Source organism: Lampris incognitus, chromosome 2 (assembly GCF_029633865.1).
Source record: "Lampris incognitus isolate fLamInc1 chromosome 2, fLamInc1.hap2, whole genome shotgun sequence".
Classification (NCBI taxonomy): Eukaryota; Metazoa; Chordata; class Actinopteri; order Lampriformes; family Lampridae; genus Lampris; species Lampris incognitus.
The window spans coordinates 96,465,118-96,753,475 of NC_079212.1; the positions used below are offsets into that span (position 1 = coordinate 96,465,118).

A 288,358-nucleotide genomic window follows, 5' to 3' on the forward strand; every position below is an offset into this window, starting at 1 on the left:
TTGATCCTTCTTCTTGCCCTGCTGAACCATTTGGCTAGGTTATATCTGCCCCCCTCTGCCTTGCTGTTGCACCCCTAAGTCTCTTAGTCTCACAGCTCTGCCCAGCAGCATCACAGAGGCTCTTCTGGTGTTTCATTTATGGATCTCTCTCTCGCTCTCTCTCTCTCTCTCTCTCTCTCTCTCTCTCTCTCTCTCTCTCTCTCTCTCTCTCGGTTGTAGAATAGGATGACTGCTTCTCTCATTTGGTTTTCATATGAGTTCAACGCTACTACCAAAATCACCAACGCTACATAGACAAGCTCCTTAGACCATCTCCTCAAGTGATGCAGTGTTCCCTCACCGTCTCTGCTGTTTTAATACCTAGCTGGAGCATGCTTTGGAATCAGTGGTCGACTGACTAGGTATTTGAAGGTCATCGTTTTGTTTCGTTTTTTGGTTTTATTTGGTGTCTAGGGGATTCTTTTCAGGCGGCTAGGTCATACGCCTTTAGCCACGCCTGCAGCGTTGAGGGTCTTCTTGGCTGCATGAGCATGGCTCTCTAGTTTTGTGGCTCGTGTTAGCTTTAAGGACAAGACTGTCATCCACATATATCTCTCTTCATGTTACCTCATTTGATAATCAGAAACATTCAGATTTTTCAATCTATGCAGATGTTTAGTGTGAATGCAGTTTATTTCCCATCAAGATTTATGTGTATCACTCAAAGATTTATCAACCACCCCATCTTCATGGGCAAGAGGGTGGTCAGAAAATATTCACTAATCAGATTTTTATTAATTGAGACTATGCACCTCCTCCCCTTTTTGTAGGAATCTTTCTAATGGTGCTTCTGCTGGTGCTCAGACCCAACGGTATCAGAGGACCTGGTCAAGAGCATGTTTCGGTCATTGTACAGACAAGGGATTTGATCCCGAAACGGGCTTAATAAACATTTGAACAAGACTGCAGTGTAAATATGATTCGACCACAGGGCTTCTTGAACAAAGATCCTTTTCGGACCACCAGGGAGGCTGATGTTTCCTCTACGACATACAGTTAACGCCACTATAAATATCATCGTAGGTTATGCCTCGGAAGTGGTGTTCGAGAGACGTTTTACCCTTCCAAGGTCTAGCCATGCCCGTTGACGGTCCCAGTCTCAGACATTCCTCCGTGTGAGCTCCGTACACTATTCCCGGTCGATGGCTTCCCTCTCTCCCTCCACCATCCTCGCCGCGACTCTCATCCGCCCGTCAGCAGTAGTCTGTGTGATTCCCACCCCGACCGTAGTGACCCGTTTTTCTCCTTCTCAACAAGGTGGCCCGTGCCTCGTTGAAACTGTATACATATATTATAGATATGCATATATTATACATATAGAGAGAGATCTATAGAGTGTGTTTATATGTGGTCAGAAAATAGTTTCCAACCGAGGAGAGAAAAGGTGTCTTTTTTTTCATCGTTATTATAACTGGCTACAGGTCAGAGAGACCTCTTATTTAGTGTGTTACGTGATGCAGCTTTCCCTTGGTTTATACATTGTGGCAAAGAAAAAAAACACAGAAGCGAGAAACATTCCCTGTCTGATGATGCAGGCCAGTCTGAAAACAGTCCTGCAGAGCAGGCCACGAGAAAAAAAAAAGACAGAGAGGCGTGATCCAGTCTATAAACAGAAAGAGACGATGTTAGTACTTTCCTTTCCCCAACCCGGGGGGGGGGCGAGTTTTGTCGAGACTCGGTTGCAGCGCACGGCCTGTGGAGCGCCGCCGCCCAAGGGGAGGAATTTACTGTCTAACTTCGCAGCTCACGAGATTATTTCTGCCGCGCGCGACAGGAACCTCTGCGCTAGTGAGAGCAGGACTATCGCTATTAACATCGTCAAAGTGGAGGTTTCGAGTGACTGTCGGTGTGCATCGTCCACTCTTCTCTTTTGTGTGTGTGTGTATGTGCGTGCGTGCGCGTGCGTTCGTCGTTGCCGTCGTCGTCCCGTTGTGAGCAGAAGTGGTGACATACGTGACTGTTGAATAAATAAAATGTAACACCGATTGTTACTGTATAGTGCAAAATGAATTAGACTGTTATTGCAACCCACCCCATCACCAGAGCACCACCACCACCACCACCACTTTCTCCATCCTGTGAGTGTGTCCCCCCTATTATCGGCCGTTGTTGATTGTCGTGGAAAAGTGGCCCATCTTTTCACGGGGATCCAAAATCCGAGCTGATCCCTACCTCAGTCTAGCCGTGTCTGCTCACCCGCAAGAGAACAGGAACCCGAACTCACGCGTCCTCTCGTCCGCTTGACAACCGCCAGCTCGTTCCCGTGAGGCGTCGTCTGGTGTCCGTGTTTACAGACGTCCGAGAGAGGCTTGAAAAGAGAAGACAATGCAGACAGATAGAGGAGCGGAAATCCTCTCGCTTTTATACCACCACCAGGGGGACGGATTTTGAATCCTCCATTTTCAGGTCCTTATCTAACCGAATACTTGAAGTAGGGGGGGTTCTCCTACCATGGACGAGCTTGTGTGAGTCACATGGTGGAAAACATGGAACTTCTCACGCGTACCCGTGCATGCCGATTTTTACATGATGTGCCAACTGAGCGTGGAACTATAAAGGGTCTCTATGCAGAGCCAGATTTCCGCCGTACCGTCAGATGGATTAGGAGACACAGAGGCCTGGTAGGAGGGTTTGGGTTCCTGGGCTTAGACTAAAACCAGTCCTGGAACGAACGAGACACAACCGCGTATGAGATGTAGCGCAGGACATGTCCGCATCGACGCTCACGAACCGGCCTTTTTTTTTTGTGGAAAGAGGCCAAAGGGCCCGCTGATTCACCTGTAGTTTCCCAAGGCCTTTAGGAAAGACGGGAGTACGCATAGCCTAACAAACATGTTCACCTTTTGGTTTTTGTTTTTTTGTGTTACACACGGGTTGCTTTGCGTTTGGTGTGATGCAGAACACGCAAACCTTTGGATCAAACAAATCACTGTGACCAATGCCAGAAACAAATTTTACGTTTTTACTTTTTTATTCATTTTTGTATTTCAGTTATATTTATTTTTGCTATTGTTTCAGCTTATTGAAAACGCCAGTTTGAGACTACTATTTGTATACGTGGAGTTCTGAGCTGTACAGTAAAGACTTAGGAACAAGTTCAATGTGAGTGTCCAGCATGCTGAATGACTACTTGTGTGAACGTGGGCTAAATTTCCCATAAAGCACCTGTCCTCATACATTAACTGCATCCGCATCGTGCATTGTGACGGTGTGATGTCGTGTTGGAGAGTGGTGTGTGTGTGTCTCACTTATTGTGTTCCCTTAATAGACAGCCTGTGAAGTTTCATGAGAGTGCAGCATGTTTTCAGGGTTGCTGGTGTAAGTGTATCTAAAAAAAGAAAAGAAAAAAGAGAAACGTGTGTATGCGTGTGTGTTTGTGTGTGTGTGTGTGCATACACACCAGAGTGTGTGCACTTGTGTATGCATGTCTTTGTTTAGTGGTTTGTGGATCACTGTGAGAGTATGTGCATTCCGTGTGTGTGTGCGTGCGTGCGTGTGTGTGTGGTGAATGTTTTAGAATAAAATCTAAAAAGAAAACTTAATCGGAGGGAGTCCTTAGAGAAAAAAAGGGTAGGATGAATGGAGGATCTGAGTGAAGCATGGATACTCTGTTTGTTGTTTCTAAAACCTTGAAGGCTGTCTTCAGTGCCCCAGAAAATTTGCTATTGTATGTGCTGTATCATAATATTAATATTGAGTGTTGGCCAGCTTGTTTATATCCATCAAATAAAAATGACGTTCTTTCTGACTGTCTCTGTTTGTAGCATTACATTCTGAAACCAGGACCAATAATGATGCAGTAGTATATGAGCCTGCTCATCCATCCATCCATTATCCGAACCACTTATCCTGCTCTCAGGGTCGCGGGGATGCTGGAGCCTATCCCAGCAGTCGTTGGGCAGCAGGCGGGGAGACACCCTGGACAGGCCGCCAGGCCATCACACAGGGCCCACACACACACACACACACATACCTAGGGACAATTTCGTACGGCTGATTCACCTGACCTACATGTCTTTGGGAGGAAACCGGAGCCCCGGAGGAAACCCATGCAGACACGGGGAGAACATGCAAACTCCACACAGAGGACGACCCGGGATGACCCCCAAGGTTGGACTACCCCCGGGGCTCGAACCCAGGGCCTTGCTGTGAGGCGACCGCACTAACCACTGCGCCACCGTGCCACTGGAGACCAAATTAATTACCGAAATTAATCTAATATATTCTGACAATCTCATGTCATCGTCTCAGATGTTTTCAAGCATAGTTGGCATTCTGGGCAGCCTGCTAATGTCGATGTGATTTGTTGCTTAGGAGGCCAGGAAACCCCTGTTTGTGAACAAGCTGACAATCAGAAAAGGGAATCTTTAATTTTAATCTTAGTTATTCTTTATTTTCCAGATTCAAAATTGTTCTATAATGTAAATAACATTGTCCCAAAAAAAAAAAAAAATACATGACAAAACTTGCAAACTGGACTATGAAGGATGTACACAAACATATAATCCCAGAATGTTGAATCAGTTCATCTGGACAAAACACTAAACATTGTGTCCAGATGAGCTGATTCAACTTTGTAGGATTTCCTTACCTGGATTATTGAGCATGCATCAAGACACAAAGATGTAAATTACACCTACGCAAATAAGTTTGCTGATGCAAAATATGAGAAAGATACTAATTTCATCCTTAGTTATTGTAACAGATATACTACAAACATCAGGAGCTAAAGTGTGAAATGTATTAACAAACAGTATGCCATTTGCATTTTTGTTTCTAGCAGATGAAGGAATTATTAGTAGATGACGTGGTTTCTTTTGAGTAGATGATGGTAGGACTGCATATTCAGAGAAGAATTTCAATGCCAAAAGTAAATTAAAGTATATTATCTGCTGTAGGGGATCGTTCGTAAGCACTGATCTTGTTCTTGCAAATGATCTAACGGACAAACTGAAGACCCAATAATAGTGCAAAGCTGCAACTGTTATTTTTCTTTTGGACTGTACAAATTAAAGATGCATATACATATATTCAGCATAGATTCTCACACTGTATGCTTTCGTATAGCTAGCTAGCTAGACAGACAGACAAATATAGATAGATAGATAGATACAAAATGTTCAATATGATGCACACTAAAAGGTGTTGTCTCATAAGGGTTTCCAAGGGTTGTCAAGACAATTTACTCTATAGGTAAGGCAGAGTGTAGTATATTTTTAAGGGATGAAAAAAAAATCCTTCTTGAGATCATGAAATTGTGTTTTCATGTTGAATGCTTATCTTGCATCAAATTGAATCTGTATATAAGGAGCGCTGCATCCATACAATGTCCAACCGAGTGATAATGACTAGGAAAACCCCACACAAACACATGAACAATAAAAACAAGTGCGGGTAAACAACGCGAGAATTATTTGGGATCCAAGAGCAAAGCCAAAGGGTATATTAGGTGGACACCTAAATATACGAAGCTTAAAATCCAAAAGTGATTAAAATCCAAAAGTGATCAGATAAACCACATGTTATTAGAGACCAACTTAGATTTCCTCTGTTTATCTGAAACTAAGCTTCATGATAACTCCCCATCTGCTGTTCTACAACTTCTGGGTTATAACATTTTCAGGAAAGACTGACTGAACACAAAGGGGGTTGGGGTTATGTATTATGGCATATGTAAAGGACAGCATTCATTGTGAAGAGATTCAATGGCAAGAGCCAACTGATTTGGAATGTATAGGCCTAAACATAATTTTATCATCTCAGATGTCCTATACACTTATAGTCATTTATCGACCACCCTCTTCAAATATTCGTTTTTATGATAAACTCAAGAAGACATCACATCAATGTGATTTCAAGAAAGAGGTCATTGTAATGGGTGACTTCAACTTAAATTGGAAAGACAAGTCCTTATGGAAAAAGCTCAAGCAAACTACTGATCGTTTTAATTTGACTCAAATGGTTAAAGGTCCAACAAGGATAACAAACAGCACCAGTACCCAGATTGACCTAATATTTAGCAATAGACCTGAAAGGATCACAAAATCCCACACCATGATAACACCATAATATGGTGCTCATATCAAGAAAATTAACATGCAGGAGGTTTACAACTCATACGACTCATGACAATAAGGAACTCCTTGGCATCCCAATAAACAAGCAAGGGGACTTCAAAACAACCAAAAACATAAACTGGGATGATCTGCTCCTTGAAAACGATTCAGAAGTAACTAGCCAAAACTTTACAGAAAAATTACCATCTGTAAGCAATGAATTTTCGATTAAGATGAAACGTAAAAATACGAAACAGACTCTCCCCAAAGTGAACAATAATCTCCAAAAATTAATGAAGGTGTAAGACAAGGCCTTAAAAAAAGTCACAAAATCAAAGATGTTCCATGAGAGACATACATTCGCAATGCTAAGAAACAAGGTAACAAGAGAATTGAGAAAAGCAAAGGCGGACATCTTCATCACAATCATTGAAAACTCTCACAGTAAAAGCTATATGGAGCCAGATTAAAAAAATAACCGGTCAAAACAACATAACACAGCCAACTGAATTGAAGGTCAATGACACAATCCTACAGAATCCAGTTAATGTGGCACAGGCCCTAAATCAATACTTTGTTGAGTCAGTGACTACCATAGCCTAAAGTTTCACAGTTCAACAAAGCAATGCATGGACTATCGGTACTAGTGAGCCAGCACGAACATTAAGACCAGTGTCTGAGATGGAGGTTGCAAAAGTAATCACATCTCTCAAGTCTTCCAAGGGCTAAGGATATCTATGGCATGGACACACTCATGCTGAAAGAGATCAACTCCTCAACAGCTAACCCACAAACGCTTATCATTAATACCTCATTGGGTCAAGCGAGGTTTCCCAACTCATGGAAGTCTGTGGTTGTAACCCCTATACTCAAAGGTGGTAACCCTTGTCTGACCACTAACTACAGACCCGTATTTCACCCATAGTATCAAAGGTATTTGAAAAACTAGTTGGCAAACAAATCATGGACCATCTCAACAATAGCTCCTTCCCACAGCACTCAAAAGGCAACAGCATAAATGTAGAGCAAGATATTCTCATCCGGGGAGAGACAACAAGTTGTCTCAGAATACAAATACTTATGAGTACACATAGATTCAAACCTCAGCTTCAAAGCCCACATAAAAATGGTCTGCAATAAAGTAAAGTTTAGTTTGGCAAATTTCAGGTTTACCAGAGACTTCCTATCAACTGAGGCAGCAAAGATATACTTCCACTCAGTGGTTGTTTTCTACATCACCTATTGTCTGATAAGCTGGTCTAACACACACTCTACAGCATTAAAAACCACTGGAATCATCATACAAACAAGCACTCAAAAACTTAAACAATAAGTCTTTCATTTTTCATCATTGTCATATTTTAAAAAAGTATAATCTATTTAGTTGGGAAAACCTCATCAAATACAAAATGTCTGCCTAGTTTATAAGATCATGCATGGTTTAGCTCCTCCTCCTCTGTCCAGCTTCATCAACTTCAAATCTACCACAAACAAGAGCTACTAGAAGTGCAGCTAGAGGGGACTGCACAATCCCATTCAGGAGAACTGCATTTAGTCAGGCTGTCTTCTCCTTTAGAGTATCACATCAATGGAACTCAGTACCGCAACCAATTAGAGCGTCCCCATCCTATTATTCATTTAAGTGTAATGTCAAGAAATGGCTTACTAAGAACCAACAATGTCAACATTGATGCTATTCGCACACACCTTTAACATGTTGTTTAACTGTATTGTACATTAGCTGTGCTGTATGTCTGCTTTTTTATATATATTATTTTCTATATTATCTTTATTCTTTTACTACATTATTTGTAAATTCTGTGTATTTTCTTGTTTGTTTGCTCTTGTTGTTCTTATATTGTATATTAACTATGTTGTATGTTTATTTACTTATTTTGTTGTACTATTTTGTTATCCTAGGACGCCTAACAACATCAGGCGAAGCTAGCCTCTTAGCTAACGTGGGTACATTTACATTTGTTTCAAATGTTGATTAATGTACATTGTTCCAGCCGAAAGTAGTAGTAGTAGTAGATCCTTAAATGCACCAGAGGGCAAACTGATACACATACAATTAAATACACCCAACTGGACTGCTGTTGTAGGGTTTTAAGACATCAGATGGCCTCCTATTTTCTTTAGACGGGTGGAGACACTGGCTTTTATTTCCATGGATGGGCCACTCAAGTCAGAAGGATCCGAGTTTTTGCCACATTTTGGACATGTATGGGATGATGTAGGAAAGAACTGGATGTGTGTGAAACATCTTCAAACCCTATAATAGCAGTCCATCTGAGTGTTTTGGGGTTTTTTTGTGTGTAATCTTACCACCTGGATGATTGAGATGAATCCACATAGACACTGAATTACTTGCTGTGGAAGAAAGGCAATACAGCTGGTTCATACAGACAAGAGGTAACATTTCCAAATGCTCTCCATGAGCTTCAGCCTTCAAAGTATATATAGTTGACCCCCACGCACATCAGGCCCTAATGCAAAATTGTCCACAATTGGTATTTCTTGTCACATGACTGAATATGTTGTTTTGCTAGGAAGTTTCCATTTCCTTTCCCATCTTATAACCCTTGTTCACATCTCCATCCTTTACCATTTCATTGTAAAGGAACCCTAAGATGCTGTGGCAATTATACCAACAATTATGTTAGTATTTTCCCATTTCATTGAGTCTAATTTCTGCAGAAAGTCTACCAGTGCCTTAGGCATCTCAGGTCTTGGTGATCAATGACATATGTAGGTGTTCTGCCAAATGATGAGACATAATAAGTTCTGACTGCAGCTTGGCTCAGAGTTTCAACGTCCCTTCAGGAAGCTGTCCAGAAAATGGCTTCCCTTGTGTGACAGCCAGTACCCTGCCATGGCTGCCACACCTCCCATAAATATGGATGTGAAGACCATATCGCCCTTAGCAGCCAATGTGGCCAGCACACAGAGCACCACCCCAAAGAACATCTGTTGCAGTACCTCCACCTCCTCATCCTGGATGTCTTCAAAAAGACCTTTCTCATGCACACCTGTACAGAGAGATGTGAAATGACGTGAAATGTGTATGTGTGTGTGTGTGTGTGTGTGTGTGTGTGTGTGTGTGTGTGTGTGTGTGTGTGTGCAGGGCTGGATCATGACGTTAATGGGCCCTAGGCCTCGCCTCCGTTTGCCCCCCCCCCATATTTTTCAAATGCCCATCTTTGGCGTTCAGCCTCTTCTGCTTCTTCTTGTTTTCCTTTTTCTTTTTTTTGCATTCTTTGCTGCACCTGACTGCATTCAGTAGCTCTTTTCCAAAATTAAGCACAGCTCTGTGTGGATGCTGTTGCTCTGCTGTAACTTACATTAACAGTATGGCATTCTGGGAGATGGAGTTCTTAGAGTTAGACTGAATGATACCACGGTTTCCTTTGTGTTATTTCTTTTTATGGCATAATAATTATTCCTGATTGATAGACATATATTTATTTGGTGTGTAAGTGTCATAGGATTTGTTGATATGTTAAAAAAATGCTACTAATAATAATCATAATAATAATCATTTTAGAATATATTTCCCCCCTTCCCCCATGATTTTGGGCCCCCTTGGAAATTTGGGCTCTAGGCCTGGGCCTTGTCGGCCTATGCGGAGATCCGGCCCTGTGTGTGTGTTTGTGTAAGAATGATAAGTGAGTGTGAAAGCAGCCATCGTTTTACTTATTTCTGTGTCTATGTTGTCCTAAGGCTTTACTTACTAGGCAGGTGGTTCTTAACACAGACATTATCCTTGCGGCTAAACCCGTCAGCACAGTCACAGCGGTAAGAGCCATCCACATTAGTACAGAGCTCATCTAGACTAATGCAGGGCAGCACCCTCTCACTGCATTCATCTATATCTTAAGGGACAAAAATATGAGATACTCATATCAGGTAAAACTCCATAGCCACTTCTCATCTGAATATAAGGTAGAGAATAACAGCAAACTTAACATATTAACCAAGTGTTTTTAAGGTCACCTAAACACTTTGTTCCTGTCAGTCTGTACCCGGAGGCACATTTCTTGCAGCGGGCTGGTCCACTGCCCATACAGCCTACACAGGCCTGGTCACAGCCTGTAGAAACAATGGTAGGAGGGCTTATTCATATTCTACTCACATGCACACGAAGGAAGAATAAATAAATGATGTTAAAACTGAAACAGATCAATAAAACAATACCACAGACTAGAGCCAGAACTGACCTCGGCACTCATAAGACCCTTCTGTATTGAAGCAATAGGAGCTGGGGGGACATTGGGCCAACTCTGTGCCGCACTCATCAATGTCTGAAATAGATCAAAGCCATATAATCTTATTCTTTGCACAAAACCTACACAGATATGCAAGCACGCGTGCGCCCACACACACACAAAGAGGGAATGTGGAGAGTGCTGCTTACAGTACCTACACAGGAATTATCATGGAGCGTCCATCCGGTTGTACACTCCAGGCACTGGTTGTGATTTGGCCCTGAGCATGTCCTGCAGGTATCTGGACAGCTTAAGACCTGAACAACCAGAGCCAACAGTGAACACAGCCAAGTTGGCAGCAGCAGGTTCCACAAAATCATCCTCGCTCCTGTCTGATCTCTGCCAACAAAAAAAAAAAAAAGATGGGGCAAGCAATTTACTGTAACTGTGCTATCTTAAGATTTACCAGAATGCGAAATGCATTTTCAGATACTTATGATGTTTTGAAGTCCGAGTAATAGAATCACTATTCATATACAGATAACTGAAATAAGATTCAGTAATGACATTTTTGGCCACAGATAGTATAAGAAAAATTAGTAATTGAGGAATATAACGTGATTCCACGTTGGCCCAAAGATACTAAGATAATATTTTTGGAGAACATAGACAAGACTAGGAGACGGCTGAATTTGGGAGCACATTTAGTATAAGAGTTTCAGCAGTGTGGACAACTCAACTTGTCCTGTTACCTCATGACAAGTAAACTAAGATTAAAAAAAAGTAAAGGAGGGGAGTTGAATGTGATTCCAGTGACAGTGTGGGTGAAGAGGGCGACGATCTAAGTTTTTATTCCGCAACGTGGAGCCATATGATGAGCCATATGACTTTCATAAGCTAAAGACAAGCTAATTGGTCGGTCATATCCGCTATTACACCGACTGCCGTCTCCCACCGCGTGTACAGCAGATGCCAAGCGCCCCCTAGTGTTGTGGAGGAGCATGTTCACCCTGTACGTAGCAGTCCCGTTTGTTGTGGCAGTTTGAATGTTTTCGCCTGTCTTAAAGCAGAAATGAGCACGTCGCTTAGCTTTTATCACCGGTGTTAGCAAACGGCCGTACGTTAATACACTTTGACGTCGCCCTATATCAAACTCATTCTGACGACAGGGTGAGCTATATATCGGACGTTAAGGGCAGGCTACAACAGAGCCTGCCAAGTAACGTCCGTTAAAACGGAGGTAGAACTTTACCTTGGAGCGGGTGAACTCTGGGTTTAAATTGGCGTTGTCGTTGAATTCTTCTTTAAATCACATATATGGCGAGTTTATTTTAAAAAACAAAAAAACAAAACTTGTGAGTGAGAAGCGCGTCTGTCGGACTTTTGAGTCGCCGTAAGAGCGCTTAAACCGCTTCCGTAATGCGCCGAGCGGGCGGAGCGCCGCCGCTTTGACCAGCGTTTGACAAACACCGCTTCTCTGCCGCATTGCAGAGTTTCAACAAGTAAACCTCTCTGCCGTTCGAAACGACGCTCCAATCAGGGCGCCCGCTCGACGCCAAGCGACAGCCACGCTGTGCGCACATGCAAGCATATTTATTTATAGACAGACAGACACGCTTACAGACGGGCGTAGAAATGAATCGGCTGCTGTCTGGTCCATGTTCCTATATTGTCTCTTATCTGGTCCCAGATCTATTTAAAGACACCGTTCACTTCAGCCCGTAGGGCGCATATCGGTATAGTTCGATGATGTAGCTCGATATGCTCCATGGCTGTTGTGTAAAAAGACAGCCCATCAATTTGTCGTTTTCTCTTTAGTTCGCGCTTTTTGTTTTTGTTTCTTCCCCACAAACACGTCCCTCCTCCTCCTCTCGTCGTCACCCGCTGTCGGTTGTTTTTGAAGCGGCTCCGTCCGTTTCCTTCCTCCAGACCCTTTTCCTCTCCCTCTTGCCAGATCATACAGGAGGGCCCGCCTCTGAGAGGGCAGGTGGAAGAGGGGCAGCCCCCGAAAAAGCTCCGGCAGGTGTTTCTTATGGCAGGGATGGTGTGCTGGGTGAGACTCGAAGTCCACAAGGAGGAAGCGCTCTCTCGCCCTGCCAAGCTGTTTGTCTGCTTTGACGCAACTCAAAGAGGCAGTGAAGACATCAGAATAAGGAGACGTTATCCGGGTGAGACCCTTGTCCTGCACCTTCCCCTTGGCCTCTGTGTGCTGCTGCTGCTGCTGCTGCTGCTGCTGATGGGTCCACTCCTCGGTTCTCTCCCGGGCTTTCCCAGTCAGGACCAAAATGACTCGGCCCCCGAGCCGCTCCACCTGCAGCAGCTGGGAGTGCAACCACGGCAGGGGCCCTGAGGAGCCCTGTTCGGTCCGGCTCCACTGGTCCACAGATACGCTGAAGCCCCGGTCACACAGCAGGGAGCCAAGTCCACACATTAACCTCGACACCACATCATCCGCATCTGGAGGGCTCAGCAGCACCACATGGCGGGTCCCAGCTGCTTGACAAATATGTTAGGGGGAGATAAGAAGGGAACCAGTATGTGAGAGTTGACTGGGGACAAAGCTGCTCTGTCATGGCTAGCTATGAGAGCATAGGTCATTTGGTCAAAGTTGAAAACAAAACTCACCTTTTACACATTTATCATAGTACCACCTTCGTGCCCATCCTACAGTAGAACAAAAAACCCCAGTCTAGTCAGTAAACACATCACAAGACTGGGATAACAAAGGTATGCCAGTTCCATGAATAATTAATCAGAGGTGGAAAAACCTGGTCCAGAAAGTAAAAACCCTAACCGTGTCTTTACCCCATCCATGTATTAAACCAGCTGATTTGAGAAACTAGTCAGTGCAATCTGATGGTTTAGTACATGGGTGGAGTAAAGACAAAGTTAGGGTTTTTACTTTCTGGACCAGGTTTTCCCACCTCTGTAAATTAATCCCTAATACAAGATAAGATTAAGCACATGCATCTGTATGACACTGGGTCAGTGAGACGTATGAAAGGGGTCTTTGTGCAAAATGGTCATCTGTGGACACTCACACGATGTGGACAATGCAGTTTAACATAAATCACACACAAAAAGAAAGAAAGAAATTAAATAAGGTTTAAATTAAAAAATTAAATCTGTCCACGGTTCATTAAATTATATCAATTAATTATAACGACTAGTGGATATAACGCGTGGATTTCGATATAAGGGTACGTGAGACAGATAGAATAAACAAGGGGGGGGCGCACCTTTTACTTCGTCGTGGAGGAGATAATGAAGCAGCACCGCCGAGCAAATCAGCAGCGCCAGAGCAAAAACTAGGAGAGGCCAGCGCCATCTGCTGGCTGGAAATCATAGACAGTCAAACCATTACGTTCGAACATGTTATTCCTATTATTCCAGTGCTCAAAAACCCAAAATATAACGGGAAGCATGTGAAGTTGTAAATGAATGACGAACAGACAGACGGAACGAGAGACAGACAGAGAAGTAGATGGACAGGCAGACAGACAGACAGATACATACATACATACATGTATGTATGTATGTATGGTACATACACGTATAGGCGTATAATGTAAATACATATACAGGCATACATACATACATACATACATGTACAATAATGCAGTGTTTCCCAACCCAGTCCTGAAGGAACACCTATCCTCTGCAGATTTTCATTGTAACCTTGCATAGGTAGCCCTACTTGTACTTACTCAACCAATCATGTCACAGCACTTAATTATGCCAGGTGTACAACAGCTGACATAATTCATTACTGATTGGTTGAATAACTACAAACAGGTACCTATTCAGGGTTGCAAAGAAAATCTGCAGGATAGGTGTTCCTTCAGGCCTGGGTTGGGAAACACTGCAATAATGTATGTAATGTGTAATGTGACTTTCTTTTAGACTCACTGTTGTTATAACAGAAGGGACCCAGTTCATTTTTCCTTTCCTTAACTTTTACCTGCATCAACAAAAGCACACAGTGTAAGAACATCATTCAGCTCTAATAACGGAGAAGATGTGAAGATGGGAGATGGGTCCTGAAAGTGCAGGTAGAATATTTTACCATCGCACACGGTGAAAGCTGAAGATTAATGCCTTCAAACGCCCCTTGTATCTCCTGGGGAAAACAAACGTCAGCAAAATAGAAAGAAGTAATAAATTAAACCAGGGGGAAAATAAGTGCTCAGTATTTTGTTCACATTTACCCAGAGTCCCTTGCTATTTTGTCTCCAGGTGCCGTTTGACAGCTGTTGCCTGAGGCCCTTCGTCTCTTCGCACCAACTCTCCGTGGCGCCTTGTGTGCGGTGACAGGGCCACACCTCACCCTCCAGCCTGCATGGGGCTGACAGGCTCCACAACAGCATGCTCCCAGCACTGGTCATCTGACCCTGGACGACAGACATGGTCACGTTCTCCCATACGGTCCTTTGGAAGACGCCTGTAGAAGAAAGCAAGCTCAGCAAAAGCGCTCGTGGAACAAAATCACAGACTTGTGTCCACAACTTCTGGGTGAAGGCCTCTCACCAGCGCGGTCACCGAAGGGGCAGCTTACGGAGCGACGAGATCTCTGGTCACCTTCATCCCACCATATCTGAAACACACACACACACACAAATGAGCATATAATTCCATAGAGGTTTACAATGCGTATGGTGTTGTTTCTATGCAGACCATGTGAACATGGTCTAGTGTAGTACCTGAAAACATGTGCAGGGAGTAACAGAAAACAGTGGAACGGTCATGCTGCACCACGGCTGCAAACAGACAGAACAAACATTAGACATGCGCCCTGCGAAGTATGCAGGAAACACAATTCATTAATACGCATCGGCTGTCTAACCTGACACCTTCCATTCCTCTCATACTGCAGGCACATGCGGTCCAGGAGGCTGCTGTTCCTGCCAACAACCTCCAACTGCACCAGCTTCCTCGCCTGGTGAACGATGCTGTTCAGCCTCGGGGCTGACGAGGAACAAAACACAGGTTTAAGTGTTGTGGAACTGGAAAGTTGGGGACATTTAATCACAGATCTTTTTTTAACCTTGTTTGCATTAGTAGGGACACAGAGAGTTATGAAATATCCTCTGCCAATTCATACCAAATCTCATCAGTGTCAATTTATTTGGCAGGAACGTTTTTTTTTTTCCTAGGATGCAAAATGGTACAATCCAAAGTCATTTACAGAATATATAGCGACCACTTACCATTGCATTCTTTTATGTGTTCTTGTAAGTCTGATACGCACACTGAGGACAGGGTGGATTAGTTACATTAGATTATGTATATAACCAGACATGTGTATCTTGAACAAAGAAAAAAAAATTAGGATTATCAAAAGTAGTTACTACTGCTGAAATACTTTTTGAAAAAATATTTCTGATGACGTTCAATGTCTCCACACGCTGTACCTTCATCTAACGAGGGCACAACAAGCTCTCCAATAAGGTGTCGCTGTTTAGTGGGGTGGACTGACACTTGCACTCTGCTGCTGAAGGAAACCCCTTGTGGCTTTTTAATCACCAACGACAGCTGTGGAGTCAACACGCACACGCATGCACGTGTGCACACACACACACACACACACACACACATACACGGGCGCGCACATTCTGTATTACATACGGGGACTAGAGGTGAGAACTCATCAGGCGTATTGGAAGTATATACTTAAAACGACCGGGATTTCACTCCTACCTAAAACGAGCATGAGCCGTCAAACTGACCGCCGGGTTTTAAACTCTGTATTCTGTCAAGACTAATACCCAATTGAGATATTAAAGCATTGCATGTGTTAGTTTGTTGAGAAACTACCTGACACCAAAATTAACATTTTAACAACTTTTAATTTTAATTAAACAATTTAAAATGGCCGCTATCCAACGCCTGTAAATACTGCAACGCATCGGTGCGTCTGTAACCAGACATGTTGGCAATAATCAAAAAAACAAATTTAGAATATTTCTCTGCACTGGAGCAGGCACGTAGCCAGGTAGGTGGTTTTCGTGTCTGAACCCCCCCCCCCCCCGAAACCCCACGGCCCGTCTGAAATGGCACCAATAATTATTTAGTTATCGTTTTGATTATTTGTCACCGCCCCTCTAGCCTACTCATACACTGCATCTATCGTGACTGACAGGCGTTAAACCTGTCCACCTGTCCTGTGATTTTATTTGTTTTGTCGTAAAACAAATAAAATCACAGGCTTTTGATTGGCTCAGGGGTCTGACGAGTCAGCTAAGCAACCTGCCACTGGTTATGCTAGCTAAATGGTCGATCTATAGTTTGTTTTTCAAAAGCAATGTAGCCGCCGAAAGCTACCTGTAAATCAGGCAAGAGCAGTAAAGTTAATATTCGTAAAATCAGTGATTTTTTTGTTTCAACGTGTCCCGACTAAAAAAAGAAAAAAAAGAACATTACAGATGATCTGGTCACTAACGTTACCGATTTTCCGGAGCAAGTGTTAACAGACCCACTGCCCTCCTCCTCGGAAACGGAGCCAGAGTTAGCAGACCCGCCCGCTGTCCTCTACCTCGGAAACGTTTTCACACGACTTTGTGGATTATATTGGTGGGAAAATATCAGACGAACAGGGAATAGAAATATACTCACTGGACTGGACGGCCAATATCGGACAAACATTCCCTACAAAACTAGGAGGTAAACTACGTTTCCAACGTCATTGGAATGGCCAGTTTAGCTGGCTAGTATACTCAACAAGGTCCGACGGTTGTTTCTGTAAGCACTGTGTTGCGTTTGCAGTCAAGCATGTGGGCAAGGGAGGGCACAGAAAAGCTGGCAAGCTAATTAATGTCCACTTCTCAGACTGGAAACATGCTTTGGAGACGTTCAAAGACCATGCACAAAAGGCATATCACAAGGATGCAAGTTTGAAAGCGGACAATTTCCAAATGGTTCTCAACAATAAAATGGATGCAATTTCACTGAGGCTAGATTCTGAGAGAAAAAAGCGAGTCCAAGAAAACAGAGAAAAACTCAAAAGCATCATTGCAACGTTGATTTTTTGCGGTCGCCAAGAACTCGCCCTGAGAGGTGATATTGATTCAGGACCAGTGACATTGAATGAGCCAACTCACAATGACGGAAATTGCAGGGCTTTACTCAGGTTTAGGGCTACATCTGGCGACACAGTACTGTTACAACACTTGAGTAAATGTGCAGCAAACGCTAGCTACTGCAGTCCTGATGTACAAAATGAAATAATCAGCATAATTGGAGATGTGATAACAAACAAACTGGTGCAGAAAGTAAACTCCGCGCAGTGTTTCGCTGTGTTGGCAGATGAAATGAAAGATGTTTCAGGGCGGGAGCAGCTTTCTGTCTGTGTCAGATACGTGAACCAGCATGACAGCCAATATAGCATCAGAGAGGATTTTTTGTCCTTTGTTGATATCGAGAAGTTAACCGGGGAGGCAATCGCCAATTCAATCGAAAGTCAGTTGACAAATGCAGGCGTTGATTTACAGTTTTTATGTGGCCAGGGATACGACGGCGCATCTGCCATGAGTGTCCGTTTACATGGTGCCCAAGCTAAAATCAAAGAGAAGCACAAGCAAGCAGTTTATGTGCACTGTGCCAGCCACAGTTTGAATTTGGTCCTAAACAAGTGCTGCCCTGTACAAATGGTGCGAAATTGCTTTGGAATTGTCTCGGAAATCTGCACTTTTTTCCATGATTCGGCTTTGCGGTCTGCCAGTCTGCGACACGAGACGGAGCATCTTTTACCCGACTGCAAGAAAACCCGACTGACGAAGTTGTGTGAAATGAGATGGGTCGAACGCCACGACGCAATATTTACATTCAACGAGCTTTTAGACCCTGTGCGATCCAGCCTGCAGAAAATCAGTGAAACCTTCACAGGAGACACATCTGTCAAAGCCACTCAGCTCTTTAATTCAATTGACAATGCAGAATTCATGCTGTCCATGAATGTGAGTGAGAAGATGCTTGCAAAAACCTACCACCTGTCCACCTTCCTTCAGAAGGAAAATTGTGACTTGGTGAGTTGCGTTTCAGCTGCTGATGCTGTTATTAAGCAGGCAGATGAGATGAGGGCTAACTCTTAGATGGAGTTCAGGCAGATTTTCCAAAAGACCTCTTCCCAAGCAGCCAAGTATGGGGTTGAATTTCGACCACGAAGAGGCATGGACTGCAATGAGGATCCATTGAAGGCCTGTGAAAATCACTACCGGCAAAAGCTTTTCATAGTCATGCTTGACTTTTATTCATCACAGATGAAGGAACGCTTCAGCAAACACAGAAATGTGATCTCCAACCTCTGCTCCTTACTGCCATCTAAGGTCAGCATGCTGAACGACAGCTCAGCTCAAGCGCTCTCCAACCTGTATCCTGATGAAGTGTCACCGCATCTGGAAGTTGTAAAGTCAGAAATTGACACCTGGCGGGATAAATGGAAAGATGCAACTTATGTTCCACAAAATGCCATTGAGGCATTAAATGCCTGTAACAGTGAGTTGTTTCCAAGCATCTTCAAGCTTCTCCGCGTTTTGACCACGCTTCCTGTCACCAGTGCCCATGTCGAGAGAAGTTTTTCCTGTCTGGGAAGGATCAAGGACAAAATGCGCAGTACAATGACGGAAAGACGGCTTAATGGACTGACATTGCTCTCGGAGCACAGAGACATGGTGGTGACGCCGGAAGAGGTACTGGACATCTTTTGCAGACAAAAAAGACGATTGGACCTGCTTTTATAAGGTAAGACCCACTTTTATTTATTAATGCATTGATGATTATCTATGGGCCATTAATACATTGACATTTACCGTACGGTTGGGTATTAGGCTATAGTATACAGTGTGGGAATTTTATTTACCGGTAGCTTTCGGCAGTGTTGCCCGACCCCCCCCCCAAAAACATGTTTCTGGCTACGGGCCTGCACTGGAGAACGCTATTTTTTCACTTTTTTTTTCTAGGAAAGAGCAATGAACTTCGCGACGGAAATGATGCGACCAAAACACGTCATAAATAGTGACATGACGCGCACGATCACGCGCAAATCACGGGGGGCCATTTTGACCGCTAATGGTCGTTTTAGGTATATCTTATAACTTTTTTTGCGCAATTGATCTAAAACTCATTTTAAATGCAAATATATGAAAGTGAAATATCGCTCCCGCCCACACAAGATGAGAACCTGCAGTGAAGTTCAGAGGCAGAAATCATATTGTAGCGAATTGGGGAAACCACAGGAACTGCCGCGGCCGAGACACGAACCCATATCTTTCGCACCGCGGGAGACATCGCTGACCGCTCGACTAAAGGGTCAGAATCATCTGCTAACACTATCCTTTAATTGGCTATTATTTTGCAACAAAGTATCTGTTTTAGCAAGTGATGATTTTGTCAATGAGTTTCTGTTGTGAGAGAGCCGGACTTCACGGGAAATTCCGCGCTCACCCCGGAAGTTAATAATAAATTATGGAAACGAACTCCAGGCCCCACCGACACTACGGTCACTCCGGTAGTATAATAAGACTCTCTGTATTTTTAGATTGTACTAATTGGGCTTTATATAACTCCAGTTCAAAGAAAAGTGAAAATTAATAGACAGCAATGGCCCAACTAGCCATAAGCTCAAATCGGCTAAGAATTATATCTATAGTGACTGGAATTTGGACACAATAGAATACGTTGTTGGGCGTAATTTCATCACCAATTGCCAACATTATGATAATTAAAAAAGTGGACTTTACAATTTGATTGATTTGATAATATAATAATTTCATGTGTGTGTGTGTGTGGGGGGGGTGTCAGTGTCAGCCCTGTGATGGCCTGGTGGCCTGTCCAGGGTGTCTCCCTGCCTGCCGCCCAATAATTGATGGGATAGGCTCCCGCGACCCTGACAGCAGGATAACCACTTTGGATAATGGATAGATGGATAGATGGATAGATGGATATATATATATATATATATATATAGGTCTGTATCTGTTAAAAGTGTGCTCTGTGCAACTTACGTGTGCTTTGTTTTGCTGGGCAAGAGTCTCGCGATTCACTGTGAACTCCACTCTCTTACATATGGGCAAACTGCTTGGTGTATAGCACACTTTCACAGATGCTGCTGCAACAGACAACGCCCAACAGGAGGCAAGAATTAGACTATTTCAATCAATACAGGTGTAGAGGAGGTGAATGGAGGAAGAGCACTCTAGGCTCTTTCCATCCTCCATCATATAATCCAGAAGAAGAAGAAAAAAGTTGCAGCCAATTCTCCTGAAAGGAGATGCAGAATCCATTCCCACCTCTCTGGCCGGTCCTGCTATTAGCTCTGCTGAGCTGGATGCTGAGGAGCATGTCTATCACCAGACACAGCGGGCACATGGCTCCGTCCTCGCAGCACAGTTTAACCTGTGCCTTAAGGTCTCTGATATCCACCGCATTATTCTTGCGCCCAGGAAGAGCAATCGGCGACTCATCCTTCACAGTGCATTCAGAGAGACCCTGTTGAGGGGGATATTATGAAATGGGAAAAGAAATTAATCCACCGCCACATTTTGCTGAATGATACTGAAGAATAATGAGTTTGTACTTGGCTGTTGAGGATGATAAGCTGTCCTCTCATTAAAACCTACAGTCCATTTTCATTTAATAGCCCAGAAGGGAGAGGGGGGGGGCAAACATTACAGGTGGACAAAGAAAAGGAAATTAAAATGTTAGTTATCCTAGCAAAGGACTGCATTTCCCAGAATAGGAAATTGACATTGGGATCAGTCAACACAAACTGCGGGCAGCACAGAACATTTTGATTTTGGTGTGTTAACGTGTGCCTGTGTAATGCACAAAGCAAATACGTACCTGTGAACAAACAACTTCTTGAACGTCATGTGCAATCAACTCCAAAGCAAAGGCAGGCATGGCTATTGTTAGAAGGACATGTCCAATAGAGCATCCAGGTGAAACCATCTTGCTCTGACAGGTTGGAGCTCTACACCATGTTCCCCACGATACTCCTCGGTGGTGTGATAAACATGTTCAACACGACCTATGTCCCTTTTCCTGTCACGGTTCTTGGTTGGAGATTAACTCGACAAGGTGCTCACATTACAAAGTGCAATGTTGACTCTCGAACGACCTTTACAAAAAAAAGGAGTTAATTCAAGTGTGCTGTTAGTATACGTATTTTAAACTAAAAACCAGTGAGTATACTTTCAGGTCTGTGAATGTTCTCAGTCATCCAGGTCATGGTTATCCAAAGGAATTGAATCAAGTGCAAATGAACTTGGTATATACGTATACTTTCAGTGTACGTTTTAAGTACTTATCAGATATACTAAACAAAATTATACTTAAGTATACTTACAAGTATACTACTAGTACATATACTTGAACTTTACTTGAACTTGACCTTTACTTGAAGTTTACTTGTTTCCTTAATAAAATAAACTTTAAGTATACTATTTGTTAATTTTTTATTTTTTGTAAGGGGAAGCCAAACGGAAGCAGAACCTTTCAGTGTATTGTGTCTTTGAACGGGACTCTCAGACGTACGTCGCTTCGGACAAACGCGTCCGCTGAATGAAACTGCAACATTGTAACAATGTAAGCTTGTACTCGTCCGCGTGACCTGGGGAAAGAAGAACGTGCGTTGATGCCGGGATAGATCATCTACCCACACTTGTTTTTCAGAGCTCAGAACAACTCTTACATGTGTAGAAAGTGCAAATTGCTTCCCCAGTCAACATTTTATTTGTTAGTCATAGTCAATGTTCACTGGCTGGCAAAACAGCTGATAAATGAACAGACCGCTCCTTAAAATACTCAGGTGTTTGTCATGTAAGAATATGAGCGTATAAATAACATTAAAGTGACTTCATGCTGAATACTACCCAGTCGCACGGATTTTCGTTAATCTATCAGATCGTGATACCATCACGATTATGACCTGATTTACGTGATGTGGTCACGACTCGCCGACTAAATTAGGGTTAGGGTTAGGGTTCTATCAGATCGTGACCACATCACGTAAATCAGGTTATAATCGTGATGGTATCACGATCTGATAGATTAAAGTCCGCGCGACTGGGTTGGTTGACTAAGTAAAGGACACGTGTATAGTGTAGGGTACTTACTGTGTTTAAAGTTAAACGACAAAATTGTCAAAATCCATTTGTAGTGAGAATTGGCTCAGTCCAAAGTATGTCGGACTGGAATGTCTTTCGTTACCACAGAACGGAGAGAGTATAACCAGGTGAGTGTTGGCACTCCCTCTCCCTCCCTACGCCCCCTCTCTTTCTCCCTCCCACCCCTCTCTTCCGCCCCCCCCCTTTTTTTCATTGAAGCGGCACACCGGGTCACTAGTTCATCAGACTAGCTAAAACTAGGACAAAGGTGGATGGTTGAATAATATATACGAATACATATAACTGAACTGACTAATAAAACGACCCTCGCACTTTCTCATATACATTTCTCACAGGAGAAAATGTGAACCGTGTTGCTCACGTTTAGTCGTGCGACCGCCCACTCTGAACTGGTGACTGTAACAGAGCTGCCAGAGCGGCCAGAGTCCATATTTGTTGACGTCTTAAAGTGAGTCCCCCACCTCAAATGGTGGCTTAAAACACACAGAAAGGGACGACATAAACTTGAAAAACACGGGGGGGAGGTAATTGTTTGGGAAAGTGTTGCGATAGATCCTGGGACGACAGTGTCTAAATGTTCACTCCCCTCTCGGCATAGGTCAACCATGTGCATTTGCTGTGACGCGCTGCGCTGTCAAACAGGTCGGACGACTCTGTTCCCGGGAACCACGTCACGTCACTCTGGCCTGCTGGCGCATTCCGTCCGCCAGGGACCGGCCCAGCAACACGGTGACAACACCCGGCCCACCCAGCGGCGTGGGTATGCGTGCCACTCCACCCGTCCAAGGCCAAAAAGAGTTGACTATACACTGCATGGTCATGTGCAGTAAGTGTTGGATGGTTTGTCACGTTTGTAGTTTAGAGATTTTATTATAAATGATACAGTACCCCACGGCTGCCCAGACTGAGAGGGTACGGGGATAGTCTCACCTACAGCAACTGCTGAAATGTGTCGATCTCTAATCAAAAGCGCCCATCCTGCGACCAGATGGCGCAGGAAGACAAAAAAGAAAATTGATCATGATGTCGACAGTAATTCCAATTACAGCATTTCACTACTACTTATACTACTGCTAATGTTAATACTCACAACGTGTATAGTAATAACTGACGAAAAAGAAAAAAAATCCAACTTTCATGATGGAGTTTGCCTGACTGCTCTACCACTTGAGTTGCTCTAGTGAAGTCAGACAGCGCCCTCTCTAGGCAGGATGGGAAGTCACGTTTAAAGTACCGTGAGAATGAAGACTGAAAAGTAGTGCATGGATTTTATGAGACAAAACAAGAAGAAGAAGAAGAAGAAGAAGAAGAAGAAGAAGAAGAAGAAAAAAGGAATGTCTTAAGGCTGCTATAACTTAAGTGACAGCTTAACAGTATTATTAAAATAGAAACTTTCGACCACACACCACGAACAGATCAGAGATGCCATTTATTCGTACACGGGCGACAGATTTGCAAACTGCAATGCATACAGAGCATGGATTTTCAGTCCTACGTTTTCAAGTTTTATCTATGTTCTGTGTTAATTTACTCTGAAGCGATGCAGCATTGTTCCCAGTTAAAGCGCTGCGATAACAAATTCAAACAGAGTTCTCTGCAAGGCCTCCAAGATGTCCTCAGGATCCGTTAGCCAGCAGTCGAGCACCGGGGCAGTGGGGATGCTGTAGTCCACAGCTGAGGCTCTGGGAGAGACGAAGATTCAATTTGTTGTGTTAGTGTGTATCGGTAAACCAGACTGATACGCAGAAAAACTCTCCGCAAAGAAATCTGAACAGGTGCGTGGTGACGGAGAGTCTCACGAGTCAGGCAGTCTTGTGAGGCTCAGTGGCGCCCCCAGAAAATTTTCATAGGGGTGGCCAAATGGGGCCACTGAAAATCTTTGGGTGGCACACCAAAACCAAAAGCCATGACTGACTTTCGGGAATTCTATGCTGCTGTTGTAGTATACTGTATAGGCTAGTTGAAAACTGTCAATATGAGAGTTAAGAAAAATATACATTATTGATTTAAATGAACAGCACCTAATGTAAAATATCAGATAGAAGCATATTATGCATAATCAGAAGCATATTCTGCATATGCGACTCGTGGCTGGGGGGGCCAGCGGGGGGGCCAGGGATAGTATCATGGTGGCCCCTGGCCACCCCTTGGGGGCGCCACTGGTGAGGCTGTTGCCGTGATGTTTACCCAGTTTTTCATCCCTACACAACAAGACAAGGATCAAACTTACTTGGAAACACCAAACTCCTTGTTGTTTACCCTTAGTTTTGGGGTGGGCGATCCATGGACCTCCTCGTAAATTATAGGATATAGAGCTGGAAAACAGAGCATAAAACAAAACACTGAAAGCTCCTGACAACTGAAGAGGCCTCCATTATCTCGTTCTCCCTGACATTTTGGAGATTTATACTACATGTATATGTCCAAATAAGCATTTTCTCTGTCGAGTACGCAAATAAGAGGAATTTGTTTTCATGTGGCTACTCACATAAAAGTCCCTCAGTCTTGTTGCCCCGTTGGTACTGTCTCAAGGCAGGCCAAATAAATTTTTCCCCTTGTCTCTCATGAGGTAAGATGACCATACGTATGCCTTCGGCTGAAATATCTATCTCCTTGCCCCGCACAATCAGAGTCACACTACAAAAAACAAACAAAAAACAAACAAACATTCATCTCTCTTACTTTTGCATGGACCCAAAATATAACTTGCAGAACCAAAAAGGCTATCTAAAACAGCCCATAATAACTCATGTATGACATCAGCCACCTTAGATTAGATGCAAACACCCCGGTCATTAGTACATTCACACAAACTAAAAAGCACCTTGTTAAACATCACCATGTGATTATTGTCCCCCCCACCCCCGATCCTTTTCCTCCCCAGTTGTATCCGGCCAATTACCCCACTCTTCCGAGCCTTCCCCTGTCGCTGCTACACCCCCTCTGCTGATCCAGGGAGGGCTGCAGACTACCACGTGCCTCGTCTGATACATGTGGAGTCGCCAGCAGCTTCTTTTCACCTGATAGTGAGGAGTTTTGCCAGGGGGACATAGCGCGTAGGAGGATCAGGCTATTCCCCTCCCCCCCGAACAGGCACTCCGACCGACCAGAGGAGGCGCTAAGTGCCTCGATCACGACACATACCCACATCTGGCTTCCTACCCACAGACACGGCCAATTGTGTCTGTAGGGACGCCTGACCAAGCTGGAGGCAACACGGGGATTCGAACCGGGATCCCTATGTTGATGGCAATGGAATAGACCGCTATGCTGCCCTGACGCCCCGTGATTATTGTTTTATATGTGTCAGGGATGCCGTGTAGGCTGCAGCACCTTCCAGTTTTGAAGACATTCGGTCCCAACTGGAAACCAGTGTCGTTCTCCACTTTCCTCATGACATTTCGGTTGTCGATCACAATGTGCTCCTTAGATTTGTAGCGGACTACAATCTTGCTGAAGCCCCCATTATTCACCGAATCAAGCTCTCCATTCACAGACAACCCTGTTTTGAGGAGACAGATGGAACTGAAACCTCGTGCCTCACACCACTGGATGAACATGGCACAACATGACAGAGAGTGTGTGCAGCACGTGATACTGAATGCTGACCTGTGTTGAAGTCTTGCAGCAGTTTGAGTTTGGCCGGCTCAGTGACACTGATACACAGCGGAGTAGTGTGATTCGCAGTCTTTAACAGAAGCATATGGGAAATAGGACCTACAGAGAAAAAGAGATAAACAACAAGACGGAGGAATAGCCCAAAGAATAGAAAGACAGAATGAGTGGAAGGAGTACCACGAAAGTCATTACTGTCACAGAGCAGAACGGGAAAATTCAGAAAGTTGATACTAAACCACTCTGATGAACATTTGCTGGAGAACCGCCTAATTATACCATCTTAATACCTGTGTATGAGTGCAGTTTAATGACATATTTACCACTGGTGAGTCAATCCTCTTACGCTGGAAGCTTTAACCATCAGAAAATGAATCTCAGAGATGCTATTTGAACCACATTCACCTTGTCAATGTGACTGACAGCGAGGAAACTTTGCAGCGATACTCAAAATCAAGAAATGTATCATGAAACGCTTAGTATGAACCCTTATCCTATTAACATCAGTATTTAGGCTCTGCAGCTCACACATACACACACACACACACACAAGTATTTCACAAATAATAAAATAAATCTAATAGATCTGACCGCAGTGAAATTCTTGCATGCTTGCAGCGATCACAAAGTTATGACAATTGGTGCTTTCAGTTGAAGCACATAACTTTAGGTATGGAGGCATGACGGTAAAGCCTTTACTTCTCTTAGCCCATCAAAATACATACTGTAGTTAAGTGTCTGCAACCGTAATTCAAATGTAAATGCAACATTTACTTAAAAACGGGAGGGGGACTGCATAGAGAAACTGGTATAAACCTTACCTGCATATATTACAGAATGAATTAACGCATTTCTATTGCTCTTTTCAAATCTCAAGTCACAAAGCACTAAACAATGAAATCGCTGCATCGCAACATGCGACCACTGGGCGCTCCGTGTCACAGCGGGAAGTGAATCCCAAACGCAGGCAGTATGCGCGCATAAAAGCCTGACACCAGGAACATTCTGCCAGTTCGTCTGTAGCGGACCAGTACGCACCGTTGCTTGGAGTTGTTGGCTTCAACATGACTTGCAGAGGTTCTTCTTGGCTATCATCATACGCAGACGGAGAATCGCTGTAATCAAGGCTTTCTGCTGTGAACACATGCACACAACCTATAATAATAATAACTTTCATTTATTTTTTTTTTATTTAAAAAAAAATAAATTTTTTTTTACTGGAAACCAGTGTTATATATGTTCAGGGGTGGACAACCCAGTTTCAGAAAGTAAAAAGTCCTGCCACGTATTCTTTCCACCCATACATACACTACACCCGCTGGATTTAATCAGCGCAACTCTTCAGCCAGGTAGAGTGAAACCACCTTGTTCAGTGACTGGCTAGAACAAATACCCGGTGGGACTTTCACTTTCTGAAGCCGGGGTGTCCACTTCTGTATTGATATGTTAGACACAAAGAACAGATCAGTGTTTCACAGCAAACCCCCCCCCCTCTTTTTTTTTTGGTGTGTTAGAACAGAGAACTACAACAACACCATGTTCCAACACCCCCATCCCAAACTCAAAAGAAAATAGGGAAGAAAAAAACCTTTCATTTATATAGCACTTTCCTAAAACGATGTTATAAAGCCAGTCTACGAATATTTAAGGGTAGGGACAGAGTAAGCTCAACACAGCCTTTACTTAACCCTAACCCTAATGCGCTACCTTAACAAAGGGCATGTGTAGGACTTTGTTCATCCTTTTCCACGATTCCTAAAAACAAATTCACAAGCGTACAACACAATGAGAACACTGTCCTGGTTCGGTGCATCACAGCAATTCTAAAGGTTGATCAAGGTTATCTAAAGGAAGCTGCAACTAAAGTTTCCCTAAATGGAAATGGTACATACGCAGTCACACATACATACGTACAGGCAATTTACAAACATCAGTGCATCATCATGCATGTCTTTTGGGGCTGTGGTGGAAAACTGGAGTTGCTTGAGGAACAGCATGTTAACACTGGGGGAGCATGGAAACTATACACACAGATGGCTGGGACTGAATCCAGGGCTGTGAGATGACAAAACCAAACAGCAAACTAATTGTCAACATGGCAAATTTGGATCGGTTTCTTCTCAAGTCTTAACTGGTGATAACCTATGACGTATCATGTGCGAGTGCAGGAATGTTCATAACATTTCAATGGAATTCATATGTACAAACACTAGATACTGTTCAACTAAACATACCAAAGCAAAGACAAGGAAATTATATATATAAAGGAAGAGTTTATGTTTGTATGTTCACTTAAAACTCCAGAAATACTCACTGTAGAACAAAAAGAAAGGTATTTTTAGAATCAGTACTTTCCAAGGATTGCACAGTTCGAAAAATATTTCTAAAACCAAGTAAAAATTTTGATTTATTTGTGAAAGAGGCATTCAAACGATGCTTTGTGGAGACTTCCGGCAAATCCTTCCAGTGGTCGGGGGAGGCACTTCACCTAACATTGTCAATGCTAGCCTGAAGGCACGCAACGTGGTTTACCCAGAGGTGCTTGCCCTCATAGCACCTGACGCTGGGCCGGATCCACCCACAGTCCGGCAGATCCGCATAGGAAATCACATACGCCCATAGACACCCCCCCCCGCCACCTCTGCGCCGATTCCAGCAGATCATTATAGCAATCACATCCGCTCCTAGACCGCCCCGCATGTACCGCAGATCTGCGCTGGTATTGGCCCGTTGTGCAAAAAGACCGTTCTGCGGCTCCGCACCAGTTGCTGCAATACATCCGGCCCGGATCTGGCCCAGTTTCATTTTGCTGTCTGGGTGAGCACTGAGCGATTGATACACACATTGGTAAAGAAGCTTGATGAATGGATTGAAAATTATAACATTTGATAATTTTCGTTAATAAGATTCGTTTATTCGACATTCGTTTATCACATGTATCATATCATAAATTATCCTATATTTCATCATCGATTATATCGTAAAGATCAGATTGTATTGGTTGTTTTGGTGAGAACAATTTCCCCGGGCAATGCAATGCCGGGTACCTCTGCTAGTACTGTATAAAGCACTGTAACCGGTTATTTTCTTTCCCGGTGCGGGATTCAATATGGAGTGTACTGCACCACAAGGCGACATCACTAACCGCTCGGCTAAAGGGTCACACCCGTTAGCTAGGGACTAACGTGTCTTATTAGTAGTTTACAGCACTATGTATCATTTGAAAAACTGAAAATGAAAAATTATGTGCTACCAACTAGAGGGCACATTTCCTCATGGAACGAGATGGTTTCTACATGGTCATCATGAAATAGTTCATAAACGTTTTAGAAAATAAAGCTATTTTGATAAATTATGCTTCAAAATTAGTTTCTTTTTTGTGATTCCCCCCCTTTTCTCCCCAACTGTATCTAGCCTATTAATTACCCCACTCTTCTGAGGTGTCCCGGTCACTGTTCCACCCCCTGTGCTGATCCGGGGAGGGCTGCAGACTACCACACGCCTCCTCCGATACATGTGGAGTCGCCAGCCGCTTCTTACCTGACAATGAGGAGTTTCGCCAGGGAGACGTAGCGCGTGGGAGGATCACACTATTCCCCCCAGTTCACCCCCCCCCGCTGTGCAGGCGCCCCGACCGACCAGGAGGAGGCGCTAGTGCAGCGACCAGGACAAATACCCACATCCGACCAAGCCGGAGGCAACACGAGAATTCGAACCGACGACCCCTTTGTTGGTAGGCAACGGAATAGACCGCCACGCCACCCGGAGTTTCTATCAGTTTATTATAAATAAAACATACTGCAATGTTCAAGTTTCTGTTTGTGACTTTTTATTCTATTTTATTTTTTGGAGCAGCGGAGTGGGGGCAGTTTGTAATTGATCATTTGCTTTGCGTCGACCACATCTACATGTAGCATGAATTAATAACTGCAATTCTATAGCACATTTCCAGCCCTGGGACACAATAATAATTGTGTGTAAACACCTTTTGCTTGTATATGTAAATCCATATCTGTGGACCCATGTACATACAGTACACACATGAGGGACAGGGTAAACCCAATCTAATCTTTACGCGTAGCCCTAATAATTTCACCCTAAAAAATACCTGTGGAGGATTTAGTTTATCCTTTCTTCTGAATGCTAAACAAAAATCCATAAGCATGAATGCGTAGTACGCAATGGGGATAGGATGTGGTTTGGCTCCTCATTGTAATCCCAGGGTTGATCAAGATTATCTAAATGCAACTGGAATTATATCTATCCTAAAGTGGAATGGCAAACCTTTCCAAAGTCTTTCATTCATCCATCAATCCATTATCTGAACCGCTTATCCTGCTCTCACGGTTGCAGGGATGCTGGAGCCTGTCCCAGCAGTCATTGGGCGGCAGGCGGGGGGACTCCCTGGACAGGCCGCCAGGCCATCACAGGGCTGACACACACACACACATTCATACCTAGGGACGTTTTAGTGTGTCTGAGGGAACCAGAGCCCCTGGAGGAAACCCACGCAGACACGGGGAGAACATGCAAACTCCACACAGAGGACGACCCGGGACGACCCACAAAGGTTGGACTACTCCGGGGCTCCAACCCAGGACCTTCTTGCTGTGAGGCGACCACGCTAACCACTGCACCACCGTGCCCCCCACCAAAGTCCTTCACTCACTCCATCCATAATCTATAGCAGGTTAGAGGGGTTGTGTGCGAGGATCATTTATCTATTTTGCCCCGGTTCCTTTACTTTCTCCGTATTACTCCACATCAGTCGCTAATGCTCCGCTTTATTACAAAGAACTGATAGATTATTTATACACATGCAGTAAAGCTTAAATGACTGATTTGAATACTTTAGTATTTGTTGCTTAACTGTCATGCTCTGTTCTTTCACTAACCTATGTTAGTTGGTTTCATCTGCGTATTTTTTTGTTGTCTGCGCCTGTCTCTGCTCTGTCTCGTGATCAGAAGGCATTTTTGTTTTCTTTTCTCCATGCATTTCTATCAGGTGTAATAACAATCATCATCAACATCAACCTTTATTTTAATAGGCAAGTTAATTAAGAGCAAACTCTTATTTACAATAACGGCCTATGTTGGGGGTAAATGCCCCCTAAGGGAAGGGGATGGGGAGTATCAATCAAGTTTGACTGAGCTGAGGTTAGGAATTTTAGAAATAGTTTTAATAAAAAAAAAAAAGAAAGCAAGAAAGAAAGAAAAAAAAACCCAGCTTGAATGAAAAATCGTATTAGTTTCAAATATAAAACTAATCATTCTAATAAAATCAATTGAACAGAATTTACTTGCACAACCTCGTGACGGTGTCAAGACTTAAATATTAACCTTTAGAATTTTCTCCTTTTAGCGTGTGGAAAAATGAACAACCGAATGTTTTGCAGTTGTAACCCACATGATTACATGTACTCTGTGACGTATGTAAGTTCCACGAGTAGCCTCTAGGAGGCACACTAGCTACAGAGTTTAAACCATAGAAACAACCGTCGACAATAGAGAAGAGAAATACGGATATTTAGAAATACGGACAACTTTGACTATGGATACTTGAATTATTGATATTTGAACTACGGATATTTGAGCTACAGGACATTTGAACTACGACAAAAAAAGATCCCTCCCACGAAGCTTCCTTGGTGAGCCGCTAGCCAAAGCTAAAAAGTAAACAGCTTTCTGTGTTCCATGTAATCATAGTCATTTACGTAGGATATCTTGATTTTATCCAAAGACAGATGATCTCCCGTTGAAGGAAGAAGGAAGACTCTTTTCTCTTGTGTTTTGTACGCTGCTGGAATCCTGGTGAGATAAGAGTTTAAAATCTTGAAATCTAAAGACTGACAATTTTCCATTGGTTGCTAAGCTAAGCTAACCCAGCTAAAACGTATATCTATGATCCTTAGCAGTTCCCATATGATTCAGAGCTTTAAAACCAGTCAGGACACCCGGTCCATAGGGTTTATTTGATGTAGGAATGTTAGACATTTTAATATAATAATATGCTTGTTGTTAAAAAAAAAACTGTAAGCTCCAGTTGCCACTAGCCACCGAGCCAACTCGGGCTACATGGCATCCATGGAACCCATAGCAGCCAGCTAGACGTGAATTCACGTTGACAGTGTCGCAGCCTGGCTGCGATGACATAGTTTTTAACTGTTCTTACAGCAATAGGCTGTTGTCATTCAGCCGCATATTAGTTATATGTAGGAAATGATTTAATTCTGAGAATTGACTCTAGATTTGGGTATTTTTATTTTGTTTGTAATTGTTTGATAGAGATTGCAATTAATAAGGAATCTGTACAATTTTGTGCAGACTGGTTTTTTTTGTACCCTGAACAACCCCCCTTGCTACACCGTTTGGAACCCTTGGATACCCCCTTTGGATTGCCCCCATCATCACCCTGGATTTGGATTCATCATCATCGCCTCTACATTAACTCGCCCCTGTGATTGTGGTAGGATCTGGACATTGCACCTTGCACAGATTGGAAGACTGAATCATTCCCCCTTTTCTTTTCTTTATTATTTCTTTGAGTGCACTCATACTTTATTTTGGATTATTTTCTTTAATTTGTTAGTGTAGAATATGGCTGCATAAGTAATATATTAGAAGGGTATAAAATAGAATATAGATAGATATAGACAATAAATAGAATATTAGGAAGAACTTTTAAAAAGTATAATAGAGTAAAATATGTATATATATATATATATATATATATATATATAACACATCTAATTTAGTATTGATATTGAAATAACTTTACTTTGAACTGTTGAAATAAATTGTTTTTTTTTATTGTAAACTATACCCACGAGTGTGTGTGTTGTCTTTGGGGTGAGTACTAGAATCTGGTCTAGAAAAAAACCTACACCAATCTCCACTGAACTTAGACATTAGACTGTAAACTGTCCCTGCGCAAGCATAGGCCCATTCCCCTGTCGTGCAGGTTACACAGTCATAGATAAGAGTCAAATAAATACAAACAATAATAATTGTGTGTAAATTAAAGATCCCATTGATGCTCTCAGTGAAAATAGTATATTGAAAATTAAAAGAACACACCTTCAAATTAAATCTGCAGGGGCGACTGATCCACTAAGTTTAGCATTAAGAGAAGGATTTACCTTGTCTGGGCAGTGGCTGGCGCTTTTGAACTTGGGAACGGAATTTTTTCTTTCCACCTATGCAGGAAAGTTGATATGATAATCAATCCATCTATCTATCCACTGATCTATCATCTATTTGTTTAAACGTTTGTGTGTTTGATTGTTTGTTTGTTTATTCCATGTAAAAAAAAACTAGCTAATTATTACAAATTGACTACTTATTTAACCTAGTGGTGAAATTGTAAGGTTTATTTAACCAGTATGCATTGTTTGTGATTATGGCTTATTTCTCTTTTCACTTACTAAAAAAGTCACAGTTTTTGTTTTGATATTTATGTAAGTCTAGGACCACTATATATATATATATATATATATATATATATATATATATATATATATATAAAACATAGAGTGTCTTAGTAAGGTGTTGGTTCACCCACATTTGATATTTCATATCTTGTTCAATGTCTGGGGTATTTTATAATGATTTACCCCTGTTCTGGTAAAGTGGTGGTTATTCTTCCTATTCACAGTATTTCCTGGTATATTGTTCACCTCTGTCATCCAGAGAAAAAAAACATCACCTTGTATTTTCAATCTATGTGCTCACTGTCCTTGCTGTACTTAAGTGCTATTCTGTGGGACGCAATGAAGCCAAGGAAGCTTTGGAGAACAGTGTGAGTCGGACATGTCTGATGCCTGCTCTTGTGTATTATTAGGGTGGCCAAGTTTTGTCCCCCCCCCCCCCCGGGTCGCTGCTCCACCCCCTCTGTCCATCCGGGGAGGACTGCAGACTACCACATGCCTCCTCTGATACATGTGGAGTCGCCAGCAGATTCTTTTCACCTGACAGTGAGGAGTTTCACCAGGGGGACATAGCGCGTGGGAGGATCGCGCTATTCCCCCCAGTCCCCCCCCCCCCTGAACAGGTGCCCCTACCGACCAGAGGAGGCGCTAGTGTAGTGACCAAGAAGCATACCCACATCTGGCTTCCCACCCGCAGACATGGCCAATTGTGTCTGTAGAGACAACCGACCAAGCCGGAGGCAACACGGGGATTCGAACCAGTGATCCCCGTGTTGGTAGGCAATGGAATAGACTGCCATGCCACCCAGACACCCTTGTGGCTAAGTTTAAACAGATTCTCCATTTTGGAAATTTTATGACGCATGTCTTTCAGTGGAAAACACTTGCCTGTTCTATTTAAGAGAGATACTGCATCCCATTCCAAGTTTGCATTGCCCTGGAAAAGCATCCTGAATTTTTTAAAGTATGTGAAGTTGACACTCGAGACCATTCCCAGTCAGCCGTAAAGATAATGATGAGCTAGTCAGAAGGACGCCTCTTTGACTCTTGTAAAACTCAGCCTGCACCTTGTTCATTTATGGACCACCTAAATGGTATCATGGCCCACAGCAGAGGCAGATCTAAGGGGATAGAGACGAGGGAAAAGGGGGAACTACAAGAGTGGGACAAAACAGATTAAACCAGTTATTTGTCAGCATCTGTTATGTATAAAAAATTTTAAAGAATAAGGCAAATTTTTCTCATCCTAGACAGCAAATTTGCTGTGGCCCGGACCCGTCCCCCAACCGACACTTCATCCGGCCCACATACCGTGTGGAATGATGGCACTTGCGCGGCCCGCTCCTGTTTGCCAGATCAGGGCCAGAACCAAGCCATAGCAATGCTGCGTGTGCCACATATTTGACGAAGGTGGCCCATAGTTGTTTTGTGATATTTGGGCCATATTCACCATTTACCACACGGGCCACTTCAGGGTCACATCAAGATTACATGTTGCTGAGAGCACTGCATATTTGCCAAAAAAGGCCCACGTTTGATTTGGCATATTTCAGCCATATTTGCTATTATACATGTGGGCAACATCAAGCTCGCATCCATTTTGTCAGGGCCAGAAGAAGGCCATCAGTGCCGCATCATTGCCTGAAGTGGCCCACATCCGGGTGCTATCTGTGATTTTAGAGAAAACATCAACCTGATTCTGTTTTTGATAGCAGCTGCTTCTGACATAATTAAAATAATATCTAAAAACCCTAGTATTGATTTTCAAATGCATTAACATATACTGCTAATGCCCCCAGAATAGCCAGATAGCAGGAAAAAACAAACAAACATATTTTTCAGCTAGAATGGAACATGAAACAGTTGTTTTTTTTTCATTTTGTGAGAAGGAAGACAGAGCATACTGTCCCTGCATATCTAGGAACAACTACAAAAGGAAAAATAAGGACATACAGTAAATAAACACATTTTCACATGACAATTGTTTTTGGTTTGTGCACCGGCATTGCTCACCCGAAAATACCAAGGTCAAACTGTAGGTAACAGACAGAAATCTATTTGCAGAGCCAGGGCCGGGAGACAGCCAGTGTGTATAGCCAGATACACTGTACATTCTAAAAGTTAAATTTACTTTAAAAAATTAGGAATCCAATTACCTTGGGAAAAGTAAGTAAATCAAGTAAGTAAATTGTGTCAAGTTATGTGAAATGATTTCACATAACTTGACACAATTAAGTTCATTTACTTACTTTTCCCAAGGTAATCGGTTTCCTAATTTTTTCTTAAGTAAACCTGACTTGTTAGAATTTACAGTGTAGCAGGGAAAAAAAAATTCAGCTGGGATGGAAAATGAAACAATTTTTTCTTTTTTAATTTTGTGAAAATGAAGATTTATTGTGGGACCATCAATATGGGTTTAGGAGTAATCGATCGACATCTTTAGCAGTGACGGATTTTGTAGAAAATATAGCAACAGCAGTAGATAAGAAACAAAACACTGAAGGTGTTTTTATTGATTTACGTAAAGCATTTGACACAATCGATCATTCCTTATTTTTGAAAAAATAAGAGCACTATAGTATAAGAGGTGTCACACAACGCTGGTTAAGAAGTTATTTAAATAATAGGTTTCACTGAATATCATCCAAAAAGAGTAACTTGTGGTGTTCCATAAGGTTCATTATTGGGACCTAAGTTGTTTATACTTTATTTAAATATTTCGATGGTATCTAATATGCTGAAATTTGTTACGTTCGATGATACAAATTTATTTTGTTCTGGGGACGATATGAAAGATTTTTTTTTTCAAAAACCAATTACCTTGGGAAAAGTAAGTAAGTAAACTTAATTGTGTCAAGTTATGTGAAATGATGATCCATCCATCCATCCATCCATTATCCGAACAGCTTATCCTGCTCTCAGGGTCGCAGGGAAGTTGGAGCCTATCCCAGCAGTCATTGGGCGGCAGGCGGGGCGACACCCTGGACAGGCAGCCAGGCCATCACAGGATCCACACACACTCATACCTAGGGACAATTTAGTATGGCTGATTCACCTGACTTACATGGCTTTGGCCTGTGGGAGGAAGACGGAGCACCCGGAGGAAACCTATTCGCAGACATGGGGAGAACATGCAAACTCCACACAGAGAATGACCTGGGATGACCCACAAAGGTTGGACTACCCCGGGGCTCGAACCCAGGACCTTTTTGCTGTGAGGTGACTGCGCTAACCACTGCACCATCATGCCACCCATTTACTTACTTTTCCCAAGGTAATGGGTTTCCTAATTTTTTTTTTTAAATAAACCTAACTTGTTAGAATTTACAGTGTAGCAGGAAGAAAAAAAACAAAACATATTTTTCAGCTGGAATAGAACATGAGTTTTTTTTTTATATTGTGAGAAGGACGATAGAGCATACTGTACCTGGAAGAGGATGATGATGATAAGGACGACCTGGATGTGCAGCGCCAATTATAAAAGGAGAAATAAGGACATATAGTAAATAAACACTTTTCCACATTATAATTGTTTTTGGTTTTTGCACCAGCATTGCTGACCCAAAAATACCAAGGTGGAACTTTAGGGAACAGACAGAAATCTATTTGCAGAGCCAGGGCCGGGAGAAAGCCAGTGTGTATAGCCAGATAGCAGGGAGAAAAAAACAAACAAACAAAAACAAAACAAAACATATTTTTCAGCTGGAATGGAAAATGAAACAGTTTATTTGTCTTTTTTGTAATTGTGCAAGAAGGAAGAGCATACTGTACCTGGAGGTGCAGCAGCACCTGCAAAAGGAAACGGACATACAGTAAATAAACACTTTCACATTACAATTGTTTTTGGTTTGTGCACCGGCATTGCTCACCCGAAAATACCAAGGTCAAACTGTAGGTAACAGACAGAAATCTATTTGCAGAGCCAGGGCCGGGAGAAAGTCAGTGTGTATAGCCAGATACACTGTAAATTCTAAAAGTTAAATTTACTTCGATCATTCCTACTCGAAGAAATTGGAGCGCTATTGCATAAGAGGTGTCAAACAACGCTGGTTAAGAAGTTATTTAAATAATAGGTTTCACTGAATATCATCCAAAAAGAGTAACTTGTGGTGTTCCATAAGGTTCATTATTGGGACCTAAGTTGTTTATACTTTATTTAAATATTTCGATGGTATCTAATATGCTGAAATTTGTTACGTTCGATGATACAAATTTATTTTGTTCTGGGGACGATATGAAAGAATTTTTTTTTCAAAAACCAATTACCTTGGGGAAAAGTAAGTAAGTAAACTTAATTGTGTCAAGTTATGTGAAATGATGATCCATCCATCCATCCTTTCATCCATCCATTATCCGAACAGCTTATCCTGCTCTCAGGGTCGCAGGGAAGTTGGAGCCTATCCCAGCAGTCATTGGGCGGCAGGCGGGGCGACACCCTGGACAGGCAGCCAGGCCATCACAGGATCCACACACACTCATACCTAGGGACAATTTAGTATGGCTGATTCACCTGACTTACATGGCTTTGGCCTGTGGGAGGAAGACGGAGCACCCGGAGGAAACCTATACGCAGACATGGGGAGAACATGCAAACTCCACACAGAGAATGACCCGGGATGACCCACAAAGGTTGGACTACCCCGGGGCTCGAACCCAGGACCTTCTTGCTGTGAGGCGACTGCGCTAACCACTGTACCATCATGCCACCCATTTACTTACTTTTCCCAAGGTAATGGGTTTCCTAACTTTTTTTTTAAATAAACCTAACTTGTTAGAATTTACAGTGTAGCAGGAAGAAAAAAAACAAAACATATTTTTCAGCTGGAATAGAACATGAGTTTTTTTTTATTATATTGTGAGAAGGACGATAGAGCATACTGTACCTGGAAGAGGATGATGATGATAAGGACGACCTGGATGTGCAGCGCCAATTATAAAAGGAGAAATAAGGACATATAGTAAATAAACACTTTTCCACATTATAATTGTTTTTGGTTTTTGCACCAGCATTGCTGACCCAAAAATACCAAGGTGGAACTTTAGGGAACAGACAGAAATCTATTTGCAGAGCCAGGGCCGGGAGAAAGCCAGTATGTATAGCCAGATAGCAGGGAGAAAAAAAAACAAACCAAAACAAAACATATTTTTCAGCTGGAATGGAAAATGAAACAGTTTTTTTGTCTTTTTTGTAATTGTGCAAGAAGGAAGAGCATACTGTACCTGGAGGTGCAGCAGCACCTGCAAAAGGAAACGGACATACAGTAAATAAACACTTTCACATTACAATTGTTTTTGGTTTGTGCACCGGCGTTGCTCACCCGAAAATACCAAGGTCAAACTGTAGGTAACAGACAGAAATCTATTTGCAGAGCCAGGGCCGGGAGAAAGTCAGTGTGTATAGCCAGATACACTGTAAATTCTAAAAGTTAAATTTACTTCGATCATTCCTACTCGAAGAAATTGGAGCGCTATTGCATAAGAGGTGTCAAACAACGCTGGTTAAGAAGTTATTTAAATAATAGGTTTCACTGAATATCATCCAAAAAGAGTAACTTGTGGTGTTCCATAAGGTTCATTATTGGGACCTAAGTTGTTTATACTTTATTTAAATATTTCGATGGTATCTAATATGCTGAAATTTGTTACGTTCGATGATACAAATTTATTTTGTTCTGGGGACGATATGAAAGAATTTTTTTTTCAAAAACCAATTACCTTGGGGAAAAGTAAGTAAGTAAACTTAATTGTGTCAAGTTATGTGAAATGATGATCCATCCATCCATCCTTTCATCCATCCATTATCCGAACAGCTTATCCTGCTCTCAGGGTCGCAGGGAAGTTGGAGCCTATCCCAGCAGTCATTGGGCGGCAGGCGGGGCGACACCCTGGACAGGCAGCCAGGCCATCACAGGATCCACACACACTCATACCTAGGGACAATTTAGTATGGCTGATTCACCTGACTTACATGGCTTTGGCCTGTGGGAGGAAGACGGAGCACCCGGAGGAAACCTATACGCAGACATGGGGAGAACATGCAAACTCCACACAGAGAATGACCCGGGATGACCCACAAAGGTTGGACTACCCCGGGGCTCGAACCCAGGACCTTCTTGCTGTGAGGCGACTGCGCTAACCACTGTACCATCATGCCACCCATTTACTTACTTTTCCCAAGGTAATGGGTTTCCTAACTTTTTTTTTAAATAAACCTAACTTGTTAGAATTTACAGTGTAGCAGGAAGAAAAAAAACAAAACATATTTTTCAGCTGGAATAGAACATGAGTTTTTTTTTATTATATTGTGAGAAGGACGATAGAGCATACTGTACCTGGAAGAGGATGATGATGATAAGGACGACCTGGATGTGCAGCGCCAATTATAAAAGGAGAAATAAGGACATATAGTAAATAAACACTTTTCCACATTATAATTGTTTTTGGTTTTTGCACCAGCATTGCTGACCCAAAAATACCAAGGTGGAACTTTAGGGAACAGACAGAAATCTATTTGCAGAGCCAGGGCCGGGAGAAAGCCAGTATGTATAGCCAGATAGCAGGGAGAAAAAAAAAACAAACCAAAACAAAACATATTTTTCAGCTGGAATGGAAAATGAAACAGTTTTTTTGTCTTTTTTGTAATTGTGCAAGAAGGAAGAGCATACTGTACCTGGAGGTGCAGCAGCACCTGCAAAAGGAAACGGACATACAGTAAATAAACACTTTCACATTACAATTGTTTTTGGTTTGTGCACCGGCATTGCTCACCCGAAAATACCAAGGTCAAACTGTAGGTAACAGACAGAAATCTATTTGCAGAGCCAGGGCCGGGAGAAAGTCAGTGTGTATAGCCAGATACACTGTAAATTCTAAAAGTTAAATTTACTTCGATCATTCCTACTCGAAGAAATTGGAGCGCTATTGCATAAGAGGTGTCAAACAACGCTGGTTAAGAAGTTATTTAAATAACAGGTTTCAATATGTGAATACTGAAAACACTAAATCACATTCAAGAAGAGTAACTTGTGGTGTACCACAAGGTTCAGTATTGGGACCTAAGTTGTTTCTAATTTATTTAAATGATATTTCAATGGTATCTAATATGTTGTAATTTGTTACATTTTCTGATGACACAAATGTATTTTGTTCTGGGGAAGACATGAAAGAATTGCTGAAAACAGTAGAAGGGGAATTGAGAATGTTAAAAAATGGTTTGATATCAATAAGTTATCACTAAATGAAAATAAAACAAGTTTTATGGTGTTAAGTGGTTTTAGGGTTAATTGTGAAATAAAACTTAAGTTAAATGGAGTTGAAATTGAAAGAGTATTTGAAACAAAATTCTTGAGATTGATTATAGATCATAAACTCTGTTGGAAACCACATATAGAATATATTAAACGGAAATTATCTAAATCTATTCTATCTATTCTTTACAACAACAAAAAATCGGAAACCAATGACACTGGGAAAAGTAAGTAAGTAAACTTAATTGTGTCAAGTTATGTGAAATGATATTATGTGAAATGATTTCCCATAACTTGACACAATTAAGTTTATTTACTTACTTCCATCCATCTATCTATCCATCCATTATCCGAGCTGCATATCCTGCTCTCATGGCCACGGGGATGCTGGAGCCTATCCCAGCAGTCACTGGGCGGCAGGCGGGGCGACACCCTGGACAGGCCGCCAGGCGATGACAGGGCCCCCCCACACACACACACACATACCTAGGGAAAATTTAGTACGGCCGATTCACCTGACCTCCATGTCTTTGGACTGTGGGAGGAAACCGGAGGCCCCGGAGTAACCCCACGCAGACACGGGGAGAACATGCAAACTTCACACAGAGGACGACCCGGGATGACCCACAAAAGTTGGACTACCCCGGGGTCTGAACCAAGCGCGGAGTTTGCGGTGGGGGGCTGAAACGGGTAATTGCATTTTTTCAAAAAAGATTTGAATAATTACATTTGGCATGACCAGATATTTTTTCAATATTTTAAATAACACAAAAAAACTAAATGGTACTAGGTAATACATCTGAGTTCATATACTGATTTAGTAAAAAAAAAAAAAAATGTTCAGGGCTCTGGGTCACGTGACGAGTGACACGCACGCTAACGTAAATCGAACCAGCAATTCTCAGCTGGCATACATGGGTAATAACGTTGTAGTTATCTAGTTGGCACGAAAATATGGACATAAGGAGATTTTTAAAACGTCGAGCTCCAGACGACACAAATAGTCAGCCATCGGGATTTAACAAGGATACAACACAAACATCAGTAACCGATGATGACGATAGGCAAAACGATACTGTTGTGAACTTGGAGGAAACTTGGAGCAGCTCTGGATTAGCAACAACTGCTAGCAGTGCTGACGGTCACCCCGCAGACGCACGAGCCGAACTAGGTAACACAGATGACCTTGGAGAAAAACACGGCTGTCCTAAGCAACCTACTCTGCCCCAATTCCCCCAACATGTTTTGGAAGTACAAAACGATCGTTTTCCACTTAAGTTGAACACTTCCTTGATTCCTGGAGATGACCCTTTGATTTAGGACTTTATTTATGTTGGGGCTGTTGCATTTAGTTTAATTTTGAAGTGTCGGGGCATTCCGCCACCTTGTGTCTATTGCGTTCCATGACAGCCGTGCTGTGATTGGATTTCGTAAAGGCAAATTGTTAAATTGTTACGATGTAATTTCAAATCTGCTTTAAAAATAAACATATATGTTTATTTAACATGTTTGTGTAAACTACTAATAAGACACGTTAGTCCCTAGCTAACGGGTCTGACCTTTTAGCCAAGTGGTTAGCGATGTCGCCTTGTGGTGCAGTACACCCTGTATCGAATCCCGCACCGGGCAAGAAAATAACCGGTTACATTTGTTTTGTCCATATCTGCTCGTGCTGTGTTCCCAGGGTGGTAGGCCAGGTCTCAGCTGTTACAATGAGTTTTTGTTTTTTTTGCCCCCCCCTGGCTCGAATGTCAAACTCCGCCTACGGTTTGAACCCAGGACCTTCTTGCTGTGAGTGTCACAGTCCGGCCGAACTAGCTTGCAACATGGCGTGCATGTGCTGCTCCGTGTACTCCAGGCCAGGTTTTCCCGTCTGCCCTGTCTCCTGGTTGATGGACATGTGAGACAGCCAACAATCAGCTCCTGCTCTACCACACCTGCTGCCACTCTCCTCGTCAGCTATGGCTTTTAAAGCCATGCCAGGAGCTACACTCCTTGCTAGATTGTTGCGTCGCTCGGAGAGAGATTTTGCTCATGCTTACTACTTTTGGACTCCTGATTTTTGACCCACGCCTGTGTCTGGATTGTGTTTTCGCCTATTGTCTTGGACACTTTTCTCTGCCTGTTTAGCCACGTGAGTCTGCCTGATCCCTGCCTGTACCTTTGCTGTGTTTCCATGCTCATCTGTGTACCGAACTCTGCCAGTTTTTGACCTTTTGGATATCTGCCTGTACCATTGCTAGGATTTTTTGATATTTTTGAATTTGTCTTTTTACTACCTCATCGGTTCCTTTATTCCATGTTTGGCTTCTAATTCATCTGATCTCCTGATTTAAAACACCTAAACCTATTTTCTGTCCCCGAGTCTGCTTTTGGGTCCGCAGTCTTTACCCGGCCGCACAGGCCCTGACAGTGAGGTGACCACGTTAACCACTGCGCCATCGTGCCGCCCATTTACTTACTTTTCCCAAGGTAATGGGTTTCCTAAAAAATGTGTTTAAAGTAAACCTAACTTGATGTAATTTACAGTGTAGCAGGAAGAAAAAAAACACATTTTTCAGCTGAAATGGAACATGAAATAGTTTTTTTTTTTTTTGTGAGAAGGAAGATGGAGCATACTGTACCTGGATGATGACGATGGTGACCTGGAAGTGCACCGCCAACTATAAAAGGAAAAATAAAGACATGTAGTAATTAAACACTTTTACATGTTACAATTGTTTTTGGTTTGTGCACCTGCATTGCTGACCCAAAAATACCAAGGTGGAACTTTAGGGAACAGACAAATCTATTTGCAGAGCCAGGGCTGGGAGAAAGCCAGTGTGTATAGCCGGGGGGGCAAAAAACCAAACACATTTTTCAGCTGGAATGGAAAATTAAAGTTTTTTTTTTTTTTGTAATTGTGCAAGAAGGAAGAGCATACTGTACATGGAGGTGCAGCGGCACCTGCAAAAGGAAACGGACATACAGTAAATAAACCTTTTTGCATTACAATTGTTTTTGGTTTGTGCACCGGCATTGCTGACCCAAAAATACCAAGGTCAAACTTCAGGGAACAGACAGAAATCTATTTGCAGGACCGGGATAAAGTCAGTGTGTAATAGCCAGATACACTGTAAATGTCACAGCCTCTCTCCCTTGACATCAAAGCAATCACCCTTGACACCTGCTGACCCCCCCTTCACCCCGGTACACCAGCTGGTCACAGCCTCTCTCCCTTGACATCAAAGCAATCGCCCCCTCTCCCTTCACATCAAAGCAATCGCCCTTGACACCTGCTGACCTGAAAGTTCATTAAAAGATGTATTTTTGAATGAAGTATTCATCTTTATTGTTAGTTATCACATGCCTAAAACAACCTCAAGCTAAATTTAAAAGCTGATAGCTAAATAAGAGCCATTGAGTAATTGTGCGATTCATAATCCGAATAGTCGATTATTCGTCTATCAAAATAGTCGTTAGTTGCAGCCCTAGTTACGTCTACCACCAGATGCAGCTGGGCTAGCTCAGACACAGTTGTGCTAGCTAAGTGGGCAGCATGGCGACACACAGAGCACCGAAGCAGTGGTGTTTAACAAAGACTGAGACGGTGAAGTCTTTTGAGAACTGGCGTCAGAACCTGCTTTATATACTGTCGCTCGATGCCGGGTTTTCCCCCTTCCTGCTCGATGGCGTGGGGTGGGAGAAGTCTAAAACGTCCCCTGTCCGGGGATTCGCAGATGACGGTGAAGATATTCCCGCGCCCCGATGTCGAAATAAAGAACAGAAGGTATCCATGTTAGAGCTAATGTTGGGACAGATAGCCAATTATTGGCCTGTAATCTCTCGTCACAGCATAGTCAGACACTCCACATCTATCGACAGCATATGGCAAGCTATTCGTCTACATCTGGGGTGCCCAACCAGTCGATTGCGGGCTGATTGCCAGTCGATCACGAGAGGATTTTGAAGAATTGAGTTAGATTTTGAAAAAATAAATAAATCGGCAGTCCCTTGTTTTCACATCTTGATTGACATCGAATCTGACCAACCATGAAGAGGCAAGGTCAGCACTGGTCCTGTATTAGTCAGATTCAACATCAATCAAGATATTATTGGTCTCTCACTCGCAAGCTCTGACGTAACTTAGCGTCAAAGTGGAGAGACGAGAGCCGCGGCTAACGGTAACAAGACCGACTTCTCTTTAACTTTATTGTGTGTGTTCAGCGACAAACAACAAAAGTGGTTGAAGCCAAAGATCGAAACCTTATCATTTCCACAGTGAATGGGAGGAAGCTTATTTTTTCGTTTACTCAAACGCAAAATTCATCTGTCTCATCTGCACCGCGATTCTGTAGCCCAACCAGCTACAAAGAACTGGTAAGCATCCAGACTTTTGTATGCTTTTAGGTCAGCACCTGTGTATGGAGACACTCCGTTGGTAACATTGTGGTACAGATCGTGTGGATTGAACTCGGGCAGACTGGACAATTTTGCTAGATCCGTGAACACATCGGTAGGAAGAAGGTACGGGGCGGTAGCTAACCCTGCTATCGCTAGCTTCTCCACATATCGCTCTTTGTGCCGTCCTACAAGGTGACTCACTTCACAGGACAGCTCCACAATATTACTCTGACTATTGGTAGCCATCACTTAAATTTAAACTATAATAGCTACTCATCCGTCGCAATATTTTGTTTGTTTTTGTTGTTCGCTTTTGAATTTCCCGGTCTATCACTTCCCGCCGTCCGTCATGGCGTTCATATTCCCCGCGAGTGGGACGTGACGTCACGTGCAAAGGGTCAATACCGAAGAAGGGTCATTGGGAGCGCCATTTTAAAACGATGCCCAAAAGACATGATACAGATTTCCCAGTGAAAACAGCTCTACCATACAGAAAACTGCAGAAGTTGAAGTCTCAGCTAGCAACGCAGCAGTCCATTTTTACGAGACCCAGCGCCAAGGGTGAGGCTGTAAGGACAGCGTCGCATCGCGTCAGTCATGTTCTTGCTAAACTGTGGAAGAGGCGTTTGCTGTGGCTGCGGCTGCACTCTTCGGTGATTTCAAGAATAAAACGGACATTGTGAATGCCATTAAAGACGTTCAACTACCCCGGAATACTGTCACACGGCGCTGTGAGGAAATGGCCGGAAGTCTTCATGAGCAACTGAAGAAGGACGTTGAGGTATGTGAGTGTTTTCCCCTCCAGTTCGACGAGTCAACCAATATGGCGGATGTGGCGCAGTTCTGCATTTTCATTAGAATGGCCTTTGACGACATTATGAGCGCAGAAGAAGAGCTGCTCACTATTTTGCCACTTAAAGGATAGACTAGAGGCGAAGATATTTTTCAAGGATCCATGGAATTCGTTAACCAGAATAAACTGGCCCCTTTTAAACTCATCTGCATTACAACTGATGGCGCACCTGCTATGGTAGGCCATACTAATGGGTTCGTTGGATTGTGCAAGCAAAGAGATTCTTTTCCCGACTTCCTTAATTATCATTGCATAATTCACCATTAAGTGCTGTGTGGGAAGATCTTAAACATGAAAGAAGTAATGGATATTGCTATGAAGATTGAGTTCTCGGCAGAACACACACATCTGTTGCTGCATACGGATGTAAGGTGGCTGAGCAGAGGCACATTTTTGTGGAGAGATTCAGTGAGTTGTTGCTTGAAATCAGAGATTTTCTCAAGCTCACTAGATATACACAGCTAGAGGACAACAAGTGGCTTTTGGATTTGGCATTCCTAACCGATCTCACCAGCATGTTGAATGAGCTGAATTTAGAACTACAGGGAAAGGATAAATGCGTAATAAATATGACCAGCTCAGTGAACACGTTTAAAAGCAAGCTCCGACTGCTGTCAAGTAGGCTGCAATGCAGTGACCTGCGAAACTGCTCACATGCAGGCAGAACTTAAACGTCAGGGTAACGACACAGCACAGCTTGGTAATGCACATTATGAGGAGCAAGTTCAGAGCATCTTGTCAGAGATTGATAGGCGCTTTACTGACTTTGCATCCATTGGACCTGTTGCCAGCTGTCTGTGTTTTCCATTTGGAAGTATTGATGTGGATGACATTGCATCGCTGTTTCACACGGACAGCCCTGCTGTGGAGAACGAGATCCTCACACTTCAAACTGACATTGAGATTAAATCCAGGGCAACACAAGGGGTGAAGGGAGCGTTCTGGGAGCTCCTGCTGCAGGAAAAGTACCCCATCCTCAGGAGATGTGCCATGAACTTCGCAGCACTTTTTGGATCAACCTACCTGTGTGAATCTGCTTTTTCTCACATGAAGATCATCAAGTTGGAAGTACAGAGCCACAATGACAGATGACTGCCTTCTGGCCTGCCTAAGGCTTGCAACCAACTGCTACAACCCTGACTATGAGAAACTATCCTCCTCCTCCCAGTGCCAACGGTCCCACTAAGGTAGAGAATGACATTTATTTCTGCTTTTTTAACAGAGAACTATACAGTATAGTGGCTGTACTATTTTCTGTTTGTCGTGTGTATTGAATGGGTATTACAGTAATGTGGTTCCATATTTGGGCTGGTAGATCTCGGCTGGCTGGCAAATGTAAAAGTAGATCTTGGTTCAAAAAAGGTTGGGCACCCCCGGTCTACATTATGGCTTTCAGTGTACCGGAGCTGTGTCTGAACTCCCCAAGTCAAAGCAATCCATCCCTGTCCGGACAAGGAGGTCATGTCCCCTTTGTAAATGTGCCGGCAGGCCTGATAATCACTTCCTCAGCAAATGTTCCTTTCTGCCCCCCCCCCCCAAGGTAAAATGTACATGGCAAAGTCGTGCCAGGTTTTGGGAGAGCAGGTCGAGACTGATGATGAGGTAGAGGAGTGCGTTAGTGGGGAGCCAGCGCCATCTAGTGGTGTGAAACGTGTACTTATCAAACAGTCCCCTTACCTCGATGCCTTCCATGGACACTGCCCTGTGCGTCTCACCATTGATAGTGGGGCAACAGGCAACATGATGAGGGCCTCATGCACGACCAGGCTGGGCGTCACCGTCACAGGAAGTACGCAGTCCGCATTCCAAGCAGATGGCCCGTCCCTTTTGAAAGTATTGGGAGAAACACGGACACACTTCCAGAGAGATGGCCATGACCTCTATTTTGAGAGCCTTGTCGTTGAGAATCTCGAATCTGACATCCTGGCTGGAATTCCCTTTATGGAAAAGAACGACGTCTCCATCAGACCAGCCAAACACCACATCTGCTTGGGCGAGGATATATACCGCTACGGCACCCTCCAAACACTGACGGACAGGCATGCCGTACGGCGCATGCACGTGCTCCGCGCTCCAGATAAATCTACTGTGTGGCCAGGGGAGTACATTTCGCTCGAGCTGCCTCCTGAGCTGTGCAACGGTGAGCTGGCTGTTGAACCACACGTCGATGTCTCATGTGACCAGTCTGACACACAGCAGTGGCCTGCCCCATCTTTGCTACAGGGTGTGTCCGGGAAGATCCGTGTCCCAAATCTCACTGGCGAGTCGCGGCTGGTCCAGAAAAGCCACCATCTATGCCGTGTCCACGCCACATATGTCCCGTCACTCAGTGACACCGCCGTGCCAGCTGATCCCCCCCAAACCAGCCCCGACGACCATGTCAGCCTTGTCCTCTGACCTTGTCGCTCTGGATCCAGAAAACATCATGCCTGCTGACATCAGAGATGAGTTCTGTACCCTGCATAGAGAGTTTGATTTAGTGTTTGATCTCCACTTTGAAGGATATAACAGCGCTGTGGGTCCGTTCCAGGTCAGGGTGAACATGGGACCTGTCCTACCTCTGCCCTTCACCAACAGGTCGGCCTGGCTTGCCATACAGGCAGAGTGCTCTGACCTCAGACGGACCTGCGCTCACCTCCGTCAGGGTACGCGTCCATCCAAGAAGCTGACTAACATTCGTGATGTGAAACGTTACCTGAACGTCACCACAGTGGCTAAGGATGGCCTCCTAGTTGTTTGCCGGCACACCCCCCTCGCAGCCTCGATGGACTGCATCGTTGTGCCTCGGTCTGTCCTCGATGGCCTACTGACCTCTCTCCATATCAAGCTCGATCACCCCACCGGCACCCAGCTGAAGACAGTTGTGCAACGCTACTTCTACGCGTTCGATATGGACTCTGCTGTGCAACGTGTCTCCAGCGGCTGCCACCAGTGGGCAGCTCTGAAGAAAGCCCCTGCGTTCGTATCTAACCAGTCTACAAGTGACCCTCCGGAAGTCGTCGGGTCTTCTTTCGCGGCTGATGTGTTCAGGCGGGACTGCCAGTTCATTCTGATTGTCCGGGAGTGTGTCACGTCTTTCACGCTGTCTTGTCTCATCGACGACGAGCGCAGAGACACTCTCAGGGACGCTTTATCCCGCTTATGTGTGGGTCTGTGCCCTCTCGACGGTCCCCTTGCTGTGATCAGGACTGCCCCTGGTTTTGCTGCATTGGCAGGGGACGGGGCCCTCGCTATGCACAGACTAGTTGTTGAGGTGGGCAACACCAAGAATGTCAATAAGAACCCAGTGGCGGAGAAGGCTGTTCAAGAGATTCAGGGGGAGATTCTTTGTCTCGAGCCTAACTGTAGGGCTGTTACTCCCCTGTTACCCTCTGTCACTACGGCCAACCTGAACAGTCATGTTAGGTCGTGTGGATTGTCTGCCCATGAAATGCTGCTTCAGTGTGACCAGTTCTCCCATAGGCAGTTGCCTGTGGTCGACTAGGACCTCATCTTGAAACAACACTCGGAGCGTGTCACCAACCATCCGTACAGCATGAAGTCAAAGGTGCCCTCTGGTCATGTGGCCGTGCCTCCCGCCATTCGACCTGGTGAACTGGTGTACCTGTATGGTGACCAGAATAAGTCAAAGGCCCGTGACAGGTACCTCGTCACGAGCGTGGATGGTTCATGGTGTAATATCCAGAAGTTCACGGGGTCTCAACTCCGTCGCACCTCTTACAGGGTCAGGCTGGGTGACTGCTACAAAGTGGAAGGTCCCTCTACGGCCTCTGAACCCCTTGCGGACAATTTCGCATCTGATGAGGACTTGGACAACCCTGCTCCACACTGCCCTGACATACCGCCAGCCATTGCCGAGCCCCCACCTGCACCTTGCCTGCCTTGTGATAACGATATGAGGCTGGGGGACGAGACTGTGCCTCCCGTCGAGGTCGAGCCTGGGGGGAGCTCCCCTGGCGAGTGTGTGCCTGCTCTTGCACCTGATGCTGCACCTTGCCGCGGCATTTAGAGGACTTTGAACTTTAGGCCAGTTGTTTGTGTGTACTGGTGATAATGTTTTGTCTTACCTTACAGGTCTAGTTATATAGCCTGAGCTGTGATGTTGCCTGATGTTGTGTGGTGTTATTGTTGTACTGGGTGTAGGGGGGGGGGGTCTTTCTTTTGGAAAAAAAAGGGGTGACGCCAGTATTGGTTGTGGTTGCTATAGTTATCAAGCCTCCCTTCTGGCCTGCCTGCGTTGCACGCTCGGTTGTTCTTCCTGTTTTAACTAAATGGCTGCTGCCACACGTTTCCATCTGCGTTGTGTGATTCATTGATGTCGTCTCTCATTACTGGCGCTAGGTTAGCTTAAGGCTGTATAGGATAGGCAACGATAAGCCTTGGGCTTCAGCCTATTCCTTTCTCGGTCATTGATTGATTGCGTTTTGTTGTGTGAAATGGACTGATGTAAATATGTACGAGGATGGTTTTTTTTCCTTCTTTTTTTCTGTCTGTCGCATATGAACACAAATGTATGACCGAAATAAATCATTCACTCATTCATTCAAGATAGAGCATACTGTACCTTGACGTGTAAAGATACCTACAAAAGGAAAAATAAGGACATAGAGTAAATAAACACTTTTCCACGTTACAATTGTTTTTGGTTTGCGCACCGGCATTGCTCACCCGAAAATACCAAAGTCAAACTGTAGGGGGCAGACAGAAATGTATTTGCAGAGCCGGGGCCGGGAGACAGCCAGTATGTATAGCCACTGCAAACTCTAAAAGTTAGGTTTGTAGCGGCCTCTATGGACATAATTCCCCATAATCGGTTCTGGTCGCTTCAAGGAAGTGTTTCCGGGTTAACAGCGTGAACTACGACGATGATTGGTTGGAGCAGCGCCATGTGGCTCGTGCTGTTGGTGTTAGATGGAGAAATAAAAGACACACGCGTTCGTGTAGTCAGTGAGAGAAATTGTCCGTTTCTACTTTCCTGCAATATCCATATCGGTGACCCCGACGTTTGTCGGCTGGACGTTTCCAGAGACAACTCTTTATGAACATGACGACAAATGCGGCTTCTGTCAAGCTGGCGGAGTTCTGGCTTGGTTCGCCCAGACAGAAGGGCAGTCTCGTTGCGGGAAATCACCGCGGACGCTACCAAAATTAAAAAACAAAAAAACAATAATAATAATAATTCGGAAACCAATTACCTTGGGAAAAGTAAGTAAGTAAACTTAATTGTGCCAAGTTATGTGAAATGATTTTATGTGAAATTATTTCACATATGTAGCCCAGTGGATAAAGTGAGCTATGAGCATTTAATGAATAAGTTAAAACAGAATAAGTTAAATGAGTAAATAAGATTACAGTACCTTCAATAAATAAGCTACAGTTCATTTCATGGTTATGTACACGTTTATTTACAATGGTTATAAGTTATGATATGTACAACTTAAAGCTCTAACGTGAGTTCATTCATGAGCCTGGTTTATTTGATGTGTACAATATACTGTAGCGAATTCGGGGGACAATGCAACCACAGGAACTGCCGCGGCCGGGAAGCGAACCTGTATCGCCCGCACCGCAGGAGACATCGCTAAACGCTCGACTAAAGGGTCAGGACCCACCAGCCAGCGGCCAGCGTGTCTACTTATCCATGCACGTTACAGTACAGTACTTGTTGCTAGTTTGGTTGTTAGGCTTATAGCCTAACTGATGTGAAATGTCATTCATTCATTTCTTTTCTTTCATTGGTACGTCTGTAATATTTAGCCAACCAAAATGTATGCTGAGATAGAGGGGCGGGACTTAGTACTACGACGTTAGGTCGCGTGAGGTAGAGTCAGAACGCTTGAGGACACCGCTGAGGAAAGCTACTATTCTGTATTGTGAGCTGTTTGTACATAACGTCGGGATCAACAGAGCATTATCCGTGGGATGTATGTGCTAACTGGATGTACAAGAAATAAATATGTTTCTTGTGACGTTTGTGAACTGTAACTCCCCGTTATAGTGTAATATGAATGTTGTAATAGCTGATCGCGGCAAGCGGTTAGCTTAGCATAGTGACGTTAGCTAGGTTGCTAACGTTAGTTTGAGTGACAAGTTGATGCTAGATTAAATCGAGATGGTATTTGGACTTGGTAGCTCAGTGTATCCTGTTGATTCAGGATTTGGACATAGTCGAAGATGAGAGACCAAGGACCAGGAAAGCTCTCCGTTGGGACGACAGCGGAGACCGTTTCCTTCCCCTGGTGTGCCTGTGACTGTCCGTTGGTTTCTTCAGGCCCTCACTCATTCTCCTTCGCTCGCAGCAGAGCGCTTGACCCCCCCCCCCATCTCTGCCTCTCTTCGGCCCCCTCTTCCCCACTCCGTTTCCACGGATACGTGAGTACTGAAATTAAGCACGTGCTATTTTGTTTATGCTAGTATCCAGAAACAAGTGAAGCGGCCAATTACAGTTTTAAGGCCTCACGGCTCACAAGCAACGTCAGGCCTGCACGGTAACGTTACACTCTAACGTTACACTTGGACTGCGCTACTTTGTGTGAGAGTGTGTGTGGGCCCACAGTTATTTTGGTTTTATTGGTATATGTACAATTTGTCTTTACATTGATTGAGTTGACAACAGAGTTTTATTGGAAATATTAATTATTATTGAATAGAATTGGAACAGGCTTTGAGCCATTTGTTTATACATATTGTGACATTGTCTATTATTATTGTTATTATTATTGACTGTTGATAACTCCAACCTACAAATATTTTACATTAACGTCTGGTTAATACCTACCTACCTTTTGGTATATTTGAATTTAAAGCAAATGTGTTGCGTCATAGACATTTAGAATAGACAATTCATAGTGGTATTAAAATGTAAATACATTTAAAGGTTTAAAAGGAAGTCATATTCAAACTATTTCCACACAGTTAATGGAGGCACCGCCAATAGCTATAATCGAAGTTACGAATTAAGAAACACTTGGTAACAATTTAAACAGTGTATTACTTCAGGTAATAGCGCCACTTATTTAAAGCAGAACCCAGGCCCCACCTACATGGTAGGGGTTACACATAACTTGACACGACACAATTAACTTACTTCCATCCATCCATCCATTATCCGAACCGCTTATCCTGCTCTCAGGGTCGCGAGGATGCTGGAGCCTATCCCAGCAGGTCATTGGGCGACAGGCGGGGAGACACCCTGGACAGGCTGCCAGGCCATCACAGGGCCCACACACACACACACACACACACACACACACTCATACCTAGGGACAATTTAGTATGGCTGATTCACCTGACCTCCATGTCTTTGGACTGTGGGAGGAAACCGGAGCCCCCTGAGGAAACCCATGCAGACACGGGGAGAAAATGCAAACCACACAGAGGATGACCCATAAAGGTTGGACTACCCCAGGATTCGAAACCAGGACCTTCTTGCTATGAGGCGACCGCGCTAACCACCGCGCCAGCGTGCTGCCCATTTACTTACTTTCCCCAAGGTAATCGGTTTCCTAATTTTTTTTTAAAAGTAAACTTAACTTGTTAGAATTTACAGTGTAGCGGGAAGAAAAAACAAAACAAAACATATTTTTCAGCTGGAATGGAACATGAAACAGTTTTTTTTTTGTGAGAAGGAAGATAGAGCATACTGTACCTGGATGTGCAGCGCCAACTACAAAAGGAATTAAAGCCGCAAGCGGCGTTGGGAGGGGTCCAAGCATTGGCACTGTTGCGCCCCCTATGGAGCAATTTCAATGGTTTTGTCCTCATGATCATATACCTTCACCCAACGTAAATAATTAACGCTATGATACGTAGGGGCCTTTTATACACCTAGCCTGTAATAGACTACCGTTTCAACATGAAACTAAACCGCTGTTGGTAATGTAATAAAGATTGAAGAATCTTGCTTCAGAAACAGTAGCCTACCCGAGTTTCCAACTAGATATGACAATGTCGGATTACTTGGGTCGCCTGTGTCCTAGACAATTACCGTAATTTTTTAAAATGTCGTAACACTTCCATTGCTTCAGAAACATGTGCCAGAGTTTCCAAAACTGGACCAGACGGTGTCTGATTTCTTGCGTCCTAGCCGACTGCCGTAAAAAGAAAAAGTATGTCGTTATACCCAGGTGTCCTGGCGTGTGGTATGTAGAGCTGCAGCGCTTCCACACCAAATAAGTCAAAATAGCGGGCAAACTATATGACTGACATAGGTGGTCCCAGTAGTAAAGTTGTTGAGCACATTGAGATGCATGGGTCGATTAAGTTTTGTGTTGATCTGACTTATGCTGTGGGAGTTATGGCCTTTTAAGCATGACCCTTTGTTATAGCGCCACCATCTGGCTGACATGGGTGATTTGTAGTGCCAGAGTAGTGGGGGGCCGTATGAATGCACCTACCAAATTTGGTTGGTCTAGGACTTATGGTTGCTGTGCCTCAGACACTTTTAGCTGAGAAACCGCGCCCAAACTAATACAAGTCAAAATGGCGGGCAAACTATATGGCTGACATATGTGGTCTCAATAACAAAGTTGTAGAGCACATTCAGATGCATAGGTCTGTGCAGTTTTGTGTTGATCTGACTTATGGTGTGAGAATTACGCATGACCCTTTGTTATAGCGCCACCATCTGGCTGACATAGGTGATTTGTGGTGCCTGAGTAGTGGGGGGCCATAGGAATCCATGACCAAAGTTGGTTGGTCTAGGACTTACGGTTGCTGAGCCTCACACACTTTTAGCGGAGAAAAATAATAATCCTAACAAATACAACTTCGCTGCTTGGACCCCTAAAAATAAGGATATACAGTAAATAAACACTTTTCCACATTAAATTGTTTTTGGTTTGTGCTGACACATTGCTGACCCAAAAATACCAAGGTCGAACTGTAGGGAACAGACAGAAATCTATTTGCAGAGCCAGGGCCAGGAGAAAGCCAATGTCCATAGCCAGATAGCAGGGACATTTAAAAAAAAAAACAATATTTTTTTCAGCTGGAATGGAACATGAAACAGTTTTTTTTTTTTTTGTGAGAAGGAAGATAGAGCATACTGTACCTGGATGATGATAACGAGGATGACCTGGATGTGCAGCGAAAACTATAAAAGGAAAAATAAGGACATACAGTAAATAAACACTTTTCCACATATTACAATTGTTTTTGGTTTGTGCACCGGCATTGCTGACCCAAAAATACCAAGGTCGAACTTTAGGGAACAGACAGAAATCTATTTGCAGAGCCAGAGCCGGGAGAAAGCCAGTGTGTATTGCCAGATAGTAAGAAAAAAAACCAAAACAAAACATATTTTTCAGCTGGAATGGAACATGAAACAGTTTGTTTGGGGTTTTTTTTTTTTGTAATTGTGCAAGAAGGAAGAGCATACTGTACCTGGAGGTGCAGCGGCACCTGCAAAAGGAAAAGGACATACAGTAAATAAACACATTTCCCCATTATAATTGTTTTTGGTTTGCGCACCAGCATTGCTGACCCGTAAACGAACTTGACGTCATGTAAGCGTGTATATTGTAGCTGAGGCCGGTGAGTTCTCGCACCCTCTTTGGGTTTATGGAGAACTTGTGTGTCTTCTCCTGGAGGCTTTGTGACCACCATGGACGTCAGAGGAGTCACAAAGCTGTACTTCAGCGACAGCGCCAGGGTTGCGTGCTTCACTTTCTCCTTCTCCTCTCCATCTAGCTGCACTCTGATTGACACACAATGTATGCTTAGTTTAAAGTCAAACCACATCCAAGTTTTTTAGATGCGTGTAAAAACGTGGAGAGTTACACATAACACGATGGGAAGGTTACATACACCTCATTATAAGTATTTCCTGCTGAAGGAACACCATGCTCCAGACACTTGGACTTACTGTTGCTCCAAGAGCTGTTTCACGGTGAGATAGGCCCAAACCCTCTCAATGTTGCTGTCTGATATCTCTCCTAGGGATTCCCCATGAAGGTTTTCTTGAAGAAACTCCATCATATTATTTTTCTGTGATGGTCAGAACGTATCGTTTCATTAGAATAATAAAAGTCATTAACATTATATTTTCAGAGAATGAGAGGCTATAACTTGTGACACAAAGCAAGGAATGGGACCCTATCTTCTACTTGTTTCTTTCCTATATAACTTCTCTCATTGTCTTATAACTTCAAAGATAGGCTTTGTGGGACCGTTCTTACCGAAACGGCTACAGCCTTCACGGTGAATGCTGAAATGTTGTTGTCGGTGATCTGGCCGGCGACCACAATCTCCGAACCATTGTAATACTGGCTGAAGTTGGTCTGGGTTAGATTAGCCCCACCAATATAGATCATCATCACATCCGTCAACAGAGGAGTGGCCACCTCATCGTAGAAGCCCTGATGAAATGAAATGCAGACACCATTATGGTTGGTATTCACTTTCAAGCCCGCCTGGTTGCTGAGAAATAACAGTCTGTGTTCAAATTGGGGTTCGATAAATCCTTGTAAGCCAGACCAAACTTCCAATCATATTGATCTTTCTCAGGAGACTGATTCCGGCCTCCTTCTAGCTTAGGGCAGTTTAAAAAATAAGATAGTTGAGATGCCACCGAGCAGGATTTTATGCAACACTGATGGCAATACTGAATGGTAGAGTTAGTGGTGTGGTGGACGTAATGTCACGAGACACAGACACAGCGTGGGAGTGTGTTTTGGCTTTGAAAACCCCTTTCGGTAAAATGCTGCCATTACTGTTCACAGTTCTCTTTCCGTCTCCTGTCAACTACACAACCCTCTTAGATCAAGTCTCCAAAGCTGTTGCTATACTGCCAGCTTTTTGAATGGCAGTAGCCCTTTTTGAAATCGTACCCAATAACTGTGTTCCCATGAAAGTGTGTGAAGTAGTGGGGTGTGGTTTGTATGTCAGATGGAGGCTGAGAGCTCTGTCACATCAGCAACACAGCTGCAGGAGGTTAGTGACAATTCAGGCTAGGGTCCATCTGTTATTACCTCTTCATATACAGTATTTCCGCTGCTGTAAGACAGGGATCCTATAGGAAAATGGACTACAGTATATAAAACCATAAAAATTACTCTGATAGGGCGTCCGGGTGCCGTGGCAGTCTATTCTGTTGCCTACCAACATGGGGCTCGCCAGTTCAAGTCCCCGTGTTACCTCTGGCTTGGTCAGGTGTCCCTATAGGGACAGTTGGCCGTGTCTGCGGGTGGGAAGCGCTGGTCGGTCGGGGCACCTGTTCAGGGGGGAGGGGGAACTGGGGGGGAACAGCATGATTCTCCCATGTGCTACATACCCCCGGTGAAACTCCTCACTGTCAGGGGAAAAGAAGCAGCTGGCAACTCCACATGTATCGGAGGAGACGTGTGGTAATCTGCAGCCCTCCCCGGATCAGCAGAGGGGGTGGAGCAGCGACCGGGATGGCTCGAAAGAGTGGGGTAATTGGCCAGATACAATTGGGGAGGAAAGGCCCCCCCCCCAAAAAACTAGAATATTCTCATGTTTTTTTTTTATCACATTACTATGCAAACACTAAAGCCAGCACTATACAAATTACTACTGTTTTACCTGTGATTTTATCATCACAATAGCATACAAATGCTGCAGTATTGCAGCAGCCATACCAACATGTACCCTGGTTCTGCTGAATGACAGAAGCTAAGCAAGCAGGTATGGGCTTGGCTAGTACTTGGATGGAAGACCTCCCGGGAAAACTGAGTTGCTGCTGGAAGTGGTATTGGTAGGTCAGTAGGGGGCAGTCTTCCCTCTGGGCCTAATACCACAACAGATTGTCCCAGTGCAGTGACAGAGACACCGTGCTGTAGGAGACGCCGTCCTTTGGCTGGTCATTAAAGATCCCATGGCACTTATCGCAAAGAGTAGGGGGTTCCCTGGTGTCCTGGCAAAATCCCCAACCTGGCTCTCTCCATCTGGCCACCTAATCATCCCCCCCATGTAACTGGCTCAATGATTCCTCCCTCTCCACCTCAAGCTGATGTCTTGTGTGCATTCAGGTGCAAAGTGGCTGCCGCGCATCACCCAGGTGGGTGCTACACATCGGAGGTGGTTGAGGGGAGTTTCCCCCTTCTCTGCGAAGTGCTTTGGGTGTCAAGATAAAGTGCTATATAAATATAATCCGTTATTATTATTATTATTATTTCAATAGTGTAGAAAGTGTCTCTAAAGTGTTCCCACTGTGTCGCTATAGAAATGCTGTACATGGCTATAGTGTTTGTATAGTAATGTGACAAAGAAAAACAGGAAATGCTATAGTAATCTATTTTTTACTCCTGTAGTCCATTGTGAGGTAAAAGGTTAACGTGATTGAATCACAAGTCTCGGCTTGTTATTCTTATTCTCAAAGTAATGCAAGTCATCCTACCTTCAGCTGCTGGTCAGCATCAGAGTCATCATAAATCCGCCGAGCTACACCAAGGTTCTCCAGTGCCATCTTCTCAAGGAACTCAAAGTTGACATCGAAGCCAAAACCAAGACAGTAGAGCGGGAATCTCTTACTTATGGCTTTTCTTACATTTGACTGTATTTTTTCAAGATTTGTGACTCCTGTAATTATAAAAGCAATCACTGGTCAAAAGACTGTGTGCTAGTCTATGTGTATACATGGTATTGGTAGTTTTGGTATGACTCTTAAGGTATGAATTGTTAATGTAAGTTCAAATATATTCTGCAATCTATTTGAATATTTGATTTTCAGATGTAATACACATGCAATTTAACACCCTATAAATATATATATATAGCGTTTTTTCCCGAAACCGTCAATGGTGTTATAACTACTCAACTAATGAGCGGAATCTCAACACAGATACAGGAAAAATGCGTTAAAACTTTTTTTTTCCTGTAATGCATTAAAACTTTTTTTCCTGTATCAACACATACAGGAATATATATATATATATATATAAACACACACACACACACACACACACACATATATATATATATATATATATATAATGGTGCAATTAGGTGTGCCATATTCATGATGTGTTCAGGTCAGACCGAGAGAGTGGGGTTGGGCTTGATGACATGAAAGAAAATTAAGCACTTGTTAATGACATTTGCTTAGCTAGTGTTTGGCATTTGTGCTTTGGTTTTTTCCTCTACCTGAGGTTGGGTCCCCATCAGTGAGGAGTATGAGGAGAGATGCAGAACCTTCTCTGGGCTGTCGATTTAGCATCTGCACACCTTCCAGCACTGCAGCATTAATGTCTGTGGCTAAAATGAGTCCAGAAAAATTGTTGTGAAATTTAACATGCCTTTCTGTCATCAATGCACAATTTAATTCAATACAATATACGTTGACCTCACATCCTCTGTCCATTATTGTCCGTGCATAACTCTTGGCAGCCAACAGGTTGTCAGCAGTGGCCTGGATGAGCTCTCCCTTCCATGGAGTAACATTGTCGTCAAAGGTGATGAGGCCAAAGTAGTCATCTTCCGCCAGGTCTCCCAAGATGTGAAGTAATGCTTTTCGAGTCTAAACAAAGAACTGCTTGTAAATTTAAATTTCATGCATTTAAATATAAGAACATTCAGTGATAGTTGCATGAAAGCTGTGGTCTTGATGTTTTCTCAGAGGTCTTGGTAACTCTATCTGTAATTAGCTAATTTGATTTCCTGACAGGCAGGCCCCAAACTGTGAGAATGGGTAGAATATACTCATCCACATTAGTTCTTAGGACTGGCACACCTCAGGGCTACTGTCTCAGTCCCCTATTGTACACACTGTTTACACACGATTGTGTTGCCAAATACGACAACAGCATCATTAAATTCGCAGATGACACCACAGTGACTGGACTAATAAGCGACAGTGATGAGAGGGCCTATAGGAGGGAAGTGGAAGATTTAACCATATGGTGCCATGATAACAACCTCTCTCTAAATGTCAATACGACAAAAGAAATCATTGTTGACTCTATGAAGATCACTGAAAATCACATTCCTATTTCCATCAATGGGCCATCTGTTGAAATTGTGGACAGCTTTAGATTTCTCAGTTTACTCATCACAGACACCCTCACATGGTCTCCAGTTGCATCCCCAAGAAGGCACAGCAGACTGTATTTTCTGAGGCGTCTCGAGAGTTTTGGTATGAGTACCAAAACTCTTATGAACTTTTATGGCAGTACCATGGAAAGTGTCTTGACAGGCTGTATCACAGTGTGGTTTGGCAACCTGACCGCTCAGGCCTGAAGACTGCTGCAAAGGACTGCAAAGACAGCAGCAACAGCCATTGGCATGGAGCTACCACAACTTCATAATATTTACACCACTCGCTGCAAAAGCAAAACCCAAAACATCGTTAAGGACACCAGGCACCCCGTTCATGTTCTGTTCTCACTCCTTCCATCTAAAAAAAATGCTACCGGAGCATCAAATCACACACCACCCATCTCAGTAATAGTTTCTTTCCACAGGGAGTCAGGTTGCTGAACAGCTGATGCACCCGTATGCACCTTACATTGTTGTGTACTTTTCCATGTTGTGTATATAACGTATGGATTCATGTGTACATACTATATGTATGCCTGTAGTGTTGTCTTTTTTGGGGGATGGTGTATCCTTTTTTTTTTTCTTCGTCCTTGCATCCCTTGGGTTAAAGCAGAGATCCAGAGCAGGATAATTTCATCGTATTCTAAATAGACACGACAGTAAAGTTGACCTTGAACTTAACCTGTGTTGAATGGCATATGTCATGATAAAAATTTCTATTGGATTAACCTCGTGTTTTCGAAGCCTCTTTGTTTTCGATGCCAACCCCACCTACCTTTGATAAGCAGGCTGACCCATTGTTTAATCCTGCTCCCTTCTGCCGGGGACTCAAAATCAAAAATCGGATAATTCTTGTCATTTATAAACCTCAGGAAGATCCTTCAAGCAGTTGTTCCCTCACACTTGGGCTCCTGTAATACTCTCTATTCCTGTGTTAGTCCGAGTTAAATCTCACACCTCCCGTTAGCTGAAAAAATGCCGCTGCTAGATTTCTGCTTGCACTGGTCTGTCTGCCCGCCGAAGAATTCAAAATCTTATGAATCACTTGTGGCGCTCCCTTCTCGCGCACGTGAATGTTGCCTGAGGTCCTCAGGATAGACTCTTCCTGCCGCCACTAGGTCCAGATTCATGATCATAGACTAGACTTTGGAACACCCAGACTACTTAAATGTTTGACATCTTTTAAAACTATCTTGAATATCCATCCAAGACCGACTGGCATTTTTTTTTAAATTTTATATGTCCTCTAGCTCTTCGTCATTTTCTTGGTTTTGAACTCATACATGCAAAAACATTTCTGCGATCTTTCAAGTGCTTTACCTGAATGATTTTTCTGCCATGCATGGAGCCACTACGATCAATAATGAAGACAACATTCTTCGGTATGCGTTGCAGACCCGTCGGGGCGAAGTGATGGACAAAATATCCATCTGACTCCTTGAGGGGAATACAAAAAGAGCCTTTTTCATTTTGGTTATCACAAGAAGAACTCCCGAGATTCATTCATGGGGCATATTTAAAAAAAAAATACAAGAAATAAGCACCCCCACACACACACACACCTCCTGCCCCTGACATGTATGGTAGTATATAAGTTCATCATAAGTGTAATAGAGAAAGATGTTCGTTGCGGTCTGAATGAGAACCGTGTAGACCGGTGGTATTCAATCAGGTGCCACTGAGGTCCATGTGTGTATACAGGTTTTCTTTCCAACCCAACCTTACTGTAGAGACCGAAGGAGGCAGTCGCCTTGACTGTTGGTGGCTCTGTGCTGGGGGAGTGCAAAGGCTGATGGGAGTGCTAACGTTCATGTTAAAATTGTGTTTTGGTGATGTTGAGTTCATGTTTTGGTTATTGCTGTGTTGCTTGTTGGGGGGTTCAACTCGGCCTGGGTGGACGACCATTTCACTAACTGACTGACTGTAGGACTCTGTGTGTGTGTGTGTGAGAGAGAGAGAGAGAGAGAGAGAGAGAGATTGTTGCTCTCTACCGCTGCAATTCTGGCCCTTTGCGTCAGCAGCGGACTGACAGTTTCATAGACGATACCTCCCACTGTGTCTGATGTCAAAAGGCTATTCAAGTTTAACTGTGTTTAGGAACTGTTGGCTGTATTTGTTTGTACACCCCCCCCCCAGTTACAAAATTAACCCATAAGGTTTTCTCTTTTGACTGAAGGCAGTGTAAACTGCACCTCACTTAACCCATACCGTGATGTCTCCCAGTGAGTTGTCCCTGTTGACGTCATAAACAACAACCAGATCTCCATTCATACCCTGCTCTCCACAGCTGGTGCATGTTGTCTGTTGCCCCTCCGTTGGGTAGAAATATAGCCATGCCTGGAAACAGGATAAATTAGCACTTACTGCACCATGACAGACAGCAACTGACACTGCACTAGGTCACTTAAAGATGTAAATTGACTTTGTGCTTCAGATAGATTATTGGCCTTTGTCATTCTTCTACTTTTCATCGTTGGGAGAGACACGGCACAGCGAGTAAACACTTGTGCTCCGTGTTCTGAATCCTAACCTCGCAACAGCCTACAGCAGACAGTACCTCATTCTGAGTAACTGTTTGGGTGATAGCACCAGCCATGGATTTGGTGCTTAGTCCTCCTTTAACGTCGATGAAACTGATGCCCGCTTTCTCACTGATGTGTATGTCGACCTGCCATGGTAAAAAAATAAAATAAAAAAAAAACAAAAAAAAAACAAAACAGGAGCTTGAAGCTATGACTTGGGGATAAATTAGGAGATTTGTCAGCAGTGTTTTCTGAATGCCGAGCGGACATAGAGAAAAGCTCGTAAATACTCACCTTAAAGTCTACTACAGGCTGCATGGGCCGAGCATGGATTTGCAACTCGTACTTGCCATGCCTGCGTTTCAACAGCTCCTCGTATGTGAGTTCAAAGGTCACCTTTTGGAGGGCGGCTATAGTCACTGTGGTCTTGAACTCCTCGAGTGTCCTACCCACCGAACTGCAACAGAGAAATTGGAAGTAATCACACTTAGGAACACGAACTCTCGGTTTTACACAGCGTTTTTATTGCTAGAAAAGAATTGACATAACACTGCTCCATAATGCACCTGACCAGCCCGGCACTTTGACCACGGGACACCGCCTCCTGATACTGCTGCTGAGCTTCCTCTTTGGCTTTCACAACACCATCGTACATTTTGCCGTCGATCAACCTAAGGAGCACCCACAATTAGAAAGAATGTTATTGTATTCCTAAATTCACATGAGAGGCCCATTTCTGATTTTGCAAAATTTCCGTGTTTCGTGGCGTATGTTCAAATAACACTCTATATGAACATGATTTGTAGTCATTGGGATCATTTCACAAACTGCAGTTATCAGTGACCTACATTCTGAATTTACTGATGAAGGCATTCTTGGGAATCCTGACTTGGAATTCAATTTCCTTTGGCTGGTCCATACGGTTGACCACGCGGCTAGTGATAACGGTGGTGGCGTAACGACTGGCCACTGTGGAGTTGATGTGAAAGCTGTAGATGTCCCAGTCCTCCTGAGGAAGTCCAGGAAACACACATTACTAAACATGCTGGGCTGCTCCTTCCTTCGCGAAGTTCATTGCTCTGTCCTAGAAAAAAAAAACTAACGTTCTCCGGTGCAGAAAATGTCTAAACTTGATTATTGCGAACATGTCTGGGTACAGACGCCGTTTCAGACGCACCATGACTACTACCACCGATGCGTTGCAGTGTTTGCAGGCGTCGGACCGTATTAAAAGTAGCATTAGTAATGTGACCAGTTATTTTCTTGCCCGGTGCGGGATTCGATACGAAGTGTACTGCATCACAAGGCGACATCACTAACCGCTCGGCTAAAGGGTCAGGCTCGTTAACTAGGGACTAACGTGTGTTATTAGTAGTTTACAGTAGTATTAAAGTAGTATTAAAATTTGTTAAAATGCTAATTTTGGTGTAAGTTACTTTCTTAACAGACATACTGTAAACTACTAATAAGACACGTTAGTCCCTAGTTAACGGGTATCTGGGTATTTATCGCTACAGAATATCGAGTTTAAAAACCCCACAGTCGTTCTAGTAGTTTTTAAGTTCTGGTCGTTCTTTGGGACTGTTCCAATATTTATTTTCAGTTCTTTTTTTTACATTCACGTTTTATAGACCTTGTTCCGTTTGTTAGATTAGCAATATGTGTTTTCCGTTTTGTTTTTCAGGTAATATTTTCACTTTTTCTATTTTGCTGTTCAAGTTCGACCATGTCTCTCTGAAGCTTAAATTGTTTAAAAATAGTATTATAGCTGTTAAAATGTTAATTTTGGTGTCAGTCGTTTGCTGACATACTAACATATGCAATGCATTAATATCTCAACTGGGTATTCATCTTGACAGAATATCGAGTTTAAAAACCGGCGGTCATTTTGACCGCCTATGGAGAGAACACGCAAGGAGAACATGCAATCTCCACACAGAGAACGACCTGGGATGACCCCCAAGGTTGGACAACCCCGGGGTTCGAATCCAGAACCTTCTTGCTGTGATACGACGGGCACTAACCACTGGGCCACCATGCCGCCCGTGGTATTGAAGGAGGAGAAAACAACATGAAAAGTGCAGGACCAGAGGGTCCTTCACCCTCTGCTCTGTGATGTTTGTCAAAGAGGCATAGTTCATTATGTTGTAATTTACAAGAAAATTCAGTTATAATAGACTACCTTCAAATAACTATCAACGAGCCTGACAATTTTCTGCATCTAGAATACGTTTAAAATGAGTGCCCCTTATAGTTCTGCTGTATAATCTCACCATGTCCAGCTCTGCATAATATAGCCTTACCTTCTTTGGCAATGTTGCAACAAAAGCCAGCAATAGCCCAAGGAGGGCTATTTGCCCCACGACTTTTTCCATTTTGGCCACCACACGTAACTGGTGACTACAAAACTCAAACCGCCTTTTATACCCCAAGCAGACAAATGGAAATCAATAGTGTCTGCAAGTTTTTTTTGTTGTTTTTTTTTTAATGGCAGATGCCCCTCCGCTTTCCCGTATCTCCTCTGTGTCGACAGTGAATGTAACTGCTTCCCACGCACACAGCGCAACCCCCCCCCCCACACACACACAGCGCAACCCCCCCCACACACACACACACACAATTCATCTTACCCTGAATGCTCACAGGGATCAACACAGCTTACAGGAATGCAGAGGTCTTCAACGTTTTTCAGGCCAAGGACCTCTTGGCTGATAGGGACACGATGGAGGAACCCCTTATTACATATCGTATAAAATTGTGTTGCTTATAAACCATGCCAACAATAATGTGTAGGGCGGCCTACAGTGCCATGTATTTTGTAATACATGTACAGTGCTTTGTAATGGTGAATACAATCCTAAACCATTCAAATATTCATTCATTCATTCATTCATTCATTTATTCATTCATTCATCTTCAGCCGCTTCTCCGGGGTCGGGTCGCGGTGGCGGCAAGCTAAGTAGGGCGCTCCAGACGTCCCTCTCCCCAGCAACTCCTCCAGCTTCTCCTCGGGGAACCCAAGGCGTTCCCAGGCCAGATTGGACATGTAGTCCCTCCAGCGAGTTCTGGGTCTACCCCGGGGTCTCCTCCCAGTTGGCCATGCACGGTAAACCTCCAAAGGAAGGCGCCCAGGAGGCATCCTAATCAGATGCCCGAACCGCCTCAACTGGCTCCTTTCGACGCGAAGGAGCAGCGGCTCTACTCCAAGCTCCCTCCGGATGCCCAAGCTCCTCACCCTATCTCTAAGGCTGAGCCCAGACACCCTACGGAGGAAACTAATTTCAGCCGCTTGTGTCCACGATCTCACCCTTTCGGTCACTACCCAAAGCTCATGACCATAGATGAGGGTTGGGACGAAGATTGACTGGCAAATTGAGAGCTTTGCCTTCCAGCTCAGCTGCTTCTTCACCACAACGGTCCGGTACAACGTCCGCATTACTGTTGATGCTGCACCAATCAACCTGTCAATTTCCCGCTCCACCCTACCCTCACTTGTGAACAAGACCCCGAGATACTTGAACTCCTTCACTTGAGGCAACAACTCATCCCCAACCCAGAGGGAGCAATCCACCATTTTCTGGTAGAAAACCATGGCCTCAGACTTGGAGGTGTTGACTCTCATCCCAGCCATTTCACACTCAGCTGCAAACCGCCGCAGTGCGAGCTGGAGGTCGCGTTCTGGTGAAACCAACAAAACCACATCATCTACGAAGAGCAGAGATGCAATTCGGAGGTTCCCAAAACGGACACACTCCTCACCTTGGCTGCGCCTTGAGATCCTGTTCATGAATATCACAAACAGAATCAGTATTGCAGCATTGCAAAGAACTTTTGAGTCTGCTCAGCTCAGAGTAAACGTCTGAAAGATATGCAAGTTTAGTAACCCAGACATCACCACTGAAACTTGCAGCCAAGTCTGCGCAGTTTTGGCAAAGTAAAAACTCAAATAGACGTACGTAACTCGAACACGCGGGACAGCACTGCTCCACGCGAAAGCCATCGAACCCCAGAATGGTAAAGTAGCGCAGTGTGTTCTTCTCCCGCAGCGGCGGCACAGAGAGAGGAAAAGAGACGCGTTCGCAAAGCACTCTTCTTGACAACATTGACAGCTTTCACGACAGAGTCCATGACGTTCAGCACTCATTTCTTTGGCAACAAGACACTCCCTAATGTAGCGTGCAATGCGTCCACGTCACTTGGGGAGCCATACCTCTGACAAGCGCTATTAGTCCACTTTTAAACCAGCTGTAATGATATGTGCTCACCGGGCCAGTAGGTGGCAGAGTGGTTGTTTATGGTAGAGGGTTAAGGTTCATGCGCAGAACGTTCTAGAATACACGGAGACAAGATTTACTTTTCAGCTTGATTTATTACATAACAGAACATTACACGGTACTACGAGTGAACCAGACAGAAAATGGATGCGATAAAACCACCGGAGACTGTAACGTTAACTGGAAATGTAGACGCGAACTGGAGAAATTTCAAGCAGGAGTCAAGCTGTATGCCGCGGCTACAGAGGTGACAGAGGCGTCAAACGAGCGAAAGACCGCCATGTACACCTCCGGAGGTGTGCAACACATTCACGTTTGCAATCGAGGGGGACAAGCTGGACGAAGTCATCAAGAAATTCGACGAACACTGCCTGTCAAAAAAGAATGAGACTTACGAGAGGTATGTGTTTAGATAGCGGATGCAACGCAAAGGAGAGACTTTTGATAGTTTTCTTACAGATCTGAAGCTAAAGGCCAGTACCTGTAACAAGAAAGTCAGCGAAAGATTGTTAAGAGAAGCGGAACTCAGTTTGAATGAATGAATGAATGATTTATTTATTTCGGTCATGCATTTGTGTTCATATACGACAGACAGAAAAAAAGAGAAAAACATCGTACATATTTACATCAGTCCATTTCAAACAACAAAACTCAATCAATGACCGAAAAAGGAATAGGCTGAAGCCCAAGGCTTATTGTTGCATATCATATACAGTCCTTAAATTAACCTAGAATATCATAGTTATAAAAGGAAGAAAAAAATATACTAAGTTGTAATCCTTAATTATTTTACATTTTAAAGATTTTCTGAAACTCAACAGCGAGCTACACAATTTCAGTTCATCGTTAATACCATTCCATAGCTTTATCCAAAGGAATTGAATCAAGTGCAACTGGACTTGGTACATATCCGTGAAAACGTTTCGCCTCTCATCCAAGAGGCTTCATCAGTTCGTGCCTTTCTGACTAGATCAAGCTAGTCTGACTGATTGAATCACCAAGACAGCTATTGATGTCCATGGCTCGTTGTGTTCACAAAGAGCCATGGACATCAATAGCTCTGATAACGACTCCAAAGAGGATAAATATCTGAGTTTCTTCACCAGCCAGTCAGACTAGCTTGGTCTAGTCAGAAAGGCACGAACTGATGAAGCCTCTTGGATGAGAGGCGAAACGTCTTCACGGATATATACCAAGTCCAGCTGCACTTGATTCAATTCCTTTGGATAACCATGACCTGGATGAATGAGAACATTCACAGACATGTTGCGGAACAATTTGGGTCTGACGCCCTTAAAATGGTGAGGGAATATGAAAGGATGGCTCGGAAGATTGCAGACTACAGAAACCACTTGCAATTCAATCTGAGATGCAGACAACACAGGCTCATACCAACTAGCCTGCGCCTGTGTACCACAATGAAAGGACATATAGCAGACAGAATCATAGAGAAGGCACAGAATCAACTCCTGAATGAAAGAGTGAGACAGGTCCATTTCACTATTGAAGGACTGAAGGAGAAATCTGACCAACTACTCCAGCAACTAACATCCCACTTGCCTGGTGCAGTCTTGGAGAGTATCACTGATTTCACCAAGAAAGCCCCACTATCTCAACACCACAAAACCAAAGAAAGGCAGACAAGGAAGTTTCAAAACTTACAGCGACGAACCAACAACACTAGCCAAGCAGATATACTTACCTGGAGACAAAAGACAGAATATCCCACACAAAACGGAATGCAGAACAGATGGATCAAGAATCTGTCGGACAAGGTACTTACCCAATCAGAGAAGGAGGTCTTAGCCAAAGGACTGAACTTCGCCATGACACCCAAACAACTACCTATAGTTGACCTCATCACATCCACAGAATCAGCTATAAGGAAAAACAATCTAACGGAAACCGAGGCGGAACAGCTTAGGTTAAAGGTATCAGCAGCTCTGTCCAATGCGAAACTCCCTCCTTCCAACCTAACCATGGAGGAAAGGAAAGCCGTGACAGCCCTGAGCATGGATGAAAACATCACTATCCTTCCAGCAGATAAGGGGAGATGCACGGTTATCCTCAACACAACAGACTACCACGCCAAGATCACATCATTACTCAGCGACACCGACACCTATGAACCTCTGAGACGTGATCCAACTAGTGGTTACAAGAGGGGAATAATAGAATACCTACAGAAACTACAGAAAGGAGGAACCATTGATCGGATACAATACCACCGTCTCTACCCACAAGATAACATTCCATGCATATATGGACTCCCTAAGATCCATAAAGATGGAACCCCCCTCAGGCCTATCGTCAGCAGCATAAACTCGGTCACGTACAACATTGCCAAACATATAGCCAACATCTTGACTCCTTTAGTGGGCGAAACACCTCACCATATCCAAAACTCCATTGACTTTGCGAATAAGGTCCAAGGCGTAAAACTGGAACTGAATGAAACCATGGTATCCTACGATGTGACCTCGTTATTCACCTGCATCCCAACCATGGAGGCTTTGGAAACTGTGAGGCAACGGTTGCTACGGGACGACACCCTCCACGATAGGACCAACCTCAGCCCAGACCAGATTTGCCAACTACTGGACCTTTGCCTGAACACTACATATTTCCAATTCAGGGGCCAGTTTTACAGACAGAAACATGGCTGTGCAATGGGCTGACCAGTATCTCCCATTGTGGCCAACTTATATATGGAAGAGGTAGAACACAGGGCCCTGAACTCCTTCAGAGGAACACCTCCGAGCCACTGGTTCAGATATGTGGACGACACATGGGTCAAAATCCAAACACAAGAGGTGCAAGCGTTTACCAAACACATCAACTCAGTGGACAAGAACATTGAGTTCACAAGGGAAGACATAAAGAACAACAGTTTGCCCTTCTTGGACTGTGACATCCACATTGGGGAAGACAGGAGCCTCCACATTGGGGTTTACAGGAAACCTACACACACAGACCAATATCTACTTTTCGACTCACACCACCCTCTGGAACACAAACTGGGCGTCATCAGAACTCTGCAACACAGAGCTGACAATGTGCCCAGCAACACTCAGGCCCAACGGGAAGAACACAAACACCTGAGGGGAGCTTTAAAAACCTGCGGCTACCCCAGTTGGACCTTTGTGAAAACTGCAACACATTCCAAAAAGACCAACCAGGTGAGCGATGAGGAGAAAAGGAACAGAAGGAATAACATAGTAATCCCATATGTTTCTGGGGTCTCTGAGAAACTCAGGAGAATTTTTAACAAACACCGCATCCCGGTATACTTCAAACCCAGCAACACACTCCGACAAAGACTGGTTCATCTCAAAGACCGTGTACCACACACCCAAAAAAGCAATCTGGTGTATGCTGTACAATGCAATGAGGATTGCACTGACCTACGTATACATAGGAGAAACCAAACAACCACTAAAGAAACGGATGGCCCAACACAGAAGGCCAAACTCCTCAGGACAAGACTCAGCAGTTTATCTACACCTAAAGGAGAAGACACACTCCTTCGAGGACAGCAATGTACACATTTTGGACAGGGAAGATAGATGGTTTGAAAGAGGGGTGAAGGAAGCCATCTATGCGAAACTGGAAAAACCATCCCTCAACAGAGGAGGAGGTCTGCGACACCACCTATCTCCCACTTACGATGCCGTCCTTTCATTTCTACCCAGGAGACTCAAGAAGCTTAGCCTCCAAGAACAACAGTCGGTCACTAACGGCTCCAACGACTCATGACCACTGAATGGAGCACTAACGAAGTCGAAACTAACACCCCCAACAACCGTCGCTACTTAACATCGGATCACAAAGAGCCATGCACATCACTAGCTCTGATAACGACGGGCGTTGCTAAACATCGGAACACAAAGAGCCATGAACATCAATAGCTCTGATAATGACGCCAAAGAGGATAAATGTCTGAGTTTCATCACCAGCCAGTCAGACTAGCTTAGTCTAGTCAGAAAGGCACGAACTGATGAAGCCTCTTGGATGAGAGGCGAAACGTCTTCACGGATATATACCAAGTCCAGTTGCACTTGATTCAATTCCTTTGGATAACCATGACCTGGATGAATGAGAACATTCACAGACCATTCCATAGCTTGACTCCCAAAACTGAAACATCTGTGTTTTACATTGGTTCTCACTTTACATGTTTCGAAAATACACAACTCTCTTATAGTTTCCTTCACTTAATTTAAGAATTTGTTGTATACAAACAGGAAGGCTTTTACTTGTAGCTCGAAAAAGTATTTCCAATGTTTTTAAATACACAATATCTAGTTTGGACAATGCTGTGAAAATATGCCAGGCCAGCGAGTTAGCTAAACAGCATGTGGAAATGTTGGAAGGTGCCGCTAAGGGACTAGCTTTAGCTCTGCCAAGTGCGAATGTAGATGCCGTTTCATTCAAGTAAAATGGGCGCGGAAAATACCGAGGCGGTTGAAGCAAGCAAAGTGACACATTTATCTGCAAACGTTGTGGAGATAATCACAAACCCAGGCAATGCCCAGCATTTGGCAAAACGTGCTCCAGGTGTAAGGGACAAAACTACTATGCAAAAATTTGTTTTTCAAGAAAAAGGAAAAAACGCAAGGTGCATGTAGTGGACATGGTTTCCTGTGACTGAAATAAGTGTGCAGCCAACTGAGAGTGTAGACACTGACAATCAAGTCAGTGCAGTGGGAACAGACAAATGGACGGCACCTCTGTTAGTTAATGGAACAAGGGTGTCCTTCAAATAAGACATGGGCAACCTGATTTGTGCAGAATTTATCAAACTGTAATCGGGTGAAATATGTTCACACTGAAATCGATTAGTTAGGACTGAATCAGTTTTCAGTTGCTCATGTCTGAGGAGATGTGACTAGAGGGCACGCTGGGGGCTCTCGTCATTAATACAGTTGATGAAGAGCCAGCAGCTGTCCTGTATTCATTTCTTCCCCTGTTCCAAGGGTATTACATTTGGAGACACTGCTGGAATGAGAGAAGTGAGGCTGGTGTCCCGAAGCTGAGGAAGAAGCCCACATCGATCATCCCATAAAACAACCCAGGTGGCAGAGAGTGCGGCTACAGTTGGGGTGAAAGCCTAGTCAAGGAAGGCGTGCATCCTGAGGTACAGCGTGTTCACTAGGGGGCAGCAAAGTCTACGATGACAGGCGAAACATACTCCCACACAGTTTGTCACTCACCTGCCAAGATAGATGCAGAGGTGGAGGATTTGCAGTTTCAGATTAAAGCAGCTCTTTTTCAATTTACTACAGACCAGTTAATGCAAATATGTGAGTTTCTTGACATCTCAGGAACAAACCAAAAAAACATAGTTGGCAAAACTCGTAAGGCACTTGTTTTGTATATCATCCAACATGTTCAACATGATGAACTAAGTGAGCTTGAAGATGGCGGTCTGTCCGAACTGTTAAGCCTAATGGACATGATACAGACCCTTCAGAGGGCTAGCAAAAATAAAATGCTCAAAGATGAAAACGAGGAACAGGATAAATTAAAGAGAGAATTAGAACAGCTAAAACTAATGGTGCAACAGAAGGAAACTGAAATGCAGGAATGAGCCAACAGAGACACAAAGAGTATAGTGACCAGTTAAACTCTACCAGTTCACACAGCCCCTGCCCATGCAAATAGCCCGCCATGGCGTAAAGACTATAAAATTTCAGGTCAGATTGGTGAACCTGGGCAAAGAGACAGACTTACCTTCTCCAGCTTGGCCCGCCCAATAGAGAATGGTCTCAGCAAATGCTACCCTGAGTCCGAAATTGTGGATGCTGTTATTAGAGCCATTGTACCCGGCCTACAGCTGCGGAGTTATCTTGAAGGTAAAAGTGATCTGTCTCTGCCGACTTTAAGGAGGATCCTCCACCCACATTACTAAGAGAGGAGTGCAACTGAGCTATACAAACAGCTTCCCACAGAGGTTCAGAGCAGTAAAGCGGCTCCACAGAATGTTTTATTCAGAGCAATGGATTTAAGACAGAAAATATTGTTTGCATCACAGGAAGCTGAGTCTTGTCTCAAGTATGACCATGCACTAGTGCAGAACATGTTCATGCATACAGTACTCACAGGCTTACAGAATGACAGTATAAAAACCGATCTCCAACCTTACCTGCTACAACCAGCTACTTCAGATGAGTTGCTCTTGGAACGGCTCAATATGGCATGTGCTAAAAAGAAAGAGAGACAAGATAAAAAGAGACAGATCACACCACAGCGACACACCAGTGTCCACGCTGTCCAGTCTAGTAATGTAAGTGGAGACAAATGTACAGCTCAACAAAGCATAGTCACACTTCCTCCCGATGTGCTGCCTGTCAGACCTCAAGGAAATCAAAGCAGACATTGTACTGTTGAAAGATCTCAAGGCAGAGCTATCACAAATTAGAGAGTCTATTCATAAGACAGAAAATACACCAAAACTGTATCCTCCCACTAGCAAAGAGACAGATTATGGGACAGCCAACCACCCACATTATTTCCAGCCACAGTTCACGGCCTGGAATAAAGAGAGTGCCACAGCTTTCCACCAGCCAGGTGGACCAGTGCAGGAATATCGAGCTGTGAGTGGTCCAAGGGTATTGAATGGAGCAGCCCAGTTTCAGCAGAGGTTTGCACCACAGAGATGTCGAATGCCATGCCTCCGACCAAGATGTTACATGTGTCAGCAGTGAGGAGAGGAATATTGCCAGCATTGCTACAGGTGTGGGAGTAGCGAACACTTCCATGCAGGTTGCAGAGGAAACAGAGCGCTGCCCGGTGCTGAGAGAGAGAGACCTTTAAATGAGGAGCGGTTGCCCGCGGGGGACAGAGAGTGACCGGATCAGCCAAAGTGTCCCAAAATTGCACCAACTGTGGAGAAAAAGAGAAAGATCTGAACTTTCCACAATGTTCAGTGTGTAAAACAGTACTTTACTGTTCCAGAGAATGTCAGGGTAATCACTGGCCAGAACATAAAGAAAACTGTAAACCATTCACACCTCTTAAGCCAAAACCACAACAAGCACATTCATGCAAGATTGCGGCTTACAAAAAAAGAAACATTCTGACAAAGAAAGAGTCCACGGTGACTGAACTGGTTGGAAAAAAATGTCTCATTGACTGCTATCTACAAGGGAATAGAACTTTAGTACTCTGGGACACTGGCTCACAGGTGTCTGCAATCGATGAGGTTTGGAAAGCTGACAATGTCCCTAATACCAAATTGAGAGACATAGCAGAGATAGTTGATCCAAATTACCCCTTGCAGGTTGAGGCAGCCAATGGTACAGAGATGCCATATGTAGGGTGGATAGCAGTGAGCTTTAGGCTAACAGCTAGTGTTGATGAGTTTCAGGTTCCCATGTGTGTTATGAAAGGCAGCCAACAGTCCCACCCTATAATTGGCTTCAATGTAATTGAACATGTTGTTCTTAACAGTCAGAAAAACCAGACAAATGACGATGAGGAAAATAAACTGATAAAAACAGTGAAGATGGCTTTTCCTAACTTAAAGAAAAAGACAGTTAAGGCATTCATTAAATCAGTGAGTGTTGAGCGAACAAGCGCGCATCTAGTGAGGACAGCCTGTCAGAGAATGAGTATACCGAGTCATAGTTCTGTACAAGTGACATGTAGAATACATGTTAAGCCCTTTAAAGAAGACACCACCTTAGCCTTTGAGCCTGATCACAATCCCCAGTGGCCAGAGGGACTGGACTTTTGTGCCGCACTTGTTCAGGTTAGAAAAGGGGCACATCCAAACATCATCCTTAGTGTACAAAACCCCACTGACCATGACATTATGTTGACAGGCAAGGGTAGTTATTGGTACAGCACAGTCAGTGACATCTGCGTAGCCACTTAGTGGAGTCAAGGAAACGCACTCACCTGTTGATGTAAATAACATTCAGGCCCAACACACCAAAGACCAGGAAACTAGGTCAGAGCTCTGGGACCCCCCTATTGATCTCAGCCACCTAGATGAAGTTCAGAGGCAGGTTGCTCGTGAGATGCTGAGGGAGGAGTCGAACTCTTTTTCCCGATCAGATAGTGACATAGGTTGTATTGATAAGCTTCAGTTGAGCATTTCATTGAAAGACCCTAAGCCGGTAGCAAGAACCTACATGTCAGTCCCCAAGCCCTTATATGAGGAAATGAAGGCTTATTTAATGGATTTGATTGCACAGGGGTGGATAGAGAAATCACACTCATCTTATTCTTCCCCCATTATTTGTGTCAGGAAAAAGTGTGGGTCATTACGTCTGTGCATAGACTATAGAGAGTTAAATCGCAAGACTCACCCTGACAGACAGCCAATCCCGAGAGTGCAGGATATCATGGATGGCCTCTGAGGAAACACCATGTTCTCACTGTTAGACCAGGGAAAGGCCTACCATCAGGGGTTTATGGCAAAAGACAGCAAACACCTGACAGCTTTTGTGACACCCTGGGGCTTGTATGAATGGGCCCAGATCCCCTTCGGACTTATGAATGCTCCAGCAGCATTTCAACGCTGCATGGAGGAGTGTTTAGAGGGCCTCCGAGACAAAACATGTGTGCCATATTTAGATGACACCCTCATGTTCAGCAAAACATTCGAAAGCCACGTCAGTGATGTAAGACAAGTGTTGCAGAGACTGAGACAGCATGGAATCAAATTAAAACCAAGCAAATGTGAGTTATTCAAAGCTGAAGTTCGCTACCTTGGGAGAATAGTATCAGCTGAAGGAAATAAAATCGATCCTGCTGACACAGCTGCCGTGAGGGTTCTGAAAGATAAGAAACCAAAAACGGTTGGTGAGTGAAGGCAGATGATGAGACTGTTAAGTTACTATCGCCAGTACATAAAAGACTTTTCTCGCATCGCTAGCCCCCTTTATGAGCTGACCAAGGGACCTGCCCATAGGGAAAGCCCACAACCCAAGGGAAGGAAGTGGCATAAAAAAAGAAATGTGAACGTGGCGCCATCTCACACACCAATACAATGGACAGACTCACATCAACAAACTCTTGAGTGCCTGATAGACTGTCTGGTTACACCACCAGTCCTGGCATTCCCAGATTTCTCCCAGCCGTTTGTTCTTCATACAGATGCATCCAATAAGGGGTTAGGAGCTGTGCTATATCAGAAACACGATGAGAAGCTACATGTAATTGTGTATGGATCCGGGACACTGTCAGCATCAGAAAGAAACTATCACCTCCATTCAGGTAAATTAGAATTTCTCGCTCTTAAGTGGGCGATTACAGAAAAATTCTGCGACTATTTGTATTATGTCCCCTTTTTCACTGTTTACAGTGACAGCAACCCCCTGACTTATGTGTTGTCCACTGTGAAGTTAAACACCACAGGAAGTAGGTGGGTAGTAGAATTAGCAGACTTTAACTTTACCATAAGATATCGCCCCGGCAAAGAAAACATTGATGCTGATAGCTTGTCTAGAATGCCAGTAGATATTGGGAAGCTGATGAATGAGTGCACAGAGGAGATGTCTTATGATGCGGTGGGAACAACTGCTCAAGCAGTAGAAACACAGTCAGAGACAAATGCCTTATGGTCAATGGCCATCTCTGTCAAGAGTCTGCTCGATGCTCAAGATACCTCAGTTGTTTCATTAACACCAGCACAGATACAACAGGATCAAAAAAACAACTCACATATTGGACCAGTTTTGCAGTACAAAGTGTCTGGAGTGAGGGCCTCACGTCAAGAACTAAGAAACCTCAATGAACAGAGCCATTGTCTCCTCCGTGAATGGGATAAACTGGAGGTTGATGAAAATGGAGTCCTCTGGAGAAAGACAGTGCACAGAACACAACTGGTATTGCCTGAAAAACACAAGACTGCTGCATTAAAGGAGCTACACAACCAGATGGGGCACCAAGGCACTGACAGGACAATATCGCTCGTTAGAGACCACTTTTTCTGGCCGTACATGCAGCGGGAAATAGAACAATATGTGATGAGCTGCACTTGCCTTAAACAAAAAAAACCTAGCCGAAAGACAAGGCCCCTCTTAAAAACATTGTCACCACCCAGCCATATGAACTCGTGTCAGTAGACTTCCTCCATCTTGATAAGTGTAAAGGCAGGTATGAGTATATTTTAGTGATTGTAGATAATTTCACACGTTTTGCACAGGCGTACCCTACAACAACAAAGTCTGGAAAAATAGTGGCTGTCAAAATATTCAGCGATTACGCCTTGAAATTTGGATTCCCAATGCGCATGCACCACGATCAGGGAGTTGAGTTTGAAAATCAACTTTTCTCACAACTGAGCAAATACTGTAATGTGGCCGGATCAAGGACTACCCCTTACCATCCACAGGGGAACAGTCAGGTTGAACGTTTCAACCGAACATTAATGCAGATGCTTAAGACTCTCGCAGACAAAGAAAAGACAAATTGGAAAGATTCTGTCAATAAGCTCATCTTTGCTTACAACTGCACACGTATAGAGATAACAGGCTTTTCTCCATTTTACCTACTATACGGCCGCTCTCCAAGACTACCTATTGACATGTTATTCAACTTGCCCACCGAAGCAGGAAGCTGTAGTCACCATGAGTATGTTGAACAGTGGAAGCAAGGAATGCAGGAAGCATATGCTATTGCAAGAGAGAATGCACGTAAATCTGCTCAGAGAAACAAGAGTATATATGATGGCAAAGTGAGGAGTTCAGTGTTGTGCCCAGGTGACCGTGTGTTAGTGCGAAACATGACCCCTCGTGGAGGACTGGAAAATTGAGGAATCACTGGGAAGAGATCATCCATACTGTAGTTCGACAAGTGGGAGAGGATGTCCCCATTTATGAGCTGAGACCTGAACATGGGAAAGGAAAGTCAAGGATTCTACATTGAAACCTCCTTTTGCTATGCAATCACCTGCCACTGGAAGCTGAAGTGCACCCACATGTGAAACTAAAAAGGAAAATTGCAGTGGTTGATAAAGTCAGAGAGGACTCGGAGGAAGATTACTATTTCATGCCACCTCAGATCCCAGCTCGACCAAGAGAAACAGTGAGAGAGACTCCTGTCATGGCTAATGATGTGACACAGCCAGACCCAATGGAACCTGCAACAGAACGACCTCAGATGGAGAACAGTGATAATGACTTACCGGAAATCCAGGATGTCCAGGACGACTACTCACCTGATACTGAGGATGAGGCATCATTGCCCTCAGTGGAACAGGAAAGAGAGAGGGAGACAAGGACTCAGCGGCCTCAGAGACAGCGCAGGCCACCAAAGACTCTCAGATATGACAAAATAGGAACTCCATCCTGCTACAATCTTGCTGCACTGCCCTGTTATGTAAGGCCTCAAGCATGGACACAACCAGTGCAGCCATACTACAACCAGCCCCTTTTAGTGTATGGGATGTAGACAGGAAAAGTTATTTCTGCTTTGGGCTGTTTAAACTCTTTAAACTCATGGACTTTTAAGAAAGCTCAATGCTACTGATGTCACACAAACATTGCACAGTTGAGGACTTTAATACAAAGTTGACTGGTTGATTCAAATAGCATACTGTGAACAGTCTTCACATTTCTTCAGACATTGGACACATATGTGTTCTGCAAAATCTGACAACGCTGAATGTATTAAAAGAGTTCCAGACTGTAACTGAAAAAGGACTGAAACAAAACTTAATGTACCAAAAGAGTTCCAGACTGTCACGGTTTGACGGTACCTGAGTGTAACTAAGCACTTAAGGGTAAAAATAATGATGTTGAGGACAACATCTAATGTTGTGGGGGAGTGTGTAATCGGGTGAAATATGTTCACACTGAAATCGATTAGTTAGGACTGAATCCGTTTTTAATTGCTCATGTCTGAGGAGATGTGACTAGAGGGCACGCTGGGGGCTCTCGTCATTAATACAGTTGATGAAGAGCCAGCAGCTGTCCTGTTCCAAAAGCACTTAGAGAAGCCACAAATACATAAACAGACAGTCCCGCTGAAGGCATATCACGGACAGCGAATAGAAACAATGGGGTGTGCAGGCTGAATGTGAATGTGAAAGGGAAGCAACAAAACCTGATGTTCGTGGTTGTTCCTAATGATCATGAGTCACCGCTTGGAAACAAAGCATGTGAGGACCTTGAACTGGTCAAGAGGGTCTACCAAGTCAACAGTGAAAAGGTGGTTCTTAAGACTCACAGCGACACAGTAACTGACATTGTGCAAAAGTTTCCTGACAGCTTCACAGGCCATGGGACATTGCCACTCACCTACAGAATAGAGTTGAAAAGTGATGCCAAGCCAGTCGTGCACGCCCCACGGAGAGTTTCAGCACCACTTCGAGCCAGCTTAAAGAAAGAACTCAACCGGATGGTGAAACTGGGAGTCATACAACATATCGAACAACCGACAGACTGGGTGAACGCCATAACGTGTAAAGAAACCCAATGGTGGGTTAAGGGTGTGCCTAGACCCCAAAGACCTTACGGAGAACATTAAAAGAGAGCATTACAGGCCGCTCTGGTGGCCGAGCGGAATAAACCGCCGTTCTTGCAACCCGCTCGTCATGTGGCTGGGAGGTTCGTATCCCAGACTCGCCGTAACCGGTCACGGCCAGAGCGTCCACGGGGTAAGGCATTCATTAGGCCACCCTTACCCGAGGGATAGTGGGTGTAGATCGATGTAGTGTTCGGGGACTCGTCGTTCTCCAGCGACCCCTCTGGCCCACCCGGGCGCCTGCAGCTAAGCAACCGAAAGCATTCTGCCTACGTCTCCTTCGCGGCCTGAGGGTAATGCAATCCATGCGAGGCTTCAGCGTGTAAAATGGCGAGAGCAGCCTATTGTGTTTAGAAACACGTCAGGACACAGCGCTGTCGCTCGACACAACCCCTCCGTTGCATTGTTTATTTCGACTGACCCAGCGTCACAGGCAGACCCGATCAAACGACCCAGAGCCCGCAGTCATCACCAATCGATCCCAGCACAATAGAACAGCGCCAAATCAAATGTAGCACTGTCGATGTGTGCAGACATAACACAGCCGACACGAGTTTGAAGGAAGTTAGTGTTACGACTATCTCCTTCCTGTGGAAACGTGAGCCAGGGGAGTTATTCGACAAGAGTTCGGGTGGGATAAGGGGAAAAACTAGAAATACATTTTTTTAAAAAGAAAAAAGAGAGCACTACCAGATATCAAAACGGGAAGAAATAACTAGTGAAACGTTAGAGGCCAAATTCTTCAGTAAACTAGATGCATCTCATGGTTTCTGGCAACTGAAATTAGTTGATAAGAGCAGCAAGTACTGCACGTTCAATACACCGTTTGGCAGATAGTTTTCTTAGACTTTCAAGGAATCAAATCGGCTGCCGAAATCTACCACAGAGCAATGGAAACGATCATTGAGGGTCTAGAAGGTTTACATTGATGACTTGGTTGTGTGGAGCTCTACTCTACAACACAACGAGAGACTGTTGAACCTCCTACAGAGGAACCAGCAGAGTGGTCTGAAACTGAAAAAAAAACACACTGCCATGCATGCCTATGAAAAAGGAAAACAGGGAACTGACACAGAAACACATGCAACTCAAATGGGAACAGAAAAAGAACCACGTCGAGGCTGCCAGGAGTCTGAAACCTCTTACAGACCATTATGTGGTCAGAATCGAAGAGCCCTCTGCATGGAACAGAAAGGCAGTTGTCCTGAAAGAAGTGAGTCCAAGGTCATAAACCATTAGGATGGAAGATGGACAGGTACTGAGGAGAACCCGCAGAAGTCTGCGTAAGACTCGGGAGACATTTCAGGAACAGGCAGGTGCTGAAGTGACACCTCCTGTCGCGCATCCTCCTGACGTGCACCCGACTGAGTTTCCTCCACCTACCCCAATGACTAGAACAGTCATGTGCAGGTCTCGCAGGCCTAGAAAACAGAAAGTTATAATGGACTTGTAGGGTAAAAATAAATAAAGAAAAAAAGAAAAAAAGAGAGAGACTTTAAGTTTGGTTAGAGATATCCTACAAGATATCAGAGAGTGGAGTTATTTGAAAATTTATCAGAAAGTTAAAGTGAGTTGGGATACCTGAAAAGGAGATAATGTGACTTACCTGTTTGTTGTTATACAGTATACCTGTACTGAAAAGAAAAGTGTTAAAAATATGGTTTAATGTTTAAATGACTAGGTGTGGCAATAGCTTAATGTGACTTACCCGCTTGTTATTTTACCTGAAAAGGAAAGTGTTAAAGATGTGGTGTAATGTTTAGATGACTGAATTTGGTTATAGCTAAACAGTCTCTACTCTTTATACTTACCTTATCATTATTTTTTAAATTATCTTAGAAGGAAGGAGGATGTAATGATATGTGCCCACCAGGCTAGTAGTTGGCATTATTGGTATATCCTGTTTATTGTAGAGGGTTAAGGTTCGTGCGCAAAACGTTCTAGGGTCAGAACATGTGACAGCCATGGAGCAGACAAGACATGATTAAATACACAGAGACAAGATTTACTTTTCAGCTTGATTTATTACATAACAGAACAGTACACCAGCCACGACTCTTGTACCATCAGTGCACATCGCAACACATTTAGCCTAGGGTATGTAGTTTTCTCTAAAAAACCCAAAAAAACCCCAAAAAACCATCGATCACTCTGAAAATTTCAGAACTTGTCGTGCGTTCAGGCAGCTGCTTACAACCCAAAATTCCTCCTGCATTTCATTTTGGTCGACAAACCGCACAACTGCCAAAAGCCGAGCGTCGTTTGACACTTCCGTTGATTCATCCAATTGTAATGCAAAAGCCTCTGCCAACCTCAGTTTCACCCTCACATCAGATTGCATCCTGACATCAGATGCCATGTCATCAACACGACGAGCAACGATTGTGTCCGACAATGGAATGCGTTTCAGATGATTAACGTACTCAGCATTCCCAAACAGTTTTGCACATGTCGCTGGCTGCAGGCAATATTACATCCTCTGCAACTGTGTATGACTTTTTTTGTTCTGAGCGATCCGAAGAGCAACTTGATAAGAGGCTTTCAAAGCTAGCTCACCAACTTTAGCTGATTGTCTCATCAATGTCTGTTGGCCCTTGGTAGATTTGAGACGGATCTGAAAGTGTTCCACTGGTTTTTCTTTCAAGTGAGTATGGGTTGTCTCCAAGTGACGCTGCAGCTTTGATGGCTTCATACTTTCGTTTGTCAGCACGGCAGAGCAGATGACACACGCTGGTAATTCAAGGTCCTCAGTTTCTTTAAAGGTAAATCCAAACTTGAGATAATCTACTCATATATTTTCGTAATGTGTGTATGTGTGGTGTTAGTGTAGATAGCGGGACCGAAAACTAAAGCACTTATGATCCTAATTCTTTTTGGAGGTGGTAGGTATTGTCTCAGAGAGTAAGGGAAAAATCCCAGAAAATTAAAATTATGCATAAATATGCAAAATATGCATTAAAAAAAGGCTAAAAACCACTTTTCTCGGCATTTCAGATGATTCTGAGCATCTTTGATTTTTTCACCTATGTACAATTTTTTTTCTGGGACTTAGAAATGTTTTGGCATTATGCAAAATATATGCATTTTTGCAAAAATGCACTTATGATCCAAATTTTTTTTGGAGGTGGTAGGTATTGTTCCAGAGAAGACCAGAAAAATAGCAGAACATTAAAATATAATTATAATAATTATGCATAATTATGCAAAATATGCATTTTCTAAAAATGGCTAAAAACCACTTTTCTCGGCATTTCAGACGATTCTGAGCATTTGGGGGGAGGGAGTTGGAGTGGGGGGGGGTTAGGGGCAGGGGGAAGGCGGTTAGCTGGCAGGATGAAGAGGAGGGAGATTTAGACGGGTGGATAACCAAACCGCTACATTGTAGCGGGGTTCTTCTAGTTCTCTGAATATTTTCGGGTCTTCTCTCGTTTGCGCTTAGCAGCAGTTGTAGCACGGCTGCTAGCAGGTGCGTTAGCCTCATCCTCCGAACTTTCGCCAGTGGTTCTTGATGAAGTGCAGGGTCTGTCAGAGTTCCTTGGTCAAGTTACAAAGCGACCCATTGTAGATCACATTAACACAAGAATGGCCATATACTTTGGCTAATAATGCATACCTATCTGGCTATTATGGCATGCAATTATTTCCAGTGTTTTATTGGCGCCGCACATATAGCGGTTTAGCATAGGATAGCTAGCTGGTGCTCGGCTTTCAGGGTGATCACATTATTGCACGAGGATTCATGGCTATCTTCAATGTTGCAATTTTTTAATGAATAGGAAGATTTATATTTGCTTATTATAGATTGTATTTATGCTAATGTTTATTTTTGGACATATTTTGGAAGAAATATCCAAAGGAGTTGAATCAAGTCTGTGAATGAGAACATTCACAGACATTTTGGAAGAAAAAAGTTTGGGATCAAATAATTTGGCGGACCCCCTGCAGTAACTCTGATGACCCCCTAGGGGTCGCGGACCCCCTGTTGAAGATCTCTGGTTTAGAGTATTTGATGTTATTTGACTTCAGTCTGTTGGTCATTGGAGTGGGATGGGGGGGGGGTCGGGGCACAAGTCATCATCTTTACATAATACAGCTTTATTACAACTAAGAAAGATTTTCAGACATAAGAGGCCTAGAATGTTTTGCAAACCCAAAGTGGAAGACACCCTTTTTCATACTTGACAAGTCAAATTTGTGATGGCTTCAATATAGATTAAGTCAAATCACTTTTATTTGTATAGCCCAATATCACAAATGACAAATTTGCCTCAGTGGGCCTTACAGCAACACAACATCCTGTCCTTAGACCCTCTCATCAGATTAGGAACAACTCCCTAAAAAAAAAATCCTTTAACAGGGAGAAAAAATAGGAAGAAATCTCAGGGACAGCAACAGAGGAGGACTAGATTACAGAGGAAAAAGTTAACGACAAATACTGTCAAGCAAAAAATGATTTTATTGTTTGTGGGTTCAATTCTGTACAGCTTTTATGAAAGATAACTACTGACAAGGTTCAGGAAAGTGCAGGGAGAACAGGTTATAGAGCAGGCAAAAGCAATCATACATCAAGCTTCCTTTGCAAGCATTAACGTGAGAGCAGAGTCTTACTGCTTGAAGCACATGATGATAGCTGCATAGGTGACATGTTTACAGATATAAAAATCTGCATTTCATGAAAATCTGCTGGATTCTACAAAAGTTGATTTTTAAACCAGTCTAGCTGCACATTGTGCAGACATGAAAAGGTTTAAAACTGTACCGAGCAAATGTCTACGTTCATGAGCCAGTGAGGTGGGAGGGAAAGCTTTCGGCCATCTGGGATAACAGCATACAACCTCCACTGGACCCACACAGAGATCATAACAAACAGTTTGCTCCGCAGTCAACACAAAACTGCACCAACCAGTGTGTCCATGTGGCTTTATCCATCTTAGCAGAAGAATATCCATAATACCTCTGATTTCATTGGAAGTACTTTGGCCTGCAACCGTATTTTCTGCAAGAATACATCAAAACGTTGATGCATACATCCGTTGTAAAAGAAAAATCTAGCATACAGTATACTTTATTAATAATATCAGATTAATATCCCAAACAGTGAAAGTGGTGTATTTCTGGTGGAAAGAATTGTTTCCAAGTGTTTCTCAACTAGAGGTATTTATATTCTAATGAATAACAAATCACAGCACAATCATCGTCGAAAACCTCCGATCAAAGCCAGGGTGTATTGCATCAATTTTGTCCCTTATGCAAGATGATTTTTTGAGGCTCATATCTAATCCCCCTAATCTCGACCAACCTGTACAGGGCACAGATAACATGTCAACATATCACCTTACCTGTTGTGATTGTAGCGAATTCAGGGGGCAGCCGGGACACGAACCCGGATCGCCCGCACCACGGGCGACTGCACTAACCAGTCAACTAAAGGGTCCGACCCGTTAGCCAACCGGCTAATCAAGTCTACTCATTCACGATCATTACACTACCCCCCTCCTTCAGGAAGCGCGTCCCTGCGCTTCAGCATACCAACTCCCTCACGCCGCTGGGCGCACGCGCTTCCAAAGGCCTCACGGTCTCACCATCCCACTTCTGACACCAATGTAGAGAATTCAGGGGGCAACCAGGAACCCCTACAGCCGGGACACGAACCCGGGCCCGACCCGTTAGCCAAGGGCTAGCGAGTCTACACATCCGTGGTCGTTACATTTGGTTGTTACGTGTTGTGATACATCACGTTTTCTATCCGACTCTTAACATTCATGTACTGCCGTCGTCTTTCACCGCCTCCATAACCTTCAGTCAGCAGACTGATATCTTACTGGACACAAAGGCAGCGGTATGTAAAGCTGAGGACTGCGTTAGCTGAGGTATGGCAATGATTATGACTTTAAGTGGACTCGTATGTGGAGTTGTTCAGCCCTCCTCACTGAATGATACCGGCGCCAATTTGTCAACATTCAACCGTTTAATTCCCCATCTCGACCTGTGCACATTCAGAATACCAGTGTATTCATGCAGGCTGGGATTCGTTTGGTAAACAGAGCAGACATGATCCGTGTATTTACCACCAGTGAGGTGACCAAGAGTTTCTCAGTGAACATAGAAGTTCTCACAGTAATGATATTAAATAATCTATCTCAACTTTGGACCATTTGTTTTACAAACTGCAACAGAACTAGGTTATATGGTTAAGGTTCAGTAGTCTTGATGTTTTCAATGGTTAAACAAGTGTCGGTGTTAAATACACAGTCATTAATTTACCTACGCCAACTCATTTAACTTTGAAGACAAACCCATTATATACAATGTCTACTGTTTACTTTGACCCTTCATGCTTCTCTTCAGAAAAGTGAAACTGCAGTTCAAGGCACTCTCACAGGTTATTTACACCTGAAGAAAAAAAATTCAAGTTCATTCAAATCTCTTGAGGATTATTTCAAGCGCTTGTGCTGGAAGCATTTCACTCATGAAGAAAGGAAGCGATCCTTGGATTGAAAGAGCCGAGTAAAGCAGCCGGTCCTGGCGACCAGAATGACAAGGCTTCACAGTGACGGCATGATGGTGACGGGTTAGATGTTGCACTAGGATACATACCTGCGGCACCTGCCAATGGATAATCTAATGTTGTCTGTGCAAACACACAAAAGCCATGTATATATATATATATATATATACACACACACACATATGGGTGATATATATGAGTGACACGAAGAGGAACTACTTATATACACTTTCAGTATGAATAACGAATATATATATAATGTTCCTGTACACCTAACACAGTGAAGTGTCAATGTACAAATATCAACCCATAAAAATGTCAAAAATGACTGGCCAATTATACAGCATGACTACCAGTAATATGTTGCACATATTGATATGATATGGGCATGAGGTATATTGATGCAAATTAATCAAATTACATAAAACTGAGTAACATGACAACATAATTGACTATGTACAAATGGCTATAATAAACATACATGCTAGTTAAATATGTACAGTATCTGCACTATAGTTTGACGAGCGCTATAACGGGATTTCTTTTTTTGGTGACGTGGAAGACACAATGCTACTCGGGTTAGAGAGTCCTAGTTTTGGGGTCAGGGGGCTCGTATGGGGGAGCCGAAGCAAGGGTGGGAGCATCCCAGGCTGAGGGCACGGTGGGAAAAGCAAACACCCCTGAAGTGATCGGGGACATGAACCCAGGCCACTGTGTCACACATAGGGGTGATGATAAGCCACTGAATGGAGAGGGACACTGTAGCTCATATCGAGGAAGGAACCCGGCAGAGGGGCTGGTCCTCATCGCTGACCGGTGCATTTCAGCCATCGGCCATGAAGGGGAAAGCTGGGGGCCCTCAGGACTTGCGTCTGCCCTTGATAGTGCCTGAGTATTTGGATAATATGGTGTTGAAAGTTCAATTTCACCATGGTAATAAACTGCATCTCTATGAAAACACACTCAATAATAAAATCAGTAGATACTGACATATCTATCATGAATGCACAGCACTCGCCTTTGTTTCATGTGTTTGAGCTGCTCTCTCGTCCCATAGCTGCCCCCCACTAAGACGGAGGGAGTTGGTACGTGGCCTTTCGGTGACAATAAGATACTCGCGGGCCCAGTCGTCCATCAGCCGTTGGAGATCATCAGTCATCGCAGTGTCATCAGAAGCTGTAGATCTGTCAGAGTACGTGTTTGTCTTGTTGTTGCTGTTGTTGGCTTGGGCCTGGGCCAGCCCCATCGCTGGCTGATGGGAAGGGGGTGTGGAACTAGCTGGTGGCTGCTGTGGTTGGCTGGAAAGCCCTGGCCCTGCTCCAGACCCTGAAAATGGCACGCACGCACACACACACACACACACACACACACACACACACACACACACACACACACAAACCATGCTGATTAATTTGACTGGCTATATCCTGTCATGGATTCTGATATAGTGATGTAATTCGCGTGGCTCATCTACATACTGCTGCCACGCTCTTTGCCAAGACACAATCGCTTCAGCGTTGACCCTATGAGGAAAGACAAACACACAAACAAAAAAATCAATAGATAGAAGTTTTCAAACGGCACAAGGAAAATGCATGCAATTGAATTGCCAGACAGCGTTTTTTAGTAGTTGGATATTAATGCAAAACGTAGGAGTTGGATAGTTAAACGGCATTACAAAAAGGGTAAAAAAGACAGAGATAGAGGATGTGAGAAAAAGACAGGAGAGGACGAGACACGAGAGAGCGAATGAGGATTCATAGCCTGCAGAGTCAGGCCAACATCATCAGCATAAGCATTACGTAAGGCAAAGAAGGACATATGCAGCCATGCTGAGGTGTCTGTTGGCTTGCCAGGCAGGGTGGATAAATCAGATTTGCCATGTGAATAGGAGTAGAGTTGAGAGGAACCAGAAAAGTATCTGATATGATATTAACACACTTGGGTATGCAGCTGAAATTTGATCATCCAAAGCGTTCACTTCCAGACTATTTAGTCCAGTCTGATGATAATGAGTAAAATCTATCTATCCAACCATCCATCCATTATCCAAACCGCTTATCCTGCTTAGGGTCGCGGAATGCTGGAGCCTATCCCAGCAGTCATTGGGCGGCAGGCGGGGAGACACCCTGGACAGGCCGCCAGTCCATCACAGGGCCCACTCACAGGGCCCCCCCCCCACACACATTGACACCTAGGGACAATTTAGTACGGCCGATTCACCTGACCTACATGTCTTTGGACTGTGGGAGGAAACCGGAGCACCCAGAGGAAACCCACGCAGACACGGGGAGAACATGCAAACTCCACACAGAAGATGACCAGGGACAACCCCCAAGGTTGGACTACCCCGGGGCTTGAACCCAAGACCTTCTTGCTGTGAGGCGACTGCGCTAACCACTGTGCCACCGTGCCGCCCGAGTAAAATCTAAGCAAAGAGAATTATTTTTTTAAAGGAGGCATGATTGCATGATGAGTGAATAATTGTCTCTCTGTTGATAAATGCTTGTAAATCATTCTTATTAGTTTGTGTGTTTTCAAGTTCAAGAATCGGAGTAAGTCTGGGTCAAAAATTCAATTCATCTGACCGTTTAAAACTTTTCGTTTCCCTCGACAATCTCCATTTTTGATGCAATCGAATAAACAAAGATTTGACTGCACAGGCAAAAGCACACAAGACTCAAGGACAGAGATTCAACCAGGTCCCAGGTGAGAAGGTGTGGAAAGTGAATAAGAGAAAAAAATAAGAACACTGTGGAAGGCCGGAAGAGGTAAACAGAGAATATAAATAGAAAAATGAAATAGATAATAAAATAAAGGAGGTGATGCCATGGAGGAGGAGAGGAGATACAAACAGATGGAAAGAGACACAGGCCCACTGAGAAATCTAGCTCTTGGCTTGCTACTGGATTTATAGGTCACTCTCTCAGATGGTAGGGGGTAGTTAGGCCAGCCTGTAGAGGAATATAAAGGAAAGAGGGAAAAGCACACCAGGGTAAGAGGAACACACACCTCTGACCAACCCAAACCTCTCAAAGACCCACACAGAAATAACAGATAGGAAATTACAGGTAGGTCCAAGGCGAGCCTACATGTTTTGAGTTGATTGTACAACTTCAGGCTACAGGATTTTCTTGGATGTGTGTGTGGCTGGTGGTCACCTTGTGTAGATGGCGCTTGTGTGCCAGCGCCGTCCCTGCGGAGCCCGGCATAAATGTTATCAGAAGACAGAGACCCCTTCAGGGAGCATGGCTGCTGGGTCTGAACTGGTTCTGAGGTGGAGCTGGGGAGGTGACTGGTGCCAGATCGAGTCCTGGAGTGAGCTTGGAATGGGCCTTTAGCTGGAGAACCATTTAAACTCACAGTTGGTTCACCCGCAGCTATGTAAACAAACATATATTGATTTACAGATAAGCACACACACAAACACGATGACACACACGCACTCCTACACGAACACATATTGATATTAATTCTGCAAGACATTAAATGAACAACCCGCAGTGGATGCACACAGTGGCTATCTGCCCCACTTCTGTCGTTGTTTTGGTGAGACTTCATAAATGTACATCATGTCGACCCGGTGGTGAGATAAGTCATGTTGCTTGTTGTCAGAGTGCTCGTGCTGTTGCAGTGTTCCACATAGTCATGGCGGTGCATGGCATTAGGGATTATAATGTTACAGGAACACATTTTTTAGTTCTCTATTTTGCATCCACTGCTCATGTGGCACACAGGTAGGTTTCATTGTCACAATCATCCAGCCTTTTCTTCATACTGTACATGTAGCTTGCCATCTATAGTTCAATGCAACTAATGGGGGACAAATCCACAATCCTCTTTAAGTGCAAAAAACTACCACACAGTTCAGCCAAAGCTAACATGATACTAAAACAGTCTATCAAATTCAAAATTAAAATTTACATTCGTTTCAATTGCTTTTTTCCTGCTTAGTGTTTGCAGTGGGGTGACTCCTGCATGTAGGCTATGTTGCAGGAAGTAGCACGGTAAGAAACTTCCATAACCGACGGGGGAAAAAATTTGCAAAGTTTTAAAATGATACTCAAATTTGCTATGATAGGGGTGTCCACTTAGCGTAGCGGTTTATTCTGTTGCCTACCAACACGGGGATCATCGGTTCGAATCGCGGTGTTACCTCTGGCTTGGTCAGCCATCCCTACAGACACAATAGACTCGGTGTATTAATGGTAGAGGCTAGTTCCCGTCGATGCAGAGAACGGAAATGGAGTAGAGAACGGTCAACTGAGCATGCGCGAAATGCCTCTACCATGCCTCCACACGCCCCGCGTAGCATCCAGGCGCTAGGATTCTAGGAAGACCCACCCCTACTCTGCGTCTGATTAGCTAACTTTAACCCTAACCCCGCCCTAACCCTAACCTTAACCTACCCGAACAACGGAGGCAACGAGTACTTGCACATGCTCAGTTGACCGTTCTCTGCATCGATGGGAACTAGCCTCTACCGTGTAGGTATTAATGTGGCGTTGCGGAACTTCCGGGTGTGTCTGTTTGCATAAGAACTTCCGGTACAACTGGATGCTTACGCTCTACTGAATCATTAGTAAAAATCAATGAATCAAACAGGGCAAAAAGGGGCGTTCAAGTATCAACACCGTGAATCAGGCTCCACTGAGCACTGTTGTGTGCCACATTGTGTGAATTCGGCACGCTATAATTCTCTTTTTAAAGTTTCCATTCATTCCCTAGTAACTGCGAGGAAAGAGCCAAGTGGCTAGCGAAGATTTGGATAGTGTGATCCTCCCATGCGCCACGTCCCCCTGGCGAAACTCCTCACTGACAGGTGAAAAGAAGCAGCTGGCGACTCCACATGTATCAGAGGAAGCGTTTGATAGTCTGCAGCCCTCCCCGGATCGGAGAGGGGACGAGACGACTCGGAAGACTGGGGTCATTGGCCAAGTACAATTGGGGAGAAAAATGGGGGGGGGGGGGGATTTTTTGTTGTTGCAATGATAGGCTGCTGTAGCATGATGCAAGTTTTGGATTTTTTTCCCCCCTCTTTTCATCTACATGGTGATGCTGGTCGCGTAGCTCGTGTCCTGGGCTGTTCCGGCGGCGTCTGGACACTGCTTGGCATCCTCCTCAACATATTCTTCATATATTTTATAATTCCATTATAATTCTGTTATCATCTTTCAAATGTTGTAAAATGCTGTTAATTGTGTAAACACAACATCCATTGCACGTTGTCCGTCTTGGGAGACAGATCCCTCCTCTGTTGCTCTCCCTGAGGTTTCTTCCTATTTTTTTTTCTCCCCATTAAAGTTTTTTTTTTATTTCTTTTTTAGGGAGTTGTTCCTTATCTGATGCGAGGGTCTAATGACAGGATGTTGTGTAGCTGTAAAGCCCACTGAGGCAAATTTGTAATTTGTGATATGGGCTATACAAATGAAATTGACTTGACTTGGATGAACAGTAGAGTGTTTTTGTTTTTTTTGCACTGAACAAGGATTGTGGATTTGTCCCCCATTAGTTGGATTGAAGGGGCTTGAGCTGCGTGTCCAGTATGAAGAAAAAGATGGATGACAGTGAAAATGAAACCTACCTTTGTACTACATTAGCAAAGAGGAATGGACTTCAAAAATTCTGAACAGTCCTTTCAATGGATAAAACATCAGTGTTGCTTACTCCTGCTTTGGACCCATTGTACATATTCACTTTGAAATACCACATTTGCTTGATAGATACTCACTGGTTTTACTGGAATCACTAGTTTTGGTTGTCACATTTCTAAACTGCTGGACAAGAGGGCTGAGGAGTTTGCCGGCTTTCAGTTTGTGCTTGCTGGATCTCCTCCTTCGTCCTGAGGGAGGTGCTGTGTGTGAGAGGCCTAGGCCAGGGGGAGGGGCTTTACCAAGGCGGTGATACAGCAGCTCTACTTCTCCTCTCTGATGGGCCTGCAGCTCGGAGATCTCCTTCAGATGCCTGAGGAGATGTATGAAGGAATTCAAGGTGAATTACAATGTTAGAAATCACAAGTGACTTTCTGTGCAGCCTACTAAATAAAACCCTGAGCTAAACCAAAAGCATGGCTCACTTCTCTCGGAGTCTCTGCAGTTCCCTCTTCATATCTGAGTCCTCCATCTCCGAATCGTTGTCGCTGCTGGCATTGGCCGAGCCATGCAAGCCTCCATGCCGGCTTGGAGAATCAGAGCTCTGCACGCTGCTGCTGCGTCCTGAGCGGCGGAGGAAAGCCACCGCCCTCTTCATGAGGTCACTTCCTCTGCGCTCTGAGCGAGCCTGTCGGGATGGTGTGGCAGCCGCCAGTTTGGCAGGGCTGCTCTCGGCCCCCGAGTCAGAGGAGAGGAAACGACCATGGACTGTTACATCCACAGGAACAGACGTGGAGGTCAGGGCACGTGGAAGGGAGCTACGCTTCGCCAGGGAAGGGGGCGTGTCCAGATAGAAGTCTGGTGGGGCTGAGTAGCGACTGCTGCGGGTCCTCAGCGTGATGTCATCCTCGGTGCTGACCACAGAAAAACGGCCGATTGTGGTGGAGGTGGCCATAGCCCCCACCTGGCCAGCATCTCCAATGTGAGCTGTAGGGTGTGCTGGTGAGGCAGCGCTGCTCCAGCTCCTCTGCTTCACATCTCGTCTGGTGACTGCCTCAGGAGCAGCAGAGATGATCTACAGAAAACAAAAGAACACATGCCTTTTGAAGCCTGTATTGGTTATGTTTGTGTAATAGTTATTACAGATGAACTAATCCGAAAGGCACTTCTTCTACCAATCAATCTCGCACCTTAAATTTGCCTCTTGTTCCAGAGCAGGAGGCGGAGTGGGGAAAATGTCTTCTTGACATGGATGCTGCAGGGAAATTACCACAACATTAAACACTGATGTACTCTGTGGCAACAAGCCAATGGTAACGCATAACTTTAAACAGAAATTAGTGACGGCGTTCACGTTCAATCCCACAGAGGTGTTAGACTGATAGATTAGCGCATGCTGTACGTACCACACACAGCTGAGTCACTGAGTGTGCTCAAACTATCCATTCTCTCTGGAATTTGTGGCTAAGGAGGGTAAGAAAATGAAGGATCAAAAAAGAGGGGAAAAAATCAAGAGCATTAAATATTGTTAATGGTGTCATCAGTCCTGTCATAAGGTTCTCAAAAGCATGGCAACAGTTGCTCAAAGTTGCTAAGATGGTGTAACAACATTTCTGAATGCTTATAACAGTTTTAGTCGCAGTTTGAGAAAGAGAGGGAAGTACTGATTTTGAAAAATATACACAAGGACTTAAAGTGGCCATTTCAAAGATCTCTGCTGTTTGTAAGATTACTATTTTTTGCTAGTGACTATCTTCAATGCTTGTTGGTCCACCAGAGAGGAGGTTTCCGCTTATTCTCGCTGGTGGGCCAATTACTGATTGCTAGCTAAATAAATGTGTTACTATCTTGCGTTAATATGCTAACTTTGTTGGACCAGAGAGGAAGTTCTGCATGTGCTCTCTGGTGGACCAACCGCTGCTGACTCAAAGTAAAACTCGTCAGTTCCCATCATGGTCCACGTGAGCATCTTGAGGTTTTTTTTTTTTCACGATAGGTCTCCTACCAACGCCGTTTATCACAATTCAAATGCTTTCAGAAGTAAAGACTGTCATGAATTAATGGAGAGTGAATTGAATCATTATTGTTTTACCATAGTCAGTGATAGACAGTAACAAAATGGATGTTCATTTCTATGAAGAAGTTCATTATTATTATTATTGTTATTATTATTATCCCTTTAAAGCCAGACTGAATTCAGTAATCAGAATTAACTTTTCATGTCTATAAACCTTGAACAAGGTATAAAAAAAACTTTCTGCAGCATTTTTTATTTGTAAATAGCTAATATTGTGTTTTTTTATCCCTTTATCTATAACTGTTCTCAGTTGTCTGAAGAATTGTGTAGGTGTGGTCTAGTCCTTGTGGATATTCATGAGCTGGCTTTTGATTGACAAGTGAAAACAGGTTGGCAGTAGGAGTGGGATCTGATTGGCGATATATGTAAATCAGTGTGTCTGATGACATCATAAGCAGCAGAAAAAAGATGGGCTGAGAGAGAGAACTAAGGGGAGCTCTTTTAAAAAGAGAATTTTTAAAATTGAATTCTACCTTATGTGCTTTTTTTCAGTAGAAAGAGACAAATTGGAAGTAATAAGCGACATTAGAAAATACTAGTGTTCCAATTTTGGTTTGACTCTGAAAAAGGCTGTCTGTGCAATTTCTTTAAAAAAAAAAAGACTTTTTCAGAAACAAAGGATGACTTTTCCACACTTACCAACTGCTCTCCGGCCCTGTAGCGTCCCTCGCCCATTGGTACTGGTGTGCTGTTTCCCGACCCCCCTGTGGCACTGTCTGGACCAGGTGGAGAGTGGACGTACTCTGTGCCTGAGCCGGGTGTCTCTGCTATGCTGCCTGATGGATACATTGGAGCATACTCCTGGTAGAGCAGGTTCCTCAGTTTCTCATCTAGAGTCTTTATGGTGCAGTCCACAAAGCCACCTCGAGCCATGCGACCCTCACCATCCGACTCACCAGGACCTGCAGTGTGTTGGGACGGCCCTGGACTCTGAGGCAGTGAGGGAACTTTGGCTGCACCCACACTGGCAAAGGGCTGCTGCAGCACCACGGGGTGCTGGGGTCGGTCACCCCGAGCTGCAGATGGGTAGGAGACAGACAGCGGATCTCTGGCTTTGCCTGGCTCCTGGACTGGAGGAGTGAGTGCTGAGCCACCCTGTGCACCGCTCACATCCAGAGATAGGGGCATGACCAGTGGGCAGCAGTGCACTTCTTCAACCACAGATGATGCACAGCTCACCTCTGCCATCTGCTGAGCAGCATGGATGGGGGAGATGGAGAGCAGGGGCAGCCCCTGTGACTCCTCCATGGGCAGGCTGTGAGGGGCCGAAGGGGCCCGAGTAGGAACCCCCGCCGGCTGGGCCTGCTGCACATCGGACTGACCGGAGCTGCCGATGTGCTCCTCTGACTGAAGGGCCGGGGGTGCGGAGACAGGAGGGGACAAAGTGGCCAAGAAGAGTGGGTCTGTGTTGGACATAATTGGAGGACTACAAAATCCGTAGCTTTCAAAAGTAAAGCCTCCACTTCCACCAGACATTGTTGAAGATGACCCTTCCTCTGCGGCAAGGAAAACAAAATAATATAAAATGGAAAAAGAGGAGTCAATGTGAGGACGTGCAAACTACTTTCGAGACATTCAAGACATCATTCCAAACATAAAACAAAGAAGACGCAAAAGCTGAATTTTTTTTTCTTTTTAAAAGGAACAATAAGTTCATCCACTAAACAATTAAATGAAGATAATATCCACAGGAATCGTATGAATATGCTAATCTTAGCAGCGGCTCCCACGTGGGAATATATGGCTTAGCAGCCAATTAAACTGCTTAACTTGGATGGATCCAAATGGAATTGGCTCCCAAGGCGTATATTCCCACATGGGACCTACCGTTGTGTTCAGACCACATCATAGCAGAATTTGTAGGGCTGTAAGATTTTTTTTACAACCATTTAAATGGTTAGTATAATTTTTTGCAGGAAAAGCACTACTTTAAGTTGCATATTCATATGATTGCCATGGATATGTTCTTCTTATTCAATTGTTTAAATAGATCATCATAGGTCTGTGATACCCACGACAGGACAGCAGAAGGTCTGTCATTTAGCTGCCACAAGATAGCGCCATTGTGCCTGTTTTTCCATGGAGCTACCAAATGGTATGCTGAAATGGTACTCTGCAAACAAAGTCACCTCTGGCTGCAGCAGTGCCTGCAGTGCCGCCGTCAGCAGGCTGGGCGGTGGCCGAGCTCCCGGGGGACTGGGCCATGGTGGCATCAGATGGAGTGTCCTGGCTGGACGTGGGGGTCTCCTCCACAGGGCAGATGATAAACCAACGTTTTCCTGTATGAAGAACTGCATGCCGAGAGTTTGGGTCTGAGTCTGCTGACAGATTTCTACAAAGTACTACATTACTCACTCAACCAATGTAGATGCGGCTCATGTCCGACCCAGACAGTCCCTTGAAGCCATTTGTGGACTTATGAAAAAAATAAATAAAGGCATTGTGAGGTTAATAGATGACTGCACTTCTAAGAGAAACTAACTTACCATTCTGCTGATAGACAACCTGAGACACTCCCGGCAGCTGACTCTATAAAGAAACAGATAGACAGACACACAGACAGACACACAGACAGACCACATTACTTAAACACTAGGTTGGTTGTCTCTAATGAATTAAACAAGAAACTTAAGAATGTCCAAGTCTTTTAAACCTCTCTCTCTCTCTCTCTCGCTACATATATATATATATATATATATATATATACACTACCGTTCAAAAGTTTGGGATCACCCAAACAATTTTGTGTTTTCCATGAAAAGTCACACTTATTCACCACCATATGTTGTGAAATGAATAGAAAATAGAGTCAAGACATTGACAAGGTTGGAAATAATGATTTGTATTTGAAATAAGATTTTTTTTACATCAAACTTTGCTTTCGTCAAAGAATCCTCCATTTGCAGCAATTACAGCATTGCAGACCTTTGGCATTCTAGCTGTTAATTTGTTGAGGTAATCTGGAGAAATTGCACCCCACGCTTCCCGAAGCAGCTCCCACAAGTTGGATTGGTTGGATGGGCACTTCTTGCGTACCATACGGTCAAGCTGCTCCCACAACAGCTCAATGGGGTTCAGATCTGGTGACTGCGCTGGCCACTCCATTACCGATAGAATACCAGCTGCCTGCTTCTGCTCTAAATAGTTCTTGCACAATTTGGAGGTGTGTTTAGGGTCATTGTCCTGTTGTAGGATGAAATTGGCTCCAATCAAGCGCTGTCCACTGGGTATGGCATGGCGTTGCAAAATGGAGTGATAGCCTTCCTTATTCAGAATCCCTTTTACCCTGTACAAATCTCCCACCTTACCAGCACCAAAGCAACCCCAGACCATCACATTACCTCCACCATGCTTAACAGATGGCGTCAGGCATTCTTCCAGCATCTTTTCATTTGTTCTGCGTCTCACAAACGTTCTTCTTTGTGATCCAAACACCTCAAACTTGGATTCATCCGTCCACAACACTTTTTTCCAGTCTTCCTCTGTCCAATGTCTGTGTTCTTTTGCCCATCTTAATCTTTTTCTTTTATTGGTCAGTCTCAGATATGGCTTTTTCTTTGCCACTCTGCCCTGAAGCCCAGAATCCCGCAGCCGCCTCTTCACTGTAGATGTTGACACTGGTGTTTTGCGGGTACTATTTAATGAAGATGCCAGTTGGGGACCTGTGAGGCGTCTGTTTCTCAAACTAGAGACTCTAATGTACTTATCTTCTTGCTCAGTTGTGCAACGCGGCCTCCCACTTCTTTTTCTACTCTGGTTAGAGCCTGTTTGTGCTGTCCTCTGAAGGGAGTAGTACACACCGGTGTAGGAAATCTTCAATTTCTTAGCAATTTCTCGCATGGAATAGCCTTCATTTCTAAGAACAAGAATAGACTGTCGAGTTTCAGATGAAAGTTCTCTTTTTCTGGCCATTTTGAGCGTTTAATTGACCCCACAAATGTGATGCTCCAGAAACTCAATCTGCTCAAAGGAAGGTCAGTTTTGTAGCTTCTGTAACGAGCTAAACTGTTTTCAGATGTGTGAACATGATTGCACAAGGGTTTTCTAATCATCAATTAGCCTTCTGAGCCAATGAGCAAACACATTGTACCATTAGAACACTGGAGTGATAGTTGCTTGAAATGGGCCTCTATACACCTATGTAGATATTGCACCAAAAACCAGACATTTGCAGCTAGAATAGTCATTTACCACATTAGCAATGTATAGAGTGTATTTCTTTAAAGTTAAGACTAGTTTAAAGTTATCTTCATTGAAAAGTACAGTGCTTTTCCTTCAAAAATATGGACATTTCAATGTGATCCCAAACTTTTGAACGGTAGTGTGTATATATATATATATATATATATATATATATATATATATATATATATATATATATATATATATATAGAGAGAGAGAGAGAGAGAGAGAGAGAGAGAGAGAGAGAGAGAGAGAGAGAGAGAGAGAGAGAGAGAGAGAGAGAGAGAGAGAGAGAGAACCCTGTGATGGCCTTGCGGCCTATCCAGGGTGTCTCCCCGCCTGTCGCCTGATGACTGCTGGGATAGGCTTCAGCATCCCCGCGACCCTGAGAGCAGGATAAGCGGTTTGATAATGGATGGATGGATGGGGATATATATATAAATCCAGTGAGTCAAGTAAATTCTCTATGAGACAGTACAAACCTGTTTCTGTTTCATGCCATAAGCAGTCATCAGCTGTCAATAAAGCTACTCCGAGTTTCCGGAGTAGCTTTATTGACAGCTGATGACTGCTTATGGTATGAAACAGGCTTGTACTGACTCATAAAGAATTTACTTGACTCACTGGATTTTATATATATATATATATATATATATATATATATATATATACACACACTACACACACACACGCACACACACGCATACACACACACACACACACACACACACACACACAGGGCAACACCGATCAGCCAAAACATTAAAAGTAAACAGTCACTTGTTGAAGTTGATTTGTTGGAAGCAGGAAAAATGGGCAAGTGTAAGGATCTCAGTGACTTTGACAAGGGCCAAATTGTGATGGCTAGACAACTGGGTCATTGCATCTCCAAAACAGCAGGTCTTGTGGGGTGTTCCCGGTATGCAGTGGTCAGTACCTACCAAAAGTGGTCCAAGGAAGGACAACAGGTGAACCGGCGACAGCGTCATGGGCGCCCAAGGCTCATTGATGTGTGTGGGGAGCGAAGGCTAGCCCGTCTGCTCTGATCCCACAGAAGAGCTACTGTAGCTCAAACTGCTGAATAAGTTATGATTGACAGCTATGACTGACAGGTGTCAGAACACACAATGCATCCCAACTTTTTCCAAATCAGGCTGCATAGGCGCAGACCAGTCAGAGTTCCCATGATGACCCCTGTCCAACCAAAAGCACCTACAATGGGCATGTGAGTGTTAGAACTGGACCATGGAGCAATGAAAGATGGTGACCTGGTCTGATGAATCATGTTTTCTTTTACATCATGTGGACAGCCGGGTGGGTGTGGGTCGTTTACCTGGGGTAGAGATGGCACCAGGATGCACTATGGGCAAGCTGGCTGAGGCAGTGTAATGTTCTGGGCAATATTCTACTGGGAAACCTTGGGTCCTGGCATTCATGTGGATGTCAATTTGACACATACCACCTTCCTAAACATGTTGCAGACCAGGTACACCCCTTCATAGCAATGGTATTCCCTGATGGCAGTGGCCTCTTTCAGCAGGATAATGCGCCCTGCCACACTACACACATTGTTCAGGAATGATTTGAGGAACATGACAGAGAGTTCAAGGTGTTACCTTGGCCTCCAAGTTCCCCAGAACTCAATCCTATAGAGCATTTGTGGGATGTGCTGGCAAAATAAGTCCGATCCATGGAGGTCCCACCTCGCAACTTACAGGACTTAAAAGGATCTGCTGCTAATGTCTTGGTGCCAGATACCAGAGGACCCCTTCAGAGGTCTTGTGGAGTCCATGCCTCGATGGGTCAGAGCTGTTTTTGTGACACGAGGGGGACCTACACAATATTAGGCAGGTGGTTTTAATGTTTTGGCTGATATATGTATATCCAATGCCCTTACCTCTCCCACTAGGCTTTCAGAAATATGGCCTTGTTGAGGACTACCACCCAGGGTAGATGCTGTCTCCCCCTCCATGTCTTCATTCAGCATATCTTCAGCTTTGTCTACAATGTCCTTTAGCTGGTCAATGAAGACCTCCTTCTCTATCAGTAGGATGAAACCATTCTCCACCTACAGACAAAACATTTGCTTTGTAGGACTGATATCAACAACAACTATGAAACATGGCATGTAACCACACTGACAGAAAATTGACAAAGAAAACTACGTCAGAGTTATGATATATCACCATATATGTGGTAATTTCCTCTGGAGCGTCTCCATCCAAGTCAAATTTGAATGTCACCATTTTGTGGTTGTGGGTTTCCAGCTGGCATTCCACCATTTTATCACCAGTGTTGCAAACCTGTGGGGGGTGGGGTCATGCTCTATTTGGTTAAACGCAGCAATCAGAGACAGGGACAAAGCCATTCACGGGACAAGACACTACACAATGGTCAGAAATGGTCTCATGACTCACATTGAGCATGCTCAGTTTGGGTTTGCTGGTCTTTTCTTGGCGTGAGCGTGTACGGGTAGACTTGCGGTGGTGTTTGCGGTGTTTTCCATCCCCCTTTCCGCTACTCGGCAAGGTCTCATAGCCATCACTTGCTTCCTTACTGGAAGCCACGTCAGAGTTTAGACTGTGGAGGAAAGTTTGCAACACTCTTTTCATACCTAAGGTCAGTAACAATGTTCATTACAGAAAGAGAAGGACAAAGAATATTTAAGTAATGCATTTGAAATGTTGGAGTCAAAAGTAAAACTGGCCACCTACCTGTCATACATGTTGGGTAAGACCATTGGCTTCTCATGAAAAACTTCCTACGGATAGATGGAAAACAATAACAAAATAGTCAAGAGCTGATTAGTCCATGGGCCAGACGATATTTCGGTACACTCAAGGTGGCAAAACTTACTTATAATTTTTGAAAGGATCCATGTCTGTAGATGATATTTTGGTATGATAACCATTCCTGAGTGGCAGCTGTATCACAGTTATCAGCTCATGAAGTTAACCACCCGCTAAACTAAATTGCATTTTAGACGCTGGTGCATATCCTGGTTTAGCCTCATGGTCAGGACATTTTTCAATGTTCTATAATATTGTCTTTGGTATCATTTTAAAGGGGACCTTCTTAGCTTTCATTCAAGCCCTGTTGTGGATATTTCTCACAAATATAGAGGTCACTTGAGCTCTTCAACCCGTCAATAACACACATCTTTCTGCAATTTTCGCCTAAACTATATACTTTCTTTTAGCCCTGTGGCATCTAGGAATATCAGGGACACAAAACACAAAAACTGGAATACTCACAGGACTGTAAAGATTCAGAAAATGTATAATATACCCATACTATTTCATTGTGTGAGGTGATTGTGAGCCTTAAATGAGAACTAGACCAAAGCCAGTTAGGTCACAAACTGGTCTCTATACATTTGTTTAAATACACAATCAAAATACATGATAAAAAGGAATACCATAGTGAGGTAATGAACTATTTTAATATTTTAAACAACATTGACATTTACATATACTTAGTCAATGATACATGTAATCCCATATCATTAGTGGGTATATGTAATAGTAATGGGTAGGGTAATGGGTATATGTGAATATGGTTACATTATTGTTATCAAGCTCTGGGTAACCAAGTCCAGAATCAACATCCTGTGCATCAATAGACTACTACCACAGTAATACCATCAGAATCATCACACTGTCATTCATCAAACTGCTCGTTTCTCTCATCATCTGACTCCCCAAGTTCAAAGTCCAGTTCTGGACCATCCTGCTGTTTTTGGTTACTGCAGGTCTGTAACCTGCACATGTCTGTGCATGGAAGTCCATTTGACAGGCACATGCAGCTTGGCATTTTGCATGAATGCACACACTTGCACGTTAGCATTTCCAAGACCACATCTGGTGCAGGTGGGGAGCGCATCCAGTAAATGGCCAGCTTGCCTTCATCGTCTGTCCATCCATACTCAGTAGGGCTTGGCACCACAGGGTTAGCCTGCAGACAGCACTTCCATATTGCTGCCTGATAGTTGGCTCGTTGAACATGCATAAAGAGACAGTCTCTACATGGTGGCAGCTGGCTGGACTCAACCTCTCCCCTTTTGGTGCAGAAGAGCTGGTAACGCAGTTTGTTCACCTCAGCAGTGCTGCTATTAGCAACATACATCCGACAGGTGAACTGCTCAATTTTCTGGAACAGTAGTAGTAGGGGAGGTAGTGTGCATAGTTCATCCTGTCATAAGCAAAGCACCATGGGATCATTGCTCGAATGCTAGCCGAGTGTAGCATCCAGTCTCCCTCTCTGGATGCTCGGATGAGCCCCAACAAGATTTCAACCATGTCCAAATAGGACATCCAGAAGTTCGAGAGGCTGCCGTTTCCACCTCTAAGGAACTCACGGTAGACTTCAAATAGATCCATGATGCGTGTACAAGAGCTGTTCTCGAGGACCTCCTTCAAAGCATGTTGTGAGACTTCTTTCCCAAGGCTGTCAATGGTCTTCAGTGTCTCATTCAGGTGAACCATGTCATTCCTGTGAGTTTCTTCCAACAGGACAGGAAACCATTCAAGGTCAGTCACATGAGAGCCTCATACAGGAGCTTGTGTAGTCGCACTGCCCTGTTGTACTTGCGGCCATCCATAACACCAGCAATTGAGCCTTCTGCAATCATGCCAGACTCAATGCAGAGGTCTTTGAGTCCAGCATCTTGGAAACGCTTTCCTATTATTGCCAGCAGTGTGCAGATGGTGTGGAATACCCCAAGCCTAACGATGATATCATGGAACTTGTCATGGTGTTTCCATGTGATCTCGACAGCCTTCGCATACAGGGCTTGGTCAAAGACACAGACAATCTTCCTCAGGCCTAAGCACTGCATGATGCTCAGTGACTGGTTAAGCACCTCGTTGACAGTAGACATTTGTGTCGCTGGCGCATTGATGGTAGGCAGATAGCCTATATTGTCGGGGATGACCGTCATCTCTCCTTGAGTCAGGATGTTGAAGCCTGTCCAGCTGCTGACTGACTGTTCTTCTTGTTGTGACATGCGTGCTAGGACCCAAAGAAGGTTTTTCTCTCTGGCAAGCTTAGTATTGGCTGCAGTATCGGCATCTGACTTTTTGCTTTGTGGTGGCCCTACCCGTTGTCCAGCATTGTAAGTTGGTAACATTGGTGGGGGTCCATCAATGCTTCTCTTCTTTGTTTTGGGAACAGTGGGCATGGGTTGGACAGGAAGTGGGTTGACTGGCTTTGCTTGCACAGCAATCCCATTGACTCTGTGAGATGTTCCCTCACCACTGACAGTTTCTTCAAGACGGTCGATATTGTCCCAGGCTAAAGTTGTGAATATGCCAGGATGGATGTTAGCTGGAAGGGCAATGCCACTCCCTGATGATGAGAGTTTCTGGAGACACAGGGCAGTGTTGATCTCTTCCATCTGTGAATAGGACACACTGTGACCAAGTCGGTTGAGGATGTTTATCAACTCTACATTTCCTGTCAACGATTTGACACTGAATGGCAGAACAATGTGCTTGGAAGGCTTGGTATTTCCACATGTCACTGCATATACTATGTCATGGCCAAATGACTGCAGAAGGCACTGCACTCTCTGGGATGCATGATCAGGATCATTTGAGCCTGTGAGTAGAGAGTACAGGAAGATAATGAGCGACTCTGGAATGGTAGGACATTCTGCTTCTGGTTTGACTTCAGGCGGCCAGGTTTGAGGAACATCTTGACTTTTAATGTCTGCTCTCAATTTGATGGCTGCTTTGGCTATAACATCTTGTGCACTGACACTTTTCAGGGTCTGCAGCTCCCTTTTGAGAGACTGATTTTCTTTGGCAAGTTCCCTCATGGACAAGTTATCGGGATAGAGGAGGAATTTTCCTTTCTCATCAGGGAATATCTGCAAGGCTCCAGCAAACTCACTCTCCAGGTTTCGCCTTATGTGCTTCTTGGTTGATTCCTTGACTTGGGCAATGCCTTGGGAGTTCATTGAAGCTACCAGTCTAGAAGAGAGATCAGTCATTGTCATCACTTGAGGATTGCCAAAAAGCTCCATCCTCATGAAGAGGAACAGCCCATTGTATGCCTTATTCACAGCAGCTTCATACTGGGCTGCAGCATCATCATCTTCATTGCTGGCAACCTCTCCTTTGGAAATCTCTTCTTTGGTGTAAAGTCTATAGCATGACCTGTGGTAGTGCCCTTCAGCTGCTACAAGGTCTCTACTCACAATGGCAAGGATTCTGCTGTCCCTTTTCTTTGTGGCTGCACTCCTGATCTTTGCATCAGCTCGCAGTTCTCGACACTGCACCAGTACTTCTCTCGTATTCTGTCTCTTGGAATATTTGCTGTTTTTATGACAAAATATGCACTCTGCATCATAAGTCCTAGATGTACTTGGAGCATGTCGAGCTACTCTCTTTGATTGTTTCTCTTCAGCAGAGACACAACTTTTCTTTTCTTTTGCAAGGAGGCCATCAAGAATTTGCTTCATAGTGAAGATACTGCGACACTTTCTGTGGTAGTAGATTGCTGGAATCTGTCTCTCAGGAATGTCTTTTGCCAGTTTCAAAACTGGTGCATGATTTCGTATGTGAGCTGCCCTGAGCAGAGTTCTCCATGAGTCGACACTTTGTAGTGAAACCAGCTTATCTGTATCATCAGAACAGTGGATAATGCACTCCACCCGTGGGCGCTTTGGTATTGGGTAAAAACTTGCTTGTTCACCAGTAGCCATATTCAGTCAGTTTTCACCTGCCACATACAAACAAATACATGTAACTTAGGTGTATGAACACTACTAAAACAAAGTTTACTTTGCTTCACCAGCGTCATATTACCATTATTTATCTTACATAGCCACAAATAGATACATTACCTAGTTGCTATGCAACAGCTGTATTTTGTCCACATGAGGCCGCTAAAATCAACACAAGATGAAAGTTCCTCGTAGCCACTTTAACTAATCATATTAACATATACATTAAAAGAACATGCTAACATTATGGGGAATTAGCTTACAATCTTCTCCAGAGTGAGACAAGAAGATAGATACCAGTTTCCTCTATATGTGTTTAGTAGAAAGCTATCTGGCTGCACGTTAGCCTAGCTTAGCACAATGAATGGAAGTACACAGTACTGGTTATCCTTGGTTGTTGGCCAACTAAGAACTGTCCCAGAGTTTAAGCTAGGCTAATCAGTACCAGGGGTGTTGAAATGCTATATCTGTAAAAATCTGGGCAAATACACAATCGTGAGAGGCACAGAAACAGGTTTCCTGAAAGAAAAATGAAATAGCTGCTCATTTGGAAAGGTTATCATGTATTATTTTACTTCTGTTAGTGTACCAAATAAAATGGCACCAGTGAAGTTGTGTCACCTTGGGTGATATCGATATCTGGTCTGACCCATGGACTAACTGGCTTTGGTCTAGTTAGTTTCTTAGTAATAATGCCCTTCTAATTTAAGGTTCACAATCACCTCACACAATGAAATAGTATGGGTATATTATACATTTTCTGAATCTTTACAGTCCTGTGAGTATTCCAGTTTTTGTGTTTTGTGTCCCTGATATTCCTAGATGCCACAGGGCTAAAAGAAAGTATATAGTTTAGGCGAAAATTGCAGAAAGATGTGTGTTATTGACGGGTTGAAGAGCTCAAGTGACCTCTATATTTGTGAGAAATATCCACAACAGGGCTTGAATGAAAGCTAAGAAGGTCCCCTTTAAAATGATACCAAAGACAATATTATAGAACATTGAAAAATGTCCTGACCATGAGGCTAAACCAGGATATGCACCAGCGTCTAAAATGCAATTTAGTTTAGCGGGTGGTTAACTTCATGAGCTGATAACTGTGATACAGCTGCCACTCAGGAATGGTTATCATACCAAAATATCATCTACAGACATGGATCCTTTCAAAAATTATAAGTAAGTTTTGCCACCTTGAGTGTACCGAAATAGGAAATTTTGGGCTCTGGCCCATGGACTAGATAGAGGATTTAATAGATGAAGACTGTAGAATTACCACCGTGATACCCACATTGCAAGTATATGCATGTTTGTGTATCAGGGTACATGCATTAAAATTGTATCCTACTAGAAATTTCAAATACAAATTACCCTTAAAAATAAAATGTGGGAATTGGAACAAGACTGGGCTCCAAATAGAAAGACAGTATGTGATGAGCAAGGTTGATAGTAAAGGCATTTTGAATGCCTTAGAGAAAATCATGCTTATTGGTATTAGTTTTGAACATCAAACCCAAATAAACTTTTTTTTTGTGAATCAGGAAATACTACTTGATAATGAATAGGCATATATACAAACACATACATACATAAATACATAGACCATTCATACACATACATCCATAGTTGTTACTCAACAGGAGTCTCAGAGTGAGGCTGTTAACTTTACCTCTACACTGGCTTCTGGCTGGGGGGAGCTGGATGCCGATGCAGTGTCTAGTTTTTGCTGAGTCGTGGCCATGATGGCGCACTCAGACCCGTGAGCTGGGGTCTGGATGCCGGCAGGCTGCAAAGTTGGAGCAGATGCTGGAGCTGTAGCAAGGGCGGATGCTACGGCGGATGCTACGGCTTGCACTGGGCCTGACAGTGTAGCTTGAATTGTGGCTGAGACTAGACCTGGGACTTGAGGTGGGGGTTTGACCTGGGCTGAACATGGGCCTGTGCTTGGAGATAAGGCTGCTGTTGGGTCTAAAGGAGAATCTGACACAGAGGCGGTAGCTTGGGCCGTGGTTTGGTTTTGAACTGGGGCCGAAACTGGGACTGGAGGCAGTGTCGCACCTTGAGCTGGCAGCGGGACTGAGGCTTGGCTTTGCACCATCACTGTAGTTGGGGCTGAAACTGGAGCTTGGGCTGGGACGGAGGCTTGTGTTGCAAAGTGGACTGAGGCTGACATTGAGGCTGGGGCTAATGCTAGTCCTGAAGCTTGGGAAGGGGCTGGAGCTGACACCAAAGAAGATGAAAGAGCAGGTTTAGTTAGGTCTTGGCCTGCCACACCAGTTTCTGTCTCTAACTCACCTCCCCAGAGAGAGGTATTGACAGAGGACAAGACGGGTAGGGCTGGAGAGAAACCCAGAGCGTCTTCCAGACCCTCCTTGAGAATGGTCTTCTGCACCTGCAAAATATTGCCATACATTCAGACTTTCATCCGCTAAATTAAATACTTATGACCTTTACATCACACAAATGCATGCCCTGCACAGGCAACACCCAAAATTAAAACAACGTGTCCTTATTGTTAGAGATTTTCCAAGTCGCAACCTTCACAGTGAGAACTGATTCAGATATTCACCTGGACAGGCGGCTCTGCCAGTTCCTGATCAGGGTAGGGGGCAGAGTATGGGGTGGGTTGTACCTGGGAGAGAGGCGTGTTATGGGTGGGATGGAGGCTACTGAGGCTTGGTTGAGAAATGGGTGGGCACCCCTGCTGCTGGGACATTGCAGGGGGCATGGCCATGGTGAGAAGTTGGAGGGGCAGTGCTACACTGGGCACCTGCTGGGGCAAGGAAACCGGGGTCTGAGGGGTGCCAAGCGTATGCATGGAGGGCAAGGCAGCATGGGGGGTCAGAGGCAGAGATGGATGGTGCAGTACAGGTGAGTAGTAGGTGCTGGGCATAGCAGGGGCACTGCCTGTGTAGGCAGATGGCAAAGGGACTGGGGAGAAAGAGGGGGGCTCATAGCCCCCTGTTTGCATGGCAGGATATGGTGAGGGGAACTGGGAAAGAAAAAGGAAATGAATGACGGAAAATGAAGAAAAACAACCAGTCTGAAGAAATAGCATTCACAGAGACCCGTTGCATTTCCAAACCTATCTCAGTTCACTTAATACAATTTTTTTTCAGTCAAATGATTTACGGTCCACAACACTACATTGACTCACCTGTGTGCTGATCTGCAGGGGCCGGAGGGTTGGAGGAACACTAGAGACAGACTGTGGAAAGCTAACAGCTTTGTCACGAGGACTCAGGTGATGGACAGGCTGGCAAGCAGATAATACCTGAAGGCAAAACAAATAAAGAGAGCTAAAAAAACCCTAAAAAAACAGTGTTGAATAATGAAAAGACATTTTGATATTTCCAATATACTACACTGAAGTTCTGATGAAGACTATTTAATCAAAATGATAACCGTGCTGGGATAAATCTGTTTTGGAACATTCAATTTTGTGTGCCAGTCCCATTTCTCTGATCTGTTTGATTTTTTTTGGACTCTGCACCTGAGTAAGTTTTTTGGATGTACGTGCATCGTTCCAATAAATGTCCACTCAAATCTGCTGTTTTTTTTATTTTTGTGTTCTTGTGCACAATCTGTTATGAGATAATAAAACAGTCAGGCTCGAGAGGATGTTTAATACTGACAAACCAATTATGCCTAACACAAGCTCCTCAGAAACCATCACCTCTGCATTCAGTTTGTCCCATTTTTTTTTTATTTTTATTTTCATCTTTTCCCCGTTTCTCCCCAACTGTACCCGTCCAAATACCCCACTCTTCCGAGCTGTCCCGGTCACTGCTCCACCCCCTCTGCCGATCCGGGGAAGGCTGCAGACTACCACATGCCTCCTCAGATACACGTGGAGTCACCAGCCGCTTCTTTTCATCTGACAGTGAGGAGTTTCGCCAGGGGGGCGTAGTGCGTGGGAGGATCACGCTATTCCCCCCAGTTCCCCCTCCTCCCCGAACAGGAGCCCCGACTGTCCTGGTCGCTAGTGCAGCGACCAGGACATATACCCACATCCGACTTCCCACCCACAGACACGGCCAATTTTGTCTGTAGGGACGCATGACCAAGCCAGGGACAACAAGGGGATTCGAACCGGTGATCCCTGTGTTGGTAGGCAATGGAATAGACTGCCACACCACCCAGACGTGAGTTTGTCCAGTTTTGACTAGCTTCTGTCATGCAATACATGCAAGTGTCCTTATTGCTTATGAATCTAATGTGTCCTACAAGTTCCTCTTAGTGTGTGTTGGTTGGGTGAAGGACCAGCGGACTATGCAGGACCAGTGGACTATGCAGGATCAGTAGACTAGGCTTGATAATCATATGGCTTTGTGAAACTTGTGTATGTTGTCCACAGTATTTATCAAGAGCCAGCGAGTCTGACAGTGGGAAGTAAAGCCCATGTGGACTTTGTGTTGGCTGGACCAAAGGCAAACAGAGAGAAAATATCAGCTAGCGTGTACAGTAGTTAAAATACACACATTCATTAGGCACACATGCCACAGCGATCACACACACACACAAATCGGTGTACTAAAGCCACGACAGACATGATGATGCATTCAGCAGAAGAACAGCAAACCATGCATATACCGTTGGATCCAGTAAAAGCTCAGATAATAACGTTTATTTTTAAATAGTTGGTACCATTAAACCTAACATACATTTTATGATTTGGTTGACCAGTCAGTATCTCTGAAGTACTAACAAAATCATGCTGTGCAGTTACCTCTAAATGTCTACTGTAAAAAAAAAACGTATTAAATTTGTCACTGTGGCTTGCTTAACAGCTATGAAGATGTAATTCCATGTAGTTTCCAGTTCTTGTGCTGGACTAGTAACCTGTCCAGGGTGCCTACCTGCCTTCTACCCAGTGCCAAAGGTCATCACTACCAATGCAAATCTACCTTAAATTGACATCCTTTATGCCGGACATAATTACAATACAAAGCTGTTGCCAACTTCCACGTTTTCCTGCGTGACGTTGTCTTGCATTGTATTCCTGCATCTGCTGCCGGAGACTTTGGCAGTTGTGTGCATACCTGATCCTGGCTGGTTTCAGCAGTTAGCTGTGCCTGCACAGCGGAGGCTGCACCAGAGAAGCTCTGTGCCGTCTGTCTAGTATGGTGCATAGTAGGGCCAGGTGTAGCTGGAGCTGAAACCGTCTGGCAGAAACCCCAAAAAAAAAGGAATTTCGGTGACGGGAAAATTTCAAGGACAGTAATAGCATAGTAATAACTATAATAATCATACAAATTCACAACTTATACTTTATATGTCTACAATTGCAAATGCAGCTAGAGGATAAAGAATTGAATATGTCAAGGCAGGGATACCCATGAGCAATAAGTAGAGTTTTGATTCATTTATAGCGGTTGACGCGATAACGTGGGGCAAGCTGCCATAATAAAGGGGTTTACAGCATCAAACTAACGTCACCTATACACACCGACCACTACTGTACATCGCAGCACCATTCTATGTTATTAAACTATTTGAAAATAATGGCTTATAACCCTAATCACCTCAATCAAAACCTCATCAGAATGCAGTCCGTCATGATTGAAGCAGGAGCAAAGATTGGCTGGTTGTGCTTATTATCACCGTGGGAGAGCCAGAAGAAGATGTGCCAAGCAGGTAGCCGATTCAGGAGAGGAAATAGCCCCAGGCCCCAGAGTCCACTACAGTAAAATCTCCTTTAACCTACCGTAGGACCTGGTCTGCGCTCACTGTCAAGTGGAGTTATCAGCGAGTTCCTGTCCAGATTTGGGTTAATGAGTTGTGCCATGACATCCACATTCTGACTCGGGTCACTACCCTCAGGAGAATGGGGTGTCACAGCCCCATTCTCCCCCTGGCTGTGTGTGGAACAGTTTGTCCCCTTCTCAGGGAGGGGCAGAGAGCTGGTTCTGCGGCTTACAATATGATGGAGACATTGGTTGAGAAGAGTCAGGTTTCTGCCATCACACACAGCTCTGGGCGACAAGGTGAGCGGAGAGGGTGGGGCAGAATGGGAGGCGGAGGTCCCCAGCGATGGCACCGCCAACAGACTCATTGACACCAAGGGAGAAGGTGGAGGTAAATTCAAAGACAAGGTGAGTGGAGGGCGCCTAAATAGTGGAGACGTAGGCGAGACCGGTTTAAAGCGGGAATGCTGGGCAGGTCTGGGAAGAGGGGGCATGTTTATGTGTCCCAGAGAGCCCCACCTCTCCACCCTGTCCTTCAGGAGGAGAGACGCACAGGCCTTGCAGTGGTGGTGGAGGGGCTGAGGGCTGACCGGCGAGAGCAGGGAAAGACGAGCCGACTTGGGCAGGCTTGCTGAGTCACGACGTGAACAATGACGACAGTGACAACGGGGGGGCAAGAGAGGAGACGGAAACGAAGGATTTTGAGAGAAGTTGGCGTGAAAAGTGTCAGCAGCGTGCACAGAGTTCTTGTGACCCTCTACGCTCTCCAGCGCAGCCCGATCCTGCCTGTGACAGAAGTCGGGGTAGTGATTTACTGTGAGAGAGCGAGCCCTACAGCACGGCATCTCAACTGGGGAGGCACGTCCACGCCTAATACACGTCCCACTCTCGGCGATGAGTGGGTCCTGCTTGAATAGAGAGGGCCCGCTGGAGTGATGCTGCTCGGGTGTCATTTGACGAAAGAAAATAAACATTTCGTTATTTTAGAGAGCTGGACAGGAAATGAAACAGAAAATGACATGTCTTTACGCATGCTCAATAATCCAGGTAAGAAAATCAAAGAAAGTTGAATCAGTTCATCTGGACACAACGTTTATTGAGAGAGAAACGTTTCATCACTCATCTAAGTGAACTCTTCAGTTTCAACTGACTGCAGGTACCCCCACCCTTATAAACAATACAGTGGCACAACGACTGAAACTGACGATCGGTTTCATATGCAAGTTCCCACGAGCATAGAGTGTCAATGGCCATGTGTACTATTCACAGAGGATTTGGGAACGTTTGCAGTCACAGTATTGTAAGACGGCGACAGATGTACTCTTAAGACGGTGAAATATCAACTGGTGATGGGGGACATTTGATGGTTGATGTTTACCGTAAACCAACATACTGATCTGTACTTAAGGTTTGACTCTCATCGTCCACTGGAGCACAAACTAGGAGTCATCAGGACGCTGGACCACCGAGCTGACCACATCCCCACCGACACAGCGGCTGGGGCAGGGGAGAAATCCCACATTAAACAGGCCGCAACAGTTGAGAATAGTGCAGCACGATTTGGTGAAAAAGTCATATTGCGATTATCGTGGACAATAGTGCGATTTGCAATATAATAAACAAATGAATACATGGTCTGGCGGCCTGTCCACAGTGTCTCCCCGCCTGCCGCCCAATGACTGCTGGGATAGGCTCCAGCATCCCTGTGACCCTGAGAGCAGGATAAGCGGTTCGAATAATGAATGGACAAATAACACAAATTTTTTTGTGTTGCTGCGACATGTAGTGACTCCCTGAGCTTAAATCCAAAATATCGCCATATAACAGAGGTCGCATTTGAAAAAAAAATTTTTTTTTGCCACCAGTTCATCACCGTTAACCTGCTTGTTGTCATCAGCATCCATTTTATCATTCTTTCTGGTCTGCACATGTAGCAAATCAGGGGGCAGCCGGGAACCGCCGCAGCCTGGACACAAACCTGGGTCGCCCGTGACCGCGCTAACCAGTCAACTAAAGGGTCCGACCCGTTAGCCAAGGGCAGGCGAGTCTGGTCATCCGTAGTCATTACATTACCCCTCACGGTCTCTCCATCCCACTTTTGACACCAATGCAGAGAATTCCGGGGGCAGCCGGGATGCGAACCCTGGTCGCCCGCACTACGGGCAATTGCGCTAACCAGTCGACTAAAGGGTCCGACCCGTTAGCCAAGGGCTAGCGAGTCTGGTCATCCGTGATCTTACACTCCCCCCTGGGGTTTATTTTTCTTCAAAGGAAAAAGAAAAAACCACGGGCATCAGTCACATATCTTGTCCTCTGCATCTCTCTATACTACAAAAATAAAAAATACAAAACTTCACATGAAACACATCGCAACATTATTGTTGTTTAGGATAGGAACTACTTTTCCTTCTGCCTTCTCACTCTGCTCCCCAAAGGCAGTGGTACATCACTATTACTTAAACAGATGCTGGCCAAGAGGATGGTACAGCACAGAAGCGCTAACACGTCAGGCCAGGACTACACAGTCTACACCCATCTACAGGCCAGTGGCCACTCTTTCAAGGATGAGATGTGCACATCCTTGATAAAGGAACAATGGTTTGAACGCGGAGTCAAAGAGGCCATCTATGTTAAGAGGGAACAACCATCCCTGAACCAAGGGGGCCCTAAGAGTGCATCTGTCACCATCTTGCAATGCTGTGATTGCAACCATTCCTAAATCCTCTGTGAATAGTACACATGGCCATTGTAACTCTAGTTAATGCTCACAGCAGTCCGTATATGAAACTGATTGTTGGTTTCGGTCGTTATGTCACTGTATTGTTTATAAGGGTGGGGATACCTGCAGTCAGTTGAGACTGAAGAGGTCACTTAGATGAGTGATGAAACGTTTCTCTCAATAAACGTTGTGTCCAGAGGAACTGATTCAACTTTCTTTGAGAAAATGAAATGAAATGTGTAAAGTGTAAAGCTGTGTTCAGACACGAGGCATTTTGCTAAAGCTGCTGGTGTTGACAACCCTGGTTTTTTTTTTTTTTTGCTTCCTCCAAGTAGCTCAGACATGCAACTTATCAATACATCTATTGTTGAAGCAACCTTGTTCTTGCTATTCCACATTTTATTAATTAAGGAACTTATCTAGCTGAATATTGTATAAAACTGAGACTCCACAGACCATAATGATAAGTTTCTAGTCCTTTTATTTTGTTTGTCTGGAGGGAACTGGGCCCAAAAATTTGGTTTGTTGTTTCAGTGTGGCAGATAAGAAGTGGAACACTCGAATCTGGCCATTGACTACCAATATCGCCATTTCAGCTCAGCGTTTCTCAACTCTTTACAGGTGCTGCCCCACCCATAATGTGGTGTAGTCTCCTGTCTTCTGTGTCGATGGCTTTCACTGAAAATGAATTGAGTCCGGCAACGAGTTGCTGGAGTTGCTTTGTGTCTGAACGCACCTTCAGGAGGAAAATGGACACAGTGGGAACGTGAGTACAGAGACAAGCAAATGTGTGGACTTACTGTTTGAGATAGATAGGGCCCCTGATGCAGTTTGCTAGGGGTATGCTGGTAAGGCCCCTGGTGCAGTTGCGTGGGTGCATGTGGGTAGTTTTCTACTGAGGGCTGCACTGTGGGTTGCTGGTAGGTCCCTTGGTGCAGCTGCGGTTCGGGCTGCGCAGGGGGACTGTAGATAATCTGGGCTGCAGCCGCTGAAATTGGCTCGGGAAGGGACTGATATGGGGCGCTTTGCTGACTGCTTCGATCGTCCAATTGCACGGTAGAGCCCACTCCACTGTCAGCTGTAATAACAAGGAAGAGAGAAACACTTTATCCTTCGCACGGTCACACTTTAAGGGAGTCAAAGAGATGAAGAGCAGAGAGCAAAAAGAGGAATTGCCTCATTACAATTCCAAAGCATGGCGATGACTCATAGCTGACTCATTGATGTTCTTCTCATTTCTGCAGGTGTCTGTCTTCTCTCTGCCTCTCTCTTATACGTACAGTCACAAACTTAACTCTTTCAATGCCTCACAACATCATTTCCGGTCATAAACTCTTTATGTGTTGTATAAATGGGAGCATTTATTACAGCTATAATTGCTATAAGACAGTAACCAACGAGCTTGTACTGGTTTGCCTGACGATATGAATATGTGTGTGTGTGTGTGTGTGTTCTTGCTGTGCTCACATGTGGTTGATGTGGTGGTTGGCACAGCGCAGAGCACAGTGTGCTGCTCTGTGTCTGTATCTTCATAATCTCCGGTGGCCAACGTGGTTCCCTGTGGTACCCCTGCACAGGGAACCTGTAAAAGGTTCTGATGGATCTTCTTCACAGCTGCCTCACCATTTCCTAAAGGAACTTTCCGCTCCCTCCTCCATTTGATGAGAGCCACACGGTCCCGGATGGACTTCCCAACTATCTTCACATCACTATCCAGGAAAAATCCTGATTCCACCTAAAGGACAGAGATGTTCAGTGGAGCTTAATATGGACTAAGTCAACTAAAAATCAAATTATAATTAATAGCAAAATATCAACTGATCAGCAGATCCACTTTTCCGTTCAGTTACTGTTCACAAACTGTAGGGAACTGTCCTTTCATTGATTTGTAATAAAGGGGGAGAACCAATTGATCAGCTCCTCTAGTTTCAGTCGATACAAAACTCAGTTAGGTCAGCTCAAGCATGACCACTCATTGCCTCCTTCTTACATCAAAGCTAATTAAAAGAACTCAGATTTGTTTCCAAAAGTATAGATGTCCGTATCATGATGGTGCAGAGAAGTTACTGGAACATGACAGGCAGGTTATTACCAACTCTGCAGAAAATGTCAGCTACTGGGAGAATTGTGGTACATTGAGTGCCATTTTGCAAATGCAGCATCAGGCCAAGGTCCACAAAGGGCAGCAAATGTCATGCTCATACCACACTTGAGAACAGAGGATTCTTTCATTTGAACATCAGAAAAATCCAGCTGGAATGGTATGTTTCCTTCATGATTCATAATCTGATGAGGTGGCCTGCAGATGCTTCGATTGTGTTTTAAGCCCCCAACGTACTCTTCCAGGCAGCACGGCATGGAAGAGTACGTTACTAGGGTTACTGATTAGGGTTAGGGTTACGTTAAGAGTACTGGTTAGGGTTAAGGTTAGCGCCAGTGCTGTGATTGGCTGAAACTGTAAGGGGGCGGGGAGTGCCTTCCATGCAGCACTGCCTTGAAGAGTACGTTGGGGGCTTAAAACACCATCGAGCCTGCAGATGACACGGTGACTATGAGCCTGCTGAAGCAGAATGAAATGTCCCATGGTCCTGGCATAGACTATTTCTTCAAATGGTGTCAGGAAGCCTTTTTTGGAATTAAATGTGACTAAGACCAAAGACATGCGTATTGACTTTAGACGTAATCCCTCCAACCCGGTCAACACCAAGATTAATGGTCAGGAGCTGGAAATTGTTGAGTCATAGAAGTACTTGGGCACTATAATCGATAACAAGCTGATCTTTTATTGTAATACCAATTTGCTATGCAAAAAAAAACAAAAAAAAACCTGCAGTGTCTTTTTTGTCTGAGGAAGCTGGCTAAGTTCGGTGTCGACAGGTCCCTGTTGACTTTGTTCTACAGATCTTTTATTGAGTCAGTTATTACTTTTTCTTTTATCGGCTGGCATGCCACTCTCAATCTTAAACAGAAAAATGCACTAACAGAGGTGAACAAGGTCTGCAGTAGTATCACAGGTACCCAACAGAAAAGTCAGTCTGATTTACATAACAAGTGGATGTTAAGGAAAGCAGAATCCACCCTGTCTGACAGCACCCACCCTCTGCACCTAGAGTTTCACACCTCGCCTTCTGGGTCCCGCTTCAAATACCCAGTTGTCAAAACCAACAGATACAAACACTCCTTCATTCCCTCAGCCATTTCACTGCTAAACTCCATCAGGAAGAGGTAATACCAGCTCCAACTTGATAATTGGCTTTGTTCTCCTCACTACATGTTGCATCTATTTGTATTTATTTGCCTTATTTGTTCTATGGAGTGTTTGTGTGTTTAAATGTTGCTGCTGCTACACAACAATTGCCCCTCTGGAGACAAATAAAACCTACTTGACTTGACTAGATTCACTAAATAGAGAGCGGGAATACAACGGTTTAGCTTGGTGGGTAACTTCAGAATACACCTGTAATCATTTGATTACCATCTCTTGGGCCACGTCTTCCGGGACTTCCTTTTCCAGGTCAAAAGTAAACTCGATGGCCCCAGTGTCCTTGTACTTCCCCTTCAGCTTTTTAGGATCCTCGACCCACAGCTTGAGAGCTATGGATGATTTCTTCCCATCGTCCTCTTCTGCCAGCTCCACCCTCACACCTGTGTCCTCTGCAAAGAAGGCATGATTCAGGAGGTTCTTGATCGTGTACCTGCAGGAAACATACAAACTCAGCTGCTGAACGGCACAAAGGTAAAATTGTGAGTGAAAATATTAATGATGCACGACACACAGAAACATCAGCAGCGGCAGAGGTAAATACTGGCATTAGCGTCATAATGCAGAACAGAACAATAAAATGCTAATTCTCTGGATGTAAGGGGCTCTTGACCCCAAACCCATGTGTAGGTTACAAGCCCAAAGACAAGGTCAAAAGACCTGGCTGACTTACCTCTCCTCCCGTCTATGACAGATACACTCCCCGATTATCTCCTTGATCTCCGGGTCACTGACTTTACAGTAACTAGCAGGTTTCACACCCTGAAGACAAAGTGCCAAATAATGTCACGCTGACAAAGTAATACAAACATGATGTCTCATCTCACAGAATTGCAAGTGTGAAAGCCTCAGACGAAACAGGAACAAACGTGACCTGCATTCAGTGACACTCAGTAGTGTTTGCTAGTTCACAAACCATTAAGAACAGACTTCCCCGGGTGTCCCTGCAGACACAATTGGCCATGTCTGCGGGTGGGAAGCTGGATGTGGGTATGTGTCCTGGTCACTGCACTAGCGCCTCCTCTGGTCGGTTGGGGCACCTGTTCGGGGGGGAGGGGGAACTGGGGGGAATAGTGTGATCCTCCCACGCGCTACGTCCCCCTGGTGAAACTCCTCACTGTCAGCTGAAAAGAAGTGGCTGGCGACTCCACATGTATCAGAGGCATGTGGTAGTCTGCAGCCCTCCCCAGCCCTCAAGCCCTCCCCTGCAGCCCTCCCCCTCCTCGGCAGAGGGGGTGGAGCAGCGACTGGGATGGCTTGGAAGAGTGGGGCAATTGGCCGGGTACAATTGGGGGGGAAAAGGAAAAAAAAAAAAACAGACTTCCCACAGGGAATAACTTCTTCAAGACAACTCTGTTATAAGGACTGATAAACTACCAACACTTATGGGGAATTTACGTTTACATTGCAGTTTCAAAAAACAAAGAAACTATGGTATTGTTCAACTAATGACACTACTTAAAATATTACAATATATCAAATTGCAGAAAGGAAATACAAATTTCTTTATCTCCAAAATGCTTTGGTATTACTAGATTTCACTCGCATTGGCATTGGTTGGACTCGGTAGCACTGAGCATCAGTGTTGTAGTCGAGTCACTAAACCTCGAGTCGGAGTCGAGTCTTGAGTCCCCAGTGTTCGAGTCCGAGTCAAGTCCACATTACCTGAGTCATCAAGGTTGAGTCTGAGTCGAGTTCCAAGATGGGCTCCAGTGCTCCACTCTGGCACCGTAAAAAAACTGACATACAAATAACAAAGGTCTACATTAAACAAAAATGACAAAGCTGTCACCATTTCAAAGGCAGTTTATTTACTTTGTGACACAATAGCCAAACAAAAAACTAACAAAAACAAAAAAAGTCTTTATCAATTAACAAGTCCGAGTCCTCATCTCCAACTTCCGAGTCCGAATGCAGTCAATGCTCGAGTCCAAGTCCAAGTCAGAGTCATCAGTGCTCAAGTCCAAGTCAAGTCATGAGTCCTGAAAATCAGGACTCGAGTCGGAATCGAGTCTGAGTCCTGGACTCGAGTACTACAACACTGCTGAGCGTGAACTCACACTCGTGACTTTGCGGTAGATCTGAGCAGCGTTCTGACACTCGGAGTAGGGGTACTCTGAGGTGGCCATCTCCAGCATACACATCCCAAAGGCATACACATCCACAGCCTCATCATAGTGCTCCTCGTACATCTCTGGAGCCATGAACTCTGGGGTACCTGGGGAACACCGTCACAAGAAAAAAAAAGGAACATATGAAAGAGCATGTGAAAACACTGGTAGATGTTGCTGACAGTCTACAACAGGATGAAAACTCACAAAAATCACACACTCTCGCACGCACATTCATATGCACAATTCACAGTCTTCAATTCACCTGACGTTTATGCGAGAAACCACTGTGGGAAATCACAGAACCGAGAGGAAGCCTTTGCAACCATATGGAAAATGCGCAAAGTGCAAATAGAAGGGATGGGATGGTGTCCACGACTGCTGTGAGGCGCTGTTCAAGCCACTATGTCACCAAACCACTGTTGTGTTTGCACCAAGTAGCTATATTGTGTTCAGCTTTCGAAGTTCTAGTACACTTGTAACAACACGGCACAGATCTTAACCCATGTTATGTGTTAACTGATATAGTCTACTCCACAGAAGCCAGCCAGTATGAGGGCCATTTTTAAATATTTGTTGTGCACACAACGCTCTGCTCACACACACTTCCCCTCTGCCCCAGTCTGTCTTGCTGTGTTGGATTCAGTGCAACTCGACGGATTTGCAGCCACACATGCACGCACACACTCTTTGAAAGCAGCACAGACTCCAGTTATACTGCAAACTTCCCCAAGAGACTATATATTGTAGTGTAATAAGTGCTGTGAAGAAATAAAGGTGGATAACGTACAGAAGAAAAGGAAGGCTTGCCCTCAAATGACAATTTAGGCTGGAAGTATTTATGCTGCACTAGCAGAACATCAATACAGAGGTACTTCATCTCTTCTTAAATGGTATAAAAGGAAAAGCTCATCTCAGTTTGGTTCCATTTTACAAGCTGATGTGGCAGGAAAGTCATAACTAACCAATGACACTTTTGGCGAACGAGGCCCTCTTCAGAGTGGCTAATCCAAGGTCTCCTATTTTCACAGAGCCTGTTGGCCCCGTGATGAAGATGTTGTCACACTTTAGGTCCCGGTGGATGATTGGAGGGGTCCTCGTGTGAAGAAAGTGAAGGCCTTTGAGAATTTGTCTGCACCAGCTCCTAAGAACCTTTGGCTTCATCACCTTAAAACGCTTCAGATACCTGTGGGAAGATTAAGGGCCATTAAGATCGACAGCATAGTTTAAGGGACATTTAGTTCCAGATGAAAACTTTACCTCTACAAGACATGTACAGTGAGTCCTGACAGTGACGTTTATGAACCTGCCACCAACTTGTCCACTGGTTGATAAGACTGCACGGTCTCTTTTAATTTTCTTTCTTTAGCAGTTGCTGACTGGAGACCCAGCTGTGAATGACCATGATCTGCCTGTTTATCACGTGTTTATCTTACCCTCAAATTGTCCTGTTAATTTTCTTAAATGTCCAGTTTTGAGGTTATCAATGGCTGTTATTATACTGGTAGTATCACGCTCATAGAGAACTTGACATTTGACATGTCAACTCACTCACTCTGAGAGAAAAGGCCAACAAAGAGTCATAGTTGACAACTTCCAAAGACTCCAAAAATGTTCACTGATTGTTGAGCTCTGAAACGGTTGTCCATAGATCATTTGGAACAATCATATCTACCAAGATAGATACTGTAGGTCCTGAAGGTACCGTACTGTATTTTACTGTACTCTACTATAGGACACTTTAATCTTTAATAGACTAAACTGACCTACAGTAGAGTGCAGCATTCAATCATGATAAAACTTGGTAGATGTGATGTGAAAGGCATTGTTGCAAGGTCATGTATGTCAAACTACTTTAAACATTGTGTGGGAAAATTCCTTTTTTTGGGGGGGTTCATTCCAATTGTATCCGGCCAATTACCAGACTCTTCCGAGCCAGTCCCGATCTCTGCTCCACCCCCTCTGTCGATCCGGGGAGGGCTGCAGACTACCACAAGCCTCCTTCAATGCACGTGGTGTCACCGGCCGCTTCTTTTCACCTGACAGTGAGGAGTTTCACCAGGGGGACGTAGCGCATGGGAGGATCACACTATTCCCCCCAGTTCCCCCTCCCCCCCGAACAGGTGCCCCAACCAAACAGAGGAGGCGCTAGTGCAGCGACCAGGACACATATCTGCATCCGGCTTCCCACCCGCAGACACAGCCAATAGTGTCTGTAGGGACGCCCAACCAAGCCAGAGGTAACAAGAATTCGAACCGGAGATCCCCATGTTGGTAGGCAACGGAATAGACTGCCATGCCACCCGGACCCCCCTTGTGTTAAAATCCTTTGACCACTTTTCCCATGGTCACTTACCAAAGAATTTGAATAAAAGCATTCACTTGTTTTTTTTTCTTGAATGTTTTGGACTCAGGTAAATTAAAAGGAAGCAATGAAGCAAAAGTTTTCCGCCAAACTAACTTTGAATGTGCTTGCTACTGTGTGTGTCGCTAATGTTCACATAGGAAATTCATGGCCAGCGTATGAATTAAGAACTGTGATTAAAGTGCCCCTCCACTCAAAAATGTGTTTTTCTTATGTTTGTGTCCCCTAAAATGTCTGGCCTTGACTATACTGACTTGTATTGGTGCAAAGTTTGTCGCTAGAGCGATGGTCTCCCATTCCTCTACTGGAGGAGGCACTGTCTGTGCACTTCCCTAAAATCCGAGATTCAAACGTACCCTGGGTAAACTAGATTTGCTACGTCACAAATCTGAAAGCCAATCGCTGTCTAATATGCAAATGCAGGGTGAGCAAAGAAACCTGAAACCTCCTGCACAGAGCGGACTTGTTGGTACAGGGAGCGAGTTTGTGTCATCATAGTGGAAGTTTTGCAGCAAACATGGTAGACTGTGCAGTTTTTGGATGTAAACTGGACCCTGGAGCTTCCTTCCACTATCTTACCAAAGAATCCCACCATACTGCTGAAATGGTTGGAATTTATTTACGGACATCGGGCTCAACATGCCTACAAACCGGACTGTGTAACACTCGTGGCATTAACTACGCTGGGTTTTGCTAGCTGCTGTTTGGTAGTAGTAAAACAGTAAACTGTGTATTTAGCTAACGTTTCAAAGTTCAGCCATATGAAACGATGATGGCGGTACTACCCGTTGCAAGCTAACAAACAACATAAACAAATAAAAGATACTAACTACACTGAACTTTCTGATATGTCTGCTAGTCGCTGATTTCGGTGCACAACAGAGTCCAAGTCCGGGTCTGACTGAGGCTCAGACATGTATGGCTGAATCTAACACCAGCCATCTTGATGCCCACCACTCTTTCACTGGTCAACCTAGACTAGAGCAAGCAGCAGTGGTGGGTGGGGCCTGAAGCCTGTGATATTTGCATATTCATAGATCCTGAATTTCTTAATGAGGGGGAAAAGAGTAGATGTGCTTCCAGCTCCCTTTTCAGAGTTTTTTTTTTTAAAAACTTTTTAAAGTGGGAAAACCATGTTAAAAAATATATTAATTATTTTAGGGTATTTTTAAACTTTGAAATGTGTCTGAAGGGGTACTTTAAACTTGAGCCAAGCTACGTGTGTATTACACAGTTTTAACGCACAACCTCCAGCCAATGAGAAACCATGGTGTAAAAGGTTTTAACGCACACCCTCCTGCCAATCAGAGACCAGTATTACCCGCGACCGTGGTGTAAAGAGGAATAAACATGCACACTGGATTATAACGAAGATCCTCGGAAAAGGATACTACGATGAAGGTGGGGTTTAACCTAACAAATGAAAGGGTATGAAAAACAGTCATTAAACAGGCTGAAATGTACAAATAGTATGACTAATCTAGAGAAAGTCTTAGTAGAGGACAGGCCTACTGTATGGCATATCTACATTACATGCTGCATGGAGCAAGTACTACAGCAATAATGATAATAATGATAATGTTGATCTGTTGATTTTTTTTTTCGCTTACGTTTTTAGTGTCCCTGAGGTCATTAACTCTGTCACGAGAACAATACACTTCTTCCCTTTCACCAGTGATTCCCAGAAGTCGTAAAAGCGCACAATGTTGGGATGCTGGAGAGCCTTTAACATCTCCGCCTCTTCTTTGAATCTCTGTCTCTCTGCTTTGGACAGTTTCCGCTCCTGGGGGAGATAGAAAACACAGTTGATATGATAAAGTGAACAGCAAGGACATAGGATAAGCAAAAAAAAACAAAAAACAAAGAAGCCGCTCCGCCCCATTTCCTCAGTACCTCAGGTGGTGGCGGTGGAGAGGGGAGGGGGTTAATCTCTGTTTCACCTCATGTTCCCCCCCCCCCCTCTGACGTAAGGGAGATACGGGTCAATATTTACACAAAAGGAAGGGGTTACCTTTCTTTTTCATCCTCCCGTCAACTGCGTTTTGTTTTGAAGGAGGAGGGTTCTTTTCACAGTAGCCTTGTGGCCCGTGTTTAGTGTGAACACAGCCTTGGTATTTTGAATGGATGCAACATAGGGGTCTGTGCAGTTTACTTATCTTCAGCCGGCTGTGTATATACACAACACACAGCCCTGCTACACCTTCAGGTGATGCGTGAGCTACGTCAGAGGTGAGTTACGACAGCATTCATCACGATGAAGATCACCGCGATGTCGAAATGAAGCTGGGGCACCAACACAGATACGGCTATGGCTACGTCAGTGATGTTTAGGACCTTTTAAGTCAGCCACTGAAAAGCACAAATGGCAAAATTTGTCAGCTGGTATCGCCATATTGCTGTACTTTTTTCTACTGAGCATGACGCACGGCTGCAAGTACCATTGAACGGCAGAGTGAGACAGCTGAGCATGTATGTTAACTGCATTTTGAAACTATCCATCCATCCATTATCCCAACCACTTATCCTGCTCTCAGGGTCGCAGGGATGCTGGAGCCTATCTCAGCAGTCACTGGGCGGCAGGCGGGGAGACACCCTGGACGGGCCGCCAGGCCATCACAGGGCCAACACACACACACACACATTCACACCTAGGGACAATTTGATACGGCCGATGCATCTGACCTGCATGTCTTTGGACTATGGGAGGAGACCGGAGCACCTGGAGGAAACCCACGCAGACACGGGGGGAACATGCAAACTCCACACAGACGACCACCCCCAAGGTTGGACTACCCTGGGGGCTCGAACCCAGGACCTTCTTGCTGTGAGGCGACCGTGCTAACCACCGTGCTACTATGCCGCCATTTTGAAACCACAGATGTGTTTATTGTTTGCACACAACTCAGCAGAACGGACCGGTCTTTTCAGTAAAGTTGTGCTGTGAAAGCTGCAAAGAGAACATTTTCTAAAACAAGGTCCTACAAGTCATAAAACCCTAAAACTAAGATCTTTGGGTATGCTGCCTGATGAGTGTGTGCATGCTGGATCAATATTTTGGCCTCTGCCTTCCTTGAACTGTTGTATAAATAGAAAACAGCTGACAGTCAAGATCCTCCGCATTTTCTGTTTTTCTTTGGTCAGCACGGTTGATGTACAACTCGTGGCTGTAACCCTGAAAGTTGCCACATAGCCTCCCATTACACACCCGCTGCCTTTTCAACACATCCACACACACACTCTCTCTCGCTCTCTCTAATAATAACAGTGAGTGTGCATACAGTGGTTCAAATGTCAGTGATGGGAAATATCCCTGATAATGTACATCTGGAAGGATGGATTACTGGAGTATGCTGCAGAATCATATTTCACCCAAAGCTCGTAGTGATCTATGGTGTGTGGGGGGGGGCCTGCCTGGATAATGGTGGTTATTGCTGATATATATATATATATATATATATATATACACACTACCGTTCAAAAGTTTGGGATCACCCAAACAATTTTGTGTTTTCCATGAAAAGTCACACTTATTCACCACCATATGTTGTGAAATGAATAGAAAATAGAGTCAAGACATTGACAAGGTTAGAAATAATGATTTGTATTTGAAATAAGATTTTTTTTACATCAAACTTTGCTTTCGTCAAAGAATCCTCCATTTGCAGCAATTACAGCATTGCAGACCTTTGGCATTCTAGCTGTTAATTTGTTGAGGTAATCTGGAGAAATTGCACCCCACGCTTCCAGAAGCAGCTCCCACAAGTTGGATTGGTTGGATGGGCACTTCTTTGAGCAGATTGAGTTTCTGGAGCATCACATTTGTGGGGTCAATTAAACGCTCAAAATGGCCAGAAAAAGAGAACTTTCATCTGAAACTCGACAGTCTATTCTTGTTCTTAGAAATGAAGGCTATTCCATGCGAGAAATTGCTAAGAAATTGAAGATTTCCTACACCGGTGTGTACTACTCCCTTCAGAGGACAGCACAAACAGGCTCTAACCAGAGTAGAAAAAGAAGTGGGAGGCCGCGTTGCACAACTGAGCAAGAAGATAAGTACATTAGAGTCTCTAGTTTGAGAAACAGACGCCTCACAGGTCCCCAACTGGCATCTTCATTAAATAGTACCTGTTAGAGCCTGTTTGTGCTGTCCTCTGAAGGGAGTAGTACACACCGGTGTAGGAAATCTTCAATTTCTTAGCAATTTCTCGCATGGAATAGCCTTCATTTCTAAGAACAAGAATAGACTGTCGAGTTTCAGATGAAAGTTCTCTTTTTCTGGCCATTTTGAGCGTTTAATTGACCCCACAAATGTGATGCTCCAGAAACTCAATCTGCTCAAAGAAGTGCCCATCCAACCAATCCAACTTGTGGGAGCTGCTTCTGGAAGCGTGGGGTGCAATTTCTCCAGATTACCTCAACAAATTAACAGCTAGAATGCCAAAGGTCTGCAATGCTGTAATTGCTGCAAATGGAGGATTCTTTGACGAAAGCAAAGTTTGATGTAAAAAAAATCTTATTTCAAATACAAATCATTATTTCTAACCTTGTCAATGTCTTGACTCTATTTTCTATTCATTTCACAACATATGGTGGTGAATAAGTGTGACTTTTCATGGAAAACACAAAATTGTTTGGGTGATCCCAAACTTTTGAACGGTAGTGTATATATATACACACACATCAGTGTTTGATGTTGTAGCCTAGACTCTGTGATAGGGGGTGATTCAAGGACGCAGAGGAGTTTGTGGGCTGCCTACAGATGCTGTCTTGTGATTCTTTTTCCAGGCAGGGTGTGGCTTTCACAGTGTACCACCACCCTTTACCAAAATGTTATTATGGACTATTAAAAAAGAAATAAAATAAAAAACGAAGCGGCTAGCGGCATTGATTCATGAGTCTAATGAAGTGGTTAAGACCCAGTGACACAATTAGTCAAGATATGGAAGTCCTTGTGTGCAGCGTATCAGACAGTAGACCTATTACACTGTATCCTCAGCTGAACCCACACTTTACTTTACTCTCTCTCTCGCTCGCTCGCTCGCCGCCTAGCTCCCGCTGCAGAGGGTTGCATCAGCAGGATCCACTCTCCAGACAAATCTGCATGGTATTACCCCAGCGGGATGAATTCTCGTTAAAGGAGTCACACCATTCACCCATCGGATACATATCATGTTCATGTATTGATCACAGAAATAGATCTTAAGACCATCTCAATTTTTTTTTTTAGATGAGTAACCTCAGATAAACGTGCCTTTTTTTGCAGAAGATAAGCCATTAAGAAACATGATAACAAAAACGCTCACACACATTGTTGTACTTGGGTTACAGACATGTTTTGTGTGTGCGGCACAAAGGCACAAAGCGCTGAAGGGCAAGGCCTAACCTCCAGGGACAGAAGGGCTGAATCATCGGTACTCCTCCCCGAACAGCCAAACTCACTGTTCAGATACAACATGTATGTCAACACACACACACGCACACACACGTGTTCTTGTAGATGTCATATTGACATATAATGAACTAACCAATGCACCATATTGTACCACAATATACACTGTGCAACACTGAAGCGGCCTGCCAGCATCCTACGCATTTTAAACAAGCACAGCTGAAATCCTATTAGTCGGTCACGGCATAATGTTATGCCGTTTTTGAATATAAACAATGGTTGACCCCCGCATCATTGTTAAAAGATGGTAATGAGTCTGCCGTTCAGCCTCGTCTCTCTGCGTCCGAAAAGGTTTCCTGCACAAAAGGAACTGTCGTACACTACAGCAGCAGCTGCAGCAGTGCATGCGACGGCGCAACACACGTGCAGGCTTTCAGATGCAGTTTGGAGCCGCGTTATCTTGTCGGCAGCTGGAAGCTGCACAGAACGCTACAGTCTGGCAGAGCTGGGCTTGAACAGGATCGGGACCCTGTGTGAAAGCACCCTATACTACCGCTTCTGCACCTCTACGGTGGGTATCCAGCCCCCTCTTTCTCATGTGTATCGCTGTGCGACATTTTCCATACCACACTCTCCATGACATTATGTCAGTGCCACACTTATCTCAGTACACGCACTTCTGTTATTATCCTCTGGTTTTTATTTATTTGCAGTATTCTGTAATCCCCACCTCTGTTATCGTTGTTTAACGCCCCTACCGTTTTGCCGTTGCTGTGTATTGTGTGCGTTTTGTCTTGTCTAATGTTGATCCGTGTGAGCCGAACAGATTTTTTGGGCCCCGTCTGACCTAACACGTACCATTTTATGCAATTACTTCAACAAGTGAAGCAGAGAAATGTGAAATGACACATTTTGCGATGCTGTAAACGCCCCTCCCTGACCATTTGAGTTATGTTTTGTAGAAGTTTGTGCTCTGGGTGATGTTATGATGTCATTAGGTGAAAATACACCTCTGTGGAATGATGTAGCAAAAAAAGGAGCGTGGCTAAATGCTTAATTGAAGGACGGTGTGTGAAGATATTGTAAAAGTTAGTGAGTATTTTGCTGAATGACTGACTGACTACAAGGGAAGAGACCTTTTTCCAGGAATTCAAAACAAGCAACAACCACATGTCTGACATGGGTCCACTGCTTCTCTCTCTCTCTCTCGCACTCTCTCTCTCCCCACACGTGCACACACACACACACACACACACACACACACACACACACATCCTTCTCTCACCTGGTGATATCTATAGACAGATTTTCTCTCTTTTCGAAGAGCTTTCCAAGGCAAGAAAGTGAAATAGATCACAACACAATGGTCAAGATGATCTAAATATAACAACTCCTGCACAGCCAAATGCATCTTCGCTGAGGCTCTTCTTGTTACGAACCACAGTGCGAGGCGTTTAGGTCTGGGTTTTACTGGAATAAAAAAACGATGACACACAGATTTACCAAGATCGCATAATGCCTGAACATTAAACAGGGTAAAATAACAAGATCGAAGACGCGAGAGGACGACAATCTCATCTTACACAATGACAGAATCAAAAGCTTCATGGCAAATAAATTCTTCCACTTCCTCAAGACAACCTATGGAAATATGCCTCATCATTCCACCTTCGGTTTTTAATCAAACCAATTAACAAGCCAGCTAACTAACAATCGAGACAGAACATTTGGGGCCTCCTCGGCCTTAAGTGTGCGCTTGCATTAAGGGCAAGAAGATGCCAGTGTACACTGGGACAGACGTTAATTGGTGCTATTTGAAGGAAACCTGAGTTGCATGTACCCATGGGGCAGGGGAACCCATGTGAAACGAAAAATTAGAAAAACGTAAAGGCAGATCCAAATCGGCTGGGAAAGATCCGCTTCGAGTGAGCTCTCGTTCCCTCGCTCTCCTCCTTGCTCTGCTGTGATCTGTGTGAGCTGCTGCTGTGTGCCAGCACAGAGCTCCGTACAAACTTCAGGAAGTCTCATTTCAGCTACATGAAGTGTCAGCCCCACCACAAACAACCCGATGAGCCGATGGGTTACGTGGTAATCGACAATGGACTTTTGGAAGGGATGTAGGGAGGTCAAACCCTCATTGGCCTGATGGTATGTTGAATGTGTTGCTGACTGACAGACGATACACCAACATATTTATTTCATGACCTGGGCTGTTCCACGGCCACGTGCAGTCACGTGGGTTTACTGTGTGTGTGTGTGTGTGTGTGTGTGTATGTGTGTGTGGGGGGGTCATATTCTGCTTTAGGGCCGCCCCTGTTATATGACCAACACACTCACCTGGAGTTCACACCACGCCACCTCGACCCACGTATCGGTGTCAAGACCTTTATAAACTGTTTTGAAGGAGCCTCTGCCGAGCTCAATGTCAAACTTGAGAAAACGCCCCCCAGGTGAGGTGGACACCGCCTTCATCCCGGCGTCTTCCTCGTTCTCGTCACTTCCAGCCTTACCGGTGATGTCGGGGGGCAAAGCGTCACCTTTCTGTTCTGGTACCCCTCTGTCTTTCTCCTCCTCCTCCTCCTCCTCCTTCATGGCGTTGTCTTTCAGCCCTTCCCCGCGGCTCTCCGTGCCCCGGTCCCGGCAGCCCGCGGCCCGGCTCCGACCGCCGTCAACGATGCCCCGCAGGTGGATGAGCACCGGGCCGCCGCTGCCGCTCTCCGCCGTGTCCGCGGGTTGGTCCTCCGCGTCGGAGAACCACAAACTCCGGCGGATGAACCGTTGCCGTACCAGCCCCCTGTACTCCGACGAGGGGTACGCGCTGGGATCACTTGCCCCTCGCAGAGCCGCATTCTGTACGTTCACATGATGGTCTTCCCCGTTCTCGTATACAGGCCTGCGGGAATTCGCGTTTATGTCCGAGTCTAAATTGGGTGCGGAGGAAAACGAGGATCCCAACGGCGGATCCATGCACGTATCGTCCCCCGAATCCATCCTTGGAAAAAAAATATTTCAATATATTTTTTCGTTGTTGCTTTAAGCGCCTACGGGTGACAATTCTGACGGAAAATGACGAGCATGGTTCCTCTGCCGGGGGACGGAGAGCGTGCTGCCTACCTGCAACACTCGCGTGCGGTGACGCAGTTCGCCAGCACCGGCCTCACACCTTGAAATTGTTACGGACATCTAACGTCTTCACAAAATGTCCAGCTCGTAAAATGGGTGTATCTCTCCTCGCCCCGTATGTGCGCGTCGATCCACCTTGGCGCAGTAGCGGAAAGCTATATTCAAGTTAAACTTGATGTCATTGCTGTTGTGTGTACGCAATTGTCACATGAAAACAGTCCCCCCCCCCTTCCACTTTACACAGTGCCCCGGTCCTAACACATCCCGCTAAAGATGAACTGGACCGTTCCGCAGACAAATCCCTGCCAGGCCGGGACGTTGAGGCTATGGCTCGTTATAATCCCTGAAAAGACCCAGCATGAGACTGCCGAACGCGCAGCTGTCATCCGTTGTAATCACAATTCCGTTCATCGCATCTCTGCGTCGCTCCTTTAACTGTTGTTAGTCCATACTTCTTCCTATGGAGTGGCCACGGTCCTGAAGCGGACCGTAGAGTCTGGAGGCGTTTATCAGATTATACTCACTGCGGCACAGGGGGGCAAGATACGCGCAGACGGGGCATCACTCCTCCCAGTCTGTAGTAGTACGAGTGTCGTCTTCCAGAAATTTCACTCTGTTAAGTCTTGGGGAAATCTGAGACATTTCAAGGCTCGGCCCCACGCCCCTAGCAACAACACGCATCCAATAAGTGGGCACGTTTCAGGCGGCACCTTCAGCCTCCCGGACAGTCTTATGGCGCACGCCACTCGGCTTTAACGCCCACATCGTGACGCGGCAGCTTCCCAATGGAAGAGCTGCACGGATGTCTGGTTTCATACCAACTCAGCTGTCTCTGGCAAAATAACTTTTTTTATTATTATTATTTGCAAGTTAACTAGATAAAACTGGTGTATTGGACACAAGTTTAAGGCTCTTGGGCTATTTCATTTTAAAATGAAGGTTTGTTTTAAAGCCTGTGTGTGAATAAAGTTTCAGCATGGTGAAATCTATCAGGTTGAGATTGAGGAAAACTGATGCCAAAATGTACCAAAATGTGAGATGTCAATGTGTCTTGTTTGGAGTATTGATGAGAGTAATGTATGAGCCACTTCTCTGATAGAAAGTGGCCTAACATCTTAGGCTGAGGTCTTATATGTAGATGACTCGCTGTGACTTTGGACATATTCTAAATGCACAAGCATTTACTATAGTCAGTGCAAATCGATTACACTTGGGAAAAACAAGTAAACGAACTTAATTGTGTCAAGTTATGTGAAATCATTTCACAAAAAAATTATTTCACATAACTTGACACAATTAAGTTAATTTCCAATTTTTTTTTAAAAGTAAACTTAACAGTGTACCGGTCACGGAAAGTTGTAGTTTTTGCTACAGCCTATCTGAGAATGAAGGTGCAGGCAAAAGTGCGATGTCTAAACTTACTTACATGCTTATTTTTGTTTATTCTAAACTATTATTTTTTGTTTGTACACTACTTTTTCCTCAAGTGTTATTAGCTCTTCCACAGCAAGAGCAACAGATAATCAATAATCCTCAGAATGCAAAGTAAAGTTCTGGTTAAATATTGATTAGGTGAGATCTGAGGACATGTTTTGGTACGTTTCAACAAGGAGCATCCTAAAGGGCAAAATTAACATTTTATGGTGACGACGGTAAGGAACCAAACCAGCCCAAATCACAAGGGTGGTGCAATGGAGTGTGATCCTTCATATGGGGATATTGGGTCAAGTCTTGTGGTGACCTTTTACATTGTTGTTCAGTGGAGGTGGAGTCTGGCCAACCTGGTCAGCTGTCTCATTCCGCAATTACAGAAGATGCAAGGACATAGCTATGTCATCTACTACTATTACTTTCGGCTGCTCCCGTTAGGGGTTGCCACAGTGGGTCATCCATTTCCATTTCTTCCTGTCTTCTGCATCTTCCTCTGTCACACCAGCCACCTGCATGTCTTCCCTCACCACATCCATAAACCTCCTCTTTGGCCTTCCTCTTTTCCTCTTCCCTGGCAGCTCCATATTCAGCATCCTTCTCCCAATATACCCAGCATCTCTCCTCCACACATGTCCAAACCATCTCAATCTTGCCTCTCTTGCTTTGTCTCTAAACCGTCCAACTTGAGCGGTCCCTCGAATATAATCATTCCTAATCCTGTCTTTCTTCGTCACTCCCAGTGAAAATCTTAGCATCTTCAACTCTGCCACCTCCAGCTCCGCCTCCTGTCCATTCATCACAAACCATATAACATAGCTGGTCTCACAACCATCTTGTAAACTTTCCCTTTAACTCTTGCTGATACCCTTCTGTTGCAAATCACTCCTGACAATCTTCTCCACCCACTCCATCCTGCCTACACTCTCTTCTTTACCTCTCTACTGCACTCCCCGTTACTTTGGACAGTTGACCCCAAGTATTTAAACTCATATGCCTTCGTCACCTCTACTCCTTGCATCCTCACCATTCCACTGTCCTCCCTCTCATTCACGCATAGGTATTTCGTCTTGCTCCTACTGACTTTCATTCCTCCTCTCTCCAGTGCATACCTCCACCTCTCCAGGCTCTCCTCAACCTGCTACCTACTCTTGCTACAGATCACAATGTCATCCGCGAACATCATCATCCACGGAGACTCCTGCCTGATCTTGTCCGTCAACCTGTCCATCACCATTGCAAACAAGAAAGGGCTCACAGCCGACCCTTGATGTAATCCCACCTCCACCTTGAACCCATCTGTCATTCCATCAACACATCTCACCATTGTCACACTTCCCTCATACATATCCTGCACCACTCCTACATACTTCTCTGCAACTCCTGACTTCCTCATACCACACCTCCTCTCTCGGCACCCTGTCATATGCTTTCTCTAAATCCACAAAGACACAATGTAGCTCCTTCTGGCCTTCTCTCACCTCTTCTCTTAACCTAGCGTCTATTACTTTCCCATATCTTCATACTATGGCTGATCAACTTTATACCTCTGTAGTTGCTACAGTTCTGCACATCGCCCTTGCTCTTGAAAATCAGTACCACTATGCTTCTTCTCCACTCCTTGGGCATCCTCACACTTTCCAAGATTGTGTTAAACAATTTAAATTTAGCACAAAAAGTAAGGAAATTTGTGTTTGGTAGATTATTTCTTTGTTATAACAATGCTTCTTGGCAATAAATCTTATATCAGAAAGCTGATTGTCAGCACCTGGGGTACCAGAAGCTCAAAACAAGAGTCAATAGCAACAGCAAAATAAGCTGTTTGGCATTGGCAGAGAAGATCTGGCAAATTTTTCATGGGCGCAACCCACATACTCAGCTCTGCTGCTCATCCCACAAATGTATGTTCCTTACAAATGTGCCACCATTTAAAAGTGAAATAAACAGGCTTTCCAACGGTATATAGATATGCCGCCAGGCATATCTTCCTTTCTCCGGTGCTCGGACTTGGCAACAAACCACCCCTTTTTTCACCTACCGGGAGAAGGGGCCCTTAATAAAAGACCATTGCAGAAAACAATTTCTTCAATAATATCAACAACAATTGCTGTTGTGACGCAGAGGATCAGTTTAACACGAAGGTTAAGTCTGATCATAAAATATCAATTATCCACTTTAACAGCAGCAGCCTATATGCCAACTTCCAAAACATCAAAGAATAGTTAAGTCAGTTCAAGAAACCATTCAGTATAACAGCCACATCAGAGACCTGGCTCAGCCCTGAGGAGGGGGGGTGGCTTTGAGTTGAATGGATATGAATTGGCGTATATGAACAGGAAAAACAAGAATGGAGGGGGTGTGGCTTTGTACGAGGATAAAAGCTTCAGTTATACATTTCTGATTTTTCCCTTTTTTCTCCCAATTTAGTGGCCAATCGATCCCTATTTTAGTTCAAACACCCACCCTCGTACTGCATGCGTTCGCCAACTGCATCTCTCCCGGCCGGCAGTCTCGAAGGAGACGCCTCGCTACTTTTGTGACAAGGCGAATCCAGGCCGAACCACTGCTTCTTCCGCAACACACAGAGACGCATTCATGTGACAAACATAAGCCGACTCCACCCCCCTTCCGAAGACAGCGTTGCCAATTATTGCTGCTACATCGAGTCCGGCCATAGTCAGATCTGACGAGACCGGGGCGCGAACCCCGATCCCCAGTGGGCAACTGCACCGACACAACGCCGATGCTTAGACCGCTGGTGGTGGAAAGCATAACAACAGTGGTTGATGGCATGCTAGAATGCGTTACAATAGAAATATGCATGGATAAAAAAGAAAAATGTAATTGTGAGCTGTTTATACAGATCACCGGGATCAAATATTGAAATATTTCAATTCAATTCAATTCAATTTATTGTCATTAACAACAATGTGCAGGCACGTGTTAAAAATGAAATGAGGGCTGTGGCTTCACCAAACAGTGCAAGACAGACACAGGCAAACACAGCAAACACAATATAAGATATACACACATGAAGACCAAAAGCTAAAAATAAGTTTAAAAAGAGCTGGAGTACAAAATATTTAAAAATATCTACAGACATTCAGTCTGTAGATTTAAGGACTGGATAGAAGAAACTTATTCAAAAGCAACACTAAAGGATGTGTTCATATGTGGGGGTTTCAATATAGACCTGTTAAATCCAAATAAGCACAAAAATACCGAAGAGTTCATTAATGCAATGTATAGTTTGGGTTTATATCCTAAAATCACTACACCTAGCAGAATCACACCACACTGTGCCATCTTAATAGACAATATATTCACAAACATTACAGATGGTAACACAGAGAGCAGGCTTTCAATAAATGACATCAGTGACCATCTACCAGTTTTTACTGTCTGTCACTGCAATTTTAGTAAGAACAAAGTTCCCAACAACATTAAATATATATGAGTAAGAACAGAAGAATGCTTTTAAAGATGATATTGCTAACATATAACTGGAATATAATATACAAAGAAAAAGACACTGACAAAGCTTATGATTCATTCCTAAACATATTTCAATCCTTATATGATAAAAATTGCCCAATAAAACAATTCAACAGTAAACGAAAATATAGAGATAGTCCATGGATCGCAAAGGGACTACATAATGCCTGTAAAAAAAAGTTTTCTTAAAAAAACAACAACCCTACAAAGGATTCATAAAGCACAGAACCATCGAAGCAGAAATGAAATACAAAAAAAATATAAAAACAAGCTAACATTATGAGGATATGCAAGAAGGAATACTATAATAAAGAGTTAGAGACCAATAAATACAACAGCAAAGCTATATGGCATGTGTTGGAATAGTATTATTAGAAATGGATCTAGAAGCCCAGGCTGCCCTCAGTACTTTACAGATAATGATGAGACTATAAATAACATGTAAGACGTGGTCAATGGCTTCAACAGATTCTTTTTAAATGTGGGCCCAAAACTGTTAGGAAAAATCAATCACACACAAACAATCACAGTGGGGAATGAATGATAGTGATTATGATTATGGGGACATAAATCCAAGCTCCATTTTTCTTAGAGCGGTAGAACAGAAGGAAATCGTGGCCATTGTAAACAAATGCAATAACAAACAAAATCTACTGACTGGAGTGATATTGACATGACAATAGTTCGGGAAATAATCGAATGTATTGCAAAACCACGAACCCACATCTATAACACGTCCTTTCAATCGGGTAAAGTTCCAAGCAAAATGAAAATAGCGAAAGTCATACCCTTACGTAAAACCGGAGATAGACAATTTACAAACTACAGACCAATTTTATTATTGTCACAATTCTCCAAAAACTAGTTGCTGTTAGACTAGACACATTCACTGAGAAGCATAATCTGTTGACAGATAGCCAGTACAGGTTTCGACCAAACAGATCCACATCTCTGGTGCTCATTCAATTAATTGAAGAAATAACTAACTGCACAGACCAAACAAAGTTTGCTGTGGGAATATTTGTAGACCTAAAAAAAGCCTTTGACACTACTGACCACAACAGATTAACAGATAAATTGGAAAGCTGTGGTATCAGAGGGGTGGTACCGAATTGGCTAAGAAGCTATTTAAGCGACAGGCAGCAGTTTGTAATAATGGATGCATGAATATTACTTGTGGTGTACCCCAGGGGTCGGTTTTAGGTCCAAGGCTGTTTATTCTGTGCTTAAATTATATATGCAAGATATCAAAAATATTGAAATTCGTTCTATTTGCTGATGACGCATATATATTTTGTTCTGGTGAGAATTTACAGCAGTTTTTGGAGGTGACCGCAATAGAAATGGAAACATTAAAATGGTGGTCTGACAAAAACAAATTATCCTTAAATCTGAAAAAAAAAAGTTTATGTTGTCTGGAAATCATATAATAAATACCAAAGTAAAAGTAGCAATAGACAATGTCCAACTAGAACGAGTATATGAAAATAAATTTCTAGGTGTGATGCTAGACCACAAAATCTGCTGGAAACCTCACATGTATGTGCGAACACAATTGGCAAGGAGCATTGCAGTTATGGGAAAAGCAAGTCTGGATCATAAATCATTGCACACTGTATTGTTCATTTATTTTACCATATCTGAACTATGAATTACTTTCTTTTTACGCCTTTCTCAGTGAAATTTCATTCACCCTACAATGCAGAGCAACCGTTTTCCTTATTAGGCATCTAGTATATCCATAGACATCTGATGAGTAATTATTGTCGGGCACACTGCGGCCTGTTCCTCTTGACCCAGTACAGGCCTAAAGAAGAGCAGCTGGTAACGGGTGGACCTCACAGAAAGTGACAGGTAAGTCACTGAAAGATAATTTGCTGCCGCAGCTGTCATCATCATTATGTTGATCATCAGCGCTTCTCTTTCCACCATCAGCCACAGGTACATCTGGTGTGTCGAGCAAGTTCGGATCCAAGCCTTCCATCATTTTATTCTTTATTGCAATAACTGCACCATTTTTAGGTACCGGGTGTAGCGTGGGTCCTTGGCCTCTATCATGATATTTTCTGCAACGGCTTCTGCTTTTGTTCTGGAACAGCTTCTGGCACATTCTGAGATGCCTCCACTGGTGGAACTGACACAGCAGCTGGACCATCTGTTTTGCTTTGATTGTTAATTGGTCCATTGGACTCAGTTGGCTGTGGCTGACTGAGACCCTCTATTGTGACATCTTCCAACTGTGAGATGGAGGACAGCTCCACCTCCAAAATACTTAGGGTAGTTTCAATCTGATGTATCCGGGGAGATATGTTTGCAAGTTTCTCTTCACAAACTGTGGAAAAGTGGTTTAGGAACGGGATGGTTTGCACAACAAACTGATTAAGATGGGCCACCACTCTTCTCTTCTGTGCTGTATAGCTGGAACCTTGATAAGATCCACTCCATATCCCATGATCGGTTAACCGTCGTCATCCATTTTTAGCGTTGATGACCACCTAATGCCAGCTTTTTTCTTTTTTTTTTTTTACATAAAGACTAACAGTATGTTGTTAATAGTCTTTTTGCATTCTTCCATGTGTGCAGCCCGTGTGTGTGTGTTTCAGACCTGTGATGGTCTGGCAGCCTGTCCAGGGTGTCTCCCCGCCTGCTGCCCAATGACTGCTGGGATTGGCTGCAGCATCCCCGCAACCCTGAGTAAGTATAAGCAGTTTGGATAATGGATATCTGAACTACTGTGTGGAGGTATGGGGTTAACACCTACAAAACCAACCTACAACCATCATGTATACTACAATAAAGAGCCATAAGGATAGTTAACAACATAGGATATCGTGAACACACCAACACGCTTGGAAGTTCAGGGATTTAGTAGAATTTAACACAGCATAAAAAATGTTCAAAGCAAGAAGAATCTATTACCGAGTAATATACAAATAATATTCTCATAGAGAAGGGGAATATAATTTGAGAGGGAAATTAAATTTCAAGAAATTATGGTTCAAACCACTTTGAAGAGCATGGGCATTTCAATCTGTGGGTTCAAATTGTGGAACAGTTTGAGCATGGAACTCAAACAATGTACAAACATTACGCAGTTCAAGAAGAAGTACAAAGGTCTGATTTTCAAGATGTGTAGGGAGGTTGAAGAGTTGTGTTAACTGTTCAAAGTTTTACTTATCTCCAAACATTCCTAATTACATTTTTTCATTTTCCATTATATAACACCATGAGGATATCTGGCTTGTTATATATATATATGTGTGTGTGTGTATGTGTATATATATCTTTTTGTCATATTTTTATTACATTTTTTTTCTTTTCTGTTTTGTAATGGACAGTAGCTGAATTAACATAAGAGTAGATGATAAGGGGTAGGAAAAAACAAGTGTATACTTATCCTCCTCCTTTTAGAACGTGTAACAGATAATTTGATGTATATGGAGATTTGTTCGCTGAGTTTGATGTGTGGATTTGTTGATCACTTCAGATTATTGGCAATGGATTATCTGTATGTTATATCCTGCTTGTGTACATGTTCGAAATAAATCATTCATTCAGTCGATGTGAATGCGGCGGACACTGCACTTGGTTTGCACACTATCCGCCAAAGGCTCAAGCTCAAAGTTGATGGCGACACCCGGGCTAGCACCGATACGTGCAGGGCCCTGGGGCATTCTGTCACTACACATCAAAATTTGATTGGCTCATGATGCAGTCATCATTAAAAGTCGTAATCAGTTTACAGCTTTGGGCTTCAAGGGAAGAGGCTAGTGATACCAACAGTGCTGGTCCAAGGCGCTGCAACGCGTTTAGATGACGTAGGAGATCCCTGCTCAGCCCCACGAGAAAACAAGAATTCAAACACACTTCAGGCACACTTCAATTTAACTATGAAAAAAAAATTGTGATTTTGAATTTGACAGGGCCATGAGAGAAGGCCCTGATGGCCCTGACAGCCCACCACTGGGGGATGGGAGGACGGATTATTATTGCTGTATTATTGTTCTATATACTTGCAGTGTATTTCTTTTTTCTTGTGTATATTTGACTGTATATCGGACCTGTATATCTTTGACTTGTATAGTGTATTTTTACTGTGATGTGTATTTTGTATTTTTCTTTGATACTGCTGCAGATTGCAATTTCCCTTATGGGACAATAAAAATCTGTCTATAGAAGAAAACTCAATAAAATGTTTTGGTGAAAAAACTGTAGTTGTGAGTATTCATTTCATGTGTGACAAAATATATAAATATTATCTCTGATAGTTGCTTAAACTTCTTTTAGGAATAGATATGACTAGTTTCAAGTCTTAAACATAAAAGTTGATTTTACAATGTCTCATCATTATGTTATTCACATACATTTAAAGAATCGCCAGAATGCAGGAAACTAAGTATTTATAATTGAAAAAAGAAAGAAGAAAGTACCTGTACCTTACAGCGAATTGTGTTCTTACAACGAATTTGTTGTCTGCATTTAACTCATCCTATTGTACAGGAGCAGTGGGCAGCTGCAGCACCCGGGGACCAACTCCAGTTCTTCTTTCCATTGCCTTGCTCAGGGACACAGGCAGGGGTATTAACCCTAACATGCACGTCTTTTTGATGGTGGGAGGAAACCCACGCAGACACGGGGAGAACATGCAAACGCCGCACAGAAAGATGACCAAAGTGTTTCTGATTCTGAAAGGATCTGGGACGGCCTGGGGTTCGAACCCAGGACCTTCTTGCTGCGGGGCGATAACTTCTATCCCCCGGATGGAACCTCATTCCACCCTTTTGCCACCCAAGGTGAAACTTGCTAAAACCCGCTTCTACACCTCACTGAGAAAAGCAATGCACCGCATACACAGACTGGACAGCAGCATCCCATTTGCGACCGAATGACGCAATACCGCTAATCACCGCTAGATGGCAAAATCCCAAGTAAATTTAGACTAAACTGATAGGGGACAATCTGAAGCAACCTTTAATAGGGGGGGGCTTACTTCGCTTACGTATGTGTCTGGAATAAGTATTTTAAATAAACCCCAAATACTGTTGGAATCAGTAGCTCAGGCATTTTCTCCCCCCTTTTAACAAAATGTTCAAGGAGACAAACGCCCCCACCATGCTGTTTGGAGGGGCGGTGTTGAGTCATTCCTGTCTTCCCCAGACTGCCCACCTACTTTTGACTCGCACAAAAGACCGCCGCGCTCGAACCGCTCATGAAAACACACTTTTGGTTTATTTCACCGCGGAGCGAAGATGGCAACCGAATCGGTGGAGATGGTAGGCGACAGAAACGGCGATGCGGAGGTAAGCTAAACTACACGACATATTAGAGCTGCTACACACACACACACACACACACACACACACACAACTCTCCTGATTAGAGCTACAACAACGTCCTGCTCAGTCCACCACAGGGTGAATTACTACGTAATAATCCTGCAGTAAACGCGCGTGTAACGCAACTACACAAGGAATATCTGGCATTTGAACGTGTCCGGCATCGGATCAGCCCCCCCCCCGCTCTCTCTCTCTCACCCATCCCTCTTGTCTCTGGCGGTATCTGAGTCCATGTAGCTCCGCAGTGTGATCGAGTTGCTTTTACTCATTCTGTTCGACTCTGACGGGATAGCGGATAAAGCAACAACAACAACAGCGTGTATCATTTGGCTACATAAGCAGGTTAACTTCTAATGCGGTCGTTGGTACCGCTGAATTTACGACCCCCCCCCCCCCGACCGTTCATTTGTGTAGTCAACGAATAACCGTATCGTGTTGTACTGGAACCAGCCAAGTGAAGTAATCCGGCGACTGGTCTTGTGACCTGGAGTCGGGAACTATCCCAAAGCAACAAAGAAAGAGAGTGTTTTGCATTTATTTACAGGGGGGGGGGTCCCCGGGTCGTCCTCTGTGTGGAGTTTGCATGCTCTTGTAACGGGGGCAGTCCTATGCTGTTCTATGCTGGTCAGCCTGCTGCATGCCCGTCACTCTCATCAGTAGCTCTGCGTTGTGTTCTAGTTGTGTGGGGCCCCAGGTGTTGTGGGGGGCCCTCAGTCTCTCATCATCATCATCATGATCAAGGAAGGAGCGGGGACACACAGGACTCTATTTGGCCCACCTTGCCATTTATTTTGGATTCAAACCCTTCGACAACCGTCCAGTCCTCCAGCGGGAGCGGTGTTTCTTACGGACGTGGGGGTCGAAGTTCAACCACTGCCCGGACTCCACTCGTGTGCGTTGGAAGGAGAAACCGTCCACGGGACTCCGATGTAAGAAAGGATAAACAAGTATTTTATCCCACAGCTTGCAGTATCTTCTTACAGGGATACTCAAGGTTACGTTCTCCTCAACCAGCAAAACTGTCCCACGGTAAGAAACACGTGTGGCTCGGCTCGATTGCTGCTTGAGACTCCTCCCACAAAACAAAAATGGCCTCTCCCGCGTTCCCTCTTCCGTGTACCCACAAGACCTCTCTCTTAAAGCGACAGTACACGTATATGACGGTCGTTGTAAAACATACATAAAAGTAAATAATGACATAAAATAAAATGTAGTAAACACAAATAACAGCACACAGACAGGATTTGGTGATATTTCATACCCAAACAAAATAAAATAAAAACATTAATTTTAACCTCGTTACATTCACCCCTCCTGAAATTCACCAACATCCTGACAGCAGGATAAAAAGAGAAAGAGGAAAGGAAAAGCCCATCACTGACTACTGGCACAAGTGAAAAGAAGGACCTAGTCCTCCAGTCAACTTAGGAGCTACCTCGGTTACGAGGTTCAGAAAATAATGAGGTTGATCAAGTCTCAGTATTCCCCTAGATCAATGTGACGCCTGATACGCCACACCATGCACTTGGCCCAAAACAACCCTGTCTGATAGACACCTAATAACTCACATTAAACTAGTTTGAATGACTCCAACCTCCATCAAAGTTCAAACCCTCACACTCCGTAGAAATGGCATCTGAGCCATAGATTCTATTAACCTGTTCACTGACCTCACCACCCTCCCTGTGCGTGTCCTAACTCGACCATCGCTCTCTACTTGTGTGCGTGAGACAGTGCGAGCTGCAACATCTGTATCGAGTGAGGGTGGTGCCCCTGTGTGCGAATCAGTGTGAGATATAACACCTACATCGAGTGAGTGTGATGCCTCTATGTGTGGTGCATGTGTGTTGTGTGGTGCGTGTGTGTTGGGTGGAGACTGAGCAGTGGCCCCCACAGGACTGACTACCAGACTAGACGGAATGAACTCTTCCGCTTCTGCCCACTCAGATCTAGGTGAGTCTCCAAGTGATGAGTCTGCTAGCCCCACTGCATCCCCTGAGACCGTCAGGCCATCTGCACTGTCCTCCTCATCGGACTCTGCGCAGTCAAACAACTGACTGGTTGTACTGGACTCCTCACCCTGATCTAACTCAGGAAGGGGCAAGAAGTTGACCTCCAACAAACGGTTCCTGTGCACCACCCTGGTGTGCCCCTCTGCATCCTGAATCTTGTAGACGTGGATATTGGGGTTGACACCGACAACCGTGTACACTCCGTTCTCCCATTTGTCAGCCAACTTTCTCTTCCCTCGCTCACTCTGGTTCGCAACCAAAACACGATCCCCGACAGACAGGACAGTGCCCTTGGCATGTCTGTTGTACTGTCGCGCCTGATGCTGTTGCTCAGCCGTGGAGTGCTTCTGAGCGATCTCCATTGCACTCCTTAGACAGGAAAGCAGAGACTGAGCATAAGAGTCATAATCAACAACGTGAGGGTCATGCAAAACCTGCCTGAACATAACATCCACCGGCAGTCTTGGGACACGCCCATACATCAGGAAGAAAGGCGCGTAACCCGTGGTCTCGTGAACAGTGGCATTGTACGCGAGCGTGAGAGAATGGATCTGCTGAGGCCACTGTTGCTTCTGCTGAAGCGGAAGGGAACGGAGCATATTCCCCATCGTGCGATTAAACCGCTCTGTCCCGCCATTACCCATAGGATGGTAGGCCGTCGTGTGGGACTTCGCTACACCCGCCAACTTGAGAAGCTCTGCAATCAGGTTACTCTCAAAGTTTGTGCCCTGGTCAGAATGTATTCTCTCTGGAAACCCGTAAACACAGAATACATGATCCCAGAGTTTCTTGGCGACCTGCTTCGCTGTCTGATTGGTGCAGGGGAACGCGTGAGCAAGCTTAGTGAAGTGGTCAGTAACCACTAAGACATCGACTGACCGCTGCTTACTGTCCTCAGCGGACCAGAAATCCATACACACAAGCTGCATCGGTGCGGAAGTTTTAATGCTCTCCAGGGGCGCGCAAGCAGCTGGCTCTGGGGTCTTCCCAAACACACATCTCCGACAGCATCTGACATATGCTCTGATATCCCTCTCCATGTCAGGCCAATAAAAACGCTGCCTTGCAAGAGAGAGAGTACGGTCCTGGCCCTGATGACCAGCGTGATCGTGGATGCCAGACAGTGCCTTGTCTTTCAGACTCAGAGGTAAAACATACTGAGACCTCCTCTGCTTGGACACTGGGTCCTTTGTCACCCTGTACAAGACACCATCATTGACTTCCAACTTCTCCCACTGTTTCAACAGCCTGAGGACCTTCTGGTCAGCACCATGCCTCTCACGTCTCGATGGCCGCTTCCGAACAGCGACAAAGGGCAACACCTTGGAGATGCAGGGGTCCTGCTCCTGACTCAACCTGAGCTCCTCGGTGGATAACATTGGCAGTGTATCCTGACCACCCGACAGATGCTGAACGTGCTGGACCAAACTGAGTGCTGTGAATACTGATGCATCAGGCCAGTCACATTTGGCTTGACAAAAAGCCCTGACCTCAGCTGCATCACAAGCAAACCCAGATCGCGCACTACTCACTGTTTGGGACTGGCAACTGAGTCTGAAAACATCCTGCACAGAGTCCCCCTCAACCCCGTCGGCTTCCTGAACAAGGGCCGGGTAGGGCTCCCTAAGTAGCCTCTGACTGACGGGCTTGGAAAAAGGGTCGCGACTCAAGGCATCCGCCACCACGTTTTTCTTCCCTGGCAGGTGTTTGAGATCGAAAGTGTAAGACGCCAACTTAGACACCCAGCGGATCTCACACGCGTCAAGCTTCGGCTTCGTTAGGAGATAAGTCAGCGGATTATTATCTGTCCAAACGGTGAAGCTTTGACCCTTCAGCCAGTGGCTGAACTTTTCACAAACACTCCACTTCAGCGCCATGAACTCCAGTCTATGAGCTGGATACTTCCGCTGTGAGGCACTGAGGGACTTGCTTGCAAAACCAACAGGTCTGGCCTTGGACTCTCCTCGGGGCACTTGAGACAGCACCGCGCCGAGTCCGTCCAAAGACGCATCGACCGACAAAATGAAAGGCACCTCAAAGTCTGGATGGGCAAGCACCACACACTCCAGTAACATCGTCTTCAACAGATCAAATGCTTCCCCACATTCCACCGTCCAGTCTGCGGAGGTAAGCTTACGGAAGCTGCCATGGGGCTTCTTATCCTTAGCTGACCTCCCCCTCCTCTTTTGTCCAGCTGTAAGGGCGAACAGGGGCTTAGCCACGGAGGAGCAGTTCGGGAGGAAATGCTGGTAGTAAAATACCATACCAAGGAAAGATTTGATCCTACGAACAGAAGGCGTGCACCCATCACCTTCCATGAGATCCTGCACTGTCATGTTGGAGATGACCTCTACTTTGGAGGGATCGACAGACACACCTCCGCCATCAACCACGTGGCCCAAAAACCGCACCCGCTTCTGCAGCAGATGACACTTTTTCGGAGCCAGTTTCAAGTTGTTCTCCCTCAACCTCTGAAACACAGTGCGGAGCCTCGACAGAGCCTCAACCTCTGACGGCGCGAAGACAAGAAGATCATCAAGATAGCACAAAAGCTTCGTGAAGTTCAGATCCCCAAAGATCCCAATCATCATTCTCATGAAGGCTGCAGGGCTATTACAAAGGCCCTGTGGCATGCGATTGTATTCATGCAACCCAAGGGGAGTCGTGAAAGCAGTGTACTTCTTGTCATCTTCATGCATTGGGATGTTGAAGAAGCCAGAGGTGAGGTCCATCGTACTAAAGAGGCAGTTACCACCCAGCGCGGCAAGACAGTCCGACTGGTGTGGCAAGGGATGAGCGTCTTTCAAGGTCCGAGCATTCAGCCATCTGAAATCAGTGCAGATCCGAAGCCCGCCATCCTTCTTCCACACCATAACCAGCGGTGAAGCGTATGCGCTCGAGGACTTCCGGATAATCCCTTTCTCCTCCATATCAGTGAGAACCTGTCTCAACTTCTGATAGTGGGCTGGGGGAACCCTCCTGTAGGGCAAGCGAAAGGGGCGCTCATCCACCAGATGGATGCGATGTGTGTATCCTGTGACCTCGCCACAGTCCAGAGAGTCCCTGGAGAAGATGTCATGGTACTCGGTGAGCAGCTGAGTGAGCTGGGACTTGCATGCCTCACTAACCTGACAGGAGCTGAGGTCAATGTCACTGAGTCCGAGCTCTGACAAACTCCTAGCCGGCTGGACAGGGGGACAGGCACTATCTGTGGCGTTGGACTCATGCCTCCCTGCAACTGATTGCAGTCCCTGGAAAACATTAAAGTCCTCAATCGCCAAGCATGGAAACACATCAGCCAACTTGCAATTCCTTTTCAGTGTGATGGCTTTGTCAGATGGATTGACAACAGTCATGGGTACCCACCTATCACCCCAGAGCGGTGTGACAAGTCGACCTACGAGGACACTGCGTGGCATGGCCTTGGAGTCTGTCGGCTACACAACAACAGTGCTTCCAGCTGACATAGGCACCTTAGCAGGAAGTCTGCCCCAGACTAAGTGCTCGTGTCTCGGTAAGAGTGTCACGGCCTGGGTGAGCTTAACAGTACCTATCTTCTCAGGAACTGCACCACCCCTCCAGCGCTCTACATTCGTGAACATGGACAAGAACTGTTCAACGTCAGGACTAGACGGATGTTCCTGTCCGGACGCGATGTCCCAGTACTCAGTACCACTCTTGAGTACATGGGCCACATGTTTAATGACGTTTGTGCCGACTATCAGATCATCATGCTGACCGGGCACGACCAGAGTGGGTATGACAAAGGAAACACCATAAAGCTGCATGTTGAGGTCATAAAAACCATCAGGCCTAGTCTCCAGACCACCGCAGCCAATCAAGACAATGTTCTCTTCAGGCTGCTGCTTCTCAGGTAAAACACCCCCAGAGCGGAGCTTCTCTACTGCATTTTCACTGATACTGCATGACATAGAGCCAGTATCCAACATGCCATTAAGCTGCACACTCTGGTTGACAAGAACAGGAGCATAGAACAAGTCACTGAAAGCCTGAATCCTCTGTGTCGCCTGAATGACCATACGCGAACCCTGAGGTGCTTTGGCACACTTGTCTTCATACAAGTGAGCCAGGTCGGAGACATCAGTGAGGGATACATCTACTTTACCCACACCATCCCTCTCTAGGTGTGGGTTTAGTAGTTTAACGGACGAGACTGACGACCAGCTCTTCCACCAGGCTGAGAACGGAGCTGGTTGGGCGGCTGAGGGTGAGGACAGTCCCTCTTCCAATGACCAGGAGACAAACAGTTTATACATCGGTTCTCCCGGCTGCAGTGGGAAAATGTGGAGTGATCCGGAGACTTACAAATCCTGCACAACCTCTGTGGTGCGTCTGGCACCCGCCCTACGGCGTTAGCTGGCGGTTGAGTCAGCGTCGGTGTCCGGACTGCAGCGCTAACTGGAACCCGAGTCTGCATTGTGACCAAACGGTCTAGCAAGCTCACCAAACTCCTCATATAGTCATCACCGCCAGAGACAGCTGTGGGAGACGGTGCGGGAGACGGTGTAGGAGACCTTGCAAAAAATGGTATAGGAGATGACGCATGAGCCAGAACGGGAGATGGCACCACCGGCACGGTCGTGTTCAAGTCGGGAGCCATGTCGACTACAGGGACATGAACCTGTGAATGGAACCTACGCTCTACAGCGCCTGCTTCACGTTGTCCACCTGCAGCAACACGGGACTTCCTCTCCAGCATGTGCTCATCAAGCCTCTCCTGGATCTCGCTAGCAGACCATTTCCCTGCGGACTTGAACTTAAAAACATTGGCAAGAGACTGATCTGGACAGTGTTTGATAAACATCATGCTTACCTCGTGGCTTGGCTCTTCAATACTACGGCCCTGCCACTTCAAGCATTCGTCAGCCACCTCCACTGTCTTATTAAGCCTAATCCAATACTCCATAGCGTCCTCACCTGGCTTGGGCAGCGTACTGTAAAAGTCCGCCAGGGGCATGCTCGAGTATGTGAAGTCACTAAAGTGTTGCTTCAGTACATCAAAAATAATGTGGGGGTTCGCTATGTGGTCGACAGATGTGTTGCGCAGCTTTATCCTCACCACGTCCCTTGCTTTCCCCATAAGCTTAGCTAGAATCTCATGTGACTGCTCACTAACTGGAATGCCTCGCTTCCTCAAATACAAAGTCATAAGGCTCTCCCACTCATGAACTGTAAACTTATCAGAGCTATCGCCCCTGAAAATAGGAGGCTCCCTAGCGTCTGTTTGCATTACTACTCTAACACTAGGAGCTGTCTCCAAACGCTGTTCAGCAGACCTAGCACTGTCTGTGTGTGTGTTTCTAAGCACTTGTGTTTCCTGCAGCTTAGCAGTGATTGACTCTCCTATCTTCTCTGCTAACCGAGTAATGAGCATGGCTAACTCACCCACTGGCTGCTCGCTGTTACATAGCACAGCCCCTTCGCTGATACCTGGCCTGGCCCGTTCTACGTAGCGTGTGGAGGTGAACTGAGGAGTGCCAAATGTGGTCGGGTCTCTAGGTCCTGGTGCTCTGGTGTCTGGTTCCCCGCCCTCTAAGAGCTGCCCGAAACTCCTACCTACACCTAGCCGTAAACCCCCACCCACATCTAACTGGTACCCCCTCTCCATAGCACACTGGCGATCCAAAAGATCCTGATCAGCAATGTTACCCCCACCTACGTACGAACCACCCTCCTCCATGTTCCTACCTCTAACACTCAGATAAAATAAAAAATAAAATAAAAAAGTGAAAAGCTCAATTCATTTAAATAATTGAATCTAGAAATCACTAAGAGATTGAAACAATCACACACAATCAACAAATTCACCAATAGATTATTCACATATGCACATATCCAGTAGTTTAGATCAATAGAGTCCTTCAATCACATCAACATTAACCTTTTTTTCCTTTTTTTTTTTTCGTGTGTTTTTCTTCCTTCAGTATATACAAATGTCCTGTTCACAAGCCCAGTCCATGGTAACCACAGCTATGACTGTCCAGTGTCCACACAGCTCAACTCCAGTCCACTGTAACATGAGTGTACAGTCTGTAGAAATACCTGAGGACGTCTGGGGCTTGATGACGACAGCAGCCTCCTGCGGCGAGCAACTGATGTCACTCTCAGGATCCAGGAGGGTCACGGCACCAATGTAACGGGGGCAGTCCTATGCTGTTCTATGCTGGTCAGCCTGCTGCATGCCCGTCACTCTCATCAGTAGCTCTGCGTTGTGTTCTAGTTGTGTGGGGCCCCAGGTGTTGTGGGGGGCCCTCAGTCTCTCATCATCATCATCATGATCAAGGAAGGAGCGGGGACACACAGGACTCTATTTGGCCCACCTTGCCATTTATTTTGGATTCAAACCCTTCGACAACCGTCCAGTCCTCCAGCGGGAGCGGTGTTTCTTACGAACGTGGGGGTCGAAGTTCAACCACTGCCCGGACTCCACTCGTGTGCGTTAGAAGGAGAAACCGTCCACGGGACTCCGATGTAAGAAAGGATAAACAAGTATTTTATCCCACAGCTTGCAGTATCTTCTTACAGGGATACTCAAGGTTACGTTCTCCTCAACCAGCAAAACTGTCCCACGGTAAGAAACACGTGTGGCTCGGCTCGATTGCTGCTTGAGACTCCTCCCACAAAACAAAAATGGCCTCTCCCGCGTTCCCTCTTCCGTGTACCCACAAGACCTCTCTCTTAAAGCGACAGTACACGTATATGACGGTCGTTGTAAAACATACATAAAAGTAAATAATGACATAAAATAAAATGTAGTAAACACAAATAACAGCACACAGACAGGATTTGGTGATATTTCATACTCAAACAAAATAAAATAAAAACATTAATTTTAACCTGGTTACACTCTCCACGTGTCTGCGTGGGTTTCCTCTGGGTGCTCCGGTTTCCTCCCACAGTCCAAAGACATGTAGGTCAGGTGAATCGGCCGTACCTAAATTGTCCTTACGTGTGTGTGTGTGGGGGGGGGCTGTGTGATGGCCTGGCGGCCTGTCCAGGGTGTCTCCCCGCCTGCCGCCCAATGACTGCTGGGATAGGCTCCAGCATCCCCGCGACCCTGAGAGCGGGATAAGCGGTTTGGATAATGGATGGATGGATATTGACATTCTTTATGCACACTCGGTAATCTCACCTGGATTACCGAGTATGAAAATCAAAGAAATAAAGTTGAATCAGATCACCTGGACGCAACGTTTATTGAGAGAAATCTTTTGAGAAATGTCACTCATCTAAGTGACATCTTCAGTCTCAACTGACCGCAGGTATCCCCACCCTTACAAACAATACAGTGGCATAACGACCGAAAATTATCAATTTCATATGCAAATTGCAGTGAGCATTAACTAGATTTTTCAATGGCCATGTGCACTATTCATAGAGGATTGGGGAATGGTTGCGGTCATAGCATTGTAAGAAGGCGACAGATGTACTTTTAGCCCACCCCCTCACCCCCCCCCGGTTCAGGGATGGCCGTTCCCTCTTAACACAGACGGCTTCTTTGACTCCCCGTTCAAATCAGCGTTCCTCCCTATCAAGGATGTGCACATCCTCATCCTTGAAAGAGTGGCCACTGGCCAGTAGATGGATGTAGTCCTGGCCTGACGTGTTACCTCTCCTGTGTTGTGCCATCCTCTTGGCCAGCGTCTGTTTGGTTTCCCCAGTGTGCAAGTAATAATAATACCTGTAACAAACCGAGACCTGGGAATAACCATCAGGGCTCCACCTGTGGAGCTTAATGGTCGGGGGGGGGGTATATACTAGGTCAATAAATCACAAATGTATGAAGGAGCACGACCATTTAAAGCCTTAAAAGTGAGCAGTACATTTTTAAAATCAATTTAAAATATAACTGGGAGCCAGTGTAGGGAGGCAAGCACAGGAGTGATATGATCATGCCTATGTCCGGGTAATGAGCCGAGCAGCGGCATGTTGTATCAACTGCAGACAGTGGGGGGGAGCCCTTGCTAATCTATGCCCGTATTTTCACAACGTGTGTGTGGCGTGTGGTGTGTGTCTGTGTGGGAGTCTATAAACGGCCAAACTAAAGCACTTGGCGCCTTGATTCTTTTTGGAAGTTATTGGGGATGATCAGGGGCACCTATAAAAATAGTGGAACATTAAAAATATGCATAATATGCGGAATATGCATAAAATATGTGGAATCCCTTCATAATCCTGAGCAGTTCAACAAGATGGCGGGCTCTGGCTACGTCACGCCTCGGTTCTTTCCGCCGTTCGCACAAACCTCGCGTTCTTAACGGCTTGCTGGATGGCGGTCGGAGACAGCGAGCAGCGTTGCAAATACAAAGCGTCCATGAAATAAGCCACAACGTCAGAGTGCATTTGCATGGGTCGAGCACGGGCGTATATGGCGGCTGTCACGTGAAGTGAACTCGATAAAGTTTTCTGTTTTTGAATGTAAATCAGCGCGTGCGGGCGGTTCGGGTTTTGGTGGGTCTGACGAACAATAAAGTTGGCCGCTGTTGCGCGCGTGGAAGTGTCCGAGTGTCTTATCTGATGAATCACATTTAAAGGCCCAAACATACTCGGGCGGAACGTACGTGGAGCGGACTCCAAGAGGAATGTCCGCAGTCATTTGGGCTTCCATAGTCGAGCGCACTTCCGCGTTGTAGTTTCCTGTAAAACTGTCCGTGAAACACTGCATTACCCATAATGCTTGCGTATTGTTTACACTCTTCTGTCATGGCGTCCGACACTGACGACGAGGAAGAGATGCTCTTGCCTGCTGGCTCTACAAGACAATAAACTGAAGAGACGGTGGTATGTATCCTCTCTGTGACGTGTCGTACAGGTGTGGGTACTTTCGCACCTTCTACTCGTATATTTTCGGACTGTGTGTGTGTGTGTGTGTGTGTGGTGTTAGTGTGTGTGTGTGTGTGTTAGTGTAGATAGCGGGACCGAAAACTAAAGCATTTATGATCCTAATTCTTTTTGGAGGTGGTAGGTATTGTCTCAGAGAGTAAGGGAAAAATCCCAGAATATTAAAATTATGCATAATTCTGCATAAATATGCAAAATATGCATTTTTCTAAAAATGGCTAAAACCACTTCTCGGCATTTCAGATGATTCTGAGCATTTGGGGGGAGGGAGTTGGAGTGGGGGGGAGGGGTTAGGGGCAGGGGGAAGGCGGGTAGCTGGCAGGATGAAGAGGAGGGAGATTTAGACGGGTGGATAGCTAATAAACGTCATGATCACCGCAACTTGGTTGCGGGTCACTTACTAGTCTACTCCTGTATTTTCACAATGTGTGTCTGGTGTGTGGTGTGTGAGAGTCTATAAACGGCCAAACTAAAGCACTTTGGGGCCTTGATTCTTTTTGGAGCTTATTGGGGATGATCGGGGCCACCTATAAAAAATAGCAGAAAATTAAAATTATGCGTAATTAATTAAGCATAAATATGCATTTTTCTAAAAATGGCTAAAAACAACCTTTCTCGGCATTTCAGATGATTCTGAGCATCTTTGATTTTTTTCACCTATAATTTTTTTTTCTGGGACTTGAAATGTTTTGGCATTATGCAAAATGTGCATTTTTGCAAAAATGCACTTATGATCCTCATTTTTTTTGGAGGTGGTAGGTATTGTTCCAGAGAGGACCAGAAAAATAGCAGAACATTAAAATAATTATGCATAATTATGCATAATTATGCAAAATATGCATTTTCTAAAAATGGCTAAAAAAAAACACTTTTCTCAGCATTTCAGAATATTCTGAGCATTTGGGGGGAGGGAGTTGGAGTAGGGGGGGGGGTTTAGGGGCAGGGGGAAGGCGGTTAGCTGGCAGGATGAAGAGGAGGGAGATTTAGACGGGTGGATAACCAAACCGCTACATTGTAGCGGGGTTCTTCTATTTGGGTATCTTTACTTTATTTTACGTACTTTATTTGGTCAAGCCGAGAATAGATAAAATCACCAATCGATCCCAGCACAATAGAACAGCACCAAATCAAATGTAGCACTGTCGATGTGTGCAGATATAACACTATGCCTATGCATAGAAGACACAGCCAGATTGCCATCCAATCCCAAGAATCCTGGAGATTCTGGAAAACTTGGGTGGCAACTCCTGGTTTACGGTGCTGGACCAAGGTAAGGCTTACCATCAAGACTTAATGAGTGTTGGAAGCAGAGCCTGTATTGCATTCATAACACCATCGGGGCTCCACGAGTAGGTCAGAATCCCATTTGGCCTCATTGATGCCCCACCCGCCTTCCAGCATTATATGCAGGGATGTCTGGGAGACCTAAGGGATGAAATCTGTGTCCCTTACCTAGATGATCTTTTAGTCTTTAGTCGTGACTTCAGCAGCATGTTGAAAATGTCTGCAAAGTGTTGCAGAGATAGAAGAAGTTTGGAATAAAGCTAACGCCAAAGAAGTGTGATTTCTTCAAGCGGGAAGTATGTTATGTGGGCCACATCATCTCTGAACAGGGTTACTGCATGAATCCTAAAGAGGTTAAGGCTGTGCAGGCGCTAACGCACGAGACACCTGCTACTGTCCATGAGGTGAGAAAATTGTTGGGTTTTCTCAGCTATTATAGGTCCTATATTCTTAATTTCTCTAGGATCGCCAAGCTTCTGTACGAGCTGCTGACTAAGCCTAAAACAGAGAAAAGGAAGAGAAATGGTGGCTGCCAGTCTGCTCAGCCACCACCATCCCAGCCAGTTGAATGGATTGAAAGAAACCAAGAGGCATTGGAGAAATTAATCACTGCACTAATAAAGCCACCTATCATGGCATATCCTGATTTTGAGAAACCATTTGTGCTGCATGTAGATGGCTCAGAGGAAGGCCTGGGCTCAGAGGAAGGCCTGGGCGCAGTATTGTATCAGAGACAAAATGGTGTACTCAGAGTAATTGCATATGGATCTTGGATGTTAAGGAAGGCAGAGAAGAACTACAAATTGCACTCTGGAAAATCTGAGTTCTTGGCCTTAAAGTGGGCTATCATGGAACGTTTTCAAGATTACCTCTTCCATGCCTCTCATTTCACAGTATACAGTAATAATGTCACGCTGAACTATGTCATGAGGTCCGCTAAACTTAATGCAACAGGAAACCCTTGGGTGGCTACTTATTGCTTCACTCTGAAGTATACACCTGGGACAGCTAATCACGATGCTGATCTCCTATCAAGGAGGCCGACACCCATCGATGAAGCCATCCAAGAGTGTGTCCAAGAATGCCCACCAGGGGTCCTGGAGTCAATTCGGCAGGCTCTCAAAGCTCAGAAAAGAGGAGAGACTGACCGGATCTCCGTGATCACCGGCAACATCAACACATTGCCTGAGGAGGTTAACAGTGGTGCAGTGACAGTTCAAGCTTTAGCTGTATAAGATCTAAAAGCAGGCCAAAGAGAAGATCCCATTATTAGCCAACTGTTATTTCTGAAAAAGAAACATGTCCATTTTAGACACAAGGACAAAATGAATGAATCGGTAACAGTGATAAAAACTTCTGAGAGAGTGGCCACGCTTGCAGATTGATGAAGACGGAATCTTTCAGAGAAAAACAGTCTCAGCTGGTTGTTCCTGAAAGTTTCAAAGGTGCGATCTACAAACAACTACATGAGGAGATGGGGCATTTAGGAGCTGATCGAATGGTTACCTTAGCCAGAGAAGGATTCTTTTGCCCCAGGATGAGGGAAGAGATAGAGCATTATGTTACTAGGGTGTGTTGCTGTTTAAAGCAGAAAAAGCCTAATAGATTAAAAAGAACCCCACTCCAAAGTATTGAGACTACTGCCCTATTTGTATTGATTTCCATCAACTACCTCCACCTTGAGGGAAGCGGGAGGGGGGTATATTCTTGTCATTGTAGCCCATTTTGCCAAGTTTGCACAAGCATATGCAGCTAGGAAAGTCTGGAAAGATGGCTGCTCAAAAGATTTTTGACAACTTCATCATGCACTTTAGAGTCCCATCAAAGATCCACCATGACCAAGGAAAGGAGTTCGAAAATGAAAATGTTAGAGTTACAGTGTGATACGGCATTCACGGACAACTCCTTACCATCCCCAAGCAAACCCAGCTGAGCATTTCAACAGGACATTATTAGGTATGTTGAGGACACTTGAGGAGACACAGAAATCAAGTTGGGCTGATCATCTCAACAAAGTTGTCCATTCATATAATTCGACTCTACATGAGTCAACTGGCTTTTCTCCCTTTTTAGCTGGGAGCCAGTCCTGCCCATTGATTTGATGTTTCCTAGAAAAGAACTGAGATACACAGTCTCATGTAGGATATGCAGAAAAATGGGAAAGATCAATGCAGGAAGCTTATGAAATTGCAATGAGGAATTTGAAAAAGGCTGCAGCAAGAGGGCAAAAGAATTACAACCAACATGCACAGAGCTCAGTCTTTGAACTGGTTGATCATGTAGTACGAAATTTATCCAAAAGAGGACGCCCAGGCAAGTTACATGCCTAATGGGAGAATCAGATACACATGGTTAGAGAGAGAAAGGGGACAGATAGCCCAGTGTATATGGTTGAACCACTAGAAGGGAACAGAAAGAAACAAGTGATATATTGCAATCTGTTACTACTATGTCCTTACCTCATTGATCAGCCAAAGACCAGTAAATCTCACCTGAAAGAAACAAAAACTCAATGTCAGGAAGAGACAGTAACAAGAAATGTGAAAATAAAACAAGATACTTACCATGCAGACTCTGAAAGTTCAAGCGAGAATGAGTACAGCTTGTGGACCACAAGAAAAGCAGAAAGCCATCTAGACCTGGAAGCAAGGGAATTTTACCCCAGGGCAGAAAAGCATCCTGAGGAAGGACCGGAGCTGGAAGAAAATCCCGAGGAACCTGAGGAGGAGCCTGCACATGAAGAATGTTGTGTAAAGGAGGAGGAATCAGGGTTGGAATAGGTTCAGATGGAAACTGGAAGGCTGGGGATGGGGGGCTGAAAGCGATAGAGGGCCCCGGTACAATGACACGTATGACCAGTTAGGCCAGCCCAAGTTCCAGCCAGTGAACTTGAGGGTATGCAGTGTGGATGATGGAGAGGTAAAGTCAAGAAGACCTCCCTTGACAAGAAATGACCCTGTCTTCTGGAACCAGTATCCTTTGATTCCTAATACACAGTTCATGTACTGGTAGTAATGAGTCACTGTAAAGTGAAGTAAAATAGTTAATCTATTTTCAAGTTACAGCACAGTTGTATGTTAGAGTTTATATTGGTTACAATTTAATTTTATGCTTAGTTTTGAGGTGAATTAATACAGTGAAATGTGTAAGCGTCTACTGAGATGGAAAACATAATGGACACTTGACACTAGTTTTAAAGGAATAATGATTTATTGATAAAGTGTTAAAAGATACACTCTAAATCAATAAATCTATCAATAAATATCAAACTGAAATAAATATCAAATTAATAAACTGAAAGAGGATGTGAGTTAACATGTGGCTCAATTGGTACTGTACATATGGCATAAAAAAGGATGTGAAGATACATTAATGTGAGGTGAATAAGGTAGTTTCCGGATGTCATAACAGGATGTCAGAGGGGGGAACCTCCAGCATACCTGCAGACAATACACCTCTCAAGACATGAAGATTGTAGAGATCTACGTATGTATTTATATTAATGCCACTGTAGTAGCTCAAAGAAGAGAAAGTGCTAATGTAGTCTGTGTAAAAGAAACTGAACACAACACAAGCAGTCACCTTCTCCTGTGATGTATGTTTGTTTGTTTTTTTGTATGTCGAAACTTTATCGTCAGTTATGTTGTTGAGTAAAAAGAAAAAGTTATGGCAACATTTCTTTTGTAAGTGGGGGAGGATGTTGCGCCCTGGAATCAGGAAGTATCCCAAAGCAACAAAGAAAGAGAATATTTTACATGTATTTACATTTTCATATATTTACATTTTTATACAAATACATTGACATTCGTTTGTGTTAATCTGCTTTAAAAATGCCAGTATGGGAACTGCATTGTAGTAGTAAAGGGAGAGGATCGTGTTTCTTTAAAAGGTTATGACACAATAGGTCAGAGGAAAAAGGGAAGGAAGCTGTGGATAGACGGTGCAAAAAGAAACTGCACGGCAAGCTCAGGTACTGTGTTGTGTCTTGAATTTTGTTAATGCAAAAACAAGAAAAAACGATTTGTACCGGGAAGAAAATGAAGTTGCCAGAACTAGAGCGGACTGTGTGTCACGTTCATTTGATGGGTGCAACGCTGGCACCTGAATGTATTTGCCAAGTCGATTTGACAAATGGCTCAGGATTCCACCTGTTGAGATGCTGTGAGATGTACATGTACTCTCGGTCCCTTTAATCCCCCTCTCACAGTGCCTTCAATGCTTAACCCCCCACCCACTTTTGTAAAGAAGGAAAGCGTGCACAATCTCCCGGGTGGATTGGCCCATATAGGGAACTACTGGGCAGTTTGGGCACACGTGACCCCTCCAAAGCTTATACAGTCCACCTACAACAACCATCTGGATGGTTGCAGAGACGTGAAGAAATGGTCAAATACAAGAATTTGTTATGACTTTCTTTGTCATCTACACCCATTTCAGCGTTGATATAGTGGGGTACTACACACAGTGTCAAGGTTAACAACTCCCACGTGACTCCAATCTTTTTTTCCCCAAAATGTTATTTATCTGTTTATTTATTCATTTGTTAATGGAGTCAAACAGTATATCTTACAGTTGAGTCAGAGTCACAAACTAAACGCAAATTCACCGTATTGCTCTAATTTTACAGAGTGGAAGTCACAGCCAATTCAGCTGACTTCCATGCTTTGATTCAATCCTAGCGACAGGCAGCTGTACAGTATTGCCAAATTCCCATGCTGAGACGGCCACAGTCTCTCCCGGTAACAGCGGTGAAACATCTCGGAGAAAAACGGGGAAAAAGTAATAATAGAAAGAAAAAAAAACAGCTGTGAAACGTCTGCCGGCCGCGTGTCTGCTGTTTGACGTAACGTCATGGTGTCACTCGTCCATCTTCCAATCAGATATTTAAATCGCCGCTGCAGCGAGTCATCTGAGGGAAATTTCTCGGTTAAAAGTTTACCCACTGCTGCGTCATCACCTATGGGGGAAAGTCGGGGGGATCGCCTTTCAATCCTGCAGGGACAGTTCTTGTTTGTCATATTTAGATAGAATGGACACTACACCTTCTATACTTTGATGCCACTAATAACCTGTTAATGTTAATATCAGTGAGCTTTTGCCCCTTTTTCGTTTAATTTTTGTAATTAAGTTACAGTTGTTGTATTATGCAGTATGCTATTGTTCCAATGTCCTCCATACAAATCCCTTTGTGCTGTTTCTCATATTTTCCACTCAGCTTTGCATCCGTGTCATGGTTTTGGGCGGAGGCCTCTCGATGTCCTTGTGATTTAGCATGCAGTGGTAATTAGGAGACAAAGCCTTATGGTTTGAAAAAAAAAAGGTCTTAACCTTGTCAGTGTCAAAACAACTTCTTTGTGCAACCCTGGAAGTGGTGCTCGCAGTTCCTCTTTGGGTTTAAACCATAAGCAGGTTTGAAAAACAAAATGTCTTAACCTTGCCAGTGTCAAAACAACTTCTTTGTGCAACCCTGGAAGTGGTGCTCACAGTTTCTCTTTGGGTTTAAACCATAAGCACTTTCACTTACCATACATCCCATGGGTCTGTATGGACACAGCCGTCTGAACAATGTTTAATACCACAGCAACGTTATGGTGGTTATTTATTTTAGTTCCAATTTAGTTGATACTAATATGATAACTAATGACTTGTATGATTAAAATGGAACATATGCATCATAAAATCCAAAAGGATGAAACCTGAAAGTAGTGGGGTGGCATCTGCAGTGTATTTCTATAAAGCTAATCGCTATTAAGAGAATATCTTAAAATGTCATCCACTGCCTCGGCTAACAAAAGCCTCAGATAAAGATACGATCCTTATCTTTCGCTGTGTATCATTGTTCTTTCTCTAAAGCAATGTCTGCGTATGTATGCAGGTACGGCTACAGGACCGCTGGGGCAGCCAAAGGGGATCCTTGAACATGAACAGTTATGCCAATAAGAAGAGTGCTGCAGAAAGCATGCTGGATTTGGCACTGCTAATGGCCAATGCCTCCCAGCTGAAGGCCGTGGTGGAGCAAGGGTCAGACTTCACCTTCTACAAACCCCTCGTTGCTCTCCTAAGTCTCTCCATTATCTTTCAAATCGTGGTGGGTGTCCTTCTTATCTTCATCGGTGAGTTCCGTGCCCCTCAAAAGTCCCCTGAGCCTCATTTATCCATCGTTTGTATGCGTAAATTTGTTCTTGCAGTTATGGTATTTTTCTAGCCCTCAAGTTTGTCTCATAGAGGAGACATGGCGCATGGGTGACTCCTGAATTTAGACACGAACTGACTAACATTGATGTCTTTGCAAGCCTGGGTGGTGCTCAGGGGCGGTTTAATCCTGTCATAGGCCCCTGGGCTTGGCTAAGCCCGTGGGGCTCCTTCTGCTCCCCACAACCATTTATCTACCACCACAATGAACCGATTTACCTCTGCACATAGTGATACTGCTAAGCCATGCCACACCACAACAAACGTACTGTACATGAGTTCACTTCATTTGTAGATAATACAATGGTCTCTCTCCAACAGTATGATGTCACACTTCAACATTTCAGCACGACTATAAAGACTACCAGCAATACATTTCTGCACCACTGCAAACATTACCACCAATACAAAAGACCACACCAGATGCATTGCAAGCTGCATAAACAGTCTAACAAGCATTAAATAAACGACTGACTCAACCGTAGAAGTGTCTACACCTGGTTTTCTTGGCAGCAAAATCTCTAAGATATATGTCGGGTAGCTGAGTTGCACGACTCACGCCTGTTGCTTCATTGCTTTCGGCCTTTTGGAAAAAATCCCGTTAACTTGGGTGTTTTTTTTTTTTTAAAGTAAAACCTGGTCTCACTTTTCTTTTTCTTTAAGGCCCTCTCGCTTTTGAGCACCACTCTCATGTCTCTGAAATTCCCCTATGGTTGTTGTTGGGTTTTTTTTTTTTCTTCAATGAAGAAAATCAAGAGGTCGCCAGAGCTCATAATGTTGCGACACTGTGACACCAACTTGACCAATCAGTGTCAACAAAACCCGTGTTACCTCCGGCTTGGTCAGGTGTCCCTACAGACACAATTGGCCGTGTCTACGGGTGGGGAGCCAGATGTTATGTGACCTGGTCGCTGCACTAGCACCTCCTCTGGTCGGTCGGGGTGCCTGTTCAGGGGGGAGGGGGAACCGGGGGGGAAAGCGTGACCCCCCTGCGTGCTACATTCCCCTGGTGAAACTCCTCACTGTCAGGTGAAAAGAAGCAGCTGGCGACTCCACATGTATCGGAGGAGGCATGTGGTAGTCTGCAGCCCTGCCCGGATCGTCAGAGGGGGTGGAGCAGCGACCGGGACGGCTCGGAGAGCGGGGTGATTGGTCAGGTACAATTGGGGGAAATGGGGGGGGGGGCAATAAAACAAATCACCATTGGCAACAAACTGGCCACTGAGTACACAGGATTTATGAAAGTAACCCTCCCCTAAAAATTATTATTACTGTTATTATTATTTTTTTCATTATTATTTTATTATAATATTATCTAACTAAAATGGAAGGAATCTCTGTCTGTCTGTATGTATGTATGTCCTTCGATTTTCTCGACAACCGCTCATCCGATCGACTTCACACTTGGCAGGTGTATTACCGAGGATCCAACGAAGTAGTGTCGAGTGTGAAGTTGTTTGGATGAGCGGTTGTCGGGAAAAATCACAGGACTCACTAACTCAGGTATCAAAAGATTCTCTGATATTTAACGTGTTCATCCAACTCGTTCATAATCCAACCTGAGGACAACACTCTCAAAATATGTCAGAGCAAAATGTCATATAAAATGTACTGAATTTGTTAACTGGAAGAAATGAACCTCGCCAGTCTAACATTTATCTGCCCATGTAGTGGAGTACCCTATCCTCCCCCTCCTTTTCCTGTTTCCTGACAGAGTGCCATTATGTGCTAGAAGATAGAGAGCAAATGAATGAAGAAATGGCTGCCAATTTTCTGAGGCTTCAGCTGTTACCAATTTAAGATATCTCTTTATAACATCCAGGAGGAGAACATGTTATGTCGTCATAGATGTCCTGGCACCAACACGGCAGATTAAAAAATGCACAACTCGGCTTCTCTTTACAGCCATATGCTCCCACCTTAGTTCAGGCATGTTGACATAATGACAATACCTGAGGGCAATATGTCAGATTCAGTTTCTGTCACCAGACTCAGTGATTGGTAGACTGCTCATCTGTCAAGCAGCGTTGCTGTGGGAATCCCTAGTAGTAAGACTTAGTAAGATAAGGCTAGTAAGATTTCAGGGAGAAGTCCAACCTGGCTTACCAACCTTTATAATAGGAAGGTGTTCAGAAAGGCTACTTCCCTTCTGGAGTGCTAAGGTCACCCCCTTCGGCCAGAGTTTGAGCTGTAACCCTCAAGGTAGTCGGCTGAGGATGCCCTGTATTAGGACTAAGAGATACAAGGCTTCCTTTGTCCCCACTGCCATTCTGTTGTTAAATGGTAGATAGTACTCATCCGTTGTCTGCAGATCTTTTGTTTCCATGGTCTGTATATTTGACCTCCTTTGGTTCTCCTTGCCCACTATGTCCTGTTTTTGGGGGGGGTTTTGTCCATCAGTGATGTGTCAAGTCTGCCTTGGTGTATGTATGTTTTGTTTGTGTGAGAGTTTTATATGTACTGGCTGGAAACTAATTTTCCTGTAAGGGACAATACAAATACTTTGACTTTGACCCTGTTAAAGCGCCCTCTAGTCTCTATGTTTTGACCTGATGGTGATGCCTGTGACTGACTTCTCCTTTCTCTCTTTCAAAGTGAACTGGAACTTGAATGATGAAAGCACGCACAATAAAGGCAATACTTTGGAGAACATCGTGACAGTACTTGTGCTCCTTATTGTCATTGCCAACATCATCATCACAGTCTTCGGTGCCCAGCGGCCTTTGAATCAAAGTGCATGACCAACCTTTATCACGGCTGTCTGTTTCCTGGTAGACAAATTCTTCATATGGAAAAAAAGTATCCATTCAATGACCATTGTGAACGAATCTTGTAAAGTATGTAAACGCAGCTCTGTTGCAATGCTAATCCAGAGAAATTTCAAATAACTATGGTGTTAACCACAATCCCAAGAATGAATGGCTCCACTTTAGCCCTTTTCCATCAACAGGGAACGGGTTCGGTGCCGGTTCGCAAACCCTTTTTTGAATGCTTCAGAGCATTTTGACCAAAAATAATTTGGTTGTGAACCCGAAAGGTTAGTTCCGAATCAGCACCAAAAAAAAAGCAGGTTTTTCAGCACGAACTGTTGACAACATCAATGGGCGCGTGACATTCCAGAGGAAGAAGAGAGGAGACAGCCTAACGGTAGATAATGGCGAAATCGGCAGATAACCAGGGTGCGCAATGGTCAGCTGAGGAAACTCAGTGTTTGGTTGTTATCTGGGTATCTCCCGAGTTTCAGGAAAAACTAGAGAATAGCACGAGAAAGAGTAAGCTGTTTGGCGAATTAGTAGAAGAGATGGCCAAGAATGGGTTCACTCGAACGCAAGAACAAATTATCAACAAGTTAAAAAAACTTAAGAAGGACTACCGAGACGATAACAAGGAGTTGTCCAAAAGTGGTGCTGGACGACGTAATAATATGATGCCATATTCTTGCTAGCTAGTGGGTTTCAGTGGGATGTAGCTAATGTTTACATGTGGTGTGCAACGCACAAAGTCCCCCATTGATGACGGACAACAGTTCCGCTAAAAACTGGTCAAAACGCGGGCCCATTTGCCACACAACACCAAGGTTTTCCGAATCCTGAATGGAACCGGTACCTGAACCAGAGCTACTTTGGTCGAAAAGGGCTAGTCTTAAGTTCCCTGACGAATCCTCTCATGTTTGAATTTCACAGGGGATTTCCTGCCTTTCTAACCAGGTCATAAGGGGTAGTCAGTTTTATTTCTTGAGACAATTGATCAGCTTCATTACGTCTAATGAGAGGAATATCAAGCTCAAATTACATGTGTACTTAATTTATTGCCTTATAAACCACATATCAGGAGCAGTACATGTAGTCATTAACCATCATGGTTAATCTTTCCCTCAGAACAACATAAGCTCTTATTCTTGGTGCAATTGGAATGCCTATATGTCTATGTCAAGCTCCTATCCTTGTATTTTGATGGGGGGGGGTCTATGTCCAGCTCCTATCCTTGTATTTTGATGGGGGGGGGTTCTTAAATCTACAATTAAATATGTTACTGTATCACCACAGCTTAATTCCAAAACACCGTCAAAAAAATCTCTACTCAGTGAAGTGTGTACAACTTTTTTTTACCCCTCGGTCAGGACTGATGACCCTCCTCATACTGTATCAATAGTGTTGTGGGATGTATCAGGAAGTATAGTCGCCTGCTGCCTGGCATGAGGCCATGTAACAGGAAGAAGAGCTTTATTCTGGAGAAATGTCATTCTCTCAAGTGGCCAGTGACAGACTTACTGTTTACAGCTTCCAGAGCCCACCCCAAGATGGACCATGCCTGCTGCTTTCATGCTGTATGCAAAGTATGCTCTATGCGGCATGTTACATTTAGATTAACTACATATGTAGATAGCTATCAATGTGTATCATATTTTGTGTAGACCTAACCCTATGGAGTAAAATGTTTGCTTTCGTTACACTTATCCTTATTTTACAGGACCAAATTTGCTCTTAAATTAACCTCCGCTCTATTATCTTGCTTTGTTTTGTTTTTTGTACATTTTTTATATTGGGTTTTTAAAGACAAAATATGACAAACAAGAACAGAGGGGGCATATAACAGCCCCCCCATCACATTCCCCTCCCTCCCAACAACATGGTCCCCTGGGGAAAAAAAACAAACTTAAATAAATGTAAATAATAATAATAATAAATATAAATACATAAAAATAAAAATACACAGACAACATCAAGAGAGAAAGAGAAAAGAGAGAAAAAAGGGAAGGTACAAACGAGATAAAGTACACGAGGCTTGGTCTAAATTAATATAAATTCAAATTCAAAATCGTTGCTGGTCGTCGGAGGGGAGCCTTCGCAGAGCGGCGAAGTATGAAATGAGGGGCTGCCACCTCACAGTGAATTTGTGGGTGCAGCCCCTGAGCGAGAACTTTATTTTTTCAAGTTTTAAAAAGTGGATCACGTCACTTAACCATAGGGAGGCCGGGGGGGGGGGGCTTCCAGTGAAGAAGAATCCTGCGCCGCGCCAATAACGAAGTGAAAGCCACCACATCCACATGCTTAGGGGTCAGAGAGAACAAATCTTCTGGCGTTAATCCTACCTATAAGCGATAAAGGCAAGCTACCCCATCTCCGAAAATCGGCTTTCATTTGAGTGAGAAGGGGAGCGAAATTTGCTGAAAAGAGGGCAGGCCACGAGCGCGTCACGTTCACTCCTAGATATCTGAAGCCGGAGCAGCATAGTAGTGCGAAAGGTATGTCCGTCTGCTGAAGCCGTAACGCCGCCGAGTTAATCAGGAAACACTCACTTTTCTGGAGATTCAACTTATAACCAGAGAAGGAGCCGAAGTTCTCAAGAATAGAGAGAATAGAGGGCAGACAGGTCACCGGGTCGCTAACAGAGCAGTAAGTCATCCGCGTATAGCGACAGCCTGTGTTCCACTCCCTCTCGCGCTATGCCCCGGAAGGAGGCGGACGACCGCAACGCGATCGAGAGGGGCTCGATGGCGAGGGCAAACAACAGCGAGGACAGCGGGCACCACTGACGTGTCCCACGTTTGAGGGGAAAGTAGTTAGAACGGGAATCACTGGTGCAGACACTGGCCTGGGGAGATGTATACAAGAGGTGAATCCATGAGTTAAATTTGTTCCCGAAGCCGTACTTCTCAAGAACAGCAAACAGGTAAACCCACTCAACTCAATCAAACGCCTTCTCTGCGTCGAGTGAAATGATTATTTCAGGGGAGTTAGAGACTTGCTTTGAATAAATAATGTTAAATAGCGTTCAATGTTAAAAAATGAGTACATGTCCTTAATAAAGCCAGTTTGCTCCTCTGAAATAATGCCTGATTAGACCACCTCCAGACGGTTCACCAACACCTTCGCCAATATCTTTACATCCACATTAAGGAGGCTCAGGGGTCTAAAAGAGCTACACAAAGTGGGGTCTTGCCCCTTCTTAAGAAGTAGTGATATCGACGCCTGTGTTAAGGTGTGCGGCAACGGGCCACGCTCGAGTGACTGATTATACACAGATAAGAAAAGGGGGCCAGCTTGGCATGAAATTTCTTAAAGAACTCCGTTGGGAACCCGTCGGGTCCCGGGGCCTTGCCACACTGCATTAACATGATAGACTGAATAACTTCATCTAGAGTGAGAGGGGACTCTAGGTCGTTCACAGTCTCAGCATCAACAGAGGGAGTGGCTAGATCGCCCAGAAACTGATTCATATTGGAAGGATCCGGTAGGAATTCAGATTTATACAGGGAGGAATAAAAGGATTTGAAGGTGTCATTGATCCCCGCAGGGTCGGAGATCCGAGTATCGGAGGAGTCTTTAATTTGGGGAATCAGACGAGAAGCGGTGTGGTGCTTTAACTGGTGAGCCAGCAGACGGCTTGCCTCATTGCCATGTTCATAATAGGTGCCACATGAGTGCAGTAGTAAGCGTTCTGCCTCGTCAGTGGTCAAAAGATTAAATTCAGATTGTAGGTTTAGGCGCTGTTTGTTCAGGGGATGGTGTGGAGGCATACTGGCGGTCCAAATCAAGGACAGCTTTAGAGAGTCGATCCTGTTCAGCCTTTCGAGTTTTGTATAGGTGCGAGGAATAAGAAATAATTTACCCTCTAAGGTATGCCTTAAGCGTCTCCCATAGGAGTGAGTGGGAGTTCAAATCCATCTGATTTAGAAAGAGGAAGACATCAATGGAGCTTGAGACATATGTGCAGAAAGCTGCATCTGATAAGAGGAGGGAGTTGAGTCTCCAGTGGGGCAAGGTGCGAGTCTGCGCGGACAGGGCGATGTCGAGGGTGACAGGACCGTGGTCTGAGATTACAATGGGTAAGTAATCGGAGGACGTGACTTTTGGTAATAATGAGCGGTCGACGAAAAAATAATCAATGCGGGAATAAGAGTGGTGTACATATGAGAAGAAAGAGTACTCCCTTGCCTGGGGGTTCTGAAATCTCCAGGGGTCAGTGCACCCAATCTGAGCCATAAAATCAGAAAATGTCTTAGACATAGCAGAGGGCGGAGTGGGGTTGAGGGCGGAGCGGTCCAGGGCCGGGTTAATGACACAATTCAAATCACCGCCGAATATCACAAGATGGACTTTTAAATTTGGAATTTTACCGAACAATCCCTTTGCAAACCCTACATCATCAAAATTAGGGGCGTATACATTCACTAGCACCACAGGAGTGTGCCAAAGTTTACCAGTTATGATTAAGTACCTCCCATTCTTGTCTGAAATAACATTGGTTGTAGAAATCTGGATCTTTTTACTAATCAATATGGCAACACCCCTGGCTTTGTTGTTGAAGTCTGAGTGAAAGACCTGATGAAACCCAGGGCGCTGTAGTCTAGTTTGGTCTTTAATTCGTAAATGTGATTCCTGTTGGCAAACCACGTCGCTTTTAGCTTTTTCATGTGGGAAAAGGCCCTAGACCTCTTTACAGGATTGTTCGACCCCTTGACATTCCACCCCAAGAACTTCACTGAGTCAGGGCTCCCCATTCCTATGTTGTCACTACTAGCGTTGCCAGCCATCTAAGTTGTTGGGAGAAAAGAAAAAAGGGGGAAAGCAGACCAAGCACCCATGAAAAGAAAGAAGGGAAAAAAGAAAAAAAGGGGAACCCCCCCAAACCCAAAGTCTCCCCCTCTTCAAGGGGGGATAGCGGGTCAGAGCACACACATGACATACAACTGTGGAACAGAACCCGTGTGATGAACCGCAGAAGACTCCCTATCATTACTCACCCCTACCAACCCCCAATCCCACATATAAATTCACACATGTATTTTTGCCCTTAAACTGAGAACGAAGAACCATTATAAAAAAAAACGCTCACACTGTCGTCAGACGTTATAATACAATCAAGTTAATGTTGCCTTGTACCGGTGTCTAATTCAATTGTTTGAGGTTAAGGTTGCTACGTCACCGGTTGCTATGTCAGCTAACCCGGTGAATCAGAAGTACCGCCATATTCGGTAGGCTACGCACGAAAGCCAACCAGCCATCAAGGGTCCTGATATATACCTGGTTTATAGTGTATCGCATCGAATAGCAACTTTAAACATATTAATATTGTTAACTAGCGCAACAAGCGGCACAAATCGTTAAGGGGCAGTAAAACTAAACTAGCTATGTCACAGGGTGCGTAATGCGACCCGGAAGTATTACGACACTAGCAGTCTACCCACGGGAGTCAGCGAAGCCATAGACTATTACTTTCAAGAAGCTCTGTGGCGAAGCTAGCATATGCTAGCGAAGCTGTGGTAAGCTAGCGAGCTAACGAAAGCTGTTAGCCGAGTGTCCGAACGGTAAACTTACCGACACGGTGGCCAGCGATCGCAGGTCCGGACCCCAACCGTATGTATAATGTTTCACACCAGGCAACAGGTCCTAGACATCAAATAGACAGTGTTATGCTGCCAGCCAGCACACCACAGTCAACAAAGGCGATGTGGCGTGTTAGCCCACCGGGGACAGGGGTATCTATTAGCACAATGAGTTTATGCAAGCGCGACAGTACATTTTGGTACTATCCCCATTAGTCCCCCAAGTTAGGATGGCCAAAAACTATCTTTAAGGCGCAGTGGAATGTTCAAACATAAAACAACACGGCATGTCCACTTAACCCAGTACTAGCTAACTGTATAGCTTAGGAAGAATGGGCTAGCTATATGTCCGTAAATGAAAAGACGATTTCTCAAAACGCCACTTATTGACTCAAGAAACACTAGTTAGCATGTATAATTCATGCTGATCCCATATCTAAAATCCATTTTCTGATCAGTTGGTCGATTACTGAGGGGGGCAAAAAGCATGTTTTCCCACCCTGTCCGGAATTAGCTAGCCGGCGGACCGATGCGAACAATGTTGACAGATAGCCAGCATAGCGAAGATGGTGGGATGTTGCGAAGTCGTTAGCTTCTCGAACAGAGAAGTGCCTCCGGCGGGATCCATCTTGGTCTGTGACTAGTAGCCTAGCCTCGGACAGGAAAGAAGGCCGGAGGCCTAGTTTATACAAATTAGCCACGACAGCCTTATACGCGGCCCGTTGTTCCAGGACATCGGGAGAAGAGTCTTCATACAGATGGGTTTTGTGCCCGCGCTATTGCAACGACCCCCTGCGCTTACGAGCCTCTCGCGGATCACGAGCTCCTTTACCCGGAAACGGTGAAACCGTATCACGACCGCCCTTGGCCTTTGATCTGGCGCTGGTTTAGCAGTGACTGAACGGTGAGCGCGATCCAATTCGGGTGGAGACTCCAGCAACTCCGAGCCCAGGACTTCAACCAGCAGGTCGGAGAAAAAGGTCGTTGGACGGGGGGCCCTCGATTGACTCAGGTAAGCCGATAATTCTAATGTTATTTCTGCGGCTGCGACCCTTCAGGTTCGCAGCCTTAGCCCTTAGCTTAGCGTAGTCCTCGGCTAAAGTAGCACAAGACGTCGCGAGAGCTTGAATGCGCTGGCTAGTCGTCTCGGCATGGGATTCGAGATAGCAACCTCTGCCAGTGGTCCGATACAGTGACCTTGATATTGTCTAACTTGGTGTCCAGGCTTGCAATGGCCTGTTTGAGCGCTTTAGTTTTGAGTTGTGAGGTCGGCCTTGAGCTCGCCTAGCATGCTAGCTATAGTAGAGAGGTCGGCGGGTGCCTCGTGTTTCCTCGTCCTGTCTCGCCGCATGTCTCGTGGTCTTACCGGCAGTAGACATGACATGATCAGAAAAGTATTTAACTGTGTTTAAAAATCACGAGGTGCGCTTTTTAATCGATAAAAATGGGCAAATAATAAAAGTCTTACTTAAAAGGGACGACGCGTCTGGTCCATCAGAGCGTTCCACCGGAGGTCGTCTTGTTTAACACGTTACCGCTAAATGCAACTATTTATGATGAAGTTTGTTAAAAATAAATAAAAAAAACCCATTTATTTTCTTTGTTAAAAAAAGCAACTGTACAATACATTTTTACTGTGTTATCCACGCATCATTATAGGTCCTAATTTTAAATGAAGACACGTGTGAATCAATGGCATTTTTACGACACAGTTAACAGTTTTGCAAACACCTGTGCTTACTATGTGTAACCAGGTTAAAATTAATGTTTTTATTTTATTTTGTTTGAGTATGAAATATCACCAAATCCTGTCTGTGTGCTGTTATTTGTGTTTACTACATTTTATTTTATGTCATTATTTACTTTTATGTATGTTTTACAACGACCGTCATATACGTGTACTGTCGCTTTAAGAGAGAGGTCTTGTGGGTACACGGAAGAGGGAACGCGGGAGAGGCCATTTTTGTTTTGTGGGAGGAGTCTCAAGCAGCAATCGAGCCGAGCCACACGTGTTTCTTACCGTGGGACAGTTTTGCTGGTTGAGGAGAACGTAACCTTGAGTGTCCCTGTAAGAAGATACTGCAAGCTGTGGGATAAAATACTTGTTTATCCTTTCTTACATCGGAGTCCCGTGGACGGTTTCTCCTTCCAACGCACACGAGTGAAGTCTGGGCAGTGGTTGAACTTCGACCCCCACGTCCGTAAGAAACACCGCTCCCGCTGGAGGACTGGACGGTTGTCGAAGGGTTTGAAACCAAAATAAATGGCAAGGTGGGCCAAATAGAGTCCTGTGTGTCCCCGCTCCTTCCTTGATCATGATGATGATGATGATGATGATGAGAGACTGAGGGCCCCCCACAACACCCGGGGCCCCACCCAACTAGAACACAACGCAGAGCTAATGATGAGAGTGACGGGCATGCAGCAGGCTGACCAGCATAGAACAGCATAGGACTGCCCCCGTTACATTGGTGCCGTGACCCTCCTGGATTCTGAGAGTGACATCAGTTGCTCGCCGCGGGAGGCTGCTGTCGTCATCAAGCCCCAGACGTCCTCAGGTATTTCTACAGACTGTACACTCATGTTACAGTGGACTGGAGTTGAGCTGTGTGGACACTGGACAGTCATAGCTGTGGTTACCATGGACTGGGCTTGTGAACAGGACATTTGTATATACTGAAGGAAGAAAAACACACGAAAAAAAAAAAGGAAAAAAAGATTAATGTTGATGTGATTGAAGGACTCGTGTGAATAATCTATTGATCTAAACTACTGGATATGTGCATATGTGATTAATCTATTGGTGAATTTGTTGATTGTGTGTGATTGTTTCAATCTCTTAGTGATTTCTAGATTCAATTATTTAAATGAATTGAGCTTTTCACTTTTTTATTTTATTTTTTATTTTATCTGAGTGTTAGAGGTAGGAACATGGCAGAGGGTGGTTCGTACGTAGGTGGGGGTAACATTGCTGATCAGGATCTTTTGGATCGCCAGTGTGCTATTGAGAGGGGGTACCAGTTAGATGTGGGTGGGGGTTTACGGCTAGGTGTAGGTAGGAGTTTCGGGCAGCTCTTAGAGGGCGGGGAACCAGACACCAGAGCACCAGGACCTAGAGACCCGACCACATTTGGCATTCCTCAGTTCACCTCCACACGCTACGTAGAACGGGCCAGGCCAGGTATCAGCGAAGGAGCTGTGCTGGGTAACAGCGAGCAGCCAGTGGGTGAGTTAGCCATGCTCATTACTCGGTTAGCAGAGAAGATAGGAGAGTCAATCACTGCTAAGCTGCAGGAAACACAAATGCTTAGAAACACACACACAGACAGTGCTAGGTCTGCTGAACAGTGTTCGGAGACAGTGCCTAGTGTTAGAGTAGTAATGCAGACAGACGCTAGGGAGCCTCCTATTTTCAGGGGCGACAGCTCTGATAAGTTTACAGTTCATGAGTGGGAGAGCCTTATGACTTTGTATTTGAGGAAGAGAGCCATTCCAGTTAATGAGCAGTCACATGAGATTCTAGCTAAGCTTATGGGGAAAGCAAGGGACGTGGTGAGGATAAAGCTGCGCAACACATCTGTCGACCACATAGCGAACCCCCACATTATTTTTGATGTACTGAAGCAACACTTTAGTGACTTCACATACTCGAGCATGCCCCTGGCGGACTTTTACAGTACGCTGCCCAAGCCAGGTGAGGACGCTATGGAGTATTGGATTAGGCTTAATAAGACAGTGGAGGTGGCTGACGAATGCTTGAAGCGGCAAGGCCTTAGTATTGAAGAGCCAAGCCATGAGGTAAGCATGATGTTTATCAAACACTGTCCAGATCAGTCTCTTGCCAATGTTTTTAAGTTCAAGTCCGCAGGGAAATGGTCTGCTAGCGAGATCCAAGAGAGGCTTGATGAGCACATGCTGGAGAGGAAGTACCGTGTTGCTGCAGGTGGACAACGTGAAGCAGGCGCGGTAGAGCGTAGGTTCCATTCACAGGTTCATGTCCCTGTAGTCGACGTGGCTCCCGACTTGAACACGACCGTGCCGGTGGTGCCATCTCCCGTCCCGGCTCATGCGTCATCTACATCATTTTGTGCAAGGTGTCCTACACCGTCTCCCGCACCTGTCTTTGGCGGTGATGACTATATGAGGAGTTTGGTGAGCTTGCTAGACCGTTTGGTCACAATGCAGACTCAGGTTCCAGTTAGCGCTGCGGTCCAGACACCGACGCGGACTCAACCGCCAGCTAGCGCCGCAGGGCGGGTGCCAGACGCACCGCAGCGGTTGTGCAGGGTTTGTAAGTCTCCGGATCACTCCACATTTTCCCACTGCAGCCGGGAGAACCGATGTATAAACTGTTTGTCTCCTGGTCATTGGAAGAGGGACTGTCCTCACCCTCAGCCGCCCAACCAGCTCCGTTCTCAGCCTGGTGGAAGAGCTGGTCGTCAGTCTCGTCCGTTAAACTACTAAACCCACACCTAGAGAGGGATGGTGTGGGTAATGTAGATGTATCCCTCACTGATGTCTCCGACGTGGCTCACTTGTATGAAGACAAGTGTGCCAAAGCACCTCAGGGTTCGCGTATGGTCATTCAGGCGACACAGAGGATTCAGGCTTTCAGTGACTTGTTCTATGCTCCTGTTCTTATCAACCAGAGTGTGCAGCTTAATGGCATGTTGGATACTGGCTCTATGTTATGCAGTATCAGTGAAAATGCAGTAGAGAAGCTCCGCTCTGGGGGTGTTTTACCTGAGAAGCAGCAGCCTGAAGAGAACATTGTCTTGATTGGCTGCGGTGGTCTGGAGACTAGGCCTGATGGTTTTTATGACCTCAACATGCAGCTTTATGGTGTTTCCTTTGTCATACCCACTCTGGTCGTGCCCGGTCAGCATGATGATCTGATAGTCGGCACAAACGTCATTAAACATGTGGCCCATGTACTCAAGAGTGGTACTGAGTACTGGGACATCGCGTCCAGACAGGAACATCCGTCTAGTCCTGACGTTGAACAGTTCTTGTCCATGTTCATGAATGTAGAGCGCTGGAGGGGTGGTGCAGTTCCTGAGAAGATAGGTACTGTTAAGCTCACCCAGGCCGTGACACTCTTACCGAGGCACGAGCACTTAGTCTGGGGCAGACTTCCTGCTAAGGTGCCTATGTCAGCTGGAAGCACTGTTGTTGTGGAGCCGACAGACTCCAAGGCCATGCCACGCAGTGTCCTCGTAGGTCGACTTGTCACACCGCTCTGGGGTGATAGGTGGGTACCCATGACTGTTGTCAATCCATCTGACAAAGCCATCACACTGAAAAGGAACTGCAAGTTGGCTGATGTGTTTCCATGCTTGGCGATTGAGGACTTTAATGTTTTCCAGGGACTGCAATCAGTTGCAGGGAGGCATGAGTCCAACGCCACAGATAGTGCCTGTCCCCCTGTCCAGCCGGCTAGGAGTTTGTCAGAGCTCGGACTCAGTGACATTGACCTCAGCTCCTGTCAGGTTAGTGAGGCATGCAAGTCCCAGCTCACTCAGCTGCTCACCGAGTACCATGACATCTTCTCCAGGGACTCTCTGGACTGTGGCGAGGTCACAGGATACACACATCGCATCCATCTGGTGGATGAGCGCCCCTTTCACTTGCCCTACAGGAGGGTTCCCCCAGCCCACTATCAGAAGTTGAGACAGGTTCTCACTGATATGGAGGAGAAAGGGATTATCAGGAAGTCCTCGAGCGCATACGCTTCACCGCTGGTTATGGTATGGAAGAAGGATGGCGGGCTTCGGATCTGCACTGATTTCAGATGGCTGAATGCTCGGACCTTGAAAGAGGCTCATCCCTTGCCACACCAGTCGGACTGTCTTGCCGCGCTGGGTGGTAACTGCCTCTTTAGTACGATGGACCTCACCTCTGGCTTCTTCAACATCCCAATGCATGAAGATGACAAGAAGTACACTGCTTTCACGACTCCCCTTGGGTTGCATGAATACAATCGCATGCCACAGGGCCTTTGTAATAGCCCTGCAGCCTTCATGAGAATGATGATTGGGATCTTTGGGGATCTGAACTTCACGAAGCTTTTGTGCTATCTTGATGATCTTCTTGTCTTCGCGCCGTCAGAGGTTGAGGCTCTGTCGAGGCTCTGCACTGTGTTTCAGAGGTTGAGGGAGAACAATTTGAAACTGGCTCCGAAGAAGTGTCATCTGCTGCCGATGCGGGTGCGGTTTTTGGGCCACGTGGTTGATGGCGGAGGTGTGTCTGTCGATCCCTCCAAAGTAGAGGTCATCTCCAACATGACAGTGCAGGATCTCATGGAAGGTGATGGGTGCACGCCTTCTGTTCGTAGGATCAAATCTTTCCTTGGTATGGTATTTTACTACCAGCATTTCCTCCCGAACTGCTCCTCCGTGGCTAAGCCCCTGTTCGCCCTTACAGCTGGACAAAAGAGGAGGGGGAGGTCGGCTAAGGATAAGAAGCCCCATGGCAGCTTCCGTAAGCTTACCTCCGCAGACTGGACGGTGGAATGTGGGGAAGCATTTGATCTGTTGAAGACGATGTTACTGGAGTGTGTGGTGCTTGCCCATCCAGACTTTGAGGTGCCTCTCATTTTGTCGGTCGATGCGTCTTTGGACGGACTCGGCGCGGTGCTGTCTCAAGTGCCCCGAGGAGAGTCCAAGGCCAGACCTGTTGGTTTTGCAAGCAAGTCCCTCAGTGCCTCACAGCGGAAGTATCCAGCTCATAGACTGGAGTTCATGGCGCTGAAGTGGAGTGTTTGTGAAAAGTTCAGCCACTGGCTGAAGGGTCAAAGCTTCACCGTTTGGACAGATAATAATCCGCTGACTTATCTCCTAACGAAGCCGAAGCTTGACGCGTGTGAGATCCGCTGGGTGTCTAAGTTGGCGTCTTACACCTTCGATCTCAAACACCTGCCAGGGAAGAAAAACGTGGTGGCGGATGCCTTGAGTCGCGACCCTTTTTCCAAGCCCGTCAGTCAGAGGCTACTTAGGGAGCCCTACCCGGCCCTTGTTCAGGAAGCCGACGGGGTTGAGGGGGACTCTGTGCAGGATGTTTTCAGACTCAGTTGCCAGTCCCAAACACTGAGTAGTGCGCGATCTGGGTTTGCTTGTGATGCAGCTGAGGTCAGGGCTTTTTGTCAAGCCAAATGTGACTGGCCTGATGCATCAGTATTCACAGCACTCAGTTTGGTCCAGCACGTTCAGCATCTGTCGGGTGGTCAGGATACACTGCCAATGTTATCCACCGAGGAGCTCAGGTTGAGTCAGGAGCAGGACCCCTGCATCTCCAAGGTGTTGCCCTTTGTCGCTGTTCGGAAGCGGCCATCGAGGCGTGAGAGGCATGGTGCTGACCAGAAGGTCCTCAGGCTGTTGAAACAGTGGGAGAAGTTGGAAGTCAATGATGGTGTCTTGTACAGGGTGACAAAGGACCCAGTGTCCAAGCAGAGGAGGTCTCAGTATGTTTTACCTCTGAGTCTGAAAGACAAGGCACTGTCTGGCATCCACGATCACGCTGGTCATCAGGGCCAGGACCGTACTCTCTCTCTTGCAAGGCAGCGTTTTTATTGGCCTGACATGGAGAGGGATATCAGAGCATATGTCAGATGCTGTCGGAGATGTGTGTTTGGGAAGACCCCAGAGCCAGCTGCTTGCGCGCCCCTGGAGAGCATTAAAACTTCCGCACCGATGCAGCTTGTGTGTATGGATTTCTGGTCCGCTGAGGACAGTAAGCAGCGGTCAGTCGATGTCTTAGTGGTTACTGACCACTTCACTAAGCTTGCTCACGCGTTCCCCTGCACCGATCAGACAGCGAAGCAGGTCGCCAAGAAACTCTGGGATCATGTATTCTGTGTTTACGGGTTTCCGGAAAGAATACATTCTGACCAGGGCACAAACTTTGAGAGCAACCTGATTGCAGAGCTTCTCAAGTTGGCGGGTGTAGCGAAGTCCCACACGACAGCCTACCATCCTATGGGTAATGGCGGGACAGAGCGTTTTAATCGCACGATGGGGAATATGCTCCGTTCCCTTCCGCTTCAGCAGAAGCAACAGTGGCCTCAGCAGATCCATTCTCTCACGCTCGCGTACAATGCCACTGTTCACGAGACCACGGGTTATGCACCTTTCTTCCTGATGTATGGGCGTGTCCCAAGACTGCCGGTGGATGTTATGTTCAGGCAGGTTTTGCATGATCCTCACGTTGTTGACTATGACTCTTATGCTCAGTCTCTGCTTTCCTGTCTAAGGAGTGCAATGGAGATCGCTCAGAAGCACTCCACGGCTGAGCAGCAGCATCAGGCGCGACAGTACAACAGACATGCCAAGGGCACTGTCCTGTCTGTCGGGGATCGTGTTTTGGTTGCGAACCAGAGTGAGCGAGGGAAGAGAAAGTTGGCTGACAAATGGGAGAACGGAGTGTACACGGTTGTCGGTGTCAACCCCAATATCCACGTCTACAAGATTCAGGATGCAGAGGGGCACACCAGAGTGGTGCACAGGAACCGTTTGTTGGAGGTCAACTTCTTGCCCCTTCCTGAGTTAGATCAGGGTGAGGAGTCCAGTACAACCAGTCAGTTGCTTGACTGTGCAGAGTCCGATGAGGAGGACAGTGCAGATGGCCTGACGGTCTCAGGGGATGCAGTGGGGCTAGCAGTCTCATCACTTGGAGATTCGCCTAGATCTGAGTGGGCAGAAGCGGAAGAGTTCATTCCGTCTAGTCTGGTAGTCAGTCCTGTGGGGGCCACTGCTCAGACTCCACCCAACACACACGCACCACACAACACACATGCACCACACATAGAGGCATCACACTCACTCGATGTTGGTGTTATATCTCACACTGATTCGCACACAGAAGCACCACACTCAATCGATACAGATGTTGCAGCTCGCACTGTCTCACGCACACAAGTAGAGAGCGATGGTCGGGTAAGGACACGCACAGGGAGGGTGGTGAGGTCAGTGAACAGGTTAATAGAATCTATGGCTCAGATGCCATTTCTACGGAGTGTGAGGGTTTGAACTTTGATGGAGGTTGGAGTCATTCAAACTAGTTTAATGTGAGTTATTAGGTGTCTATCAGACAGGGTTGTTTTGGGCCAAGTGCATGGTGTGGCGTATCAGGCATCACATCGATCTAGGGGAATACTGAGACTTGATCAACCTCATTATTTTCTGAACCTCGTAACCGAGGTAGCTCCTAAGTTGACTGGAGGACTAGGTCCTTCTTTTCACTTGTGCCAGTAGTCAGTGATGGGCTTTTCCTTTCCTCTTTCTCTTTTTATCCTGCTGTCAGGATGTTGGTGAATTTCAGGAGGGGTGAATGTAACCAGGTTAAAATTAATGTTTTTATTTTATTTTGTTTGAGTATGAAATATCACCAAATCCTGTCTGTGTGCTGTTATTTGTGTTTACTACATTTTATTTTATGTCATTATTTACTTTTATGTATGTTTTACAACGACCGTCATATACGTGTACTGTCGCTTTAAGAGAGGTCTTGTGGGTACACGGAAGAGGGAACGCGGGAGAGGCCATTTTTGTTTTGTGGGAGGAGTCTCAAGCAGCAATCGAGCCGAGCCACACGTGTTTCTTACCGTGGGACAGTTTTGCTGGTTGAGGAGAACGTAACCTTGAGTGTCCCTGTAAGAAGATACTGCAAGCTGTGGGATAAAATACTTGTTTATCCTTTCTTACATCGGAGTCCCGTGGACGGTTTCTCCTTCCAACGCACACGAGTAAAGTCTGGGCAGTGGTTGAACTTCGACCCCCACGTCCGTAAGAAACACCGCTCCCGCTGGAGGACTGGACGGTTGTCGAAGGGTTTGAAACCAAAATAAATGGCAAGGTGGGCCAAATAGAGTCCTGTGTGTCCCCGCTCCTTCCTTGATCATGATGATGATGATGATGATGATGAGAGACTGAGGGCCCCCCACAACACCCGGGGCCCCACCCAACTAGAACACAACGCAGAGCTAATGATGAGAGTGACGGGCATGCAGCAGGCTGACCAGCATAGAACAGCATAGGACTGCCCCCGTTACATATGTGTGCATCAGCCTGCAAGCCTTGTCTGAGCCCACTTGTATTTTCTTTTAAGATGTTTATACAAACTTCATAAATAACAGTTAAGTATAGGACAGAATGAGGTGCAAAGAAAAGAGGGCAGAACAAAGACGCCATAAGAGTTACATAAAGCTTTATATAGAGGCTTAGTTAAATGGCTTTTCAGAAGACCTGAAGAATACCTGTGAACAGAGATCCAGTACAAATGTAACGAGGAATTGTGCAACCAGCAGTGCAGTTATGCTCAAAAGCCATTTTTACCTTTACACATTTGTACTAATAATTCCAAAATGCAAATGTTTGTCATTTTGATACCAGATGCACACAATGCATAATATTGTGTTTCAGTCAGTAAAAAAGATTCCACAGCGGTATGCTCCTTTAATTTCCATCGCTGGTGTGAATTTGTTTGTAGTGCATCACCATTTCTCAGACTTTGTATCTATGAGTTTTACTTAATTGGCACAAAAGGTAGAAACAACAAATACAATGCACATCGCCACTCTTGCCTTTTACTCGATTTGACCAATCACATGCAGCTATGAGCACGTCTATAACGTTATCAAGTCATACTATTAAGTTAACATCTTTCGACTTTTTAGATGTCAAACAGATTCGCTCATCGAAGTTCGAAACGTGGAAATTAGGAGACGTGTTATGAAATCGATGCAGGGTAAACTAACATGCTTGTGAGGCGAGGAACGTCAGTACTTTTACTGGCCAAGAGAGGGCAGTCATTTTTGGCCAAAAGCTGTCTGAAGTATAGAAGTGTAGCGTCTAAAATGGAATTAATGAAGAGGCGTCTGCCCTGTGCCCTGTGATGGCCTGGCGGCCTGTCCAGGGTGTCTCCCTGCCGCCCAATGACTGCTGGGATAGGCTCCAGCATCCCCGCAACCCTGACAGCAGGATAAGCGGTTTGGATAATGGATGGATGGATGAATGAAGAAGAGTCGGAGCTGTGTGTGTGTGTATGGGGGGGGCAGTTTTCTTCAAATATGTCATATTTGAGCAGACCATAATGATCACAGCTTAGATTAATTATAGTTATCTCAAATCAGCAAAGCAAATGAGTAATATAATAGACAGTTATGTTTAAAAATTAGCATTCAAACCCCTGAACCGACAGTGCGCTGCAGTTTGGGATCGAGAAGAAACAACATCGCCGCAGCAGAACAGGCGACGAAGATGCCCACTATTGCGTAAGGGTTTCTTCAGTGTACCATATGAGAACTTCTTGAGCTTTTCTGCCCAAACCCAGAGCAGCCAAACCAAGAGCCGGGCTGTCTCCCGTGACCCCCGTGTCTAAGGAGCAAAGACAGTTTTTTAGCAAAAAAAACCTCATGAAGTGGAATTGCATGTTTATCAATTAGTCACGTAGATTGAATAATGAGATTAACCAGTACTGTCTGTTACATCTGCCTCTCACTGCGATGCTTCAACTGAGAGAAAAACAAAAGGGAAAGAGACTCACTGCTGCTGTAATAGAGGATGGCCATTCCCACGGCAACACTGAAACAATTTAGAAAGAACAGAGGACCTGGAATGAGACAGAGAAAAGATACTGTCATCGTGTCCCAAACCCTCATCTGTCGGTATCAGTGACAATCTGACACTATAATCTGTGTGAGGAAAAAGATTTCACTTCCAGACATTAGATATTAATTCTAAAAGAACATTGTTGCCTTATCAGTCAATCAAATCTTACTTTATTCAGACACATAGGTCCGTATTAAAAAAAGAAACAAAAATACAACACAGGACAACATCACATAAAATATAGATAAAACAGCAGTTCGCAAGCCCACAATGATTAAAACCTATACAGACATTTGTTCCAATGTTTCTAGAAACACAAGGAGTACCTTGTGTCACTTTGTGTAGGCTCAGTTAAGAGCATTATAATTATATTCTTGGAATCAATTATTCAACACATAAATTTGTACATAAAATTCCTCAACACAGCATGAAAAGTGGGAACATTACTAGTCACAAACATATGACTTGCACTTGTCCATCTCGGAGGCTTGAGCAAGATTCTGAATGCTTCATTATATGCTTCCACACACATCTTTCTCTCACCTAGTGATATCTATACACAGAGGTTTCCAAGGCAAGAAAGTGAAATAGATCACAACACACTGGTCAAGATGATCTAAATAAGAACTCCCGCACAGCCAAATGCATCTTCGCTGAGGCTCCTCTTGTTACGAACCACAGTGCGAGGCGTTTAGGTCTGGGTTTTACTGGAATAAAAAACGATGGCACAGAGATTCACTAGGATCGCATAATGCCTGAACATTAAACAGGGTAAAATAACAAGATCGAAGACATGAGAGGACAAAAATCTCATCTTACACAATGACAGAATCAAAAGCTTCATGGCAAATAAATTCTTCCACTTCCTCAAGATAACCTATGGAAATATGCCTCATCATTCCACCTTCAGTTTTTAATCAAACCAATTAACAAGCCAGCTAACTAACAGTCGAGACAGAACGTTTGGGGCCTCCTCGGCCTTAAGTGTGCGCTTGCATTAAGGGCAAGAAGATGCCAGTGTACACTGGGACAGACGTTAATTGGTGCTATTTGAAAGAAACCTGAGTTGCATGTACCCATGGGGCAGGGGAACCCATGTGAAACGAAAAATTAGAAAAATTTAAAAGCAGATCCAAATCGGCTGGGAAAGATCCGCTTCGAGTGAGCTCTCGTTCCCTCGCTCTGCTGTCATCTGTGTGAGCTGCTGCTGTGTGACAGCACAGAGCTCCGTACAAACTTCAGGAAGTCTCATTTCAGCTGCAGGAAGTGTCAGCCCCACCACAAACAACCCGATGAGCCGATGGGTTACGTGGTAATCGACAATGGACTTTTGGAAAGGATGTAGCAATCAAACCCTCATTGGCCTGATGGTATGCTGAATGTGTTGCTGACTGACAGACAATACACCAACAGATTTATTTCATGACCTGGGCTGTTCCACGGCCACGTGCTGTCGCGTGGGTTTACTCTGTGTGTGTGTGTGTGTGTGTGTGTGTGTGTGTGTGTGTGTTTGGGGGGGGGTCATATTCTGCTTTAGGGCTGCCCCTGTTATATGACCAACACACTCACCTGGAGTTCACACCACACCACCTCGACCCACGTATCGGTGTCAAGACCTTTATAAACTGTTTTGAAGGAGCCTCTGCCGAGCTCAATGTCAAACTTGAGAAAACGCCCCCCAGGTGAGGTGGACACCGCCTTCATCCCGGCGTCTTCCTCGTTCTCGTCACTTCCAGCCTTACCGGTCATGTCGGGGGGCAAAGCGTCACCTTTCTGTTCCGGTACCCCTCTGTCTTTCTCCTCCTTCATGGCGTTGTCTTTCAGCCCTTCCCCGCGGCTCTCCGTGCCCCGGTTCCGGCAGCCCGCGGCCCGGCTCCGACAGCCGGCAACGATGCCCCGCAGGTGGGTGAGCACCGGGCTGCCACTGCCGCTCTCCGCCGTGTCTGCGGGCTGGTCCTCCGCGTCGGAGAACCACAAACTCCGGCGGATGAACCGTTGCCGAACCAGCCCCCGGTACTCCGACGAGGGGTACGCGCTGGGATCACTTACCCCTCGCAGAGCCGCATTCTGTACGTTCACATGATGGTCTGCCCCGTTCTCGTATACAGGCCTGCGGGAATTCGCGTTTATGTCCGAGTCTAAATTGGGTGCGGAGGAAAACAAGGATCCCAACAGCAGATCCATGCACGTATCGTCCCCCAAATCCATCCTTGGAAAAAAAAAATATTTCAATATATTTTTTCGTTGTTGCTTTAAGCGCCTACGGGTGACAATTCTGACGGAAAATGACGAGCATGGTTCCTCTGCTGGGGGACGGAGAGCGTGCTGCCTACCTGCAACCCTCGCGTGCGGTGACGCAGTTCGCCAGCACCGGCCTCACACCTTGAAATTGTTACGGACATCTAACGTCTTAACAAAATGTCCAGCTCGTAAAATGGGTGCATCTCTCCTCGCCCCGTATGTGCGCGTCGATCCACCTTGGCGCAGTAGCGGAAAGCTATTCAAGTTAAACTTGATGTCGTTGCTGTTGTGTGTACGCAATTGTCACATGAAAACAGTCCCCCCCCCCCCCCCCACACCTTCCACTTTACACAGTGCCCCGGTCCTAACACATCCCGCTATAGATGAACTGGACCGTTCCGCAGACAAATCCCTGCCAGGCCGGGATATTGAGGCTATGGCTCGTTATAATCCCTGAAAAGACCCACCATGAGACTGCCGAACGCGCAGCTGTCATCCGTTGTAATCACAATTCCGTTCCAATTCCGGGTGATAGAGAAGCAATAGACAGGGATTTCGGATGAGACCAGAGATATTTCAACGAAGTGGGACCCCACCTCCGCATCTCTGCGTCGCTCCTTTAACTGTTGTTAGTCCATACTTCTTCCTATGGAGTGGCCACGGTCCTGAAGCGGAGCGTAGAGTCCGGAGGCGTTTATCAGATTATGCTCACTGCGGCACAGGGGACAAAATACGCGCAGACGGGGCATCACTCCTCCCAGTCTGTAGTAGTACGAGTGTCGTCTTCCAGAAATTTCACTCTTTGTTAAGTCTTTGGGAAATCTGAGACATTTCAAGGCTCGGCCCCACGCCCCTAGCAACAACACGCATCCAATAAGTGGGCACGTTTCAGGCGGCACCTTCAGCCTCCCGGACAGTCTTATGGCGCACGCCACTCGGCTTTAACGCCCACATCGTGACGCGGCAGCTTCCCAATGGAAGAGCTGCACGGATGTCTGGTTTCATACCAACTCAGCTGTGTCTGGCAAAATAACTTTTTTTTTTTATTATTATTTGCAAGTTAACTAGATAAAACTGGTGTATTGGACACAGGTTTAAAGGCTCTTGGGCTATTTCATTTTAAAATGAAGGTTTGTTTTAAAGTCCGTGTGTGAATAAAGTTTCAGCATGGTGAAATCTATCACGTTGAGATTGAGGAAAATTGATGCCAAAATGTACCAAAATGTGAGATGTCAGTGTGTCTTGTTTGGAGTATTGATGAGAGTAATGTATGAGCCACTTCTCTGATAGAAAGTGGCCTAACATCTTAGGCTGAGGTCTTATATGTAGATGACTCGCTGTGACTTTGGACATATTCTAAACGCACAAGCATTTACTATAGTCAATGCAAATCGATTACACTTGGGAAAAACCAGTAAACGAACTTAATTGTGTCAAGTTATGTGAAATCATTTCACAAAAAAATCATTTCACATAACTTGACACAATTAAGTTAATTTCCAAAAAATTTTTTTTAAAGTAAACTTAACTTTTAGATTTACAGTGTACCGGTGACAGAAAGTTGTAGTTTTTGCTAGTCTATCTGAGAATGAAGGTGCAGGTAAAAGTGCAATGTCTAAACTTACTTACATGCTTATTTTTGTTTATTCTAAACTATTATTTTTTTGTTTGTACACTACTTTTTCCTCAAGTGTTATTAGCTCTCCTACAGCAAGAGCAACAGATAATCAATAATCCTCAGAATGCAAAGTAAAGTTCTGGTTAAATATTGATTAGGTGAGATCTGAGGACTTGTTTTGGTACGTTTCAACAAGGAGCATCCTAAAGGGCAAAATTAACATTTTATGGTGACGACGGTAAGGAACCAAACCAGCCCAAATCACAAGGGTGGTGCAATTGAGTGTGATCCTTCATATGGGGATATTGAGTCAAGTCTTGTGGTGACCTTTTACATTGTCGTTCAGTGGAGGTGGAGTCTGGCCAACCTGGTCACCTGTCTCATTCCGCAATTACAGAAGATACAAGGACATAGCTATGTCATCTACTACTACTACTTTCGGCTGCTCCCGTTAGGGGTTGCCACAGTGGATCATCAATTTCCATTTCTTCCTGTCTTCTGCATCTTCCTCTCACACCAGCCACCTGCATGTCTTCCCTCACCACATCCATAAACCTCCTCTTTGGCCTTCCTCTTTTCCTCTTCCCTGGCAGCTCCATATTCAGCATCCTTCTCCCAATATACCCAGCATCTCTCCTCCACACATGTTCAAACCATCTCAATCTTGCCTCTCTTGCTTTGTCTCTAAACCGTCCAACTTGAGCGGTCCCTTGAATATAATCATTCCTAATCCTGTCCTTCTTCGTCACTCCCAGTGAAAATCGTAGCATCTTCAACTCTGCCATCTCCAGCTCCACCTCCTGTCCATTCGTCAGTGCCACTGTCTCCAAACCATATAACATAGCTGGTCTCACAACCATCTTGTAAACCTTCCCTTTAACTCTTGCTGGTACCCTTCTGTTGCAAATCACTCCTGACAATCTTCTCCACCCACTCCATCCTGCCTACACTCTCTTCTTTACCTCTCTACTGCACTCCCCGTTACTTTGGACAGTTGACCCCAAGTATTTAAACTCATATGCCTTCGTCACCTCTACTCCTTGCATCCTCACCATTCCACTGTCCTCCCTCTCATTCACGCATAGGTATTTCGTCTTGCTCCTACTGACTTTCATTCCTCCTCTCTCCAGTGCATACCTCCACCTCTCCAGGCTCTCCTCAACCTGCTACCTACTCTCGCTACAGATCACAATGTCATCCGCGAACATCATCGTCCACGGAGACTCCTGCCTGATCTCGTCCATCAACCTGTCCATCACCATTGCAAACAAGAAAGGGCTCAGAGCCGATCCTTGATGTAATCCAACCTCCACCTTGAACCCATCTGTCATTCCAACCACACACCTCACCATTGTCACACTTCCCTCATACATATCCTGCACCACTCCTGCATACTTCTCTGCAACTCCCGACTTCCTCATACCACACCTCCTCTCTCGGCACCCTGTCATATGCTTTCTCTAAATCCACAAAGACACAATGTAGCTCCTTCTGGCCTTCTCTATACTTCTCCATCAACATTCTCAAAGCAAACATCTCATCTGTGGTGCTCTTTCATGGCATGAAACCATACTGCTGCTCGCTGAACATCACCTCTTCTCTTAACCTAGCTTCTATTACTTTCCCATATCTTCATACTATGGCTGATCAACTTTATACATCTGTAGTTGCTACAGTTCTGCACATTGCCCTTGTTCTTGAAAATCAGTACCAGTATGCTTCTTCTCCACTCCTTGGGCATCCTCACACTTTCCAAGATTGTGTTAAACAATTTAAACTTAGCACAAAAAGTAAGGAAATTTGTGTTTGGTAGATTATTTCTTTGTTATAACAATGCTTCTTGGCAATAAATCTTATATCAGGCAGCTGATTGTCAGCACCTGGGGTACCAGAAGCTCAAAACAAGAGTCAATAGCAACAGCAAAATAAGCTGTTTGGCATTGGCAGAGAAGATCTGGCAAATTTTTCATGGGCGCAACCCACATACTCAGCTCTGCTGCTCATCCCACAAATGTATGTTCCTCACAAATGTGCCACCATTTAAAAGTTAAATAAACAGGCTTTCCAATGGTATAAGATTTATTGCCAAGAAGCATTGTTGCAACAAAGAAATAATCTACCCAACACAAATGTCCTTACTTTTTGTGCTAAGTATAGTTAAAAACCCTACTGCCATCTCTCCTAAACACCTCCATGCCTCCACAGGTATGTCATCTGGACCAACTGCCTTTCCACTTTTCATCCTATTCATAGCTGCCCTCACTTCCTCCTTGCTAATCCACCGCACTTCCTGATTCACTATCCCCACATCATCCAACCTTCTCTCTCTCATTTTCTTCATTCATCAGCCCCTCATAGTACTCCTTCCACCTTCTCAGCACACTCTTCTCGCTTGTCAGCACATTTCCATCTCTATCCTTGATCTCCCTAACTTGCTACACATCCTTCGCAGCTTGGTCCCTCTGTCTAGCCAATCGGTTACCCATGACATCATAATCATAACCCATGACATGTCATGAGTCATATTATTTTGATGAACCAATCTTCTGACAGTTTGGTTACACATACATTCTCCATAACGTGTTGTAGGAAAATAAGCTGCTGGTGACCTTTTTGTGCTACCATAACCAAGGAGGTCTATACATATTTACTTTATGCAGTATATCTATGCAATATATGCAATACAGTATATATGCAATATATGGAATATAATATCTATGCAATATTCATTCATTATCTAAACCGCTTTTCCTTACTGAGGGTCACGGGGATGCTGGAGCCTATCCCAGAAGTCACTGGGTGGCAGGCGAGGAGACACCCTGAAATCAATCTATCCATCTATCTGTCTATGCAACATATGGATTATGATATCTACGCAATATATGCAATATAATATCTTTGTAATATATGCAATATATCTTTATTTTTCCTATTGGGGGTTTGTTAGAATAACATAACAAAACAAATCTCTAACTCATGAGTTGACTTCACATAGAGCCCCACTAAACAATATAAAACCGACAATATCTCAAGTCTCATCTGGTTTTCTGCAGTTGATATTTAGAACAAAGATCAATTCTTCATTCTACGGTGATGGGTTGAAACTACGTATCCCTCCCAACTCAAGAGAAATGACCACATCTGTTAAAAATGTTTTATCGAGGTTTTTTATTATGCCCCTGACCTGTGGTGGTTCCAAGGGGTGGTAGCTGCCACCCCAGTTGCCACCCTATTTGTAGGCAATTTAATATTGAAAAAAAATGGTGTTGAAAGTTCATGATATTACTCCATAGTTGGTGTAAACTTCTTTACTCACCAATTTAAGTCAAGTCAACTTTATTTGTGTAGGCCAAAATCAGAAATTTGCCTCAAGGGGCTTTACAGCAACACAACATCCTGTCCTTAGACCCTTGCATCGGATAAGGCTTGTGGGGGTACCGCTTAAAGAGCAGGGTAACCAAATTGACAGATTTGCTTCAAAATACTTTATAAATGTGGGAGATGTATTGCTGTTGACATGTTAAAATGTGTTAAACCATGTATAGAACTGATTTGCGGAGTTAGACCGTTTTTGAGTATTTTTCCCGTTTCCTTTCTTGATTTTTTGGCCGGCTTCCTTGGTGACGTCGCCGTCTTCCTTTCGGTGCCACACTCCCAGAGTCTGAAACCAGTGGACGCTGCAGATTTTTATACGTTTTTGAAGCTTTGTTTTATATACTTCGCAACATTTTTAATCATACAGAACTGGCTGGGTGGTTGCTGATATGTTTTCCTGGGGTATGGGTATCCCAAAACACAGATTTGAGCTCAGTTACCTGCCACTTTAAGCATCTCATTGTAGTCCCAGTTTCTGGCTTCATGGGTCCATTCTTTCACAGAGTCCTTGGCCCTCTTCAACTCTGCCTGCCTCTCTTCAGGTGTGCTGTTCTTCATGCAGGTCCTGGCCAGGTGTGTTGTCAGCACCTCCTGTGGTTTTTCACACAGCAGACAGTAGATGATGGGGCGATCATGTTTCTGGCTGTGAGAGAAAGAGAGGGAAAGCAGACACACCAAAGTTTACAACAATGAAGATGGAGACTGTTTTTGTTTAATCTGGGGCTGGACTGTCCATCAGACACATGTTAGAATCCCCTTGTACAGTGCAACCACACTAAACATATATAGTTGTATACACAGGAGTTTAGAATTAACTTTGCCCCCATGAATAAAGAAAAAAAAATGGTTGCGCCTGCCGACCCAGGAAAATCCTCAATCCTTGCCCATTGACTCTCGGTAGTCCACTGATGGTGCTCCCGCTGGCAGCAAGTGACAGGTAAGGCGTTTCATTTGTTTATCATTGCTCTATGTTTTTACATGAATTTGGTGGTGTGAGATGGCCCTGTGATGGCCTGGCGGCCTGTCAAGGGTGTCTCCCCGCCTGCCGCCAAATGATTGCTGGGATAGGCTCCAGCATCCCCACGCCCCTGAGAGTGGGATAAGCGGTTCGGATAATGGATGGATGGATGGGTGGGTGTCAGGTGGTGCCGAGGGATAGCAATGGGGTTTCAGTCGGGCCTTCAGTAAATAACTGCAACCCCCCCCCACACACACACACACACACACACACACACACACATTTCTCATATGTGTTTCTCATACAGCCAACACAGCCACATACAAACTACACTATCACACACTACATGCACTACTGGATCAACACCAACAAGATAGCTGATCTTCAACAACCACAACACACACCTCTGTGCACTATGGCAAGTATTGCAGCATCACCATCAGATCTTCCTTTATGTCACTCAGCAACCAGATTGCACACGCACACCACATAGCACAAAAACAAAAACTATAGAAGAAGGCACTCAGTAAAGTGCAGCTCTCCGCCAGGCATATCTTCCCTTCTCCGGTGCTCGGACTTGGCGACAAACCACCCCTTTTTTCACCTACCGGGAGAAGGGGCCCTTAAAAGACCATTGCAGAAAACAATTTCGTCAATAATATCAACAACAGTTGCTGTTATGACACAGAGGATCAGTTTAACACGAAGGTTAAGTCTGATCATAAAATATCAATTATCCACTTTAACAGCAGTAGCCTATATGCCAACTTCCAAAACATCAAAGAATAGTTAAGTCAGTTCAAGAAACCATTCAGTATAACAGCCACATCAGAGACCTGGCTCAGCCCTGAGGAGGGGGGGTGGCTTTGAGTTGAATGGATATGAATTGGCGTATATGAACAGGAAAAACAAGAATGGAGGGGGTGTGGCTTTGTACGAGGATAAAAGCTTCAGTTATAAATTTCTGATTTTTCCCTTTTTTCTCCCAATTTAGTGGCCAATCGATCCCTATTTTAGTTCAAACACCCACCCTCGTACTGCATGCGTTCGCCAACTGCATCTCTCCCGGCCGGCAGTCTCGAAGGAGACGCCTCGCTACTTTTGTGACAAGGCGAATCCAGGCCGAACCACTGCTTCTTCCGCAACACACAGAGACGCATTCATGTGACAAACATAAGCCGACTCCACCCCCCTTCCGAAGACAGCGTTGCCAATTATTGCTGCTACATCGAGTCCGGCCATAGTCAGATCTGACGAGACCGGGGCGCGAACCCCGATCCCCAGTGGGCAACTGCACTGACACAACGCCGATGCTTAGACCGGCACGACGACAGTGGTTGATGGCATGCTAGAATGCATTACAATAGAAATCTGCATGGATAAAAAAGAAAAATGTAATTTTGAGCTGTTTATACAGATCACCGGGATCAAATATTGAAATATTTAAGGACTGGATAGAAGAAACTTATTCAAAAGCATGTCTGTGAATGTTCTCATTCATCCAGGTCATGGTTATCCAAAGGAATTGAATCAAGTGTAACTGGACTTGGTATATATCCGTGAAGACGTTTCGCCTCTCATCCAAGAGGCTTCATCAGTTCGTGCCTTTCTGACTAGAAAAGCAACACTAAAGGATGTGTTCATATGTGGGGGTTTCAATATAGACCTGTTAAATCCAAATATGCACAAAAATACCGAAGAGTTCATTAATACAATGTATAGTTTGGGTTTATATCCTAAAATCACTACACCTAGCAGAATCCCACCACACTGTGCCATCTTAATAGACAATATATTCACAGACATTATAGATGGCAACACAGAGAGCGGGCTTTTAATAAATGACATCAGTGACCATCTACCAGTTTTTACTGTCTGTCACTGCAATTTTAGCAAGAACAAAGTTCCCAAAAACATTAAATATATGAGTAAGAACAGAGGAATGCTTTTAAAGATGATATTGCTAACATATAACTGGAATATAGTATACAAAGAAAAAGACACTGACAAAGCTTACGATTCATTCCTAAACATATTTCAATCCTTATATGATAAAAATTGCCCAATAAAACAATTCAACAGTAAAGGAAAATATAGAGATAGTGCATGGATCGCAAAGGGACAACATTATGTCTAAAGGAATACTATAATAAAGAGTTAGAGACCAGTAAATACAACAGCAAAGCTATATGGCATGTGTTGGAATAGTATTATTAGAAATGGATCTAGAAGCCCAGGCTGCCCTCAGTACTTTACAGATAATGATAAGACTATAAATAACATGTAAGATGTGGTCAATGGCTTCAACAGATTCTTTTTAAATGTGGGCCCAAAACTGGCAGGAAAAACCAATGACACACAATCACAGTGGGGAATGAATGATAGTGATTATGATTATGGGGACAGAAATCCAAGTTCCATTTTTCTTAGAGAGGTAGAACAGAAGGAAATCGTGGCCATTGTAAACAATTGCAATGACAAACAAAATCTACTGACTGGAGTGATATTGACATGACAATAGTTCGGGAAGTAATCGAATGTATTGCAAAACCACGAACCCACATCTATAACACGTCCTTTCAGTTGGGTAAAGTTCCAAGCAAAATGAAAAGAGCAAAAGTTATACCCCTATATAAAACTGGAGATATACAATTTACAAACTACAGACCAATTTTATTACTGTCACAATTCTCCAAAATACTAGAAAAACTAGTTGCTGTTAGACTAGACACATTCACTGAGAAGCATAATTGGTTGACCGATAGCCAGTACAGGTTTCGACCAAACAGATCCACATCTCTGGTGCTCATTCAATTATTGAAGAAATAACTAACTGCACAGACCAAAAAAAGTTGATGTGTGGATTTGTTGATCACTTCAGATTATTGGCAATGGATTATCTGTATGTTATATTCTGCTTGTTTACATGTTCGAAATAAACCATTCATTCCTTCAGTCAATGTGAATGCGGCGGACACTGCACTTGGTTTGCACACTATCTGCCAAAGCCTCAAGCTCGAAGTTGATGACGACACCCGGGCTAGCACCGGGGCTAGCACTGATATGTCGCAGGGCCCTGGGGCATTCTGTCACTACACATCAAAATTTGATTGGCTCATGATGCGGTCATCATTAAAAGTCGTAATCAGTTTACAGCTTTGGGCTTCAAGGGAAGAGGCTAGCGATACCACCAGTGCTGGTCCAAGACGCTGTGACGCGTTTAGATGATGTAGGAGATCCCTACTCAGCCCCACGAGAAAACAAGAATTCAAACAAGTCCAGTTGCACTTGATTCAACTCCTTTGGATAACCATGACCTGGATGAATGAGAACATTCACAGACAAAAATTCAAACACACTTCAGGCACACTTCAATTTAACTATGAAAAACATATTATGATTGTGAATTTGACAAGGCCAGCAGAGAAGGCCCTGATGGCCCTGACAGCCCATCACTGGGGGATGGGAGGACGGATTATTATTGATGTATTATTGTTCTATATTCTTGCAGTGTATTTATTTTTTCTTGTGTATATTTGACTGTCGAACCTGTATATCTGTGACTTGTATAGTGTATTTTTACTGTGATGTGTATTTTGTATTTTCCTTTGATGTTGCTGCAGATTGCAATTTCCCTCATGGGACAATAAAAAGCTATCTATAGAAGAAGACATGTTGCAGAACAATTTGGGTCTGACACCCTTAAAATGGTGAGGGAAAATGAAAGGATGGCTCGGAAGATTGCAGACTATAGAAATCACTTGCAATTCAATCTGAGATGCAGACAACACAGGCTCATACCCACTAGCCTGCGCCTGTGTACCACAATGAAAGGACATAGAGCAGACAGAATCATAGAGAAGGCACAGAATCAACTCCTGAATGAAAGAGTGAGACAGGTCCATTTCACTATTGAAAGGCTGAAGTAGAAATCTGACCAACTACTCTGGCAAATAACATCCCACTTGCCTGGTGCAGTCTTGGAGAGGATTACTGATTTCACCAAGAAAGCCCAACTATCTCAACACCACAAAACCAAAGAAAGGCAGACAAGGAAGTTTCAAAACTTACAGCAACGAATCAACAACACTAGCCAAGCAGATATACTTACCTGGAGACAAAAGACAGAACATCCCACACAAAACGGAATGCAGAACAGATGGATCAAGAATCTGTCGGACAAGGTACTTTCACAATCAGAGAAGGAGGTCTTAGCCAAAGGACTGAACTTCGCCATGACACCCAAACAACTACCTATAGTTGACCTTATCACATCCACAGAATCAGCCGTAAGGAAAAACAAGCTAACGGAAACCGAGGTGGAACAGCTTAGGTTAAAGGTATCGGCAGCTCTGTCCAATGCGAAACTCCCTCCTTCCAACCTAACCATGGAGGAAAGGAAAGCCGTGACAGCCCTGAGCAAGGACGAAAACATCACTATCCTTCCAGCAGATAAGGGGAGATGCACGGTTATCCTCAACACAACAGACTACCACGCCAAGATCACGTCATTACTCAGTGACACCGACACCTATGAACCTCTGAGATGCCACCCTACTAGTGGTTACAAGAGGAGGATAATAGAGTACCTACAGAAACTACAGAAAGGAGGAACCATTGATCGGATACAATACCACCGTCTCTACCCACAAGATAACATTCCATGCATATATGGACTCCCTAAGATCCATAAAGATGGAACCCCCCTCAGGCCCATCGTCAGCAGCATAAACTCGGTCACATACAACATTGCCAAACATATAGCCAACATCTTGACCCCTTTAGTGGGCGAAACACCTCACCATATCCAAAACTCCATTGACTTCGTGGACAAGGTCGAAGGCGTAAAACTGGAACCGGATGAAACCATGGTATCCTACGACGTGACCTTGTTATTCACCTGCATCCCAAATATGGAGGCTTTGGAAACTGTGAAGCAACGTTTGCTATGGGACGACGCTCTCCACAATAGGACCAACCTCAGCCCAGACCAGATTTGCCAACTACTGGACCTTTGCCTGAACACTACATATTTTCAATTCAGGGGCCAGTTTTACAGACAGAAACACGGCTGTGCAATGGGCTCACCAGTATCTCCCATTGTGGCCAACTTATATGGAAGAGGTAGAACACAGGGCCCTGAACTCCTTCAGAGGAACACCTTCGAGCCACTGGTTCAGATATGTGGACGACACATGGGTCAAAATCCAAACACAAGAGGTGCAAGCATTTACCAAACACATCAACTCAGTGGACAAGAACATTAAGTTCACAAGGGAAGACGTAAAGAACAACAGTTTGCCCTTCTTGGACTGTGACGTCCACATTGGGGAAGACAGGAGCCTCCACATTGGGGTTTACAGGAAACCTACACACACAGACGAATATCTACTTTTCTACTCACACCACCCGCTGGAACACAAACTGAGCATCATCAGAACTTTGCAACACAGAGCTGACAATGTGCCCAGCAGCACACAGACCCAACGAGAAGAACCCAAACACCTGAGGGGAGCTTTAAAAACCTGCGGCTACCCCAATTGGACCTTTGTGAAAACTGCAACACGTTCCAAAAAGACCAACCAGGTGAGCGACGAGGAGAAAAGGAACAGAAGGAATAGCACAGTCATCCCGTATGTTTCTGGGGTTTCCGAGAAACTCAGGAGAATTTTCAACAAACACCGCATCCCGGTATACTTCAAACCCAGCAACACACTCCGACAAAGACTGGTTCATCCCAAAGACCGTGTACCACACACCGGGAAAAGCAATCTGGTGTATGCCGTACAATGCAATGAGGGTTGCACTGACCTATACATAGGAGAAACCAAACAACCACTACACAAACGGATGGCCCAACACAGAAGGCCAAACTCCTCAGGACAAGACTCAGCAGTCTATCTACACCTAAAGGAGAAGATACACTCCTTCGAGGACAGCAACGTACACATTTTGGACAGAGAAGATAGATGGTTTGAAAGAGGGGTGAAGGAAGCCATCTAGCGAAACTGGAAAAACCATCCCTCAACAGAGGAGGAGGTCTGCGACATCACCTATCTCCCACTTACAATGCCATCCTTTCATCTCTACCCAGGAGACTTAAGAAGCCTAGCCTCCATGAACAACAGTCAGTCACTAACGGCTCCAACGACTCTCATGACCACTGAACAATGAAGTCGAAGCTAACACCCCCAACGACCGTCGCTGCTAAACAAATGCAAACCAATAGCTCCGATGGCGATGGGCCCGGCTGGACATCGGAGCACAGGAGAGCCACGCATATCAATAGCTCCGATAATGACGGGCGCGGCCATAACATCGGTACACAAAAGAGCCACTCATATCTATGGCTTTGTTAGAGACGGGCGTTGGTAAACATCAGACCACAAAGAGCCACGCATATAAATAGCTCTGACAAAGACTCCTAGAGGATAAGTTCTGAGTCTCATCACCAGCCAGTCAAGACTAGCTTGGTCTAGTCAGAAAGGCACGAACTGAGGAAGCCTCTTGGATGAGAGGCGAAACGTCTTCACGGATATATACCAAGTCCAGTTGCACTTCATTCAACTCCTTTGAATAACCATGACCTGGATGAATGAGAACATTCACAGATATAGAAGAAAACTCAATAAAATGTTTTGGTGAAAAAACTGTAGTTGTGAGTCCTTATGTAACGTGTGACAAAATGTAGAAATATTATCTCTGATAGGTGCTTAAACTTCTTTTAGGAATAAATATGATTAGTTTAAAGTCTACAGTGTAAAACTTGATTTTACAATGTCTCATCATTGTGATTCACATGCATTTTAAAAAATCTTCAGAATGCAGGAAATGAAGTATCATTCATTCACTCATCATCAGCCACTTCTCCGGGGTGGGGTCGTGGTGGCAGCAAGCTAAGTAGGGCACTCCAGACGTACCTCTCTCCAGCAACACTCTCCAGCTTCTCCTGTGGGATCCCAAGGCGTTCCCAGGCCAGACTGGACATGTAGTCCCTCCAGCGAGTTCTGGGTCCACTCCGGGGTCTCCTCCCTGTTGGCCGTGCCCGGTTAAGCTCCAAATTCATAATTGTAGAAGATCCGCGGTGTATCGGTCTAAGCATCAGCTTTGTGTCGATGCAGTTGCCCACTGGGGACACCCCGGTCTCGTCAGATCTGACTATGTCCGGACTTGATGAAGCAGCCACAATTGGCAATGCTGTCTGCGGGAGGGGGGCGGATTCGGCTTGTGTTCTTCACATGAATGCGTCTCTGTGTGTGTGGGAAAAAGCAGTTGTTCGGCCTGGATTCGCCTTGTCACGAAAGTTGCGAGGCATCTCCTTCGAGACTGCCGGCCGTAGAGATGCAGTTGGCGAACGCGTGCGGTACGAAGATGGATGTTTGAACTAAAATAGGGATCGATTGGCCACTAAATTAGGAGAGAAAAAAGGAAAAATCAGAAACAAGTGTTTGAAAAAAGGAAAGAAGAAAGCCACTTTATTTTGTCATTGTACCTTACAACGAATTGTGTTCTTACAACGAATTTGTTGTCTGCATTTAACTCATCCTATTGTACAGGAGCAGTGGGCAGCTGCAGCACCCGGGGACCAACTCCAGTTCTTCTTTCCATTGCCTTGCTCAGGGACACAGGCAGGGGTATTAACCCTAACATGCACGTCTTTTTGATGGTGGGAGGAAACCCACGCAGACACGGGGAGAACATGCAAACGCCGCACAGAAAGATGACCAAAGTGTTTCTGATTCTGAAAGGATCTGGGACGGCCTGGGGTTCGAACCCAGGACCTTCTTGCTGCGGGGCGATAACTTCTATCCCCCGGATGGAACCTCATTCCACCCTTTTGCCACCCAAGGTGAAACTTGCTAAAAACCGCTTCTACACCTCACTGAGAAAAGCAATGCACCGCATACACGGACTGGACAGCAGCATCCCATTTGCGACCGAATGACGCAATACCGCTAATCACCGCTAGATGGCATAAATCCCAAGTAAATTTAGACTAAACTGATAGGGGACAATCTGCAGCAACCTTTAATAGGGGGGAGGGGATGGGCTTACTTCGCTTACGTATGTGTCTGGAATAAGTATTTTAAATAAACCCCAAATACTGTTGGAATCAGAAGCTCAGGCATTTTCTCCCCCCTTTTAACAAAATGTTCAAGGAGACAAACGCCCCCACCATGCTGTTTGGAGGGGCGGTGTTGAGTCATTCCTGTCTTCCCCAGACTGCCCACCTACTTTTGACTCGCACAAAAGACCGCCGCGCTCGAACCGCTCATGAAAACACACTTTTGGTTTATTTCACCGCGGAGCGAAGATGGCAACCGAATCGGTGGAGATGGTAGGCGACAGAAACGGCGATGCGGAGGTAAGCTAAACTACAGGACATATTAGAGCTGCCACACACACACACACACACACACACACACACACACACACACACACACACACACAACTCTCCTGATTAGAGCTACAACAACGTCCTGCTCAGTCCACCACAGGGTGAATTACTACGTAAATATCCTGCAGTAAACGCGCGTGTAACGCAACTACACGAGGAATATCTGGCATTTGAATGTGTCCGGCATCGGATCAGCCCCCCCCCCCCCGCTCTCTCTCTCTCTCTCTCTCACCCATCCCTCTTGTTTCTGGCGGTATCTGAGTCCATGTAGCTCCGCAGTGTGATCGAGTTGCTTTTACTCATTGTGTTCGACTCTTGACGGGATAGCGGATAAAGCAACAACAGCAGCAACGTGTATCATTTGGCTACATAAGCAGGTTAACTTCTAATGCGGTCGTTGGTACCGCTGAATTTACGACCACCCCCCACCCCCCGACCGTTCATTTGTGTAGTCAACGAATAACCGTATCGTGTTGTACTGGAACCAGCCAAGTGTAGTAATCCGGCGACTGGTCTTGTGACCTGGAGTCGGGCGTTGCAAGTGTAGGTGCATATAAATAACAGACAGAGTCGGGCTGTGTCTCCACCCTACAACATCGGGAACTAGCCCAAAGCAACAAAGCAACAGAGTATTTTTCATTTATTTACATGGGGGGGGGGTCGTCCCGGTTCGTCCTCTGTGTGGAGTTTGCATGTTCTCCCCGTGTCTGCGTGGGTTTCCTCTGGGGGCTCCGGTTTCCTCCCACAGTCCAAAGACATGTAGGTCAGGTGAATCGGCCGTACCAAATTGTCCCTATGTGTGTGTGTGCTCTCCTCTTGGCCAGCGTCTAGTTGGTTTCCCCAATGTATAAGTAATAATAATAATTAATAATAATAATGATAACAATAACAAATCAAACTTATATAGCGCTTTTCTAACACTCCACCTGGCACTTGACCGTGTGCTCTATATTGCTCTGTTGGTGCTGGGGTGGGGTGGGGTTGTTGGGGTGGACCAATTTCTGGCACAGCGTGCTTTGGGGTTTGAAAGCCACTGAGACGCGATGTTTGCAAAATACGCGTCTCAACTCTTCCGACACGCCTGAAGTCGAGACGCTGTCGTGGCAATTATTTAATTCCACACTGACATTTAAATGAGGAGCGAGTCAAAAAATCTTCGACAGTATTATCATTCTTTAATATCCATCCATTATCCGAATCGGAGAGAACATGCAAACTCCACACAGAGGACGACCCGCAAGGTTGGACTACCCCGGGGCTCGAACCCATAACCTTTTGCTGCAAGGCGACCGCTCTAACCACTGCGCCACCACACTTCAATATAACATAGTAATATAATATGTTCATGAACGCTGCACACAAGCCTAGATCAGTAATGTACAGTCTCTCTTATAGGACAGTTGTCTGTTCTTCCTTTCCTATCTGAAGTCTTCCAGCTCACATTCCACCAAAGCCATATCTCCAATTAGTGTTTACAGACTTGCTACACTCAGTCTCCCACACATTCCTCTGCTATCAACCAACAGTAAACAATAGGCCTCTATCTGTGCACCTGGAGAAGACACCTTATAGGACTACCTTCGTTCTGTTACACATGGACCTTAAGCCTCTATCTAAGCAATGTAAAATAAAGTTAAACACATGGTAGAGGTCATACATGGTCAAAGAGTAAAAGTAAGCAAACATCAAATATGGATTGCTCTCACAGATGTATATTTGCCAAATATTGCATCTTGGTTGCGTTCAAACCCCAAAACAACTGCAGACAGTGGGGCTAGCCCTTGCTAATATCCAAATAAAGTGCATTACATTAGTCAAGCCGAGAAAAGATAATAGTGTGTACAACTTTTTGCAGATCGGCAATTAAAAAAAATGACCTAATTTTGGAGATTAGCTTTATCAAAACTGAGGTTAGCATCAAATACTACCCCAAGATTCCTAGCAGCCTGCTTAAGACTACCTGATAGACCACCAAGATTAGTAACAAAACGGCTGATGGAATTTGCTGTTAATGCTCACAACAATTTTCATATGAAACCAATCGTTTTCGGTTGTTATGCCATTGTATTATTGTTTATAAGGGTGGGGATACCTGCAGTCAGTTCAGACTGAAGAGGCCACTTAAATGAGTGATGAAACATTTCTGTCAATAAATGTGTCCAGATGAACTGATTCAACTTTCTTTCCTTGATGTTGACATTCGTTTGTATTAATCTGCTATGGAGACTGCATTGTTTTTGTAAAGGGAAAGGATCTTGTTTCTTTAAAAGGTTATGATGCAATAGGTCAGAGAACTAAATGAAGGAAGCTGTGGCTAGATGCTAAAAAAAGAAACTGCACAGCAAGGTCATGTATTTTTTTTTAATTAAGTTTCCTTTATTAGTCCCCTTGGGGAAATTCAGTTACTGCAAATTAACCCATCCTAGCTGTGATCTGTGTAGCTAGGAGCAGTGAGCTACCGCCTTCATGCTGCACCTGGGGACCAATTCCAGTTCTTTTCCCATTGCCTCGGTCTGGGGCACAGACAGGAGTATAAACCCTAACATGCATGATTTTTTAATGGTGGGGGAAACCGGAGCACCCAGAGAAAACCCACTGCAGACATGGGGAGAATATGCAATCTCCACACAGAGGATGACCTGGGATGACCCCCCAAGATTGGACAACCCCAGGGTTCCAACCCAGGACCTTCTTGCTGTGAGGCAACAGCGCTAACCACTGGGCTACCTGTGCTACAGTGTTGCATCTTGCATTTTGTTAATGCAAAAACAAGAAAAATGATATGTACTGGGCAAGAAAAAAAGTTACCAGAACTAGAGTGGACTGTATGTCACATTCATTTGATGGGTGCAACATAGATTTGGTGTTTCTGCTCAGTTTCGTCAAAGTTCAGGACTTATTGAGCCGAGGCTGGATTCAGAAACTGTGCTCTTCTTATTCATCACCAGTAGTGAGTTTAAGAAAGAAGAATGGGGGCCTACGCCTATGCTTCAATTATAGACTACTCAATGAGAAGACACAGCCAGATTGCCATCCAATCCCAGGAATCCTCGAGATTTTGGAAAACCTGGGTGGCAACTCCTGGTTTACAGTGCTGGACCAAGGTAAGGCTTACCATCAAGACTTCATGAGTGGTGGAAGCAGAGCCTGCATTGCATTCATAACACCATCGGGGCTCTATGAGTGGGTCAGAATCCCATTTGGCCTCATTAATACCCCAGCCACCTTCCAGCATTATATGGAGGGATGTCTGGGAGACCTAAGGGATGAAATCTGTGTCCCTTACCTAGATGATCTTTTAGTCTTTATTTGTGACTTCCAGCAGCATGTTGAAAATGTCTGCAAAGTGTCGCAGAGATAGAAGCCATGTGGAATAAAGCAAAGGCAAAAGAAGTATGATTTCTTCAAGCGGGAAGTATGTTATGTGGGCCGCATCATCTCTGAACAGGGTTACTGCATGAATCCTAAAGAGGTTAAGGCTGTGCAGGCGCTAACGCACGAGATACCGACTACTGTCCATGAGGTGAGAAAATTGTTGGGTTTTCTCAGCTATTATAGGTCCTATATTCCTGATTTCTCTAGGATCGCCAAGCCTCTGTATGAGCTGCTGACTAAGCCTAAAACAGAGAAAAGGAAGAGGAATGGTGGCTGCCATTCTGCTCAGCCACCACCATCCCAGCCAGTCGAATGGATTGAAAGAAACCAAGAGGCATTGGAGAAATTCATCACTGCACTAATAAATCCACCTATCATAGCATATCCCGATTTTGAGAAACCATTTGTGCTGCACGTAGATGCCTCAGAGGAAGGCCTGGGCGCAGTATTGTATCAGAGACAAAATGGTGTACTCAGGTTCATTGCCTATGGATCTTGGATGTTAAAGAAGCCAAAGAAGAACTACAAATTGCACTCTGGAAAATCGGAGTTCTTGGACTTAAAGTGGGCTGTCATGGAATGTTTTAATGATTACCTCTTCCATACCCCTCATTTCACAGTGTACAGTGATAACATCATGCTGACTTGTGTCATGATGTCCACTAAACTTAATGCAACAGGGAACCCTTGGGTGGCTGATTATTGCTTCACTCTGAAGTATAGACCTGGGACAGCTAATCACGACGCTGATCTCCTATCAAGGAGGCCGACACCCATCGATGAAGTCATCCAAGAATGTCCACCAGAGGTTCTGTAGTCAATTGGGCAGGCTCTCAAAGCTCAGAAAAGAGGAGAGACTACTGGATCTCCGTGATCACCTGCAACATCAACACATTGCCTGAGGAGGTTAACAGAGGTGCAGTGACCGTCCAAGCTTTAGCTGTATAAGATCTAAAAGCAGCCCAAAGAGAAGATCCCATTATTAGCTAAGTGTTAGTTCTGAAAAAGAAACACGACCATTTTGGACACAAGGACAAAATGAATGTATCGGCAACAGTGAGAAAACTTGAGAGAGTGGCCACGCTTGCAGATTGATGGAGATGGAATGTTTCGGAGAAAAACAGTCTCCAAGTGTCAGCTAGTTGTTCCTGGAAGTTTCAAAGGTGTGATCTACAAACAACTACATGAGGAGAAGAGGCATTTAGGAGCTGATCGAATGGTTACCTTAACCAGAGAAGGATTCTTTTGCCCCAGGATGAGGGAAGAGATAGAGCATTATGTTACTAGGGTGTGTTGCTGTTTAAAGCAGAAAAAGCCCAATAGATTAAAAAGAACCCCACTCCAAAGTATGGAGACCACTGCCCCATTTGTATTGATTTTCATCAACTACCTCCACCTTGAGAGAAGTGGGGTGAGATATATTCTCGTCATTGTAGCCCATTTTATCAAGTTTGCACAAGCGTATGCAGCTAGGAACAAGTCTGGAAAGATGGCTGCTCAAAAAATATTTGAGAACTTCCTCATGCACTTCGGATTCTCATCAAAGATCCACCGTGACCAAGGAAAGGAGTTCGAAAATGAACTTTTTAGAAAATTGCAGCGTTACAGTGGGGTATGGCATTCACGGACAACTCCTTACCATCCCCAAGCAAACCCAGCTGAGCATTTCAACAGGACATTATTAGGCATGTTGAGGACACTTGAGGAGACACAGAAATCAAGTTGGGCTGATCATCTCAACAAAGTTGTCCATTCATATAATTCGACTCTACGTGAGTCAACTGGCTTTTCTCATTTTTTCCTCCTTTTTGTCTGGGAGCCAGCCCTGCCCACTGATTTGATGTTTCATAGAAAAGAACTGAGATACACAGTCTCATGTAGGATATGCAGAGAAATGGAAAAGATCAATGCAGGAAGCTTATGAAATTGCAATGAGGAATTTGAAAAAGGCTGCAGCAAGAGGGCAAAAGAATTACAACCAACATGTACGGAGCTCAGTCTTTGAACCTGGTGATCATGTACTGACTAGTAAGAAATTTATCCAAAAGAGGACGCCCAGGCAAGTTACATGCCTAATGGGAGAATCAGATCCACGTGGTTAGAGAGAGAAAGGGGACAGATAGCCCAGTGTATATGGTCAACCACTAGAAGGGAACAGAAAGAAACAAGTGTTACATCGCAATCTGTTACTACCATGTCCTTACCTCGTTGATCAGCCAAAGAAATGGTCTCTAAATCCTTTTTTTTTTAATAATTTTTTTATTTTTCTATTATTTCCTTCAATTAATCCCTCAGCTATCTATTCTCCTGTATCGCCTTTTGCCTGTTTTACTCTTCCAGCTTAACTTGCACTCATCTCCATATTATTACACAGAACAAAATCACAAAGACTCCAAAGAGTTTTTACTCCTAATCTTGTCTGTTCGTTTATTTTTATTTCCTCCTCTCCTGTTATCATTTATAGTAGTGTGTTATCTATAATTCAGTTCAATTCAATTCAATTTATTGTCATTAAAAATAATGTGCAGGCACATGTTTAAAATGAAATGAGGGCTGTGGCTTCACCAATCAGTGCAAGACAGACACAGACAAACACAGCAAACACAATATAAGATATACACACATGAAGACCAAAAGTTAAAAATAAGTTAAAAAAGAGCTGGAGTACAAAATATTTAAAAATATCTACAGACATTTAGTGGGTAGCTAGGTTCAGGTGGGCAACAGCTTGTGGAAAGAAGCTGTTTTTGAGCCTGGTAGTGCGGGCTCTGAGGCTCCTATAGCGCCTCCCAGAGCGCAGGGGGGAGAACAGTCCATGGGTGGGGTGGGTGGGATCTCTGCTGATGCTCAGACCCCTTCGAAGGCAGCGTTTGCGATAAATGTCTTTTATGGCTGGGAGCTGGGTACCGGTGATATGCTGGGCCGCCTTGACGATCTGCTGCAGAGCTTTCTGGTCTACTGAGGTGCCGTTGCCGTACCACACTGAGATGCAGATGGTGAGGATGCTCTCTATGGTGCAGTGGTAGAAGTTGGTGAGAATCGTTGGGGGTAGACGGGCGCTCCTCAGCCTCCTCAGGAAATGCAAGCGTTGTTGGGCCTTTTTCACAAGGGCCTGAGTGTTTGATGTCCACGAAAGGTCCTCGCTGATGTGGACTCCAAGGAATTTAAAGCTGGAAACACGCTCCACTTCCACCCCATTGATGTGTGTGGGGGAGTGGCTGCAGCTTCTAGACCTCCTGAAGTCCACAATCAGCTCCTTTGTCTTCTGCACATTAAGGACACGATTGTTGGTAGTGCACCATGATGTGAGGTGTTCAATCTCATCTCTGTAGGCCATCTCGTCATTGTTGGTGATACGGCCAATGACTGTGGTGTCATCTGCAAACTTAACTATAACATTTGAATGGTGAGTTGGCAGGCAGTTGTAGGTAAAGAGAGAGAAAAAGAGAGGGCTCAGAACACAGCCTTGAGGGGCACCTGTGCTGAGGGTCAGGGTGGAGGAGATGTGGTCACCTAACCTAACAGACTGAGGTCTGTTGGTCAGGAAGTCCAGGATCCAGTTACAGAGGGAGGGGTTGAGGCCAAGGCAGAGGAGTTTGATGATTAGTTTGGCGGGGATCATAGTGTTGAAGGCAGAGCTCTAATCTAAAAACAGCATCCGGATATATGTGTTGTTAAGTTCAAGGTGGGTCAGAGCAACGTGCAGGGCAGTGGCAGTGGCATCCTCAGTAGACCTTTTGGGACGGTAGGCGAACTGATGTGGGTCGAATGTGGGGGGGATAATGTTTTTGATGTGAGCCAGAACCAGTCTCTCAAAGCACTTCATGGCAATGGGGGTGAGTGCTATGGGTCGGTAGTCATTCAGACATGTGGATGTTGGTTTCTTGGAGACAGGAATGATAGAGGTGGTCTTAAAGCATGCTGGGACTATAGATTGGGACAGTGAGAGGTTAAATACAGGTGTGAAGACCTCAGCCAGCTGGTCAGCACGTTCCCGGAGGACCCGACCCGGTATGCCGTCCGGTCCGGCAGCCTTCCGTGTGTTCACTCTGCGCAGTGATTCTCTGACCTCTGCGACTGATAGAGTGAGCACCTGGTTTTCTGGGTGGCTGGGGATTTTTGTGGCTGGGTCAGTATTGTCCTAAGGGGCCTGACTCATAGATCCTACAGTTTTTTGTTTTTTTAGAGGTCAGGCGCCGGCTCCGTCGTGGAGTTTCTGTGGGTCACACAGGCTTATCAGGCTGGCTCGGATGACCTTGTCGCCTTTCCTCTGTTTCTCCCGAGCCTTCAGAAGGGGCGTCCACAGGCGCTGTCCCCTATTGGGTGTCATGGGTCACACGTCCCTCAGTGAGAGTCAACCTGGAGTGTGGCTCGACCCTTCCATTGGTTTTACAAGACTGCAGACCGGTTTAGGGCTCAACCAGGCCCAGGCTTTTATCTACAAGCTTATTATCCTTCAGGCTGGAGGATTTAGATACTGTATCCGAATGTACTAATACGCCCTGAGTGCAAATAGATTTTGGCCTCTGTACTGATTCTTTATATTGTGACATCATCCCTCACCTGTGACTTGGTGGAAATGATTATATTTTATGTTGGTTTAAGGTTATCAGCAACATATTAATTTACAGTTTCCTTGATTAACTCTATGACCTTATACACTTACATACACAAAAACACGTAACCACACCTATACACACACAAATACACACATTTATCTGCATCTTACTAGCGCCCTGTGATAGCCTGGTGGCCTGTCCAGGGTGTCTCCCTGCGGTTTGGATAATGGATGGATGGATGGACTATACTGTACCTGTCCCTGTTTACCTAAACAGGCGCCTAACTCACCTGAGCTAGGTCTTGGTGGACACTATCAAACGTTTCTTACTGTTTCTAGATACTGTACCGTGCCCTGAGACACTGTATTTTGCAAACAATACCGTATATCCCTATACACTGTCAAACAAAATACTGTACCATGCCTCGCCCCTATCTTTTCTAAGATAGACGCTTCACTCTCTACACGTGTTAACCCCCCATGCAAAAGGACCCTTGTCTCTTTAATTTTTTTGTTAAATTGCCCCAGGATGAGGGAAGAGATACAGCATTATGTTACTAGGGTGTGTTGCTGTTTAAAGCAGAAAAAGCCCAATAGATTAAAAAGTACCCCACTCCAAAGTATTTAGACCACTGCCCCATTTGTATTGATTTCCATCAACAGCCTCCACCTTGAGAGAAGCGGGGGGGGGGATATATTCTCATCATTGAAGCCCATTTTGCCAAGTTTGCGCAAGCATGTGCAGCTAGGAACAAGTCCTGAAAGATGGCTGCTCAAAAGATAATTGACTACTTCCTCATGCACTTTGGAGTCCCATCAAAGATCCACCATGATCCACTGCTCTATCGGCCCATGGTTTCTGGTTCGGGAAGATCTTAATATTGACAGTCAGAATGATAGCATTTGTTAGTATAGAGATGTAACTCACTGCTAACAAATGCTATCAAAGCATCCTACACGCATTAGAGGGGTTTCAACAGTCTGAGTGGCTACTGTGGCGTGAGCAGTATCTTTACATATCTGTGATTGATGCCCCGGTGGCCAGCCTGCATTTCTATGGCATGTGGGATTTCCATCCTTTTGACACCAGACTGCAGACTGTTTTAAGTCCTCAGCTGTTGGCTGGTCTGTAACCAGCACTTTACAGCGTTCTGTTCCACATGTAGTGACATGATAGTAATTATTGCTTATCCATGACCAATAAACTTTGCCGGCTTCGACCAAACTTGAACCAGAACTTCAACCAAACTTCGACCAGGGTGAACTGTAGGTTCAGTGGTTAGTAAACAGCTATCTCTATCACGTGTATCTCGCCTGCACAAAAAGACGTTGATCTCCTGTCATCTGTACGTCTGGCAATTTGGCTATGGTGGGGGTAAGAGGGTGTTGAATGAGAATGTAATGGGGATCGTTGTTACCACATTATTATTTTGCGGGGAACCAAAAACCCATGATATGGGACAAACAATCCTAATAGTTGTTATTGCAAAACAAGAAATCGTTCCCTTGAGACTAAATCCAGTTCTCTTAAAAGGATGCCAGGGCCTGCTTTCAGGAACTGGCCTCATCACTATAAAGTACCTCGATGGTGCCCTGTTGTTATCAGGCTCCATTAGATAAGGAATGCCTCTCCCTATATCGTAGCAACCGTTGGCTCTCGGTAGGTTTTTAACCCTCGTGAGAGCTGGCCTCGTCTACTTCTCTTCCTCGTTTGTGAGCGGAGCGGGACTCTCACCCTGGATCTCCTTCTCTAGTGGCGGCACCTTCTTGCAGTGGCTGGCGTGTGTCCAGCACACTCTCCCCTCCACCTTCACCGCTGTAGGTGTGGTCAAGAACACTTGGTGGGGCCCCGCCCACGAGGCTTCCTCAAGTGTTTCCTCTTTAGGTCCTTTATCAGCACCCAATCTCCTGGCTTCGGGTTATGCAGATGACCCTCTGTTGGCTGTGGAAGTGCCGAGCTCGCCTGCATGTGAACAGAACTCAGCATTTGGTTTAGTTGCATGCAATACTTAAGCATCACATCCTCCATGAGGTCTGAGCTGAGGACCCGCCTTTGTGGGGGAAGGGCTATTCCAGTGTTCATGGGTCTTCCTGTGAGGATTTCAAAAGGTGGCAGACCTGTTGTGGCCCTCCCTCTCGCTCTCATAGCCATCAGCACTAACGGTAGTGTTTTTATCCGCGTGAGTCCTGTCTCAACACAACATTTGAGCAGTTTATTTCTAATCGTCCCATTTTCTCTCTCCACTGCTCCACCACTCTGTGGGTGATAGGCACAATGTTGTCTCAGATTAATACCCTAAAATGTTGAAAGTTGTTTAACAGGACTATTTACAAAGTGAGTTCCATTATCACTGCTGCTCTTCCGTGGTATTCCCCATCTGGGAATAATCTCTCTTACTAGCTAGCACCTTTGCTACTGTGGAGGCATCTGCCTTTCCTGTAGGGAAAACTTCAACCCACTTAGAAAACATATCAACAATCACAATATACAATATTTCTTTCTCTCACAATTCAATGAAATCCATCTGCGGGGGATCAAACGGGTGGTCCGGGGGAGGGTGGCTGGAGGCTTGTGTGGTTTGTCCTCTTGCAGCATTGTTTTTCAAACAAATTAAATATTTTGAACAAAAATTTCGGGGACAATTTGTGAAGCCTCTCGTAAACCAGTGCTTGTTTACTGCATCCACCATCCCCTCCTTTGACTCATGGCCCTCTCCATGTGCCAATTTGCATAAAAGGAAACAAACACTCAGGCAGGCAAGGACGTCCTCAGACGGCCACACGTCATTTAAATATAGACATCCAACTCCTCTCTAACAACATGCCACAGGTCGCTGCTTCCCCCCGTGTTCTTATAACAGAACAGAAGTCATGAAGCCGCCTTTTCGTCCACAGTCTGTGTCAATGGTCCATCAGGGACGGACAGTCCCAACGTGGGCGTGGTAGTCAAAGTCTGTTTCAGTCAAATGAAAGCTGCATCAGCAGCCTCCGTCTACGTCACATTGTCAGTGGAGCCTCCACACACACACGCACACACACACACACACACACAAGATTCCCACACCCACATGTAATCACGTGTAATCACATGTGATCACAGATCCACTGTCTACAGTAGCCGGTCGTCCTCAAAAATTACATCAACTGTTACTTTGCGCAAGTGTAACCTGCACGACAGGGGAATGGGCCTATGCTTGCGCAGGGACAGTTTACAGTCTAATGTCTAAGTTCAGTGGAGATTGGTGTAGGTTTTTTTCTAGACCGGATTCTAGTACTCACCCCAAAGACAACACACACACACTCGTGGGTATAGTTTACAATAAAAAAACCAATTTATTTCAACAGTTCAAAGTAAAGTTATTTCAATATCAATACTAAATTAGATGTGTTATATATACACTACCGTTCAAAAGTTTGGGATCACATTGAAATGTCCATATTTTTGAAGGAAAAGCACTGTACTGTTCAATGAAGATAACTTTAAACTAGTCTTAACTTTAAAGAAATACACTCTATACACTGCTAATGTGGTAAATGACTATTCTAGCTGCAAATGTCTGGTTTTTGGTGCAATATCTACATAGGTGTATAGAGGCCCATTTCAAGCAACTATCACTCCAGTGTTCTAATGGTACAATGTGTTTGCTCATTGGCTCAGAAGGCTAATTGATGATTAGAAAACCCTTGTGCAATCATGTTCACACATCTGAAAACAGTTAAGCTCATTACAGAAGCTACAAAACTGACCTTCCTTTGAGCAGATTGAGTTTCTGGAGCATCACATTTGTGGGGTCAATTAAACGCTCAAAATGGCCAGAAAAAGAGAACTTTCATCTGAAACTCGACAGTCTATTCTTGTTCTTAGAAATGAAGGCTATTCCATGCGAGAAATTGCTAAGAAATTGAAGATTTCCTACACCGGTGTGTACTACTCCCTTCAGAGGACAGCACAAACAGGCTCTAACCAGAGTAGAAAAAGAAGTGGGAGGCCGCGTTGCACAACTGAGCAAGAAGATAAGTACATTAGAGTCTCTAGTTTGAGAAACAGACACCTCACAGGTCCCCAACTGGCATCTTCATTAAATAGTACCCGCAAAACACCAGTGTCAACATCTACAGTGAAGAGGCGGCTGCGGGATTCTGGGCTTCAGGGCAGAGTGGCAAAGAAAAAGCCATATCTGAGACTGACCAATAAAAGAAAAAGATTAAGATGGGCAAAAGAACACAGACATTGGACAGAGGAAGACTGGAAAAGAGTGTTGTGGACGGATGAATCCAAGTTTGAGGTGTTTGGATCACAAAGAAGAACGTTTGTGAGACGCAGAACAAATGAAAAGATGCTGGAAGAATGCCTGACGCCATCTGTTAAGCATGGTGGAGGTAATGTGATGGTCTGGGGTTGCTTTGGTGCTGGTAAGGTGGGAGATTTGTACAGGGTAAAAGGGATTCTGAATAAGGAAGGCTATCACTCCATTTTGCAACGCCATGCCATACCCAGTGGACAGCGCTTGATTGGAGCCAATTTCATCCTACAACAGGACAATGACCCTAAACACACCTCCAAATTGTGCAAGAACTATTTAGAGCAGAAGCAGGCAGCTGGTATTCTATCGGTAATGGAGTGGCCAGCGCAGTCACCAGATCTGAACCCCATTGAGCTGTTGTGGGAGCAGCTTGACCGTATGGTACGCAAGAAGTGCCCATCCAACCAATCCAACTTGTGGGAGCTGCTTCTGGAAGCGTGGGGTGCAATTTCTCCAGATTACCTCAACAAATTAACAGCTAGAATGCCAAAGGTCTGCAATGCTGTAATTGCTGCAAATGGAGGATTCTTTGACGAAAGCAAAGTTTGATGTAAAAAAAATCTTATTTCAAATACAAATCATTATTTCTAACCTTGTCAATGTCTTGACTCTATTTTCTATTCATTTCACAACATATGGTGGTGAATAAGTGTGACTTTTCATGGAAAACACAAAATTGTTTGGGTGATCCCAAACTTTTGAACGGTAGTGTATATATATATTTTACTCTATTATACTTTTTAAAAGTTCTTCCTAATATTCTATGTATTGTCTATATCTATCTATATTCTATTTTATACCCTTCTAATATATTACTTATGCAGCCATATTCTACACTAACAAATTAAAGAAAATAATCCAAAATAAAGTATGAGTGCACTCAAAGAAAATAATAAAGAAAAGAAAAGGGGGAATGATTCAGTCTTCCAATCTGTGCAAGGTGCAATGTCCAGATCCTACCACAATCACAGGGGCAAGTTAATGTAGAGGCGATGATGATGAATCCAAATCCAGGGCGATGATGGGGGCAATCCAAAGGGGGTATCCAAGGGTTCCAAACGGTGTAGCAAGGGGGGTTGTTCGGGGTACTAAAAAAACCAGTCAGGATTCCAGCAGCGTACAAAACACAAGAGAAAAGAGTCTTCCTTCTTCCTTCAACGGGAGATCATCTGTCAAGGAAGCTTCGTGGGAGGGATCTTTTTTGTCGTAGTTCAAATGTCCTGTAGCTCAAATATCCGTAGTTCAAATATCAATAATTCAGGTATCCATAGTCAAAGTTGTCCGTATTTCTAAATATCCGTATTTCTCTTCTCTATTGTCGACGGTTGTTTGCATGGTTTAAACTCTGTAGCTCGTGTGCCTCCTAGAGGCTACTCGTGGAACTTACATATGTCACAGGGTACATGTAATCATGTGGGTTACACAAGGTTTTCTAATTTTGAGGATGGCTTCCACTACTCTGTGAACAGACTCAGGGGTATGGGGTACTTCACTAAGGAGTGGACTATCAGATTGGGAGAACTCCGACGGACTTGGATTCAACCCGACTGGGTTCAACAGTTCCGTGGCACGTGCTAGAGGGGTGGCCTGTGTGGTTGTCCTAATGCTTTGGGGAAACCTTGTGGAGATCTGTGGATAGCAATCCTCATCCTCGTCACTGCTGGGCATATCTGGGTCAACAATATTGTCGTGCCTGGTCTGCTGCGAGACTGTTTCCCTGCGTCTCAGCCTCCTTGTTGGTAAGTTTGTGTCAGGTTCTGAGACTTTATCTGTAACAGGTAGAAAGCCGCAGGGCAGAAGAAGGTCTCTGTGAAGGGTACGGTGTGGACCTTCACCCTGTTCTTGCTTGACGACATACACTGGGCCATCTCCCATCCTCTTCACCACAGTATGGACTTCCTTTTCCCATCTGTCCGCAAGTTTATGTTTTCCTCTTAAATTGACATTCTTCACCAGGACTCTATCTCCGGTAACAAGTTCTGCGGCTCTGATCTTTTTATCAAACCTGGCTTTATTCTTCTCTCCCATCTTCTTAGAGCTTTCAGAAGCAAGTGCATAGCTGTCTTGGAGGCGCTGTCGAAGATGTTTAACATACTCTGAATGCGACTTGAATCCAATTTGGTCTGGTGTAAGACCTAGAACCAGATCAATGGGTAGTCTTGGCTGTCTACCAAACAACAATTCATATGGAGAGTAGCCTGTGGTGTCATTTTTCGTGCAATTGTATGCATGGACTAGCGGTTTGACAAAGTCCCTCCAATGATATTTATCCTTGTCTTCTAGCGTCCCGAGCATGCTGAGAAGGGTCCTGTTAAATCTCTCGACAGGGTTTCCACGTGGATGGTATGGCGTGGTTCTGATCTTTTCGGTTCCAATCAGACAGCACAACTCCTTGATGGTGTGGGATTCAAAATCTCTCCCCTGGTCACTGAGAAGGCGACTTGGAAAACCATACTGTACAATGAAGTTTTCCCACAGTGTTTTGGCAACCGTATTCGCCTTTTGGTCTTTCGTGGGGATGGCAACGGCAAACTTGGTGAAGTGATCCGTGATGACGAGGATGTTTCTAGTGTCCTTACTATCAGGCTCAATACAGAGGTAATCCATACACACCAGTTCAAGGGGATAACTGGTCTGTATATTCTCCATATGAGCAGCATGCTGGGAATTGGCTTTCCGCCTCACGCATCTTTCACAAGTCCTACACTTCTGTTCAACAGACTGAAACATCTTTGGCCAGAAAAATCTGGAACGAACAAGATGAAGGACACGCTGAGCGCCAAGATGACCGACTTCATCATGAAGGCCTTGCAATGCTCTTTCTCTGTGGCTACTAGGCAGCACCAGCTGATAGATCTGATTCCCACGATCAAGACATTTCCTGAACAGTACTCCATCTATAAGCTCTAGTCTATTCCATTCTCTAAGGAGCAGCTTGACTTCTGACAGTTCAGAGGACATCTCTTGAAAAGTGGGTTTTCGGTTTCCTTGAATGAAACTGATCACACGTCTGATAGATGGATCCTGTCTTTGAGACTGATACCAGTCATTGTGAGTCATTCCAGGGAGGGTGCCTTGTCCAGAGAACACAAAGTCATCAGGGATGGCAGAAGCATCTAAAGCTAAGGATTCAGCAAGAATGGGGAGTTCTGGCTGCAAATAGTCAGCCAAAGTGGTCACAGAGTGGCGTTGACATAAAGCAGACAGCATGTCACCAGAAACAGTTTTGCTTTCTCCATCCAAAACCCTTTGCTTCAGCTCTTCTATCCTCGCTTTCTCCTGCTTGAACTCCTCATCTTCTTCTGACGGACTCTGGGGTCTTCTGGACAACCCATCGGCATCTTGATTGCTGATCCCAGCCCTATACTTTATGGTGAATCTGTAGGTTGACAGAGCGGCTAACCAGCGATGTCCTGCTGCATCAAGCTTTGCTGTGGTCAACACATAAGTTAGGGGGTTATTGTCTATTAAAACCTGAAATTCTGTTCCATAGAGGTAATCATGGAATTTCTCACAGATGGCCCATTTCAAGGTGAGGTACTCTTGCTTGTGGGCAGGATAGTTTTGTTCACTTCTGGATAGTCCTCTGCTGGCATAAGCTACAACCCTCAGCTTCCCATCGTGTTCCTGATAGAGCGCAGCACCGAGACCATCGCGGCTGGCATCAGTATGCAGGACGTAAGGAAGATTGGGATTGGCGAAGGCAAGAACAGGGGCCGAAGTCAGTTTATCTATGAGAGTTCTAAAAGCAACGTCACACTCTTCAGTCCACTCATTTCCAAAAGGTAAGGTGGGATTGATGGAAGTCTTGACCCTGTCCTTCTTGTAAATCTTCCCTCTTTTCCTTGGAGCAACATAACCAGCAGTTAGAGCATTCAATGGCTTTGCTATTTTAGAGTACCCTTCCACAAAACGTCGGTAATATCCAGCAAATCCTAGGAAGCATTTGAGCTCTTTTCTGTTGGTGGGTTGAGGCCATTCTCTCAAAGCAGAGACTTTGCTTGGATCTGTGTGGACTCCATTGGCATCTACAACATGGCCAAGGTATTTAACAGAAGTCTGGAAAAAATGGCATTTTTCAGGGGACAACTTTAGGCCATAGTCTTTGAGCCGGTTCAACACTTTCATCAATCTGGCCTCGTGCTCTTCTAGTGTGTCAGAGAAGACAATCAGGTCATCCAGAAATACTAGTACTTCATTGAGATGCAGGTCTCCAACACATTTCTCCATCAGTCTCTGAAAGGTGCTTGGTGCATTTGTCACACCTTGGGGCATACGATTAAACTCATAGAAGCCTAGAGGGCAGACAAAAGCGGTCTTGTGCTTATCTTCCTCTGCAACTTCTACTTGATAGTACCCTGACTTCAGATCCATGACAGAAAACCATTTGGCTCCACTAAGAGCAGAGAAGGTGTCTTCGATGTTGGGGAGAGCATAGGCATCTTTGATCGTTCTCGTGTTCAGCTTCCTGAAATCTATGCAGAGTCTTATTGCACCATTCTTCTTCTTGACAACGACTATGGGGGAAGCAAATGGAGACTCTGACTCGCGAATAATTCCAGCGTCTAGCAGCTCTCTTAGATGTTGTTTGACAGCTTCTCTGTCAGAGGGATGAATGGGTCTGGGTCGCTCTCTAAAAGGGGCCTCATCCTGGAGTCGGATGCGATGTTTTACTGTAGTTGTATGACCATGAGACAAGTCATCAACAGCAAACACCTCTGGCATGCTGTTCAGCTGGTGTGTGATCCGTTTTTTCCACTCTTCTGGAATGGGGGAATCTTCCAAATCAAAGTTGGTGGTGTTACTCTGAGACTGAGGGATGTCAGGCACAGTCATATTTTGGGATTCAGACGGCATCACATACTGTGCTACCATCATTTCAGCTATCACCTGCCTTGGATGCAGTGTGACACTACGATCAGTCACATTTCTGAGAATGACAGGAATCTTGTTTAAAGATCGAAGTGGAGTTTCTATCAAGGAATTTTCAACGAACACTCCACCAGGTAAGGAAACGGTTTCAGGGGATTCGACCACGAAAAGGGAACGTGGGAAATGTTTCTTCACTCTGACATCTCCAAAGACAGACACTTTTCTTCCTGGTGGAATGGTGACAGGATGGCGTCCATGCAACTTAACATGATTGGCTGAAATCTCTTCCTGATGACTTAGGGCAACATGCTGGAACAGCAAGATACAGTCACTATTGATATTGGGCCTTTGTAAGAATTCTCTTCCATGCTTTTCTATGCCACCTTCATATAATCTGTCAAGGACATTGGTTCCAATCAATAGGGGAATCTGAGTGTTAAAATGGCAATTTGGCACAATGAGAACTAATGAAGAGACCTGTTCAGCTACGCCAGTGATGCTGCTGGGGAAGGAGATGAGGGCTTGGATATAACCCTGGTAAGGAACATGTTGGCCACCTGCACCTTCTATCTGGAAAAGAGTCTGAATGGGCTGGATGGGGAGGAACGATAAGTGGTTCAAGTAGAATGTCTCTGAAATGGTTGTTACTTGGGAACCGGTGTCAAGGATTGATTCACATTCTATTCCTTCAATGGAGACAGATGCAGTGCAGCGTGGCCCTACAAGTTCACAGGGAAGGGATTGGCTATTTCGGTATCTTTCTCTGTATCTATTTTTTCTTGTCTGGGTTCTATTCATAATATCATTAATGGGTTTGGGACTCTTATGCTGGTACTTAGCTCCTGAACGTCCCGAAACAGGAGCTGCTACTAGTTTAAAGGCATGGAGGTGAAGGTATGCGTATTCCTGTGAGCTTCACGTTTTTGTCTCAGCTCGGTGTTCTTTTGATGGACAAGAACGGGGTTGGGGGCACTCACACAGTGGGCAGCAATGTGACCATCTCCACCACATTTAAAGCAGAACCATGGCTTGGGAAAACGAGGCGTGTAAATTCGAGGTGTGGAGGCATTCGCGACCATACAGCTGGTTTCAATCTGAGTTCTGTTTGGCTGTGGTTCTTCCTTGATGGACAGGGTTGCAATTTGTTTCTTTAACTCAGCTACCTCATCGTGGAGTTTCTGTGTGTCTTCATTTTTGTTTTCGGCTGGGGCTTCGATTCCATAAACAGTGTGGGCATGCACTGAAGCTTTTGAGCTCCCTAGATGTTTCTTCATCCTATCTAGTTTAGCTGAACGACGGCCTTCTTCTGTCCTAAGCTGATGAAGCAATTCAGGAAATGAGGGTGGGCTATTTTTTTTCTGTTCAAGCTGAAGACCTAAAATCAACGAGTGGTCCCAGCATCCTCTGCAGAACTGTCTTATTAAGTGTTTTTCTGAATCTACAAGTGAAGCTCCCCCTCTAGAGATGACTTTAGTGAGGAGGGTCTGAAGTCTGAATAAATAATCAGATGGCTTCTCTCCAGAATTCTGGTTTGCACTCAAGAATGCAGCAAAAAGCTCTTCTCCATCTTCTACGACTCCAAAGGCTGATTCGATGTGGTTTACGTACGCAACAGGGTTTGCATTGACACCAAGTGGTTTCACCATGTCAGAAGCTGGACCAACCAAACTCTCTAGAACCTTTCTGATTTTTTGTGAATCGGTGACATAGGTGTCACTTAGAAGCAGCTCAACTTGAGTTCTCCAAGCTTCATAATCTACTTCCCCATTTGGCTTTGGAAGCCTACCTGAGAAGGTTCGAATTTTACTTGGGCTACTGTATGGTTGTGTTGACTCATTCTTAATAACATGTTCTACTACTATGTTCTGGATACTCGGGGGACTAATGATGTCTCCTTCAAGGCTCATTGAATTACGCACGGATGAGTGTGTGGTTGGAGCACGGTGAATGTCAGATATAGATGGCCGTCTGTTACATTCCTGGGTCATGCTAGGCATGTGCTCAACATCAATGTTAGGCTGAGTGTCCTGCATAGGGCTGTGATCCGGTAAAGACATGTTGTCAGTTTTCTGTGATGCTGTAGACCGAATGCGTCTCAGTTCATTTTCTAAGATGGAGGCATAGCCTGACATGGCACTACCACCAATAGCGCTGAGTTCTTCGAGATATTGCTGGGCTAAGTCTTTGCCTATTTCCTCTTGACATATTTGTCTAATTGTTCTGACATTCCATAGAGTAGTTGGATCAACAGGGCTAGGTATAAGGCCAAGGGTATCTGGGGTTATCCTGGTGATTGACTTTTCACACTCAAATTCTATTAATACCCTACCATTAGGTTGGTTGGGCTCATCCGCAACTCTGATGCAGGATGAGATCTTCCCATGTTGTTCGAAGAAGCTTATTATCGTTTCGGCAGAGCTCATTTCATTGACACCTTCAACTAATAAGCAGTTTTGTCCATGGACTTTATACTGATTGCAAAGATCCATATTGACTGTGTTATTTTCAAAAATAAAAAAATATATAATCAAGTATTTTATAGAGAGGTGTGGTCAGTGGGGTAGTATATGGCCTGAAACGCTAATTAACCAATCTCCTGGCTGGCTCGCCAACTTTCTGTAACCTGCACGACAGGGGAATGGGCCTATGCTTGCGCAGGGACAGTTTACAGTCTAATGTCTAAGTTCAGTGGAGATTGGTGTAGGTTTTTTTCTAGACTGGATTCTAGTACTCACCCCAAAGACAACACACACACTCGTGGGTATAGTTTACAATAAAAAAACCAATTTATTTCAACAGTTCAAAGTAAAGTTATTTCAATATCAATACTAAATTAGATGTGTTATATATATATATATATTTTACTCTATTATACTTTTTAAAAGTTCTTCCTAATATTCTATGTATTGTCTATATCTATCTATATTCTATTTTATACCCTTCTAATATATTACTTATGCAGCCATATTCTACACTAACAAATTAAAGAAAATAATCCAAAATAAAGTATGAGTGCACTCAAAGAAAATAATAAAGAAAAGAAAAGGGGGAATGATTCAGTCTTCCAATCTGTGCAAGGTGCAATGTCCAGATCCTACCACAATCACAGGGGCAAGTTAATGTAGAGGCGATGATGATGAATCCAAATCCAGGGCGATGATGGGGGCAATCCAAAGGGGGTATCCAAGGGTTCCAAACGGTGTAGCAAGGGGGGTTGTTCGGGGTACTAAAAAAACCAGTCAGGATTCCAGCAGCGTACAAAACACAAGAGAAAAGAGTCTTCCTTCTTCCTTCAACGGGAGATCATCTGTCAAGGAAGCTTCGTGGGAGGGATCTTTTTTGTCGTAGTTCAAATGTCCTGTAGCTCAAATATCCGTAGTTCAAATATCAATAATTCAGGTATCCATAGTCAAAGTTGTCCGTATTTCTAAATATCCGTATTTCTCTTCTCTATTGTCGACGGTTGTTTGCATGGTTTAAACTCTGTAGCTCGTGTGCCTCCTAGAGGCTACTCGTGGAACTTACATACGTCACAGGGTACATGTAATCATGTGGGTTACACAAGGTTTTCTAATTTTGAGGATGGCTTCCACTACTTTTGAGCTCAATGTTTTACCCTTTTTATTTTTATTTTCTTATTTTTAGAGATCTCATGCCCTAGGAAGATGATTTTTTTCCTGAACAAATTGCAGTTTACTCAAGCTAGCTTTGCGGCCTTGTTCTGCTAGCTGTTTTAGCGACGCAATGGTACCAACTTCACAAGCTGGTTTTGCCGACGAACAGCAAATCTCAGCGTTCCCCCCTGCTGGAAGCTCTAAACTCTCCAGCCCTGCATGCAAAACCTGAGAGCGGATCACTGGGGACTCAACATAACCTGGTGGCATCCTGGGCCACGTATATGTCTGGCCCTGAAATGCAAAAGCAAACCAATACTGGGAGTCCGGGTGCACACAGACACTGCTGCCTGTAAATCTCGCATGAATCGCCACCGTGCTGGCTGATTCTGCCCCCTTACCTCTTTTTTTTTTTTTCTTTTAACAGGAAAGACAGGCCTCCCCACTGGTGAACACGTGGGATAATGACTCCTGCTGCCAGCAAACTGTTAAACACTGGTGTTATACCTATTACTACCCCTGGTTTGGGCAGATATTGTGCCTGACATGAATGGTACGTGCTCTTGGGTGTCACATGGAGGGGTTCAGCCCCTTTAACTAATCCCCACATCCTAATTATCCGTAAAAAATTGTGGCACTTTTGCAACTGTGGTGAGTAAGTGGTTAACTGGGGGAATTTCTCCACCCCCTCAAGTTGAATTTACTGCTCTGTGTTAAATCCACAGTCCGTTTTCCCATAAAAGTGCTCTGAAATGTTGAAATGTATGTTTGCATTCGGGGTGAGTATTGCCCTCCTCCTCCCCTTGTCTCCAACATGTGGACTTGTGAACACTGAGGTACCCACGGCCCTAAATCCTCCCACTGGGTGCCAACTGTTTTGACCAGAGGCACACGTGGTGTTGAGTTACACACCCAGTGGAGCTGAGTTATGGCGGGGGTCGGCACAACCGTCAGTGCACACATATGATCATCCCAATACATCCCATCACTAGTCATAAGACCACTTTCTTCCCCTTGCCTGAACCAAAGTTTTTCAGATCCCTCATCAACTCCTTCACTTACGTTGGCTGCAACATGCAAATCAGAATCTTCCATGAACGCGTGTTGTGGTGACATGAACGTGTGTTGTGGTGACATGAATGCGTGTTGTGGTGACATGAACGTGTGTTGTGGTGACATGAACGTGTGCTGTGGTGATATGCGAGTATGCGCCAATTTAAGCAAATCAGAGGTTATTGATCTCGGCCCCGATGGCAGCACGGCAAGCCATTGTACATACACCAATGGGATCCATTGGTGTATGTACAATTGTACATACTGACCTGGGATGTCTGATACTCTAGTGACCCTAATTCCCTCCTCTGTACAATGCAATACCAAGTCCAGTGCACACATCACGGCTCCGGCTAACACGTTTACAGGGCAACATTTGGAAAAGAGAGAAGAGTGTTTTATTCTGTCACCGTCTTCTGTGACGACCGACAATGGCATGGTATCTAATTCTCTCACTGCAGCGCCTGATGCTCCTACAGTGTCAATATATCTACCACTCAGTTTCGGGGGCACTTGAAATTCATTTTGTTTTATTAGGCTGTCCTGTGTTAATGTATGTGTGTGTTAATGTATGTGTTGGTGTGTGTGTTGGTGTATGTTTTGGTGTTTGTGTGTGTGTGTGTGTGTGTGTGTGTGTGGTGTCAGGGGGTGCATTCACCAGACTCCGGAATCTCCCCCCGTCCCCGCCGCCAGTCACACTTCATCTTCAGTGTGCACACCGCGTGTGTCCAGTGGGTTTCCAGTCTCTTTCTTGGTTCAGGAGTCTTCTGCCCAATGATCAGGGGCCCCACAGTTCCAACACCCCTCGTCTCGAGGGCCTGCATTGCAGGGCCCCCAGCCTCTGCTCCGAGGGGGACCGCCTCGCCCTCTGCTTCTCCCTCTGCCCCTGTTGGGGCTCTGCTGAGTCTGGAACTGTGCCAGCTGACGGCCGCTTTCTTCCTCCATGCCGTCCAGGAAACAGATGTTGAACTGCCATTCATATGGGGAGTCATTTCGTTCGTCAAGCAGCGCTGGTGCCAGACCGCTGTTTTCCCTGAAAACTTTAGTCAGTCTGACTAAAAGGTCAGACACAGTCTCTCCAGGCTGCTGTCGACAGACCTTTGTTGTCCCCCATCTCATGGTGGCCGGGAAACCGTCTCTCGTTCTGCCACATTCTGTCACATAGTCCCAATAACCTGCATTGTCTGCCAGTCATAGCGGTCAGTTTCATCTGGCCAGCCCCCCTGCACTCGGCCTCAGACCCCCTGCACTCGGCCCCAGCCCCCTGCACTCGGCCCTAGCCCCCCTGCACTCGGCCCCATTTCAGTTTCATGCTGCGCATTAAGAGAGATTTGATTTCTCTCACCGTCGGTCTGCGTTGATGTACAATTTCGAGCAACATATTGGCGCTTGTTCTTCCAGCAATGGGGCTTGATGTTTCAGACTCACCTTGCGAGGACACAACCTCGGCCGTAGTCGCCTTGCATGGGGGCGGGTTGGTCGCTGGGCTCTGAGTGACGGACTCTGCTGCTGCAGCCAGCGGTTCTCGGGCCTCTGGTTATAGACGGGCGGGCTGTCGTCGGTCTGCGGCAGGTTGCCGCTGATCTACGGGTCTCTGATGAGCGGCTGAGACGGGGAGGAGATCCAGGTCCTTCTGTGACAGCTGAGGACAGTGATTAATTGCCCCCCCCCCAACCTTCTATCTCTTGTCTCACTATTCTTTGGCTGTCCTTTTTTCTCAGCCTCCGCTTTCCACATCATTAATGCCCTCCAATCCATTTTAACTTTGCCTTTCTTCTTCTCACATTTCCCCATATTATCCTGCAATTGTTGTAACTTGTTTACAGTAAAACTACCAGTTTCAGAAAATCCAAATCTCCTTCCCCACATTGAAAGCCGATTACAGGGGTCACCACCGTATTTTTTACACATCATTTTCGCACATCCTGTCAAACAGGACTTGTCAGTCAAAGGTTTGCTTTGGTTTTTCCCCATACTGCCACCCTGCACTCACTCGCTTACCCGGGAATTTCCTGTAGCGACAATTCAATTGATACTATTCATTATTTCCTTTGCCAGTGGGTCGTCACCCCTAAGTGAACGTCGTTACCTTCACACGTCTCCACGTGGTCTTCAGTACTGTATCCTCATTTAAATTAAAAAAAAACGCCGTATCATACAATTCCTCTCCCCACAATCGCACAACTCCCTTCTCAACCCCGGGAGTCGACTACGAGTTATCCTCGGGGAGGTAGACTTCCTGGGTCTTAGGCGATTTTTCAATCCCTTCACCAGACTGGCCGGCCAGATTCCGCGCAGAGAGTGGGTCAAGGAAGAACATGAGGGCCGCTCTGGTGGCCGAGCGGAATAACCCGCCGTTCTTGCAACCCGCTCGTCATGTGGCTGGGAGGTTCGTATCCCAGACTCGCCGTAACCGGTCACGGCCAGAGCGTCCACGGGGTAAGGCGTTCATTAGGCCACCCTTACCCGAGGGATGGTGGGTGTAGATCGGTGTACTGTTCGGGGACTCGTCGTTCTCCAGCGGCCCCTCTGGCCCACCCGGGCGCCTGCAGCCAAACAACCGAAAGCGTTCTCCCTACGACTTCTTCGCGGCCTGAGGGCAATGCAGCCCATGCGAGGCTTCAGCGTGTAAAATGGCGTGAGCGGCCGACACGAGTTTGAAGGAAGCTGGTGTTACGACTATCTCCTTCCTGTGGAAACGTGAGCCAGGGGAGTTATTTGACAAGAGTTCCGGCCATATGCCATTGGGTTAATCGGGTGGGATAAAGGGGAGAAACTAGAAAGAAAAAAATAAAAGAAAGGAAGAATATGAGTTGGGCTCCCCGGGCGAGCCCCCAAACTGTCGTGGCAATTATTGAATTCCACGCTGACAGAAATGAGGAACGTGACAAAAATCTCTTACAGTATTGTCACACGGTTTTAATATATGTTCATGAACAGACCCATCCAAGCCCAGGTGCCTGAATGCGCACCGATCAATACAGTACAGTCTCTCTTATAGGACAGTTGTCTGTTCTTCCCCTCCTTATCTCATGTCTTCCAGCTCTCATCCATCAAGGCTGTTTCTCCATTTAGTGTGTACAGACCTGCTACACTCAGTGAGTCTCCCATACAGCCAACAATCAACAATAGGCCCTTATTTGTGCACCTGGAGAAGACACTTTATAAGACTACCTTTTTCTACTACACATGGTCTTCAAGCATCTAGCTAAGCAATGCAAGGTCATGGATCATGGTGAAAGATTAGAAGTAAGCAAACATCAAATATGACTTGCCCTCACAAGAGGTAAAGCCAAGAAGACCTCCCTTGACAAGAAATGACCCTGTCTTCTGCAACCAGTATCCTTTGATTCCTAATACACAGTTCATGTACTGGTAGTAATGAGTCACTGTAAAGTGAAGTAAAATAGTTAATCTATTTTCAAGTTACAGCACAGTTGTATGTTAGAGTTGAAATTGGTTACAATTCAGTTTTATGCTTAGTTTTGAGGTGAATTAATACAGTGAAATGTGTAAGCATCTACTGAGATGGAAAACATAATAGACACCGACACCAGTTTTAAAGGAATAATGATTTATTGATATAGAGTGTTAAAAGATACACTCTATATCAATAAATATATAAGTAAATATCAAACTGAAAGAAGATGTGAGTTAACATGTGACTCAATTGGTACTGGGCATATGGCATAAAAAAAGGATGTGAAGCTGCATTAACGTGAGGTTAATAAGGTAGTTTCCAGATGTCATTTCATGATGTCAGAGGGGGGAACCTCCAGCATACCTGCAGACAATACACATCTCAAGACATGAAGATTATAGAGATCTATGTATTTATATTAATGCCACTGTAGCTCAAAGAAGAGAAAGTGCTAATGTAGTCTGTGTCAAAGAAACTGAACACGACACAAGCAGTCACCTTCTCCTGTGATGTATGTTTTTTTTGTATGTTGAAACTTTATTGTCAGTTATGTTGTTGAGTAAAAAGAAAAAATTATGGCAACTTTTTTTTTAAGGGGGGGAGGATGTTGCACCCTGGAATCAGGAACTATCCCAAAGCAACAAAGAAAGAAAATATTTTACATGTACTTCCATTTTCATATATTTACATTTTTATACAAACACATTGACATTCGTTTGTATTAATCTGCTTTAAAAATGCCAGTATGGGGACTGCATTGCAGTAGTAAAGGGAGAGGATCGTGTTTCTTTAAAAGGCTATGACGCAATAGGTCAGAAGAAAAGGGGAAGGAAGCTGTGGATAGACGGTGCAAAAAGAAACTGCACGGCAAGCTCAATTACTGTGTTGCGTCCTGAGTTTTGTTAATGCAAAAACAAGAAAAAACGATTTGTACCGGGAAGAAAACGAAGTTGCCAGAACTAGAGCGGACTGTGTCACGTTCATTTGATGGGTGCAACACTGGCACCTGAATGTATTTGCCAAGTCGATTTGACAAATGGCTCAGGATTCCACATGTTGAGATGCTGTGAGATGTACATGTACTCTCGGTCCCTTTAATCCCCCTCTCACGGTGCCTTCAATGCTTAACCCCCCACCCATTTTGTAAAGAAGGAAGGCGTGCAAAATCTCCAGGGTTGATTAGCCCATATAGGGAACTACTGGGCAGTTTGGGCACACGTGACCCCCCCCCAAAAAAAGCTTATACAGTCCACCTACAACAACCATCCGGATGGTTGCAGAGACGTGACGAAATGGTCAAATACAAGAATTTGTTACGACTTTCTTTGTCATCTACGCCCATTTCATAAGAGCGTTGATATAGTGGGGTACTACACACAGTGTCAAGGTTGACAACTCCCACGTGACTCCGACCCCCCCCCCCAAGTTTTATTTATCTATTTGTTTGTGGGAGTGCGGGGATGAGGGGACGGAGAGATCGAGCCGAGTCAATTCCGTTTACTCGCCACACAAAACAACACCGATACAGCACAATCTCTCCCGCTAACCTGCTAGGCCGCTGCAAACACGGCTCCTCCCGGAAACTCTAAGCAGTGCCTACGTCAGCACTCCGAATGTCCGCCTTAAAGGAGCGGCAGCCCCTGGCGAGTCTACCCTCGTTTGTGTATCGCCACATGTTTATTTGTTCGTTTGTTAATGGGGGCAAACAGCATATCTTACAGTTGAGTCAGAGTCACAAACGAAACGCGAATTCACCGTATTGCTCCAATCTCACGAAGATTGCATCAGAGTGGAAGTCACAGCAAAATTCAGGTGACTTCCACGCTTTGACTCAGTCCTAGCGACAGGCAGCTGTACGGTATTGCCAAATTCCCATGCGGAGACGGCCACACTCTCCCCCGGTAACAGCGGTGAAACATCCCGGAGAGAAACGGGGAAAAGTTAAGAAAAAAAACAGCTGTGAAACGTCTGCCGGCCGCGTCGCCGCTGTTTGACGTAACGTCATGATGTCACTCGTCCATCTTCCAATCAGATAATTAAATGGCCGCGGCAGCGACTTCAGCCCTTTAGCGTTGGCAGGCCTGCTTGTATACTTAAACAGGCTGAAGTCACCGGCGTGTCATTATAGGAATTTGTAGGTTTTGCTGGCTGTATATGGACGGAAACAGACGCTCACACAAACATTTCAGTGACTCATTTTCTCTGTTATAATTTTGTTTGGGGTTGTAAATGGGAAGTTCTTGTGAAGCACATTGCACTAGCTAACGTCCTTGTTGTATGGACATTCTCACCATTGAGAATAACCGTCGGAGTCATTGTGTGTTTTGTAAATGAGGAACTAACTGTGTGCTCATCCAGAAAAACATTTTTTTGATGCAACACAAAAATTAGAAAGCAAAACAAAGGAGTGAGGTCTGCACACTGAAACGCTACCAATACTTCTCACGGAAAGTTGAATCAGTTCATCTGGACACAACGTTCATTGAGAGAGAAAGGCTTCATCACTCAATTAAGTGAGGTCTTCAGTCAGAAGATATATCCCTTAGTTGAGTGATGAAACGTATCTGTCAATAAACGTTGTGTCCAGATGAACTGATTCAACCTTCTTTGATTTTGTTACCTGAACTTTTGAGCATGCGTCAAGACAGTAAAAAAAAGCTTGACTCGTGGCAGAATAACCATTGGATTAATTACACTGTTGAAATACACAAAATTGATAAACTAGTCAAAGAAAAAATCTCAGAAACCATCGGGTCATAAGAGAGAGGAGAGCCCAGATATGTAAGGTGAACCAGACGAGTCTACCATCGGTCCACCGCAGAAACATGTCTTTCCTCTGTGGCCTGGCATGGTGCCAGAGGCAGAAAGAGAAAGACATGTACAGTTGAAACTCTATATATAATGATGCCAAGCTGCAAACTGCAATGCTGTTGTTGGAAAGCGAGACAGTGCTCCACCCAAAGGAAACACCGGGCACACGCTGCTGAACCCATATTCAAAGAGTAGGGTGGTTGGTAATGTTTTGTTTCAGCCCCCCCCCCCCCCCCCAGTCTCCTGTGACGGAAGACATTTGCAGCTGTCTTGGTTTGTTTTTTCTGATTTTTTTTCTCTCACATTAAACCATAAGCGAATGCCTTTATTGTGGTACACACAAGTGAACGGTTTAACTCTTGTCTTCCTCGCTTTACAGGGAGGAAGAAAGTGAATAGAAATGACCTCATCTGAGGGAAATTCCTAGGTTAAAAGTTTGCGCACTGCTGTGTCATCACTTATGGGGGAAAGCTGAGGGAATCGCCTTTCAATCCTGCAGGGACAGTTCTTACTTTGTCATATTTAGATAGAATGGACACTACACCTTCTATACTTTGATGCTACTAACAAGCTGTTAATGTTAATGTCAGTGAGCTTTTGCCCCTTTTTTGTTTAATTTTTGTAAGTAAATTAAGTTACAGTTGTTGTATTATGCAATATGCTATAGTTCCAGTGTCCTCCATACAAATTCCTTTGTGTTGTTTCTCATATTTTCCACTTGTCATGGTTTTGGGCGGAGGCCTCTCAATGTCCTTGTGATTTTGCGTGCAGTGGTAATTAGGAGACAAAGCCTTACGGTTTGAAAAAAAAAGTCTTAACCTTGTCAGTGTCAAAACAACTTCTTTGTTCGACCCTGGAAGTGGTGCTTGCAGTTCCTCTTTGGGTTTAAACCATAAGCAGGTTTGAAGAAAAAAAATGTCTTAACCTTGCCAGTGTCAAAACAACTTCTTTGTACGACCCTGGAAGTGGTACTCACAGTTCCTCTTTGGGTTTAAACCATAGGCACGTTCACTTACCATACATCCCATGGGTCTGTATGGACACGGTCGTCTGAACAATGTTTAATACCACAGCAGCACTGTGATGGTTATGGTGGCTATTTAATTTAGTTCCAATTTAGTTGATACTAATAAGGTAACTAATCACTTGTATGATTAAAATGGAACATATGCATCATAAAATCCAAAAGGATGAAACCTGAAAGTAGTAGGGTGGCATCTGCAGTGTATTTCTATAAAGCTAATCGCCATTAAGAGAATATCTTAAAATGTCATCCACTGCCTTGGCTAACAAAAGCCTCAGCTGTGTATCATTGTTCTTTCTCTAAAGCAATGTCTGCGTATGTATGCAGGTACGGCTACAGGACCGCTGGAGCAGCCGAAGGGGACCCTTGAACATGAACAATTATGCCAATAAGAAGAGTGCTGCAGAAAGCATGCTGGATGTGGCACTACTAATGGCCAATGCCTCCCAGCTGAAGGCCGTGGTGGAGCAAGGGTCAGACTTCACCTTCTACAAACCCCTCGTCGCTCTCATAAGTCTCTCCATTATCTTTCAAATCGTGGTGGGTGTCCTTCTTATCTTCATCGGTGAGTTCCGTGCCCCTCAAAAGTCCTCTGAGCATCATTTATCCATCGTTTGTATGTGTAAATTTGTTCTTGCAGTTATGGTACTTTTTTAACCCTCAAGTTTGTCTCATAGAGGAGACACGGAGCATGGGTGACTCCTGAATTTAGACACGAACTGACTAACATTGATGTCTTTGCAAGCCTGGGTGGTGCTCAGGGGCGGTTTAATCCTGTCATAGGCCCCTGGGCTTGGCTAAGCCCGTGGGGCTCCTTCTGCTCCCCACAACCATTTATCTAACACCACAATGAACCGATTTACCTCTGCACATAGTGATACTGCTAAGCCATGCCACACCACAACAAACGTACTGTACGTGAGTTCACTTCATTTATAGATAATACAAATGTCTCTCTCCAACAGTATGACGTCACACTTCAACATTTCAGCACGATTATAAAGACTTTCTGCACCACTGCAAACATTACCACCAATACAAAAGACCACACCAGATGCATTGCAAGCTGCATAAACAGTCTAACAAGCATTAAAATTAACGACTGACTCAACCATAGAAGTGTCTACACCTGGTTCTCTTGGCAGCAAAATCCCTAAGATATATGTCGGGTAGCCGAGTCGCACGACTCACGCCTGTCGCTTCATTGCTTTCGGCCTTTTGGAAAAAAATCCCGTTAACTTGGGTGTTTTTTTAAGTAAAACCTGGTCTCACTTTTCTTTAAGGCCCTCTCGCTTTTGAGCACCACTCTCATGTCTCTGAAATTCCCCTATGGTTGTTGTTGTTGTTTTTTTTTTTCTTCAATCAAGAAAATCAAGAGATCGACTGAGCTCATAAGGTTGCTGTGACACCAACCTGACCAATCAGTGTCAACAAATCCCGTGTTACCTCCGGCTTGGTCGGGCGTCCCTACAGACACTATTGGCCGTGTCTACGGGTGGGGCAGCCAGATGTGGGTATACGTCTTGATCGCTGCATTAGCGCCTCTTCTGGTCGATGAGGGTGCCTGTTCAGGGGGGGGGGCTGGGGGGAATAGCGTGATCCTCCCAAGCGCTACATTCCCCTGGTGAAACTCCTCACTGTCAGGTGAAAAGAAGCGGCTGGCGACTCCACATGTACTGGAGGCATGTGGTAGTCTGCAGCCCTGCCCGGATCGTCAGATGAGGTGGAGCAGCGACCGGGACGGCTCAGAGAGTGGGGTGATTGGTCAGGTACAATTGGGGAGAAAAAAAAGGGGGGGGGACAAAAAACAAATCACCACTGGCAACAAACTGGCCAATGAGTACACAGGATTTATGAAAGTAACCCTCCCCTAAAAATTATTATTATTATTTCATTATTTTATTATAATGTTATCTAACTAAAATGGAAGGAAACTCTGTCTGTCTGTCTGTCTGTCTGTCTGTCTGTCTGTCTGTCTGTCTGTCTGTCTGTCTATGGCCTTCGATTTTCTCGACAACCGTTCATCTGATCGACTTCACACTTGGCGGGTGTATTACTGAGGACCCAAGGAAGTACAGTGTCGAGTGTGTAGTTGTTTGGATGAGCGGTTGTCGAGAAAAATCACAGGACTCACTAACTCAGGTATCAAAAGATTCTCTGATATTCAACTCGTTCACAATCCAACCTGAGGACAACACTCTCAAAATATGTCAGAGCAAAATGTCATAAAAAGTGTACTGAATTTGTTAACTGGAAGAAATTAACCTCGCCAGTCTAACGTTTTATCTGCCCATGTAGTGGAGTACCCTATCCCTCCCCCTCCTTTTCCTGTTTCCTGACAGAGTGCCATTATGTGCTAGAAGATAGAGAGCAAATGAATGAAGAAATGGCTGCCAATTTTCTGAGGCTTCAGCTGTTACCAATTTAAGATATCTCTTTATAACACCCAGGAGGAGAACATGTTATGTCATCGTAGATGTGCTGGCACCAACACGGCAGATGAAAAAATGCACAACTCGGCTTCTCTTTACAGCCATATGCTCCCACCTTAGTTCAGGCATGTTGACATAATGACAATACCTGAGGGCAATATGTCAGATTCGGTTTCTGTCACCAGACTCAGTGATTGGTAGACTGCTCATCTGTCAAGCAGCGTTGCTGTGGGAATCCCTAGTAGTAAGACTTAGTAAGATAAGGCTAGTAAGATTTCAGGGAGAAGTCCAACCTAGCTTACCGACCTTTATAATAGGAAGGTGTTCAGAAAGGCTACTTCCCTTCTGGAGTGCCAAGGTCACCCCCTTCGGCCAGAGTTTGAGCTGTAACCCTCAAGGTAGTCGGTTGAGGATGCCCTGTATTAGGACTAAGAGATACAAGGCTTCCTTTTTCCCCACTGCCATTCGGTTGTTAAATGGTAGATAGTACTCGTCTGTTGTCTGCAGATCGTTTGTTTCCATGGTCTGTATATTTGACCCCCTTTGGTTCTCCTTGCCCGCTATGTCCTGTTGTTTTTTTGTTTGTCCATCAGTGATGTGTCAAGTCTGCCTTGGTGTATGTATGTTTTGTTTGTGTGAGAGTTTTATATGTACTGGCTGGAAACTAATTTTCCTGTAAGGGCCAATAAAAATACTTTGACCCTGTTAAAGCGCCCTCTGGTGTCCACGTTTTGACCTGATGGTGATGCCTGTGACTGACTTCTCCTTTCTCTCTTTCAAAGTGAAGTGGAACTTGAATGATGAAAGCACGCACAACAAGCTCAACATTTTGGAGAACACCGCGACAGCGCTTGTGTTCATCATCGTCGTTATCAACGTCTTCATCACAGCCTTCGGTGTCCAGCGGCCTTTGAATCAAAGTGCATGACCAACCTTTATCATGGCTGTCTGCTGCCTGGTAGACAAATTCTTCATATGGAAAAAGTATCTATTCAATGACCATTGTGAACGAATCTTGGAAAGTGTGTAAACTCAGTTCTGTTGCCATGCTAATCCAGAGAAATGTCAAATAACTATGGTGTTAACCACAGTCCCAAGAATGAATGGCTCCACTTTTGAGTCTGAAGTTCCCTGACGAATCCTCTCGTGTTTGAATTTCACGCCTTTCTAACCAGGTCATTAGGGGTAGTCGGTTTTATTTCTTTAGACAATTGAGCACCTTCATTACATCTGATGAGAGGAATATCAAGCTCAAATTACACGTGCACTTAATTTATTGCCTTAAAAGCCACATATCAGGAGCAGTACATGTCAGTCATTACCCATCATGGTTAATGTTTCCCTCAGCTCTTATTCTTGGTGCAGTTGGAATGCCTATATGTCTATGTCAAGCTCCCTTCCTTGTATTTTGATGGGGGGGGGTTCTTAAATCCACAATTAAATGTTACTTTATCACCACAGCTTAATTCCAAAATACTGTCAAAACAATCTCTACTCGGTGAAGTATGTAGAAGTTTTTTTTACCCCTCGGTCAGGGCTGATGACCCTCCTCATACTGTATCAATAGTGTTGTGGGATGTATCAGGAAATATAGCTGCCTGCTGCCTGGCATGAAGTCATGTAAGGAAGAAGAGCCTTATTCTGGAGAAATGTCACTCTCAAGTGGCCAGTGACAGACGTAATGTTTACAGCTTCCAGAGCCCATCCCAAAATGGACCACGCCTGCTTCTTTCATGCTCTACGCAAAGTATGCTCTATGCTGCATGTTACATTTAAATTAACTCCGTATGTACATAGCTATCAACGTGTGTTATATTTTGTGTAGACCTAAGCCTATGGAGTAACATTTTTGCTTTCTTTACACTTATCCTTATTTTACAGGACCAAATTTGCTCTTAAATGAACCTCCATTGTATTATCTTGTTTAACACATTACAGCCAACTACAGCTATTTTATGATGAAGTTTGTAAAAAAAAAATGTTTCTTTTCTTTTAAAAAAAAAAGCAACTGTACAATAAATTTTTTACTGTGTTATCCATGCATCACGTTATATTTTTGAAACAGGAAATGTCTTCATTTTAAATGAAGACACGTGTGAATCAATGGCATTTTTACTACAGTTAACAGTTTTGCAAGCACCTGTGCATCAGCCTGCAAGCCTTGTCTGAGCCCACTTGTATTTTCTTTTAAGATATTTATACAAACTTCATAAATAACAGTTACATATAGGACAGAATGAGGTGCAAAGAAAAGAGGGAAGAACAGAGAAGCCGTAAGAGTTACATAAAGCTTTATGTAGAGGCTTAGTTAAATGGCTTTTCAGAAGACCTGAAGAATACCTGTGAAGAGATCCAGTACAAATGTAATGAGGAATTGTGCAACCAGCAGTGCAGTTATGCTCAAAAGCCCTTTTTACCTTTACACATTTGTACTAATAATTCCAAAATACAAATATTTGTCATTTTGATACCAGATGCACACAATGCATAATATTGTGTTTCAGTCAGTACAAAAGATTCAACAGCGGTATGCTCCTTTAATTTCCATCGCTGGTGTGAATTTGTTTGTAGTGCATTTTGTATCTATGAGTTTTGCTTAATTGGCACAAAAGGTAGAAACAGCAATTCCACAGTATGACTTGATCAGAACATGTAACTTACTTCAGTAAGAAGTCGGATCAACATATGATACCAGCTACCCCAGTGAATCATTATGGCCATGACACATATTGTGGATGTACATTTTTATACAATAACATTCCACTTATTTTTTTTCTTTAATTTTACAGAACACACTAAATCTTTCCTGTTCGTAAAAGTAAAAAAAAAAGCCCCATGTGCACATCCAGAAATAAATTTCTTTCAAAACTTTTTTTATATACCAACAAAGTATGCAAAAGCCAAGGGGTCAAAAACTGAAGCTCCTGCTGCGTCATGTGCTTGGCAGTGTGACCCATTATTCATTATCCAAAAATTACAACAAAAAAAAAATGTGCCTGTGCTTCCCCACTTTTAAATCCCACCTGAAATTAGAGGCAAAATGAGGTGGGGGTGAGAGAAAACATGAGCTAATCAGGTTCCTCCTGAAATTGGAGCGTGGTGGCTGAGGACATTAACCATTAAACACTAGTAACCTGACTCTGACTCAGCCGGACGTCGTCATACCAGCTCACAACATGCTTACTTTGAGTATTGGGCAGGACCTTTTTTTTGTTTGTTTGTGAGCAAACCGGAATACTGATAAAATCAGGAAGCCAGCATTGTTGATATGAGCTGGTCTGTCAGGGGCTCCGTGTTTCCAGACTCAGCATACAGCTCCACGTTATAACGGGATGAGTCACGCGGGTCACGTGACTGAACACACGCGTTATCCAGTACTGACGCCGTTCTGCCACGAGACGTATCAATACTGACGATATGCGGTGGGGGGGGGGGACTAACAATATACGGGAGGAGAAGACTAAACAGTTATTTATAATCCCTATTTTATATTGACTAGGGCCCAAACATCACTTGGAAAGTAGACGGGAAACGCTGACGCGTCGGTGACACGAGGTGAAGAGACACTTTTGGTTAAAGGTTATAATAAAAACTTGGTTAGAGATGCCACGAAGTAGGTGGCATTGCCTTAACCGTATGTGTGTTGAAGACCACAGGGGCCTCTTCCATCCTTGTCAAGGGGAGTGCTAACCTTCTCTCCTTTCATACAACACAACCTCTACTAGCAACCCACGGAGTATATATACCATCGCGAGCCAACTACACTTTTCCATTACGGTGCATCTTCCCTGATTTCTTAGGCTGTGTTTAACAAATAGTCGCTGCTTGGATATATTTATCTATTCCGCTGCGTACCGGTATTTCTTCATTCCTCGGCTTCATTACTTTAGATTTGGCGTTTCTATATTTCATTTTCACCACCAGCCTACCCACAATGCACATCGCCACTCTTGCCTTTTTACTCGATTTGACCAATCACACGCAGCTACCAGCGCGTCTACAACGTTATCAAGTCGTACTATTAAGTTAACATCTTTCGACTTTTTAGATGTCAAACAGATTCGCTCATCGAAGTTCGAAACGTGGAAATTAGGAGACGTGTTATGAAATCGATGCAGGGTAAACTAACACGCTTGTGAGGCGAGGAACGTCAGTACTTTCACTGGCCAGGAGAGGGCAGTCACTTTTGGCCAAAAGCTGTCTGAAGTATAGAAGTGTAGCGTCTAAAATGGAATTAATGAAGAAGCGTCTGCCCTGTGCCCTGTGATGGCCTGGCGGCCTGTCCAGGGTGTCTCCCTGCCAGCCGCCCAATGACTGCTGGGATAAGCTCCAGCATCCCCGCGACCCTGACAGCAGGATAAGCGGTTTGGATAATGGATGGATGGATGGATGAAGAAGAGTCTGTGGGGTGAGCTGTGCTTGTGTGTGTGTGTGTGGGGGGGGGGGTACCATTTCAGTTTTCTTCAAATGTGTCATATTTGAGCAGATCATAATGATCACAGCTTAGATTAATTATAGTTATCCCAAATCAGCAAAGCAAAGGAGTAATATAATAGACAGTTATGTTTAAAAATTAGCATTCAAACCCCTGAACCGACAGTGCGCTGCAGTTTGGGATCGAGAAGAAACAACATCGCCGCAGCAGAACAGGCGACGAAGATGCCCACTATTGCGTAAGGGTTTCTTCGGTGTACCATATGAGAACCTCTCGAGCTTTTCTGCCCAAACCCAGAGCAGCCAAACCAAGAGCCGGGCTGTCCCCCGTGACCCCCGTGTCTAAGGAGCAAAGACAGTTTTTTAGCAAAAGAACCTCATGAAGTGGAATTGCATGTTTATCAATTAGTCACATAGATTGAATAATGAGATTAACCAGTACTGTCTGTTACATCTGCCTCTCACTGCGATGCTTCAACTGAGAGAAAAACAAAAGGGAAAGAGACTCACCATTGCTGTAATAGAGGATGGCCATTCCCACGGCAACACTGAAACAACTTAGAAAGAACAGAGGACCTGGAATGAGAAAGAGAAAAGATACTGTCACCCCGTGTCCCAAACCCTGTAATCTGTAATCAATTAATCGACACATAAATTTGTACATAAAATTCCTCAACGCAGCATGAAAAGTGGGAACATTACTAGTCACAAACAAATGACTTGCACTTGTCCATCTCGGAGGCTTGAGCAAGATTCTGAATGCATCATTATAAGCTACCTGCAGCTTTTGCATTTTTGCTTTGCTATAATTGCACCACAAGTGGGCTGTATAGAGTGGAGTACAGTAGGCCCTAAAAAGAACAGTTTTAACATCATCTGTACACGTATGAAATCTGCGTGCCAGCATAGTGGCTTGCACATAGTTTGCAACACTGGCGCTGCAAATCATTGTCATCACATAGATCATTCCTGATGATGTGACCCAAATATCTTACTTTGTTCACCACATTTAGGGCTTGGTCTGCCATGAAGAATGAAGGAAAATGTTGCTTCTGATCTTCCTTGGTTTGAGCAATCATGACAACACTCTTTTTAGAGTTAAATTTAATGTCACACCATAACTTGAGCAGACTCTGAGCAGTTGCGGTAAGCCGGCACGATAAAGAGACAGGATGACTAAGTCATCAGCGTACATCAGATGGTTAATAAGACTACCCCCCACCATACAGACCACCAGTCTGTCATACAGACACTTTTAATTTTTTGGAAAGATCATCCATATACAAATTGAAGAGAACAGGCAACAGTATTCCACCTTGTCGGACCCCATTAGTCACTGGGAAGGGTGCAGATATACTCTTAACCCACCTGACTTGCATGGTTTGATATGAATACCAAAAGTGCAGGATCCTTATCAAATAAGAGTGGACCCCTCGCTCTTATAGTTTAACAAACAATTTGCCATGATTAACTCGGTCAAAAGCTTTTGACGCATCCAGAAAACACATAAATACTGTAGTATTACATCTTCTATATTTACTAACCACTTCCTTCAGTGCATATATGCAGAAATCTGTGCCGTGTTTATTTTTAAAACCCAATTGATTGTCAGTAGTTGATATGTATTCTTGAAGCCTATCCAAGAGAATCTATTCTAATACTCTGGAACGCATACTAGCCAGAGCAATTGGCCTATAATTTTCTATGCTGGATATTTTACCGATTTTGTCTTTGATTACTGCCACTAATAAGACAGACAAAGTAGAGTCGGGTAGTATACCATGCATTAACAATCCAGAAAAACACATAGCAAATAACACTGAGATTCTATGGTTAGTATGCTTCAGATTTGCTGCTGTTATTTGGTCAAGGCCACATGCTTTGTTCACTGACAATTTCTCAATGGCATAGCACACTTCATTGGGTCTAATAACCACACCATCATTGTTAGAGACATCGCCAACATTCAATTCATCACATAGTGTTTTCGCCACAATTCAGCAACATTTTCAGGCCCAGTAATCCCATCAATGCTGGATGGCAAGGGCATCTTACTATTATTAATAACCTTAACTTCTTTCCAGAAGTCATAGACATTATTCTGCTGAAGCTTTTTGGGCCATGGAGTTTGCCCTCATGGCCTGCTCATTGATTTTATTAAAATGTACAGCATATTTAAGTCTAGCGTTAGTGTGTTTCTTGTGTTCACACTCCGGGCCATGTCTAGTTTTTCCTGATAAGACCCAGTTTTTAAAAGCCTCTTTGGCCTCTACATGCAGTTCAGCCACATATTCATTCCATCCCGGCCTGACATTATGTTGTTTAGCCCTTTTTCTGGCAGAATGATTTACTGCCATTATTTAGACAAGTCACAATTTTATCATACATTACACATATATCACTCAGCATCCCATTCTATAAAGGACCTCTTCATCTTCACCTCTTCGTCCTTGCCACACCTGTTCCCTCTTTTTGATTTGACGTTACCTTTGTCACTGAGAACATATCGCTGTTTGTAGATGCCTGGATCTGTGAGCGGATCTGAGGCATCTGGAGACAGGATAGATCACATTTTAACTGCGTACACTGACATGTACGTATACATCCTGGAGCAGACACATAATTGGGCATCTTAAAAAAACATTCTAATAGATATTGACTAGGTATCACAGCAATGCCGCATGCGATATGAAAAAAAATCTTGGCAACAGACAGGCTGATCGGACTAACCTCTGAGGCGGCGGCGTGTTGGCAAGCTGAAGTAAACCTCCTCCACATGTAGGTGAAGCGCCCTGTAGAACTCCTTGCACGCCTCCTCACCTTTCCCCTGCAGGTGTTTCAGGAGCTCGCCCAGTCGAACACAGGTGGGCACATCCAAGTCTCTGAACTGGTTAAGACACGCGGGTCGAAGCAGGCGACTCGTCACAGACAGAAATACAGAACTCCCGTGCAAGATAACTGACGCATCGCCCTATCGCTTGTTATAGACGTGTGGCGTGCGCGTAATAGCGCCACGCCCCTTAGAACGTGATAAAACGGGATTTGTCGACCTTTAGATCATGCAAGAACATGGTAAATCTCAGAAACCATCACTTGTATGACGGGCCTCACCTTGGTGGCCTCTTTGTCCGTCAGAATCTGCGGGTAAATCCTGTTGAGCTGCAGGATGAGTTTGTCCACCAGCTCCGTGTCCAGTCTGCGGTCCTCTCTGAGGAAGCGGTCGTCCTCGAGCAGCTGGGCATGGAAGCTCTCTGGCAACAAGTGGTAGGGGGCAAAAGTTCCACATATAACACACTTCTGAACATCGATCGGCTGGACTTAATAACACGACTCTGCTGTCGATTGGATTTTAATGCAATGATTGTTTTGCATGTTAAATATCCAACCCATGGATTTAGCTTCCGAACGGTAGTGAATATGCGGGGCGAGGGGGGCAAGTCGCTTGCAACTTGTAAAAAAAAAGTGAAGAAACGTGTTCGAGGTGAATCTGACGGAAGAACAAGTCAGAAGCGACTGTTCGGGTAACAAATGGCAGCCGCTTTTGTTTGTCCCGGGGCTCATCCAGAGGTTCGGGTTAAGAAACTTGAGACGCTGTACTGTCAGAACCTTGAATGGTTGGACTGGAGGAGAAACTTTCCTCCGGTGTCTGCCGCGCGCGGCAGCGGCACCGAATCGCAACACCGCTCTGAATGAACAACGACGCGCCAGCTAAACGGTCGAAGAGAGGCGCAAAACCATTAGTTAAGAAGTTGTGCACAAACCTCCCATTGCGGAGTCCCTTCTGTCCTTTGTTTGGCCCTCCCCCTGACGTCACACCACTAAAACGGGAGCGGTAGCTTTTACCGGAAATGAAAGTGCGTGCGTGCGCGCGCGCGATTACAGCCCTTAGATGTGACCCCGCCCCCTCCAACTCGTCTCTCACACAAACGCACACATATTTTATACATCTTCTTCTTTCGGCTTGTTCCCTGTTTCCCAGGGGTCGCCACAGCGGAATCGACAGTTTCCATTGGTACCCTGTGAGGGCACAACACCGATGGCGGTCTTGTCAATCCGCATAATGATCTGGCAAAATTTTACGTCGGATGCCCTTCCTGACACAACCACTAACCCTATGGACGGGGGCACAGGTAAAGCGCTGGATGCCATCCCAGTATTCATGGACCTCCGCTTAGTAATGGGCTTAAATTCAGCGGGTTGTCTCGTCTGATCTGAGGTCATAGTCCAATCATGGATGGCGTGCGTGCGAGGCTGACGGGCTGACGCACATCTCATGGCAGCTGCCTTTGCTCTTTGCGCGCCTCGGAGACACCGACAGCAGCTCTCTCAGCGCTCACGGAAACCCCGACCCGCACGCGTAAAAGAAGAAAAAAGTAACCATCGGGTACCCGGAGGTGCACGGAGGGGACGTCAGGGCGAGCCGCCCCGCACCGCGCTTTGTTTCATGGTTCCCAGAGTAGCACCGGAGATGGGGGACCCCACCGCGCAGCCGACGGCGCCCAGAGTCATGTCGTTGTTGCCGCCCTTGGGTGAACTCCGCAAGACCGAAGGAACCGGCCACCCGAACGCCGGCAAAGCCGGCCGGTGGAGGCCCTCCGAAAGCGGGTTAAGTCAGCCCATCGATCAACACATATTTTATACATACATACATATATATATATATATCCCTATAATACATTAATACGTCATCAGTCACTTTCGCTGGTGGGTTGCTTAGCAGGTCTAAGGCAATCAAATTTCAACATGACACAGTAATAACGTCAAAAAAACGCCCACAACATATGAATCATAATCAAACATGACAACAAAATAATAAGTTTGTTATACATTTATTTTAAGGGAAAAAAAATCTAAAAACTTGACATGCTTCATCCTTTAAGCTTTGATTACCAATCATGGTTTGTTGGTCAGAAATAGGGAAAATAAACAATGGAAGAAAAAAACAAACATGCTGGTACAAATGCATTAAGTGCTCTTATCAGAACAACAGCAAGGCATTCTAATATAGGTGCGTTAAAACTTATAGCCTCTCTGCAAACTATTTGCAAACCTAAGCAGTTTCCAGGGCTTATTGCAATATATACTAATGAAGTACAATATATATAGTATAAAGTATTTCGTAATACGGCATCAACAGCTCATTTTAGGTGCCTGACACTGTTCCACGGCGATATAAATGTTGTTGCAAAAAGTAAACAGAGCACTTACATATATATATCATCAAGAGTCTTCTTAGTTTAAGTGGATTGGTGAAAAGTCAGCTGCATTTAAATTCAACTGTAAATGCACCAGCCTTTGCTCGTGAATTATGTGACATGCTTTGAGAAAAGGTCTCTTTTTAAGGAGTTCTGCAGCTTTTCTTCCTGAGGCATTCTGGTCCATGAGGAGAGAGATTCGGAGCAGCAGCCTTGTTTTCTGCAGCTCTACAGGAGTCAAAGAGGAGCCGAGAGTCAGACTGATGTCTGTGGACCTAAAGTATGTACTTACTAAGACATAGAGGGGAAAACAGACGCCCCGCCACTGTAATTACACAGCAGTTGTGGACCCCAAAGTTGGCCCTGCCGACTGTAAACTCTGCCGTCACAGTTTGGGAAAAACATGGGGGCAGCTCCGACACACATAATCCCAGTCACAGAACACACCAAATGAGACCACCACATTTACCAACACACCTTAAATCCAGGAGGGCTGACTCGCAGCCATGATCTGAGAATCAGCCACGGAAAGTACAATTTTGCCATTAACACCATCTACGTATCTTGTTTCAGACCTTTCCCCCTTAATTCATTTTCAGTATCAGCCCACTCCCCTTAAAATTGCCCCCCTTACAACACTTTCTCAATTTTAGCTCGTTCTATACAATCACTCCCATGTCCACTAGGGCTAAAAAATGTATACTTGTTTTCTTTACTATTTTTTTTCAACGAATCAACGCATCATTTTGGCCATAAAATGTCAAAAATAATGAAAAATGGCCATCGCAAGTCCCCAGAACTCAAAACGACGTGTTAAAACTGTTTAATTAGTCTGACCAGCAGCCAAAAAAACCTTCAAGCATTTAGAATTTGTGAAGCTGTAACCAGCAAATGCCAAGTATATTTACTTGACTACAACAATTAATCTATTAACAAAATGAGAACAGATTAATTTTCCATAGCTCGATTAATCGTGAAGACATTTCAGGAGAAAACATGTACAGTACATCCGGAAAGTATTCACACCCCTTCACTTTCCCCACATTTTGTTATGTTACAGCCTTATTCCAAAATGGATTAAATTCCTTTTTTTCTCATCAATCTACACACAATACCCCATAATGCAAAGTGAAAAGGGTTTTGTAGAATTTTTTGCAAATTTATTAAAAATAAAAAACTGAAATATTGCATGTACGTAAGTATTCACACCCTTTGCTATGACACTCAAAATTGAACTCAGGTTCATCTTGTTTCCACTGATCATCCTTGAGATGTTTCTACATCTTGACTGGAGTCCACCTGTAGTGAATTCAATTGATTGGACATGATTTAGAAAGGCACACACCTGTCTATATAAGGTCCCACTGTTGACAGTGCATATCAGAGCAGAAACCAAGCCATGAGGTCAAAGGAATTGTCTGTGGACCTCCGAGACAGGATTGTATCGAGGCAGGGATCTGAGGAAGGGTACAAAAAATGTCTACAGCTTTGAAGGTGCTGAAGAGCACAGTGGTCTCCATCATTTGTAAATGGAAGAAGTTTGGATCCACCAGGACTCTTCCTAGAGCTGGCCGCCCAGCCAAACTGAGCAATCGGGGGAGAAGTGCCTTGGTCAGGGAGGTGACCAAGAACCCGATGGTCACTCTGACAGAGCTCCAGCGTTCCTCTGTGGAGATGGGAGAACCTTCCAGAAGGACAACCATCTCTGCAGCACTCCACCAATCAGGCATTTATGGTAGAGTGACCAGACGGAAGCCTCTGCTCAGTAAAAGGCACATGACAGCCCACTTGGAGTTTGCCAGAAAGCACCTAAAGGACTCTCAGACCATGAGAAACAAGATTCTCTGGTCTGATGAAACCAAGATTGAACATTGGCCTGAATGCCAAACGTTACGTCTGGAGGAAACCAGGCACCTCTCATCACCTTGCTAATACCATCCCTACAGTGAAGCATGGTGGTGGCAGCATCATGCTGTGGGGATGCTTTTCAGTGGCAGGAACTGGGAGACTAGTCAGGATCGAGGGAAAGATGAATGGAGCAAAGTATAGAGATCCTTGATGAAAACCTGCTCCAGAGCGCTCAGGACCTCAGACTGGGGCGAAGGTTTACCTTTCAACACGACAACCACCCTAAGCACACAGCCAAGACAACGGAGGAGTGGCCTCGGGACAAGTCTGTGAATGTCCTTGAGTGGCTCAGCCAGAGCCCAGACTTGAACCCCATTGAACATCTCTGGAAAGACCTGAAAATAGCTGTGCAGCTACGCTCCCCATCTAACCTTACAGAGCTCGAGAGGATCTGCAGAGAAGAATGGGAGAAATACCCCAAATATTGGTGTGCCAAGCTTGTAGCTTCATACCCAAGAGGACTTGAGGCTGTAATCGCTGCCAAGGGTGCCTCAACCAAGTACTGAGTAAAGGGTGTGAATACTTATGTACATGCAATATTTCAGTTTTTTATTTTTAATAAATTTGCAAAAATTTCTACAAAACCTTTTTTGCTTTGTCATTATGGGGTATTGTGTGTAAATTGATGAGGGAAAAAAAAGGAATTTAAACCATTTTGGAATAAGGCTGTAACATAACAAAATGTGGGGAAAGTGAAGGGGTGTGAATACTTTCCGGATGCACGGTATACAAACTCCAAACATAACCAACTGCACTTTGTCACTGATGTGCGACAACTGTCCACTGCGCAGACGTGTATCCGGTATAGTCACCCAAGGATAAAATGTTGTGACACCCCCCCGTTGCCAAAAAGAAAGGAGACACGTCAAAAGGCCACGTGTGAGTGGTAAAGTTAGATTTATTTGTTCACGAGGCGTAACTCGGAGCCGAGCCGCCGGGATGAGGCACGAGCTTTTAGCGGTTGTGTTCTCACAGGGGTCTGCTTCCTCCAAACTCCATCACCACACACTACAAGTTGGGATTTCAACAGCTTGACATTGTATTGAATAAATACACACATTTAAAGTTACGGTTAAAAGATAGAAAACTCAATTAGCATTAAAAAAATGTGAGCATCAATGTTTAAAATACATAGCAATTTTTTTTTTCCTTTTTGTTTTTTTGCACCATAATACCTGCAAATTGCACTTATATTGCTGAAACAAACCACATACCAAAGGGTGCTGCAGGTTTGTCGACAAAGAAACATCCTCCATCTGCTGAAAATGCATTTAAGGACGCAAAAAGTTTTGCATAATTGCCATTAAAACAGTTGCATTAAAAACTCATTCACCCACAATTCCATCATGAATACTATAAACATCTGACCTTGAATTACAATTCTTGCATATAAATAGAATTTGAACCAATACGCTCCTTTCAATTGTAACAAAACACGCCTGGACCGGCTTATCAATTTCCTCGCAAGGGAAAAATAATCCACATCGGAGAAATGGTTATCAAACGTCTTCTTCTTCATGAGCAGTCAGAAAGGCACCCCCGAATCTAAGGCCCAAGAGTGAAAGAAAACGGCAAATAAAAGTGACCTGTATCCATAATCCCTGTTTTTTTTTTTTTTCATTTCAGACATGATGTCAAAATGAAATTTGTCTTGTAGGAATCCAAAAACAATCTGGTTCCATTATTCACTGACCCATATATATAGAGAGAGCGTAATAATTTTCCTTTAACTTGGTTACCGCTCATTATAAAACTAATGTTGACATAGAAATAATGTTAGGAATCTGGCAGCTAAACATGCACATTTTGTAAAAAAAAAAAAAAACTGCATAAGTTGATAGTTGAAATAACGAACATGACCAAAGAAACGAGAGCGGTACTGCCTCAAAGCAAGAGAGTAAAACATAGAAAGTGCTCAGTCGTCAAGGAAACACAGGCAAACAGAGCGACGCACGTCTTGAGTCGGGAGGCGTAGCGCTGTACATTGTCAGAAACCTGACGGGCTTACAGCTGGAAGCCTATGCCACGGGGTGGAGCTTTCTGCAGACACACTGTTGGACTGAACCTCGGGGGGGGGGGGGGGGGTCAGACCTCTTTCCTTGTCTTGACAATCTTTAAACAAGGCCCTGAGCCAGTTACTGCGGATGCATTTCTGTACTATCAGTTTTTCAAACTCCCCCGATGGGATACCGAAGAAATCGTCAGCATGGGTGAGGGGCAACTTGCACAGATTGAGGGAAATCCGTTGGGACACTCGCCTTGAGTACTTTACTGTAAATGGAGAGATCAAACAAACATACAAATAAATCACATTAACAATCTGTGGTAACTGATCCATTTTTGTTTGGAGGTATGTTAGTAAAATGAAGTTGGGATGAAGCACAGTGGGGTTAGGAAGGGTCAGTCCACGGGGACGTTTGCTGTTGCAGGATGCAAGGTGCCCCACAGGGACTCGATGGTGGCATGCAACTTTTCAGCCGGTTGTTATGAGTCGTTAGAACAGGGATGAAGAGAAGGGCTAACCATTAGCGTGCATCTTTAAATTGTAAACCTGTTATAACCTCACCCTCGTAAGCCAATGTAAACCTTTAACATGCACATTTGCAGTTTGTAGCACAGTGCGAATAACCTACACATGAAAACATGGGTCAAAACCAATTACATTCGGAGGTACAGCCATTTTTCTTGGTGTACATGGGAAGTTGCTTTAACCTTCATTTTAATCACCAAATGCATTTTTTTAAACCACCTTATCTCTAATAAAGTGTTTCTGACAGGTGAGGGAAAATGAATGGCAGCACTGTGATGCACAGACTAATACATGCAAGCAGTAAGAGTGAGATATGAAGAAGGTAAGGTTGTGAGTTAAACTCAGATGGCTCTTTGACCTGCATGTAGTCTAAGCACCAAGTCAAACTGCGCCCCATGTTTGACTCTATGGTTAATATGTGAACATGTTTCCCATTTTTAAACATAAAAAGTACAGCATTCTTTGCTTTAACAAGAATTGTGAAACACATCAAAGTTGTCTCGATGGGTCAAATCTATTTAACATTAATGGTGGCCCAAAAGTTGCTGATGTGCAGCAATTACCAGCGAACAGGGCACAATCTCCAGTGTGGCATAGTCCTATAGCCAACGAACCATTTGAACACCACATGGAAAAAACAGTACTCATCCTCCATTACTATTATTTGGGCTCATTTTAAGCAAAATATGCATATTTATTTAAGTATAAAAACATATTTTATTCTTTAAATTGCAATTTTATCTTGCCCTTATAGAACACGATGAATGAAAAATTTATAGTTTAATCTCTGAAATGACAAAACAGCTAGCTGCCCTGGCAGAGACAAGAACCATCATGCCACCAGATAGATTAATATTTAAAATAGGGATGCACCGATACTGATACCAGTATTGGGTATCAGTATCACTCAATACCCGACAAGACAATTCCAGCAGAAATTGTGAAAAGTGAGCTATGCCTTTTTTCGCCATTCGTACAGGAAGAGGAGGGGATGGAGCCAGATAAGATGATGCGGAGCGACGGCCGAGAAGCAGAAGAACACGTCGATGTGTCATTTGTCCAAACGGAGCGAGAAATGACAAAGTTACACAAGCGTGTGTAACTTGGATGAGTGCAGACAGCCCGGGCACTGTGGCAGAATGACTGGTATGACCAATATGCACACAGTGAAGCAGAAAACATGGCTGATACGCAACCACACGCAACAGTTAGTCCTCACAGACAGCACTAGCATGTCATAACATATCATTTCAGTTGTTCCGCTACACTGGCATGTTGTACTGAAATCCACTGAATGTGTTGCAGGGTACATGTAAGTGAAATGTTTGTTCAGGAAAACACAAAGTTGAATGTTAAAATGTTAGCAACAGCATCATGTTGAATAATTAATTTGTTACAGTCAGAAAGTGAGGAGCATGAAAATAAAACCTGTTTTCAAAGTCATTGTTAGAACTGTAATGGTATTATTAAGTACCCATATCGGTACTCGGTATCGGCAAGTACCCAAATTTAAGTACTTGTTCTGAAAAAAAGTGCTATGGGTGCATCCCTAATTTAAAACCAAATAGATTTTCCTACATTCTTACTTGTCAGTTTGTAGAGAGATGCTCCATAACAAATTAGAGGAACTAAAAGAAGAGTAGTGCAAGAGTCAGGGCAGATTCAACGCTAAACAGGTTTCAGCTCATAGTTATCTACCCACTACTCACAATATGCTATAGGTTCCATGCCAAAGACAATGTGGCTACAGCAACAACCAGCAGAGGACCGTGTCAGAAAAATTGAGTGTATGCAAAGCCAGAGGTGAAGGGGAGCAAATGTTAGTGTTCAAATGTTACAAAAAAATCTTGTACTTCTCACTGCAGAGGAACTCAGGGCTCCCAGTGATACTCTGGAACTGAGGGTTGGCCCTCAAAGTTTGTCTCTGACTTACATGGTGGCTGGCGGAGGCTCCTTTGCCCTTCATTTTTCCTTTGCCTCCGGCCACTGCATTGCTATTGCGGCGTGCCTGTTCATGATCAAACTCCAGATCCTCCAGACGCTGAGTCAAGGCCAGCTTCTGCTGGATAGCCATACGCAATAAAGAGTTCAGTGTCTTCTTCTCATCTTCAGCAGCAGTAAGCTGCCTCTGCATGTCGTCCAGCTGGGACACATACTCGTCACACCTGAGAGAAAGGAGGGAGGAGGGAGGAGGGGACAAGAGATTGACAGATGGCTTAAGGACTGACAAAAAAACATTTACATACTCAGTCCAGCAGGTGGTGCAAAACCATCCAAAATAGGTGGTCCAGTCCTGTTTTCTCCATTCCCTAGCCTGCATTTTCCAGATGCTGGCATGAGGACCCTGCCAGCAGTTTCTGATTCACTCTGCTATTACATCAGACTGCTCCCACAATGCTTTGCTTCAATCTCACACACAGAAGCTCAATGGAGCACACCCAGAAGCTCTGGCCTTATGGGTTCAAACTGATTTTCTCATTCATTATAGGAACAGATAGTGAAAAGAGATAATGGGAAGGGTATGATGAGTAATTCAGTTTTGCAGGATGTATTTCTTAAGAGAAAAGTGGGTACTACTGGTTACTGTAAGAAGCTTGTGCCTTACCTTGTGGCAAACATAGCTCGAAGTGAGGAGAATGTGGCAGCATCTTCTTTCAGGGCCTTGAGCTCATTGCGGAGCTTCATTATAGTCTCAGTCACCAAGGCCTTCTCGTTGTCATATTTACTCTTAAGGTTGGCCAGAGCCACTTCGGCCGTCTGTGGGGGACAGAGAGTTACGTATTTATTTTGTATTGGCGTACAGCTACTTCATCTAACCTGACTCCAGTTGTAATCCAGCAGCCACAGCCTGTTGCAAAATTACGCAGACGTTACTTTTAACACATTAAATATCATCAACCACATCCTCAATTTCATGTTTTTAACTGACACTTGATTAGACCAAGATAACAGCGCGACCGTTGGGGTGACACTTTCTATGAAGCTTGCATTTATAACGCCCTATAAGCATCTATAACGCCCTATAAGTGTAGCTATAAGTCATTGTAAGATTCATTATAAGCATGTATACGCCCTCACAACACCTCATAACCACCTTTATGATACACTATGTCAATTTAAAACGGATCTATGCATTATAAATATGTCACCATTAGCCTATTTATCTGTCAAATGTCATAATGCATCATAGCCAACTTGTTTTGCTGAAGTTTTATAGAGGTGCATAATGAGACTTCAGTGCTAATTCAGTCTTCAGCCATAGCCGTTAGTCATTGTATTACACATTATAAGAAAGTATGGGCGTTATAGATGCAACAGATGCTTATAGGGCATAATATGAGCTTATAGGGCGTTATAGATGCAAGCTTCATAGAAAGTGTTACCAACAACCCCTGCCAACTTCGGTTTTGTGAGCGAAACCAGACAGCACAAGAAAGGAGGTGGAGTTGCAATTTTGTTTAATGATCTGCTCCAATGAAAGAAGATATCTTATGGAACATTTTCTTCTTTTGAGTAGGTGGCTCTTCAGTTGAATTCCTCTTCTTGAGTTATATTTCTAAATATCTAAAGGCCACCTAAATACAGTGCAAACTTTTTTTTATGACTTAACTGAACTGCTCTCTATAATCTGCATTGACTTTGACTGTGTAGTTATTGCTGGTGATTTAAACATCCATGCTGACAACCCCCAGGACAGAGAAACTAAAGAACTGTGTTGTGTTCTTGATAACTATGGACCAACTCAGCACGTGATGGAGCCCACACACAAGGGGCACACTCTGGACTTAACTATCTCCAAGGGTCTGAACATTGCTAAGGTTGTGGTGAGTGATGTCACTCTCTCCGATCATTCCTGTGTTTTCTTTTGAGTACTATCTCCGTGCACACAAATGTTCAAACAGAGGTAATCACAAAACAGCATATCACTAAAAACACCACTGAAATATTCATTCAGGCTTTCTCTTCCACACCCGCCCCCTCTCGTGTCTCAGTCAATGAGCTTGTAGATCATTTTAATTCTAAAATTACAGATATTATCCATGCCATTGCATCTGCTAAGGTGAAGGTGAACTCTGGTGAGAACAGAGCTCCATGGAGATGTACCACACTGGTCAGTATAGAAAAAAAGAGTGTCGTAAAGCTGAATGCAGTGGTGAAAAACAAATCTTACCATTAACTATGACATCTATAAAGAGAGACTGCGCATTTATAATCTGGAACGGAGAAACGCAAGGCGGTCTACTTCTCTGACAACACTGCCAAAACAACAATAATGTATGTGCCTTATTTACTACTGTCGACAGGCTAACAAACCCCCCAGTGGCAGTAGCCTCCTAATTTCTATCTACCAGGGCCTGCAATGAATTTGCCTCCTTCTTCAATGACAAAATTCAGAAAATTAGAAAGGCAGTCAGTGCCTCCGTACTAGGTACAGGGCATGTGTTCTCCTTGTGTCCACCTAAAATCAATTCAAATAGCAGGTCACAATTTGATCCCATCAACCATAAAAACTGAGGGACATTATTCAACATCTGAAATTCTCCTCCTGCTGCCTTGATATTCTGCCAACAGGCTTTTTCAGAAATGTTTCTAATGGCATGTCCTTAGACCGTCAACAAATTGTTAACGCGTCTCTTCTCTCAGGTTTCTTCCAAAAGGCCCTGAAAACTGCAGTCATCAAGCAACTCTTCAAAAAAGAATAATCTCCACACTTCACGAATGAATAGGCCCATATCAAACCTCATGTTTCTACGTAAAATAATTGAAAAAGCTGTTTTCCAGTAGCTCAACAACTTTTTGGCACTAAACAACAGTTTCAATGTCTTCCGGTCAGGACTTTGACAACACCACAGCACGGAGACTGCTCTTGTTAAGGTCTTTAATGAGATCCGCTTAAACACAGACAGTGGCAGAATCTCAGTCCTGGTGTTACTGGATCTCAGTGCTGCATTTGACACAGATGACTACAACAAGGATTTGGGATGGCAAACATTCCCCAACCCTCTGTGAATAGCACACATGGCCATTGAAACTCTAGTTAATGATCACGCCTATCTGCATATGAAATTGATCATTGGTTCGGTCATTATGCCACTGTATTGTTTATAAGGGTGGGGATACCTTCAGTCAGTTTAGACTGAAGATGTCACTTAGATGAGTGATGGAACGTATCTGTCAATAAAAGTTGTGTCCAGATGAACTGATTCAACCTTCTTTGGACAACAAAATATGTTACCATAATTATGCAGACGACACGACGATGTACATAACCATATCACCAGAGGTCTATAATCCCATACAAGCACTGAGTAAGCGCACTGAACAAATCAATGATTGGATGTCTCAGAACTTTCTTCAATTAAACAAAGACAAAACGGAAGTAATTGTCTTTGGAGCCAAGGGAGAATGATTAAAAGTCAGTACTCGGCTAAAATCGGTAATGTTAAAAACCACGAACCAAGCCAGAAATCTTGGTGTAGTCATGGACTCGGACCTGAATTTAGGTAGCCACATTAAGACAATTATAAAGTCAACCTACTATCATCTGAAGAATATATCAAGAATTTAAGGATTTATGTCTCAGCAGGGTTTGGAAAAACTTGTCCACGCATTTATCTTCATCGACTTGCATTTACTTACACTATTACAGTGTCTTTGCAGGTCTTCCTAAAAAAATCGATCAAACAGCTGCAGCTGATTCAGAACACTGCTGTTCGAGTCCTTACTAAGACCAAAAAAATGGATCTCATCACTCCAGTCCTGAGGTCGCTACATTGGCTTCCTGTCCGTCAAAGAATTGATTTTAAAATTCTGCTCTCGGTTTATAAAGCACTGAATGGCTTAGGGCCAAAAAACATGTCTGATCTACTGCTACACTATGAACCATCCAGACCGCTCAGATCATCTAGGACAGGTCTGCTTTCTGTCCCCAAAATCAAAGCCAAACATGGAGAGGCAGCTTTCAGTTTTTATGCACCACATATCTGGAACAAACCCCCGGAAAACTGCAGGTCTGCTGCAACTCTCAGTTCTTTTAAATCTAGGCTGAAGCCTTTCCTCTTGGCCACTGCCTTTTATTAAATAAAATGTGAAGCGTACACTGCACTGTAACTTTTACTCTTTTTATTTGCTTTTAAATGATTTTTTTATTGCCTTATGTTGCTTCTCTTAATTCCTTTTATGTTTTATGTAAAGCACTTTGAATTACCTTGATGCTGTGTTGTATAAATGAATTTGCCTTTCCTTGCCTTGCATAGTTTATCAATGCTTTTACACATACCCACACACACACTACATATGCAAAACTGTTCACTTGGGCAGTTTGTATGTTTAGGTGCCCTCATTTATCACTACCAATTTGCTTCTTTGAATCCTACACAGGCGCAGTACTCTATTCTGTGTGAGAACAAAGAACAAACCCCAACCTACCCACACACATACAGATATTAACATCCGCACACAGACACACACACAACACTTATGTTCCGTTAACCTGTTTGTTGGCCTTGAGCACGGTCCTGAGAGTGGCGATCTGCTCCCTTTTGGTGCTGAGTAGAGACTTCAGTTTGAGGATCTCTTCCATGCAGGCCTCCTTGTCCTTATCTGCCACGGTGCTCAGCTCCAGTGTTGCTAACCTTTGGCGTGAAAGCTCTGTGGTGCGGTCCACCGCCTGCTGCAGGTGGCGGATCTGGTCGCGGATGATGGCCACCAGGTTGTAGATATTCATGGGCTCTGGACGGTGATCTTGGGCAGGAACAGGGATTGGGGCAGGAGTGGCATCACTGGCCTCCATCACTCCAGCCTCAGTCTCTGGGATCAGCCCATTGGTGAGGAGTACAGGCGATGAGTGGTGTTCCTTCTCTTCTTTCCCTCCCCTGACACTGGCCCTGCCCTCCTTGTAGTAGTCCAGCATGACACGGTTGGGGGTCTCATTGTTGCACATACACACGTGGTTGTAGAGATTGGCCAGCTCTTCACTGAAGGCCACCAGTTCGTCCTGGGCCACATTGAGGCTGCCGAGTGATTCTCCTGCAGCCTCACTGGCCAGACGGAGCTCCTTCTCTAGCCGGGCCACCTCCTCTTTATCTGCCCGGCTGCTCTTCTCAAGACAGGCCAGCTTCGCACTCAGCTCCTGGACGTCACCTTCCAGACGAGCCCGCTCCTCTTCAAACTGGGTCCGACACTCCAGGTACTCTGCCCTCAGCGTCTTTAATTCCTGCCTGAGCTCACCAGCTTCAGACATGGCCACTGTGTATTTACACTGCAGGATTTCTGCTCCGTTGATGTCCAGCTCGTAGTAGTCTCCGTCTCCGTCATCACGGCTGTCCCTCTCCTTCTCACTGTCCAAGGCAGACTGGCGCTCCTTGCTGGCTTGAAGTTTCCTCATAGCACTCAGATTCTCAGTCAGCCTGCTGACAGCCTCCTGCTGCTCTGACAGAGTGCCATGGGCCTGCTCTAGCTGCTTCTGGGACTCCTGTAGCGAGGTGATGAGGGACACTTTTTCTCGCTCCACCTAGGAACACAGAGAGAGTTTGGCTGTTATTTAACACTTTGGACATGACCACCATCAGCTATTGCATTTATTTAAGCTTGATGTGGGGGTGCTGAGAAGTCCCTTAACTGATGAGAGCATAGTCTTGCTTGCTACAGGTCTTCTCTATGCTCTTCTACAGCATTAGCCAGCGTGGATGAGATCTGAGAAATATATCTGTCCACAGCTCTAATAATCTGTTAGTATCACTTTGAAATGTCAATGAGTGCGATGTCTCCCACAGGTTGACAGGTCACTGTTCATACATATCAATAAACTATATTTTGCCTTCAAGTTTGCTGATATTTCATTCATCTGATTTTTGATCAGACAGTCTAAGGCCTTTCAACCAGGCTAACAAAACATAAATAAGATCAACTGTCACTGCAGTATTAAGTGGACTCTTCCATACCCACTTAATTGTTAGCTGCCTGAAGCAGCCGTAATGTCCAGCTGACAACACATGGGTGATGATGACAACCTCCTACTCATGGGAGTATGTCTCAACGTTGATTCCATAATGCCAGAATTGCTGCCACTATTTGCCTATCTGCCTTACAATGAATCATAGTCATTTTAGTTCATAAACACTGTTTCATTGGTGGACAGCAAGTTATCTTTGTTATCTGAAAATGAATTTTAAAAAAAAGTTAGGTTTGACCACATGCTTAGTTAATGGCACCTGAGGTACTTGCTAGTATTGAGCAATACCCTAGCAAGAAGGGCTTCTTAACAGTAAAAAAAAAAAAAAATCTGAGCAAATTTTCAAATTTATATTTCATCCATCCATCCATCATCCCAACTGTTTATCCAACTCAGGGACCTGGGGATGCTGGAGCCTATCCCAGCAGTCATTGGGCAGCAGGCGGGGAGACACCCTGGACAGACCGCCAGTCCATCACAGGGCCAGGCAAATGCTGGAAATCTACACTGCCGACTTCTTGCCACAATTTTTCTCATTGGTGAATTGGGGACAAAATAACAGTTGTAGAACTCAGCCGCTGCTGTTGGGGATTGAATGCTGGGATCTTTGTATATCTCAGATTAAGAGACATAAGAGCTGTGTCCGGAAACGCTCCCTTGTTCACTCAATCACTATTTCCTACGAGTGAAACACTTCATAGGGTGCTCTATAGGGAGTAATAAATGGTGATTTCAAACACAACTGAATCATCATCATTTTGTGACCCCCCTTCTCATCCCATCACGTTGACAGTGAAGAGTGCACAAGTGGAGCAGAGAAGAGGCGAAGCATGCATTGTGGTATTTTTAACATAAAGTAGCATACATGTACTGGACAATACACTTTAAGTTGCATTGTGGGGATTTCTGAGGGCATTACATAGAATGTGGCCACTCAAAGAAAATGGAGGGAGGTGAATAAAGTGCAGACTATAACAAACAGGAAGTAATTAGAACACAGACAAGGGAACTTGGCAGAATTTAGTTCGCTAAGTCTGCCAATTCACCAACTGATGTAGCAATGATTTAGTGGGTGAATCAAGAACACATCCAGGCATTTGAAATATTAAACATTAAGTATTGTTATTGTGATCAAACAGTCCACTTAAAGTGATCAATTTGGGTCTTTCATATGTTGTTGGACATTTAAAAACAGACAACCTTCAAACCAAGTCAAGTCTGTAAATCTAATGTTGACATGTTTACCTAAATGTTTAACTACATGTTCAAACATTTACCTTTGAAACCACCAAATAGCCTTAAACAGTACAGGCTTACTTTCATTTTTTTTTTTTGCCTCGGCCAACCGTTGTTAAAAATGTATTTTAGGCAATGCTAAACCATACCTGTAGTCTTTAAATTCCTATTTGTAGCACTTGAAACAGTTGATATTTTATTACAGTACAATAGTCTAATGTCCTAAATCCAGAAAAAAAAGAGAAGTTGTCTGTTCCATCACATTACATTACATTAAATAAGTGTAAACATGACTTGACTTGATCGACTGCTTATGATCACACCAGCCTGGACAATGTGATCGGCAAAATCTTTGCCGATCATGGAAAAAAAAAACCCCACAAAAGGCAACAAAACATTCTGCAATCAATCATCTAATCCAACGACTTGATGACTCGCCCCAGATGCCCGATACCCCCCCCCATGTAAACGCATTACAGAATCCAGTCGGTTAACGCCACTAATTTAAGAAAATGAGCTTAAGTATTTTCCAAGGAAAAGAAAAACAGACGAGGCAGGTAAACGGAGCAGGCATTTAATTAGGGTGGGGCTGGGCGCCTCTCTCTCGCTCGATCGCTTAGGTCCAAGCTGGGTTAGCTTAGCTCTTATATCCCGGCTCTCTTCCTGGGGCGATCACACCGCTTGCGGTGGCGTTTGGTCCAACTAGTCTGGCTGAGCGGCTGAAGATGCCGTGGGCAGTGATTGTCTCAAAGTCTGCTGCACTTAATCCAATCCCTGTGCTTCCTTTTTAGTCTAAATTAAAGTATTTGGATATGTTACCTTTCCAGATCAGTGGCTCTGAACCGTAGTTGGGAGACCTCCGGTTTTAAGCTATTTTAATTGACTTTTAACCTGACTCATAGCTGGCTATAGTAATAGTTACTGAAAGCACAGCCTATGAGAAGCTCCAAAGACTAAAATGCTTCAACAAATCCTGCAAACATTGTCAATAAACAAAAATAAAAAAGACATATTTAAAACAATTATGTCTGTATTTTTTTCCAGTAGTTCCCCCACCCACCCCTGGTTCACACTGCCCCCCACGGCAAACCTCTTGTTCCACAGGAAACACTGTGATCATTAAGACGGTATCCACTGTATATCAGCTGGAGGCTGGATCTTTTTAAGGGTGAATGCGTTTATACTGTACGATAACTCAACCACACAGAATGTAAGCCAGTCAGTTTAGACTGTGTAACTTTAGTGTAGAAGCTCACAAAATATCATTTACTTTCATATTATAGTGTGGTATGGTCACAGAGCATCCTTCTGATGTCTTACCTGTACGAGCTGTTGTTTAAGTTTCTGGATCTCAGAGATGTTGAGCTCACTCAGCAGGTCATCCACTAGGCTGGGAGCAGGCTTGAAGACCGCTCCTCTTTTATTCACAGAGGCCCTGTTGTGCTCTTCACCCTCAGCGGCCTTGACCAGCCCATTCTCGAAGCCACGGATCAGGTCATCGTTGTCAGGCTCCAAAATGGCAGAGGGATCCTCGCTGAGTTTCAAGTTGTCGACGGAGATGTTGAGGGAGCTGCTGTAAAGAGAGTCTCCGATGGTCATGTAGTGCGAGAGCTCCTTGCGCAGTGCAGCCTTCTGCTCACGCTCCGTCTTAATGGTCTCCAGGGCCTCGGTCAGCTGTCGCTCAGCAATCTCCCTCAGACGCATGGCTTCCTCCAGCTGGCTGTGCAGGCACTGGGAGTCCTCCTCCAGACGACGGATCTCATGTTTTAGACCCTCAAACTCTACCTGTGCAGATAGATAACAGATAAGAATAAACCTATGGTATTCTATTAATGGGCAAGGCTAAGCCAAAATATTTCTGTTTCAGGTGATTATATCCTCCATAAATGCACAGAGTAACAAAGCTTGTAAAAACTGTCCTAAGTGCCCAAAAAATTAATTCTTTTAGGCTTGCAATATGGTAAGCAGGGGTTAAAGTTAGACTTCTGAGCCTGAAAGGTTATTGGGGGGTGGGGGGGGTTAAGCAAATTGTTTTAGCAGCCTTCATTTAAGGAATTCGTGCAGCAAAATGCAAGTTTGGAAACAACGCGGTGCAAAAACACGCATCAGGTTCTTCTCCAGCGCTTGTCCGTCCCCACCTTTTTCATTCAACCAAAGCCCACTACTATGTATTTTTTAATAATACTATGTAGCACGTATGTCCTCACCAGCTTTAATAAGTTTATATTCCATTTTATGCAGAGACTTCGAATCATGTGTGCAAAGAATGCTACATGAAAACTCACAGAATGTAACTTGCCAATTGGATAACAGACTACCCTGCTCGCATATCAATGGTAATTGTGAGATATCCTGTTACATCGCTGAACGCAACTAAATAAAACACACACAAAAAAAATAGGTCGAGTAGCTGCTGCTGCTTTGTTAAAACTTTATTAAAAATCATGAGTCTAAAGCCCATGTACACGGAAGTTCTGGCATTGTGCCAGAAAACTTTAAGCCATGAGTAAGTTAAAAGTACTTCCAGTCATATTAGGTATACACATCAAAAGCTATCACACTGTTTTTTCCAACCTGATTTACCCCCAATTCAAGGTGCATGAAAATTATATGTGTAAGCTTTTGGTCCTTTTTTGGTAAGTATAAACAGCTTAAGTGACCCATACTCATCTGAAAGCGATGCAGCAAGGGAAAAGATGCAACTCATTGCACACGTAGCATTTAATCACAACACTAAATGGGTCACCGACTCACCTGCAATTCAGCCGGGCCCAAATCCTCTAAATCATGTCACTTTTTTCATGTTGTGAGGTTTTTTTTGTGTAATTTCTCTCACCTGGCTCTGTCTTAGTAGGGATACTTGTTTCTGCAAGGAGATGTTCTCCTCCTCCAGCTCGCTGTAGTCCTGCAGCAGACGTGTCTCCCGCACCTTGTACTCTCTGATGTCATCACGCAGTTGACTGCGCTGCAGGTCCGCCAGCTCTGAGTTCTAAACACACCAACAAAGAAGAAGAGCAGAAAGAGAGAGGGGGGGTAAGTCCAGGGTAAGTCCAATATAACACACTGTGTGTCACAAAAATCCCCCCAACAAACTCACGAAGTTCCACTCAATCAAAGAAAATCCCACAAGGCAGTGTGAATAAGTTCCCTGGGTCACTGAGGTTGAAATGGAAACCATGTGACTGTGTCAGGTTATATCCGAGGAGCAGCATGTCAGCGCATGCCACAGAGGCCAGAACTTGGCCAGCATCTGTAAAGAAGAACGTGGTCCACTTACAAATCCAGCCTACAGAGAGCCCTGTTGGAGAACATCCTTTGTGTCTCAAACAGAGAACCATTACATCATCTTTCCTGCTGCACAAACTGGCAGCTTGCTGCTGAATGACCATCCCCCACGACAGGCAAACGCAACAACTCACTCCCAGCTCTCTCAGACAGCTAGTGTGAAACTATTGTCAGTCACTACAAGTCTAATCCTCCGTTAGCGCAACTAGCTTTCTCTTTCTACCCGTTTTGATCTGAAATTACTCAGTTCCTTTCTTCAACATCATATAACAATCCCTATATCCAAATCACAAGCACTTCTGCGGTTGCTAATTTCAATTGTTGTTGTGTAGGATGTTCCCGGGATACACTATACAGGGCATACCATTTAATGTCCTCACCACATGCGGAAGATTAAGAAGGGTAGCGATGAGCTTGGAGAGGCAGAGCTGTTGTTGGCAGACAAGTTCACAATCGCAGTGGCAAATTCCTTTATATATCATCAGGATACCTTGGGTTGCAAATGGTCAAATATCAATGCAGTTACCAGTATCACCAGAGGTGTTCATAGGTTAAAACCTAGTAATAGGCGGAACCGTGACTATTTTTTTTCTTCTTTTTTTCATTTTGGGATACTTTATTGATCCCCGTGCAGCTGCCGTGCACCCGGGGACCAACTCCAGTTATTTCTTCCTATTGCCTCGGTCAGGGGCACAGACAGGAGTATTAACCCTAACATGCATGTCTTTTTTGATGGTGGAGGAAACCGGAGCACCCAGAGAAAACCCACCACAGACAAGGGGAGAACATGCAAACTCCACACAGAGGACGACTTGGGATGACTCCCAGGGTTGGACAATCCCGGGGTTCGAACCCAGGGCCTTCTTGCTGTGAGGTGACAGCGCTAAACACTGTGCCTGTGATTATGTGCACCTGTCATGGTCTGTGATCTGGGCTTTCCCATCTCCTGATTGGTGCTTTGATTCACCTGCGCCCAGTCTCCTTGACTGGCCTGTGACGTGGTGCACCTTTGCTGGGGGCAATTTGACTGTGTGTTTTGCAGACATTCGGGGTCGACTCTTGGAGAGGTTTCACATCGGTCTGCGGAAGCCCTAGTCTCCTGAACCTTCATCTGTCTCCTCTGTGTGAGAGTGTTTTTGCTAAGCTCCTGTATCCTGAACCCTCATCTGCCTCCTCTGTGTGAGAGAGTTTTGCTAGTTTTTGTATTTTGAGTTTGCATTATTGCCTGCCCTGTTTGGCAGTAGTCTTTCGTTGTGTGTTTTGCTGAGGTCCAGTAAAACGACTTTGCACCTAACCAACTGCCTCTGCCTATTCTCTGCAATTGGGTCCTAATACACGGCATTACACATCGTGCCGCAAATGTACTAAACGGCTGTTTTTGCACATCTACTTTTAAAAAGTGGCAGTGGCTGTTTTGACATCACTTTCATGAACACCTGAAAACACAATAGAAAATGTTTCCCACCGATTCATTTTGAAAGGGCAAAGACCCATGGGGACACTCCAACTCAGCCATCCGACCAATGGTGAAACAAATGGTAAAACTCCGCCACTCACTCACGCACCCCGCTGTTAGGGTCCAGTCAAAAATGATGATCCTCAGAATAGTAGCTTTAAAGTGAACAGTAAGCTCCTCTAATACACACAAGCAGAGTCTCTTTAACTTTACAAGCCACATTTGTGAAGGCAAGACAGACTTCCCACAAAACCGCAACCATGACAGCCATTGTTTGGTGAAACGGTGAACTCTATCTAAACCAGTCCAACTTACTTCTCTCATCTCTAAGGTTATGGAAGCCAGTCGCTCGTTTTCAACCTGTGTGCTGGTGAGGGAGGCTTTGGTTTGTCTCAGTTCATTCTGCAGCTCCAGGACCTTCTGCTGATAGAGGGCTTCTTTACTGGCCGACTCGAGGATCAGCGACTCTTCTCTGCTTTCCCCATCGGCTGCAACTTTCCTTTGGGTTGAGTAAGCTTGACCGAAGGCCTGAGAAGAGAGGAAAAAGAGATGGGGAAAAAAATTACTTTGCTTACAAACTTTCTCCAATCCACGTTACATGGCGTTTGATACAATTTCACCTTTATTATTTGCTGCTTTAATGACCTAATTTCTTCTCCAGGGATGAAACGCTCACCTTATCATCTTAGAGCCAGCATTTATTAGCATCATGATAAACTTGGTTTAAAATAGAGAGAAAACTAGAAGTATATCCAGAACCACGACATTGGTAGGTGAGCAGAGCCTTATTGTTTCGGTATTAATCTTGCCCCCAGATAACCCTTATAATCATTTAATTTTCTTCAAGATATAGCTTGAAGATAGTGTTTGTCATTCATTGGCATGCATTGTCACTTAGTGGGCATCTTTGGTTGTGAGTCATATTTCGAGTTTCCTGTGTGAATCCCACGCATTTCTAGATTTTGGGGGGTGTCCATTAAAAGCTTTGTTGTTAAAGCCTGCTTCGGCAGAGGTCGTTCAGGTTGTTCTTGCGATGCATCTATTTGTGTTTACTTGGAAATTGACGTTGACTGCCAAAGGGAGTCTTTACCAAGTATGCTCTCTCTAAGCCAAACTTTAATGACACACAACCAGCTCCATAAATTGACAAGCTGAATGGAGTGAAAAGATTTATCTCAAATTCCCACAACCAGCTGATCCCGGGTCTACAAAAAAGCCATCCTGCCCACACTGAGCGTTCTGCCAAGCAGTGATGTAATACCTGCCTTTCTTTTTTTCCCCCGGATTTTTCTCCCCCTTTTCTCCCCAATTGTTGCTCCACCCCCTCTGCCAATCCGGGGAGGGCTGCAGACTACCACATGCTTCCTCCAATACATCTGGAGTCGCCAGCCGCTTGTTTTCGCCTGACAATGAGGAGTTTCGCCAGGGGGACAGAGCACGTGGGCTGATCACGCTATTCCCCCCAGTTCCCCCTCCCTCCCGAACGGGTGCCCCGACTGACCAGAGGGGGCACTAGTGCAGCGACCAGGACACATAACCACATCCGGCTTCCCAACCGCAGACACGGCCAATTGTGTCTGTAGGGACGCCTGACCAAGCCGGAGGTAACGCGGGGATTCGAACTGAAGATCTCCGTGTTGGTAAGCGATGGAATAGACTGCTGCACTACCCGGATGCCAACACCTGCCTTTCTGACCACACAAATGTAGACCTCTCTTTCTCAGCCTTCCGCCTTCAAATAAGACATGGTACAGCATGCCAACATCATCGGTTATTGTTGTTTCTATAGACTGACCAGTAACTCAGTGCTATACTGCTGTAGCTATAGTTTCCCAATGAGACTTTGCTGCAATGTTTTGTCTTTATCATTACAGTCTTGATGTCCTCAAATGTGGATGAAAAAGGCCTTGCACGAGTCATGAGATATACAGAAAGTTATTTACTCAGAGAGGAAGATGAGTATGAGTCACCTGGAAACTGGATTTAGATTCATTACATCCCTAATACTCAGGACACAGTTGTGCTAGTCATTAGTAAATCTGTCATGGCGTTTAAGTGTTAAATTCTTATGAAGGTCTTAATACTAACTAGTAAGTTATAAACTTGCAATTCAATAATTTGGGTTGCACTGTTCCAACGTAAGGAATGTCTTACCTAGTAAAGCCTCAATAATGTGTAAATCTGTTACAAGGCAAACATCACAGCAGCCAGCCAATCAGAAACCATTCACACACGAAAGTAAGGAACTGCACACTTCCCTCACAAGACAATGTCGGACAAAGATGTCCACATCATCATTTAAATCAAGGGGATGTAGTTTATTGGGTAAAAACGCACCGATGATGATCAGTGTGTTTTTATGATGGCCCCGTATTCAAATAATAATTCCAAACTGTCTACAGCAGGCTTTGTTATTTTTGTTGTAGTTTAAGTTCAATTTACTGGTGTAATATAGCTGGGGGTTTTTTTGTTTGTTTTTTTGATAAGATGTTGAAGTTCCCCATTATCTAACTCCAACGGCTACACTTCCCATTTAGTATATGGAAGAATTTAGGAGCAACTAAGTAATAACTAGTAGGAGTGGTGCCACCCGTTTTTATTTAGTGGGGTATAAATTCTGACTTAGTAAATACTTACTTGACCACTAGACTTGGTAAGGACTTACACACAACAGGTACAAACCAGCCCCGAGGTGACCAAACCCAACATTAACATCGAACTAGAGAAAAAGCTTCAAACAGGTTCAACCAGAGCTGGCAGAATGATTTTTTTTAAAATATTATTTCTTTTTCTCCCTTTTTCTCCCCAATTGTATCCAGCCAATTACCCCATTCTTCCGAGCTGTCCCGGTCACTGCTCCACCCACTCTGCCGATCCAGGGAGGGCTGCAGACTACCACACGTCTCCTCCGATACATGTGGAGTCACCAGCCGCTTCTTTTCACCTGACAGTGAGGAGCTTCACCAGGGGGACGTAGTGTGTAGGAGGATCACACTATTCCCCCCTGAACAGGCGCCCCAACCAACCAGAGCAGGTGCTAGTGCAGCGACCAGGACACACACCCACATCCGGCTTCCCACCCGCAGACACGGCCAATTGTGTCTGTAGGGACGCCTGACCAAGCCGGAGGTAACACAGGGACTAGATCCGGCGATCCCTGTGTTGGTAGGTAACGGGAATAGACCGCTACGCCACCTGGATGCCGTAGCTGGCAGAATGATCTAATTTACAACTACCAGATCATCAATTCATGAGCTGACCTTTGAATCCAGTCAGCATGAGCTTGGCAGCCTGACACGCAACTAAACATGGCCATGATCATTTAGGAAGACACACCTGACCAGCCGGTTCGTGAGATCCGGGTGTTGAACAACTTGAACATATCGGACAGGATGAGCTGGTGTTGGTCCAAGAGTTACACATCCAGGTGCCACCACCTGGTATATTCAAGTCACCCGAGGCAATCTTATCCTGTGAACTAAAGCAGCCACCTCTGTGTGATAGGCAGCATCAGAGGCCCTCTGGACACAGTTACACTCAGCCTCTGTCTTCTTTGACCTCTTCAGAATATTGTCAAGTTGGCTGGAAAATTAGAACAATCTCGACAGCCATTTTCAAACGCCAAGTCATGGGGGGAAAGTGGAGGTCACTTTGGAGATAGTGAGAGCTCAAAAACACACCATAAATTTGGTCAAGCTTCTATTGGCTGGACTGACTATGATGGCCCTAAACAAAATGAAAACACAAAGATGTAACTGTACTCATTTAATAGTGTACAGTCGTGACGAACACACACACACACACACACACACACACACACACACACAGACACACACAGACACACACACACACATGCCTGAGGTGAGGACACAGTGGAGAACATCACGGTGTGGATTATGGGAAAAAACTCTGGGAGGCCACTAGGGAAACATGCTTCATAACAGCATAAGTATGTAGGTAGTCTTTAAGGCTAATTTTAATAAAGTTAATGTATAATACCATTTAAATGCATAGGAGTAAAACCCAAGGGGGATTTGATTCAAGAACCAATAGCTGAGCAGGTGCTGCTGAAGGTAAAGCAACAGGTTAGAATTAACTACCAGTGATGAGGCTTGACCAGGGCTGTCACAGGCGGGCTGCTCATTGACACGCATATGCATGAATCACGATCACACACACGTAGCTATTCTAGTTTTACTGCATGCAGCTATTCTAGTTCTACTGCATGTGTAATCTCAGTGCAATACATTTTTAACAGGTAGAATAATACAGCATCATCCTGCACACAGCCTCAGCTATGACTTTGCTATTATAGTCTTTCCATCCATCCATCGATTATCTGAACCGCTTGCCCTGCTCTCAAGGTCATGGGATGCTGGAGCCTATTCCAGCAGTCATTGGGTGGCAGGTGGGGAGACACCCTGGACAGCCCGCCAGGCCATCACAGGGCCCACATACACACACCCATTCATACCTAGGGACAATTTAGTACAGCCAATTCACCTGACTTACATGTCTCTGGACTGTGGGAGGAAACCGGAGCCCCAGGAGGAAACCCACGCAGACACGAGGAGAACATGCAAACTCCACACAGAGGACGACCCGGGATGACCCACCAAGGTTGGACTACCCTGGGGCTCGAACCCAGGACCTTCTCGCAGTGAGGGGACAATGCTAATCACTGCGCCATCGTGCTGCCCTATTAGTCTTTCAAAAGGAAAGGAAAAAAAATCAGCTGTAAAACTATTGACTTTACATCATCAAGTCAGCTTAGCTGTGACTTTAGTTTGGTATGTTGAAGTATGACAGTATGTTGCAATTCCATATTTCAGGTCTATAGTCTACATTTCATTCAGATTTTAGATCATAGTTTTGGATACCTGCTCAGCCACCACATCTCTGGAAATGTTGACAAACTTATCCAGCGATCCTCGCAGTGACTTATGAAATTCTCCCTTCTTTTTAATTTTTTTCCCTTTCTCGGTATCCAACTCGTGTTTACGAAATCGGCCACGCTGTCCTGCAGCCGACACTGTTTTTCCTCCTTTTTCCTTGCAGTGAGCAGCGAGATGGAGCACACACTGCACAACACAATACAGAAAATTAAAAAAAAAACCTGAATAATTTGTTATGCGACTATGCATAATGGAACTGACACATAGGAATTCCATTTCGGAAACATATTGGGTCAAAAACAATCATAAAAAAATATTAGCGGTGTGAGGCCCTGTGCAGTCACACACTTTGCACAGCCCATGCGACGGTTCTGGGCTTGACTTAAGCTTTAAACTGTCAAAGCTACTGTGATCTTTTACGTCATCCATTCCCTGCCGTCTAAACAAGCACAAAAGCATTGTCTCTGTCCAAAATTAGACAAGCACATGGGCACAGCAGAGAGCCACACAGAAGGCATGCAAGACTCATACCAGGGCTTTTATCCCGGGCGTGTGGGGCCCCAAAAATCAGTCAGTCTGTATACTGGCTCTTATCATTCCAAGGTAGATATTTGTAATGTGAAGGATGGGTCCTTCTCAATACTTTTGGCAAGCTTACAGCAGAGTCATATGTCGCATATAGCAGAGTAGAAGCATCATTTGACTTTCACATTTAATTGACTCAATGTGAGAAAATTGCCGTTTAAATGGTTTAGTGGCATCACTGAAAAACAAGAACTGATGTCATGTGGCGTCTGCTTGGTTGCCTTTTGGGTCACATTTCACCACATCAGTTAGAGGATGTAAAGCTTTCGTTAAAAAACACAAGTGTCAGTTTTATTGCTTTTCACATGTGACAAGGGTTCAAACTGTGTAAGACATGATCAGCTTAGGGTGTTACAGCCTTACGAGTCTGAACCTGTGTCTAGACACATCACACACCTATGTGCAAATTGTCATTTACGAAGACAGCCACGGCACACATGCACAGTAAACGATCGGTGATTAAGACTCGTACCTGAAGTGAAATAAAGCGCTGATGGGACAAATGTGACTTGCATATCTGTTTCGATGTTAGGGTTATTGGATGGGGGAAAGTCATTTCTCAAGCGACAAACTAGGAAAGGAAATCAATTGGCTGTTTACTATATTGAGACAGAAATGCCTCTGTAAACTGGTTCCCACAGAGATTGTGTAGATCCACTTAAATCTAATGAAAATGTGGGGACTTTGATTTAGTGCCGTTTCATAAAACCTTTGGCCTAAGTTTTTATGTGGACGAACAGTGTATGCCTGCGTGAGGAATAAACGGTTTTGGACATACCATTTCGATGAAATAGCCCTCCAAGAAATTGACCTTTCGCAAAGTACCGCCCCAGAACGGTGCTTGTCCAATCCTACCTTAGCAACGGTCCGTCAAGCTTTCAAACACACAACAAAATGCTGAAACAGTGTGCCTATGGGATCTTCAAATCGGATACTAGATATCTGAAAAGTTTGGAGGGGGTGTAATTTTCTTTCCCTTCCCAAAACCCAGAACGCAAGAAGCGCAATGTCGGCAATAGATTTGGCAGTATAGCAGACCCCATGGCCGGCTTAATCCATCCAAAATCAACAAAAACACCTGTCTGCTCCAAGCTAAGCTTGCTACTAGCTATTATCGATAGCTAATACAGCTAACGTATTATTACTGTTACTTTTACCCACACAATGCGCTGATTTCTTCCTTCATGTTTTGGTGTTTTCCGGCTACTTCCTGGACAGTTCTGAAATGCTTGACGGGCATAGCAACAGTAACCAAGGGGGGCGGGACTTTGCGAAAGGTCAATTGGACGATGTCGGCGATAATTTCAATTTCAACTGCTAGAAAGACGTCTAACTCAAGCAGAGGACCGAAATATAAACAACATTTTACCAACGTTTCAGTGATAACAAGCAGGAGGGCAGGACAAACACCGCCCCAAAGGGTAACGATATTTAAAGGATCGTGACAGTATCCCACACAAAGATGAGGTATCGCAGGCACAACTTGAATGACTTTTAATTATCTAACGCGGACTCATCTTCGCCCCGTGCTGCGCTCGTGCCTGGTCCTTCCTGCTGAGGTCAGTCAGGACTCCATATTCAACGAAACAGCAGATGTGCATCTGGACTCTCTGTTACATGGGCCACACAGGCGAGAGGCCCCGGCTACCGGACGCACTGCCTCCAACAAAGCCTCCTCACCCCAGGAGCAAGACTAGACAAGCGCCCCGGAGATACACATCATTTCGTTTTGTGCCTGTGCCACCGACCGTCCATTATAAACAACAAATAGTGTGTCGTGACATCAAGTCCTTTCCATCACTCACGGTTCTCTTTGGCAACGTAAAGGTATCGGACAAGTATCAAGCGTGAATAAAAGTCGCTATTTCATATTTTCCGTTTGGATATGTTTGTGAGTTGTGACGCGACACCTAGTTTAGAAGCGTCGCCGTCCTTTTGTTGTCGGGGTTCGCCACAAGTTAAAAGCGGCTGAAGAGGAGGCGCGCCTGACGGACGGGGGGGGGGGACGACGACATGGTCTCTTATTACCTCCTTCAGCTGGTCGAGTTCGTGTCGCACCGCCTCGTACTCCGCCTCCACGTCCTCCACCCGCTGTTTGAGCTGCTGTTTCTCCTCCAGCACCGCCAGGCCGTACTCCGCCGCCTGGATCTTTTCGCGGGTCGTCTCGCTAAGCTCGCGCGAGAGACGCTCGACCTCCGTGCGGAGCCACCGCGGGTCGTCCCCGGGGAACTGCTGCTCCTCCATGGACGTTTCGGCCTGTCGGCTTCCTCCGCCGGAATCAATGATAACGGAACCGAGCCGCTGGAAGGACAACCGAGCCAAGCACACACACACTCTCTCTCTCTCTCCCACACACACACACAAAATTCCCCACAACTACGAATTAATGCTCCTTGCCTTTAAACTGCATGGCTGGGGTCTTTGCGCGGAGATCCCTCGGCCTACTTGCGCCAGTGTCTGACCTAGACAGTTTTAACATCCTCACGATTGTTTGCCCGATCGTGGCGGCCGCTGAGATAATAGAAAAGTAGTCGCGTCCTCACGAGCCAGCGAAAAAGGAAACGGGAGTTGAGATCATCGGATGCGGTTCAAATCCGAGCGCTAAAGAGTGGAGATGTAGTTTTACGCACGCTGAAACGATGTGGATTACTAAGCGTATCCATGGGTTTTTGGACGCCGACTACCAGAATGCTTTGCGGGATTTACTAGGGGGGGGGCTGGGGGGGGGGACGCTCCCGGTGATAGACCGAACGGGTATCCAGCGCCGGGTATCGATACAACTCTGACATCCAGAGGTATGATCCGGGAACTACATTTGTAACTGAAATTTGCTTTTCCAAGGGGTCCGTGTGTCCAGTTGTTATTCCGAAACTCCAATAGTCAGACGAATGTTCCATTGGATGTTTCGTGCATGACATGAAATGACAAATAAAGTGTTTGATTCTGATCCTGATTTCTGATTGGACCCAAAGCCCTTTTGTCCGACAGCCCGTTATCCCGAAAACAAACGGCCATTGCTCCGAAAATACACACTCTCCCTGGAGTTGTTAGTTCAGTGACTGCCAGTTTTATATCGAAATGTTTCCCTGCTGAGATCCCCCCCCCCCAGCCAGAACATGATACAACACCGGGACACTTGACTAACCCTAACCTCAACCCAACCCTAACCTCAGCCTAACCCTAACCTTAATCTAACGCTCACTTTTAACCTAACCGTAACATATAGCTAAACTGTGTCCATAGGGGGACACCGATCTCGATGGGGAAACTGAGTTTGATATAACACCGACAAGTTTAAAGTTGCATCCAGTCTCGTATCTGAACTGGCCAGAGATAAATACAAGAAAGACGATATTTCTGGTGAAGCATAGATAACATTCTCACCAGTGCTTTTAACGTTACACCTCTTATAGGTGCGCTCCCTTGTTTACATGCGCCAAATGTGCGTGCGCAGTTTGTGAGGCAAAAAGGGGCAACGAGTCTTGTGTTTGTAAACGTTACTATGTTTGTAATGTCCGTAGACGCCTTGTCTTTCTGACATAAGAATAATTCAAGAACGAGCCGACTTCGTAGGTTCTTAACTGTGTAGCTTTTACTAGCGTTCATCCGACACACAACCTTCATAACATGCGCTTCTAACTTCCTGTATACGTCACACGCACTGCACGTACACCCGTGATTAGGTCAAGTTAAACACGTGACCTTTCATTCATTACATCTCCCCCTCTAAGATTATTTTCTAAACATTTCTCTGAACATTTACTGCCAACAATTTTACCCTGTATATCACCCCCCTTTTCACAAAAAAATAAAAAAATCTCCCACAGTACACAAGTCCATACGCCTCACAAATCCTGCCGGATTGCAGGCTTGCTCACCCTGCCAGAGCGAGTAACATATGGTGTGGAAGTTGGCATTTCTGCTGCTCGGGACTCATCCGTGTTTCCACTCTCCCCTGGAGTGACATGGTCAGGATCCCTGCTGACAAAGGTGAGTGTTTTAGGTGTGGCCAACAGGTGGCGCCTGTTCCTTCTGTAATGTTCACCTTGAGCTGTCTCCACTATGTAGGATCTGGGAGTGGAGCTCTGACTGTGAACAACTGCTGGCATTGTCCATGTTTTCTGTCCATCAAGTTTGGTGAGTACTGCGTCACCCGAGTTCAGTGGGCACAGTGTCCGCACGCCGTTCCTGCGGTTGTAGTAGAAAGCCTGCCTCGATTTGGCTGCGGCGTCAGCGGTTTTGATCAGTTCCTCTTTAGGCCAGGCCGGTTTCAGGTTATGCTGCAATGTGGGTAAGGTGGTTCTGAGTCTCCTACCCATGAGCAATTCCGCTGGACTGGCTCCAGTGGAAGAAGAGGGTGTAGCTCTTTATGTCAACAGGGCGAGGAGAGGGTCTTCCTGCCTTAATATGCTTTTGGCTATCTGAACAGCCCTCTCTGCCTGTCCAGTACTCTGGGGGTAGTGTGGGCTTGAAGTCACATGGATGAAATCATAGTCCTCACTGAACCTCCTCATCTCTTCTGAAACTAGCTGTGGCCCATTATCGCTAACTACAATTTCAGGGATACCAAAACGTGCAAATGTAGCCTTCAGCCTAGCTACAACCTGACTGCTAGTAGTTGTTGGTAGATTTAGGATCTCCAAAAACCTGGAATAATAGTCAGACACTATCAAGTAGTTTTGCTTTTTGTACTCACACAGGTCTATGCCAACTTTCTGCCATGGTCTGGATGGGAGCTCACTTGACATTAAAGGCTCTTTTCTCTGTGTGTTCTTGTGTTCTCTGCAGAATTGACATTGCTGTATCTTTGTTGTAATGTGCTCTGTCATTTTGGGCCACCACACTGACTGGCTAGCTCTCTCTCTGCACTTAACTATCCCCTGGTGCCCGTCGTGTATTCTGTCTAAGATCACCTCCCTCATCTCTGTGGGAATGACGATACGACTGCCTCTGATGACTAAACCATCTACCTCAGATAACTCCCCTCTCACCTGATAAAAGTCTCTGACTGTCTCCGGCACTTTATCGACATACTCAGGCCAGCCGTGTCTGATGAAGCCCAACACTGTCTGGAGCTGCAGATCCCCATCCGTGCTCTGTTTTATCTCCTGCATCCTTTGAGGTGTGGCAGGCACCTGGCACACGATGGCATCAATGTGCTTTGCAACATCATCATGAGAAGCACCATCTCCGTAGCACTGCTCTGGGCCTCTGGAGAGTGCATCAGCCACAGCTAAAGTTTTGCCTGGTGCGTATTCAGCCACTGCATTGAAACGCATCAGCCTCATTAACAGTCTCTGGCACCTAATGGGCACATTATCCAAGTCTTTGCTGTTCATGAGAGGCACTAGTGGTTTATGATCGGTGACAAGTCTGAAATTGTCAAGCCCAAACAAGTACTTCTCGAACCTTTCACATGCCCAGACGCTGGCTAAGCACTCTTTCTCGATCTGTGCGTACCTTGTCTCTGCGTCACTCAGCCGTCGGGAGCAGTAGGCCACGGGCTTCCAGTGTTCCCCGTGCTGCTGGAGCAGAACGCCTCCCAGCCCGTAGCTGCTGGCATCTGCTGACACCACCGTAGCCTTAGTGACGTCATAAAAGGTGAGTACCGGGGCGGTGGCGAGTGCTGCTTTAAGGTCTTGGAATGCTGTGTTCTGTGCAGGTCCCCACAGCCACTCTGTCGTTGCTTTAAGCAGTCCATAAAGCGGCTGACCTACAGTGGACAGCTCTGGGACGTATTTTGCCAAATAGTTCACCATCCCGAGGAACCTCTTGAGTTCCGTCATGTTCTGGGGCTGAGGAAAGTTCTCTATTCCGGCCACTTTGTCCGGGTCAGGTCTGATGCCTGCCTCGTTGATGATATGACCAAGGAAGCGGACTTGTTTCTGTTTGAACTTGCATTTCGCTTGGTTCAGTTTGAGACCTGCTGTTTCAATGACCCCCAGCGCCTCTGCTAGGCGCCGGTCATGGATTTCCTCAGTCTCTCCATGTATAAGGATGTCATCCATGTACACCTCTGTGCCCTCTAGCCCGGTCAGAGTTTCCGCCATCTTTCTCTGGAAAATCTCTGGAGCACTCGTTATACCAAATGGAAGGCGGCAGAAAGCATACCTCCCAAATGGGGTGATGAAAGTGGTGAGCCCCCTGCTGTCTTCATGCAAGGGGATCTGGTAAAACCCACTTGCTGCATCCAACGTTGTGAAGAACTTTGACCCTGCGAGCCTTGGCATTATTTCCTCCATAGTGGGCAGCACGTATTTCTCACGTTTCACCGCTCGATTCAGCCTCCTGAGGTCAGCGCAGCAGCGAACCTCTTTCTTGTTCGGTTTCAGCACCGGCACCATAGCGGCGCACCATTCTGTGGGCTGAGTCACTTTTTCAATAATGCCCTCATTTTCCATGCGCTGCAGTTCTTTCTTAACCAGTGGTACAAGTGGCAGCGGTATCCGTCTGGCTGTATGCACCGCGTATGGCTGGGCACCCTCCACCAGAGCTATTTTCACTGGGTCTGTTTTCAGCAGTCCACTTGAACCGAAAACTCCACTGACCTCATTCATCCGCTTCACTAGACCCATCTCCACTGCCTCTGGACGACTCAGCAGACAGCTGCCTCTCCCCTTGATCACATACACTGGAAAGGAGTATTGTTTCTCCTTGTAGTTGGTTGTGGCTTGAAACTGTCCTATGCAGCTGATGTTTCCACCTGGGCTTATGAAGCATGTGTCAGGAGGTCCCAGTTTTATGTTTGGCTTCAGCTTTTTAAATGTCCCTTGGTTGATAACAGTAGCGTCAGCCCCCGTGTCAATTTTAAAGGTTATTGGTACATCACTTATTGTTAAACTAACAGTCCAATCTTCCTGACTGCTCTCTTTGCCAACTTCTCCCAGAAAGTACAGCTGTTTAACCTCTTCAGTGACTTCTCTCACCGCTTTAGAGTGACATACACGCTCCCAATGTCCCTTTTTATGACACTTGTTGCACTTACTGTTCGTTGCAGGACACTTCCGCTCATCGGTGTGCTGCGTCTTGCCGCACCTCCCGCATTCATCTACTTTGTTGGTTGTAGGTCTGCTGCCACCATGACGCTGTCCGCCCTTTTTGTTTTGGCGTCCGTCCCGCCGTCGGACAACATTGACGTTAGCCAGCTGGGCCTCTGGTTGGTTAGCTTGGAGGCTGAGCTGCTTTGTTATTGCCTCCGCCTGGCGCACTTGTTCAGTGACTTTCACCAGAGTAAGGTCCGCTGTGAGCTGGAACTGACGGGAGAGCACCTTGTCTTTTGTGCCCACTACCAGACGATCTCTGATATGTTCATCCCTCTTGTCCCCAAACTCACAGTGTTCAGACAGCTCATACAATGTCCGGATGTACATCTCCGCTGTCTCTCCTGGCTGCTGGCTACGTTGATAGAAGCACGCCCTCTCATGTATGATGTTACGGCGGGGAATAAAGTAGTCATCGAACTTTTTCAGTACGATATCATAGTCCACTTTATCACCCTCCGCCGCGAAGTCAAACGAGCTGAATATCTTTTCAGCCTCGCTGCCCATTGCATAAATCAGCGAACTCACTTGAATCACCCCGTCGTCTTTATCCAGCTTTGTCGCGAGCCTGAAGCGCGAAAACCGTTGTTTCCACTCCGGCCATTCAACGGGGCAGTCAAACTTGAATTCACTCGGCGGATTAAACTTCGGCATGACCGCTCGTGTTCCGATACACAGACTATTCTGACACCATGTAATGTCCGTAGACGCCTTGTCTTACTGACATAAGAATAATTCAAGAACGAGCCGGCTTCGTAGGTTCTTAACTGTGTAGCTTTTACTAGCGTTCATCCGACATACAACCTTCATAACATGCGCTTCTAACTTCCTGTATACGTCACACGCACTGCACGTACACCCGTGATTAGGTCAAGTTAAACACGTGACCTTTCATTCATTACAATGTTCATTTCGAAGAGATTATCACGGAGATACTGATTTAAAACGAAACGAAGTGTCTCACGGTTGTTGCGTTGTCGGTTGTGCAAATCGTAAACATGGTAAAAACAAGCATCTGCATTTTTATCGCACGCCGAAAGGGAAAACTCCATGTGAAAAACGAAGACAGGCGTAGATTCATGCGATCCGTCGGGAGGACTGGAAGACGTGGTCAGAAGAGCAAATATCAAACGCGAAGGTTTGCAGAGAACATTTCATATCTGGTATGTATCCGTTTCTTACACAAATAAGTATTGTGATGTACCTAAGTAAACGTGAAACTGTCCTAGTAGAGCAACTGCCAAACCAAAGTTGTGAGTTGTCAGTGCCTAGCCTTCCTCAAGATTGACAACGAATCCATCAGCTTTCTCGTGTCATGATGTTTGAGGTCAGAATTTGACTCCAGCCTCGATCTCATAACCGTACAAACAATTCAACTTTTGTTGAATACAAACAAGTCAACCGTACAAACGATTCAACTACGAGGGCTTACCTTTGATTTGATGAAGCAAAACTTGTTTTCCTTCAATAACAGATGGTAAAAGCAGTCTTGGACTGTGATGTCTTGACTTGATGCAGTTGGAGGACAGTAGGGGGAGCTAGAGGGCAAGATAGTGTAAACTACTTATAAGACACGTTAGTCCCTAGCTAACGGGTCTGACTCTTTAGCCGAGCGGTTAGTGGTGTCGCCTTGTGGTGCAGTACACCCTGTATCGAATCCCGCACCGGGCAAGAAAATAACCGGTTACATTAGGATGTAAGTGACTGTAAGAGGGGAGAAGGAGTGTGACGTGGGTTGTTCAAGTAAAGAAGCGTATGCTAACACGCGTGTGTCTTCGAGTGGTCCCTTAGCAATACAACAGATTGGCGACGGTGAATGTGAACCCAATGCCACCTTTCCTCGTGTCTCCGGGTGAGCCTTCGATAAGCTTTTCAAGCTGGCTACGTGCTTTGGAAAATTATCTGCGAGCTTCGGCGGAGAAAATGTCGGAAGCTAGAATGCGCGCGCTTTCTCATGGCCTCGGTGCCGAGGGGCAGAGATTATTCTACACACTGGCTTGCGAAGATGAATCTTATGATGCAACGGTAGCTGCACTGACGGAGTTTTTCGTTCCTGCTGTTAACGTGGTGGCTGAAAGATACAAGTTTAGACAACGGAGTCAGCATCACGGAGAATCAGTGGCACAGTACGTGTCCGCGCTGAGAGAACTGGCTGCTACGTGCGACTTTAAAACGTTTGAGGATGACATGCTACGGGGCCAGTTGGTGGAAAAGACTAACTCCAATCGGATAAGAGAGCGTTTGCTGCTGGAAGTGCCCCCAACTCTGGAAAAGCCTGTGACTATTGCTGGACTAACTGAATCCGTCACATCTAATGCTAAAATCATGGACCGGGGAGCTGCGGCTGCAGCGCCGCCCGCGGCAGCTGTCGGTGTGCAGCCGGTGGACACAACCAGGGGACCGCCAGCGTCCACGAGAGACAACGCCAAGAGACAAGGGCTAACATGCTTCAGATGTGGAGCACGCGACCATAAAGCTTCCTACCCATCTTGCCCCGCCAGGACGGCCCGCTGTAATAACTGCAGGAAACAGGGGCATTTTGTAAAGGTGTGTAGGGGGCCAAAGAGAATAAGTGAAGTTACAGATGATGTGGAACATGTAGAGAGCGCTGTGCCTGAAGTGACTATATTAAATGTAGATATTGTAGCTCGCACTGGGAATAAAATAATGTGCACAGTACAGATGGCTGTTGAGGGGCAGACAACACAAAATGTGGAACTTATGCCGGACACGGGCTCTGCCGTTTCAATCCTTCCCAATGCAATGTTAATGCAACTTTTCCCAAACGCCCCACTGAGTACACCGACACTGAAACTTGTGAGTTACGGAGGCGATCCTATTCCTGTGAGTGGAACTCTACATGCCACTGTGTCATACGCCAGTAAAAGTATGATATGTTACACACTTGGGCACGGCCATTCTAGGCAGAGACTTGTTTGCTGGACTTGATATGCAGTTAGTGAATGGTCAGGTTGCAAGGCCGACCTGCTCCCCAGTCACACGTCACCCAGATGCTGTTTCATCCATTTCAGAACAGGGCAATGGGGAGACACTGAGCTATGCAAAAGGATTTGTTCACAAAATCAAAGTGCGCACAGATGTGACCCCAATTCAGCAAAGACTGCGCCGCCTACCTTTTGCAGTGAGAGGTGCAGTTACGCAGGAGCTTGAGAAGTGTCAAAGACAGGACATTATAGAGCCTATCGAGTCATCAGAGTGGGTTTCCCCTTGTAGTGACCGCAAAGAAAGAGGGAGCTATTAGGTTATGTGTGGACTTAAGGGAGCCTAATCAGGCTATAGTGGTGGACAGCTACCCTCTCCCTCACATGGAGGAAATGTTTTCAGAGCTCAGAGGGGGAACTGTTTTCTCCACACTGGACCTGCAGAGTGCATATCATCAGGTGCTGCTCCATGAGGACAACAGAAATCTCACAGCTTTCATCACACACGAGGGTCTCTTCAGGTTTAAACGTGTCCCACATGGACTGGCTTCAGGGCCTAGCTGCTTCCAGCGGATGATGACGACCATACTGAAAGACTTACCTGGGTGCCAGTGCTACTTGGATGATGTGATCATCCATGGGAAAACCAGGGAACAACATGATGCCCATCTCCGAGCAGTACTCCAGGCCATCAATGCATCAGGACTGAAACTGAACATGGCAAAGTGCAAATTCAGGCAGGAAGAGCTTGGCTTCCTGGGCCACAGGGTGTCAGCCCAGGGGATACAGCCAGACCCCTGTCATGTGGAGGCAGTGTTGCAGGCACCTGCCCCCAAGGATGCCTCTGGCCTCTGCTCCTTTCTGGGGCTCACTTCATGGTATGCAAAGTTAATTCCCAACTATTCCTCAGTGGTAGAGCCTATGCGCAGCCTGTTGCGAGGAGATGCTGCATATGGCTGGACAGCAAGTGCACAGCAGAGCTTTGAAACAGTGAAACGGTTGATTGTACACAGTCCCGCGCTGACCTTGTTTGACCCTGATCTGCCCACCACCGTAACCACTGACGCTTCAGATTATGGGGTTGGGGCTGTGCTGACTCAAATACACCCAGACAACTCTGAGAGAACAGTGGCGTTCGCATCATGCATGCTTTCATCAGCAGAGCGGAAGTACTCCATGGTGAAGAAAGAAGCTTTTGGGTGTGTTTGGGCTACAGCGAAATGGAGGACCTACCTGTGGGGCAGACGCTTCACGTTACATACAGACCACAGCCCCCTCACTACACTACTCTCCTCTAAGGGGCTGGACAGAGTTGGTATGCATATAGCTAGGTGGTCGGCTAGGTTGCTGTCATTTAATTATGACATGCAGTGCAGATCTGGCACAGAAAATGTCACAGCTGACTGTCTGTCCAGGCTCCCATTGCTAACTGCTGATCAGAGACAGGAGGACGAGCTGGAGGTGGTGGCACTCATTGGCAGCTTCTCAGCTGTGCTGCAGATGAATTCAAGGAGGCCTGTCAAGCATGCCCTGTTCAGTCACAGCTGCACAATTTCATCGCCACAAGATGGCCACACAAATCTGGATCCAACACTGACACCCTACTACAGACTGAGAGCAGAACTGTCCGTAGTGGATGGATGTGTCCTGCGGGGAGACCACTGTCTACTGGTGCCACAGCAACTGCAGCCACAACTGATACGACTGGCTCACGAGACACATCAGGGCATCGTCAGAACGAAACAACATCTCAGGGACCTCTACTGGTGGCCTGGGATGGATGCACAAGTCAAAGCCACAATCAAATCTTGCCTCATATGTCAGCAGCGTGACAAGACAGCTGTTACACATACTATGCCTATGCAACCTGTTCCATTCCCAGATGCTGCATGGGAAAAAGTAGCAATAGACATTGTAGGCCCTTTTGAGTCCACAGCCCCTGGTTGCCGTTTTGCTATTACCGTCATATATTACTTTAGCAAATGGCCTGAGGTTGCATTCATGTCCCAAGTTACTTCTGCATCAGTGATCCACTTCCTGTCTACAGTGTTCACCAGGGAAGGAAACCCAAAAGAGTTAATCTCAGACAATGGTAGTCAGCTGATTTCACAAGAAATGGAATCTCTTCTCAAGGACAGGGGAATTGCACACAAAGGCTACTCACTCTACTACCCCCAGGCCAATGGGGAAACAGAGATTTAATCGATGTCTGAAGGATAGTCTACTGCAGTGGTTCTCAACCTTTTTGGGGTCCTGGACCCCCTGCGTATTTTTGATCTACCCTGAGGACCCCTCCACCTGATCTTGGGGGAGGGGGGTTGCAATTTGATAGAAACAGTAGAAACTGCATTTGAAATTGCATTATAGCATTTATTCACTCTTTGGGGCAAAAATAAGAGCTTTCAGTTGTAACTTAGATATAGTTAACAAAACAGAATTCTTATGCAGTAACTTTCAGATATATGTAACAACAGAATTTTTATGCAGTAACTTTTAACAATGCAAACGGGAGCGAGATCTCTTATTAAAATACAATAAATTACACTTGTGAAACATGTAATTAGAGAAAAAAGTCCTGTTACCCTTTATAGTTTAGGTAGATAAAGGTCTCAGTCACATTTGAGTAAAATAATCCTATTTCTATAAATGTCATAGGATCTTTTTTTAAAGATATTTTATTTTCACGGACCCCTTGCAATTACACCACGGACCACTAGGGGTCCGCGGACCCCCGGTTGAGAAACACTGGTCTACTGACTGCGAAAATAGAAGGAAAGGAGTGGACAGCATCAACCAGAGACTTTTTCAGGTCTACAGGGCAACCAGGCATGCCACCACTCAATGCTTCCTTGCAGAGCTGTTGCACGGACGTCAGATGCACACCAAACTCCACGTGACAGGCCTCCACAAACCACAGCCTGTCACATCCCTACAAGCACAAAACACAGCGCAAACAGTGAAAGAGAAGCAGAGGAAAATGAAGGAGTATGCAGACAAGAAGAGAAGGGCAAAAGCAATGCACTTTCCTCCTGGGTCTTGGGTCAGAATTAGGAGACCAGGTATACTACACAAGAGACAGTCAAAGTACTCTCGCCCTCTTCAGGTGCATGAGCAAAGAGGCCAGTACACTTACAGACTGTCTGATGGGCGCGCCTGGAATGCATCCTATCTCACGTTAGCCCTACCCCTTAAGGGTCATGCGGACCCTGGGCAGGCCCTTCCTCCCGAAGGGCCTGACATAGACTGTAGCCAAGTCCAGCCTGACCCACTACATGCTCAACCCCCTCTGCGAGAGATCAGGGTCAGGAGGCTGCCCGCTTGGGCACAGGACTATGTTATGTGAGGACGATAAAGTAAAACAAGAGTAGCCTATTGTTGGTATTTCGAGACTGTTATTTCTTATAGACCTAGTACTATCTGTATGAAACTGTTATTTCAAAACTGTTATTTTTAATGAACTAGTAGAGTCTGCATGAGACTGTTATTTAGAAACTGTTATTAGTTGTATGGTCAAGGCATTCTGTTGTTATTGTAAGACTGTTCATAGCTTATACAGTTCAGCATAAGCACCGCAGTGATTGTAGTATAGTTGGTGATGGAAATGTTATCTTTTGCAAAGGGGATATGTGATGTCTTGAGTTGATGCAGTTGGAGGACAGTAGGGGGAGCTTGAGGATAAGATAAGATGTAAGTCACTGTAAGGGGAGAAGGAGTGTGACGTGGGTTGTTCAAGTAAAGAAGCGTGTGCTAACAGACGTGTGTCTTCGAGGCGTTATTATGAAACCCACTGCTATTCTGGGCAAGACACGCCCTGCGTAGCATCCAGGCACGAGTGGTCCCTTAGCAACACAACATGGACATGTCCACCAACAAAGTAATCGTATACTTCTAAAGACTTGTATGCCTTCGTTGATTCTTTCGTAAATATATGTGGTGTGTCTATGAAATATTCAGTCACATCCCTCCAGCCGATGTTTGGCAACTTTGTGGTATCACTTGTCCACTAAGCTTCAGCAAGCATAAACTGATCAGGAAGTTTTTCTCCAGTGCTTAGCGTAAGTTTCGACTCGTAATGCTTTCTGTCTACCTTGCTTAGACCTTCAGCATATTCTGGGATTTGGTTTTCTCAAATTTCTAACTTTTCTGCGTTTAATTTTAAGTTTATACACTTTCATCAGTGAGTTTCATAGGTATGCGTGTTGTTTCTCGGCCATGTTTTGCCACACATTCTGCGCACGCATCTTGTTTACAACGCAGCTTTTACATCACGCGATAAGGGGTCTATTCATGCGAATTAGTAGTAAACGGGGTATCTCCGCATTTGCATGTCAAAATACACTAAGATATTAAGAGCAAAAAACTGCAGGAAGAGTATTTTCAGAACAACGGGCCTTCAGTCCTGTGGTACATTTCTTGGACTACTGGGGTTTCGGAATAATGGGCCGTCGCAACAATTGGCAGTCCCCCTAATGGTAAGCCAATATTTTTTTCCTGCTACTATTACTTTCGGCTGTTCCCATTAGGGATCGCCACAGCAGATCATCCGTTTCTATCGCTTCCTGTCCTCTGCATCTTCCTCTGTCACACCAGCCACTTGCATGTCCTCTCTCACCACATCCATAAACGTCCTCTTTGGCTTTCCTGTTCCCTGGCAGCTTCATAGTCAGCATCCTTCTCCCAATATGCCCAACATCTCTCCTCCACACATGTCCGAGCCATCTCAATCTTGTCTCTCTTGCTTTGTATCCAAACCGTCCAACCTGAGCTGTAATATACTCGAGTCGTTCCTAATCCTGTCCCTTCTTCGTCACTCCCAATGAAAATCTTAGCATCTTCAGTTCTGCCACCTCCAGCTTTGCCTCCTGTCTTTTCGTCAGTGCCACTGTCTCCAGACCATATAACATATAGTTGGTCTCACAACCATTTTGTAAACCTTCCCTTTAACTCTTGCTGGTACCCGTCTGTCGCAAATCCCTCCTGATACTCTTCTCCACCCTCTCCACCCTGCCTGCACTCTCTTCTTCACCTCTCTCCTGCACTCGCTGACTGTTACTTTGGACAGTTGATTCCAAGTATTTAAACTCATATGCCTTCGCCACTTTTACTCCTTGCATCCTCACCATTCCACTGTCCTCCCTCTCATTCACGTGTATGTATTCCGTCTTGCTCCTACTGACTTTCATTCCTGTTCTCTCCAGTGCATACCCCCACCTCTCCAGGCTCTCCTCCATCTGTAACTTACTCTCGCTACAGATCACAATGTTATCGGCAAACATCATAGTCCATGGAGACTCCTGCCTGATCTCGTCCGTCAACCTGTCCATCACCATTGCAAACAAGAAAGGGCTCAGAGCCGATCCTTGATGTAATCCCACCTCCATCTTGAACCCATCTGTCTTTCCAACCGCACACCTCACCATTGTCACACTTTCCTCATACATTTCCTGTACCACTCCTACATACTTCTCTGCAACTCCTGACTTCCTCATACAATACCACACCTCCTCTCTCGGCACCCTGTCATATGCTTTCTCTAAATCTACAAAGACACAATGCAACTCTTTCTGGCCTTCTCTATACTTCTCAATCAACATTGTCAAAGCAAACATCGCATCTGTGGTGCTCTTTCATGGCATGAAACCATACTGCTGCTCGCTGATCATCACCTCTCCTCTTAACCCAGCTTCTATTACTCTTTCCCCTATCTTCATGCTGTGGCTGATCAACTTTATACCTCTGTAGTTGTTACAGTTCTGCACATCGGCCTTATTCTAACCATGTCCCCTATTTGAATTAAAATTACTTTTCTTTTGTTGAATATTTTAACATTTCGCAAATCTTAATATCATCTTAAATACAATTATTTACTGTAGTAAATGGGCTAATGCTATATTAGCTGTGGTAAATACTAAGTACTTGAGTTGGCATTCAGAAAGTGATAAAAGACCCCTCCGCCCCAGCCCCCAAAACATTCAAGGAACAGTCACCTGCAACATGTACATCATTTTGTTCTCTAGTACTGCCCGGGGCATCAGCAACCAGGGCGTGAGCCTGTTTTAGAGACATCTGTCGGAGCCCACAGTAGGAACCTGATTTCTAGTCGTGGCATATGTACCCAGGTTAAAATTAATGTTTTTATTTTATTTTGTTTGAGTATGAAATATCACCAAATCCTGTCTGTGTGCTGTTATTTGTGTTTACTACATTTTATTTTATGTCATTATTTACTTTTATGTATGTTTTACAACGACCGTCATATACGTGTACTGTCGCTTTAAGAGAGAGGTCTTGTGGGTACACGGAAGAGGGAACGCGGGAGAGGCCATTTTTGTTTTGTGGGAGGAGTGTCAAGCAGCGACCGAGCCGAGCCACGCGTGTTTCTTACCGTAGCACAGTTTTGCTGGTTGAGGAGAACGTAACCTTGAGTATCCCTGTAAGAAGATACTGCAAGCTGTGGGATAAAATACTTGTTTATCCTTTCTTACATCGGAGTCCCGTGGACGGTTTCTCCTTCTAACACACACGAGTGAAGTCCGGGCAGTGGTTGAACTTCGACCCCCACGTCCGTAAGAAACACCGCTCCCGCTGGAGGACTGGACGTTTGTCGAAGGGTTTGAAACCAAAATAAATGGCAAGGTGGGCCAAATAGAGTCCTGTGTGTCCCCCCTCCTTCCTTGATCATGATGATGATGATGATGATGATGAGAGACTGAGGGCCCCCCACAACACCTGGGGCCCCACCCAAAATAGAACACAACGCAGAGCTACTGATGAGAGTGACGGGCGTGCTGCAGGCTGACCAGCATAGAACAGCATAGGACTGCCCCCGTTGCATTGGTGCCGTGACCCTCCTGGATCCTGAGAGTGACATCAGTTGCTCGCCGCGGGAGGCTGCTGTCGTCATCAAGCCCCAGACATCCTCAGGTATTTCTATAGACTGTACGCTCATGTTACAGTGGACTGGAGTTGAGCTGTGTGGACACTGGACAGTCATAGCTGTGGTTACCATGGACTGGGCTTGTGAACAGGACATTTATATATATTGAAGGAAGAAAAACACACGGAAAAAAAGGAAAAAAGGTTAATGTTGATGTGATTGAAGGACTCGTGTGAATAATCTATTGATGTAAACTACTGGATATGTGCATATGTGATTAATCTGTTGGTGAATTTGTTGATTGTGTGTGATTGTTTCAATCTCTTAGTGCTTTCTAGATTCAATTATTTAAATGAATTGAGCTTTTCACTTTTTTATTTTATTTTTTATTTTTTATTTTATCTGAGTGTTAGAGGTGGGAACATGGCAGAGGGTGGTTCGTACGTAGGTGGGGGTAACATTGCTGATCAGGATCTTTTGGATCGCCAGTGTGCTATGGAGAGGGGGTACCAGTTAGATGTGGGTGGGGGTTTACGGCTAGGTGTAGGTAGGAGTTTCGGGCAGCTCTTAGAGGGCGGGGAACCAGACACCAGAGCACCAGGACCTAGAGACCCGACCACATTTGGCACTCCTCAGTTCACCTCCACACGCTACGTAGAACGGGCCAGGCCAGGTATCAGCGAAGGGGCTGTGCTAGGTAACAGCGAGCAGCCAGTGGGTGAGTTAGCCACGCTCATTACTCAGTTAGCAGAGAAGATAGGAGAGTCAATCACTGCTAAGCTGCAGGAAACACAAATGCTTAGAAACACACACACAGACAGTGCTAGGTCTGCTGAACAGCGTTCGGAGACAGTGCCTAGTGTTAGAGTAGTAATGCAGACAGACGCTAGGGAGCCTCCTATTTTCAGGGGCGATAGCTCTGATAAGTTTACAGTTCATGAGTGGGAGAGCCTTATGACTTTGTATTTGAGGAAGCAAGCCATTCCAGTTAGTGAGCAGTCACATGAGATTCTAGCTAAGTGTAGCGCTATCTATCCTTTTTAACTGTCAAGGACAACGCTCCTGAGTTCTCTATACAACTCGGTATCCAATAAACTATTGAAGTATGTTAACTTCGCTTTTTATGTGTTTAAAGTATGCTCTAAAGGCTCTAAATGTCTTACAATGTCATCTGGTAACTCCAACTAAAAAGTTGACTACCCCTTTAAGGCGCTCAAATATGGCATATGACCCCTTTAAGGCAATCTAACATGGTTAGATTGCCACAGGAATAAACACACATGAATAATCCACACTCACACAGGTACATAGAATTATATATACAAATGTATTATGAGTAATAATTATTAGAATGAATGAAAGTGATAAGCCTCAATGGCTAATGAGCCTCTGCATTCAGATATACACAAATTAATCAGACTAACACATTAGCATACAGCTCAATAACCCTATAACTAAGCCGGCAATAAAATAAAAGAAAGTCAACCCCCAGTTGCAGGCCTGTTTCTTTATCGGGTACGTTGGGACCCTAAACAGCCCTCTTCGCTCCCCTTGGAAGCCTGCACATCCAGCTTGTACTCACAAAGAATGAATGCTCCTCTTCGTCTCACGTTTCCCACCGCAGCAAATGTCAGGCCGGCAGCCCTCCTAGCTAACTGGCTAGTTAGCCGTTAGCCGTTAGCACCATCTCACGGTCGAACCGTGCGCTCGCCTCGGCAGACCAACACGGCAACAGACGACTCCTTCTGCGTTCCTCGATGGTCGCATGAGCCCACCACTACATTGTACTGATAACGTTACTTCGCTAAACTAGAAGACGGCCCGACTCACTGTGGGGAGGGACCCTTACCGCCTCCAGTCCATTCGCCCGTCTTGCTGTGCTAGCAACGAACACCGACTGGCTAGCTCGCTCTGTAACGTCGCTGAGTCCACATATGGGACTGACGAGTAGTCAGTTTGTCTCCCAAATCCACACAAACCGCTCCCGGGATAGGTCTCGGTCAGACACCCGCACACATCACTGTTCACTAAACTTCAATTACATTTCTCTCGCCGCAACATAGCATATAACAACTCGACATCAAACTGCTCCGTTTCGCTCACACAAGGGACGAGAGACCTCCTTCCCTCCATCCAGTCTGCTCGTGCTGACGTTCCCCGCTCCCCTCGCAACCAATCACATTCAAGGTAAGTTATTCTCTCCACAGCCAACCAATCACAACAATGGTAAGTTTTCAGCAATAACAGTAAATGCATTTCACATTGGTAAACAACTGTTTTGCAGAACAATATCAACAATATAATATATTCATATTCAAAAGGTATACAAAATAACAAACATAGGCCAAACTCTTATCTAATAGTGCAATGTCATATATCTAAGGCCTATAATTTAACCACAGGGTTACATAAGCTTATGGGGAAAGCAAGGGACGTGGTGAGGATAAAGCTGCGCAACACATCTGTCGACCACATAGCGAACCCCCACATTATTTTTGATGTACTGAAGCAACACTTTAGTGACCTCCCATACTCGAGCATGCCCCTGGCAGACTTTTACAGCACGCTGCCCAAGCCAGGTGAGGACGCTATGGAGTACTGGATTAGGCTTAATAAAACAGTGGAGGTGGCTGACGAATGCTTGAAGCGGCAAGGCCGTAGTATTGAAGAGCCAAGCCACGAGGTAAGCATGATGTTTATCTAACACTGTCCAGATCAGTCTCTTGCCAATGTCTTTAAGTTCAAGTCCGCAGGGAAATGGTCTGCTAGCGAGATCCAAGAGAGGCTTGATGAGCACATGCTGGAGAGGAAGTCCCGTGCTGCTGCAGGTGGACAGCGTGAAGCAGGCGCGGTAGAGCGTAGGTTCAATTCACAGGTTCATGTCCCTGTAGTCGACGTGGCTCCCGACTTGAACACGACCGTGCCGGTGGTGCCATCTCCCGTCCCGGCTCATGCGTCATCTCCTACACCATTTTGTGCAAGGTCTCCTACACCGTCTCCTGCACCTGTCTCTGGCGGTGATGACTATATGAGGAGTTTGGTGAGCTTGCTAGACCGTTTGGTCACAATGCAGACTCAGGTTCCAGTTAGTGCTGCAGTCCGGACACCGACGCAGACTCAACCGCCAGCTAGCGCCGCAGGGCAGGTGCCAGACGCACCGCAGCGGTTGTGCAGGGTTTGTAAGTCTCCGGATCACTCCACATTTTCCCACTGCAGCCGGGAGAACCGATGTATAAACTGTTTGTCTCCTGGTCATTGGAAGAGGGACTGTCCTCACCTTCAGCCGCCCAACCAGCTCCGTTCTCAGCCTGGTGGAAGAGCTGGTCATCAGTCTCGTCCGTTAAACTACTAAACCCCCACCTAGAGAGGGATGGTGTGGGTAAAGTAGATGTATCCCTCACTGATGTCTCCGACCTGGCTCACTTGTATGAAGACAAGTGTGCCAAAGCACCTCAGGGTTCGCGTATGGTCATTCAGGCGACACAGAGGATTCAGGCTTTCAGTGACTTGTTCTATGCTCCTGTTCTTGTCAACCAGAGTGTGCAGCTTAATGGCATGTTGGATACTGGCTCTATGTCATGCAGTATCAGTGAAAATGCAGTAGAGAAGCTCCGCTCTGGGGGTGTTTTACCTGAGAAGCAGCAGCCTGAAGAGAACATTGTCTTGATTGGCTGCGGTGGTCTGGAGACTAGGCCTGATGGTTTTTATGACCTCAACATGCAGCTTTATGGTGTTTCCTTTGTCATACCCACTCTGGTCGTGCCCGGTCAGCATGATGATCTGATAGTCGGCACAAACGTCATTAAACATGTGGCCCATGTACTCAAGAGTGGTACCGAGTACTGGGACATCGCGTCCGGACAGGAACATCCGTCTAGTCCTGACGTTGAACAGTTCTTGTCCGTGTTCACGAATGTAGAGCGCTGGAGGGGTGGTGCAGTTCCTGAGAAGATAGGTACTGTTAAGCTCACCCAGGCCGTGACACTCTTACCGAGGCACGAGCACTTAGTCTGGGGCAGACTTCCTGCTAAAGTGCCTATGTCAGCTGGAAGCACTGTTGTTGTGGAGCCGACAGACTCCAAGGCCATGCCACGCAGTGTACCCGTAGGTCGACTTGTCACACCGCTCTGGGGTGATAGGTGGGTACCCATGACTGTTGTCAATCCATCTGACAAAGCCATCACGCTGAAAAGGAACTGCAAGTTGGCTGATGTGTTTCCATACTTGGCGATTGAGGACTTTAATGTTTTCCAGGGACTGCAATCAGTTGCAGGGAGGCATGAGTCCAACGCCACAGATAGTGCCTGTCCACCTGTCCAGCCGGCTAGGAGTTTGTCAGAGCTCGGACTCAGTGACATTGACCTCAGCTCCTGTCAGGTTAGTGAGGCATGCAAGTCCCAGCTCACTCAGCTGCTCACCGAGTACCATGACATCTTCTCCAGGGACTCTCTGGACTGTGGCGAGGTCACAGGATACACACATCGCATCCATCTGGTGGATGAGCGCCCCTTTCGCTTGCCCTACAGGAGGGTTCCCCCAGCCCACTATCAGAAGTTGAGACAGGTTCTCACGGATATGGAGGAGAAAGGGATTATCCGGAAGTCCTCGAGCACATACGCTTCACCGCTGGTTATGGTATGGAAGACTGTCGGACTGTCTTGCCGCGCTGGGTGGTAACTGCCTCTTTAGTACGATGGACCTCACCTCTGGCTTCTTCAACATCCCAATGCATGAGGATGACAAGAAGTACACTGCTTTCACGACTCCCCTTGGGTTGCATGAATACAATCGCATGCCACAGGGCCTTTGTAATAGCCCTGCAGCCTTCATGAGAATGATGATTGGGATCTTTGGGGATCTGAACTTCACGAAGCTTTTGTGCTATCTTGATGATCTTCTTGTCTTCGCGCCGTCAGAGGTTGAGGCTCTGTCGAGGCTCCGCACTGTGTTTCAGAGGTTGAGGGAGAACAACTTGAAACTGGCTCCGAAAAAGTGTCATCTGCTGCAGAAGCGGGTGCGGTTTTTGGGCCACGTGGTTGATGGCGGAGGTGTGTCTGTCGATCCCTCCAGAGTAGAGGTCATCTCCAACATGACAGTGCAGGATCTCATGGAAGGTGATGGGTGCACGCCTTCTGTTCGTAGGATCAAATCTTTCCTTGGTATGGTATTTTCCTACCAGCATTTCCTCCCGAACTGCTCCTCCGTGGCTAAGCCCCTGTTCGCCCTTACAGCTGGACAAAAGAGGAGGGGGAGGTCAGCTAAGGATAAGAAGCCCCATGGCAGCTTCCGTAAGCTTACCTCCGCAGACTGGACGGTGGAATGTGGGGAAGCATTTGATCTGTTGAAGACGATGTTACTGGAATGTGTGGTGCTTGCCCATCCAGACTTTGAGGTGCCTTTCATTTTGTCCGTCTATGCGTCTTTGGACGGAGATGGCGCGGTGCTGTTTCAAGTGCCCCGAGGAGAGTCCAAGGCCAGACCTGTTGGTTTTGCGAGCAAGTCCCTCAGTGCCTCACAGCGGAAGTATCCAGCTCATAGACTGGAGTTCATGGCGCTGAAGTGGAGTGTTTGTGAAAAGTTCAGCCACTGGCTGAAGGGTCAAAGCTTCACCGTTTGGACGGATAATAATCTGCTGACTTATCTCCTAACGAAGCCGAAGCTTGACGCGTGTGAGATCCGCTGGGTGTCTAAGTTGGCGTCTTACACCTTCGATCTCAAACACCTGCCAGGGAGGAAAAACGTGGTGGCGGATGCCTTGAGTCGCGACCCTTTTTCCAAGCCCGTCAGTCAGAGGCTACTTAGGGAGCCCTACCCGGCCCTTGTTCAGGAAGCCGACGGGGTTGAGGGGGACTCTGTGCAGGATGTTTTCAGACTCAGTTGCCAGTCCCAAACAGTGAGCAGTGCGCGATCTGGGTTTGCTTGTGATGCAGCTGAGGTCAGGGCTTTTTGTCAAGCCAAATGTGACTGGCCTGATGCATCAGTATTCACAGCACTCAGTTTGGTCCAGCACGTTCAGCATCTGTCGGGTGGTCAGGATACACTGCCAATGTTATCCACCGAGGAGCTCAGGTTGAGTCAGGAGCAGGACCCCTGCATCTCCAAGGTGTTGCCCTTTGTCGCTGTTCGGAAGCGGCCATCGAGACGTGAGAGGCATGGTGCTGACCAGAAGGTCCTCAGGCTGTTGAAACAGTGGGAGAAGTTGGAAGTCAATGATGGTGTCTTGTACAGGGTGACAAAGGACCCAGTGTCCAAGCAGAGGAGGTCTCAGTATGTTTTACCTCTGAGCCTGAAAGACAAGGCACTGTCTGGCATCCACGATCACGCTGGTCATCAGGGCCAGGACTGTACTCTCTCTCTTGCAAGGCAGCGTTTTTATTGGCCTGAAATGGAGAGGGATATCAGAGCATATGTCAGATGCTGTCGGAGATGTGTGTTTGGGAAGACCCCAGAGCCAGCTGCTTGCGCGCCCCTGGAGAGCATTAAAACCTCCGCACCGATGCAGCTTGTGTGTATGGATTTCTGGTCCGCTGAGGACAGTAAGCAGCGGTCAGTCGATGTCCTAGTGGTTACTGACCACTTCACTAAGCTTGCTCACGCGTTCCCCTGCGCCAATCAGACAGCGAAGCAGGTCGCCAAGAAACTCTGGGATCATGTATTCTGTGTTTACGGGTTTCCGGAGAGAATACATTCTGACCAGGGCACAAACTTTGAGAGCAACCTGATTGCAGAGCTTCTCAGGTTGGCGGGTGTAGCGAAGTCCCACACGACGGCCTACCATCCTATGGGTAATGGCGGGACAGAGCGGTTTAATCGCACGATGGGGAATATGCTCCGTTCCCTTCCGCTTCAACAGAAGCAACAGTGGCCTCAGCAGATCCATTCTCTCACGCTCGCGTACAATGCCACTGTTCACGAGACCACGGGTTATGCGCCTTTCTTCCTGATGTATGGGCGTGTCCCAAGACTGCCGGTGGATGTTATGTTCAGGCAGGTTTTGCATGACCCTCACGTTGTTGACTATGACTCTTATGCTCAGTCTCTGCTTTCCTGTCTAAGGAGTGCAATGGAGATCGCTCAGAAGCACTCCACGGCTGAGCAGCAGCATCAGGCGCGACAGTACAACAGACACGCCAAGGGCACTGTCCTGTCTGTCGGGGATCGTGTTTTGGTTGCGAACCAGAGTGAGCGAGGGAAGAGAAAGTTGGCTGACAAATGGGAGAACGGAGTGTACACGGTTGTCGGTGTCAACCCCAATATCCACGTCTACAAGATTCAGGATGCAGAGGGGCACACCAGGGTGGTGCACAGGAACCGTTTGTTGGAGGTCAACTTCTTGCCCCTTCCTGAGTTAGATCAGGGTGAGGAGTCCAGTACAACCAGTCAGTTGCTTGACTGCGCAGAGTCCGATGAGGAGGACAGTGCAGATGGCCTGACGGTTTCAGGGGATGCAGTGGGGCTAGCAGTCTCATCACTTGGAGACTCGCCTAGATCTGAGTGGGCAGAAGCGGAAGAGTTCATTCCGTCTAGTCTGGTAGTCAGTCCTGTGGGGGCCACTGCTCAGACTCCACCCAACACACACGCACCACACAACACACATGCACCACACATAGAGGCATCACACTCACTTGATGTTGGTGTTATATCTCACACTGATTCGCACACAGAAGCACCACACTCACTCGATACAGATGTTGCAGCTAGCACTGTCTCACACACACAAGTAGAGAGTGATGGTCGGGTTAGGACACGCACAGGGAGGGTGGTGAGGTCAGTGAACAGGTTAATAGAATCTATGGCTCAGATGCCATTTCTACGGAGTGTGAGGGTTTGAACTTTGATGGAGGTTGGAGTCATTCATACTAGTTTAATGTGAGTTATTAGGTGTCTATCAGACAGGGTTGTTTTGGGCCAAGTGCATGGTGTGGCGTATCAGGCGTCACATTGATCTAGGGGAATACTGAGACTTGATCAACCTCATTATTTTCTGAACCTCGTAACCGAGGTAGTAGCTCCTAAGTTGACTGGAGGACTAGGTCCTTCTTTTCACTTGTGCCAGTAGTCAGTGATGGGCTTTTCCTTTCCTCTTTCTCTTTTTATCCTGCTGTCAGGATGTTGGTGAATTTCAGGAGGGGTGAATGTAACCAGGTTAAAATTAATGTTTTTATTTTATTTTGTTTGAGTATGAAATATCACCAAATCCTGTCTGTGTACTGTTATTTGTGTTTACTACAGTTTATTTTATGTCATTATTTACTTTTATGTATGTTTTACAACGACCGTCATATACGTGTACTGTCGCTTTAAGAGAGAGGTCTTGTGGGTACACGGAAGAGGGAACGCGGGAGAGGCCATTTTTGTTTTGTGGGAGGAGTGTCAAGCAGCGACCGAGCCGAGCCACGCGTGTTTCTTACCGTAGCACAGTTTTGCTGGTTGAGGAGAACGTAACCTTGAGTATCCCTGTAAGAAGATACTGCAAGCTGTGGGATAAAATACTTGTTTATCCTTTCTTACATCGGAGTCCCGTGGACGGTTTCTCCTTCTAACGCACACGAGTGAAGTCCGGGCAGTGGTTGAACTTCGACCCCCACGTCCGTAAGAAACACCGCTCCCACTGGAGGACTGGACGTTTGTCGAAGGGTTTGAAACCAAAATAAATGGCAAGGTGGGCCAAATAGAGTCCTGTGTGTCCCCCCTCCTTCCTTGATCATGATGATGATGATGATGATGAGAGACTGAGGGCCCCCCACAACACCTGGGGCCCCACCCAAAATAGAACACAACGCAGAGCTACTGATGAGAGTGACGGGCGTGCTGCAGGCTGACCAGCATAGAACAGCATAGGACTGCCCCCGTTACACATAGTATCCAGATGTGTTGAGTCTGGGGGGCTTAATATAACTTCAATAAGTATAAATCTTAATATAACTTCAGAGGAAGCTGACAACCGCTATATAAACAGCGGTTCAGCTGTCACCAGGCTTCTTCATTAACTCGTAATTTTAGGTCAAAAACAACAACAACAACAACAACTCTTTTTTTGGATGACTTTATCCTGAGGACCGTCACATTTTCTTTATATGTTTGGTCATAAGTGCAACTTTATTTAAAAGATGGCTGCGCTGAGTATGTGTCCTCGGGGTATTTGGTTGGTAGGCATGAAGGAATTCGTGGTTAATCCAGTTTATTATAATCTATTATGGAGGTGAAACATCGCTTTCATTTAAAAGAGGGGAAAACGCAACGGAGGGTGGATTAAATATATATGTGGATTAACACGTGTGTAGTACCGTTTGTAGGCGGCAGGGGGCATAAGTGAGTAAAAGTGAGCTGTAGCAGGTGATGGCACTGCAGTCCGCGAGAATTGAAAAAATACGTTTGTTTCTTTTCATTCATCTATTCCTTTATTCCACGTTCTCCTTTGGCAGACGACTCTGTCCTTTGTGACTGGCTCGTCAGCACTGAGAATATACGTCGTTACGTCACCAATAGGCGTCCGAGAGCAGCAGTCATAGCAGCGTTTGAGAAATACAAAAGTGAAAATCCATTTTTTTTCACTGGGACTTTCCAGCATTACTTCCGCATGATAAAATGGGACAGGACAGAGTAGTCAGACTGGCTCTAGAAGCCTCTGACAACTGTTTAATGTATGAGTTGTCTGCTGGTAGTCTAACCTGCTTGAGACAAGACACTGCTACTGAGCCTCAATGGTATCAGCCAGTTACTGGGTTTTCTGTGGTCGCTCATTGGACAGTTTCTTTATTCGGCAGTAATTTGTCGTTATAGTTGTCAAAGTCTCTTACTCAATACTTCTCTCTCTTGCTCCACATTTGGCTCTCTTTTCCATGCCCCCCCCCCCTCTCTCTCCCTCTCTCCATTCCTGTGTGCTCTCTGTGCATACGACTCTTATCTCAGTTACACTTGTGTCTGTTGTAATTGGCCATCAAGCTGCTATGTGTATTTGTATATGTTTCTCAGGGATCATGAGAGCGTTTCCCTTTTCAGGATTGTGGACAACGAATGTATGACTTCTACCAACACTATGTATGTACTTACAAGCTTAAATCGAACATGCATCTCAAATGTCCTAAACATTTCTGCAACAAAATGTCTATTTTACGCCTCTTAATCAATCCTGTGCTGTCTTATTCGTAGACAAATTCTACCATTTCTTTGCGGTTTGTTTTGGTCTGGGATGTGGAACAGCGCTCTACAGGCCCTATCGCTGTGAGTGGATGCTCAGGAGGCTGTGTGTGCAATATCCCTTTATCAAGGAATCAATATAGGGGTGAACTCCATTTCTATTTGGGGATATTTTGTTTTTCATTTCCAGCAGTTAGTTCCATCAGCTTTTGCAGTTTTATCAGCCATAATGTTTGAGGCGGTGGGCGTCGTCTTGGGTAAGTTGAATCTTGTTACAAGGCTTACAAAACCCTTCTTACAGTCTCACACTACTCCTTTTTATAGATATGCACTTTATATTACTTTTTTTCCCCTCCATTTTTCTTTCTCTGAAACCGAGTGGATATTTGGGTTGTACGTTGCATTGAGATCCGTTTATTCTTGGTACACGACCTTAGGATGCGTTTTTCTTTTTTCCCCCTTTCTCTCGTGTTTTTAATGTGTGTCCCCCCCCCCCCCCGCCTTTTATTTTTCACAGTAGCCGAGTTTATACTGTGCAATACAACTTGCATTGAATTTGAACGATACAGTGGGGAAGTGAGTTTGAAATGTACATGTTATGCTCACGCACCAGAACCTGACCCGTGTGGCGAAACAAAGACAGACACGAGATGACTTCAAAATCTACAAAGGGGGGTTTTTATTGTGGGAGGAAAATGTATGGTGAAAAAAGGCGTTCTGTTAGTGGGATGTGTGAATAAACTATGTGTGGTGTCCCGTGGTTTGCGTGTATAACTATGTGTGAGTGTTTTTAGCCTATGTGTGGTGCGGTATGTAAATGACCAGGAGGTGTTGAGAAAATGTGCGTGCACCTGGCGAGAAAGTCCAGTCCGTGATCCAAGAGGGGTTGTCCGAGGATGTCCAGGTCCGAAAGGAGGGGTCCAGATAGAGGGACAAGGGGGGAGATCGCAGGAGAGGTCCGGGGAGAAAACGAAGGTCGCTGGGGACGAGGGGAGCCGTGGAAATCGCGGAGGGAGAGTCTTGGGAGACAGAGACACGAAGATAAGACACTGGGGAATAAACAGAATGCAAGGAACGCTGGAGGGCTCGTCAGAACTTTACCGCAGGGTTCAGTACGTCGAAGCACAGAGACGTTCTGGGAGGCTTCTTGTAGAAGGCTGCCCGATTGCCACAGGTGTGCCTGATGGATGATGGCAAACACCTGGTGCAGTGCAGCGCTCGTCTCCTCAGAGCGCGAGCCGAGCGCTCGGATGTTTCCGGCACGTCCGAGCTGGGGGAGTGGCTTGAACGTGCCGGGGAGGCAGCTCGGGGCGGTGTAACCACAACAGGACCCCCCCCTCCTACGGGAGACACCGGGCGACCGTCCGATAGAACTCCAGGAGTGCGGGGTCGGCCAGGTAGGACCGGGGAACCCAGCTGCGGTCCTCGGGCCCATAGCCAACCCAGTCCACCAGGTATTGGTACCCACGCCCCCGGCGGCGTACGGCGAGCAGCTGGTCGACATCCCAGACCATGTCACCACCGTCGAGGACCCTGGGGGGTGGAGGAGCTTGGACAGGGGGAGACAGGGGGCTGGTGGCTACCGGTTTGAGGCGCGAGACATGGAAGACGGGATGGATCTTGAGTGAGGTAGGGAGATGGAGACGCACCGCCGAAGGGTTGACGATGCGGTCGATGGTGTAGGGACCGACGTAGCGGGGAGCCAGCTTCCGGTTGAGGGTAGGGAAGGGCAGGTCGATAAGCTGGAGCCGGCACTCTCCGCCGGTTGGCGCTGCGCCCGCAACATAGCGGCCCGGGCGATCTTCCAAACGCGCCGACATCGGCCCGCCACCTCCAACTCCTGATGGGGGAACAGAGGGGGTTGATAGCCAAGAAATCTCGAAGGGGGTCAAACCGGTAGCCGAACTCTCCATGGAGTTGAGCGAGTACTCCATCCAGGGCAGGTACTTGCTCCAGGAGGCGGGGTTGCTGGTGGTAACGCAACGCAAAGCCGCCTCCAGGGCTTGATTGGCCCGCTCTGCCTGCCCATTGGTCTGGGGGTGATACCCGGAGGAGAGGCTGACCGTGGCCCCAATCCCCTTACAGAAGGCCTGCCATACCTTAGAAGTGAACTGGGGACCACGGTCAGAGACAATGTCCAGGGGAATCCCATGGGGTCGGACGACGTGGGAGACGAGAAGGTCCGCCGTCTCGGCTGCAGAGGGGAGTTTGGTGAGGGCAACAAAGTGGACGGCCTTGGAAAACCGGTCGACAATGGTCAGAATGGTGTCATTGCCTTGGGACACGGGGAGGCCAGTAACAAAGTCCAAGGCAATGTGGGACCAAGGTC

General features: G+C 45.0%; 9 protein-coding genes, 1 non-coding gene and 1 pseudogene across 13 annotated transcripts; 2 read left to right on the forward strand and 9 right to left on the reverse strand.

Moving 5' to 3' along the window:
* Positions 1-8,906: 8,906 nt before the first annotated feature.
* LOC130107948 (protein disulfide isomerase CRELD1) lies at positions 8,907-11,656 on the reverse strand. The gene is made up of 6 exons (XM_056274765.1): positions 11,556-11,656; positions 10,518-10,702; positions 10,316-10,399; positions 10,092-10,187; positions 9,830-9,970; positions 8,907-9,127 (listed from the first exon to the last, which is right to left on the reverse strand). The coding sequence occupies exons 2-6, from the start codon at positions 10,681-10,683 to the stop codon at positions 8,907-8,909; spliced, it is 708 nt and encodes a 235-aa protein (XP_056130740.1). The 5' UTR covers positions 10,684-10,702; positions 11,556-11,656.
* il17rc (interleukin 17 receptor C) lies at positions 11,004-22,499 on the reverse strand. The gene is made up of 16 exons (XM_056300796.1): positions 22,414-22,499; positions 21,791-21,908; positions 21,140-21,416; positions 20,587-20,785; positions 20,302-20,405; positions 15,715-15,835; positions 15,511-15,552; positions 15,147-15,268; positions 15,004-15,060; positions 14,831-14,897; positions 14,512-14,744; positions 14,370-14,423; positions 14,213-14,264; positions 13,543-13,638; positions 12,929-12,967; positions 11,004-12,796 (listed from the first exon to the last, which is right to left on the reverse strand). The coding sequence occupies exons 3-16, from the start codon at positions 21,245-21,247 to the stop codon at positions 12,099-12,101; spliced, it is 1,992 nt and encodes a 663-aa protein (XP_056156771.1). The 5' UTR covers positions 21,248-21,416; positions 21,791-21,908; positions 22,414-22,499; the 3' UTR covers positions 11,004-12,098.
* A 1,342-nt stretch (positions 22,500-23,841) lies between these two features.
* Positions 23,842-64,842, reverse strand: LOC130106656 (inter-alpha-trypsin inhibitor heavy chain H3-like). The gene is made up of 28 exons (XM_056272845.1): positions 64,771-64,842; positions 63,316-63,476; positions 63,034-63,138; positions 62,762-62,924; positions 62,503-62,613; positions 62,154-62,282; positions 61,266-61,382; positions 59,259-59,427; positions 59,055-59,165; positions 58,309-58,490; positions 56,129-56,308; positions 55,816-55,937; positions 55,499-55,647; positions 55,335-55,352; positions 55,003-55,044; positions 43,339-43,377; positions 40,138-40,155; positions 39,800-39,829; positions 38,688-38,705; positions 38,351-38,380; positions 37,239-37,256; positions 36,895-36,924; positions 27,079-27,195; positions 26,035-26,142; positions 25,759-25,927; positions 24,914-25,062; positions 24,656-24,740; positions 23,842-24,107 (listed from the first exon to the last, which is right to left on the reverse strand). Exons 1-28 carry the CDS (start codon positions 64,840-64,842, stop codon positions 23,984-23,986), a joined length of 2,766 nt encoding a protein of 921 aa, XP_056128820.1. The 3' UTR covers positions 23,842-23,983.
* A 21,221-nt stretch (positions 64,843-86,063) lies between these two features.
* On the reverse strand, positions 86,064-128,998 carry wnk2 (WNK lysine deficient protein kinase 2). Its single transcript, XM_056300804.1, has 29 exons — positions 128,172-128,998; positions 122,056-122,228; positions 119,046-119,266; positions 118,030-118,187; positions 116,643-116,731; positions 116,183-116,402; positions 114,175-114,442; positions 113,508-113,785; positions 109,314-109,466; positions 107,459-107,575; positions 106,871-107,293; positions 106,597-106,693; positions 105,971-106,269; positions 100,292-100,338; positions 99,995-100,157; positions 99,764-99,880; positions 99,475-99,645; positions 95,881-95,923; positions 95,524-95,685; positions 94,034-94,890; positions 92,724-92,781; positions 92,508-92,572; positions 91,803-92,392; positions 91,458-91,690; positions 88,888-89,106; positions 88,582-88,680; positions 87,205-87,249; positions 86,745-87,052; positions 86,064-86,614 (listed from the first exon to the last, which is right to left on the reverse strand). The coding sequence occupies exons 1-29, from the start codon at positions 128,823-128,825 to the stop codon at positions 86,306-86,308; spliced, it is 6,636 nt and encodes a 2,211-aa protein (XP_056156779.1). The 5' UTR covers positions 128,826-128,998; the 3' UTR covers positions 86,064-86,305.
* A 6,689-nt stretch (positions 128,999-135,687) lies between these two features.
* On the reverse strand, positions 135,688-136,356 carry LOC130130947 (WASH complex subunit 3-like; annotated as a pseudogene).
* Positions 136,357-138,944: 2,588 nt separating this feature from the next.
* LOC130107543 (ninjurin-1-like) lies at positions 138,945-160,307 on the forward strand. The gene is made up of 3 exons (XM_056274195.1): positions 138,945-139,180; positions 157,250-157,487; positions 160,162-160,307. Exons 1-3 carry the CDS (start codon positions 139,130-139,132, stop codon positions 160,305-160,307), a joined length of 435 nt encoding a protein of 144 aa, XP_056130170.1. The 5' UTR covers positions 138,945-139,129.
* Positions 160,308-176,084: 15,777 nt separating this feature from the next.
* On the reverse strand, positions 176,085-180,590 carry LOC130106633 (serine/threonine-protein kinase WNK2-like). Of its 3 annotated transcripts, none has more exons than XR_008809755.1 (3): positions 180,336-180,590; positions 177,434-177,499; positions 176,085-177,264 (listed from the first exon to the last, which is right to left on the reverse strand). XR_008809755.1 is itself a non-coding variant. In XM_056272816.1 (3 exons), the coding sequence occupies exons 1-2, from the start codon at positions 179,704-179,706 to the stop codon at positions 177,482-177,484; spliced, it is 657 nt and encodes a 218-aa protein (XP_056128791.1). In that variant the 5' UTR covers positions 179,707-180,058; the 3' UTR covers positions 176,085-177,264; positions 177,434-177,481. The 3 variants fall into 3 exon arrangements, 1 of the variants encoding a protein (XP_056128791.1); XR_008809754.1 differs by having other exon boundaries at positions 180,207-180,590; XM_056272816.1 differs by lacking the exon at positions 180,336-180,590 and adding an exon at positions 179,068-180,058.
* A 13,149-nt stretch (positions 180,591-193,739) lies between these two features.
* LOC130108371 (ninjurin-1-like) lies at positions 193,740-227,674 on the forward strand. Its single transcript, XM_056275277.1, has 3 exons — positions 193,740-194,055; positions 223,448-223,685; positions 226,335-227,674. The coding sequence occupies exons 1-3, from the start codon at positions 194,005-194,007 to the stop codon at positions 226,478-226,480; spliced, it is 435 nt and encodes a 144-aa protein (XP_056131252.1). The 5' UTR covers positions 193,740-194,004; the 3' UTR covers positions 226,481-227,674.
* A 152-nt stretch (positions 227,675-227,826) lies between these two features.
* On the reverse strand, positions 227,827-233,774 carry card19 (caspase recruitment domain family, member 19). 2 transcript variants are annotated; one of them, XR_008809878.1, is made up of 7 exons: positions 233,748-233,774; positions 233,098-233,237; positions 232,717-232,873; positions 232,474-232,536; positions 230,497-230,562; positions 230,139-230,328; positions 227,827-227,892 (listed from the first exon to the last, which is right to left on the reverse strand). XR_008809878.1 is itself a non-coding variant. In XM_056275276.1 (6 exons), the coding sequence occupies exons 1-6, from the start codon at positions 233,752-233,754 to the stop codon at positions 230,219-230,221; spliced, it is 543 nt and encodes a 180-aa protein (XP_056131251.1). In that variant the 5' UTR covers positions 233,755-233,774; the 3' UTR covers positions 227,827-230,218. The 2 variants fall into 2 exon arrangements, 1 of the variants encoding a protein (XP_056131251.1); XM_056275276.1 differs by having other exon boundaries at positions 227,827-230,328.
* LOC130108635 (U6atac minor spliceosomal RNA) lies at positions 229,138-229,265 on the reverse strand. The gene has a single exon (XR_008809945.1). It is a non-coding gene; the product is annotated as a U6atac minor spliceosomal RNA (small nuclear RNA).
* A 4,115-nt stretch (positions 233,775-237,889) lies between the features above and the next one.
* LOC130108368 (protein bicaudal D homolog 2-like) lies at positions 237,890-261,643 on the reverse strand. The gene is made up of 8 exons (XM_056275275.1): positions 261,059-261,643; positions 253,866-254,078; positions 251,646-251,798; positions 250,130-250,594; positions 246,113-247,132; positions 242,225-242,376; positions 241,553-241,784; positions 237,890-239,360 (listed from the first exon to the last, which is right to left on the reverse strand). The coding sequence occupies exons 1-8, from the start codon at positions 261,272-261,274 to the stop codon at positions 239,358-239,360; spliced, it is 2,454 nt and encodes an 817-aa protein (XP_056131250.1). The 5' UTR covers positions 261,275-261,643; the 3' UTR covers positions 237,890-239,357.
* Between the last annotated feature and the right edge of the window lie 26,715 nt (positions 261,644-288,358).

Bases quoted from the DNA above. Each gene is read 5' to 3' on its own strand.
- LOC130107948 (XM_056274765.1), bottom strand. From the start codon at position 10,683: ATGATTTTGTGGAACCTGCTGCTGCCAACTTGGCTGTGTTCACTGTTG. The intron at 10,400-10,517 runs GTACTGTAAGCA...GATCTATTTCAG, and splicing joins CCATGATAATTCCTGTGTAG to ACATTGATGAGTGCGGCACA. The intron at 9,971-10,091 runs GTGACCTTAAAA...TTGTCCCTTAAG, and splicing joins GACAGGAACAAAGTGTTTAG to ATATAGATGAATGCAGTGAG.
- wnk2 (XM_056300804.1), bottom strand. From the start codon at position 128,825: ATGGATTCGGGGGACGATACGTGCATGGATCCGCCGTTGGGATCCTCG. The intron at 113,786-114,174 runs GTGAGCACAGCA...TTGTTATTACAG, and splicing joins AACCACCACATCAACCACAT to CTGACAGTGGAGTGGGCTCT. The intron at 106,270-106,596 runs GTGAGTTAGAGA...ATTCTCCTTTAG, and splicing joins CAATACCTCTCTCTGGGGAG to ACCCAACAGCAGCCTTATCT.
- LOC130107543 (XM_056274195.1), top strand. From the start codon at position 139,130: ATGGCAACCGAATCGGTGGAGATGGTAGGCGACAGAAACGGCGATGCG. The intron at 139,181-157,249 runs GTAAGCTAAACT...GTATGTATGCAG, and splicing joins ACAGAAACGGCGATGCGGAG to GTACGGCTACAGGACCGCTG. The intron at 157,488-160,161 runs GTGAGTTCCGTG...TCTCTTTCAAAG, and splicing joins TGTCCTTCTTATCTTCATCG to TGAACTGGAACTTGAATGAT.
- card19 (XM_056275276.1), bottom strand. The intron at 232,874-233,097 runs GTGAGGCCCGTC...TGTCTTAACCAG, and splicing joins CGGACAAAGAGGCCACCAAG to TTCAGAGACTTGGATGTGCC. The intron at 232,537-232,716 runs GTTAGTCCGATC...TCCTGTCTCCAG, and splicing joins AACACGCCGCCGCCTCAGAG to ATGCCTCAGATCCGCTCACA.
- LOC130108368 (XM_056275275.1), bottom strand. From the start codon at position 261,274: ATGGAGGAGCAGCAGTTCCCCGGGGACGACCCGCGGTGGCTCCGCACG. The intron at 254,079-261,058 runs GTAATAAGAGAC...CTCTCTTCTCAG, and splicing joins AACTCGACCAGCTGAAGGAG to GCCTTCGGTCAAGCTTACTC. The intron at 242,377-246,112 runs GTTAACGGAACA...TGTCCCCCACAG, and splicing joins TGCTCAAGGCCAACAAACAG to ACGGCCGAAGTGGCTCTGGC.
- LOC130106633 (XM_056272816.1), bottom strand. From the start codon at position 179,706: ATGGATTTGGGGGACGATACGTGCATGGATCTGCTGTTGGGATCCTTG.
- il17rc (XM_056300796.1), bottom strand. From the start codon at position 21,247: ATGGTTTCACCTGGATGCTCTATTGGACATGTCCTTCTAACAATAGCC. The intron at 15,269-15,510 runs GTAAGTGGTCGC...GTTCCTCGTCAG, and splicing joins ACACATAAAAGAATGCAATG to CCCCGAGGCTGAACAGCATC. The intron at 14,898-15,003 runs GTACTACACTAG...TGTGTGTTTCAG, and splicing joins CTCCCTGCACATGTTTTCAG to ATATGGTGGGATGAAGGTGA.
- LOC130106656 (XM_056272845.1), bottom strand. From the start codon at position 64,842: ATGGAAAAAGTCGTGGGGCAAATAGCCCTCCTTGGGCTATTGCTGGCT. The intron at 55,938-56,128 runs GTAAGAACGGTC...TGACCATCACAG, and splicing joins TGAAGGCTGTAGCCGTTTCG to AAAAATAATATGATGGAGTT. The intron at 55,648-55,815 runs GTAAGTCCAAGT...TGTGTCAATCAG, and splicing joins AAACAGCTCTTGGAGCAACA to AGTGCAGCTAGATGGAGAGG.
- LOC130108371 (XM_056275277.1), top strand. From the start codon at position 194,005: ATGGCAACCGAATCGGTGGAGATGGTAGGCGACAGAAACGGCGATGCG. The intron at 194,056-223,447 runs GTAAGCTAAACT...GTATGTATGCAG, and splicing joins ACAGAAACGGCGATGCGGAG to GTACGGCTACAGGACCGCTG. The intron at 223,686-226,334 runs GTGAGTTCCGTG...TCTCTTTCAAAG, and splicing joins TGTCCTTCTTATCTTCATCG to TGAAGTGGAACTTGAATGAT.